Genomic DNA, 248,368 nt, shown 5'->3' on the forward strand with positions numbered 1-248,368 from the left:
TGGAGAAACGCTAGGCACGTTGATTCGAATGGTAGAGGACCGTAAACTGTGGTGAGAAATTGTCAGCGGGATATGAATCGGATCACCAGCTCTCAGACATGAGAGGAAGAATCTCATTAATGATGATGATGATGAGGACGAATATTTGATCACTGGCTAATTTACTTCTCATAAAAACTGTCAGGTTCTTTTTATTGAAGCGATATATTCATCAAAGGAATGGGTCAATATTCAACCGTTTAAGACCTTTTAGGAATGATGTACTTCTATAATTATTACAGACGTTTTATGATTAAATTATTCCGCTATCGAGTGGATACAGTAACATTTCCCACAGAAAGATTGATAACTAATGTCTAATTTACTTTCCAATTAATTAATTTGTTGTTTTACACTATTTTCTTCAGCCTTTCTTATTGCTGAGACTCATATTAAACATCATAGATATAACATAGCCAGAGCTGCTTTGTCCAGAATAATAATCTTTATTAAACAGCAAATCTTTGCGGTAAGAGGAGTGAATATAACACTTGTAAGGATGATTCCTGTGGGCAGGAACATTACTTTATTCCTAGGATATACGGCAGTACGTCTGGTATCAATGAAGAAGGTATCAGGAATTATTTTTTTAGTAAACTCATTCTTCTTAGTAAACTCTGAATGATATGCTGACCTATTCTTCTATAATTACTATACCACTTTTGAAAGAAATTGGTGTCTCATGTCAGGTTACTCGCAACCGGTACGATTATGTTAACTAACACATAAACGTGTAATTAAACATTAATTTTTGTACTAACATTAACGTAACTCACTCATTTTTAATTATCCATATGAACTTTTTGCCATTTAAAATATTTTTCACAAAACATTAACGTTCGGCCTGTTTAAAATCTGTTAAAACACACATAAAAATTTTTAGTGTGTAGATTTGAATACAAAAACTAAACATAGAATTTTCTTTGCTGATATAATGTATAGTCACTTAAAACTTTCTTCGCTTCAGTAATATTACAGCAAATAGAAAAGTACATTAGTATATTTAAGGCTACTGCTTAATCTTCTTCTTTTAAACTTTATCGCGTCATTCTCACGAATCGCAAGTAAGACCTTATTAAACTTTCTCGGAGTTTAAAGTTAAACCGCTTCAAAGTTGTTTGTGTCACCTTAATTGCTTGTATCAAGTACCTTTTAAAGTAATATTAACCGACAATCTTCTTTAATCAAGTATGTTCAATAATATTTCCTGAAAGCGGCAATTTTAATAGAGCAATGTTCGAAATTACTTTATGCTAGAGCATTAGTTGTCACATGTCTTTATGTTTAGAATCAAATTAGGGAAAAATTATTTTTTTTAGTAAATGAAACAACAAACCATCGAAAATTAGTGGTGTTAAATGTTTAGTTTAGTAACTTTTATATTATATATTAAATACTATAAATAAAAGTTCCTTCGGCAAATTAAATTAAGTTTTGATTTTTATTCTGATTTAAATAATTAGTCAACAGTCAACTTTCAATGTTTAAATAAATAATTATATAATAAAATATTTACCACGGCCCAAAATGCTCGAATCCAAATTACGAAATCGATAGGGAAAAATATCTTGTCAAATGTAACAGTTTAAAAATCGTAATGTCTGTAAACGTTGTAAACAGATTATCATCGACTAACGTGTACAGTCGCTAAGTATTTATAAAACTGTAGTTTTAGGGTAGTTTATTTTTTATTAAATATAAATTTTTGATATGATGGAGGTTAAATTCATCAGTCATTAGTCGGTTTAGTCGATTGTATATAATTATAAAAGGAAAGGAACAGCCTTTCTTAATTTTAAGCTAAGAATATATTTTAATATAGTTTTATATGGCACTTTTAACCGAAAAATAATTCACGGAAAAAATAATAATTAATGAAACGAACGGAAAAAAGGGATTTAATCTATTTTTATAGAAATATATCTAATAAACCTAGTACATTCCCAATAATTTTATTAAACTTAATGCAACTGTTAAATCACGATTAAACGTATATAAATCTCTAGTCATATTTATCTACATTTTTATTTTTCTGTTAAGGCTTTGAAACTGCTGCTTTAAAATAAGAAATCCAGTAAAGTTTTCTTTAAAACCTCCATAACTATAATAAACTTAATCTTGTAGACTGATATAAATTTTGTCGAAACTTCTACCGTTACGAGTAAGTTATATTATTGAATAAATGATTCCCAGGATCTCTAAAACCAGGTAGATCTAACAACTTTAAAACAAACTTCATTACGGTTTTCGACTACTACCAGTGTAATATAAAGTTAACACTTCCGATTCCTTTCAAACCAGGCTGTGAAACTTCCCTTAACTTTTAAATGATAAAATAAATAATTATAAATATATATATCTACCTTAAAATAATACAGATAAGCATAATTTTTTAATAACCGTCAAGTTAACTTTATTGCATGTAGTTCATTGTTTGATTTACTGGGAAATAAAAATATGTATGTTTGTAAATACTTAACGACTAAAGGTAGGTATTATAAACTGATGGCAGAAGCCGATGTGATATGAATCACAGCTCACCCTTAAAATGGCATAGGCATTCTAAAGAATAGAAACCAATGATTCCCATGCTTGTAAGAAAAATGAGGAGCGAAGAGGTTTCTCTGTCTTCTTCACTGAGCCAAACATATTTTTTCATATCAGATATTTTTAACAATATCAGATACTCACCGAAATGTAGGGATATTCAACACAAACATTTTCTTTATTTACCAGAGGGAATGGACTTTTAATGAATAAACTTACATTAAAAAAAAAAACAACTTTGAATACTATCGTTTGTACATCAGTGCTTAACATATGATAAGCCATAACGAAGATTGGGATAGTGTTAGCAGCAAATTACTAGTACACACCCTTTCTGTGAGAAACAATGATCTTTTACAAGATACAAGTAAAAGTTATTAATATTAGTAAAAATATCGCCTATCTACCTACAGAATGAACATTTTGGGTATGAAATAAACTTAATTTTTATTTATACAGATTCTTTATTTTATAATCCTATTAGAAAAAATAAGACATTTCAGTATTTGCACTTCCTCCGGTTTAGTCAAAATTCAATTTTTTTAAAAAAAGAATGTTTTACACACATTAACAGGTCGAAGAAACTGGCAATACCATATGTACTGAACTGCATGAAAATCTTATGAAGTTGTATCTTATTTTATAATTCTTCAATATAAATCGAACAAAAATGTATCTATGTGAGTCTCTGCATGTATATACATACTTCTATACACGTATACTCGTATATATATACTGTAAAACTCATTTATACCCTTAGGCCGTAAAATAATAAACGTTGTAAAAATACAGTTTACCATTTAACACCTTCGTTCGATCAGCTGTATGGTTATTTTACTAATTTTATTAATTATTTATTTTTTATAGACAGCTGCATAAGATTAGATACTTATGTATCCCTTATAGCATACATTTATGAGCTAGGCATATAAATTCAGCGAACAGAGATTTAAATTAATTTACTTTTACAGAAAAAATTAATGGAAAGAGAAAAGGAAGCCGCTATGTAATTTACTATTGAAGAGATTCATGGAAATAATTTTTATTTGTACTCATTTTATGACTAATATTAAAATAGTCTGCTTGGTTTATTAGCAAGAGTTTTAATATTTACAGTAAACGAACAAGGAGAAAGGTTACGTATTTTATTTTACTAATTTTTTTGAAAGTAACTGTAGTGTAGTGAATTAAAGCTATTATGGAGATACCTATTATGTATTTAGATACATATTATATTTTAGAAACACGTAAATTAAATAACGAATCTCTATGGTAACGTCAACGATTAATTAAAAGCAATTATGAATTTCATATTTATATATAATTTAACATACATATACACGGAGCCACACATATAAAGTGTCACGTATGTGTTTGCTTTGTGTACATTATATGTATGAGAAAAATAACGCATCGTAGAAAATTATTCATTTTGTTAAAATAAGTTGGGACGTAATAAATAATTAAATAGTAGTAACATGTATCTAATAATTTTCAATGAATAAATTGAAATAGACTAGTATATTGCTGGTCTCTGTAAAACAGAATATTAGATTTAAAACAAACTCGGTTTAAAATAACGTCGTGGAAAATTGTTGTCTTCGAACATTCTGGTAGAATAAATGTAATGCCAATACGAAAGAAAAGCGGTGTTCTATGTTATCAACTCAGAATTTTGTTGAAAGATTAATTAATCGGGTAATTTATTAAAACAATATTTCTATAAGAAAAAAGTGCCACTCCTAAAATATGTAGCCTAACAGCTATGACGATAGTCATATTTTTTCCTCGCTAAGTTATATTGCGTTGTCTGTTGATAAAAATTGTTTTATACGAACAAATAAGGCGTAAATTTATTATTTTTCAAATAAAAAGACAATTCATGATGTTTAAAGTCACCGTAATGAGATCAATGAAACACTCTTATATTAAATCTGGATTTCCGCAGAGCACTGCCGTAAGCCGCAATGGGAATTAACGAGAAAAAAATGATACTTTCCACGTACTGTATGTTTCAGGTCGCTGATCAAAAACAGTTATCTTTCTGTAACCGATACTCAGAGTACTGTAAGACCTTTAGTAATATTTCGTAGGTGTCTAATTATTTACCTATTTGATTTTATTTAAATGATGACTTAGTAAGTGCATGGAATTTTTTTCAGATTCTAGTGCTTTTAATAATGAATTAAATTATGTGATATAGACAGAAACAAACATTTTTTTAATACAAATGACCGGTTTTTTTTCAACCGGATGCAACCTACCGATGTCCAAGGATACAGTAAAATAGCCTATAGGAATTCAAAATTTGTTCTTACAACATTCATGCTACTACTATTCATGCAACTATTATACTATATTTCAAATAAGAATTTCATTATCACCTAGTTTCACAAAAATAAAAATAGTAAAATATTTTGAATTGTATCTTTTTGTATGGTACTGCATAAGTAATTCAATGTCTTCTAAAAGCTTACTGAATTTTAATACAGCTGATCTGTTCAGTAGTCTTGTAATACCGACTTTTTGAACAGTAGGATAGTACTTTCGGTCGCACGGTGGAGTTGGGGGGTGAGAATAAATTTTCTTTAAGTTTTAATGTATGAAAGTATGAAAATACCGTTCACCTAAAATGTTGTTTCCTTATATATTTATGTACTAGCATCCCCTTCACGGCTTATATGTTTACTTGCGTTTCCCATCGCGATCAGGGAATGTTTAGCCGGTCAAGGCTCACTTCGTTCGCCCTTCCCGTCTGACCAGGGGGCTCTACCCCCTGACACCCCTGAGCTCATTAATTCGTGCTTGTGAGAATAATAATCGTAAATAAAAATTAAAGTCTGTTAAATTTATAAACACTATCAGTGGGTTGTAATTTCTTCAGAGCAATAGTTTGATCAATACAGTTCACGCTAATTGATTTTGCCTCAACAGCGATAGCATAAAATGGAAAAAATGGAAAAAAATTTTTTTTGTTTTTTAACCCATAAAAATTAAAATTCAAAAAACCCGTATTGGTTTTAGATATTATCTTAGAATAAATATATAGATATCTTATAATATGGTTTCTACAATATTATTAAGTCCAAATTGAGTGTATATCTCATTTAATATAGTCGGAAATAAGGGAAATTTGCAATCATTTTTGAAATTTTTTACCTTTCTTCACCATTTTCAAGGTTGAATTTCATAAAAACTAAAAATGTTTTTAAATATTATTATTTTAAATAGTCTCATAAAGATAACACACACCAAGAATCAAGTTTATATCTTCTTTTGCTAACGAGAAATTATAAAAAATAATAAATTTCATTGTTACTCTACTTTAACCCTTTAAACTAGGAATTTCAAAAATCCTTTTTTAGAGTGCACTTCCATCGTAAGAAGAACGTGTTTATAAATTTTCATCAATTTATCTTCACCTTGACCCCTGTAGTGGAAGATACCGCCTTGTGACGATCCTGATCAATACTTCACCCCCTCCGTTCATAGGCCTGATGGGCTTTACCGGATGTCGTCTTTTAGACCCTTTAAACTAGACTACACAACACAGTCATCAGAAACAGTTTTTACTGGCGTTGATTACGAATCAGTCACGTCACGTTCTTTTATATATGTGATTTTGTTATTTAACATATTTTCCATTTTTGATGAATAATCTTTATTGTCTATAATAACTGTTTTATTACTTTTATCAGCATTAAGTAATCATAATCGCTATTACACTGTATGATTTTTATTTGCTTTTGATGCGTTTATGACGATATTTTTTATTATTTTTTCCGCTTCTATTTATTATGGACAATAAAGATTACTAACAAAACCACATAAAGAGAAATAAAAAGGGATCCGACCAATAAATTACAGCTAGAAAATAATAAAATAGCTAAAACGTTGTCTGGACATGGGTATATAGCAAAAGAAGAAGCGAAACTACTAAGTATCAGTAACGCGATACTGCCAAGAATCTACGTCTAATAAAATTACGTAAAAATGAAATGAACCTATAAGACTTATAGTAAACTGCGTACATATTTCGACCTACAAGCTATCCAAATTTTTGGTTAAAATATTATAACAAATAATCGGAAAAAAAGTACATCAAAGATTCATGAGAATTCCTCACATTTATTAATAAGAAAATAATACCCACACACCACAAATTAATTTCATTGGATGTAATTTCATTATATACCAGCATTCCAAAGAATTTAATAATTGAAGCGACAGAAAGCAGATGGAGTAAAATTGAAGAAATACCTAAAATCAAAAAAACAGAATTTTTAGAATGTCTGCACAGATAATATATATTTTAAATTTAAAAATAAATTATATGAACAGTGCCATGGTTTAGCGATGGGGTCACCAATCTCAGCCTGCTTAGCAAACCTACCTAAAGAAATATTTAGAAAATAAAGTATTAGAGAAATTAAATACTAAGGTCTCATTCTATAAAAGTTACGTAGGTGACATTCTAGTATGTGTACATGAACAGGATATTGATTTAATATTAAAAGAATTTAACCTATTTAATGAACATATACAATTTACAAAGGAAGTTGAGATTAACAGTAGTATAAACTTCTTGGATTTAACAGTAACTAATTTCGAAAATAAAATACCAACAAAATGGTATATAAAACCAACATCTTCGGGCAAATACCTAATTTCCTGTCAACCAATATCATTTAAAAAATGAGTAGTCAAGAATCTTGCATAGTAATAAAATTTACAAATCCCGAAGATAGACCAGAATATATAAAACAAGTAAAAGATTTATTAATAAATAATAATTATCCAAAAAATATCAAATATAAAATATTTAAAAATGCAATTCATAAACACTATAATATTATATCAGCCAACCACCCTAATAAAAATAATAAGGGTGAGAATTATGTTGCATTACCATATATCGCAGATCTGTCAGAAAAGATTAAACAATTGCTACAAAAGGATTTCGCAATAGCCCAACAAAATTACAACAATCGGAATAGTATGTTTTCTAAATTAAAATAGCCGATAGAAAAAAATCAATAAGCCAACGTAGTATACATACAGCATTCCGTGTAAAGGTTGTAACGCGTTGTACATTGGACAAACCTTAAAAAAAGAATAGCAGCCCATAAATATAGAAAAAAAGGCAGTGACAGCGCTCACAAGACATACAATAGGTCAACACTCGTTTGATTTCAGCAGCACCAAATATTAATCAAAAAAAACAAAATATATATAAAAAAGACCATACTAGAAATGATATACATCAAGAAAAATACGAACGCTGTCAACAATAAAACGGACACAGCCTGATTAAGCAATTTATATGTTAATTTAATTTAAAAAAATCATATTTATATTGTAAATTAATTTTAAGGAAACTAATGTTTAATGTTTGTTATTTTTGAAAAAAATATATGCATTGTAAAGTTTTCAGTACACAGGAAATAGCAATCAGGTTATATGGAGAGATAATTATCTAAAGATAAGATGAGTCAAGTATGAACAGGGGATCGAATACAACAAGGGTAGGGATAAAATATTGTTATTTAGGATGGGTAGACCAGTTAACTTTTTAGTATGTAAGAGAATTTTTTATGGTGTGTGTATGAATGTGTATTGTCACCTGAAGAAACTTAGAGAATTCTAAGTGAAATGTAGTGTATTTAATTTATAAGTTTGTATAGTTGATTGGTTAACCCTAGAGATTAATAAAGGTAATATTTTAAGCAAAATTGTCTTATTATATATATTGGCCGATGTATAAAATTTCGTAGCTCAAAAATCTCCAAAACTATTATATCAATTTCATTGAAATTTAGATACGCTGTAGTAGTGTAATTAAAGATGAGCAAGTGAGAATTTGATGGAGATTAGTTGAGTTATTCTTGAGTAACGCTCAATTTGAGGTCGACAACAGACAACATAACCTCAATTTGAGATTATGTCGACTGTAGTGGTGTATTTGTCATACGCACTTATCCATTTATGAGTGAGTTGAAACTTGATGCTTATGTGTAGGTCTACTCGTTAATCGAAATATGTAGTGCGTTGTACTCTGAAAATCGCTGCGTTTCTATGAATCAGTGAGTTTCTTGCGCAGGACTGCGCAAGGGTTTCTTTAATTTTATATAGATCCTTATAGCGAAACATAGTTTATAAGGTTTTTTATTAATTAAGTGACATAAATCTAGGATTATGATATTTAAATAAAATATTAACATTATTTTTGTAAATAAGTAATTTATAATTAATATATACTGAAAGTAGTTGAAATATCGCAACGATAAATATATAATTAATTTAATTACTTTTATTATTATTTGAACACTTGATTAATAATGTATTGAATATAAAGTGATCTACAGAAACTCTGTAGCTTTGCTTGTTTGAGATATAATTTATTTCATTGTGCTATTTGAAATAATTTACTGAACTATTTTAGTCTCTCATCCACAAGTAAATTTACCCTGTTTTTTTATTCCGTATGTAATTATGATTGTAAGTATATAATTTCATAATTATTAATATCTTATGTCAATAAAGGAATTATAAGTTATTTATAAATGCTAAATTACATTAAATGTTTAACAGTTTATCCAATGAACAATATTTAAGTCTGTTTTTCCTACTTTTGCTGTATTATAACAAGAGTATCCGTTATTTTTAATTTCTTGACGTAAAAAACTTTGCTACGAAATAATTTAAGTATTTTACACCTCGTTATAATTTTAATTTATTTTTTATTCTTTTTTTATTTAATGAGATGTGTAGGCATCGACTGCTATGATCATTTACCCGAATGGAAATTTGTAGCGTTTGAAAAATGCCATTCGAACCCAGGACCTCCGGGTGAAAGGCGGAGACACTACCACACGCACCACAGAAGCCGGCATTATTATTATTTCTTCTCGGCCAATGGTTCCAAGCGCAGGTTGCTGACTCTAATTTTTTAACAAAAAAAAATAGGTTTGAGAGGCTTAAATAATAATGCTTTTCCTAATGATACCTAGACTATCAAACAGAACTTAAGTTCTTTTGGATTCTACTTTCTCATTTTTGTGAATTCATCAACACTTTAGGCTGTTTAACATCAAACAGTTTGCTTGTTCTACATCGTAGCTGTGGTGGATAGTGTATTTATCTAAAATTTATCTCACAAAACCGTTCAGCAAACAAAAACAAAGTATGAATTTTAATTTAGCGTAATACATCCGAGGAAAAAACACTTCTCTTTACATATAAAATAAAAATGAAATAAAAATAACTTGTAATACAAAAATTAGAAAATTGTGATAAAATGATATATTTACATCAAAAATAAAAATTTTAAGAAAGTGCGTTACTGCTATATTAAAATTTCATCAAGTAAAATAGAAAAAAAAATCTGTTACCTTAGTACATTATACTCGATAAGCTACTTCCGGTTGAATTACTGTTACCGTTTCCCAAATCTATTGCAGTTTCTTCAATATTATTTTCACACAACTGTCCGCTTCCCATGTTTTTTTTTAATTACATGTTGAATACAATTTTTTCAAGCATTTGCATCTATTCTATTAACACCTTTTATCAATAAATCTTTTACATCACTTTTTTAAATCTTTTACATCACTTTATTAAACGTTGTGTTTTTACTCCCAATGTAACTTTTGATTTGTGCCAAAATCAATTCTACTGGGTTAAAATTGCAACGGTAAGAAAGAAGTCGGAACACGATGCAATATAATGATTTTGCAATTTTATCTATGATAATGGATATATTTTTAACTGATTTTATTATTTTTAAAAGTTTTACTTTTAACGTATTTTCGATTAAAGCGATTTTCTTCGATTTTAACTATTCGGTAACTTCCGATTTTCGGTCGAAACGTTTGGAATCTTTTCAGTTTTCAAGCAAAGGTACGGCGCATTATTCGCAATTAATTTCGACAATTTTTTTAAATTACTGGATAAAAATGTCACCATGCATTTCAAGTGATACTCTTGGGAAGATCTGGATTCAAATAAACCAACCGTAAACCAACATTTGAAAACCCGATTTCACTTCCTACCTAAGTTACTATTAATCATTTATCTTTACCAGCCGGGATTTTTACCTCAGTTGACAAACCTTTTACAAAAGAGTCTTTTGCGCTCAGTATGTCTTTACTCAACCATATGTTTTCCTGTAAATGTCCCTCATTAACCCACCTTTCATCAACATAAATTGTCTTATCCTCTTCACGAAATCGCGTAATTTCACTAATGTATTCCTACACCATGAAATAGTATCTTCGCATTCAAGGAATAAAGAATATTTTTTCTGGATATGAAACAAAAATTCGTTGATTTTGAAACACGATGTACTGTACTTCTGGAAACATTTGGCGGTTCAAAATTAGTATTCATGATATTTAATAGTTTATTCAAGTTAGAAGCTTGTTATTGAAATAAAAGGAATGAACTTTTTTCTGATAGAGATTTTAGTAAAATCGTCCAACTTTTCAATCGTTTTCACTCGCTTTCGAGTCTTTTTAGAGCTAAAATGTTTACCATCAACTTTGTGTTTCGTTATTACATTAAAAATAGTAATTTTGCTAACGCCTTTCACTACTTGCTTTCGAGCAATACCTCTGACTGCAGTTTAAGGGTTTCTTGTTTTAAGGTAATATATATGTTGCTGATAATTTTTTTTCGGAGCACTTAAAAGTTTTCCCGGTTTATGTTTCACGACAGCATCACTCATTGTTAAAACCCGATTGGCACAAAAACCACTGTAAATTAAAGTTAATGAAAATAGCACTGAATAAAACTGTTATAAAAATTGTATCGTACCGTATAGAGTAACTTGATAACATAATCTGAAATACTTTCTTTCACTGATCTGAGTAATAATGTGAAGGATTACAAATGATATCATTATTAAACATCAATAATAAAGACTTAACAAAATGTTTAATTGGTTATCATCGGCATGCCACGATGACAAACAAGTGATAGCTTACAGTACATTATTATACGCATAAAGCTAAATTTCAATTGCACGTGGGAGTGACAGAATGATTTAACTTAAACTACTGAGATGATACTCATACGTACTGAATTCATATGTATATGAGTATCTGCTCTATGGTTTCGTGAAACAATTATTATTAATCTGACCACTCTGGGGTCCGGCAATGTGCTGAGGTTTTCCCAATGGAGTTATCTTACTGGATTTTTCCCCAGGATGGCTAAAAAAAATAACGGTTCAGAGGTTTGACCTATTCATCCTTTTCTTGAAATACGAGCTTTTTGTTTTTACTGCTGTAAGATTTTGTGATCACACTTTTCTTCCAGGTCAGGGAAACGATTCGTTCTGCTTCATACTGACCTTAGGCCAAAGATGAACTAATTATTTATTATCATTATTTTTTTATTATTATTTATAGAAAAGATACGTAAATTTATGGCACACGAATTTTTTAACTCAGTTATAGGTTACGTTAGTTAAATCCTTTGTTGTTGGATGGTTTCGTCTACTGTTTGCTGTTCTGTATATTGTATTGCGACAAATGTTGTAAAGAATTTTATGGAAAGCAGAAGTATCTATCACTCAATGTACTATGAGCAGTGTTATTTCACTTGGAACGTGTGGATATCACTGATGAGGAATTTAGTTTTCTACTTGTTAACGAGGTGAGAAATTACGTATGTGACGACTGCCCCCGTACAGCCAAAGGTGATCATACACCAATTTCCAATGCTAGGCGGTTACGCATGGCTATCAGGACGAACGCGAACAGAGTTACAATTGAAATCGGTAAAGATGACATCACTATTAAAACTAGATTGTGTGATGACTTGGTGCCTAAATTTTTTGGGCTCATCTCTAATTTGAAGCATTAAATGAGCCAAATGATGTTGTAGATTAACGACCCATCACTAAAAGAACTGAAGGTTGAAAACGAGTAACATAAAGAGAAAGTGGATTTCCTCTGTATATATCTTCAGTCAGTGCTAACTATACCAAGTAAAGTTAGCATTTAAAAGTTGTATAATCGAATTGCTAAGACTGTCACTGATGTTGGTGACGTCAAGTAACAGAGAGAAATGAATTAACAATAATGTTCCAGAATGGGCAAGAAAGGAAATAATTTCGCTGCCGTTTGATGGCAAATGCTGTAGAGTTGATTCCCATAGGAATGAAATCCCTACGTATAAAAAATGGTAAAGTTCCTTCGTATTCTATATAAAATTTTCCAGGACTACTCATTAAATGAGTTTTTGCATCAATTTCGGGATTTAAACATAAAATTGAAGGAATAATTTATACATCTTTTAATGAAACCACTTAAGCAGCTGATCATTTTACAAAAACTTGGATTGTTTATGGAGTTATAGATATTATAATGAAGTTGATAAACTCATAGGAAATTTCCTTATTGCTGTAAACAAAAGAGTACAATGTTTTTGAAGGGGGGCTTGGAATTAACTTTAGAATATGTTGAGTTGAGATACCAATAAAGGATGGTACTTATTAATTGGTAACCCCTATTTCAGCCCAGATATCCATCCGAAAATATTGGCGGGATCGTTATGTAAGGAAGTTTCAATGCACTGGATAAGAAATGAAACAATTGCTACTTAAAGCATAGTATTCGGTACTATGGTCAGAATACGGCTGCAACTGCTTGCAACAACTCCTTGGATCAGTGCAATTTCCATCTTCTGAGAAATCATGCAACAATACTTACTTGATCTTGTGTTGTGTAACGTGAATGTGTGAGTTGTAAAGGAAACCAGCTACCTGATTTTTCCAGATACCGCTCAAGATGTCTTTACAGTACATGTTATATTATACAAGGTATAACAACTAGCGCTAGTAAGCAGGTATATGACTACTCTAGAGATATGTAAAATTATGTTAAAGAAACAGTCTGGAATAGGGTCTATAATTCCTGAAATGTTAGTGAACCTACTGGCACCTTTCCGAATATTTTTTCCACAAGAATAAGTGAATACATACCTGTAAGGAGGAATAGATCAGGTGCTTTTTCTGACTGATTTTCAGGGTAGATCATAAGGTGACTTAAATGTAATAAAATACCACAGTGAGATTTTAAAAGAACCAGGATTATAGCACATTATGGTGAATTTTCTTTATCAAGAAGAAAATTTAAAATCTTCTGAAAAAAAAGTCATAGTTAGAACCAGAAGGATTGAAGATGAGATTAAGGTAAATCCTGAAAATCTATTCAAATAGGTTGAATACTTTTTGAAGGATTACAATGGAATTTGTCCGATTAAAATTCAGGATACAGTTATGATAGATGCTAAAGAGCTAAGTGAAGAATTTAGAAAGTACTTCCAATCATTCTACCAACATGTAAACAAAACAGACGCATTCTGTTAAATGACCATTGCGTTGCTGATATGATGGGCATCCCTGACGTCACAAATGGTAAAATCTTGGATGTATTACCAAGCTCAGAACGCACTGTGCGACTACTCGTTGTGCGTAGTAATGACATCTTTCCTTATTAAAGGAATTGCAGAACTAATCTCTCATGAATTTTTAATTTTAGTTTGTGGTCTGGTGATTGCCTGATTGCTGGAAAAAGGATTTGGTTCCATTTATCTCTAAGAAAGGCAATATGCCGAAATCTCCAATTACAGATCAGTTTGGTTTTAAATGTGGTAGTTAGGTTTATTGAAAGTGTTGTGCACCTTTACTTCTATGCCTCTTCAAATCTATTGATCAACGTCACCATGGTTTCATGTCCATAAGATTCACAGCTACAGGTATGAATAATATACTATCGTTTGTTGCCGCCGTAGCTTGAATACCTAAGACATGTCGAAACTAATTACTTGGACTTTAGGAAGGCTTTTGATGTGGTTCCTCATGATATCTTATTACATAAGTTGGAATATTATAATGTGAAGATTGAGATGCAGAGACGGGTCCAGTCATAATTATCTGACAGGATGTTCCAAGTTAAAGTGTATGGTGAAGTCTCTAGCCAGTACGTTGCCACGTATGATATTCCTCAAGGATCAAATTTTAACCACTTTAATTTGCTATCTTTACTAATGACATCGGATATGATATTAAACCTAATATCACTGAATTGCCAGATGTTGTCAAAATATATAAATATATGGACAAATTAACTGGGTGACTTTTTAGCCCTTCAGAAAAATATTGAAAGGATTCATAAGTGGTAGATTAATAACAAAATGGCTCTGAATCTCGATAAACTATAATTATGACTTATACCATGAAGACGCTATAAATTAAATACTCGTATGATATATACTCACGAAATTTAACAAGTAAAATTAATCTGTGATTTAGAAGTTGCCTTCGATGCTAAGCTTTTACTCAACACGTAGATATTATAACATTCCAAGCGCGAAGAAACCGTGGGTTGATTTTATAAGGTAATTAGGCACTTTCAGCGGATTATCACTATTCGGTACCTCTATGAAACATTAGTCCGATTGATACTGGAGTACTGTTCTGCAAATCGGTGGTACAGTAGGAAAGTTACCAATTTGAAAATTGTAGCAGGAAGCTAAATTGTAGCAGGTAGTAGTTCCTTCGGAGTTTACAACAGAGAGAGCTAATTGTGGATCAAAATTCATATGTAGCGGAATATAATATTTTGGACATAGCGTCCTTGGATAATAGATGGAAAATAAAAAATGTGATGTTTATATATAAGGCAGTGCTGGATTTATTAAAGTTAATATCTCTAGTATAAGTATCAAAATACCTTAGGTAAATAGCAGGTGCATAAGTTATTTTTGATATTGTCAGCGAGGTTGACTGTCGCTAATAGCCAGATGTGCAGAAGCTTTAATTTTAGTAATGAATTTGGAATAGATATTTTTAATAAGAAAATTAATTATTTTAAAAGGATAGTTGGACATATTTTCATATGATTTTAAAAAAAATTGATTTATTGTATAAATGATCACCGTTATGCTTCTTCTGTGTGTAATGTATTGTTTGTAATTATGTAATGTTACTTTATGGCTATGTACTGTTAGAATTATTTATTGCATTTTTCAAGAGAGACAAGATTTATCCATTTTAAAAAAAAATTATTTTTTTTTAATAATAATATTTTATATGAAGTAATATTATTACTTCGCATATTTTTTAAGTAATTTGTCTCTTCTTAGCGTAGTATCTCAGAATTGTTTGATTTAAAATCACAACTTTTGGCGTTTTAGGAGACATTTCATTAATTAATATTTGATATTTAAAATTAATTAGATATTTGAAAATTTTTGATTAAAGACAGTTTGGACTTAATTATTATGCTAATATGGATTTTCAGTTTAATTATAAATAAAGATGTCAGAATAAAACATAGTTATAAAAAATCCTCGCCACGAAAAATAACATTTTAATTCGTTTTTATTATTTACTCTTTATACATCGCTTATCTAATGGAAATATTTTTCTCTAAATAGGACAAGAGCGAAATACGTTTCAGTCTTTAATATCACGAAAGATGTAAATTTTTATGAAATTAATATTTTTTCTAAGTCAAGGTAACCTTCGTTCGACCGGTGTTTACATTTATCATACCTTTGGAAAACTTACTTCTCCCTTAAGCCATAACCTTTAAGATTATGGTCGTAAGATAACTTCTACATCAACTTTCGGAACGATTGCCTCCAGACGGTAGCATCTCTACCTTTCATCTCAAAGGTTTCGATATCAAATCCAGTCAGGCGTGACAATTTTCATACGCTAAATAAAACAAACTGAATTTGCTGTTATATGTTTTAACTCTCTACATCGTCGGCCCGTGACGAATAAAGAAATTATTAAAATGATCACTGGTTTTCATAGCTCTGTCCACATATTTTTTATTATCCTAGGGCGGTTGGGAAATTGAACTTTTTGTGCTGAAAATGGTACAAATGTTGTTCAGTAAGGACCACTTGAGGGAGTAAAATATGTATGAATCATTTGAAAGCGTTCAGCATATATTCTTGATGCAGATCTGCCCTTTGTCATTTCAGCGACAATGGGATAATGAAATGTGGAGCAGCGTGTTTTCTTGACCGAAATTTTTTTTTTTTTTTAAAAGGACTACTCTTTTAATAAAGCACGAGTTGTCATTTAAGAAAGCATCTTAAACTGGGAACGGGTAAATAACTTCAGAACAGCCGAATCAGTAAAGATAAAGAAATTATCCCGGCTCGATACGTTCATTCCAAAAACCACTGAATATTAAAATTTTCAAATAAGCTTTTATCAAAAGCCCTCGTCATGTCTTTCCGCTTCTCGGTACTACGCTACATTAAACACTTCTAATTGAAGTGTACGAAGAATTTTTCATTCGTATTTGTATTTTGATCCTTACAGATAATAATACAAATAATATTCTTAACAGATAATATTCAATAATTATCGAATAACAAACGCTAAAAAGTTCTTCTGTTGTTAACGAACAATAGGATGATCATGAAAGATGAAAAGCACTTTCACTTGTCAGGGTGCGTCTTGTAGAATTTTAGTTATTGGGGAATCGAAATTCGCATTAGCTTCAGCAATTTTCCCTTTAACTATCCAATATTGTGCGGTAAAAATATTTAGAGTCATAGGCCTTATTTCTTCTTGAAACCAAACTAGAGTTGGTCATATTGGGTCTCTAGAAAAAGGGTTCAGAATCTAATTTCTGGAAGGCGTTTTCATTGCACAACTCAATTTTTATGTAAAGATGTTATTGATACTATAAAAGTAAATTTTTTTTTGTGTGACTATAATTGTTATCTTTTTTTTATTTTCCTTTTAGCGTAAATAGTTTTAAAATCAGTTCTTTTAGATGAGCTTACTGGAATTCTGAATTTCTCTACTCGTTTGAGCAAATTTATTATATTATTCATTACAATCAGATTGAATTTTATTTTAAGTTTCTTTCTTTTTTTGTAATCTGAATAAGATGCCGGCCCCCGTGGTGCGAGTGGTAGCATCTCAGCCTTTCATCCAGAAGTTCCGGGTTCGAATCCCGGTCAGGCATGGCATTTTCACACACTACAAAAATTTTCATTCATCTCATCCTCTAAAGCAATATCTAACGGTGGTTTCGAAGATTAAAAAAAAAATCGGAATACGTGATGTCTAACCGATTACAAGTACTTGCCAAAAAAAAAATTAGTTATAAATTTAAAGTGGTTATTAAATCAATGGAAAATCGAATTCTAACATGTCTGATATCTGAGTATAAAGATATGAATAATACTTTGTGTGAAATGAATGTATCGCCCGGATTCTGGTTGGCTTGTCATCAGTTCTTAGCACGATGTAGACAAACAGTTAGCACAGTAGATCGTTCGCTTCAAATCGAAATTCTATTTTTGTGATCATTTTATTTTTTTATACAACTTAACGGATTCAAATCTAATTAATAGTTTTCATCTAAAACGTTTTGGTTCATCTAAAACATCTCTTAAAATTAAAATGAGCGAATTAAATTTAATGAAAATTAAGAGCTTTTGGTTCCTACATAACAACGAATTAACATATTAGTGCTCACGTGCGCGTTACTTAGCTCCAGTATAGTGCAAAATATATTATTGTTACTGTCTGTATTGTTGAACACGGTGGGATTGTTACTTGTGTCCTAGTCGGCGTAGGAGACATGTTATGTTCTCAGATAAAATCTGGCCATTGTGTTGTTATCCAACATATTTAATGTTTTCTGCATTAAATTTAAGTGTGAAAGGAATAGGCCTCTAAAAACAATATAACACAAAGAACGTACGTACTTTGGCTTTATAAATTACATCTCATTTCATGAGTTAGATTTGTAAATATTTAAGGAATGTTAACTCAGCAAAACGTTTGTATTTTTCCTTTTTCAGTGTCTTTTTATAATATATACTTAGTAGATAGCGTAAAAAAAACAGCTGGTATATAAATACATACATTCAAGAGCATAAATTAACATTTTTATAAGTTCGCTAGGTCGATACAGAATTACGGTGTTAAATTTAAAATTCTCGAAAATTCATGTGTCGGAAGGACACATGATTTTACCTCTTCTTAAAATATAAATCAGGTACCCTATTTTACTTTTGCTTATTTCTTTTGTATATTTTCCTGAATTTATGTTCACGTATCCCGCAACCCAACTATTTTTCTACATTTAACGGTAAGTACAGCAATGTTTAATTTCATACTTCAGATGCTTTTGGATAATTTGAATAAATACCTTCGAGGGTACGGTAACGTTTTTGCTTGTTCTAAACATGTATGTTGGTTTCCGTTATAGTTTGCATGGTTATAATCCTTAACATAAATTTAGATGTAATGCACCTTAATAATATGGAATGTCATTTGGTATTAAATTATTTGATTTTGGAAATTAAGAACGGTTTAAAAAAATCATAATCAATCCAATGGTAGCATTTCCATTTCATGTTACAGGGTATTATTTTGTAGAGTAGTGCATTTATTTTATTATTTTCTGAATGTTTTTATATCAATCACATTAATTAATGGTAATAACTATTTTGAATTATATGCTTTTATCTATTGAACAATCTCTTTTTTACATAATCAGTAATTTTACTGATTTAATAGGACCCTTCATCCCCTTCTGTTCTACAATTAATCTTTTACCTTCCTACCTACCTACCTACCTTATAATTATTAAGTCTTACGTTCTCTGTTTTATATATTTCAACTTCCATCTTCATCTATAGGTTTTACCTTCTACACGTTAGTCGCTTACCAAATTAACTAAACTTGCCTGTATTAATTTAACTTGTATTAAAACATTTCCCCAAAATTTTCTTACTCTTTGATGCACTCTTTCCTGTAATTATTTTCTTTTCCGCTTCATTTCATTTTTCCTTTAACCAATCTCCCTTTGATGTTTTGCAATCTATTAACTACATTTCTTAAAAATCGATAAAGTTTATATTGTTATGGCCCATTTTTCTTTGTACATTCCTTATTCATCCATAAATGCAGAATATCTATGATTTATCTACTAAATCTTAACGTTCTTCTATTCTGTACTAATTATTTGGTGTTTTTTATACAGATTTTATTTCATTTTAATCTCTAAATCTTTTGAATTTTTACTGTTAATCATCTCTTTGAGCCTGTACGCATCCTGTAGTTCATTCTATCTTGCCCTTTGTTGTACATTAACAAATAATCACTAAAAAAAGTAAGTTGTATACAACGAGAATAAAGAAACGTATGGATTGTATTAAGATTACTCCTGCTGCTCTTATTTCTTCTGTGTACAAGTCACTGCCAGAAAATAATTCTTCCCGATTTAATGTTTTGTGGTTTATTAGGAAGTACTTCAATAAAAATCTTCATACCACCATTTTTATAGTACTGCATGACACCATTCAAATTGATTGTCATCACTGCTTTCGTTTCATACATCAAAGTTTTTTGTACAGTTTTCTATGAAAATGGCAAAACTTATCGTAAATTTTAAAACAAAAAAAAATATCTGCACAATTTTCTTTACAATTAATGTTCTCAGTTATTAATTTTTGATGTTACGTTATTTTCGTTATTATTTTTCGGTACATATAGAACTAATTCTAATGACTTTCACCCATTATCAGGAGATTTTTAGGATTTTTAATTCTTTTGGTTGAAGAGCTAAAATATACTCTAAAAATCGACACCTATTACGTAAGATATAGTACACAAAATGTATCTCGTGAATCGCTTGAGTAGAATGACATCTTGTTAACACATAATAGAAAAAAATATTTCTCTGAAAGAAAATTAGTTACATAACTCTATATTTTAACTTTAGAAAAGTATATAAAAATAAGTAACCTTATATTTCATAAGTCATTCAGATTTAAAAGAAAATAGTATTCCCGAATCGATATATATTCTACGTAATATTACTTTGTTTTGATAAAATAGGATTATAAAAAAGTAATATGTAAGTTCTTTCTGGTTTTTGTTGAATCCCATTAAAAAGTTTAAATTTTTGTAGGAGATAGGATAAAATAACAGAAAAAAGATTTCGTTGAAAGCTGCTTTGTAAACTTTGTATGGAAACGGTAGCTCTATGTAAATATTTCAACTTAAAGCGAAGAACATTTATTTACTTGTCATTTTCATTATACTTGCAAATAACTGTTTGTAAAGTCTTTATTTGTTTTAATAATTCTTTATAGGTCATATATAAAACTAACATTGTGTAGCATATTTGAAATCTCTTATTGTTTCAAATCATTGGTTTTTACCGAAGTAGTAATTTGTAACAAGTTGGGATTTCAAGAGTCCCGAAACTGTATTGCGGTTAAAACAAATGAGAAGCTTAATAACAAATTAAAACTTTATTTTGGAAAAAAATAATTTAAAATTATTGTATAAATTTAATATTAATTTTATTTAAAAGTCGATAAGATGTGAAAGAGATACAACGAAAATGGAGAAATTTAGAAGAAAACTGTTCATCCGCAAATTTTTTAAAAGCTGACCGTCTTTAAAACGGTATACAGGAATAACTAGATCAATTCGAGTTTAAAAATAGGAATTATCTGATAAAATTTCTAATCTAATTCTCCCCATTCCAGAAATACTTAGAATTCAAAAGAAAACTTCCCACCATATATGTGTAACTGTAAATTCTGTGTGGTATTCTGAATGCATGTAGTAGTGAATCGTTTGACAAAAGACTGTACAACATGTTTTATTTCAAATATCGTACAAAAGGCAGAGTTTTGAATACTGAAACCTAATAAGTAAATATGTGTTAAATCTCCTACAATAAAATTTTCACATTTTAAACTCTTAATATATTGAGTGTTGAAATCACACAAGATATTTATTTAAAACTTAACCAAAAGAAGTATGAAATCAAAAATAATTAGTAATCTCACTAAAATGTAAAAAAAGTCATTCGACGTAAATTCAATAACATGACCGAAATTTTACCCAGCGACATATTACTTTATTATTTTTAGCCCTTGTAAAACAAATATTTTGTAAGATTCTCCACTTTGATCTCGTTATGATAACCTTTTTTAAAAGCTTCACCCTAAAGTTTTCAAAAATACTTTTTAAAATGGATAATACCCTTGCGGGAAAAAAATTAGCCGAAACTGATTAAAAACTGATTAGCTAAAGCTTAAAAAAAAATAACGTAAATTGATTATTTAAAATCGCACTTCAAAGGGATATTATTGTAAAGTTAAATTAAAACAAAACATTAAAATAAATAAACAAACGCCTCAACATTCATACTACGCAAATAAATTCACGTCATGTCAGTGGTAGGCGATCAACGAAGTGTTCCGTAAAAGACACAGCCATAATCGGGAATATATTTGTGCAAGAAACCGGTTTGTTTATTGAATTTATGAGTTTTCAATCTAAAAATGATTGAATTTTAACTTCATAACCTGTTGTTAAATAATAATTAAATGAAATTCAGAACGTATCACAGAACTGCAATTTTTTTTTGATAAAAAAACTTTTTTTAAATTATTCAAAAAGTCAAAATCACCAAACTGAAATATGTATCTTTGACTTCATTTTCTGCTTATTTTAAACAAACTAATCAAAAATACACACTTAACTGTTAATTATTTATTAGTAAAATGAAATGTTTCAGAAACATTTCATACTATGTTTTGCAGTTCCCAAAATCTAAGTTTTTATTTTAATTTTTCAAAATTATAAGAAACATTAGTAAAGTAATTATTAAATCATAATTTCCCATTCCGTTGAGATTCATTTTTTTCGTATTGGACTCAACAAGATTAAGTTATTTTTAGAAGCGGACGTGACTAGAGCATCGTTTTCTGATTGCCGGATTAAATATGAAAATTTTTCTGTTTTTAAAAATCTCAATCAAATTCAGCAGGAAATTTTCAAAAAATTGCTGATAGGAAAATTTTTATTTTTAATAATTTTCCGCTCTTAAAGGACAGCAATTTAGGGAAAGTATTATTATCCTTCCCAGTTTATTTCCAAACTTTTCTGTGTTATGACAGTGATTTTCCAGATTTTGTATGTGTATATTTCTGTTGGTAATTCTTAAATTTGTTTCTTTTAAATTGTAGTTGAAGATTAATATTCTGAAGAATTACTTTTTTTATTTAATTTGTAGCTATTCTTAAGATGCATAGTTGTTAAGTAAATCATAATAAAATCAGAAAATATAGAAGTATTTATTAGGCAGTTATTATATCATGAAGAAAATAAAGGTTTAGTTTATAAATGAATCTGTAGTGAACGAAATACCTTTTTAAAAATAAAAAACTGAAAATATATCAGTATTGTTTGGAAAAAAATAGATTAAGAAAAAAAATTAAAAAGTGCAATGACCATTTTAAAGTTATTTTAAAATGGTTTTCTTTAATAGTACTAAACCAGAAAAATGAAACTAATCTTTTAACCATAAATAAAGATTTTTAAAATAATTGTTTCAAATTTAAAAAGATTTTTATATCTGAAGTACTTCTTCAGTTTTTTAAAACTATTATTTTTTTTTTATTACAATAATTTAAAATTGTTTTTGAACTCAATATTTCATTATCAGATTTTGTTTTTATGCTTCCGTGTATCAATCAATCCTTTGCTGATAGTTTACATGAGTTCAATGGATCGCAACTTAGTTTATCAGCATTTAAGTCCTAATTAATAACAATTACAAATAGTTTTGTTGAAACGAGTTTTTTTCGAGAACTGAAATCTACAATTTTTATTGTGATTTCATGTATGAGTTACATGTGAAAATATGGTTTCAGTTACAGCACAATTTTAACAGTAATGGAATTAGTCGGAATCGATCAACCAATTTTAATATCAATAGAAGTGTCATAAACACGATGTTATTAAAAAGTACAAACTACCAAAATTTGACTGTAATTTTATAACAATACAAATACACAGAAAATTACGTAAGATAAACTTGGTATCTACAAAAACTTTTTTTTAGAGTCTTGGTTTGTTCGCATATCTAGAAGCAAGTTACCGATGTACAACTTGCTATCCTAAAGTTAATATGTTCAACTTTAATTAACAATACAGATCTGTGAGTTCCTACCATCTTATAAAGATCACAATCTTATACACGCCAACTCTATATTACTTCAACTGTCATAACAGTAGTAGAAAGTTTAGTGTTGATTTCAAATCACTGTAAAACTGTATACCATTATACTAAAGTTTATATTGTAGTACGATTAGAATTAAGCAGAATATTTGAGAGGTAACGAAAAACTACATCTAAGAACAAAAGATTGAAATAGAAAAATTACTTCTATTTCGCGTAAGAGTCAACTATAATAAGAAACGAAGGCCAGGAAATACAAGCCTCAATAGAAAGAATAAGAAAAAGATGTAACCCGGTCCCATTTATTTTAATTTGCCTGTGGGAGAAATAATAGAAGAGCAAACACGAGTCCAAAAAATACTCTAATTCGGTATATTCAAAATGAGCAGGTCTTTAGATCAATTATATCATTCTATACAATAGATACCGCACATTAAGACATCTCAGTCGTAGAAGAAATTGGAAAACGCTTGATAGTATCTTCTTTAGGTAGATAAGGATTAAGCAAATACATTATCATTGGGAAATTCTTAATATCCTTACTAATATTATAAATGTGAATGTGAGTTTGTTAGTTTGTTACGCTTTCACGCAGCAACTACTCAACCGATCATCATGAAACTTCGTACATTCTCAAAGGTATTGCGAAGGACATAGGACACTTTGTAGTAAAAAAAAACAATATTTTTTCGGGAGGGTAAAAAAATTTATATTGGTAGGTATGATCGTCCGACAAAAAATTTGACCAAATTCAACGCCATCTGGCGTTCCAGTAAGTAAATAAAATAAAATGCCAATCCAACACTGTAATACCGACGGTCAAGTCACTATTCAACTGAGTATAGTGCTTCTGCTTTTTCGAATCCTTCTATATTTATTGTTATTCTTCTGTCACTTCTAAGCAATACTAAACATTTTCCAGTTTTTGAGGTTAGGTGCCTGTTTATTGTTTTACTTCTAACGCTATTTTCAGTTTTTACTCTGTTTTTTTTTAAATGCCTCGGAAGCGCAAATCTAACCTGTCCAGGGATTCATCACGGGCCCGGGCGGCAAAAGATGCTCGAACTCAAGAATCTTCCGCTCACGCAGAACTAAGACGACAACAACAAGCGAGGCGACAATGTGCTTTGAGGGCTGGTGAAACAACTTCTCAGAAAGGTTAGATGAGCAAGCTGAACGCCAAGCTACCTTAAGAGCAGCTAGCTAAAACTCCAATTCAAACACAAATTTGTTTAGAAAGACAAGGTGAACAGCAGGCAGCTGTAAGAGCGATAGAAAATGCAGAACAATCGCAGGCGAGAAGAATCGTTCATGCTGAAATGCAAATCGCGCGCCGTCGAAAATTTAATGCGTAACACTTGGTCTATATTTAATAATTCTGGATTTCAATATGATCCTTCACTTGAATACCATAAGCATTATTTAATTGGTACTGGTTCAATGAATAGAAAATGTCAGCATTGCGATGCTTTGAAATGGAAAGATGAACTGCTGGAATGTGCTGTTCCAGTGGTAAAGTTTCGCTTCCTTTACTTGGTGAACCAGAGGAGCCTTTGAAAACTCTATATGTAAGTGTTACAGATGAGTCGAAGCAATTTTTAAGTAAAATCAGAAAGTATAACTCTTACTTCCAAATAACATCCTTTGTAGTAGATAAAGTGATAAGAATGCCCGGATTTTCACCAACTTTTAATGTACAAGGACAGATATATCATCAAATTGGATCACTTTTTCCAGCAGATAATAAACAGCATAAATTTTTGCAGGTGTATTTTATGGGTGATGAAGAAAATGAAGTAAACCGTCGTTGTCAGTGTATTGAATGAGTCGAAAGAGACACAGAATTGAAAATTCAACGAATGTTACACAGCCACAATTTGTTGGTAAATACCTTTAAAAGTGCAATAGAAAACTGGTCTGGATAGCGGTCATTCATGCTGATCGGACTCCACGTGGCGAACATGAGAAGCGTTATAATGCGCCGATGATCAATGAAGTTGCTGTTTTGGTTACTGGAGACCCATGCTCTCCACGACATAGATGAGACATAATGTTACGGGCACATGATAATACGCTGAAACGCGTAGCCGATACTCATAAATTTTATGATGCTTTGCAGTACCCGTTAATTTTCAGTAAAAGTGAGCCAGGATATAATTTCAATATTCCAGTCATTAATCCAACAACAAGACAGCCAGTTCCCAATAAAAAGGTTTCCTGCATGGATTTTTATGCGTATCACATGATGCTTCAAGAGCACGACTTCAATCTCCTTTCGCGGTCAAAACAAATCTTTCATCAATTCTTGGTAGATATGTATATTAAAGTAGCGAGCGAACGCCTTCGTTACATTTCTATAAACTAGACGAAATTACGAGCTGAAAATACATTACATTCATCTACAAGATGCGATTAGCGCAGATGGTAATATTAGACCTAACGACATAGGCAAGATGGTTATTCTGCCTTCTACTTTTGTAAACAGTCCCCGTTATCTGCATTAGTACATTTTTATATAAAAATTGTTCGAATTCATACACTTTCATTTATGTTTATGAAATTGTCAAAATTGTAACTTGGTGTAAAAATTCTATTCTACTCAGACAGACACAGTCGACACGAAGATATACAGTGATTACCCGAGTGTATGGCAGTTCTAATAAAATATACTTCTGAAGAGAATAAAAATAATTGCTAAAAATAATTTTTTTTTTAAAGTTTAATAAAATTTATTCATTACTATCACCAACCAAACGTAGGGGAGTGGTTTTCCCCATAATTATTCTGCATTGTGTTATTCCGCCTCAATTCCGCAATCAAATACAGTAGACTACTAAAATATGTAGATACCGCACTCGAACTCGAGTCTTAACAACAGTTTTAATCGTTATAAACTAAATAAGTAAATCTAGCAACCAGAAGATTTTAAGTAAATTTGTACTCCCTCGTACAATGCAAAACATTTATCGTGCATAAGACGAATTTTAAGTATATTAATTTTTGAAATATCCTTCATTTTACGGATTCTTCTAAAAATTTCCGGGTAAAATTCTTTATCTCAAAATTTTAGTTACGCTAAGAGCATACCTGCATTAAAAAATTTTAATCACTTGAAGTCATAAAAATTCGCTTTCCTTTAAATTCTCGTAAACATATTCCGGTACAATAATTTAATTAAAGATTTTTATGGTATAAGATTTTCAAATGTTAAACTGATCTTATGAAACAAAATTAAAACTGTGGTAAAAATTTAATAAAACCCGCTTAAAAAAATCTTAAATTCTTTTCTTTTTTAAAAAGGTATGTACGAAGCCGAAACCTTTTCTATGATATCTAATAAATTTATATTTTTAGAACCTTCTTGTTTTCAAATTTTAGGAATTTTGTGTATAATAAATATGTATATGCGTAATATATTTTGTGTAAATGTATATTACAGAAATAACCATTACACTATTAAATCTAGTACACAATGTATGTGCAGGAAATGTGCATGTATTCTTCATATATGTGAAGGAAACAATTCGAGTGATGTATGAAGAGAAAAAGTTAACTGAAAATAAGAAAAAGAAGAAAAAACGTATAAGGTTTGTTTACAAAACAGTGGTACCGGTAGAAAATAAGATAAATTTGGTAGAAATGTCAGAAGAATTAAATAGATCTTGAGCAATAATCAGATGTTATGAAAGAAACAGAAAACTATGTAAATGACACCCGGAGAAAAGATGAAATAATGAGAAATGAGGGAGTTACACAAATTTATCTCCTCGGATAACATCTTTATGAAGAACTTCTGTTCTAAAGAGATAAAAGCTAGAATTGTATTAAAAAAGGACGAATTTAAAGTATTTAACACAAAAGACAGATTAAATTCGGATTAATAAGATACTTAACAAATATTTTGTTTGTATTATCAAACCATATAAAAATTAAAAGTGGATAGTTATAAATCAAAGAAGAATTTTGAACGTAGAGATGTCGACGGTGAAAAAATATAAAGCGATAGAAAAGATAATAACAGGGAGATTTTAATTGTTTTTATGATCCACTTAATATTTTATTTAGCGCTCCGTAAGTAATCGAAAAAATATTTATTTAAAACTGTTCAATTCAGTATACTAATTTAAAGTTAAATATCATTAAAACTTTAAAAAAGAGAGCTGATAAAGTTGTTATACTTTCCTGGCACTGGTTATTTATTCTTGTATAGTGGAAAAATAATAATAACTGAAAAAAAGTTTTAAAAATTCAAAAAAATCGGTGTTTTTTAATTGTTTTTGCTCCCCAACCTCAAAAATCCTCTTCCAAGAAATTTTTTTATTTGGTCTACGTTTTCTATGCTCAATTGAAGAAATTAAAAAACGGAAGTGAAATTAAAAATTCCACTGAAAAATGTACAACAAATAAAAATTACCTAACTTTTTTTTGAGACGGGGTTAGAACAATAATGATATTTTATTGAAATATTATTATTATTATTAAAAGTTTAAATAAAACAAAAATAGGTTTAAAAAATTTTTAAAAATCGATATTTTTAAACTCTGATCGGCTCCTCTACCTCTCAATATTGCTTCCAAAGTATTTTTTTTTTTTTTTTTTGGTTCGTTTGCATTACTATTATGCCTAGGAAGACATTAAAAAAATTGGTTAAAAAATATGCAATAAATAAAAAAATTGCTTTTTCGATTTTGGATGTAGGGGAAAATTTGTGGGGGGGAATTTTTTTTAAAATGGTAAGATAAGCATGTATGCATGTATTGAGCTTGAAATAAAGTGGGATTATGTTTGCAAAATGTTGAGAAAATTGACCTCAAAGAAACCATTTCCCCACCCCTTGGAAATGTTGACCCCCACATCTTTACCAACAAATTGCCCCAACAAATTTACAAGTTTCTGTGCCAAATTTCATCAAAATTGGTATATCCAGTCATAAGTTATTAAGCTTCAGATACGCGTACATACATACACGTACATACATACAAACATTTCCCCCCTTTTTTGTGTTTTGGGATCCCTGGGTAACGAAACAAGAAATGCATTAAAAACCGTATCCTATTTTTTGACTAATTATCTTCTTACAACATAACTCTTGAACTATGATGCCAGGAAAGTAAAAAGGTTAAATTCAATTGTCGCATTAAAATACAATTTCATACGTTTTCATATTAAAATTGTTTCATGAAAAATAATGAAGAACTGGGATTACTCCCTTTGATATAAAGGATGAAAAGGAGAAGAAGCCATCTCTAAAAGTTAAACATAAAAGTCAAAGAACGGAAAATTAATAAAAACGATCGTTAGGAAATTAAATATTATAGATGCTGATGAAGAGAAAATTAAATAAAAAATGTATAAAAATGATAGCAGAAACGAATTCATTTCAGGGAGATAAAGAGGAGGAAGGCTGATATTTGATAAAACGGAGTATAATCTCTAATGTTGCAATCAAGTAGAATAATAAATGTAATTTACAAACATCATCATTCTTTAATTTTAATTTAAAATATTTAAATTGATTTTTTGTCATTTTTAAAGAACCCATCACTGTATAAAATACATCGCCCGGAATATAGATAAAATCAAATTATTTTATCAAAATCTAAATATTTTTAGATATAAAAGAAGTAGTATAGTTCAAGATTTACAAGATAAGAATAACGAAAACAGTTAAGCTCACTTACTATAAACATAATTAACAACTTTTATTTACGAATTAACAGCGTTTTTAAAAAAAAACTAAATACAAAGCCACGTTGATAAAAAAAAATTCTATGTCAAAAAATAAACCTACAGAAAACAAATATCCATTCATAGCTGTATATGAAATTTACACCGAATAATCGCTCTTACCTTTACATTATTTTATACTAATATAAGCTGAAGGTCATTCCTTTTAGTTTAATGAAATCGCTCATTCTAACGGACAGTACTTGAATGCAGTAAAACTAAAAATTCAGATCCCTCCCCCATGTAAAATGATATCTACGCGAATTTAATTATCTTACATACATTATAAATGAAAAACTCAACGTAATAGAACAATTAATTTGATTTAGACAAACGTGTATGACTATAAAAAACAAATCAACCTTTCTATATGATCACCCATAATCACATAAGACTGTCGTATAAAACCACAAATTAAAAAAAACTTCCCCTACCAGGAATTGAAAACACTTTTAACTATAATATTTTTATCTACTAATTTTTCCACTAATATAATTCGAACGACCAAAAAAGATGGGGAAAATTGTGCAGGAAGGCAACGTTTGGAATATGTAAAACAAATTGATAGGGGTGTAGGATGTAAGGGGTATACCGGAATGAAACGACTGGCACTAGGTAGAGAATCTTGGAGAGCTGCGTCAAATCAGTCATATGACTGAAGACAAAAAAAAAATAACTTTCTACACCGATAACATCGTAGTTTACGTCATATCTACAAGCATTCATTGTGGTCAGGAAGGTCAACTAATCATAAAAATTCTCTCTTAAACATTCTCTCTAAAAGGTTTTCTATATTGAAACGATAGAGAGATTGTACTCTAGTAGAGTACTTAAAACAAGATATTAACTTAATTTTTAACGGCTTGATTAATTTAAAATAATTGCGTACGTTCAAAAATAATACAGTACGGAATAGCGCAAATTTATTTTTAGTACGGTATGGTAATGCTCCATTAAGTAAAAACTCCAAAAAAAAATAAGAGGCCTAAATTAGCTTGTATAGAAATGGGACACATCTGATATTTTTGTAAAGAGTAAACATTAAACCCTGCTACTCCCTTCACCATTTCTTTTACACCTTTTCCGGTGAGAGTACCGACTTTCACAATTTCGTCTGTGTAATTATGAAGAAAACCGTATTTTAAAAAATTAGATGTTTTTTTACTGAGATTAAAAAACACAACACTAGCTTTTATTTGAACATAGGTGAAATAATAAAACTATATGTAGTCTCATTCTACTTTATAATAAATATTTGATGGATACGTAATATTTACTGAGCCTGTGATCGCATAAAATTCTAATTCAGTTATAGTTGCAAGGAACACTATCCTTAAAAATTTGATAACTCTTTTATAAATCCGGTATATGTATATACAAATAATTACTTAAAACAATGAAGGTAATAGAACCTTAATAAAGATAGACTTCAAAACAAAATTATTATCTTTATCGTATTTCATTGTTAAATATTATCAATTATTATGGTAGGAGAACAATTTTTTCAATCCCGCTTTTAAAAGATTATGTCATCCTAATTCTTGTTTATCTTGAAAATAAAATTTTGAAACAATATGAGAAAAAAATTCTTCTTTATTCTTTATGTACCAGATTTTGAAAACATTTTCGATTTTCTAACATTACTCTATATAATCGCTATCCCCACTTTCTTTTCCAGCTCATAAGAACGCTATTGATTTTGCAATAAAGACATCCACTTAAAATCTGTGACAAAAATATTTATTTCAACATGAATGTCGATACAAGTCAACTTATGATATTTTAAGAATAAAATATCAAGATAATTTTAAAATTGACTCAACTAGTCGTATGACTTTAAGGAGAACAGAAACTTACCTACACGGTGAATTATGGGCTTTGAAATCAGCAGATATCAACAAAGGCATCAGATTTGAAAAAAGAGATTTATAATATCTGATTCGGTAACAACTGGATTAGATAAAGATTTATGTTCATTTTGAATGGAGCTGTAATTTTATCAGCAACAGTATTGAGTGGCTATTGGAATCCGCGTCTCAAGCACTGTATCTCTCAGGAAAATTGCCACATAACCCCCATCTGTCTTCGATTGGGCACTCAAAACGATCGCAGGGATAATTGTGAAAACAGATGTTATCCTGTAGTCTAAGTTGCATTTCCTGAGGACACGTAATTAAGAAATCATATTCTTGTTGGGTTTAGGACTGTTATAACATCTAGTTGTGCACCTTCCCTTTCGATTGCAATCGACTGAACCAAAACTGTCCAAAAAAGCCCAAAATCCAAAAAATTATGGAATTTGGATTTTTGATTTTTTCTTAACTGCAGTAATAAGCCCTCATTGACAGCTTTTCAACTATATATCATAAGTGGTACTTACCTTCATTGGTTCCAGAGTTATAGTCAAATGAAAGTTTAATTAATGAAATATTTGGATCTTATGAGGCGAAGGCACCGGTTCGAATCGGACGAATCGGTTCGAACCTCCTTTTTTTTAACTTTTTTTTAAATTTAAATATACTGATTTATTAATAATTATTAACCTCTCATTGTAAAAAAAGTTTGAAGATAAATAATAATTCAATAACAACAAAAACAACCATGAAAAAATATCAGAAGTTTTTAATGAAATAAAATGTTACGTACTTATCATTTTAAAAAATGTAAATGAAATCTAATAGGCGTACAAGGAAGTCATGTGTTGTCCACATCACATTTTTCAATACAACTTTAAAGTTATCCTTCTTTATTTCAGAGGACATATATTTAGGTAGAACATTATTTTAATCGTTATTTCAAGGGAACTATAGAAGTGAAACAAAATATTATATGAAATTAGAGGATTTCTGATTCCAAGATTTTCTACTAGTAATGTTTAGTATGTTAAATATCTGTTTGTTTTCTTCAACCAAATTTACACCTAGTGCCGGATCTGGGTGAGTGTGTTTGAGCAAATGCAATTAATGCTACCGGGTTGGTCTTTGAGTCTCATAGAGTGCACACGTGTTTTCTACCAGCCGTTATGAGTGTCTCGTTTTTACATATTACTGTTTGTATTTTGTTCCTGTTTGTTCGTTAGTTCGTTTTTTCTGTTCGTTTCGTGTTGTTTTTTATGTTCTATGGTGCTTTTGTTGTTTTTTTTAATCATTTTTACGTTCGTTTGATTGCCAAAAACTTCCTTGAGTTTAGTGTTACTTCCCCGCACTTCGTGTTATTCAACTGTGTCTCGTTTTTGTTTTGCAGTGTTACTTTCTGTTTTCTGATTGAATTGTCGTTTTATTGCATATTTTGCTTTAAATGACATGATTTATATTCTGCTTTTTAGACTTGACCTACGGCTACTGGGTTCTATTTATTTGGAATACCAGCTATATAAATTAATGAAATAGTTGTTTATATACGATGAGTAGAGATGTCTAAGTCGAATTTTTCATATTAATTTAACTTAGGAAAATATTGAGAATCAGTTGTTGCCGCGGAGGGAAATTTCAAAAACATTTTTCGCTCTGACAGGGTGCAAAGTTAAGAAATATTTTCTCAGTATATTTTTCAGCTACGGTTTTTTGTTTATATTTTCTTCATTTTCCGATGTATTTTAAGTGACTGATTTTTATTGTTTTCATCGGTATTCATTTTTTTTTTTTTTGCTTATCTATTGTATTGGTGATTTTCTGTCGCTACTTTTTACACAGGCCTGGTTCAGGACAAAGTGACTTTGGAGGTTACCGTCCTCGACCCCGCTTGGGGGTAGGAAGTCTACTCGGAGTGGTAAGTCCAAGAGTAGGTCATCTGGCGGTGGTAAATCAGCCATCGACTGGGAGATCATTTGATGATAGCGGGTCTGTGAGCAAAGAAGGAGGAGCTCATGCAGTGCAGCCTTCGGTGAAGTCAGCTGTTGGTGGGCGACCGACTGACTGCCCTCGGGTTGCTCCAGAGTGGGCGATTTCTGAAGGAGATTCGACAGATCGACGAGAGAAGATAATTGTCGAGTCGGCGGTTGACTCCTTGGAGGATGAAGATTGCGGGGACGCATTGGAGAGGGAGCTTCCGTCCTTGTCTCGATGGGTCCCCAGAACCCATCCCTGTCTCATGGATTGATTCTGGGATGAGTGTTAGCACAGAGTGGTCGCAGGAGCACTTCTTTGAAGAAATAGTTGAGTGTCTCTCACACTGATTGGGAAGACTCTTGCGGGCTGGGTCTGCGGTTTCTGGATCGCTTGCAGTGAGGGGATGTCTGACCGGATCTGTAGTGGACCAACTGAGATGGAAGTTGGCAATGAGAAGGTTGGTACGGCCGTGTCAGGATCAGACGCGGCGCCTATTACAAGTCGGGAACTTTTTCGGAGGTGTCGTAGACAGACTTATTGACCTCGTTAAGGCCATGAGGAGTTTTATTCGTCAGCATCATAGTGCTGATTCGGAGCTTCATGGCGCTGATATGGCAGTTGTATTGCAGACGGTTCTTCAGAATAAATGTAAAGACCTACATGTCGACATGAAGACGAGGGGTGGTCGCAGGTCGGTGATTCACTTGCAGTATACTGAAGTTACCACGTCTGAAGTGGAGATAACTGAGGCCATACGCTGGCTGGTCGGTGAAACAGTTGATTTTCAAGTATCGTCACGTCGTCCTGCTTATGGTGCGACGCAGAATGCCACTGTTGTGACGTCGTTCGGTGTTGCGAGAAAAACTGAATGAACACCGAGTTAAAGTTGGATGGGTGAATTGTTGGGCTTCGATGAGGGATTCTGATAAGTGTCGGTGTTGGGGCCGGGGCCATATGTCATTGACCTGTCGCGGGACTGATCGTTCGGTGTTGTGTTATAATTGCGGGCGACCTGGTCATCAGCGGGCTCCTTGTGGGAATCCGTGGGTATGTATTATTTGCGGAAAAGCGAATCATCGCAGGTAGGTGTGCTGCTCGAGGGTGAGTTGTTGACCTGATCCCTACAAGCTTTGTGAAGAGTGGCTGTTGTTCAGTGTCTGGCTTTCCAGTTTCTCCTACAGGAGAGCGTTCTGGTTTATTTCTGTACTGTGAAAGGTGGGATAGCTCCGTGGTGCTGTACAGCTCGTGTGGATTCGGCGTCTGTCTACACTTTCTTGGGTAGCTGTCGATAATGAAGCACGGGACTCTGGTGCCCTGGAGCTGATAAGACCGACTCCCGGCAGACACGACTTGTGGATCGTGCTTGTTAGAGGCAGGCGCTTAGAGTCCCGGTGTAGATGACCTTCGGGTTGCCTCCGTTTGAGGCAGGCAAGGTAAGACCAAGTCCGACTCCCGGGGTGGGGTCGCTGGGCACAACTTTGTCGGATCTAGTGGCTTTGCGTCGGTAGTTTGAGGCAGGGCACGGAAATCAAGATCCCACCGGCGGACCTGCCTGTCATGCCGGACTTACAGCCGGTAGGCGGGCGGGCTCGTTAGAGTACTGAACACTTCCCAGACTGTGTTTATGCTCACGCGGCCTGGGGGAGAAGGTAGAAAAAAATTACTGCTACCGGTTTTCCAGGCCTGAAAGCTACAATGAAAGTGTAAATGTACCGATAAACATGTAGTCTGGAACAGGCTCAGGTGTACCACTCCTGAGACGTGTGGTAATTGAAACCCAACCATCTAAGAACACCGGTACCCACAGTCTAGCATTCAAATCCATATAAAAGCAACTGCCTTTACAGGACGCAAACCTTAGAGCTCGACTTCGAAAATCAGCTGATTTTGCGATGGTAAATTTAACCAATAGACTAACCTGGCGGGTTACAAATGTTAATTAGCTTTTTAAAATCTTTTTTAAAATTTAGTTAATTCAAGATACACCAAGTGTAACAGGACTGAACAAAGAATATTCTCTTTCAGTGAATCAACATTTAAAAATATTTTGAATTCTTTATTTCGCTCAAACGATATATACGAGTATATTACTTTAAGATTACTACAACACTTATTTTTTCTTTTCCTCAGACCAATCTCAAACAATTTTTGCTTTTCAGTGATTCAATTAAAATTGTTTAACTTTTGTCTAAATATTACTACAATAACTGAAATTATTCATCTGAACTGAATATAATATTAATCTCTAAGACCTTAATTCCCGGTAAAGTTTGTATATTTGCTGTTGGCAATTATATCCGTAATAATATATAATTTTAAAAGAAGAAAGAGTTAGGTTTAATGGCTATTATAAATAATTTTCTCCATACGTGGATCTATGTTATAAACACATAAAAGCAAATCATTTTCAACCGACAAAAGACGATCCCTATATTTAATTTTTAGCGTAATCAGACCCCCTTTTCACAGAGCTAAGATGTGGCAAAAGAGATTAATATTTTCAATACTTCTGTATTTAAATTTCCATAGTCACTTCGACAAGCAAACCAAAACGTATCTAAATCTTCAAATTTGGATTGTAATTGTAACGTTTTATCAACAGACTTCTCGATGAGCTGGTCATGAGTCTTAACTGGTAACTTAGCAACTGCAACAAAGTATTCACTAAATGGATTCAGTACCCATCTCTTCGAAAAATCATTTTCATCTTCCGGGATATATTCGGCCAACCGAATTTTTTTATGATCGAACATGACGCTTTCATAGCAAATATTATGCAAGCAGACCAATTTACAAGGAGCACATACACATCAAGTTGGAACCTGTAAATTGTTCATATTTATACGCTTTTTACATGCATGTTCATACCCGTCGCTATCAACGTAGGTAAATAGTTTTAACTAGATTTCATTGGGTTGTGGTAATATTCATTATTAATTTTTTTTTTTTTTTTGGGAGTCGTGAGCTAAAAAGGTTGAGAATCACTATTCTCTTTGGTTATGGACCTTTCAGAAGTGAGAAACCGTTATCGTAAATCACGTTTCCATATTTAATGGCATGTCTGTGTTCTAAAAGTAGTAAGTGAAACTAATAAATCTCACGAAAAAGTTTCGTGACGAAACCTTTTTTGTGAGGTTCTTTACGAATACGATGAAAATCAAATATTAATTATTCATAAAAAAATAAAATTAATACACTTAACTATGGATTTATTTCATAGTAAATCTAAAACAATCTATTTTTGCCGATTTCAGTTACCAAATGAAGCTTCAATTTGTATCATTATTTTTTTTACTGATCAATTAATTTTGTAATTATAGTTATGATGTAGCAAGTCGCATTTCTGTCATGGGTGCAAATAAAATTTCTTTATGGAATAAATATTTAGTACAAAAACTTTGGGTATTTATTTGTAAACAAACAGATTCGCCGATAAATGAATTGGAAATTTACCCAGCTTTTTTCCAAAATAAATAAAACAAAAGGAATAAATAGTATGTTTTTTCTGGCAACGTTACCATAGTTTTTTTTAAAATAAGAAATATAAATTGCTGAACTGAGAACACTTAACTCGTATTAACTGCAGTAACATTATAACTGGACAAGCAATAATTTTTTAAATGCGATCTATTACAGGCTGCATTGCATGTTCTTGATCAATTTATGCAATGATTTATTCACTACATTTATAAATGTACGCTAATGGCAGACTAAAAAAATATTGTGGCACGGTTGTTGTAAATTCGGCATATAATATAGAAATTAAAACCATATGAATTGGAAAACATATTAACGTATAATAAAACAAGTTATTAATAAAACCAGTATTTTTCTTTTTTTTAAATGGTTGGTTAATTTAAGTATAAATAATATTAATAGTAAATAAAAAGCCTACGATTTCGTATAAAACACTTTTTAAACTTTAAAAAAGTAATAAGTTTTAAAATAGTATTTCAATAAAACTTAAATGAAAATATACAAAATGTATGAATTAATGAATCCACAAAATTAAGCATTTCTGTTTGGTAGTTAACAAAAATTGAAATTTCCAAACACTTAAACCAATCTTGGAGTTTCTTTTATCTTACGACTGATTATTAAATCTAACAATGGAACACTCTGTATTAATAGTTTTGCACAGAAATAATAACAGATTTTGTTTCTTCATATAATTTTTTTTAAAAAGATAAATAGTACAAACTCGTGCTTCATTTTCAGATAATAATAAACGGGGAATTGTGAGCGGGCTGTAGAGAGCTCCTGGACAAAACCATTTTGCGCCGATGACCGGATCTCACTACAGTCTGTACCGCTTCTTCATGTTGTGCTATACCTCTTTTTTCAACAGTGATTTTTTTTTTCAACCTCTTTTTTTCTTGTACCTCTTTTTTTATCAGTGCTGGCTCCCGTATTAGCTATGAAAGCAGAAAAGACTGCAGCTGCAGTCAGTGTTTCACGCTATATGACAACATGCATACTATATATGCATGTGCATGCGCTTTTAACATATAAAGAACTGTGGAATCAGATTAATTTATTTACGGAATTTACAAAGAATACCGATCGGAATTTGAATGTGAGAGAACAGCGATACAGTTCCTAATTAAGATTTATATAGGCCTAATTTGATTAAGTTCCTGAAAGAGATTATTGAGAACATGGTGTAAAATTTTTTCACGTTTCATCAGAAAAATTTCACGAAAAAACATCTCCTTTAGGAGGATTAATAATACTCGTAATTTAATTTATTTTTATTTAATTATTTATTTAACTGTTATCGGGAATAGAATGCAGAACCTTTTTATTAATTAGTTACACTATCAACGGGGCTAAAGAAGCAGAAAGAAAGTCTGCATATCAAAAATCAAGGAAGAATGCTTGAAATTACAAAAACGTGTTAATGAAACATAAAGAGAAACGAATTAAATAACCTAATTTGGGATTCGAGACTGTGAAATAATATTTTATTTCTTTGATGATCTCGCCATATAAGCTTGCAGTTTTTGCGTGAGAGATGGAAATGGAATTTTGTAGCGCATGAAAAATTCCATGCCTGATCGGGATTCGAATCCGGGATCTCCGAATGAAAGGCCAAGATGCTACCACTCAACCATAGAGATCGGGATTTATTATACAGTTTCTACTCCGATAAAATATCGGCATACTTAGACTTACATGTAAAATGGAATTTGCGCTAATTGTAAACTTTTTATAGCTTATATAACACGTAATGTAAAGCAGGTAATGAGAAACTAATTCGGGACTTAGGTCCAACTTACCGACATAATAAATTATCATTCTTATAAATTAAATGCGACTTCTTTCATCAACAAATGTAAAAGTAAAATATTGCTTTAGTATAGTTAAAATAGTTGAAAAATAAATCAAGCTTAATAATTTATTCATAAATTCTCCCGTTCTCTTTTTTACTATTATTCACGATTAAAACAGTTCATTTATGAATGCAAAACTTTAAAAGGTTTCCTTTTAGATAGAATTACCAATGTAACAAAACTTTAAAAGTAAAATTTAAAATCCATTTGCAAAAGTGTCGGCTGATGAATACCCAAGCTAATTAAATCTGTGCATAAATTAATATTTAATTTTATTCCAGTGCCGTAATGACTAATAAATATTTTATTATGTTAATAACGAAGAAGAAAATCAACTTCATTATTTTAACAATACTAATAAAAAAACAAAATACGTTATAAACCAAAATTAAGATTGATTTATCATGCGCAAATACAGAAACTCTCATTTTATGCGTGAACACACGTGTGGGTACTACAATTCACACATAGTTCGAAAGTGGAGCAGTAATAAACGGCAGTAAAACATTTAGAATATTTTTAATCACTTATAATTAAGGGGCTTTTCTTTGTGTTTATACAAGGAAAGCCTATTTCTCAAACAATATTATAAACTAGCCGATAAAAATGCATCGACTATTATGCGACGTTTATAGGAATAAAATAAATTAAAAATAATCGTTACTGCATTAAAATTGATTTCAATGACTAAACCTTGACAACCTTTTTCATTTCAATGCAATATTAAAATTCAAATACGAATACTACAAACATATAATTTCTGTGTAATGTATTTTAAAGTCTTTCGGTTTTACTTTTCTCTGAAAACAAATTAAGTGAAATTTTATAACTATTAACATGGAGCTATAAAAAATACAATACATTAACTGCACAACACGTTAATCGTTATCGTCGAAATTTATTTTACGATTTAGGCCAGAAGTATTCCATCTTTCCAGAACTTGATCCCCATGATTCCCTCATTCCAATTCGTGCATCGTTAGAGTCTCTGTTTTTGGGATACCTAAACCTTCAATTCTTGAAAAATTCATCACCCTTTCCTGTGATTTTTTTTTTTAAGTATAACAAAATAGTTTCTAAAGTCTTCATTGTGCATTACAGTTATTCGTGCCTTACATTTGTTCCCTTAAACGACCATAAGATAGTTAGTTATATCTTGGAGCTTGGAAAGCATTTAAATTCAATCCTCTGAACACCCAACATGTAGATTATAACTGAATAGCGCATTACAGATAATAGACTTTTTATTTTCTCAATCCTTACCGCTGTTTTTAAAATTGTCATTGTCATTACAAATAGCTTTAAATTTGTATTCTTTAGCACCAAACGAATCGCTCGATCGTACAAGGTATATCACTACACCTCGCACTTTGTTTAAACTCGCTTCACAGAAAAGAAGCCTCTTTGTTCTCTGTCCTGTTTTTATCCTCTAGCTCCTTCTTATTGGATGAACACTTTAATAGATTCTCAGCTATACAAGCTGTAGGTAATTAGCAGACCATACGTAAATTATTAATAAACAATTTTGACTGCTCAATTTATACAACCAACTACCACAATAATGATAAGATTAAATTTAAGTACATTTGTAAACAAATTGTGACAAAGAAAAGTTTTAGGTAAAAATAGTTTAAAATAAGTGTTTAATTTTTATACATAGAAGTAAAATTCAGAATGAAGGTAATGAATAAGCTTCAAACCCGTTTTTAAATAAAACATTTAAATGATATACAGACGGTGTCAGTAAAATCAGTTCACATTTTAAATAATAAATTTACTTATTTCCTGATTTTACCTTCATTCATTAATTTACCTTAGATCTATTGATTTCTGATAAATATAATCCTGTTTCGTTAATCGGCTAGAATAGGATTGAATTTGTGCCTTTTGTAAACGGAATCTAATCACAGCTAATTAAACAACAGTAGGAGTGTAAAATTCTATAGCTATAAAAAAATAATTGTGTAATAAGTCATGCATGCAAATATAAAATTAATCTTTTACTTACTTTAGCCGGTCTGATCGCTGCCGTACGTGAATTAAGCTGAGTTCGTCTATCAGGACGAGAAATTGTTCGATGGAAACACGATCCGTCTGGAAGAGCGTCTTCTTCTGTAACATCAAATTTTGATATTTAAAACAAAGTTTTCAAATCAATAAAACACTTATACAACATTACCCACTCACATTCACTGTATTCTCTATCTGATTTCATTTGAGTTTTTTTTAAATTTATTTTTTACAGCATATTTATTCGTATTATAATCTGACATCTTTTAAAGTATGTTTGGATTTTATTTAATTAATGTAAAAAATTTTATCTCAAACTATTTTCAAAGTTAAATAAGTTTAACAAATAAGAAAACTATGAAAATGTATAAATTAAAAGAAAATTTACTCGATTAGGTGAGAAATTATAAACCGTAAAATTATTCTCAAAATACACAATTAATGTACTGTAAACTAATATCCTTTAGACCTCAAGGACAAAAAAGATAATATATAAATAAATCTATAGTACTATTAAGGGATACAACCAGAATTCCCAAACCTCAATAAACCTGCGGAAAAAATCAACATCCATTTCATCAATCGCTAGAAATCATAAAACACAATTTTGCCGATGTGTTTATAGCTTAGTACCTAGCTTCATAATAACGATAACTGGTTATTTTATCCCTTTTTTTCTGGGTTAAACTGTTATTTTTGATTAATTATTAATATCTTTAAAAGAAAACAAAAGAGGAAGAAAGATTGAAAGTATCCGTATTTATCCTATCTTAAATTTATGGCCAAGTGGAAAGTATAACAAAATCTAAAAAATAAGGCTCTTAGTAACTCTAATAAAAGCTTTTGTCTCATCATCATCCACTCTTGGCGTTTTTGGGTTGGTGGTTTCCTACTTATTCGCTATTTTTAAAGCAAAAGTTATATTTATAGGAACTTTTATTATTTGTCATGAATGTTAATTTTAAAAAAAATGGCTTACATTAACGTTGTAATACTTTCCTGGCATTGACATTTATGCTTATTCAGTGGAAAAATAGTTGTACATGAAAAAATTACCTAAGTATTTTTTTTTTTTTTTTGAGCTGGAGCGTAATTTGTGATGAAGTTTTATTATAAAATTATCATTATATGTTTAACTGAACAAAAAACAGTTTTAAAAATTCAAAAAATCTGTTTTTTCTGCTCCCCCTCCCTAAAATCATCTTCCAAGAATTTTTTTGATTTTTCTACATTAACTATGTTAAATGGAAAAAACCAAAACAGAGAATTCCACTAAAAAATGCACAACCAATAAAAGGTTACCCAAGTTAATTTTTGGGAGGGGGATGAATTATAGTGAAATTTTATTGTAATATTATTACTAAAAAGTTTATTATTTAAACTTGTAATATTGTTAAAAGTTTACATAATAAACTTAACAATAATTTATTAAATTTATAAACTTAAACATAAAAGTTTATAAACTTTTTCAAAAATTCAAAAATCTGTATTTTTAAATTTTGATCGGCTTCCCCAGTATTGATTTCAAATTATTTTTATTTTTTTGGTCATTTGCACTATTTCTATGCATAAGAAGACATTAAAAAAACTGTTATAAAACATATGCAACAAATAAAAAGATAGCTTTTCGATTTTTGGGAAAAAGGGAACTTTGGGACAAAATTCTTTATTAAAATAATGAGATAAGTATGCTCTCATGTAGTGAGCTTAATATAAAGTAGAGGTTATATTTCCAAAATTTTCAGGAAACTAACCCCCAAAAATCTCTTCCACCCACCGGTGATATTGATTCCAAAATTTTACTAACCGATTTCATCAAAATCGGTTTATCCAATCAAAAATTATTAAGCTTCAAACACGCCAACTCACATATATGTATGTATGAATATTACACCACTGTTTTCGTATTTCGGAGTTCCTGGGTCATGAAAGAAATGAAATGAATGCTTAAAACCTATATTCCATTTTTTGACTGATTACTATACTTTTCTTTTTGCAGGATAGTTGTAGAGATATGATACCAGAAAGTAAAATTAACACTAAACTGGAATGTCTTTATGAAGTGAATTAATAAATATGGATGAAATTAAATGTAACCTTTAATAACAGTTATGCAACGGTATTTAAAATAAATGTTTTTGGCAATAACTGCTTCAGAAAGTAAATTACTGCTACGATCAAGATATGACATCATCTTAGTAACTTTTACTGTGGAATGCTATCCGTAAAACAAGCTTCTTACTTTCATGAAAAGTAACTGTACGTCACCCCTTCTGCCACGAATCTTTTACTCTACGCACAATCCACCGCTAAGACGCAGGAAGACAGCTATTCTTCATCTTAGCTCAAGAGTTGATGGGAAATAAAATTAATACATCCTCACAAAATGTCAGGAATGTAAAAATTAAAAAAAAGAAAGTATTTAACAGATAATGAGGAAAACTTTTTCTATGTTTTCTTCCAATATATTAATATAAAATTTATAGAAAGGAAAATTTATTAACAGAAAGGAAAAGTGTACCTTTTACCTGAGAAAATCTTTGTTTTATGGGAGTTCAATGAGAACTGGATTCGTGTACGGCGTCCAAATCAAAGATCTCGGTCACCAGAATAATTTATGCAACTAAACTAAATAAACGGTGGCTAAATTGAATTAAGTTGAATTTAACTTGTAATGAATCGGTTGTACACCTTGAGCGATTTTTAAAAACTGATAGTCATACACTTTTGATTTTTTTATCTGGCATACACACATCCTGATTCCAATTATCTCAAAATTGTTAAACTATTCTAAAAGATAATTTCTTCGTATTTTCTAATAGTGGAACTTAACACAAAAGATCCATAGTTTTGATGATAAATGCGCCTTTTAAAGATAAATGCGTTTTTTTAGATTTGGACGCCTTGCAAATGCCTTTTAGTTTTACATTTTAGTTAAAAAAAAGTACTATATTTTTAGTAAAAAATTTAATAAATGTTAATTCTAATACTAAACTTTATAAATGAAGAAAGCAAGCAAATACAGTTTATTGAATGAGATGTTGATGATATCTACTTTATGAAAAACTTTGCTAAAATAGATGTGAATTAAATATACGTGCATACTTCTTGCGTACATACTTAGTATACGTGCATACTTTTTAGTATGAGCTATATAATTTCAAAGATTTATGAATCACACAATGAAGAAAGAAAATTCCAGTATCCACCAAGCAATATTTTAAATTCATTAGAGAATAGGTTATCATTTTTTTTTTTTTTTTATGTTAAATACATACAAATAAATAGCTGTACAAAACAGTTATGTAAATAAATTTTACAACAAGATTATGCTCAAAACCCCTTTATAAAACCCTTTTTAAAAAAGGGTTTTAATGTAAATCTAAAGGTCTAAATCTAGATGGCCATTATCACGGCGTTCGTTAGAAATTCGTCGGTAAGAGGCGACGAAGTCAACGAACTACGTTACAGTTCTAAACATAACCTAAACTAATAGTGAAATAAAAATGGGTGAAAAAAATAAAATAAGCGTGAAAACATTATTTCAATTCTGTTAGATTTGTAATAAAGAATACTTTCAAAAAATACCTCCAATTTTGCAAGACAACTTTTTTTTCCATTTGATGAACCGCGGAACTCGAATATATCAAAGAATAATCTAACAATACGCAGTGATATCCAAAAAAATTGCAATAAAATTGTAAACTGCGTGGTAAGAGTCTCGCAGATTTCATTTCTTCCGCTCAATAACCAAAAATTTCTATAATAAAAATAAAACTGTTTTAAAAAAAACGATACTGATATCAAAAAAGATAAGACTACATTTCTACTATAAAAATCTGTTATTAATTAAGAATTTTCTTTAAAAATAAAAATACATGTTAAATATATGTAATAGACAATATATATGTAATAACAGATAACAAACAATCTTTCAGCGCTCCATGTAATAAGAAAAAAGTAATAAAAATTTGTTATAAAACTCTCCCCGATTTCATTTATTAAACAACGAGTAATAAATATCACATTTACAGAAATAATACAATTCTTATGATTATTCGTTGTTTAATAAATGAAATCGAGCCGGTAAAAGTTTCTCTCTTTCTTGCTCTCTCTCTCTCTCTCTCTCTCTCTCTCTCTCTCTCTCTCTCTCTCTCTCTCTCTCTCTCTCTCTTCTCTTCGTTTACAACACAAAGAATACATCCAATACACATTATTTACACTTTTTTTTTTAAACTAATTACAAAAATCAAACATTTCATAAAATAAAATTTTTATTAAAATAGTATCACTTTATATATTCTCGTATCACTGATACAAACAAAAATCTGAGAAATTCTATAATGATATCGATTTTAAATTTATGAATGACCTTGCACAGTAATTTCCAGCTATTAGCGATAACCGACAGTAAATGTGATGTTTACGTTAATCGTTTGTAATCGATTCCGAGATTGTCTACAACATATTAAACTTACATTTTACTATGCATATAAGTTTCATTCTTCTCGCAGTGACTTCATTGTATTCCCTTTTGTCTTTATTCTCCGGTTCGTCTTTAATTACGAAAATTTAATATTTTTTTAACTATAAAGTAAAACTAACTTAAAAAAAGGCAACTAAGGATCTTTTGAGTTAAATTTCAGTGAACACCACGAAGAAATGAACTTTTAGAATAGTTTTAAAAATGTTGAGATATTTAAATCTGAATGTACATTCGCCAGCTAAAAAATCAAAAGTGTACGACTATCGATTTTTAAAATCGTTCAAAAAGTACAACCGATTCATCCCAAGTTAAATCTAATTAAATTAGTGGACTCAGGTAAAACATTATTTAGATGGAAATAAGGAAATATTTATATAAGTAGATGTCAAAAATATTTTAAAACGGACATTTCAAGAATAACAAGTAAGTGGTAAATCAATTTTAAAAGAAGAAAAAATTAATATGGACCTCAAATCATGTAAAAAAAAAAAAAAATGTGGATGTCAACCTCGTAACTGAAACGGTGTTAAAAAATTTGTTACCGATTTGAAAACAAGTTGCGAACCGATGAGGAAGAGATTATATCAGTAGCGGTAGAATTATTCCTGTAAAATTAATATTACTACTCCTAGTACTTCTATTTAGTTTCTAAACGCATATTTACATGTTAAAATACACATAGAACAGCCAAAGGCTATAAGTATTATAGAGTTCACAAAATAAAACTTTGTTAAAGCTTTATGTAATATTATAATAAAAATACAACAATAAACGGAGAACGGAGCAATAAAATAAAATAAAAATAAATGATAAAATAATTTTAAATATTAAGGCTGTATTATAGAATTAATAAGTTATATTTCTAGATAAAAACCTATGCTGATCCAAATTTTTTTGAACAACTTTTTTATTTTAACCGGTATTATAGTTAAAAATTAACTGGAACTGGAGTAGATGTAGTTATAAGTGCCTGCCATAACGGTTTTACTTTTATTTAAGATATCAACTACTATGGAATAAAATTATAATTATTGAATTTCCTAGACGCCACTAAATTTATGCAGAGGACCAAACGGGCAAAAAAATTAGTTTATTATTATTAATATTAATGGTAATTCAGTAAACCAGATATTTTTTTGTCATTCATATGTAAAAGAAAAAAAAGAAAAGAAAACAGTAGTATAAAGAAAATCATTTTAAAAGTTACATCTATTATTTTCAGATGTATCACGGAACGAGAAGCCTGGTGCGTGATTTCTGCTTATCTTAACTCCCTTCATAGTTGCTATAGTAGCTGTGATTTATCTATACTTCTTATATTCTGTAATATACAAATATATGTGAGGGCACGCGCATGTGTGTGTGTGCGTCACACATACGATAGAGATTTTAAATTAAATAACAATTAATTAAAATGATTTATTAGCCTTTCTCAATACTTTACTTAAGTAACGGTTTTTGACATTATTTACGTCTTACTTAAAAAAAATCTAAGTATTTTACATAAAAGAACAGAATTTTTAGTACAAGGTAAATCATTTGGCTATAAATTATAAAGAACAATTTTTTTTCGTTTAAGTAACACCTTCATTGATCATTTTTAAGTAATTAGTGTAATTATTCACCCACCATCCACATTTCTGGTTGTTTTTTATTTACAATTTATTCTTTAATTTTACTTTTTCTCGTATTCAATTTCATTATATTATTTTATTATGCAATCGTTAAAGATCTACATTTTTCTACTAGTTTCCCTCTCTACATTACTCGTTCTGACTTACTACTTCTGATGTAAACATCTAAATCAAATTTCGGCATAATTTTAAGGCACTTTATCGAAGGAGTAGTATTGTTTAAAAGTAGTATTATTTAAAATGAAACCTAGAGAAAAATGAATCCGATTTTAACCTCATCTCAGTGAGTTCTGATATTTAAAAAAAAATATTCTTATAAAAATATTCCATACATTACATTATTTTACAAAGTTGTCCAACATTTTTTATAATGTGAGCTTGCCCAATGCCGACAGTACAATGACATCTGAAAGTCAGTAATTTAACAAGCTCGCCGCTTATGTTATAACCGCCTTCCATACACTCATCCAAGCCATTCATATATATGGAGAATAGATTTGGACTTAATAAGCATCCTTATTTAACTCCCCAATATTTAGCAAAATTGTCAAATAATCCTAATTTTTCTATGCCGTGGTCGATACCACATCCGGCCGGATAAGATTTTTTAGTACTGTAATTATTTTTAAATACAGTTCTAATATAAAAAGCTTGTAGTAGAGGACATTTCTATCCTCTCGACGAAGGTGGTAGACAGATTTACAAAAAAGGAAAAAAACATTTTGTGATTAATTTGATGTTTACTAAATAATGAGTGAGAACTTAAAAACGAACTGAACGAGCTCGAACTGTAGTTATTTGGGGGTCACCTTTCATGCTGTTACTGTCTACAAACACCACTACTGATTGTGTATGTTACTACTCTCATCTGTTGATGTCAGTTGAAAACATTTCATTCTTCAGTTCAGTATAGCTTCGTTCTTTGCAGTTGTGTTTTTCTAAAATTCTTATCCCATCGTGGAAAGGGGTGCTGTAGTGGAAGCTTATGTGCATTCTGAATCCTCTCAAGAAACGCCGGTATCCCATCAAAAACTAGAACTTTTTGTAAATTATACACTTTTTTTTTGTGAGTCGAAGGAACCCCATTTACGGATAGAGTGTGAACTCGCAACAGGTTCCGCAAGATCTTGTTTAAGTGAGTATTTAGTCGGTTTAGTCAGTAGGGCCCACCTGCGCCCTACCGACTAAACCTCCTATCTCGCCACTTCTCCTCCCGGGACCGGACCGGCAATCAAGCATTACTCAACCCCGGGAGCTGCTTTCGAGCTTAGGGGATTGAGACCCCGTGCTTCATCGCTGATGTCCATCCATGCAAGCGCGGACGAACAACAACTTCGCAGAAGGCTGTCCTTCACCCCATCGCTCTCCAGACCTTTTCTTCACCTGTTACACACGGGACTTTGTTTAAGTAATCTATTCTACTAGAAATCCCTCCTACTTTCCTTGCTTCCTTAGCTCGAAGTTTCGCCCTAGCGAATTCCTCAACTGTTCTCCAGTTATCCTCAGAGTTTGCATATACGCCGTCAGATCTTTTGGCTCTAGGTCACTGATGCCAGCACGTCCACGGTGTTTTTCCCACTTCGGACAGTGGGACAGCGTATGCCCTACTGTGTCCCGGGCATCACAGTACATGCATTCGAGTAACTTCCGCCTGCCAATACAATACAAGTATGATTCAAAATTGTCATGACCCGTCATTAACTGTGTAACATGATAACTCATGTCACCTTGTTTTCTCTTATTCCATACTACCATGTCAGGTACTAATCTCCTCGTCGGGGCTCCTTTTTCTCCCATCCTCCATCGTTCTTGCCAGACATGCAAGGAGCCCGACCTAACCTCGGCTTTATTCACACCACTGCATCTGCTGATTCGTTCTTTCACCAAAAGATCGATGGGAGGGACTCCGAGAGTACGCACGCATCCTCATAAGATGTGGTCCTGTATGCAGCAATTATACTTAACAGGGATTTTGGTGTACTCTCTTTAACCGTAGCAGATTTCTTTTAATTTTTACGGTAGCTCCCCAAACCGAGGCTGCATACAGATAGACCCGTTGCTGTACATCATGTCAGATGTGGCATGGTTTCTTTATCTGAGCATGTTAATTCGCCCAATGCCATGTACTGGATGACTGAAAATTCTCACCGGTTTATGTTGATGAGAAATCGTTGAATGGTGTGCTGTTTTGAATTTGAATATTAGATCGTGGATACCGATGTTCTATGGTGGTTGGGTTTCAATTAACCACACATCTCAGGAATGGTCGACCTGAGATTGTACAGACTACACTTCATTTATATTCATATATTTCATCCTCTAAATTAATATGTGGTTCCAGAGGCTAAACAGAAAAAGAAAGGTGAAGGTATACTATTTCTGATAATCGTATAGCGGAGCCAATATTTTTTGACCGGACTGTGAATACGTTAGTTTACCGTTCAATTTTGGAAGAATTCTATGCTCCGTTAACGGATTGAGAAAAAGATTTTCTTCCAACAAGATGGAGCAATGTGTCAGACAAAAAACGATTCACTAGCACGCGTTCTTGCGGCTTTTACAGAAAAATGAACTGTTAGAAGAGGGCGGTGGCTTTCTCACTTCCCAGATTTGTCTAGATGCGACGTTTCCTTTAGGATTGTTTAAAGATTAAACTTTATGAATCAAATCTCCACACTAATGTCAGTTGAAAAATAATGATTGATAATGGCAAATGACAACATCGTTTTGAATAGGTGACTTGATCATGAGCATAAAAACATCTCTATGTAGGACACTCACTTCGAACATCTTACTTTTTCTATACTGAATTTTTTTTAACCTCCGACACCACCGTTAGGTATTGCTCCAGAGGATGAGATGAATGATTTGTAGCGTGTGTGAAAATGCCATGCATGATCGGAATTCGAACCCGGGACGTCCGGATGAAAGGCCGAGACGCTACCACTCGCGCCACGGAGGCCGGCCTAATTTAATTTACGTTTTCCTTTTTTTCATTTCATTCATAAAATGTTACATGTCGCAACTGTGCTTAGTCTGCAGCGGTTCTGTTTTAAGTTTTTCACTTCATATTATCGACCCTACATAATACCGACACAATATATAATGAATCGACCGTAGAATAAGCTTTTTTAAAGACGGCCTGGAATTTTGTTTATAACTTTTGTTCGTCTATATAATATATAGATTATAATAAATATATATAGACTATATAAATCTATCCAATAGTATGCCTGTAAATATTTCCATACGATATTTTTAAAGATATCCCTCTATTCTTGACGTCACCTACCCTTCTTGAAAACTTGAAAGGTTATAGATCTTTTAAAATTATTTGGTATGCTTCCCTTGTCATATATCTTATACACAGTCAACAGTCGATCTAGAAAATTTTCAGTTGCAGTTGAATTCTAATAAATTTTTTTTCAGAATTCCTTTTAGATCTGACAAAAGTAGTGTCCAGCATTTAATTTTCTGTGTAAGATTCACCATATCTTAGTTTAATACAAATCATTTCCAGTCTAAATAAATACTCATTTGTTAATAGGAATATTTCTGTCAGTTATAAATTAATTTTTCTAAAACCGGTTTCAAAAGCTATTAGCATCGTACACATTGTCATGCTTTGAATAAAATTTTCCCAGAACACTTTTTTTATCTTTGCATAGTTGCTTATATATTTTTTATTTTCTACATATAACTCTCTGGTTGTCTTAGAGTCAGTTTTTCTAAACAATTTCAATAATTTAAAACAACACGGATCCTGAAACAATCAGAATCAAAACGTTCTTATTTATATTGATTAGCATTTAAATTATCTATTTTTAAAATTGTTTTTGGACATTTCGCACGCATTTTAGTTTTTTTTTAGTGTCAATATACCTACAACATTAGATATATATAAAAAATTTTAATTAAAACAATTTAGAAGTGTACTAATAAAGAAAATATTTACTGGGCGGTATAAAATTTTCACGAGCGCGTTCCTCCTACTACACAGATGAACTGAGTATTACAAAATATACTTGGAAAAAACTAAAGATATTCGTTTAGAGTATATACTTATTACTTTATAGAGTTTAATTTCATTTCTGCAAGGGAAGGCTTTAGTTTTAAGATAAAGAATTGTTCGCATTAAAGCTCTTAGAGAACAAGGTTTTCTTTTTAAATGTGGAATAATTTTCCATTTACTTAATTAAAACAGATTAAACCTCAGTTTATAAAAATAATAAAATAAACTCGAAGTTTTTTTTATTTTTCAATAAATTTAATCAGATTAGAATTATGTTTACATTCGCGCTTTTATTTTTTAATAGATACTAGTATAATGAAAGACTAATAGATACTAGTATAATGTATAAAAATAATATTTTACTTGATAAAAAAGTCACGCATAATTAATTAACAATGCATTTTAATAATTCATTAATAATTACTATAATTTATAAAAATTTATTACTAAGGAATTTTTATTTTCATTTATTCATATTCATACAACTTGTAAATCGGTGGATATAATGTAATTTTTGCGTTTATGAAATAATTATAGAATCTTAATGTTAACACGTCTATTTTTTATTCAGTAAAAAATTGCATTTCGCTTAAAGAGATTAATTAAAATTTTGTCTAATGAATGACTCAGTACCTCACGTAAAGGATAATAATTTTAATCTTTACGGAAGAAGTTTATTAATAGCTCAAACAAACAAAAATTATAAGATCATATCACCCCTTAAAGTTCTGGCAGTGCAGTGAGAAAATTCTCCTTTGTCATATAGATAATAACAGGCCTTTAAATCAATGAGTTACTTCGGGCACTACTCTCAGTAAAATATGTTTGTTATGTCCAAATTGTTAAAAATAGATGAATACATCTATCCATTTAAATAACTCCACATATACAAGAAATTGTTTAAAAAAATATTTATAAAACGAGCCATAGATACTGCTGTAAATGGTTAATTTTCGACCAGTTGTTTTCTAATCCATTGGCTCTGCAGTGCTTGGTAGGCTCTGATTACTTAATAATGTAATGCTGTTCTATCCCCCAAAAATACCTCCCAAATCTGTAATAACCATTATCATAAAATTCATTCTCACTTCATACCATCAATCCTTCCACCTCTGCTTACATATTGCAATTTGTTCCAAAGACGCTACTTTCTTCTTCCGCTTGTGTCTTTGCGTGTCATTTCGTCATGTATCCATTTTATTATTCGAACTACGCCATTCTCTTAGCTATTATAAGTCTTATTACACATTTATCGAGTCATATTACATATTTATAAGAAAGTTTATCTATCAATTCTTCTTTTGTTTTAGCTTAACTTTTAATTCTATCACAGCATTTCACATCTTTATCACAGTCCACGCTTTACACCCATACTTTTCTACAGACGGCACTAAGCTCAAGCATCAGTCTTACAATTTGATTTTTACTCTTTTCTTTATTATTTAGAAAGTACCTTCGTATTTTTTAAATACCTTCATACTTGTGAAATCGTGGGCTTCACCTCGTATCGATTGTGATAATTTATTTTTTCTATTCTGTATATTTGGATAGTTTTTTAGGATAGAATTCATTAATTTCCTCAGATTTCTGAGTTTTCATGTTTCATAACCAAAGAGTTTGAAAAATAAATAAACAGTAAGATTTAAATTAGCAGCTGTTTTTTTAAGCACAGAAAGTGTTATTTCTACATATAAACTCATCTATCAATCTTAACTCCTTACTTTGATCTTGATTTATTAAATATCAAATTATGAAATTTTTAAAAAAAGGATTAGTTTTCTAACATATAAATTAGAAAATTATTAATTTTCATTTTCAAAATATATTTGAAAAAAAACGTTTTGTTCAATTGAAAGGAATATTTTTCAATTCCTGGCGGATGTACAAGGTGGCGCAGAGAAACAGGAATTTTGAATTTTATGTTGGCAGCCCTGTAAATGAACTATTACAGGGAGAAAGACGTTAAACTGTAGAGCAATAACGAACGAAAGGATAATTATCAAAATTTTCAAACTTGAAAATTAAAGCATATTAATTGGTATAAAACTTTTTAAAATTTCATACGAAGGATTTCCTTCCTCTATCTTGTGAGAACATTTTTTATGATTTCAAAAGTACGGAGGATTTTTATGATTTCAGAGGATCAGGAATTAAATAGTTTTAAATAATTTTCATTTAAAAAATTTCTGAAATTTTGATCGAGGATTCCCTTCCGAATTACAAATTAATAAATAGTAATAGATACACGAAGGAATATCGATATCAATGCTTATATTTTAAATAAAATTGTTGAATTATAATAGTAAACGTGTTTAATCATGTCTGACTCATTTATGATTAAACAATATTTTTTAATATGGATTTAAATTTCTACACATTCAATAGTGATATGAGAGATGAAGTTTTCTCTATGTACGCATTAAGTAAGACGAAATTACAAATCAGAATTTGAAATATACTTGAAAGAGTATTGTTCTTTTATTTTTTAAGATAATTTTTTCATCCGTTTCATTACTGTCTAAAACTATTATTTTCTAATAGTAATTCGAAAATAGATATATATATGATAGGTTTAATATCGCTGCTAAAGTTTTTTTCAGAACCAACATGAATAACTAACTGTTAATCGGGTTTATTTCAAGGGTTGTAGGTTGATTTTAATTCAATTTAAAGAAACGTATATAAGCGTAACGTATAATACACAGTTTTACCGTTTTTCAAAGATCTGAATCCAGTTTTATCACTTTTTGATTTTTACATTTTAGCTTTTTGTCTACAAGAGAAACGGGGAGAGGAAATTTTTTGTCGAAGATAAATTGAAAAAAGTATATTTTTATCGGTTTATCCAAATACAGAATTTATCTTACTCGTAATTTTCGAAGAAGTTTTTCGTTCTTTTCAAAACATAAAATGGCAAACAAGAGGGGCATTTATGAAAATATTCACCTATATTTTTTCTACAATGCATCTGACAAGTTTATATTATTATATAGGTTTCGTTATTATATATTACATTTAATTTGTATATAAACAAATGATTTATCATTTTCAGATTGTTAAGTGTAATTTAATGCTGGATTTTAAACCTAATTTTCTGAGCTAACAAGCCAGTATTGTGAGTACTCGCTTTTAAATGAAAACTACTCGCTCTTTCTAAATGTTGGAAAGATAACTTAATTATCATTTAATTTTTTTTTTCTTTATTTGTACAGTTTTATCCGTTACTCTTATTTTCAAAATATCTCCCTCTCTTTCAAATAATCTCCCTCGTTTGATAGACTATAGAAAATAAGAGCGATCTCACAAACAGAAATATTAGCAATTTAATGTTAAGATTTACAGATAATACGAAAACATATAAAATCTAATCTTTGTTTCAGTCCTGTAGCTAGGACTTAAATAAACAGGTTTTTCAATGAAAGAATAATTGTGTGTAATTTTTAACATTATCTCAGAAGAAAATGAAGAAATTTGGCATCAAGTAAACATGTAGGAAGTATCACTTTTCTCGAAAAAACTCTTGATACTTTTCAAGAAAAATACTAACGTATTTAGCTGTCTCTTGAAAAAAAAACAATTTTTTTTAAATATTTACTCATTTTTAATCATTTCCAGTATACTTTACTTTAAAGATTTCTGCAAACAAAAACTAAACGTTCCGTTTTTCTTTCCGTTAATAGTACCTACATTAAGTTAATTTAAACGTTTGCAGAGATTTTAGTGAGAAACTACGAAATAAAACCGCCCGCCAGTTTGAAAATGTTCACCACCTTTGGAAGAAATATAATTAAAAGGTACTATTCAGAGCTATAATTTATATTTTGTTACGTAATTCGTAAACATTGAAGTTTGAATATTAATCGACAAACAGATAACAAATATTTTATTCAATGCAAATTTAATAATGTATGGAAACCAACATGGTTTGCCAATTAATAAATCGAGCTCATAGAAAACTAAGTTACATTCAGTTTTAGTCGACTTACAAACTGATTTAGACAATTATACTCTCTCTCTCTCTATGAAAAAATGTTCATATATTTATCAGACAGAATGACTGAAATGCTCTTTACCGAGTACCTGGCTTTTACACTTGATACCAAATTTTATACCAAACATTTATTACCAGATTTTACCAAATACTAAATTTTATTTACCAAATACTTGAAACAGTGCAAAATAGCTTTTGAAAAATTAAAATTATGGAAAATGCTTAACGTGATATAGAAGCTAACTAAATTTGACAAAAAGTAAATAATAAAAAGACACAAATTAATAACATAATATGAAGTTCAAAGAAAAATTAGCGATGAACTAAAAAAGACAATGCATAAGAATATGTCTACTACTTTTTTTATTGCTTGATGATTTCGCTACGTAAGCTTGAAACTTGTTAATGGGATATGGAAATGGAATTTTGTAGCGTACGAAAAATTCCATGCCTGACCGGGATTCAACCCGGGACACTTACGGATGAAAGGCCGAAATACTACCACTCCGCCACGGAGATCGGCGTACACTGGTATATTTAGTATACGTATGTGTTACACATATATGTAGTATATATTTAGTACATGTATATTTAATATAAGTGTTACCAAAACAAAAAACCTATAAATTATTGGTTGTTATAATGACCTGTAAATTTTTTGTCATTCTAAAACAGGAATTCCACGCCAGATCATGTTAAAATGAACTGTGTTCCGAATTCGTTGGTTATGTTAAGATTGCATTAGTTTTTTGTAAAAGAAAATATATCAATTAGAACGTGTGAGTGTTTCTTCTTCTCGTTCATAGTAATGGGAATATCCCTCTCTCTATCGTACTTTTTTTTATAATTTAATTTAATTTATTTATTTATTCTTATAACAATAATAATTATTTATCATAGTAACCAATTCATATATAAATGAGCAACTATTTTACGCCGTTAAACTTCATGTAGGTAATAGTGAAACTACAATTTTAAAAAAAATCAAATGGGCACAAATTATCCCTAATATGATATATTGTAACCGATTAAATATCTTTCTGAAGACGTTTATCTAATGAATCAAAAGTCAAGAGTATGTAAACTATACCGAAAATATACATTGTGGTTTTTAAATATTTTTGGTAAATTACAGTATCAATTGTCGGAATACTTGAGAAATTGACAATTACGTCTTATTATAACTTTTTCTCCGACAAAAAATTATTTCTTTTATTACAAAACTAATAGGATAAATTCTTTGTACAAGTACTTCTGAAATCTATACGTTTTAGGAGTGTCCTTCTTTACTTTGCTATAATTTAAAAACAGTTTTATAGTGCATTCTGAAGTTTTTTTTGTTCTTAAATAAAAATCATATTTTTAATCATTTATCATACGAAAAAGTAAAACTAAAACACAGCCCAGATTCCGGTAGTTCGGAATTCAAAATTGATTAAACTAAGACAAGATTAAAATAATGAATGTTAATAAATACGGTTTGATTACATACTTAACATAAATAACCGTTTTTTTCGTTAGTTTTAGCACGTCTTCAGTAAATCTATTACGAAGTTAATGCAAGCTTTATAATATAGTTTACAATAACAACGCAGTACTAAACCGAAGAGTTGAGAAAACAAGAAGAAAAGAATAAAAGTCGGTGACTTTTCAAAAAATAAATCGCTTTTAATAATTAAAAATAGTCCAGAAATATAAGATTAACAAGAAAAATAAACTATAGACACAATCTTTTTAAATTTTATTTTATTTTACCTTCGTCGGAGAGATGATAGGAACAATTTCGGCGGTCGCGTGAGGAAAGTGTTAACGCCTTCCTTGGAGGTCCGAGAGTGGCCGTCACCGTTAAACCGTTTAAACGGAGTGTACGTGTACACGGAGCCTTTGTCATGTCTGATGTAATTCACTTACTCGCAAAAGTCTATTTATAAAATTTCAGATAATTCGTTGAATATCACTAAAAAGTTGTATTATTTAAAAGTAAGATCTTAAATTAAGATTTGTATAATTTTATAAATTTATATCTAGGCTTTATATTTCAAATAATTATAAAGGATAAACAACAAATAACATGTATTGCGTACTATTTTTGCTAAATAAGTTTTATTGTAGCGCAAAAGATTGATGTTTAGTAAATAATTCGTTTAGTTTATATCAGCGGTATTATATTTTAACTGGTATAAGAATAACATAATTTTATTTTAAAATTCGTCTTATATTTCTTTATGACTTTCATGACCTACGTTAACAAATTATTACTAATACCGTTTATTTTTGGAAAAGTAATCTACAGAAAATAATTTTTAACAGTTCCTAAAAATCCATTTTATGTTACTAATAGTTCAGTGATTCAGTTATTAGCTACGGCCGAATAATCAAAATTCAGACCGCATCACTAGTATATGATAAATAAACAACTGCTGTTAAAAATAATTTCTTTATTTCCGAAAATTTTGAATTTAAAGTTTTACAATAAAATTATAGTACACTTATTTTTTTCAAAATAACTAATATTTTTTCTTCTAAATATCTATAAATCCATCTACTACGTAAAATGCGTTTAATAACAACTTGTTATTTTACTTTTAACAATAAAATTTTTGTTGGGAAGTTAATTTTTAAAAATAAATATTTTTTAATTATGTAACATAAGCAAGCTACCATATAATTTCATACATTTAACAGTTTTGTACTTATACTTTTTTTTAATTTAATTTAAAACAGAGACTTTCAAAGTTACATTTACTATAACGCATTTATTTTGATGTAAATAATATAATTTTATAACCTTAAAACATTAGTAAAAATATTTTTTTAATATTAAAATATTTTTTATAAAATAAAAATGACCGTCGTGTTAAAATTACTCATAAAGTACTAGAAATATTACTATAAGTCACATGGTATATGCGTGATGACGAAAAAAAATTAAATTATTGTCACAATAACTGCACTGCTGAGGCGGACCACTGTTACGAAGCCGCGGTACTGAACATCGGTCGTCGAATACTTGAAGTCTTACGCATGCTCAAACTTCATTCTCCCTGTACCACTCGTTCTCCACTTATATTTATCTGAACACGTAGTAACAGTAGTAGTAACGGTGTTAACTACGGAAAAGGGGGAGTTTCATTCACATCATCGCAGAACCGAAGGAACATCGGTGCTTTTATAATATTAGGTGCTAATATCGGACAAGCCTGAATTGAATAACTTCTCCATAAAAAAATACCCGATTAAACGTTGTAACAAAACTAAACCAATAATGAACTCCAGATTAAATCAAATATCTCATTAATACAAATGATCTGCTCATAAAATGATTTAAAGATTATCAGGATCTAGAAAAAACATTAATAAATTTTGTTTATATTTCTAGTGAGGTAGCGATTATTAACCGCTACATATAATAAACATGATACGTATGATCGAACTGTGAAGTATAGGTGAAGTCTAAGCTCATTAGCATCTACTCAATTCAATCACGATTAGCTAACTGAAACTCAACATACAAAGAATTCCGGCATTCACATACAATTTCAAATAACTTATGTCAATAATTTCTGAATCTAAAAACTGTAGCCGCATAGAACAGCTTTGGAAAGGATAAAATTCATGTACTAGTTTACAAAAATTTCCATCGTAAATAAATATATGAGCCTTTCATTTAATAAATAATACTTAAAAAATGATTGGAAATATCTATCTTTGAAAATTTATTCACTTTTAACTTTTTATGTACAACATTTTTTTATAGAATGAATTATGGTGAAGTCAGAGGACTCAACGCAAATAACTATGTGTTCCTTGATTTAAAATATAAATCAGCTGGATCGACGTATCAGCTGTATTTCATAAATGTTATTACTATCGAAAATATAAAATATCTTATTCGTTCATAATTTGTATTAATGGACGAAATTCACAAAAAAATTCTAAACTAAAATAATGGAAATGAAGGTACTGTAATGTACACATGCATATATGAGTACTCTGCGGTCTTGAACGGAACACAAGTGTGTCGTTCGGGTTTTCTCTCTTACCATTTTCCCATGTTCTAGTAGTTTATTATATACTCTTTATACGGCAAGATATGTATAAATTTAGCTGATGGCAGATAGCTGCCTATCGATCCGATTTTCGGTCGGGTTGGTTAGGAAAAAAGTAGGAACCTGGTTGTGGAAGGTCCTTCTTCTATTCTAAATATAGTCTGTAAGAGTAGGTCTTTCTTTTTCTGTTTAGCCTCCGGAACCACCGTAAGGTATTACTTCAGAGGATAGATGAGGATGATGTGTGTGAATGTAAATGAAGTATACTCTTGTACAGTCTCAGGTCGACCGTTCCTGAGATGTATGATCAATTGAAACCCGACCACCAAAGAACACCGGTATCCACGATCTAGTGTAAAAAAATCCGTATAAAAGTAACAACTGCCTTTACTAGGAATTGAACCTTAGAACGCTCGACTTCGAAATCACCTGATTTGCGACGACGATTTTACCATTAGACCAACCCTGTGGGTGTGCTAGCAGGTCAGTGTATTCTTCTTCTTTGTTTTGATTCTTATTTTTTTCACTCGGTTCTCCGTGTGTCTTTTTGGAATCTATTAAGCTTAATAACTGTGAGCTAATAACAGGTATCACAGTGGAAAGTGCAATCCTCTTCACATCTATCGCCTTTCGACTTCTTTTCTTCCAAGATTTTGCAGTTATCTAATGCTGAGGTTTCCATTAAATGCAGTTTAAACGCGATTCTATAAATTCAGGATAATGTATCCTTTGAAATAGCCGATTCATATAAATTAGAAAGAGCTAAACTGAAAGTAGAGGTCTATTGGTCTTGGGTTACAAATTTAACCATAGAGGTTCTCTGCAAATAACATGGCTAGCATTTATGCGTGCCTTCATTATCTTTTTCTGCCAGTTTACTATTTATCTACCCGTTCAATTAGAAAGGAAACTTCAGAACTCGTTTTTACAGGCTACATGTAACCTGTATCATTACTTAGGTTTTCTAATTAAACATCATGCCTTACCGTATTCAACAGCTTCTATTCAAAGTTTTTCATGGTAAAATCCAATGATCAGTATCAAGTTATACAAGAAAGCTAATTCTCAGAAATATACTAAATATTTAGTTAAATATCTGTAACTAGTTTAATTCTCTCAATACCAGGTGCATTTTTGTATTTAGGGGGTCAAAATTTTCGATTTCACTGGCTGAAATGAGAGTAAAGTAAAAAAAACTTTCTGGAGCATGTATTGTATTTTTAGGAAATTGCTATAAAATATTTTACTATATTTTTGTTAAATTAACTTTCGTTGGTGTTTGGTGTACTCGATACCACAACAACAAAAAATTATTTCTTCATTTCTAGCGTTCTTGTAATCTGTTACAAAGGATCTCTTATTGAATATTAATTTTTAATTTTGTTACCCATCTTATTTTTTTTTAAGAGCTCAATAATTATACATTATGTTACTTTATTTTTATTTATTTATTTTATGTGTACCAGGTTACAGTGTAACAGCACAGTGACATGATGTCAAGTACTGTGCAGAGATGCCGAGACATCTGTACGCAGTCTGGCATGCAAATTTAAATATGCAGTCTTGAACAGACTCAGGCCAATCACTCCTGGGATGTGTGGTTAATTGAAACCCAACCACCAAACAACTACGGTATCCTCAGTTTAACATTCATATCAATATAAAAGCAACTGCCTTTACAAGGATTTGAACCTTAGAATTCTCAACTTTGAAAATCAGCTGATTTGCGATGATGAGTTTAACCACTAGATTTTCTTGTACACTACTGAATTTTACCTGAGATGAATGGTTTACGCACTTAAAATTAGTTAATTTTACAATATATTTTATATTTAAGCTACAATAGTTATTATTACTGCTTTACTAATCTTTTTGAAATATAAACTATTCTTTTTAAGGTCTAAATGTGATTAGTTTTTGAAAATAAAAAAATTATATTTATTCTTGGCATTTCTTCTTATGAGGGAGGAATTATGATGTGTTGAAAATTTGGCCGATTACTAATTTTACTTTTGACTTGATTCTTTCCAAACTATCCTTTAGACGCACATAGATATCTTTTTTGCCAATTGTTAGAGTTTTTTACAAGTTACCAACATAGCAGATGATCTCTAAGTCTTTTGCCAATAGAAGATTAAATTATTTTCTAGAAAATTTTACTAAGCCTGCTTATGAATCCTAAAAAAAATTACCTCATTTTGTAGGGTACATGCCATAACTGCAATAACAATAGTTGATATGAAATGAATTACAGTAAAATCCTGAAAATACCTCAGCCTACTCAAGAACTATACATATCATTCTGGAATTACTAAAAAAGTGGTTTCTTGATGTTACCAAGTGGTTACCAAGATGAATATACTATTGCAAATCAGCATTCGAAGACCATTAATACAGTGGATATTTTCAGTCCAAATAATATATTCATTCTGCTATGCACCATTTCACTGGCTGTACAGTGAAAATCATTACTGTCAGAGATATTTATTTTGAATGGAGCCCCTTATTCCTCAGATTTATTACATGCATCATGCTATATGTTAATAAATTACTGTACCATTCCTGATGTAAAACAATGTATTATATATATTATATTATTATTAATATATATTATAAACACTGTCTTGACTAAGTAGTAGAAAATGTTTTCTAACATAGTACTAAGTAGTAGTGTCTAACATTTTCAATTGCATTATTCTTACACGGAGTCATTATTTAGCATTTATATTTTATTAGCTCAATTTTCTATTATGTAATGTCTCCTACTTCAGGTGTTTGTTAGCTATAATGTTTTTATTTGTCAGTGTTCTGTGGTGTTGATAACGGTAACATCAAACAATCTTTGCTGGACAGCCAAACTTTTTTTTAATTGATATTTTTTGTTTTGGTCCACTATTGACTACTATTTCTATGCAATCACAAAAATGAAGTAAAATTTGAATAACTGAGGTAATGTAAAACTTGTTAAATAAAATTAGAAAAACAAACCAGAAACTCATTACCATGAGGTATGTTTGTAAATGATACTTAATCTTATGTTTTATAAATTTAAATTTTCCACTATTTAATGCAATTTAATTAAAATGTTTTCCTAAATTATTATCCTTTATCAAAATTTATTCTTATAATAGAAAGCAAATTAAAATAAAATGTTATAAAATATTCATGCAAAACATCTGTTATGTAAAACATCATGTACATGTAAAACATCAGTTATCTTGTAATCTTGATCAACCACGATAAAATAAATAATCGTGTTTAGCAAGATAATTTAATTTATAATTATATAATTCATATGTAAGACCTTTTATTAATTTTAAAGAAGTCTGCTTCTGACTTTGAATAACATATGCTTCTGATTTACATAAAATTATACTTACAGTTTATTAATCAAATGATTTCTGTACAATATTTGCAACCTGATGTTTGTGAAACTGCTATTCAGGTGAATTTAATAAATTCACATATTATCCATTTTGATAATATTTTAATTGTTTAACTGTAATGTGTTGTGTATCATTTAGATGCTACCTAGCACCCATACTGAATTGTTCTATAGTTAGTAATTTAACATAGACTAATTTTTTTCTGTTACTAGAAGATTAAAACTCATTGAATAATCAAACAGAAAAACTGTTACATTCAGCTAATGCTTTTAACACGTATACATTTCTTTTTTATAATTTAACATGAAATTTCTATTTTTATTTGAGAAAGCAAATCAAACCTTCTTTTAATTTCAGTATATGGCCTGAGTTTAGTAATCTACTGTGTTGAAAAAGCATGTACAACCTTATGGAAGAATGTTTCCTTCTTTTGTTGCATGTTTAAATGAGGAAAAATAGGTTACACAATGCAGCAGAAAATATTCATTGTCTCCCAATACTTAGATGTGCCAGTTATACCCAAAACCAAGAATGCCTTCACAGAAAAGTAGTATGATGTGGATCCACCAAACAAGTCCTCCATCAATCAGCTACATGGCAAGTTCCAAGAAACTGCGAATGTGGCAGATGCAGCCAAAAGTGATCGAATGAAAGTGCTAACACCAGAAAAGTTGATCGATGTGCAAACTGCATATTCTGTCAGTTCCAAGAAGTCTATGCGACAACAAAATCTAGCCAGTCTGGTCTCTCCACTGGTAGTGCCCACATGGCATTGCACAAGTGTTTAAAAATGCATCTGTACAGAATTCATGTTGTTCACAAGTTGTTACCTCCAGACACTGGAAAACATGTAGCTTTCTAACAGTGGATCTTGTAATATGTAATCTTAACACCAGATGGGGAAGAACTCGAAGACTCTGATTTTGGTCTGACGAGGCATGGTTCCACTTTGATGGATATGCAAATATACAGAATTCACTCATTTTTTTTTTACCTCCAGGACCATGGTTAGGTATTACTTCAGAGGATGAGATGAATGACAATTTTTGTGGCATGTAAAAATGCCATGCCTGACCAGGATCTCATTTTGAATTCACTCATTCATTTTGTGTCTGGAAAATCCACGTTAACTGCACAGATGTTGGTGTTTGGTATGCAATGACACACAGACAAATCATCATGACATTCTTTCTTGGCACATTGAACAGTGAGTGTTACATAGATTCTGATCCCCTAGGGGAAGACACCCTCCAAACCTAGCCCTGATGGGTTTTACCAGAGGTCATCTTTTAAACCTCGGCATATGATATCTCTTAGTTGCCTTGGCCTAGGATGCCATCGATTCGAATGTCACAAGTGACATTCCCATCAGTGCAACTATTACTAAAAATAACAAAACACATTTCTAAACATCACTAGTCTCAAGCAAGACTGAAAACTATTCTACATAAACACAAATGCAAAAAAAACACTAAAACAAAAACAACAACATGAGAATAAGACTAATAACAAAATAGCCAAAATCAATATAACACTAACAAAAGAAAAACAACACTAACAAGAAATCATAACAAAACAAGTACGCAGGAACAAAACCAAGCAGCACCCTAGATTCCCTCTGCAATCCGCTCCCTAGTCAAATAGTGCAGAAATTTTGCAATCACTGACCATTCAGTCTGGTCCTTCCAGTTTTGACTGATGTGAAGCGTTGCTCTAATGATATCCAGTCGACAAATTACTGCGGTGTGCTCCAGATCGTACTTGGCACATGGTGCAACAATTTATAAACACTATATCTGCAAACCAGCTAGAGTACAACTAGTTTCAGCAGGACAATGCTACGGTTCATACAGCCAACTTTCATACAGCCTATGACTTTCTTGGATCAGTATTTCATGGAAAAGTGATTTCAAAGGGGTTGTGATCTCCTCAGTCTCCTGATTTATTCCCTCTTGAATTTTCCTTGTGGGGATACCTTAAGGATTCTACTTACAAAACTCATTCTCACACCATACCCGAATTGCAGAGTGAAATTCAACGATGTGTCGCTGTGATTCCTCAACAAACATTACAACGTGTGTTTAAGAGCAGGCAATGTCGTATTCTATTATGTGAATCTCATAATGGAGACCACTTTCAATTACTCTTGTAACTTGCTCATTTTCCCATAAGATTGTGTCACTTTTTGAGCATTCTGTATAAACTACCCTAATTATAATCTGAAGCAAAAAAATTTATTCTTGTTTATAGAAAATTCAAGCACATTTAGTTACATATTTATTTACCATACTGCTTGGCATTCAGATTTGACATAGATTTGGATGTGACAAGTCAAAACAAAAAGGAATTTCCAGAACAATGTTATTTCTTAAGTAATTTATTATCACAAATGAATCAATTAGTAACTTTTTAACTCATACAAGTATATATCAGTCACCTTCATGAATTGAATTTTTTAAATTTAATTTCCTAAGGTACTCCTTTATTTATGTATGTGTACCTGCTATATTAACAGAAATGGCTTGTTTGTTTTTTTCAAATATTAAACATTAAAAGTCTTCTTAAAAATTAAGAAGATTATGGAAAAAACACAAACAGTATAGTTGGCTTTCATGTACATTGATTCCAATAATATCAAGTTTTCAAGAAAGTATTGAACCTTTGGAGGTCAAAATTGAAAATACATTTATTGTTAATGGAAAATAATATTATTAGACCACAGATACACCATTTTTTTATGACCTCTGCCATTTTTTCCAGCAAAAAAATAATCTCGTCGCTATAGAACTTCTGTGGTTTCTGGTCAAAATAATATGACACCTTGTTCTCACAGACCTCTTTTGAAACACAACTTAACACAAAATAAAATGTAGCACAGTTCTGCAAAAAGTTCATTCATCTTCACGGCGCAATACCTTATGTCTGATTAGAAGAATTCCAATACTTTTTGCACATCTACTAGCTTCAACTGATGATTCAACAAATGATGTTCAGCCTCTGACCCACTGTGACTTAAATACCCTGAGATTTGGTACTAATGCTATCTCATGCGCAAAAGAGCATCTACTTTTAATTAATTTTTTCAAATATTTAGTTCCTAACCGCAAATCAGATTTTTATAACTGAACAGTCCTGAAGGCTATGAAGGGCCCATTGCCACCATTCAATCTATTCACGTTCAAAATTAGAAAAGAATGTTCAGAAGATTTTTTTTTGTTTTTATTAATTGAAGGTGGAAAATGATAAATTTCAATTTTAATTAACTGAATGCTTAGGGTCAACAAGGAGTCTCCAACCTCTTTGTCATTATTGAGATTTTTATTACATGAAAGTCCTTTAAAAATTATGTAATACTTTAATGAAATTTGAATTAAAATTCCAACATTTCTTAAGTAAGGGGTCTATGGATTCTAGAGTACTGGTTGGGCAACAGGGTTCACACTTTCATTACTAAAGTTTTTATTGGCTCTAAGAAACTTAACACTTGGGAAAAAAGGATTAAATATCTCAATATTCTAGTTTTAAAATAAAGGCAGGCTAGAGGCACTGTGTAGCGTAAATTTAACCTCAGACAATTTTTTTTAGTAGAATATACTTTGAAAAAAAAAGATTCTGATTTGAAATATTCCAATTTTTGGAAATGTAGTTACCATACTAAATTTCATAAAAATTTGTATTCAAACATCCCATTTATTATTTTATAAAGATACAGTAAAAATGAAATTCTGGATACTTCCAATATTTGTCAAAGCCAAGAAACAAAACCTTTTCATTCAAGACAATTCCAAAAATGGTATTTATGGGCCATGTAGAAGAGCATCAGTGACATAAACACCCATGCATTCATCTATAAAGGTCAGCAAAATTCAAACTCTTAGTCTAGCATATTTGGTTTCTAAGCGATAACCTTCACAACTTGTTGGTATTAGAAATTGTAGTATTTTTATTAAATATTTATAAAACAATTTTAATTTTTTTTGATATTTACAAAATATGTTTAACTAGTACATTATGGTTGGAAGATTTGTGTAAATCAGTGATTCCAAAAATAGGCACTACCACCTCTAGGAGATTCTAATTGCAGAGGGGGTGGGGGTTATTATACACCAAGAGGTAGTACTCCATTTTTATAAATTATAAAGTTCAGGACGACAAACTTCAATAGTTATGCTAACTCCAAAACATAATTTATGTTCAGAAAAAGTTTAATTATTCTCTTTTAATAAAATTTATTAAACTTGTTTAAATACATACATATATATATATATATATATATATATATATGTGTGTGTGTGTGTGTGTGTGCGTGTGTGTGTGTGTGTGTGTCATCTGAGAAATATTATTAGATATGAGGAAACAAGTTGCATAAATATTATAAATCATGCAGGACTAAAGATATGATAAAGAGCTGGGGCTGATAGCTCATGAGCTTGCACTTATTGCATTTAATGTCTAAAGAGGCTTGAATTATACTTTCCATTGAATAATGTTTAACCATGCTTCTTAATTTAATAATAACATACTTAAGCCTAAGTACTTTTCATGTTGTTTCTGTTTTTTGATGAGTTTTCAATGAGTTACTGAACAGACTACGAAGATATATGTGTACTTTTTTCCTGAGTGCACAACAAAGTGTCATTATAGTATACAATGATATAATATAGTAATATCTAGCATGATATTTATATAGTACTTAAATAAATATTAAAAATTAAATCAAAAATCCAAAAAGTGAAATAAAACCACAATGAATTATCATATCAATAATCTAAATTAAAAAATAAAATTACTATCTGCTGTATTCCAAACAGTATAAATAGCTGAAAGCTACTACTGAATACTTAAATATTTGAATATAAAGATACGGCCCAGAGAAATCGTAAAAGATTTGGAAACATTGTTTCATTGTTGCCTAATGTAACTCACATGTCAGTTCCTAGTTTAAACTTGCAAAGCAATGCTGCATAACAATCTATAAGCATGTGGTGCACACTTAAGCAGTCACAGCAAGCACAAACAGGTGCATCTGATTGTGCCATCAGATATCCATGAGTGAGCACATTGTGCTCTATTCACAAAGGGAAAATAATAACCTCCTCTTGGCGTTATTTCTGAATGAGGAGCTCCATGATAACACAGTGTTAACTGGACGAAGTTTATTACTGATGGTAGTATTCCATTCACTTTGCCACTCGTCATGAACTACCCTCCATCATCGAACCAAATCCACTCCTCCAACGGACCATTGCTTCATAATAGTGGTTGGGACCAATGACATCTCTGCTGGGAAGCAAAATGTCATCTTTAGGCATATGGAAGACCTTACAAAGAAGTGTATTAGTTACTCCAAAGTCCTGATTTCTCCTCTGCCAACTCGATTTGACCTGACCCTTGTCAATCCTGACCGTGAGACTGTCATCCTGGTTAATAATTACATCAAGGAATTCTGCCAGAGTTGTTAAGATTTGGAATTTTTCATTATTGGGAGTTTCAGACAACACCACTATACAGTACATGGAATGCATCTTCAAGCTAGTGCGAAAAAACCGTTCTCAAAACTAATTTTGAAGAAACTGGCTTATTCATTCCCAACTTCTGATCTGCCTCACCCCATTGATTAGCCTGCCCCTGTTTCTGCAGCTGCTTTCTCTGAAACTGCTAGCACCAGGCAGGCCTCCACATTCTACCCTTTAATTCTTATATAACTGCTGCAGTGAACAATCTCCCTCTTCAATGCTTGATTCCTTCAGACCACTCAACAGCCAACATCAAGGACACCTCTCTGAGGAGTTGTCATTCTGTGTACAAAAAAAACAGAAATGTATTAAGAGCATAAAACCAAGTTAGGCCAAAGAACATCAGGTTCCTCTAAAATTTATTTCAAAATTATTCTTTTTTAAAATTCAAAACTAAACAAAGTGACCACTTGATCAGAATGGTCACTAATAAGGAAGATGAATTGACAATAATGTGCCAAGTGCATCTGTCAGATATATTTGTAATTTCCGAACACGGCTTCACATCAGAAGCCATTCAATTCTTCAAAATTCCAACTTACAATTTAACAGAGTTTTTAGTTGACAAAATCACCAAAGGGGAATTTGGCAATATTTCTAAAACTTTCATTTAAATCCAAACCATTGAAAATCTCCTACTCTGTCAACCTTGATTTTGAGGTCTGTGCAGTCAAAATCCAAACCAAGATGCATGGAAATGTGATAATATTGGATTTGTATATATCTCCAAACCAACTATCAATTACAAATTCTTTTTTTGATAAATTCGAATCTCTGATACTTTCTCACTTTGAAAGGAAATAAATTCATTTTAATAGATGATTTCAATATAGATATATTAACCCATGTTTACCTCCTCACTCTGCGGCTTAGAGATATTCTGAACTCTTTGGATTTAAATTGGTCCGTGAATGAGCCAACTAGGGTGACACCCACGTCAAGAACACCTCTCGGCAATGCCATAACAAACACTCCAAATTCCTCAATTTCAGTAGTGAAAACGACCATTTTGGACCATTATGCCCAGAAGGTTGAGTTTAATGGAAAGTCAGAAATAGAAAGTGCAACCTGCACAATAAAAGGATTATTTAATAAAGAAAATATTAAACAGCTTAAATATTAAAAACTTGTGTGAGGATATGAGAGCTAAACGTTTTCTTTGTTGTACTATAGCAGTGCACAATACGATGGCTCTCTCATGGTAATGTTTTATCACGTACCTTTGAATTGCAGCAAGAAATTTTTATTTTCCTTAAACAGGAAGGATAAAAAGATGCAGTAGATTTTTCTGATACCGATTTTTTAATAAAACTGGCATATTTATGCAACATTTTTGAAAAGATGAATTCCCTTAATCTCTCTCTGTAGGGAAAAACATGCACCTTTTGAAGTCAATGGAAAACATCAGTTTTTACAAAAAAAAACTCAAACCATGGAGAAGAAAATTGGATGAAGATGCAGGCAAACATTATTTTTTACTGTTGCAATTTTTGACATCAAATGAACTTAATCTTTCTCAAGATATAAAAACCATGTTTGAAGGACACTTATCACAGGGCAATTATCTGGTTTGAGAAATACTTTCAAAATGAACATTTCGATAGGTTTGCATGGATTCAAGATCCATTTAACACTAGTGCTCCATCTGAATTTACTTCTTCGGAAGAAGAGAATCTTATCGAGTTATCTTGCAACAACAGTTTGAAAGCAAAATTTGACAGCATGGAATTGACAGAATTTCGGACTTCAATAAAAGATGAATATCTCCCTCTAAGTGATAAGGCTCAGTGATTTTAATTCCATTTTCGACATCGTATTTGTGCGAAGCTGGGTTTTCAGCGGTTGCTGTAATAAAAAGCAAGTATAGAGGAAAAATCAACGTGGAAAAGGAGATGAGGGTGGCCGTGTCAAGTTTAATTCCTCGATTAAAGAAAATGTGCAATGATTTGCAGGCTCATTCATCACATTAATTATTAATTTAATGTTAATAAAGTAAAAAAAGAAATGTTAAATAATGAAGATACACGAGTTTTATTTATTTTTATCTCTTACTTATGAGTAGTCATACTCTTACTTAGGGTAGAGCACCATGGAAAAATTTTAATTAAAAAAGGACGTCGCAACTCGGAAAATTTTGAGAACCACTGGTCTAAGCAGAAATGAACCAGAGCTTGGTATGTAACATGGATATTCGATCACCTCCCCAACGGGTATTAGATAGAACTCTCAGAATGTCTAATATTTTTAGATATTTTCCCTTCACCTTCTTCAAAAGGGTTGCCCATGTCAGTGATTGCTCAAACCACAATTCTAGAAATCTAACCCACGTATATGGTTCAACTAGTTCACCGCGTAGAACACTTGAGGGTCAACATGTTCCCTCAACCGGAAAAAGCAAATGCTCTTCATTTTTTATTGGTAAAACAAGAATGCAGTTGATTTACAACACTTTTCTAAGTGGGTCATTGTGTTTTGGAGCAGCAATTCAGTAACTAACATGCTTTCTTTTGCTTTTTTTTTTCAAAGAAGTGGAGGATTTACCTTAGCAAAGGATTTACCTTTCTCATTTACCTAAACACAAGAAACCTCTTGCAAGAATATTCAACACATTCTGTAACGATAATCATATCCTTATCACTGGATATATCTTCTGCTGACAAAGTTTGCCTAAGTCTCTTCAACAAACCCCTGTTTTTGTGGATTTTTTCAAGTAGACCAACAACTACTGAAAGGTTATTGTATGGAATTGCCAGGTGATTCCCATGACTACCAGACCACTCTAGCAGAGTGTGCATACTGGAGGAAGGGCTACGTACAACTGGGTTTACCTTGGTGCCAAGAGGACATCGTTTGAGACTCACTATATAGAGCCATCCAACCATCAGCTCGATAGTTTCCAGCTTGGGTTATGGTTGCATTTCATAAGGTATTGCAATGCCAACGAGTGTAAATGTAAGAAGAAACGATGTAGGATGTTGTTGTGTAGTTGTGTAAAGGTATATGTTGTAATTTGTGTAGAGTTCACCAGCTTGGGGTATAGTAGGAAGAAAAGCTGCTTAGGCTAGGGCCGTGTGGACATCAACCCCCAAAGCCTTAAATAGTAAGACTTCCCATAGAGAAACTACAAATAAATAGTTGTGTAGAAACAACTGATCGAAATTTAAATTCCTTCACTCCTCACTAATGAAACTACTTGCTACATTATTTGACAAAAGAATTTATAATGGACTGAGAATTAATTGGTGTGCCACTGATTTGGTAGGGAGGAAAAAAATTGTTTACGTGTCATTGTATAATGATCAACCTTGATTATAACTCTACTTCTTGAAATGAACTTCAAGAAGTTGACCTGAACCAATTATTCAACCTGCAATAAAGCATTCCAACAGTTAACTTGAAACTATGCAAAGGTCAACCACTGATAATGCTTACAGAAATCTTCAACTGCCAAATGAAATGTACTTCATCAAAATAAAACAGATTTTCTAAAATTTCAAGGTTTATTGCATTAGTTTTACCAGACCTCTTTCTTGTTTATGTAATACATTCACCTCTAAATGCAAATAATTATGCAATCTGAACTAATAGACTGCAAGAGATTTATGGAAACTTCCAGACTGTCATACAAATCAATCAGTCAACTAGCTGAACAATCTAATTTTATATGTGTGTAAATTTAACTCTTTAAGGAACCAGAAACATTCCATTTTGTCAGTTTAGAGGTTCACAATACATCTCCTAAGTCTTTTGACATTTAGAACTCAACCAAAATTGCTAGTCACCTATTTAAAGCACTATGAGATTGAATACTACTCTAAGGAATCAATCATTTAAAGAATTGAGTAGTTACAGACTTTTTAGGATAAACAATTCAACAGAAGTACCATGATCTCACATAGGCCATTGCTTATTTTTAGCAGTTGCCCAAAAAAAACACAAAAAAATATCTGTGGGAAAAATCCGAAGTTTTCTGTAACTCATCAACTGATTAACTGATTTTTTTAAATCTGTTGTAAGGCCTTGAAATTCACTGGTGATATTAATATTTTAGCAGTTATAAAAGAATATTGAATGACCCGGATTTATTAATAGAAGATAAATACAATTTAAAAATAAGTAAGACTAAAACACAGGTAATGAAATGCGACAGAGAAAAATATAATGTGAGGAATTAAAAATTAGATTAGTTGATAAAACATAAAGAAGTTGCAGAATTTTATTATTTAAGTAATATTTCATAAGATAGATTAGTAAAAAAAAGTCCTGAGGGTCTTCTTTCATAGGGATGATGGTAGGGACTTTTTTTTTGGTCAGCATCATCACAATCAGTCTTTGAAAGGGCTAGTTCAAGTTAGTGATCTGTCATCAAACAACTTACCTTCCTCTTTAGCTAGTTCAGTTTGAGCTGACTCAGATTAGCTATATGAACAGAGACATTATCCGCGTATCCATCAGAAACATGTTCTTCAGCATCTCAATCATGGGCAAGCCGTCTTAAGACACATTTCACATTTCATTGAAATACATTGAAAATAAATATTGTAGGTTGTCTAGGGGTCGAGTAGTCCCCTAGACAACCCCAACAGTAACCTTCCATTTTTTTATCTCCCTCTCGAGTGTCATACCTTAGCGTCGATACCTCAGGTAGTCTACGTCATGGTAAGGAAATATGTAGCAAGCCTGATCTCTGCTTCAAGTGTGTTCAGAATGTTGCACCATTTTCTCTGGAATCCCCAATGCTGTCTACCCAAAAGACCACTGAACACCTGAACTGCAAGTTGCAAATAGGGTTTTAGTAATCTTGCCAGGAGTTTATCTGCCATCTCCTGCATGCATAACAATCTGTAGGCTAATGACTATTTTTTTTATTTATTTTTTTTTTATGCTTCACATATAAGGCCTATAGCTCATTTATTTCATTTGATCACTGAATCCAACTATACACTTTTTATTTACTACAAAAAGCTTCAGAGCTCTTAGAAACTTGATGGTTCGGTCTACAGCCAGGTGATCATTTGCAAGGTCATCAGTGATATTGCCTTTCAGGTCATATCTGAATTTGAGATCAGTTTGTGGATTGAGCCACCCCCACCTCTCTACTCAATTTTTTGTGGGTGTTGAAGTTCCCTGTTATGTGAAATGGAGTAAGTAGTTGTCCGATTAAGTCTTGGAGGTCTTCATCTTGCCATGAGACGTCGGGTAAATAAAGGGAGCAAACCAGTAAGAGTGCTATGTCACTCTTACTGGATGTAACTGCAGCGGCAGTCACAGGTGATGGTACCGCCTCTATTGGCGGGGGTTGTGTAAATTGTATGGTGTGATCATAACCCTTTGACATATCTGTATCTTGCCCTATGCTGTTCCGTTTGCAGATCTCCACTAAGTATTTCTCTATGAAATTCATTACTGCAGGCATCAGTTCTTTTACTATGTGAGCAGTCAAGGATGTAGTTTTAGCTGCCTGAGCATTATTATCATCATCATCACTGCCACCATCATCACCATCACCATCATTATAATCACATCTTGACCTCATGCATCAGCCCCCAGGCCACAGACTGTCTCTTTCTGAATTGTTTTTGAAATTTAGTTGAGAAGTTTTATAATAATAATGGTACTGAAGTAATAACAATATCTTATTCTAGAATAGTTAGGTTGCTTTTTCAGCTCTGTTTTATGTTTCTTATTGTTTCTATCTTCTCCTTTTCAACAACTTCAGCTTTTTAGGCCATTTAATATCTAACAGCCTACGTCCTACCTCATCAATATGTCGGGTAGCTTACTTGTATACTGTGCAGTCAACACGTTGTAGTTTTGCCAGTAAGATTAACAAACTGGATTTTTTTATACAGGCTGGCAAAAAAAATTTATTTTACTGGGTTTGACTAATTCTCTTTTACTTTTTTTGGGATATTTATATCTTTCCTGTTGGTTGTCTTTATGTTTAACATCTGTCCCATTAGGTAGGTTGCAGGTCAAACCTTTTCTTTGGTCTGATACAGGTCAGAGAAGCGATCCCTGATCCTTTTTCAATACCTCTTTCCTATTCACTTAAGGCCACAAATGAGCTTTATTATTTTTTATTTTTTTATTTTAATATTTGAACAGATACACCAATTGGCACTCAATGTTTTAATGTAGTTATAGGTACATTTAGTTAGTTTTATTTGTTGACAGAATGGTACCTTTTATTGTCAAGTGCAATAACTGTTCTAAAGATTTTTACACTAAAGAGAAACAACTTCCATGTAGTGGCCGGGTGTGGCATAATTTCATTTAGAGTGTGTGGGCAATACCGATCAGGATTTTGAGCTTCTGATGTTTAATGGGGGTGAGAAAGTATATTCTGATGAATGCTAGCTTATTCCTAAAGATGATCATACACCAATTTAAAATACTGGGAAAGGATGGCAAATTACCAAAAAAAAGTGCGAGTAAAGCTGTTAAAAGCATCAGCTCATTTGAAATTGAAAAGGAGGATCTCACAATTACAACAAAATGTCTGTGTAACAATTTAGGAACTAAATTGTTTAGTATCATCTTTAAGTTAGAGCAAAAAATTAGCCAAATGTGTGTGCAGAACACTCATGTATAATGATGTAGGAGCTAAGGACTGAAAACAGACAACTGAAAGAAAAACTGGATTCTTTATTGTTGTATCTCAATGTTCAAGATATTGATATAAGCCAGCTATTGAATCGAGTATTGGAGTAATGATGTGGACAGTTTTATCAATATTCTTTTTCACTGTTTCTTTTGTAATTGTTCATTATATTTTAATAAATAAATATTGTTCTATAATTTGAAAATGCGTGTGTTTATTTAAATAGACATAACATTTATGTAATCAGATTCAGTTGACTCCAGCTTCTCCTAATAACTTAAGCTCTGTAGTTATACTGCAATGGCTAAAGCAGAAAATGCCAATGTTGGTAAGAAAGTAAAGCAGATTAAAATGTATTTCCTGCATCAGCTGATGAGTACACTATTTTAATTGCTGTTATGAATAACAGTAGTTAAGTTACTACTATGGAAGAAAATCTTATCAATGATTGGAAAGTGGTTAAATCCCATAATGCATGATGAAAACTGAAGTGGCAAAACAAGCTAATAGCAAGAGAAAGCCAATTTTAGTAATGGTGAAGCTAATTTAAATCTGATCAAACTTAAAAAGAAAGCATTGTTTGTGACGCAATTTGAGAATATTATTGAGTCTTCCAATATACTTGAATTAGTTAAAGCTACACAAATTGAAGAAATTACTTGTACTAGACTCAAAACTAAGAGAAAGGGAAACAACTGTTTTCATATTGCTGTATCATTTGAAGATTATGAGAAGATTGTTTTCCCTACGATCCGACCAAGAAGAGTTTTGGTTTTTTCATTTTATGGCATGTTGAGAGATAACAAAAATTTAAAAGACCAGTTAATCAAAAGGAAACCAGAGGAGAGCTGAGAAACCCCAGTAATGGACTGTAATGGATTTGATATTTTATATCAAAATGTCAGAGACCTTCATCCTAATCTGATGAGTTTTTGCATATTATGATATTGAAGCTTCAGGTGCACAATATGATATTGCAACTGAGACCAGTTTTAAGGATATCACTTTGTCAACAGATTACTTTTCAAATCACAGGATATTCTATAGAGCTGATAGGAACTATCAAACTTGAAACTAACAAAACTTGTGAAGGAAGTTTTTTGTTAGCAGTTACCAACAGAATACAAAGTTTGAGAAGAAAAGACTTGGATATTTTTGCAGAATGAGTTTGGGTTAAGATACGCATGAAAAATGCTTATAATCTTTTAGTTAGAAACCAGTATTTCAGCCCCAACATTCATCCTGAAGTGGTGACCGAATGTTTTAATCAATTAGACAATGATTTTGATTTTGAGTATTACAAAATTGTGATATTCAGTAATTTCAATACACCAAGAATCAATTGGAATAATTACTCCCTCAAGTCCAGAATTTAATATTATGCAAGAAAAAATGAGTTCATGGATGATAATAAATTATACAACAATGTAATTTTCATTTATTGGAAAGTCATGCTTTGATTTTGGACCTTATATGTTTAATGTGATGAAACTGTGGGCAAGGATATAAACTATTTTTTTTTTTAAACGATCCCCTTACCACGTGTGTTTAAGTAGAAAAGGCTGTAATTATTGATTTTAAAGACAAAATTATAATTATTTTCTAGAAAATCTACCTCTGAATAATGCTTTTTTGATGATGAACTACATTTCCACAAATATTAGCAATGCTGCCATTGCCTTTTCAGTTATTCTATCTAAAAGAATGAATAAATAAAATATGTACCTGTGAATAAATAAATATGAATAAATAAGTATGTACCTGTAAGGAGTATAAGACCAAGTACTTTTCCAGTCTGGTTCTCCAGGGAGCTCATTAAGTCCCTTAAGAGTAAGAAAGTAGGTCATAAAAATGTTTAAAAAAATCGGGTGAGCCTTTTACTATGATGTTAAGGAAAATGTTTAGTTAACTGTTAAAGAAAGAGCGGCTAAGGATCTGCTGTGGAGAGATGCCTTCGAGAGAGGTAGAATGATAGAAAAAAAGCTGAAAATAAAGCCTGCAAACCTTTTTAAATATGATAAATGCTAAATTAACATTTGGGATACAGTTACAACAGATGCAAAAGTGCACTGTAAAGAATTTCCAATTACTCTATCAGATTGTTAATAAGTTTGGTACACTTTTAATAATGAAGAGAATTATCAAATTTTTGAAACTGCTGGCATTCCTATGTAACTGAAAATAAAATATTACAATGTACATATTTGCAAGGCTTAGAGGACAATCTGTGGCTGGTATTGACAGCATCCCACCTTTTATAATTTTATAATGAAAGGCATTGCAGAGCTAATTTCACCTGTCTAAGTGCTTGAACAAGAAGGTTAAAAGGCATCAAAGCAGTTAGTTGTAGTTGAAAGGCATTCCTCATTAGTCAAATTGATTCACTGAATAGTTGCAATCCCATCTTCTATTATATATATAAAATATCTTTATTACCAAACTTAACTTGTATTTTGTGTGCTTACAAACCATAAGTAATAACATGACCATGAACACAATTCCTGATTATCAGTTTTTTGTATTACTTACGTGGATTAACTTAACAGAAGAACTGCAGATAACAGTTCCCTAGAGTTAAGTTAAAACAGTTAAGTTAAAATTTATTCAATTAAATCAGATAAGCTATTCTTTAATTCAGGGATTCTCAGTAATGTTTTTTCACAATAACCATAAATTTTTACATTTAACACAAAGCTAATTGTATAATGTCATCACCACCATCATGACATTAAAATCAATATGCAGTGTTAACATTATATAAAACGCAGTCATTACAAAATTCAATAAGTATTTAAAATTCAAAGCAGACATTTTACAACTAAATGGAGATTATCATCTTATATTATTATAAAATCAAAATTCCTATTTCATTCACTCGCTCAGCACTGTATCTTTGCAACCATTCCTATTTTATAGAAATATTCTTTAATAAATCCTAGGTAACCAATGAAAAGGGAATTTTTTTGTAATAAAAACTCATTCCTAAATGGCAGAAACTTAAAAAACCTAATTCATTGACCACTGAACATATTTAATTGGGACATTTTGTAATTGACTGCCAAAGCAGAAATGAAGAAACTTTTTTGGTAAAATGTAAATTTTCTTAACCTTGTTACAGACATTTTTAAAAAGTTTCCTTTACTATCAATGCATGTATGAAATCAACAGCTTCCCTTTATAGCATTCTTTGCTTGATTTTTAGCATCAAAATGTAGACAAAGATTTTCCTGTCTACATGTAAGCATTCTTCTTCTTTCAGTCAATAACCAAGATTATTCTGTTTTTCAATTGACTGGGAGTAAACCACCTAGTATTCCACCTTATATTCCAGTCGACCTGCAAAGCACTGAATTTGCTAGAAAATAGTCATCATGAAAAAGGCCAAAATATTAGAGAAATTTATGGTATGAAAGTACCAAAAAAACAGAATGATTTAATAAATGTATGTAGACCTAAATACGAAATTCTTCACATTGCTTCACTATCATAAACAAACTCAACATTGGGATCACTTGGCAGAGGACTATTTGGGTCTAACCACATGGCAAAATCCACTCTTTTTGCATTGTGGTGATCATTATTATTAATACTTACCTCGCTGTCAGTCTTTTCATCCAAATCAGGAGGTTCATACTCACTTTCACCATCTGAACTAAAAAAACTGTCTTCAGAACTTTCCCTCATTACACGCTCAATTTCAGAACTTAATAACTTTAGTTTCCTATTATAATCCATAATTAGTAGTATTATGTAATATAAACAACAGTGATGCCAAATTTACAACCCTATTATGACATGTATTGACACCATTGCTTAACATATATTGCGTAACATATGTGTGCCTCACATCTCTGAAGACCGCTATGAAAATATCAGGCCATTAAAATAGACCATTACATCATGAATAGCAATTTATTTTAAATAGAACACCAGCACAAAAATGGTACACAAATCTGGTACTGTTCCCTAGACTCTAACTATGATATCTTAAAACATTATATTTTAAATTATATAATGTTGAGTATAAGCACAGCCATGTGGCAGAATCTTGTAAGTAGAAGGATAAGACTGTTGGGCCATACATTTAGACAACAAAGGTTAGTGAATTTAATTCTAAAAGGACGATTATAGAACAACAGCAAAGCAAGACAATGGTTAGAATAATAAACATGGAGATGTCAGAAGTTGAACCTAACCAATTGGCACAACAGTAAGGAATGTATATCAAATAATGTAAAGACTAAAGACCCAAAAAGAGAAAATGACAATATTTAGTTTTCTGGTTCTGTTATTTCCATGTTCAGTAATATATCCTTACTATAAAATATTAATTTTAGATAAGCTTCCTAGATTTTTATTTATAAATTTTAAATGTAATTTTACAAACATCATTTTTTCAGTTTAAAGAATTTTCAATAGATATTAAGTGATTTTCATTTATTCAACAAGATTCCAGTTCTATTTTGGTGCATATATTTGTAGATATTATACTTATAACTGTAACTGTAGTTATGTCTGTTTCAGTGAATATGATGTCAGAATTTAAGTTCAATAATTCTGTAACTGATGGTGAGTAGCAATCAAAATCAAGTAAAATGTGTTAATCAGCATGGAAATAACTTACATTGTAAATATGAAAAATCAGTCAATCTTTATTCATGTATACAGTTTTTTTTTATTTATAAAATGAATGATACTACATATCGTTACATATGTACTAGTAATAGTGGTTCTTTACAGGTTACAGCCGACAAAATTACAAATGTGAGTACTAGTAAATTTACAAGTTAGATTATTTATCAAAATTTAAAGTTCAGTTAGTTCATTAAATATTAGAGAAGAAATAAAAACTGAGATATCACAAGTCTGTATCACTTGGGCCAGTACTATGAAGTAGATTTTCTGTGATTTCCCACTTTGTTAAAGTGAATACCATTGTAGTTAACACAACTACAGCTTAAAACATTGTTATCTATACAAACCTATGGCAAAATAAAGTGATGCTGGATAATGGAAAAAAAGAAATATGCTGCCGAATTGTATGATAAGCGGAAAGAATAAATAAACAAAGTTATTAATAAAATAAAATTATGTTCTAGTGTTGAAATTGAAGGTGAGGAAAAGGTGTGTTTTATGGAGATTATGAAGTGTTGTCTAAAATTAAGATACCAGAATAAAACTATTAAAATAATCTCATCAAAAATACAAAAGTGTAATACTTTTAAATACTACCAATTAAATACTGTCATTATCATATCTCTAAATCTTGAAGCATTGGTATTCATCAGATTTTTTTGTGGTATTTCTATCAGCAATAATATTGTTTGAAATGTAAAATAAGGCAATTCATATTGAATAATTTTGTTGATGATTTAAAGCATTTCTTTTAACTTGATATAAAAAAATTAAAACTTTTTACATATTTATAACACCAGTGAAATTTCTGCCTCTACTTAGATAAAGTTATGTGTTAAAGATATTGATCTTACAAATTTAATTAATAAAAAATTTATTAATTAAATATTTCTCTGTTTCTTAGATTATCATTGTTATCCCACTCCAAAGAAAATATTTTTATTTAAATAAAAAGTATATACAGATTACTTTTTTTATCTATGTATACTTTCTAAATTATTAGACAAGACTACATGAGGTAAAATTTTAAATTTTTTATAAAGAGCACAGGCAAACCTTGATATGTTTTTAGGAAATTTTTTGCTGACAGCTATTTCCCAATTTTTAGAAAATATTTAATAATCATAGGTAACAAAAAGTATTTGTTTTCTATTTTTTTACCATTTTACTAAAGTACTCAGTTTAATTCTATACTTCTCTCAAATCAAAATAAATAAGTTGTTTTGTAATCAGAAGAGTATTCCTTGCTTTATTAAATATTAAAAAATTTATATTCTAAAACATAACAGAATATTAATTAATTTATGTTACCATATTTTGTAAATGATTCCAATTTATCTATATCAGTTGATAATTACTTGAAAGGATGCGAAAATTCTGTGTAAAAGTTCAAAAATCAATCATTGGTTTCATTAAAATTGTGTAACCACAAGTTGGTTAATCATTTACATAGCATGAATTGATGATAAAAGATCAAATATTTCATTAAAACATTTTTCACTACAGTGTTGGAAACACTAAACATAAAATGCTAGTGATAATTTTCCATTCTACTTTTAATGGTGTTTCTTCTTCTAGCAATGTAAGTATATTTTTTATACATCATCAGCAATTATGTATTTTTTATTTTTTATTTAGCACTAATAAGATGTATCCTTTTGAAGTCCGCCCAACTTATAAAATAACAATTTTAACAAACTATTTATTATTTGGAAGTAAATGTTATTTGACTGTTAATTATTTTCCTTTATACTCTTATACTTTAGAAGATTATATAATATATTAAAAAATAGCTTTAATTACATTTTATTGTGACCTAAATAAGCACAAAATATAATTACAATATTAAGTAGCATCTGTTTACCCATAACTGGCGATAAATTATGCACAGATTAAAGAAAAACTATTAATTTTAGGTTTGGGATCTATAATCAAAATATCAAAACAATATAGAGTGGATAAATAGTATAAAGTGAGTTTTGCTTTGCATACAATCTAATGTTTCTATACTTTTTTTGTACACCACAACAGTTATCAATAAAAGTAGAAAGGAAAAATATCACTAACATTTTACGTTTGGTGTTTCCAACAGTGCAGTGAAAAATGTTTTAAGAAAATATTTGATTCTGTATCAACTCATGCTTAAAAACTCTTATCTTAAGGTTATCTGCTATCTCAATGTGAACTCGTAACTATCAATTTAAACAATTATTTGTTCAAATGGTAAATATCATAATTACCTGCTTACATAATGTTGTATAAACAGATATCAACATTTATCAAAATGCATAATCCATAAAAATACTTTCCTCTTTTACATAGTAACAATTTAAAAATAATAATGTATCAGCCACCCCATTGAATTATGTAAAATTAAAGACTTAGTGAAACTGATGTAATTAAAGCAAAAAAGTGCTTTTCTTATCTATTTGAATTTTCCTGGTAAAATTGTGGTAGCTGAAATTTAAATCAAAAACAGGAATTTTTCTGTTGATTTTCTATTAAAAATGTAAAGAGTCAAAGGTTGCAAGATATGGTAAAAGTCTTACCTGTTTGAATTGCATGACTAGTGAATAATTCTTATTCTTATAGAATAAGTAAAGATTTTGTGACTTATTCATACAATTTATGTCAAAGATGGATTATTTCAATGTTATTTTTAAAGGAAAGAAGACAGTTTCTATAGAAATTTCGAATCTTGAAATCGAGGAAGAAATATTTACACTCTCTCATTTTTTAAAGATAAATTAAATGTTACAGAAGAAGATCTGACAGGTATTTTGATGGAGATTTACAGCTTGGTAAAAACGATTCTACATTTTCCACATTGACAAAATCTGTACCAAATTATATGTAAACATACCCAGCAATGTCTGAAAACGAACGCCGTTTTCAGCGTGCCACTGTTGCTTTTCCTGAATTTTCTAACAAGTTTTCATATGTAACAAGTGAAAATAGTAATAAACAAAGAAAACAGCTTGATTCTTTGACCTTTAGAAGCGATTAGTCATAATTATTGAACTGATATAATGCTGTACCAGGGTATAGGCTCTAAAACAGATTACATATAAATATTATTAGCATCCCGTCGCGGCTTCACCCACTCTATATGATTACTTGCTTTTCGCGTCAGGTCAATTTTTCAAGTCGCGGTAATTCAACTAACCGCAGGCTGGCTCAGCCAGTCGTGTCGCAAATACAGTAACAGTGGCCGTGGCTGTGTTGATTTAGCCGCAGCGCTGTACACATCATTGCACGCCTTAAAAAATTGAAACTAAAAAAAAACGAAAATGGTTTTTAGATATTTATCTGAAGAGTATTTGCAAGAACAAATGTACTGAATATCTCGTTATGTATAATCGGAAATCGGGAAAATTTGCAGACGTTGTTCAAAATTATTTTACCTTTCTTCACCCCTTTCAAGGTCGAATTTCAGAAAATCTTGAGGTTGGTTTTTAGACATTCACATGAAGACTACATACACCAAAAATAAAATTGATATCTTCATTTGTTACCGAGAAATTAAAAAATATTTGGTGTCAACCAAATTCAAAAAATCCATTTTACTCTTTAAACTTGGAATTTCAAAAAAAATTACTAACTGATTTTAGATATTCCCATAAAAATTATACATACCAAAAATCAAATTGATATCTACATATGTTACCGAGAAATTAAAAAAGTAGTGAACTTCACTTTTACTCCATTTTAACCCTTTAAACTCGGAATTTCAATAAATCCTTTAATATAATAATCCAAAAATATAATAATGAAATAAAAGGATTAATCTATTTTCTCCTTAATGAATATCTTTAATTCACAACTTCACCCTCCTTAAGGGCGAAGAAATAATGAATATTTTTAATATCTTAACCTGCAAGGGAGCTAGAGTCTCAGTCGATGGCTTAAAACCATTCCTGGGATAACAGGAATGTATCCTGCAAATTTGAAAGTGACCGGTTGGTTGGTTCTCGCGTGATGCGATTACAAACAAACAGACAAACTTTATATATATATATATATACATTTCCGAATAATCGTGATCTGTTAGATCGAGATTGTATCTGATGTATGCAAAAGTTATCCTTCCACCAACGAAAAAATACCCAGTTTGAAATTTGAAAATCGGACGATTGTTTACAGAGATATTATAAGAGCACTCCATTTCACCTCCCAAAACTGCGCCCAGGGGCATCCCGTTTGTTACCAGTTGATGGTGATGATTGGTCTAACTTCCCACGAGGTGCTTTCATACCTCACCACTCTAGCCTCACATGCAGTCCCCACGGGAAGTCGTTTTTGTAAAACTGACATATTTTTAATTTATTAAATATTATTTTATTTAACGTAAATTTAAGTCTATTATTTTTGTAATATTATTTATTCAAATGATTCGAATAATTCAGTTTAAACTCAGCTCACACAGTGATAGGGACTCACAGATCACAGTTCACAGTTCATTAATTCAGTCCATTAAAGTTTATGCTTCAACCGGCAAATCTTCACTGCCACATACACATTATTTTTTGAGATGAAATATTTCTGAAAACCTTCTCAGTTATGCCAAGAAACATGGGTAAAAATTTGGTTGCGATTGACGAGTAGTTTATTTGTTAATCCCGAACAAACAAAAACCCTCTTCCTCGTTATATAATACTATAGATATTGACGTATTAGTTGAAAAGTATAGTCATTACCGCATAAAAAGTTATATTCTAGTAGGTTAGTTTTTAAATAAAAAAAAATGAGGTAAGTTACCTTGTAAGTAGCTCGAATATTGAAAATGCTAAAAATGTTACTGAAATTTGCTGTAATTTAACAACAAAATATTTTCTGTAAATTACAATACTTGCTGTAATTTAACAACAAATAAAAACGAGTGTGATTTTAAATTAGAATAGAAGTATAATATAAACCAATCTTCTGTTATGGGTAACTGTTATGTAACAAGCCATCATAAAAAAATCCCACCCCAAATATTTTTTACACCAAATGATTTTATATTCTTTTTATCTTACAGTTAAATTAGGTTCTGGTATAACTTTTATTGGTTACCTTCATTAGTGTGAATGAAGGTGGTGGTTACCTTCATTTATCTTGTAAATGTATTGTAAATAAACAGTTTAAAACTTTGAAAATCAGTAAAACTTAAAGGTAGTTTGTTAATACAAAAGCGGAGTAAACTGACTTTTTAAATGTTAGCTTTTTTGCCATATTTAATGTTTTTTTTTTTTCTTTTTTTTAATTACAGTATGTTATTTATAAGTACCTAAAAAGAAAGATTTTTATTTAATATGCAACCTAGGTATTTGTAGAAGTCAACAGCTTTAATCGTTTGGCAGCTACAAATCTCGTCAAGGTGAGGTCTTGTGAAGTGTTAGGGCATTTCTGTTTAAAAGCGGTTGAATGATAGGTAACTGAAATTTATATAGTAATGATTTATATAGCAAATGATTTTTGTATGGTAATTGACATTTTATCAAAATTTCTTTCATCTAAATAATTACAAATAAAATCATAAATACTCCACAATCTGGCAAAGAATTTACGTAATATACATATCTTTTTTTCTTATACTTTTTTAAACAATCTTCACAAGTTTTTTCCTAAGATAAAGACGTATTATTACATCTAATGCATAATTTTTTCTCAAAACGTTTTTATTATAATAAACATAATAATATAAGAATTGTTGTTAGAAGTTTTTGCTTTGTAGAATTGAAAAATGTCAATTAAAGTTTTACAAAATACAATAAATACGTTATTAATAAAATGGCTTTATTAATAAAGATTTTATTACAATTTTAAGCTGCGATCGAATGGGGCAAAAAAGAAATTAAGAAAGATGTATAGGCACCAAATAAATCTAAACAATTTAAAAATTATATAAAAGTACAGAGAAAATTGTTTATAAAAATAAAAGAATGGGAAAAAACAATGGAAGGATTTAAAACAGCTGTTGGTGTAGAAAAAGTACAAGAATTAAAAGAAAAGATCTAATGTGGGTAGCACATGACTTCCTTGTACGCCTATTAAATTACATATACACATTTTATGAAAATGAAAGTACATAAAATTTTATTTCATTAATAAATTCTGTTATTTTTTCATATTTTTTTTGTATTGTTATTATTGAATTAATTTCTCAAACAGGGTTACCTCTGATATATTTAATAAATTATAAAAAAATTATTAAAATATGAAAAATTCACGTTACCAGCAAACTGAGTGTGACTCAAGATCTTTCGGTTTGTTTCAAAACCATCAGGAGTAAAAAATATTATAATAAGTTAAAAAATAAAATAATGTCAAAGGTTAAAATTCTTAGTCATGACTGTTTGCATTCTAATAGGTAAGAATGCATACATCGTGACTGTAAATATTTTAACCTTTGACATTATTTTAATTTTTTAACTTATTATAATATTTTTTTACTCCTGATGATGGTTTTGAAATAAATCGAAAGATCCTTGAGTCATACTTAATTTGCTGATAAGGTGGATTTTTCATTTTTTTTAATAATTTATTATTGAATTATTATTTATCGTAAAAATGTTATACAATTAGAGGTTAATAATTATTAATATAATTAATAATTATATAATTATAATAAATAAATAATTATAATTATTATATAATTATATATATATTTTTTTTTTTTTTAACTGAATTTTTACGGGCATCGACTGCTAAGGTCATTAGCCCCGTCACATTCTTTAAAAGAAATTATTATCTCCATCAGGATCGTCATATGTAAGGGTGTAAAGGACCCTTACATTTTATTTAAAAACACAAAATTCACAATAAACATTAAAACATAAAAGACAAGGACAATCACAAACACTTACGGGGTGTAAAGGGCCCCAATATTAAAATTTGAGATAGGTTCTCAAAAGACCATGAAATTAAAATTAAAATTAAACTTATCAATACCATATCTTTCTTTCTTTCTTCTACGAAGTCTCATTTATAGTTTGTTTAAGCACCCTCGGGGCGACCAGAACCGCCGTTGAGCAGTATATCAGTCGTGCCAGGGTGCCGTGGCAGTTGAATCCTTCTTATATCAGGTCATAGGCATGCACGGCGTACACCCATAGTCTTGCGCCCTCAATCCACCCTTGAGGGTCCCCCATGCCATCATCGGACACACCCCGACTCACTGCTCTTGAATGCAGGTGAGCCAAAATGGCCTAGGCAAGAGGGCTACCCCTCCCGTCACTATACGTGCCACGCTTCGAGACTGCCTTATATGTATATATAAAACTACCGCTTAGAGTATCTTTTACCACAGCTTTAAACTTCCATTTTATAGACTTTTAAGAAGTCCACTGGCATGTAAAAATGCAACTATATTTTCTTCATTTCCATTATCCAGATCAGCACTAATATTATTTGTAAGACGGAACCTCTTTCTGAGGTCCTCATATATGGTACACTCTTCTATTAGATGCTTGATTGTCAGTGTTTTATTACAAACACCGCACATTGGTCTCACTTCGCCGGTTAACAAATATAAATTTGTTAATCGCGTGTGACCGATTCTAAGTCTGGTCACCGCTACTTGTTCACGGCGAGTCAACTTAAAGTCGCTTTTCCATTTATAAGGAGAAGTTTTAACTGAGTTTAATTTTGTATTTAAACTCCTCCATTCAGCGTTCCACTTGTTTCTTACTATGTTTGTTAGATGGTTTTTAACATCTGCCACTCTTACAGGAAATGCATCCAAGTCATCGCAGACTGTTGCCTTTCTGGCAGCTTCGTCTGCGATTTCATTACCTGTAATACCAGCATGCCCTGGAGTCCATAAAAATACCCATCGCTGTCCTCGTTGTTTTAGTACGTATAAAATGGACAGGATGTTTGCAATTAGGACATCCTTAATGTTCTTGTTCCGAATTGCGACAAGTGCACTTAATGAATCGGAACATATTAGCACTCTCTCTTCGCAATAGTGTTCAGTGTAGCGAAGAGCTTGCTGAATTGCAGTGAGTTCTGCCGTGTAGACACTGGCCACATTTGGCAGTCTCCAAAAGTGGGCTTCTTCATTTATATATATCGAGCATCCAACACCATGTTCGGTTTTAGAACCGTCAGTATAAATTATAATATGTTCTTCGTAACTACTGACGGTTGCTAAAAATTCCTCCTGGATGATCACTGCTGGTTTCTTTTTTATTTCTCCTTGAGAGAGATCCAAACTTGTATTTACCACTGGCAAGAGCCATGGCGGTATTTCTCTAGTAGAAATTGCTAGTGTCTCTGGTATAGCAATTTCATATTTTCTTCTTAATTCGTGGTACCTAATTCCGGTTGGTCTGGAATAGGTAGCACGATGTTCATATACTGCAGCCATAGGATGATTCGTAAACAATTTATTACTTATATGAGCAGGGAAAGCCCATACATTTGCTGCATATCTTAACAAAAGGATCTCTCTTCTATAATGTAGTGGCATTATTCCGGCTTCAGACATCAGACTAGCCGCCGGACTTGTGCGGAAAGCGCCTGTTACATATCTTATTCCGCTATTATGAACTACGTCTAACTTTCTTAAGTGCGACTTTCTAGCGGATGAATATACGATACATCCGTAGTCTAGTTTAGATTGAACCAATGCTTTATACAATCTCAATAATGTCTCTTTGTCTGAGCCCCAATTTAAATTCAATAAACATTTTATAAAGTTTAGGGCTCTTTTGCATCTATCACTCAAGTCTTGCATATGTAATCCCCATGTAAGGGATTTATCCAATACTAGTCCTAAATATCTTACGCTATCTTTATATTGTATTGGATTATCGTCAATTGTCAACGCAGGACTTTGATGAGGAATTCTCTTCCTACAAAAGTGTACACAGCACGTTTTCTCTGGTGAGAATTGGAATCCGTTATTCCTTGCAACTTCATTTAGAGCATTGATTGCTCGTTGCAATTTGCACCTCGCCATAGCAGTCTTGTTGCTGGCATACACAATTGCCAGATCATCAACATAGACGCTTTTGCTGATTTCTACTGGAATGGCTAGTATCAATTTATTAATGGCAATGGTAAACAATGTACCGCTCAACGGCGAACCCTGCGGTATGCCATTTTCCAAGATTCTTTCACATGAATATTCATTGTTGACGCGTACTTGGGAGGTACGGTCATTCATGTAGTTTTTCCATTTTAAATGGTACATTATATGAGTAATTATACTCAGTTCTAAAATTTAGTAGACCTTAAAGTTCTTCTTTTTTGGTTCGAAAACCTTCCTCGTAGTTGGCCGTTCTGCTGGCCTTTTCGAAGTGATTGGATAACAGCTCTGCAATTTCATATGGAGTGTCTTTTATTTCATCTTCATCTTGAAGGCTAGTTATGGGAGCAAAATCATTACGCCCACAAATCGCCTTCACTTTCCTCCAAGCATCTGATATAGTAGTAGTTTTGTCGATGGATGACACGTATTGCTGCCAGGATCGTTTTTTCGAGTCTATCATAAGACGTTTTGCATACGCCCTGTATTTCTTAAAGGCAACAAGATTTTCTATGCTAGGACGCTTCTTAAAGGCGTTATACGCCCTTTTCTTTCTTTTTATAGCTTCACTTATTTCATCGTTCCACCATGGAAAGGGTTTTTTCGTAAGTTTCCCAGATGTTTTGGGAATATATCTCGATGCCGACTCAATTATTGCATTTGTTATGGCATCGACATCGTCTCCGATAACTCCAGTTGTTTCCGGGTGTATCGTTCTAGCTGTGAAGCTCGTCAAGTCTGCCTTTTCAAATAACCATCTTTTAGGGATGGGATATATTGTTCTTGTAACATCAGTTACAATTTGCACTGGGAAATGATCGCTTCCATGCAGATCGTCTATGACATGGAAGCTGTACCTCGGTGCTATCGATCCGCTTATAAGTGCAAGATCTATACAGGACGTCGATCCATCTCTGGCATTGAAAAAGGTTCCTGATCCGTCGTTTAAAATAATAAGTTCTGAATTCATCAGGAACCCTTCCAGTTCTCTTCCACGGGGATCTACTCGATCTGATCCCCAAAGAGAATTATGAGCATTAAAGTCACCCACCAGTAAAACAGGTGGGGGAAGCTCGGAAATTAGTCTTGCTATGTCATCCTTATTCCAATCAAAATACGGCAAGTATATGCTGCAGACAGTGACCTGGAGCGGACGCTTCATTCTAACGGCGACCGCTTGTAGGTTTGTGTTTAGAACAACCGCTTCGGTGGTAGCTCTAGTCGATGTTAATATAGCTACTCCACCTCTAACTCTTACATTTGACGGTTGATCTCGCCGAAATATATCGAATCCTTTTAATTTAAAATTTTCATTTCGGCGGAAATGTGTTTCTTGCAGACATATACAAATCGGGTCTACGTCATGTACCAAGCGTTGGAGCTCATGGATGTTTGAAAAACATCCATTGATGTTCCATTGTACAATCGACTCGCTAATTTTTAATTAAATTATTGTCTGGGTTTTCCTTTCGGCCATCCTTTTTTCCTTTTCTTCTCCATCCTACGAACAGCATCGTGTTCGCGAAGAAGGTCGTCGCCTGTAAGGCTTCTGGTCTTCGTATCGGAGACCACCGAAGCCGCCGACGACGACGGGCATGGATCGGCGCCGGTTCCAGGCGCCGATTGAAAGGCGGCAACCTGGCCGCTCCCCAACACGGGGGTCGCACCGGTCACCGCCTGTGGGAGGGGGACACTCGCCCCCCCTGTGTGATTTTTTGTGGCCTCTGAGGCTTAGAGGCCACTTCAGTTACAGGAGGCTTGGGAGCCCCCATAATAGTTTCTGTAGGTATCACTTTTTCCTTGTCATCAAGAATCTCACTGAGTCGGACTTGGCATTCTGCTTTGGCATCCGTTTTCTTCAGAACAGGAGCAGCTTTCGGTGTTTTATCTTCGGGAGGAGGCTGTACTAATATCTTTGGCTTTATAGGATTTTTACTATTGAAAGGTTTCATTTTATTGTCAATAATTCTTTCGATCATATTAGGCAAGGTCGGAGCAAGTTTACTGATGAGTTGACCTGCATCGACAGCAACTGGAGCAGGGACAGGAGCGGCAGCCGCAGCCTGAGCGTAGGTTGTTGTTGCTCTAGACTTACGGGCGTTAACTATCTTCTTTGCATCGAAGTAGCTGACCTTTTGCAGGGTTTTTACTTCCTGCACAGCTACTTCATCTTTGTAGACAGGACAATTCCTTGATCTACAAGAATGCGCTCCTTTGCAATTGATACATGTAGGAGGCTCTTTACACGGCTCTCCCTCATGCACCTCTTCACCGCACACGCATATTAGCGGTCTTTCGCATTTAAGAGCGGTGTGGCCAAAGCGTTGGCACTTAAAGCACCTCATTGGCTGTGGGACAAATGCCCGCACATCCAAACGGTGAATCCCTGCTCTTATCTTTTCCGGCAAAGTAGGCCGGTTGAAAGTGAGGACATGAGAAGCTGAGGGTAAGACCTCACTGTTCCTTCTCATGTTCAATCGACGGCACTCTATTAGTCCTTGTGCTGCCAGTTCTTCTACAATCTCTTGCTCCGAACAATTTAAAAGATCCCGACAGACCACAACACCCCTTGAGGTGTTGAGCGTGCCGTGGGGATCAACACGTACAGCTAGTTCTCCAATTTTCTTCAGTCCTAGAATCTTCTGAGACTGTATATCATTAACAGTCTCTACATGAAGTCCCGTGAAAGTTTTTCTTATTTCTTTAACAGGGCCTCCAGCACATTTGTTTATTTCTCGAGCGATGAGGAAAGGACTCACCTTCGAGAAATTACCTTCTTCCTTAGTGATAACCAAATACTTAGGTTTTGGAATGCTGCTCTTGAAAAAAGCTTTCTGCAAGCTTTTCCTAGCCTCAATCTCAATCCTTCTGGTTTCTGCACTCTTTCGGCGTTTCGCTTCAGGCGAAACGGCCGGTTCTATACAAGGGTGTTTACGTGCACCCTCTGCCACGTTAGTTTGTTCAGGAATATTCATGAACATTGATCCCTTCTGTAGCAAGGCTAGTCGCCGGGGTACACCCCCACTCCAGGGCTACTAACCTTGGAGGTCCGATCCGGTACTCCGGTGGAACCGGCATATGTCCTGGCAGAGAGCGGATGCGCAGTCTCTGCACTGACTCCAGGCAACCAACTCACCGAAGCTTTCAGAGCTCCCATGCACCGACATACATGGGCACCGTTGCTACATGCTTGCCATCGCAGGGGGCATGTGGACAACGGAAGGGTCTCCGTTACACCTGCAGTAACATTGACCCTGGCCGCCACATCGCCAGCTCTAAGAGTGGTATGAATCCATTTCCAAAATCGTTTGTTATTCCATTTCCTGCAGGTAGCCAAAAATCCAGTCCGTTTAGTGACCTGAAGTTGGAACCAGGTCAAACTTAACAAAGCATAACCGAGGAATTTACTCGGAACCCCGTTAGCCAGCTATATGTAATGTACGAAGGTACAGCTGTTGCCGCCCTGGACGTGGAACGTAGATGTTGTGTTTTTTTTTTGTTTTTTTTTATAATTATATTATAATATAATTATATAATTATAATTATACATAATTATATTAAATAATTATAAATTACAATAATAATATTATTATTATTTAATAATAATTTATATTTAATAAATTATAATAAATAATTATAATTTTTTTTACTTTTTTTTATATTAAAAAAAAAGGAGATGAAGTCTGATTCGAACCGATGTGCCTCCCTTCAAATAGAGATCCAAATATTTCATTAATTAAAATTTTATTTGGTCATAACTCTGGAACCAATGAAAATAACTACCACTTATGATATATCGTTGAAAAGTTCTCAATGAGGGCTTACTACAGTTAAGAAAGAGGCCAAAATCCAAATTGTTTTGGATTTTGGCCTTTTTTGGACACTTTTGGTTCAGTCAATTGCAATCAAAAGGGGAGATGAACAACTAGATGTTACAACAGTTCTAAATCCAAAATTTCAACATCCTACGGCTAATCGTTTTTGAGTTATGCGAGATACATATACATACATACGTACAGACGTCACGCCGAAATTAGTCAAGATGGATTCAGGGATGGTTAAAATGGAAATTTCCGTTGTAATCTGAAAACCGAAATTTTTCGCGATCATAATACTCCCTTTACTTCGTACAAGGAAGTAAAAATAGATAATAAATTAGACGAATTAATTAAAATAGAAGCAGAATTTTCGAGTTTACGAAAATTACTTTCTAAATAAATAAGATAGTTTCATTTAAAATCTAAACTAGATTTAGAATAATCGAAATAAAAATTTATAGATGGTTTAGATGTTTGTATTTTTAAATTTATTTTTTAACGGTAACTAAAATTATCTTATTCTCTGTTTCTTATTTTAATGTAATATAATCTACCTCATTTTAATTTAAGCGAACCACAATTTTATATTTCCATTTTATTTTATTTCACCTTTGCTTACTTCGTTATAACATTATAAAAATAATGTAAAAGCGTATTAAATTAAAATATCACAATTTAGAAATTCAATTTTAAATTAAAATATAGAAACAACTGACGTTAAACGTAAAAACATCAACAGTTAGTTTTTTTATTATTATTATTTGTTTAAATTTAACCTCCGGAACCACCGGTATTGCTTCAGAGAATGAGATGAACGATTTTTAGCGTGTGTGAGAAATTGTCATGCCTGACCGGGATTCGAACCCGGGACCTCTGGATGAAAGGCCGAGACGGTACCACTCGCACCACGGAGACCGACCAACCGTTAGATTAAAAAACGTCAAATGTTAAGTCAAACATTAAATGTTAACGTTAAAAAATTAAACTGTTACGTTAAAAAAACGTCAAATGTTAACGATAAACTGTCGTTTCATCAAGATTACAATAAAAATGAAAAATATATTTTTATTTTATTTTATTTTTTTCAATTTCTAACAAGGAATTGTATATAAATTAAAATTATATAATAAATAATAAATTAAATTGTATATAAATAACAATAAAACAAAAAATAAGTAGTTAAAATACTGACTCAAAAATAAATAAGACTTAGATATAAACCATGCGTTTATATAAATAATAATAATAATAATAATAATAATAATCCTATAATTATTTCTGACGAAGATATAAAATCTTAGAAAAATGGGATTATTTGATTTGCAATGCGATAGATATTATAAAGGAATTTCTTATACTTTTATACAGGAAAATGATGATAGAAAACGAAATAAGGAAAAAGAAAAAAATAAGTAAAGAAGAGAAAAAAGTTTTATTTAGATGATTGTTTGTAATTCTGTGTAAAACGAAAGATACAAATTAATAGACGAATACAGCAAGGAATTTTATATTGTACAATAATAGAATGAACACATTACATTTCTACAAATTTTCCTACAAAATGGCAAGATGTGGTTGGTTATCAATATTGTAAATGTTAGTAAATTTAATTTTAAGCCAAATTGTCTTAAAAACAACATGTTTTTTGTATAATTTTATCTTTGTCGTTTTAGTTTATGTTTGCATGTTTTATTTGTTTCTATGTTTTAGTTTACTGCGCTACAAAAACTAACCTTTCCATTTTCTTATTTTTTTTTAATTTTAACTATGTCTACTTTAATTTTAAATTTATACTTTAAATCTAATTCTAATGTAATGGTTTTTTCTTGTATTTTTTTCCATGTACGAATTAGAAATAAAAAAATCTTTTAAACCACCTAACAAAAATACATCTTTTTTGATTTCTAAATATTCTTAAATCTATATAAATTAAAATATAAGTAAATTCTTCTAAAGTTTTTATTCTTTTGCATCTACTTACATTAATAAAATTACGTGTAATTTCGGCCATTAAATTTTCTTTTATTTTTTGCCACAACGTCTAAAGCATCTTTTTCTTTTGGATCGTTTAATAAATTATATTCCCTTGTTCCAACAATATTTGAATATTTAAGACTTTTAAAAGATGTGAAGTCCATTTATTTGTAATTTTAAGATTGGTTATTTTTTAGGCGAATAATACGAATATATTACTAATTCGTTTTTATTATTTTATGTTATATAAGGAATAGGGAAAATCCTTTAGTTTGTATTAAATTTTTTCTAGAAAAATTTATTAATCTATTTTTAAGTTGACCTTAACATAACAAATTTTAAATCCTTCTTTATTTCTCTTTCCATGAACGGCAACTACAGAATATTTTGTAAAGTTATTTACAATACAGCCATAAAATCGAAATTAGTAAATAATGGTAAATTTACCCAATTAATTTGCACTTTTTTAAAAAAAATTTTAACAATTTCCTCGTATTTTATTTTTATCGCTAAAACTTTTAAAACTATAGCTGCTAACTCTTCTCTCTTTTTTGGACAATTAATTCTCTAAAATATTTGATGGATTTAATTTCTTGTATATCGTAAATATTTTTCTTTTAGTAGAAACAAGGCATGCAATATTTTGTGTTTATTAAACCTTTTTCTGTAGCATTTATTTCTTTTGGCGTTGTAGAAAATAATGTTATATATTTTGTAAAAAAAGGTTTTTTCATATTTTATTTATGATTTATGTAAAACTTGTAAATTAAATTTATTCGATTTTTCTTCTATAATTTCTTTATAATTTATGGGCAAAGTATTAAAATTAGATGCATTAATAACAAAATGTATTAATTTTTTCTTTCGGTTTTTTTTTGGCAAAGTAATACGACATTCAGTTACTTTTTCTGTTCTCTTAATTGTCCATAAAAAAATAATACAATTAATCTTTATAAACTACGAAACTATATTTTAATAAATTACAAAGTCTTTCCCATTGCTCAGAAAAAGAAACAGAATAAAACGGTGCTTCGTTAAAATATTGTTTAGAAAATTTAATTTTACATTAACACAATCTTTCGTTGGATTTTTGTAAAAATTATCGTCGAAAGTAGAATAATTATAAATTGTTGCTACTAATATTGTTATACCGTGTGTTTTTGCTTTTGGATCGTTAAATGTGTTTTTTGGAATGGAATGCAAAGTTGGCGGGAGTTTATTACTCCCTACTTTATCGCAGAACCTGGACAGAGTCCCTTGCTGCTGGATGATTCTAATCTGGCTTGGTTTTTAAAAGGGTTATTTTTAATCTCGGATCTAATTTTTCAAGTTTTGTCTATTATTATTTTAGTGAATTTAAGACGGATTTAATTGCATTCCAATCCGTTGTTAAACCAGCGTTATCGAACCCATTTCATGGGCCGACCGCGGAAGGCTAGGCTTATAAAGCCTGTCCTCCCGACGTAATTCCCCTTCAGACCGTCCACTGAAGTCCTTTCGGTGCTAACTCTTAATAGGCTAGCAGGAATACGCCACAACGGGGCACTAGCTATAAGGAGGGAGCAATGCGTCCCCTTTTCCGGAGGAGTCGCAATTGCTGGGTTATTTTGTCTTACTGTAAGTTTTTAAAAAGGAGAGGTTGTGTAGAAGCTCTTCATCCGCTTCTGGTATGGCTGCCCTTCAGGACGCATCTCTGCTGGGCTCTGTTCCGGAGTGTTTTTTATATCTTTCGTCTGGGCAATTTGAAAAATTTATTATATAGTACCCAATAGTTTTATTTACATCTGGAGAAGTCATTTGGTAAACAAATGTATTGTAAGTTTTGGCTCTTACATTATCGCTTAACATGTTAAGAAATTTTTTCCAACAGTATTTTCGTTACTTACAATAATATTTTTAGCTTTATCTTCATCTTGTGTAAAATTAAAATTATCGATTAAATATTTTATTATTCGTTCTTTATCGAAAATTCTTGTAAAACTTGAGTTATGTTAAATCCATTAAAAAAAAAAAAAAAATCTTGTTTAATATCTTCTAAAATTCCTGGTAAATCTTTAACCATATCATCTATTTTTGCATCTGCTATTGCTATTTCACAAGGAGAAATAACAAATTCGTTATCTTTTTAAGATTTTATTTAAAGAAATTTTAGGAATTATTTGTTTTATTTTATGGTTTGGTCCTTTGTTATATTTAGTTATAGTAGGAAGTTTTGCCATTACACCATGGTTTGCTAATTTATATTTAGAAAATTTAGCTTTTAAATGCGTATTATTCGAACCACAAAGTAAATTTTTGACTACGGTTTTATCTCTTACTTTTTTTGTATCTTCTCTAACTACTCTTTTTAATAAAATATTATCGCATAAATGGCTCTGTTAAAAGTTTAAATAAATCTTTTCTTTTTTCTTCGTATTTTTTTTATATAATTTATATTGCCAATATTTGTAATATGATTTTCAATATTTCTTCCCGTTGCTCAATTTCGTTTAATTCTATTTTTTCCTGTTTTTCCTGTTCTTTAAGAGCTTTTAATTTTAGTTGGGCTTTTGTATCTTGTTTTTCTCTTTCTCTTTTTTTCAATAATTTTTTTCTTATAACCTCCCTTATTTCTTGTGCTGGAATAATTATTTCCCTAAATTTTCTTTCGGTGGTTTTAATTTTTATTTGTGTCATCTTATATTTATTAAGTAATATATTTTTTTTAACAACCACAATACAATTATTTCTAGCTTCATCATTTTTATTTTTATCTTTCCTATATCTATTTAGGAACATTATTTTATTATTAAAAAAGTAGATAAACTTCCTGTTACAATTGAGGTAGCTGAAATTTAAATCAGAAATAGGAATTTTTTCTGCTGGTTTTCTATTAAAAATATAAATGTGTAATAGTCGAAGGATGCGAGTTACGGTAAAAGTTTTACCTATTTGAGTTGATGCATCGGTACTAGGTTCACAAACTGTTCTCATTTACCCTTTTCCAAAAATTTTTATTTACATAATAAAGAAATAGATTTAGTAAAAAATATTAATGTTACCAATAACTTTAGCGTGGAAGTTCACGGAATTAAAACAGCACAGTAATTATTTTACGGTTTGGTAGTGATAGATTTGTTCTTGATGTTGATCGGTGGATTGAATTTTATAACTAATTAATACTTTTAAAATAGAATTATATAGACGGGTTAAGTATCATTAGTAATGATGTCTAACTAAAATTTAATATGCAATAAAGAATTTGAATTGGCTGGGGCCCATTAAAATTATTTTTTGAGAATTGAGTCAAAATTATTTTAAGAGAAAATTTGTGTGGTTGCCCCAAATCATCACCCTTACTACTAGTATTCATTTACAATAAAATTAATTTTTACAATAATGATTAATTTTGATTTTAAAATATTTTCACATAAAAGTTGGTCATTCTAGAAGGGTCATTATTAAGAACTGACAGATTGTCATTATTAAGAATGACAATCAAATTATCCAAGAATATGTTACTAAAAGAAGAATGACACTCAACCTTAAAGTCTGTAAATAGAGTAAAAGAGTTAAAAACTTATAAACATTACACTTATAAATAAATATTTTATGAAATAAAAAATATTTACCCCTATTCCGTAGTTTTAGGTCTGCAATAGTCCAAATCTGCTACAGTTGCATCTGTAATGGAAGTCTTATAATTAAAACTTCAGCTTATTACAGATGATACAGCCACAGGTGGCTGGCTGTATGACAATGTTATGAAAAATGCACATTCATTTAAATGTTTTCATCGATAAAAGGCAAAACTTACTTTTTTCATGTCAATTGTTTAACCCATTCTCTGACCAATATTGGATAATTTTATTTTTTTTAAAAATGACAGTTTTTTATTTTTGTTTGAAGTTTAAATTAACCATTAAATTAGTGGAAAAATACTAAAAAAATTTGTTACCATTTTTGCTTTTTCAAAATTTATATTTTTTTCTGTACTCTAGGTCTATTTTACTCATAATTATCAGTAATATTAGAAATAAAAATTAAAAAGTAAAAGCAATGTATTGTATCATAATCCTACTGGTTTAGAAATTTAATTTGGTATGATATTCTTGAAAACAGGTGTGAATATGGAGAATAAATTCGCACTTTTCACACTGTCACACAGTTTCACGTCTTATTTTGTTTTGAGCACTCAAATATATTTCTTAGAAGGAATTTCCTTGCAGTTGTTGCAGGAATTTTCATAACAAAGTGAGCCCACTGCTTTGCAGGAACATGTAGAAGGCTTGGTACATATTTTAGTTAGTTTCGTATTACTTGGAATATTTTCAATGCTGTAATAAAAAATAAGATTACTGGACAGTTAGTTAATCAAGGTGTTGATGGGCACTACTGTAAAATTTTTTACAAAAATATATTTGGCTCAGAGAAGAAAGCAAGAGGAAACCACTTTAACTTCTCTCTTTCCTTAAAAAAACCTGCTATGGATTGGTGGTAATTTTGAGCGTGGCTATATCAATTTCAGGAGCAACTTGTATCTCATCTCAGGTTGCCTATAATTTTTTTGGTTGTCATTTACATGCACACACATAAATAATTTATGTTTATACCATTTATTTTAACTTTGGTATGTGTGGTTCTTTGTTATATAATTAAACTAAAACTTTATTATAATGCTGTAGTCTCACATTTACAATTGGTGCTTCAGAATTTTTTATAAACTACGCTCACAGAAAAAAGAATAAAAAAAATTATAAAATATGCAGTTTATGCAGATATGCACTTAAGTAAAAATTTCTTTAAAAAACTTACATTAATTTTGTTTCCGTATGGTAGTTTTTTAAAATATCTATAAATGTTATAATTCTTCTATTATATAATTGACTTTTCTATGTTCTATAACTAGAAACATTTTTTTTTAAGAGTAGAGGTGTGAATATATATATGAATAAATAAATATTAAATATTCATATATTAACAGCTTGTGAAACAAAAAACTTAAAAAACAGTTAATAGTAATCGTAAGACTTTTGCCACAGTTCTAATGATTTTAAAAAACTCTAAACTGCATTATGATAAGATATCCCTATTTCCCAATTATGTATTTTTATGTGATAAGTTAAATTATCAATTTTTATGTTTAATTTGTAACTAGTAATTTTTTTAAGTATACACATTACAATAAATTGTATATTCAGCTGGTAAATTGAAACAGATTTCACTATTGAGCCAGATTATAATATTTGCCTTGTCTTACCATCAGTTTTTTTCTTTATTTCAGTTTAAATTGAAATAAGCATTAGTGCCAATTAACAAACATATGCGTATTTATCATTTATTTATTTTTTTATTAGTAAGTATCCACAGATATGATTAAATTAACTTAACTTGATAATAATGAAAGACAAATTTATTCAATAAATACCTCATTTTTGTGGATCACCAACTTATTTTCTGCTTCTCTAGTGCTATCCATTGTATTTTAATTATTGTATCAGTAAACTCTAAACTTACACTAAGTTTACTATAACAATAGTAAACACGCTATTAAAATAATTTTAAAAATAACTCATCTTACTGATTTTTAATTTTTTTATGATTGAACAGTACTATATTGATTCTTCTTGCATGAGCACTTCTACGAATATGTTGATTACTAGTTCATAAGTAAAATATGTATATTAAATATTAAGTATGTATGATGTTTTTGTTTGTGTATATGTATGAAATTAAAAATACAGTTTTGCCATGCGAGTGGCAGGACACCTATTAAAATATTATCTATTATATCTTACCTGGTTGGTGCATGTCCAAAAACTTCTTTGAACACAGACCAGTTGTTATCTTATTAGGTAATAGTGATTTACCTGAGAGTTGCTCATGCAGATGAGTGGTTGGGAAAGTGGATTGGATTGAATTGGATACAAAGATTCCTTTGGCTAATAAGACAGGAGTGGTAACATGATTCACCAACTTACCATGTTTACTAATCTGATACTCGAAAGTGCGAATGAATTTATCCCTCTAAGATCTGGAAAGCCAAGATGGCATGCTGTTCCTTGGTAGGACGAAGGCTGCAAGAGTGCACTAAGAGATGATCGCAGGACTTTACGTAATTTCAATTGAAGGCCTGTGGCAGAATTGCACTGCTCCCTCTGCAATGCGAGAGCTGTATGCTGCTAAGTGTTTCAATGTACTGAACGGAAATAATGACTGAATCATGTTAATACAATTTCTTGGACATCATCGATTGTGTAGAGAAAGGTTCAGGTCATGCGAAATACGTTTATATCAGTTTCCTTTACATCATAATTATGTCCTGAGTTTATGAAGTATAAGTTACAGGTAGAAAATATCCTGTTTGTCATTGGAAACTCGTAAAGTGTTTTAGGCTTTCCTTTTTTATAAGCTAAGATATTCCTTGAATAATTCTTATGATACTTCCCTGGAAATAATAATATCAGGCTCAGTAAGCCATCTCATCTCCCAACTTTCTTTTTCTGTTTAGCCTCTGACCACCGTAAGGTATTACTTCAGAGAATGAATGAGAATGATATGTATAAATGTAAATGAAGCCCAGTCTTGTACAGTCTCAGGTCAACCAATCCTGAGATGTGTGGTAACTGAAACCCAACTTCCAAAGAACACCAGTATCCACCATCGAGTATTCAAATCCGTATAAAAGTATCTCACCTCCCAGATACTACATTATCACATCTTTCTCTATTTACAACAAAATATTTTCTGACAAGGTTTTTCCAGTTTCTTGATCAGAAGCACTGGCCAGTTATCTTCTTGATAACTGGTCAAGGACGATAGAACGAATGGTAAACCGTCGTCTATTGTGGTACCTTGAGAGAAACGTCCTAATTGTTCCCGGACAATGCGGGGACAATCCGATTGCTGTATTTTTCGTTATGCGAAAGGCGTACGACACGGCTTGAAGGAGGGGAATCCTAAATACAGTGCATGAATGGGGTAATGGGGAATAAAAGTTTCACACTAGAAATTGCAATACCGCAAGAAAGTGTCCTAAGTGTTACCTTGTTTACCGTAGTCATAAATATTATTACAAACTGTGTGCGAAAACCCATTTTGTGTTCGTTATTTGTAGATGATTTTTCAATTTACATTGTATGTAGAAATTTAACTACTGCCGAGAGGCTGCTCCAGAACACAATAATCCGTTTAGAATCATGGTGTAAAAACGAGTGGATTCGCTTTTTCCTTGGAGAAAATAAAATCATTTGCTTTTCCCGATTGAGAGAACCTGTTGACCCTCAACTGTTTTTATAAGATGAACCAGTTAAATCGTGCACGAAGACTAGATTTTTAGGATAGTGATTTGACCAAACTAATATGGGTAACACATTTAAAGAATCTGAAGGTAAAATGTCTAGAACCGGTAGACTTGCTGAGAGTTCTATCTAATATTTGGGGAGCTGAATGAGTATGCATGTTACGCTTCGACTGAGCTCTGGTTCGTTTCTGTCTGGACTACGGCTGCGTGGCTTATTCGTCCGCACGAGCCACCGCTCTCAGGATGCTCAATGTAGTCCATCATTCATTCTCCTTCTTGCTACAGTTGCGTTTCGTCTAAGCCCCATGGTATGTCTACTAGTGGACAGTGGTTGGCCATTTTTTGGTATAGACGAAAGCAAATGATCTGCTCCTATGTTGCTCGCATTTAAGCGCAAATCATCATCCGCGGTGTTTTCCAACCCGCATTTTAATCGATATCAGTAACAGCCGAGATCTACTGCCCCGCTAAACTTCAAAGCTCATAGCTTTTTCTTATCTCCAAATGTACAATTACCTTCAGTTTTTACTGTTTTATCATACATTTTTGCTTTAGCCTTTATTGATATCAGAAAGTACATGAATTCGGTTATATTACAAGAATAATTATATAATATTGTAAACAGCGTGAATCCTGATGCTATAGTTTACACAAACGGTCTAAACACGATAATTATGTTGGTTGTTTTTTTTGGTTGGCAATAGAAGATACAAGTCTGGCCTTCCCCGCATCATTTGTGTTACCGTCGTGGAACTGTATGCTATTAATATGTACTTAAATATAATTAGGCCGTGATTTCGACATGTACTTGTCTGTTCACATTCCATGAATGCCTTGCAGGCGGTTGTGACGTACTCCAGACTTCCTGTTATCTGTGAGATAGTCTATTATTTCTGAAATGACTCAGCGTAACACAACTGTAAGCTTCTTCTGGATCCCGCCGTATTGAAATTTCAGGCAATGAGCGCACCAATAGTGCAGCAAAAGAGGCTTGTTTGCAGCCTCCTTTCACTAATCGCGTTGTTTCGGATGATCTTGTCTGTTTTCTGAAGAGGATGGTTCCTGATGAGTAGCAGAGTAAAAGGAATGCTACCATCAACAATAAACATCGTTCAGTTAAAAACTCTGTGTCACCGTGTAGCTCTTCATGTGGGATAACCGTCGAAAGTAGGTTATTATTTGCAGTTTTCGAATAAGGCACACTAGACTCACTCACGGACATCTCATGACTCAGACCTGCGCACTCGTTTTCGTGTTCGCTGCGACTGCCAACTAACGGTACATCACATCCTTGCGGACTGCGTCTGTTATTCGGCACTGCGTCGGAAATTTAAATTTGAACCTAACAACCGAAATTTTTTAGGGAACAATATGACGATGTTATCTTAAGACAACATATCTTGTCATTTCTTAAAGCCCTGCGACCGTATTCGAATATTTATTAACTATTGTAATGTGATTTTTAGTCTTTTATTATTTTGCCTGTGTTATTGTACGTTTTAATTGTTAATTTTATTTGTTTTATATTATTAATGTTATATAGTTGATATGTCCGTGATAATTAGCGTTTATTGTTGACCTAGTTTGTTTAATGTAGCGCCGTTACTTCCGGGCGCTTTAACGATTCTTCGTTGTGCGCCCCCTCAAAAAAAATCACATGAAGAATGTAATTGCTTCGATTTTTTGTTAAAGTATTTGTTACACTGTACCCTTTCCTTTAGTAAATTACATTATTTTGCAGGAAGGATGTAGGAGTCCCTTTCCAGAATTTAACTTTCTTACGGCTTCTAACTTTTAACAAAATAGTTTCTACAAGAATTTCTTTTTTTAAATAATTCCGAAAAGTTGTGCAAAATTGTATAGGTTCATATATACAAAAGTAACATATTTTAAAATATATTAGAAATAATCTACCTAGTGTTAAAAAATATTTTTTAAAACTTAATTCATGAGCCTCTTCAACCATTACTGGTCAGGAAAAGCCAATCATAATATTAAAATAAACATATGATTTCATTCCATTATTATAATAAGGAGCTTTCTACACTTATTCCTGAACCTCAAATAAATTTTCTCCACCTAAAACACTTCTGAATCAGTCATAATTCATGAGGGGGAATGATGAAATTAATTATTTAGATACTTCTTTGACTGTGACAAACAAGAAACTCCTTAATCTGTATCAATATTAACGTATTGTATTTTTATTTAATGAATCACATTTTACTAACTACTTTTAAATATACTGTTGATATTCTTACAAGGGTTTATAATACAATGATGGTACTTTGGTTGGATTTACTGCAATTTTTCCATAGACTTATAAAACCTTTTTGTTGTAGTTGGTCTTACAATGATTTAAAAGTCAGTAGGTAGGTATTTTTTTACAGATTTTTGTTAGTATCATTCATTTTCATTTACCCAGTGTTTTACATCACTGAATTTAAAGTGATTATTTGTTGGCAGTTCTTGATGAAATGTGATTCATCATTAAACTCATCCCTTTATTTGTTTTTTGTATGTATCAGTTTTTAATATGTATAAAAGTATTTTAATAAAATAGATGCAAATTAAGACATTTTTTTTTTTAAATAATAATTAATTTAAACATAATTTTTCTGATTATTTTGTATATATTTCACAACTTAGCATTTCATTTTATTCAACAAAAAACATTTTACTCAACCTGTCTGTGGAATTGGCATTCATTTTGTCACAGCAGCAACAGATTATTCAAAAATAAATAAATACAAAATCCTCCACCTCTAACAAAGTTTTACAGTTTTATTATACACTAAATTAGTTAAGACGATTCCAGTTCTCCACAGAGACTGAATAAGCAGATTCTTAGGAAAGTTATTAGTGTTCTAACTGAATATGGTATGTTCAGGACTTGCTTAAAAACTATGGACGTATAATAACAAAGCCATGTTTGTAGATTATGCCAAAAATTTAATTAACCTGCTACTCACTGGTTTCTAGAATGTAACACCTTCAACTGAAAATAAATTTCTTGTTTGGAGTCTTTCACTTTCCAAAAGTAAGATATGAATTTAGATATCAACACCTATTTAAAAATGTAGAGTTAAGCTCATAGGCTTAAAATAATAGTAAATATATTAAACTCTTTGGGTGGAAAAGAGTCTAGCTCTTTTCCCCAATATAATCTAATCTAACGTATCCAAACAAAAAAATTAAAACGGTTTTTCATGTTAGTTAATAAAGATCATTACACTTTCTTTTTTTTATTTTATACTGCAGTGGTACTCAATTCAAATTAAATTTCTTTAATACAAATTATATGTCATTACAAATGTAATCAGATTCTGATATTTATCATTTTTATTAGCGACTTTTAGAATTATAAATATTTTCATTTCATTACTACAAGAGTATAAATTCAGGACCTCCACTTATCTTTATATAAATTTTTTATACATTCAAGGTATTTCATTGTGTAAAATATAGAATAATAATTCTTACTTATTCATTACATATAATCAAATACAAATAAACATATGTATAAAACATGTATTTGACATAAGAAAATTAACCAGTTTGATTGGCTAATACTCAAAATGCATGATTTCAATGCTAGAGAAATAACAATTGATGTAATGATGAATGCAGTTGCTGGATAATGGGAAAGAAGGAAATAATTTTACACAGTAAATTAAAAGAAAATAAATGAAATAGAAGACCATTGTAGTCACAAAAGTTAGTGAACAATTACTGAAAAACAAGATGAGGAAGATCACATTTAACACTTTCAAAAATTAAAATAATTTTACGATCATTGCTGAGGTATTACTGAACAGATGCTAATATTAAGGGATTCTGGTAATGCTAATATGATTATAGTTTACTTTAAACCATATAAACCAGATTTACATATTTAATACAGTTTATGGATGGGGACACTCAGGCATATTTGTTTACCTAATGGCCATGTGTACATACTAACTTGAAAAACATTTACCAAGAGTATTTAAAATAATAAAAAATTACTATGAATTTATCAGCTACCAACTTTGGAAATATTCATTAGGAAATTCTCCTTAATACACTTATATATTTTATTTTCAAAAATTAATTTCATGGGGTGTTAGTAACAAATCCGTCCACAGTATGCTAGCACATGTAAAATTTCTTGTAAAAAATGTTTTAGAAGATAAATTATAAATAACATTAGGAATTATTGTAAACCTCCTTTTTTTCTATTACTCTGATACAATTTTCTAGGTACACCTTTATGTTACAGCAGATGCTGATGTAACAAACAACAACTCTGATCAACAACTCCTGATCCAGATCAGGAGTTGTTGATCAGAGTTGAGTGGATGTATTTCATTGTTAGTCTCGTTATCAGAAGGTTGGACAGTTGGTATACTGAGCAATTAGATGTAAAGAACTCAGCCAGTGATGAAGAAATTAATTCAAAAATTCTAAAAAATGTTTAAACAATTTATTATTAAACCGCTTACTTGTATAATTAATAAGGGTCTAGAAACTGGTAATTTCCCACATAGTTTAAAGTCTGCAACTGTAGTTTTTTTTTTTAAAAAGGGAGAAGACTGACATCAGTAATTATTGTTCTATATCATTGTTGCCAGTTTGTTCTAAAGTTATTGAAAAATGTATCAAAACGAAATTTTTTTCTTAAATTACAGGGCTTTTTTTTGAACAAGTAGCAAGGATTCAGAGAGTAGGAGTACTGAAGATGCTTTTCTTGATTTTACTACAAATGGTTAAACAAAGTAACTGGTGGGGTATTTATTGATATTAAAAAGGAGTCCAATACAGTCAATCATAAAATTTTATTAAATTATACAAGAATGTGAGGGTAGGCAATGGAGGTATTCCCTGTTCCTGGTTTAGAAACTATTTTACAGGGAGAGGCCAAAAAATTCAGGTGGGTTCAACTGTCAGTAGATTGGAATTTGTGACTTGTGATGTTCTGCAAGTTTTGTGTTGGGTGCAATGTTCCTAGTATATATAAATAATTTATGTATGGGAAAGTTTGAGGGTTCTCTGAAAGCCTTTGCAGATGATATTACTCTTAGTTATGAGATGGATACTGTGAGAGAGGTAAAAATTAAGATATTGAAAGACCTAGACAAACTACAATATTGGTTTAAAACTAACTGTTGATGCTTAGTGACAAAACAAAAATTTGTGATTTTCAATATAAGTTAAGATACCAAATCTAACGAACCATTATACTATAGGTGTCAAAAATTGTATTTAAAAGCACGTAACTAATGGGGTTAACTATAATGTGATAGAACAGATTGAAAAAATAAAGTATTTAGTGTTAATAGTTGATTAAAGATTTTCATGGCTCAATCATATTAACTGAAAATTCAAATGAATAAAAATCTTAGAATGTTGTATTTTTTAACTCAAGCATGTAAATGTTTGTGTTAAAATGCTACTAGTTAATTTTTTATAATAGTAACAGAATTTTACTCTTGAATATACAAGTTATTAATCTATTTCATAGTCAATACAGAGTGAGGAAACACTTAAAAAAGTGTATCAATTTTAATTGCAACCATACTCAACATAGCATATTAACATAAATACTGTAAAAGGTTTACAAATATCAAAATTTTCTAAACATAATTATAGAATATTAATTAACTTCAAGTTAATGTAGAATCTTCCTTCAACAACAGAAGAGAATTGCTTATCAATGAAATTACCCATCTGTTATATTTTAAATATATTATCACTCAGTGGATTTTTATAATCTTTTTATTAATAAACTACACTTTCAAAATATAATTTTATTAGCCTTTCTTTATTCATTAATGTTTTGAATGGATGTGTTGATTGAATGTGTTTGGTGGATGCATTAAGTGAATGTGTTGCATGAATATGATGTATACATGAGTTGTGTGGATGTATTGAATGGCTGTATTGTATGAATATTTTGAGTAAATGTGTTTGATAGATAATTTGTATGGGTGCACTGGGTGGATGTGTTGCATGAAAGCATTGTGTGGATGAATTGTATGGATGTCTAAGTAAATCTGTTGGGTGAATGCTTTGTGTAAATGGATATTTGCATTAATTTGTTGGAAGGAAATTTTGATTGGTTATGTTGGATGAAAGTGTAGAATGAATGATTGGAGGGTGTTGCAGAGAGTGGGATTTGTTAATTGACTGAATTGTTGAATGAATTGTATGGGTGGTTTTATTGCATCATTCAGTCTCCTGGTAGATTTGAGTTGGATGAACTGTCATATCTGCACCAGTATCAATTGATACTATTTAGTATCAATCATTTGATACTAAATAGTATCAAATGATTGATTTTATTGCACTCTTAACATTAGATATACTGTTAATTTTCTGTACCATAATGATGAATAGAGATTTTAGTTCTTCCAATTTCTAAAACAAAATAAGTTCAAAAAGTAACATATTTTTAAATATATTAGAAATAATCTACCTAGTGTTTAAAAATATTTAAAAAAAATTAATTCATGAGCCTCTTCAACCATTACTGGTCAAGAAAAACCAATCATAATGTTAAAATAAACATATGATTTCATTCCATTATTACATCATAATTTTTTTTTTATATTTATAGACACAAACATTGTAATAATGGAACCCTTTTTTATGACTACATAAATATTAATCTGTATTATTACATTTTACTAAAATTATATTACCAAAAAAATGCAATTCCCCATACAATGTTTTTAAATTTGTCCAATCCATTGTTTGATATTAAAGGAAGGACTTCTTTTCACGTGTGTCTGGTTTGAGTTTTTGAATTTCAAACATAAATTTTCATCTTCTATTACACAATGTTCTCTTAATATTTAACTTACAGTTATTTCTTACTTTTTTCAATTTCGTCTCTGAATTTCATTCTTATTTATTTCAAAGTAATTTTTATCAGTAATTGTAGCAATCCATTCAGTATTCCTAAGATTTTTATTTTCTTTTCCAATTTAGGTTGTTAAGTGAAAGGATCTAGCTACTATCTTAAAATTATTGGAAAGAGTACCTATTCTATGGGTGTTTCTGGGCTATATATAGTAACTGATTGAAGCAGAAGATAAGTCAAATCAATATTGAGTTGACCAAATGTTCACATAAAAAAAAATAAATTTAATACTGCAAAAAGACTATTTTAAGAAAAATAAATTTCTTTCTATGTTTTTTTTTTTCATTTAAATCCTCCTTCTTGGATTTCATAATAATAATAATAATAATAATAATAGATATTTAAAAATGTTTTATACATTTGATAAATCATAAGAGATGTGTGCATATAATATATTAAATCTTCTTTTTTTGTTTGAATATAGTTCAAACAAATGGAAGTATTTGGTAAAAAACATGTAATGAGGATAAGGAAAACAGCAGGCCTACAAATTTACAATTAGAATACGCTTGGAAGGGGATGGAACTTGAAATCAGGAAAAGAAAGCACAATCAGGTCAAAAATATGTTTTAACATTTTACTGTAAAAAAACTCTAGGGTTTAAAAGCCTTTCCTTAAATAAAAAACATACATAAATGGGTGTTTGATAGAACTTGGTAATAGGTTTTATAATATGAAACACACCAGGATTCAATAGATGAAATTTTTCAATTATAGTCCATATCTATTAATGGCAGTTTTCACCACTGGACTACTGAAATCACTTAATTTTTCAAAAATTGCACATTGTTTACTGTAAGAAATAAAATATTTGTTTTTGAAGAATAATTCTGTTGCAATTAAATATGAGTGAACAGTTTTAACTTCCATAATTCCTTCTAAAAATTGTACACAAACATCTTCCTTCTTCCTGTTATAGCTTAATAGTAAACACAGTGTATCATAAAGGGAAACTGCAATCATTAGAGTTAATTCTTCATCAAATATTGCAATTAATGAATCGAGAGTCTCTCCAACAATTTTTCCAAAATGAGTCAAATTTTCTGCTTCTTCAAATCTTTCAATCCAGATTAGAGATAAGAAACCCATTGGATCATCAACAGGCTGCATGACTTGATCAAAACTTTCCTTTAAAATTTTTGTTAATTGTGGATAGTTGTAACCTTTAGCTACTTGGATTGTATAATCTATAATTAAATTATGCATTAGTTTCCTTGCAGGATAAGACATTAAATTTTTAGGATCAGTCTTGTTGAAATTAGATTTGACAAAATGAACAAGATATTCAGTGAAGAAGGATAATCTGTGTGCTAGACTCTTGTTTTTTAAATACACATGAAAAATAAAGTCTGATTTCAGTTCAGTAATACCTGAGGCTAAACCTGCTTCAAAGAAGTGTTTTTTCAACAAATCCAGCTGAAACTCTTCTGGTAAAATTTCATCAAATGTGCTATCTATGTTAGATAAAATCCTCTTTATTAACTCTTTTGACTTTGGATAACTGGGTGGATCTTCAAGATGTTCAAATTTAGTGATTGCTTGTTTTATATAAGGAACAACATATTCATCACAAACACCCATCAAAATTGTTAAATTATTGAGAGCATCTTCTTCATCCACAGTCTCATCCTGAAAACAAGCCTGCATCAGATTCCATGTTTGTTCATTAGGAGTTTCAATAAAAATTTGTTTTATTATTGGTAACAAAGTTCTTCGTATTGATCTATGTCTCTCAGAATTCCAGGAGTGCAAAAGAAAAGAACATTTTTGATCTAATGGTATCAGTAAACAAACTAGTCGAAATCCATGCTTTTTTACTGAGACACGCTGTTCCATTAAATATTCTGCAAAATTTATTACTTTATTTACAGAAGATTTTCTTGCGACAGAATCCATAACCTTTACTACTTCTGGGAAGTAATCACCAGAACAAAGGTTCTTAAAAATATTAAATGAAACAGGAGGATTGCATTTCTTGCTTCCTTTCAAACTATCACACACTATTTCATACTCTTCTCTACTGTCATCTTTATCAGTATCTATAATTGGTTTCTCTGGTAGCAGAGGATCAACTACTTTTTCAAATAATGGTCCTTCTAAAAGATACCCAAGAACAATTAAAGTTTTATATGTTTTATTTTTATGAAACAATTTTAATGAATGTTCTACAAAATTAATTGGAATATCTTTATACCAACGAACAGCTTTAATAAAATTCTTTGTTCCTCGATTATATATATGACAAATGACATCTTCCAAATATCTTTGCCAATTTTTTAATATCCTCATATAGTCTTTCTTCAGGATCATTATAATTTCTGCATCATAGACAATAATATTTGTACAATCATTATTTATGACCAAGAAATTGTACAACACAAAATCAAGTTTTCTCAGTGTATTCTTTAGAGTGACTGCTTGATTTTCACTCTTCAAAACTGATTCAATATTCCTCATTAGCCACGGATTATCCTTTATATCAATTTGACTTACACTATTATTTTTTTTATTTCTATAATTAAAATCACAAATACTAGAAATCAACTGTTCTAAAGCATTTTCCTTATGTTTATTCCATATCTTATTATCATCAGGATACAAGATTCTTAGCATATCTAAGAATTTCTCCAAGCATAATCTTTCATGATTAGGATATGATTTTAATATAGTCCAACCATGAAGTTGCTTTGCAAAATAACACTTTATGTAAAGTGTTATGTTCTCTTCAACTGGTAAATTATGGTCAATAGAATAATGTATAGAATCTTCTATAATGATTGAAATGCATGAAAAATATGACTTAACTTCTAATCTCTTGATAAAGTCATTTAACACTTTCCAGTGAGTTTCACCCAACTTAACCAGATCATATAATTCAGAAAGTTTTTGCAAAACTTGGCAAAAGAATTGTTTCGATTCATTCTTATGTCTCTGAACAAAGTACTCAAGTACGTCTAATAGTGCTGCATTGTCATTATTTACCTTACAAACAAAAATCATTTCTTCAAGTAAATTAGCACGTTCCCATTCACCAGAACACTTCGAAATCTGAATTTTTATTTCAGGAATGACCTCTTCAACAGACAAATAACATTTCCATGAATTCTCACAATCAGAAAATTGGCAACAATCCTCTGCAAGTTTTAATCGAGCTTGCTTAATGCGGTCATCAGTTGGAAGTAAAAACAGAAATTTGTCTGTTATTTTATCAGGATGATTGTATAGGTCATCCCCATAAATCTCACTGAAAATTGATCTAATTAAATGTACTTTTGATTCAGTCGGATAATACTCGAGCAGATTTAGAATTTTATTAACATTAAAGTCTTGTATTTCTTTAGGAAATATTCCACGAATAATTACTTCAAAATCTTCTGATTTTAATTGTATTGTAACTGTTTCTAGATCCAAAATATCCAGATATACATCTGGTTTAAGTTTTAACTCTCTAGTTCCTTTCCTAAGAAACAGTTTTGTTTTCTTTTTACTAAGTCTTAAGTCATCCTTATAAAAATCAAGTCTTTCATGAAAATGTTCTGTTTCACAAAAGTTCAGAAATTCACTAAAATGATTTTTGATAAGCAATGGAAGGAAAGCTGCATAGTCTTGTATTCTGACATCATGTAATTTCCGAGACCTGCTATTTTTTTCACATTTGCTCAACTTTAAATATTCTAACACAACATATGGGTGATTAGTATACAACTTCGTAACAAAATCTCTAGATAAAATTATTCTGTGCTTAATAATTTGTTCATACATAAATTCTTCACTGCATGCTATTAAAAGTGGTAAAGCAGACTTTACACCATAAGTTCTAGTGACTCCCAAAAAAAATTCTTGTCCAAGTTTAGTGTTTTTACCAGTTAGATCTGCTGCAACTTTTTTTATGACTTTTGTGCGAATCTTGAGAGGTGCATTTGATAATATTGCTTGATAGAAGAAGTCAAACTGTAAAAGAGGGCTGAATTCATCTTCAAATAAATCACTAATGAACAATAACCGTTGAATGACAAAACTATCCTCAGAGTTCAATGCTTTAATTATAAGTTCAGTTTTTCTCAATTTCTTTGCAACTTCTGCAGTAACAAGAAGGTTAAGAGCATCAGGAATTGATTCCCAACCTTTGCTTTTAACAGCTATTTCATCTGCTTTTTGACAAATGAATTTAAGTTTTTCTGCTTTTGTATTACCAGGTATCTGTTGAATAGCCTGAAGAATGGAATTCTGAAGATCCATTTTCATTAAGTGAAAATTTCATTAAGTTCTAGTTGCATGAAGTATTGTTTTTCATCACAGAAACTTTTTATTTTATTTTGATGACTCAAAACATTTCTAGAAGAAACAATAAAATAAATAAATAAAATATGCAAATTTTACTTCACTAATCTTAAAAATTATTTATAATAATTAAAAAATAAAATCTGATGAGACACCACATGACTTTCTTGTATGCTTATTAAATTACATATATACATTTTTTGCTTCACTTCATTCAAACTTATTTCATTTGAAAGTGAGATGCGATCCTTCTATTCTTTAATAAGAATATTTCACACCATTGCTGAAATATTAGTTTTTATTAACATCAAATATTTATACAATTTTTAATTCAACAATCTTACATGAAATATTATGACAGAGTAAAAGTCCCTTTATTGCTCATACTACTAGATCAGTATTATTTGTATCTTTGTAAGTTGCTGATTAACAAAAATTTCAGATTTCTGGTGTGTCATAAATAAAAGTTAATAATAATAAAACTATTCCATTTAGTGAACTCCTGTCTACTGGTTATAAATGCTAATTTCGACCTTACTGTGTAAAATATTGAGTTTTTATTATTGGATTATTTGGTGAATAATCAAAAATGAAAAAGAAACAATCGTATAATAAAAACATACCTTACATGAAGGATTATAACTCAGAAAAACGACAAGAAGATGAATTTGAAGAGGAAAAAGATGTTAAGAACAAGGGAAGAACAAAATAATTAAGAGAAAATGATAAATATAAAGAGGAAGAAAATGTTAAAACCAAAGAAAGAATAAAAAGATTAAGAGAGAATGATAAATATAAAGAGAAAGAAAATTAGAGAACATGTATACAAATTAAGATCAGAAGAATTATATCAAACCAAAGAGTGATTAAATGATTGGCAACAAAAAACGAATAAACGAAATGATGATCAACTCCGACTTACGGAGAATATTGTCCAACAATATCAGAATAGTAATGAACTAAAAGAAAAGAATTTTTTGCAATTTATTAAAGATCAAGAATGTATGCCTCAGTGTACATGTAGTTCTTGTGAGGTTTATTTTTCAGTCACTCTGTAGTTAACTTTAATATAGATAAAATTAAACATTAATTTCAGAATAATTAAACAAAATTAAACAGAAATTAAACTAGAAAATCCAAAAATAATACGATTGTAAATTATAATCTTCAATTAATATTAAATAATCAGATGTTTCACCAAATCTATTACATATACACATATATAATTATGCCTATTAAATTACATATACACATTTTTAAAAGTACATAATATTTTATTTCACTAATAACTTCTAATTTTTTTCATACTTTTTTTTATTGTTATTATTGAATAATTATTTACTGTAATTTTTTTTTACAATCACTGGTTAATAATTATTAATAAATCTTTATATTTAATTTAATAAAACTGTTTTTTAAAAGTTAAAAAATACAAAAGGAGATGAAGTCTGATTCAAATCGATGTGCCTTCCCCTTATAGATCCAAATATTTTATTAATTAAAATTTCATTTGACTACAATTCTGTAACCAATGAAAAAAATACCACTTACTATATATCATTGAAAAGCTCTCATTGGAGACTTATTACTGCAGTTAAGAAAAAGTCCAAAATCCAAATTGTTTTCGATTTTGAACTTTTTTGGATACTTTTAGTTCAGTCAATTGCAATCAAAAGGGGAGGTGTACAACTAGATGTTACAACAGTCTTAAATCCAAAATTTCAACATACTATGACTAATCATTTTTAAGTTATGTGAGATATTTACATACATACATACATACAGACGTCACGCCGAAACTAGTCAAAATGGATTCAGGGATGGTCAAAATGGATATTTCTGGTGTAATCTGAAAACCGAAATTTTTCTTCGTACAAGAAAGTAAAAATTGAAAATGTAATAATTTAAAATAATTACTATTTGGTTCTATTTACTGTGTGAGGACACAGTGGAACATTGTTTAAAAATGACAAAATTATAATCTGTTGGGGGATAATTATAAAATATAAAATAAAAATGATTTTAGGTAACAAATTTAGTAAACGACTTTAGAAATTGATTTCTACAGAGTGCTTCCTATGGTTCTGGAGATATTTTATTAGCTGATACAAGGTGATGAATATAACAAAGATTACTTCATTTAATTTTGTTTCTGCATTATACTTCATAATATAAAAAAAAATTTTTTTTTGCAAAAAACATAAATATGATTATTAATAACTCAAGAACGACAAAATGAAAGTGAATTAAGTTTTTTTGTCATTATTATTAAAAAGAATGCAACTGTTATCTAGGGAAATCATTGACCTTAAACACATTTGTTTTTTTTTTTTACAATTGTGAAGCTTCAGTCAAATGGTTTCATGTAAGATCTATTTAATGCCATTTGAAGAGAATGAATAAAGTGTGAAATTAAATATGGTCTTATCTACTTGTGTATAGGGACATACAAAACATCTAAATACAATACTTTGGCCTAAATTGGTGTTTAATGATAAAGCTGGTTTTGAAATATTAAGCAAATCTAAAAAACAATTACTTTAGTACTGCCAGATTGGAGCCAAAATTTAACATAATAAGAACTTATGTGGATGAATATTTTTTTCTAAGTTTCATGAGTTTTTAGTAATCTATTTTGGAAATACACAACAAAAACTGTAAAACAATTAAGATAATTATATCCTCATCTCTAAGTTCAACTGACTTAAAATTTCACAACTGTAAATACCTGAAATATCACCTGTAAATACTCAATTTCAAATTCCTATGATGCCCCCAAAAAGTAAAAATTTTAAAATAATAGTAAATATCCAATCGTTTTTCTCATTTAAGTTAAAAATTTAATGGTATTAATGCCATATGTAGAAATATTTGAGCAAACATCAAGATTTATTGTTTAGGCAACCTGGATATATTTATCAAAATACAAACCATCATACATACACTCATCCTTCTGGAGTTTTCATTGATTTCTTATGTTTTTTCAGTTGCAGGATTATGAAACATTGAGATTTGCAAAAATCCCCACACTTAAATTTTACCAATCACCATAATTTTCTTGGAAAGTAAAAGCAAGATAGAAATCAATAATCTAGAATGCCTTAAACTGGAATTAATACCTTTCCTTTTTTTGTAGTAAAGCCACAAATCACATATTGTGCTTTGGTATAGTTGAGGAAGCCAATTAATCCATAAGAAGGAGAGTCCCCAAAATCTGTAAAAGATGATCTATATGTGCACCTATGGAAATTTCTGAAGCATTCCTAATATTGTTAATAATAGCCTCTTGTTAATAATAAAAGGTCTACTACTGTTTGATTGTGAAATTTTATGGGATTAATACTTTGCTTACTTTCTCACCCCATAATAAAGCAGAAGAGCTGAACTAGAAGACATCTCAATTCCCCCCCGAGGGGAAAAGATCCCGCCTCGTAGCGTGTCAGGTCGCTACACCACCCCTTCCGTTCCTTGCCAGCAATGGCTTTAATGGAGGACATCTTCTTGCCCTCAAACTGATCACATTCCACAGTGTTCAGCCCGGCCACATGAGATACCACCAATGCAGATAGGGACATCTACATCAGTAATCCACCACGAGAGATAGTATTGAGTTCTGCCTTCCGAAGAAGACAGCTGTCACCTAACGCTACCACATTGCCCTCAGGAACTAAGCTAAAAGCCTACTCGCGGAAGAGAGAAGACGCCGTGCCTGCCACTTTAAGCCCAAAAACTACTACTACACTCTAGTGCGTAGATGCATCAAGTATGCCACAACAGCATCTCAATCTGCAAAATTCAGTCACCCGCTGAACTAGAAGACACCTGATGGACTGGCTGAGAAAGAAGTCTTTTTGATTTATCGACATAGTGCCTATGTATGAGCTGCGGTGAATAAATTTGATTGAAGCCGAAACAACAATTTTTAAGTGGCTCTTCAATGAGCACACTAGAAATTAGTGTAAATATCAAAATCTGTGGAAGATGCTAACTCACAAAACTTTCTTTCTTTATCTGTTTAGCCTCTGGAACCACCGCAAGGTATTACTACATCAAAAGATGAATGAGGATGACATGTATGAATGTAAATGAAGTGTAGACTTGTACAGTCTCACAAACCTAGATGGTAACAACCTGATTTAGTTAGAACCTATGAAAGTATCATCCAGAATGTTTATACAGTAACATACCAATAGCAGATAATGTTGCTTGGTGTTTAAACACTAATTAATAACTTTAGTATTTACCCTATGATTTTATTTTGACTCTCACAAGATATTCACAATTTATTTCAGAATAATCTGTTTTTCAGCAATAAATGCATTGTAAGAAATTTATATTAGTTTGTAATAGATAAAAGTGATAAGTTTTAGTGTATTTCTGTTGAAAAAAAAAATCGTACTTACTTAGGGTGATGATATAGATGAAATACAAACGGCAACATTAATTATAAGCACTGATTTAGTACAGCACATAGGTACCCTACACAAAAAATATTTAACGAAATACAGAATATTTCCTATTTTATTGGTAAACACTTACCGAACTGTTTGATTTAAAACTCACTACAGTATGTACTGTATTAGAAAACGGTATTACATGTTAAATAAATAAATAAATCGTACTCGGTAACCGCCTTAAAAAGTCAAGAAAACAGCATTACAGTACTACGTAAACTAAAACTAAAATTACAGTAAAGGAAATTTACAAAACTAACCTACGGTATTTTGGGTTGCATTTACAAATATTTTGTAATTTTTCCTTGTCTCGCTCTTGTTTTTAAATCCGTGTGAAATTCTGAGTATTCTTACATGGCATCTTCAATTTTGCACTTAAAGATTAAGGCTCTATTGAAAGATAGATCAGCATCTATAAAAAACTGGATAAGATCATCGAATAGTTTAATGCCTTTAAACATACTCTACCTGCACCATTAAATCGTTTATTATTTTTAATTTTTAATGTCACTACATAGTGTAATGTACGCGAATACGGAAAATTTTAGCCGCAAATATAGAAAAGACATCGCAAAATAGTGCACCGCGAATAACGAAATCGCGAATATGGGAAGCGCAAATTTCACTGTATTTACTTTTTTTAACCTCCGGGACCACCGTTAGGTATTGCTTCAGAGGATGAGATGAATGACAATTTTTTGTAGCGTGTGAAATGCCATGCTTGACCGGGATTCGAACCCAGGACTTTCGGATAAAAGTCTGAGGCGCTACTACTCGCACCACGGAGGCCGGCACTGTATTATATACTTTTGAAAATGTCCAATATCACTTCTAGGGATATAAATATAAAACATCACATCTGTAAACGTATTAAAAGAGGAATATGCTTAATTTAAATGAGGAAATTTATTGTTAATTAGGGATTTATTTTTCTCAATTTCATTATGAATCTCATTTTATTTTTTGTTATTTTATTAACATTAGTGTACATTTTTCTTTCTTTTTTATTTATTTATTATTATTACTTTTTTTTTTATGAAACAACGGACATCAACAGCTATAGTCATTAGCATGGTTGAAATTGGTAGCTTTTGAAAAGATATCATGTCTAAACAAAATTTGAACCCGGAACCTCCGCACGAAATGCCGAGATCTACCTACTCAGCCACTGAGATCGGATTTTTATTATTTAATTTTTTAATAGTTAAAAGTTTAAAATCCTCTAAAAAGAATTTGAAATTCTTCAGTTTAACTGCATTAAATGTTGTAATTTTATGTGGAAGTTAAAATTATGCAAATATTTAAAACAGTAAATATTATTTAATCTCTAAATTATAATTTTTGCTGGTATCTCACTTTACTAAATATTAGGAAGTGTGATGTAGAAAATTAGGAGGTAGGGAAAATATTCTAATATTGTTCTGGAATTGCCTTACACAATTGTCAACTCCATGATCTATATAAACAAATGCAGTAATATTTTAATTAAATATGTCAGTGAAAATTATTAGTTATTGAAGAGTGTTTTTACAGATTCAGTAGGGATAATTAATACGATTTGAAGGACATGATTTAGGGATACCTATTTTACAGATTCTCATTCTTAAGCTTATTATTCTCACTCTTTATACAAAAATTATTACTACCTAAATTTAAGCACAATATCAACCCTGCAGTGGTCTGTAGTTCTCTCAAATGCTTGTAGTTCAGTTTTGACCAAATTGATGTAGGACTTGCCTTTCAAATCAGGAGCATAGCCACAGGTTAAAGGTGAAACGAATAAAGAAACGACAGAACGAATGGAAGAACCTACACCTTCCCTTATATTAACTTTTAATCTTCCGGTAATTGACCGGAATTTTGATCTTAGGTCATCCAGCTGAACAGCAAAAGGTGTTCTTCAAGATTAAGTAAGATTTTACTGAAAGTAATCTGATTGTCCTCACTTAGAACAGCATGATTAGTAATACTGAAATAACTTATTTAAAATGTTCACAGTTTTAATTTATTCTTTTTTTTTTTAAATAATTTTCTTTTCATCTTTAACTGCTACAATTTCTTTTCATCTTTACAGGTTGTTTTCCTTTTTGTGGAAAAGACTGGAATAAATATGATAGCTACTTCTTAAATATAGTGGGCATAGCACAATTTCGTAACTTTCATCACGCTATTTCACTAGTCAAAATTCTTGCCTTATAATTAATGACTAAATCTTCTGTAGTCATTATAAATTTCATAAAATGGATTTCATAAATATTAATGAATATATACCTATGAATTGAATGAGCCCATCTTTCTCATAATGCTGTATCTAATAAAAATCTCAAAATTGATTTACTACTTTCTTATTTTTCAGACAGCAATCTGATCTAAATGAGTGCGTACAATTCTTGTGTAGGAACACTTTTGAAGACAATTGCTATAAATGTTAAATGGTGTATAATTTTTTTTTTTAATCTGCTTTGCAATTTAAACTTAGATTAAGTATCTGTGAATTTAGGATGCACTAAAAGTATATGATTTTTCTTGTTAATTTTGCTTGCAGATGCTGCAGAGAAATCTGCACAATTAATTAAAGTGGCAACAGTGTGACTGGACTGTTCTATGATTTATTTTTATTTTATTTGTACTTATGTTTTTTTTTTTTTTTTTTTTTTTTTTTTTTTTTTAGACTAACCACGTTACTGGCAACAGTGGTTAGGTAGTGTTCAACACAATTAAGCTGATGATGTAATTTTTTATATTACTGAATAAAATTAATTATATCATATTTATTAAGAACAGAATTTGTATGTTTAAAATCAAACAATTCAAATAAAAGATTTTCTGACAGGATTATCACAGTTATAGTAATTAATAAAGATAAATTATTGTACTGTTTGAATAGTTGAAAATTATCATTACAACATATATGGATACGCCATTAAAATTATATAATGAATTTAAATTTAATATTTCATTCATATTGGAATCAAAACTATTGAAGATTTGATAAAGGATAACAATAAACTAAGGAAAATGTTCAGTTATAGAATAAAATACTAGAAGCCAACAGCAGAAGAAATAATTTAATATTTTATGGCACAGTCAAAGGCTAAATTTGCCAATGGTACATTTAAAACATATAATTTTTGTAATATCTGGAGTTTTTTACTAAACTATAGATACTTGATGTTTGTTGTTTAATTACACAGATTAACACAATCTGTTTTTTAATCCTGAAAATAAATCTGCATCCCAATTTTTCTATCACCATTCATTTTTGAAAAATCCCAAGATTCAGTGTTAAGGGGAAATAGGGAGATAGCAGCCTGGCAAGAAGCTACTTACTGTTAACTGATGTAGTGAAGAAAATTTTATAAAAATTCATTTACTGATATGATATAATTCATTTAACTATATAATGTGAAGATGGATAATATATAATAGATTACATAGATATATAATAGATGATAATATATAATCTAATTCCAGAGTATTTAAATTTGATTCGATATTAATCTAGCTGCATTATCTCATTTTTTTATCGAGATTATAACAGCAAATCAATGAATAACAGTATCATGAATGTTACTAAAACAGTCAAATATTCACTATTAAGGGTAAACGAAACTACATTTAGTACTATGTTAAAAGTATTTGTTTTTAAAGTAATGAATTTATGCTTTGCTGTTTATTGTAGTATATAAAAAATAGAATCTGAACAGAATTAGTTATTAAATAAATACTGGAAGATTTAACTACCTCTGCTTTCCTTGATTTTTCTTTTTAATATAACTGCTTAATAAAATTACCTTATGTGCAGCTTATGTGAAACAGCTCTTACTTCTCAATACTGTATGGCTCAAAAACCTGCAAAAAATTTACAGTCGTAGAAAGAGTTAATGATATTAAAAACAAGTTTATAAAACTTATAATTTACAGAAACATATAAAAATTAACCAGTTATGGATTAAACAGCGTAACAAAATTACCAGTAATTAATTAAATGTTACAATATATGTCAATAATGTTTAACCTATGGTCAACAAATCTCCAGAGGATTCTCATGCTTTTATACTTGAAATTGAAACCAAGAATGAACAGTAAAAAAAAAGAAAGAACAAACATATCTGGTACTTTTTGGTAAGAAACTTAACAGTTTAAAAAAAATCCTTTCTTTCATTAAAAAATAATTTTTTTTAATGAAAAAAAGGATTTTTTTTTCATTTGCGTTAAACTCACTTCTCAGTGAGTTTAACACAAAACTTGATTGTATAACGTTGCTCATAATTAGTATCACTCATTTTTGTAACCCAGAACAAAAACTTATTTCACGAAAAGTTTGTTTACATCTCACATGACAACAATAGACTAAAAATATTAATACCTAATATAAATCAGCTGTTCATATAATTATATGTTGACTAATAACTTTATAGTGTTGCCAGATTGGCTGCCAAAAAAAAAAAATAGTCTCATTACTTTATTTACAGATTTCATTCTTTAATATGTAAAACTATGATGTGATATTGTGTATTTTGTGTGTAAAGCTAACGAAACATGATGTGGATAATTTTCATTCCCTGCTGATGCTGATGTTTGATGTTTTCCCTGACATTGATGTGGCAAAACATGCAGGAGAAAATATTCCTATGATAAATATATAGTAGGACAATAGCAAAAATTATATATGTGCTTTTGGTAAAAAATAAAATATAAATAAATATATATAGGAATTTTAATGGGCTGTATATATATCAGTGGCTGAAGAGTAATTTACATTCCCCTCTACCTTTTTTTTATAATTGAAATAACTGAATGTGATCTGCGGCATTCTTCCTTGTACTGAGGGGCTACTTCAATGAATGTGTATTTCACTCGATTAATTTTTGGGCAGTGTGGGTGGAGGAACAACTCAAACATTTTGAATGGTACCAGTGGTCATTTAATATATCACTTTAAAGAACTCAATAAGACGAGAAAAATTATACAATTAAAACTAAATTCTTTCACCCAATCCAGTATGGCTGCCAACATTGTGTTTCAGATAGCTAGAACTACAGTTATATATGCTACCCTTTAATTCTTTTGTTATTTGAGGTATCCCAAAACTTTCTTTGGAAATTTTCTCCGATAAGTGATGCTAACTTAATAAGCACAAATTTAGAGTATTAGGCCTTCAGGTGGGGCAATAGGCATGGGTAGCTTGATAATTTTAAGTAGGAAATATGGTCATGTGATAGATTGTTTTAAAGGTCTTTGCGAGACAAGCAAAACAGTATCAAAAAAATTAAATTCTGATTACTTAAACCAAAATGGCAATCTCAAATTTTTCTCAAATCAAATGGCAATCTCACATCTTAATTAAAATTTGAAAAAGTGAATTAAAAATTTTCAAATGCTAATTTTAATTAAACGTACAGTCTTGAATTTAAAAATAATTAAATAATAATTAATTTACTCATTTTTAACAATCAAATTTTAGTTCATAAGAAACTTTTAAGAAAGTAATTTTTATTTAATAAGTTGGCAATGACAACAACTGATCAACAATTAAACAAAGGTAAGTTACATTTTTCAAAATTTATATTCATTGTTAATTTTGTGAAGTAGCTAACAGATGTTGAATTAAAAGATGTTGCATTAGTGTTAATTTTGGATGAAGTTTTATGTTTTTTTTATTAGTAAACGTAAAACAGTTTACAAAAGGAAAAAAGATAAAAGAAACAAAATTAAAAAAAAATTTAATTTAAATTAAAAAAGTTTAACCTGATAATATACAGAAAAGCTTCAGGTATGAATAATGTTTTTTTCAACTTAAGAAAGAATAGAAATAGAATTTTTATTTGAAGAAATAAAACCACACAATGGAACAGCTAATGACTTTGATGCACGGCATCCTAATCATACAATTTCCAGGAAACACAAATCACAAAATTTCAACGCACTGGTAGCATTTTAATGATGAAAAGCCTGGCCAACCCTGTACAGATGAAGTTATTGAAGAAGGAATATTAGCAGAAATCTCTGTTAATAATCAACAACTGGCAAGGATGACTGCACAAAATAATAATTTATCAAGGAAGTCAGTGCAAAAAATATTAAAAAGCATAAATACCATCCATACAAGATTCAATTAGTATAAGAACTTAGTGAAGATAATTTTGATAAAAGTGTTGGTCAGTGAAATTTTGACAAAGAAATTAACAGCAAGAACTATTTCTTACTTAAACAAAGCCTCATTTACTTATTTGGGACTGTTAACAGACATAATATTAGGTACTGGTCACAAAAAAATCCATCACTGGTATTCTGAGTCATACCCAGTATCCAGAGCAGTTAAATGTATGATCTGGAATATTAAATGACATACTTCTTAAATTCACAATGGTAACTTAGATGGTGATAGGAACTATGCTTTGCTGAACGAGCAGTATGGGAAAGTTGAAAGTTGATAATTCCAACTTTCAACGATTTGATAGCTCGTAGACCAAATTTGATACCGATAACTCATACACCAAACGGACAATCTTTATTCATGAAAGAAGATGTGTTTTTCCAGTAAGATGATGCTCTTCTGCACTATGTTTGCAACATGAGAAATGTGTTGAAAAAGGATTTTTTAAATTTTTGGCTAGGTTGACATGGTAGTGTTGAATGACCAGCCAGGTCACATGGCCTGAATCCCCTTGATTTTTCTTGTGGAGGCATTTTAATTAATAAAATATTTGGATCTTACACGGGGAAGGCACATCAGTTCGAATCACACTTCATCTCCTTTTTTTAAACTTTTTTTTTAATTTAAATATATAGATTTATTAATAATTATTAACCTCTGATTTTAAAAAAATTTTACAATAAATAAAAATTAAAAAAAATAATGAAACAATGTGAAGTTATTAGTGAAATGAAATTTTATGTACTTTTAATTGTAATTCAAAAATTTTTACAGAGGTTAATAATTATTAATAAATTAATATATTTAAACTAAAAAAAAAGCTAATAAAAAATATATCTATATGAAGTCGGATTCGAACTAATGTGTGGAAGGTTATGGATGTGACACGTTCTCGCTTACACCACACAACTACTTGAGTGACATGAAACAAAATTAATATATAAACTAATATAAAATGTTAATACGAACACCACAAAAAAATGTGATGAAATGTAGTGTCCACCACAATGCAATTGTGTAACTGTCCACTTTATTAAAGAATTGGAAGATCATATCTCACTTTCAAATGAAATAAGTTTAAATGAAGTGCAGCAAAAAATGTTTATAATGTAATTTAATATGCATACAAGGAAGTCTATGGTGCCCAAATCAAATTTTTTATTAAAAGTCTAACCCTAGAAAAATTGAATTTAACCATGAAATTACCTAATTTAAATCTCTATTAAAACGATCAACAAGTGTGTGCAATGTGACTAAATAACTCATTAACAGGAGCCGGGTGCCATGTAAGCCAACAATGATTAGTAGTAGAGGTTCTTGAGTTATGTTCAAAAAAAAGAATTTTTTTTTTAATAATTGTTAAATATCTCAATTAAAAAGATATGGAAATTTTATGTTTCTAAATTTCAAAATGGCAACTATCTCAATTTTTCACTCCATGAAAGCTCAAGATCTACTAATGTTAGGAAGTAATCTTTTATAAGCTAAAATTTTAACCATTTCATTGTGAAAAAATTGACAGAGTGTTTAAACTGGACTTCAAACAGCTGAGTTATAATGAAAATTGAAATTGTGAATCTACAATCAAATTATAAAAGTTAAGTTAATTATACAAGATAAGTTTGTCAGTTTCTGTGTCCTCCATTATATGATAATATTAGTCAGTATTACAGATAATATGCTCAAATACCATAAAACTGGTGGTATTATCTCCTCCAATCATTCAAAATTACTAACTGAATATTAATAAAAAAAAAAGAAGAAAATCAGCTTTTTTTATAAATTTCTTTGCATACCTGTAAAATTAAAATTATAGTTGACCTTACTGTTTTGAACAGCACACATGTATTCAAGCATAACAATGCTAATTTTTCACAAATATGTAAATCATGAAATGGCTGACATGCAATTAATTGGTGTACAGAAAAGCAAATATTTCTAATATAAAGCACATCCAGACTGTAGACAAACCCACCAGGTTGGTCTAGTGGTTAATGCGTCTTCCCAAATCAGCTGATTTGGAAGTTGAGAGTTATAGCGTTCAAGTCCTAGTAAAGCCAGTTGTTTTTACATGGATTTGAATACTAGATCGTGGATACCGGTGTTCTTTGGTGGTTGGGTTTCAATTAACCACACATCTCAGGAATGGTTGAACTGAGAATGTACAAGACTACACTTCATTTACACTCATACATATCATCCTCATTCATCCTCTAAAGAATTATCTAAAGGGTAGTTACTGGAGGCAAAACAGGAAAAAAAATAAAATAAAACTGTAGACAGGCTTCCAGTAACCTTCCCTATATAAAAATTTCCCTATTTATCCTTGAAGAAAAAATTGATGTAAAACTGATATATTTGAGCTTCAGATCAAGGTAAATTAATGTCTGCTCTCACAACTGAATTAGAGAAACAAGTTTTGTATAAAAATAAATAGGATCTAAGATTGTCAAACAGAATAATTGCTCATCAGAAAGGTATTTGCAGTCATTGCACTAAGTATATGGAATATATTTAATAATCAGTTTCTTTATATGAATCACCTCCAATATTCTTTTGTCACTGGCTAGAGTTTATAATCCCATGCTTTTATCTAATATTTTTTTTACAGAAGAAAAAAATTCCCCATAAACATCATTTATGGGGAAAATAATATCCATCCATGTTACATCCATCCATCCATGTTATACTGATCATTTAATCAAAATCTTAAAGAGCAAATGAGGCTTGAGTAAATGCATTCCTTGAACCAAATTGCAGACTTAGTTGATCTGATCTCTTTTGGAAAGTCCTATAGAAGTTGTACCTTTTGGTCATTGAACTTCTAATACCCTCTGTTAATTAATAGGTTTTGTTATTAATTTACCTTCTATTCCAATATTTCTTAATTTATTGATTCATACATCACAATCAACCACATCAAAACTCTTTGGTTTAGATCTATGCATAGATAGGTTCCATCAAAATTTATAATGGTACATTGATGTTTTCAGCAATTCTAACAAATCAGATGAAATTTTTTTTCTTAAAATCAAATTTAGCCTTTTTTTTATTATGCGACATTATTTACATTACCACACAGTTGTATGCAATAGTTGTAGGTAATAAAGAATAATAAGATAATTTTTGATTACTGCAAAAATTATCTTTTACAATAATTATTTGACCCTAAAACCAATGGAATCTTTTACATTTTTGGCAGTAGGATGTTTTAGTGAATTTTATTTTAATAATATATAGAAAAATTTAATTTAATTGCTTTATATTACACATCATTTTGCTGGGAAAGGTAGGGCTGTGTAGAAAAGTTCTGTAATACTGAAAAAAGTTATTACTCTAAGGAATTTTTTAAATAAGGAAAACTGGAAATTTCTGGTTTTTAAAAAAAATAATAATTTATTACTTTTTCCCTATGAGACTCATAGTTATTTTTAATGTGATGCAGGTGCACTTTGTGTGTAAAAGAATGAACAGAATGTAAAAAATCATGATTAGTACCCAAATCAACACAATAAAACATTAAATAGTAATCAAAATATTGATTTAAGAGACTACATAACTGTTATTTTCTTAACACTGCCATTTACGAAAATACTAACAGTTGGAAACTGACCGCTATCACTTCTAAGATTAAGGTCTTCTGTATTCTAGACAAAAAGTTATCCTTAAGGAAGATATAAGAAGGGAATCTGTCTCATACACAGTGCAAAATATGGCATCAATTTAAAAAAAATTAAATAATTGTTAATATATTTAGCATGGATTCCACCTAAACTTCTGACTCAATTCATTTTTTTTATAGATTTTTCTGTTATTACTATTGCTTTTAATTCACACCAGTTTTATTATTTCATATTTAGTACTTTTAAAATTAATTAAAAGATTCATTTAGGTTTTGAAGACTGGTTTCATTCTTTAATTTTAATCTTTTTTTTATATATATATTCTCCCATGTCTGTTTATGTTTCTTTATTATTTAAAATCTAATCTTCAGGTTTTTCTTTATTTTTCTATCTTTGGAACAGTGTGGTTTCCAACAAGGAAGATCTGCCATTGACCATTTAGTGTCAATGGAAACAGCCATACAAAACACCTTCCTAAACCGCCAGCACCTCGCTGCTATCTTTTGAGAACTGGAATTTTTTGTACTGCACCTGTAGGTGTCCATAACCGACATCTGCTGCAGCATATAAATGTTGACACTCTGTCGTTCTTTCCATCATGTCCGTGCTCATATCCTCTGTGGAGAATAAACCTTGTAAATTTTACATTTGACCTTACGACATATGATAAACAATCAACACCACCTACTGTTTTCCGGCAAATGTTTCAGTGTGTTCTCACCAAGACGAACCCAGACGCAGTGATATACACTGATGGATCAAAACAAGACACTCTGTTGGTTGTGCTATAGTTGTCAATGAAAGAACTTATATGTTTGGCCTACCCGGTATTACGAGTGTGTTCACCGCTGAACTACTCGCTATAAATAAAGCTCAAAATATCATTAACCCTAAATATAGAAACATTCTTATTTTCAATGACTCGTGTAGTGCTCTCCAGGCATTAGAAAACTTTTATTCCAAACATCCTGTCGTCATTGAAATTTACAATGCAATCGCTGAGTTGAGTAATCGCAACACAGAAGTAAGTTTTTGCTGGGTCCCTAGCCACGTAGGGATTCCAGGTAATGAACAAGGAGATTATGCTGCCAAAGAAGCGTGTGTTCAACCTCCTTTCACCACCCGAGTTACTACCTTTGATTTTATTAATCGTGTAAAACAATCACTGAGAAAAAGGTGGCAAAGTGACTGGTCGACTACCGTCGATAATAAACTCTGACGGATTAAAGATTCAGTGTTGCCATGGGACTCCTGTTGCAGAAAAACTCATAGTGAAGAAGTAGTCCTCTGCCGATTACGGATAGGACATACGAAGATTACACACGAGTACCTAATGTCAGGAGGACATGCACCCCTACGCGCACTATGCAACTGCCGCATGATTGTACACCACATTCTTATAGACTGCATATGTTATGCAGCGTTGCGTCGTAAATTTAATCTACCCAGAAACATCCGTGGTATCTTATACAATGATAATAAAATTTTGAACCGGATGTTTCTGTTTTTGCGTAGTACTAGATTACTGCAAAAATAATATTATTATATATATTTTATGATAGAAGAGTTTTTTATCATTTTTTTCCTTTACTTTCAATTTTGATTTTTTTGGTTCTGTCTTTAATTTTATTATCCAAGCAGAGAGCCTTTTGCACTCCCTATCGGAATTAGTTAAGTTTTATATAGTTTCCTTTTTCTGTTATTTTAGCTTTTATATTTTAAAGACTCCGTCTGCGATATAAGTTTTGAATTTTATTTCACTTTTTTAACTTTTGTTTTAATAAATTTTTATTATATAATTTATATTAGTTTAAACCTTACTTCGTTTTATTATTTCAGTGTTATTTTACCTTTAAAGAAACTTCCGGGCGATGATAACGCACAGGCGTTTTTCGCCCCCCTCCCAAAAAAAGGAAAATAATTATCTTATATTAAAAATTAATACAAAAAAAAATACAATACTTATAAAAAAATAACTTTTGTGTCAGTTATACAAGATTTTTAAAAAAATGTTTGACGACCAAAATAACAGAACCATCTATCCGTATCGATTCAAATTATTGATAAGGTTATTAGTTAGACGATAATTAATTAAGAAAATATAATTAAAGAAAAATATTGTAATCAACAATAATTTATTTTGATTATTCTCCTTTAAATTGTAATAGTTAAGATTTTTATTTTTAATATTTAATTTTTTTACATGTTAACATTTTTTTCAGTTATTATTGAAAAAAAAAAGGCTGTTGCCGTAGTTATTGTGTTGTGTAAATAAATAATTCGTTTATTATATTTTATCCAAATGCGTACTTTATTACTTAATTTTAAAACAAAAACTTTAACGTTTTGGAATTAATAATAAATAAGTTGGGTTTTTTCGTCGGGGAGGGGAAAGCTCTACCAGTAAAACCCCTCCCCAACATCACATGATGCCGAAACCGTCATTGAGACGTAGCAGCATTATATAGGTTATAACCGAATTTCAAACCAAATTTTGATCCCCAATTTTGAACTACCTTTTTGTCTAATAGTCATTAAATCTCTAGAGATTTAATGACGTTAGATTAGAAGTCAAAGGCGTTGACGGATAAGCCATCGCACATATATTGTGAACACCAACACAACGAAACGTATTGGTGATATTATTACAACTATTGAAGGTACGTTTCTAAGTGTAATTTTTCCAATTATTATTAAGCATTGGAAAGAAATTACAATCGGGTAGAACAATACGTCCTGTTAAAAAATCTAAAAATTCAATAACCAAAGTAACATAAGTTTCAGACTAATTTATTTTCATTCCTATTAATAGGATGGAAAAAACATTTAATAAACGTTTCAAAACTTTTAGTAAAGTTACGAGTACGTAATAAGTAATATATTTATTAAATAAATATATTGGATCAAAGTAAAAAAAACCCAATGATTCGATCATTTTTAAATATTCTTAACGTCCTTTATCGTTACCGGTAGAGGAAAAGAGTGAGGTTTATCTTAGATTAGGTTTGTTTGTTGCTAGGCAATTTAATAAAAATGTAATAATACATTTATTTTTATTTTAGAAACATTTATCCGGTATTAAATAAAACTTAATGATTTTAATTTGCGTGAATTTTTTAATAAAAACACGGCCTAGTAGGACCATTTTTAATATTTAACTTTTTTACATGTTAACAGTTTTTGTCGGTTATTATTCAAAATAAAAAAAGGCTGTTGTCGTAGTTTATGTATTGTGTAAATAAATAATTCGTTGCTTATATTTTATCCAAATGCGTGCTTTAATACTTAATTTTAAAACCAAAACTTTAACATTTTGGAATTAATAATGTTACAAATAAACGAGTTTATTTATTAGAATTCTAAAAATCCACTGGGGTCAATGATTCTAATAAGGATTCAATCCAAGTCAAATAAAGCCAGTCCAAGAAGGCCTTATTAATCTCGCCTAAGCCATGCACATATTTTTAGTAACAATACCATTGTATTATTATTAAAAATATGGCTCTACGCTTCTAAATGTAGTTTCTCCAGTTATCATTAAGAATTTTAAAGAAATTACAATCAAGTGGAACAGTATGAATTTATTCAAAAGATCCAAATATTCTACAAAAAAAAGAAAGGAATTAACGTTCCATTATGTTTAAATATATTGTTCTTCCTATTATTATCAAAACTTTTAGTAAACTTACGATATAGTGGAAAAAATATATCTATTGAATAGATATAAATCCTTCCTACTCGTCGTCGATGGATAGGAAGGTAGAAAATTAGTGAATCTGACAAAATTTTATTCGGCCCCCTTCTCATCGTTAAACTAACATATCGTCGTACAGGTTTTTAGATCAACGATGAGAAAGGGGGCCGAATAACGTTTTACTGATGTGTTCATAATATCTTACGGTGCTGATGGCTCACGGTGGAATCAAATCCGGACGGGTCAAAAAGTTTATTTACTCTAGACTTTCTTGCACAAATAAAAAAATGTTTTTTTAAATATATTAATGCCCGTTAAAATGGATGTCCTTGAATATTTTGTGGTCAAATTCTCTGGTCTATTCTTTCGGTTCTAATTCTAATTTTTTCAGTTATAATTTTCACGATTTAAAAACAAATCATTTCATGGTAAAAAAAAAATAATTTATATATGTTTTAGAGTAAACAGGACGTTTCATAATGTTCTTCGGAGTTTCGAAAATTCAATAACAAAAAACTATTTCACTCATAAGAATAAAACAAGTACTGTACGAAAGAGAATTTCAAATAGTTTTTTTCCACGTATACTAGGCAGTTAGTAAACCATTTGCTCGCTAGGCGTTGACAGTAGAGAAAATGCCTGCCACGGGAAGCGAGAAGTCGTTTTGTGTGTTAGAATTTCACTTGTCAAAGTCAGTAATTTCTGTGCAACGTACGTTTCGGTTGAAATTTCATAAGGAGCCAACAAGTGACAATTCAATTCGTGCATGGTATAAACAATTCAGTGAAACTGGTTACTTGTGCAAGCGAAAATCAACTGGTCGTCCATCAACCTCAGAAGTCAATGTCGAACGAGTGCGGGTAAGTTTCATTCGCAGCCCATCAAAATCGACTGCGGCTGCAGGCACAGAATTAGGAATTCCGAAACAACAGTGTGGAGAGTTCTCCGTAAACGTTTTGTTATGCAAACCGTACCATCTTCAATTAATCCAGCGTCTTTCTGATGGAGATAAAACACGTAGGCTGGACTTTTGTTTTCAGTTACAGGAAAAGATGTTGTTAGATGAAGGTTTTTTTAACAAGATAATTTTCAGCGATGAAGCTACTTTCCATCTTAGCGGCAAAGTAAACCGTCATAACGTGCGAGTTTGGGGAACTGAAAACCCACACGCGTAAGTGATGTGGAACACATTCGGATTCTCCGAAAGTAAACGTTTTTTGTGCGATTTCTCGTGAGGCAGTGTTCTTTTTTATGGAAACGACAGTAACCGGCACGATATACCTGGATATGTTACAATTATGGCTTATGCCTCAGATACTCAACGACTTCATTTTCCAGCAAGATAGTTGTCCTGCCCTTTTCATAAAGAGGTTCGACAGTACCTTAACACAACATTACCTTGGCGCTGGATAGGACGTGCATCTGAAGAAGACCAACACATTATGTTGTGGCCACCAAGATCACCAGACCTCACGCCATGTGATTTCTTTTTCTGGGATTACGTGAAAGATAAGGTGTTTATCCCACCAATGCCGCACGATATCGCTGAGCTAAAGGATCGCATAATCAATGCAATCAACTCTATCGAAAATTACATGTTAAAACGAGTTTGGCAAGAGCTAGTCTTTCGTGCTAATGTGTACCGTGTCACCAGAGGAGCACATATTGAACATTTATAGATTTTAACAAAAACTGTGAGTCCCTGTATCACCTCGTACAACTTTCTTTTTTTTTAGGTAAGTGAAATACTTTTATTGTACTGAATTTTTGTAACTCCAAAGAACATTATGAAACGCCCTGAATATTATGGTCTATCTTCGGGGTTTGTACATTTTGTTACTCTGTTGACAAGATTCTTGACTACTGACTTTTTATGTGACATTTGTTGTGTTGATGGGAAACTTAGGTATCTGCCTGAAGATGTTGATTTTATATACCACTTTGCTGATTTTTTTTTTTTTGAAATGAGTTTTTGTTAAATCCAAAAAGTTTATACAATTGTTAACATACCATACATTGCACATATTTTAGATTTTTTAAGGTATTTTAAGGTTTCGATACACTGGAAATAGCAATTAGGTTATATAGAGATATATATATAGTTATCTAAAGATAAAAGAATAAAGATAAAGATGAATCACGTGTAAGTAGAGGGATCTATTACAAGGGAGGGGATAAAATTTGTTATCCAGGATGGGTAGACCAGAATTTCTTAGTATGTAAGAGAATTTTGTATGATGTGTTTATGAATGTGTATTGTCACCTGAGGAATCTTAGAGAATTCTAAATGAAACATAGTGTATTTAATTTATAAGTCTGTACAGTTGATTGGTTAACCGAAGAGATTAATAAAGATAGTATTTTTAAGTAAAACATGTCATATTTTATATATATATGCCTACGCATAATTTCCAAAACTACTAGATCAATTTCATTGAAATTTAGATATGTAGTAGTGTATAATTTGATGAAGATTGGTTGAGTCGTTCTTGAATTACACTAAATTTAAGGTCAAAAAAATTTTAAAGGGCCAAGTTAGAATCATGATTCATTATGGTGCTGCAGGTTGGAACATTGATGTTTCTCTATCCACAGTATCTAATGTTGAGTTAAACTTCACATATTTTTCCAAGGACTGAATTTTCATCTTCATTTTTAAAAAGTTTTTATTTTTATTGTAGTATGTTTTTGATGTGAAACATTTTTTTATGGGTCAAAGGTTTTTTGGAAAATTTTAGATTAGAATGAACCCTTTTTCAGATTGAACCCTTCACAGTTTCTTTTGAAGATCTATTTCTGTGGATATGATTTTATTTTCAAGCTCTTTTCCCTTTTTCTGAGATGTATGCTAAGAAATCTTCCTTAAAATTGAGATATAATATCATATGTATAACTAGTTATTTATAGTTTTTATGTTTTGCAAATACCTTCTACTTCAGTTTTGTTAATAAGAAGTCAGTTGGCATCCTCTAAATCATACTACTAAGGAGCTGCACTTTTGATCTACAAGAAATACAAATTTACTTTTATTTTTTCTAGTAGTTATAAGTGCTTGTGTCTTGACAGAAACACAGAAACCGCTGAACAATCAAAATGTTTTAGACTCACAAAATTAATAGGTTACATTATACTTTCTTTAGGTTATACTAATCTTTAAACTACTAATCTACTCTTTATATGTACTAATGTAATTTCATTAGATTTATACTTTCTTTAGATAAACCACATAAATGTTTTCAAGACACGTCTTGTTATGTTCATCAGGATGATTCAAAATAATAACTGTTATGAAGGTGGAATGTAGAGATTAATTTAAGATGTAGTCCAAGATATGTAAGTGAGATAAAACATAAGAAAAATGAAATCTATAATTTCAATTTGGCAGCAGATCACAGTTACATAGTTTCAATTCTAATCTTCCAAATGCCCCTCAATTACTGTTAGTATACATGTTATGATTGTGTTAATAGTACTCCAGTTAATCCATATTTAATACCATTAATTATTTTTTAAATTTGAAGAATTAAAACATTATATTTTACCAGCAGCATTAGCGACAATTATATCAATAAGGGAAATTAGTTAATTCTTTAGACAGAGAAACCTGAGTTTTTTGTATTTATAATTACTATCTGTAAGCTGTAATTATTATTAAAAAAACAAGGTAAGTATGGTACTGTAGTAAAAAATGTTGCTTGTCAATATGTGCAGCAGTGATGAATGCCCTATTTTGTTGTGTACTTATTGATTCAGTAACCACATTAATATTCCTTTTATTATTTTTTATTGTACTGAATGAAAAATTAACTTTTGGTGTTTGAAAATGTCAAGCCTGACTGGAATTCACTCAGCAACTTCCTAATGAAAAATATAAATAATTTGTGTTATGATGCAATTTTAGTGCGTAATAACTGAAAATACTAATGAGCATGAATTTTTATATGAATAAGGCAACAATTTTGAGGGCTGTGCAGCATCCATCACATGTAGAGCTTTTTACTTTTATTAATTAAATATTACACTACAGTACCAATACTCGCACACTATTGGTGTGTATGCAATACTGTGAAAGCCTATATAAGTTCACCACAAAATAGATGAAATTTAAACATAATAACAACAAAGGAATGTTAAGAAACCTACACAAGCAAACAATTAAGTATAACACATATTGCTGTTAACTTAATAGCTGAAATTTTAAATTTATTATTACTGTTAATACATCTTATCTCTTTCTATTGGCTTTCTGACAAATGTAGCATTCTAGCATTCCTTTTGAAACTAACCTTAGTTAAATCATAAGTATCTATACTGGTGAAGTTATGTTTGGTGCATCTAAAACATATTTTGATCGCGGATGGATAGGCTTATTGCTCTACAAGTCACATGGACACGGACAGGAGTGGTCTGTATTTCAACTGTGGACAACAGGGACACTGGTGCTGCACCAACCCGAGAAGATGCGAACTATGTAGATCGGAGGGACAAAAAATAGGCGCCTGCTCACCCCATTAATGCGCTTTCTTCAATTAAACACGGTTAGGAGCAGACACTCCCTGGATATATGCTAGCTTTTCAACAGTCCAGATGTAGCATTGCTATCTGAACCACCTGCAACTGTTGTACCTGGCTCAGTATGGCTAGTAGATGAGATGGCGGTTGCAGCAATTGGCTTCTTCAGATCTGGGACTCCTGTGGTGGCAAGCAGAACTGAGAATGGCTTTGTATGGGCTAACCTAGGAATACTAACTGTGTTTTCCTGTTACTGTTCTCCAAACACAGGGCTGGAGGCATTCGTTGAGTTTCTAGACGCATTGTTCCACAAAGAGCATCGTCATCGTGGGGAGAAACTGGTCATCGCTGGAGATTTCAATACGAAGGCAACGGAGTTGCCTATCACCGACGTTCACGAGCTCCATCTCTGCTATAGAATAGCTGTGCCAGGATTACTCTGTATTAATGAAAAGTGATGACCTTTGTTAGAGGGACCTTGACTTAGGCGATTGACCTAACCTTCGTGATGGGAAACCACATTAACGATTACGAAGACTAGAAGGTGCTTGACGAACAAATCATGTCTGATCATATGATGATAAAATTTCAAACATGTTCCAGGATGGGCACCTTGCAAACGAAGAGAAAATTGATCTGCAAAAACGGATGTGCAGTTGGCTGGAGACATATAAATAGGGCGATGACCTCAAAGGGGCTGAGCCCCTACATTCGGAGGCAGATTGAAGATTATCTGTCAGATAGGAAATGTTGCATCGATTCCCAGGAGGGAAGGATACATTTCGAGATGCAATGTGGGGTGCCTCAGGGATCAGTCCTGGGGCCATTGTTATGGCTGTTAGTCATAGACGACCTTCTGCTGAAAAGGTTCCCTGACGGAGTGGAATTGCTGGCTTATGCGGTTGATATTGCTGTCCTTGTGGAGGGAGGAACGATTGATCAAGTACAAGAAAGAGCAAATGCGGTCACTCACATTGTTCATGAGTGGATGGACTCAAGAGGTCTGAGTTTGTCATATGAAAAATGTCGGTGTGTTGCCATAGTAATTAGAAGGGTTCTAGACCCCTTTGTAGTATCTATTAACGGTAATGTTATTGAGGAGGTCCACAGTTTGAAGTATTTGGGTGTCACCCTTCAGAGGAACGGTAAATACACGGAACACATAAACAACATCTGTAAGAGGGCTGAAAATATGGCGCGAGGAGTATTAACATCATAATACGGCACAGAATGCCCCCAGGGCATCCAAGTGATAGACCTTAGACGTAACAAGGAGAAACTTGTCAGAATACACAGGAGGATACTATTTGGTGTGGTGGCCGCTTATAGAACGGTGTCCTACCAGGCACTTTATGTGCTTGCAGGGGTGCCACTGATCGATCTTACCGCGAAATACAGAGTAGAGAAGTCTAAAGGAAAAACAGAACAAGAGGCCAAAGAGGAAACCTATATTTTGTGGAAGGAAAATGGAATAATGATGGTGTGGGTCGATGGACGAGGCAGCTTATCCCTGAAATTGCACAGTGGGTTAGAAGAGGATGCGGTGAGATGGATAATTACTTGACACAATTTTTCAGCAGGCATGAAGTATTTAATAATCATTTAAATAAAATAGGCAGGAGGGATGAAGCAAACTGTATGTATTGTGACCAACTTGACTATGTGGAACACACTTTTTTCATGTGTGACAGGTGGGAGGCTTTGAAATTTAACCAGAACATAAACAGATTAACACCTGATAATATAGTGCAATTTATGACTAGCAGTGAACATAACTGGAACACAGTAGCAAGATATGTTAGGCAGATTCTGGCACAGAAATATGTTGATGAGAGAAGTCAAGGATATTAGTATAGACTAGGGTAGGGAAGACTGCCCCAGCGAGGAGGGCCGACATGCCGAGGTGTGTCGGTTCCAATGAGCCGCTGGGGACTCCGGAGGCTCTTAGATAGGAACACTGGAAAAGGATGATCAGTGAAAAGACCCGACAACACGTTACGGCTAACCAGGTATGGCGTGGTGTCAGAATTGGGCAACTAAAATAAGGACCTCTCAAAAAGAGCTGAACCGGTGGGCAGAACTGCCATGCCGGACGTACAGCCGGTAGGCGGGGAGGCCCATTAGGGTCTAAAAACACTACCCTGGGCGGCGTTATACCAGGAAGTCGGTCGGGCCCAGGGATAAAAAACAAAGGTTGGCCATGCCGCTATCGCCGAAGGAATTGACTTCTGTCATACAGGAAGGGTGTGAGGAAGTAGAGTGATTGTGACCTGCACGCGCCTCCGCCATACATATTGGTGGTCACATGACATAGCTCAACTACGGGGGGTCGCACGGGCAGCCAGGACTTACCAAAGAGCAGCAGACATGCACCGCAAAATGATCTCTCTCTAGCTCGGAGGTAATATGTAGCGGCTAGGAGAGAATATATGGCCACCATTAAAATGGCCAAAAGGAAGTGCCGGATTAACCTGTGTGAACAAGTTGACCAGAATCCATGGGGGTTAGGGTATAGAATTGTGTCAAGCAAGTTCGGAATGAAAGCTCCAGCACTAACGACTGTACAGTCCTTAGAGGCTGTAGGGAAGCTCTTACCGGCAGATCTGGATCTGGAAAGGAAAGAAATCGTAGTTTCTGATTCAGAGCCGTTCACCATAGAAGATCTGTTGACAGCGAGGAAACAGTTGCGGCCGCGAACCAGTCCGAGACCGGATGGGATACCAAAGGAGGTCATAAAGATAACTGTTGAAAAGGCTCCAGTGGAGATACTAGAAACACTGAGTAGCATGGTGTCCAGGGACTATATTCTACGTGAGTGGAAAGTCCCATTTGGTCCTACTCAAAAAGTCGGGGCAATAGACTCCCTCAACTTATAGTCCAATATGTCTGGTCAACTCACTGTGCAAGCTGTTAGAGAAGATGGTAGATGCCAAACTCAAAAAAGGAAATTGATAGAACTGGCGGCTTCTCGAGGTGCCAGTTCGATTTCAGGAAAGTGAAGTCGGCACCTGAAGCAGTCGAAAAGGTATGTCAACTCGTCGAGACTGCCGCCATGGGCACTTTGCGCACGAGGAGGATACCAGTTGTGCTACTGGACGTAGCAAATGCATTCAACTCGCTGCGCTGGGGTACTGTTTTCAAGATTTTTCAGGAAAGGCAGATTGACGATGGAGTACGCCGGATAATACAACGGTACTTAGAAGGACAAATGGTAAATAAAACCACTACCTCCGAGATAAGATTCTCGGTGACGCGTGGAGTACCTCAGATCGGTCATGGGTCTCACGCTATGGAACCTAGTTTTTGACGGCGTACTTCGATTAAGATACCCATTAGGAGTCACACCGTTTGTTTTCCACGACGACCTAGCATTGGTGGTAACGGCTCGCATAGTAGAAGAGGTCGCAACTGCTGTAAATACAGCCATTGGCCAGATACAAAACTGGCTTGCGGATAAAGGTCTACGATTGTCTACGGAAAAAATAATATTAATTGCTATGACTGGACATCCAAATCATGCAAGATGGACTTCCGGTGTCCCACCCAAGTTGATGCCGCCAAATTTCTAGGAGTGTGGCTGGATCAACGACGGACGTTTACAACAAATGTAAAGGAAACAGTGCAACGGACGGGAAAAATGGTTAATTCTCTAAGCAGGTTGTTGGGTAACGTTCAGACCAAGGACTTCTAAACGGAAGTTTTACGGACACGTTATCAACTCCATCCTGCTGTACGGAATCACTGCATGAAGGAATTCACTCAGCTGTGACAGAAACAGAAGAAGTCTGGAGGAGGTGTAGAGACGTATCGCACTAAGAATAGTCTCTGCATACTCCTCAGTTTCCACGGAGACCGTTATGGTAATTGCAGGATTTCCCCCGTTCAAGCAATTAACACTGATGAGGGAGGGTGTTTCCAGAGGGGAGAAAAGGGAGGCTATGAGAAACAGAATGCTCAAGCAGTGGCAGGAAAGATGGGACCAATCATCAAGTGGAAGATGGACGCATAGATTAATCCCACAAATAAGACCGTAGGTCAATCGGAAATTCGGAGATGTAAACTTCTGGTTGACTCAATTCCTAACGGGGCATGGCGTTTTCCGGATGTATTTAAATGCCAGGAGAATAGCAAACGACCCCTTGTAGCGATACTGTGGGGAGGTAGAGACAACGGAACATGTCGTGTTTGACTGCGGAAGGTGGGATAAAAAAACGACAACAATGCGAGAGTGACTGATCCCATTACAGTAAACATTGTCATCAATGTCATGTTGACAAACTGACTTTCTGGGGCGGTTCCAGAAAGTGAAGGAATTTGTCACTAATATACGCGACCGCAAGAACAGGGACAATGAAGGACGTAGGGGCTAGGAACAGCTTCCCGCTGAGTGGCCATCTGTTTGTGCCTGCACAGGTGGGTGGTTATGATGAGGCACGGAGACTCCCACACAAGTTATTATTGGGAAAAAGGAAAAACAAAAAGACCGAGATCCGGTGGGATCACCCCTGGAGGTGGTATCCATTAGAGGTAAAGAAAGGCATAAAGACCGAGACCCGACTATCAGCCAGAGTTTGGGAACGGCCCTGCCGGGACTGGAATCTGAACTGGTAGTTAGAGGAAGGCAAAAATAAAAAGATCCACCGGCGGGTTGATCTGCCATGCCCGAGGTACCGCCGATAGGTGGGAAGGCCCTTTAGAGTTGAAAGGACGTTCTCTTGTGTTATACTTCACTGTTGATCCAACACAGAGTAGTATGGGAAAAAAAGTCACATGAACGATTTCAGATGTTTTATATTCTAAATATCCCAAATAATTAGTTACCCGTTAATTCGTCTCGTTCAATAATGTTTTTGTTGAGATTTTACCTTTAGAGGTACAATACTCATACGCAAAAGTAAATTAAATATTTAATTACTGATAAAAAAGTACTCTTTTCTGTTTAAGCCTACAGCATAAAAATTCACTTAATTGCGATCGATGTTTTTATATGAGCCTACTGTACGTTATGTATAAATTATAGTAATCGCGTGAGAAAAGAACTGATATAATTACTTTCCATATCATTCATTCATACAAATATGTTTATATTCATTTGGGCACTATTATTTAATTAGTGTTTAATTTAATTTAATTTCTTATACAGTATAGTACTTTATTATCAAAAATACTGTATTACGTCATTTCCTTTCCGTTTCTGAAATTTATTACACAGTAGTGAACTTTGCGTCGTGTGAATCAGTTTTTCGTATTAGTGTCGTACCTATTATTGTATACTGTACTTACGGAGCAAAAATGTCTAGCAAATGTGGAAGTTATAAAAGTTTATAATTGACAAAAAATGTTGAGATTCTTCAAGCCTTCGTAAGGATGAAAGTGCCATTAAATTATCACAGGAGTTCGGAATTCCTCATACGTCAGTAAACGATATCAAAAAAATGCTGATAAAATAGAAGAATTTATGAGTAAAATGGAAGTTACTGACGGTGATTTTACCACTAGAAAGAGAATGAGAACAGCAGAAAATGTTGAACTTGATGAAGCAGTGTACATTTGTTCGCACAGCATCATAGTCAAGGCCTTGCTTTAAGTAGCTCATTAATTATTGAGAGGCAGCTCTTCAAATCAATTAACAATTACATGGCGATCCAGATTTTAAAGCCAGCCAGGGTTGGCTACATAGATTTAAAGGAAGGCACGGAATTCGTCAGTTTGCAATTGAGGGCGAAAAATGAAGCGCTGACAATCAGGTTGTATCTGACTAGTGTAATAAATTTAGATCGAAAATTAAAAGTCTTAATTTAAGTCATGCGCAAGTGTATAACTGCGACGAACAGGATTGTCCTGGAAGGCGCTTCATACGTAAACCTTAGCATCTACTTCCGAGAGTTCTGCGGCTGGATACAAAGTAAGGAAAGAACGCCTCTCTATTCTTGTATATTTTAACGCAAGTGGTTGTCATCGACTTCCCCTAGATGTTATTGGCAAGTCAAAAACCCGAGAATCTTTAAACATATAAATCGTGACTTATTACCGGTGAAATATTTTTTGCAACGAAATGGTTGAAAGACGCAATAATTTTTAGCCAGTGGTTTTACATTTTTTGTGTCTGAAGTCCATCCCAACCCCGTAGGGGGAGATACTTACCTTGTGACGTTAGGGTCGCCACACCAATCCTTTCGTTCTGAGTCCTGAGAGGCTTTACCGGAGGTCATCTTTAGATCCTCTAACTGATTCGAACATCTCACAGTCATCAGTCAGGCCTCGGTCGGGATGCCACCGATGTAAATGCCTCGGCAGACATTTACATCAGTAAAATATAAGTCAAATTTTGATTTCACGTAGGCCTCAAACGGACATCTTCACATACAATCTAGCATGATTCTCTCAAACTAACTAACAGAGACCGCGGAAGCGCGGCCCCCGCGCCTAGTCTAAATTTGAAAACACCTCAGAAAATGTATGTCAATTCAGTGTTATATTCATACCACTCAAAACTATGTTTTACGCAACACAGAAATTCAAACCTACACCCAATAAGTCGACGAAATTAGATCATCTAACAATGGGAACGTATCCTCAATTCGGTCCGCGCAGGAGCCGGGAGCAAACCCCGCACTCTCACCCGGTCCAATCATGGAGTTTCGCGCAACATTACATAGTCACAATCAGGGACCACCACCGGCGAAACGAAGCCACGCCCCCGCTGGAAAGGGCTACCATACCTTGTCAGCGGGAGTCCCAAATAGAATCACAAACGATACCAATATAACCGTGGCACGATGCCAATGCGCCTACCTCCAACCAATCCAATATCTAGGCCGGAACCCTAGCCACCCGGATCCTACCATGATCAAATACCTTGATTAAACTTCCTTTGCAGACCTATACACCACAAGGGTGCGAAGAAAATCAGCCACTATAGACCACTCCTCGCAGATCATCCAGTTAATACGGAGATCCAGAAAGGAATGTATTCTTTCATGTTCCCTAACAGCTCGTGAACGTCCGACCTCATATCTGGGACATAGAAGACGTGGTTCACTGTATCATTAGTCCCACAATCCGGGCATTGAGTAAATCCACCAAACGAAACCTAACAAAACTCCCCCGAAAGGCACCATGCCCGGAGAGAAACTGTGCGGTATACCGATTAGGGAAACTCATCTATTCGTACCTAAATCAGACAGTATTGGAAATATACCATGCGTTTAGCGACCTGTGGGGAATTCGTCCACCTGACCTGTGAAGACGCAAGGCCCCATTCTTCAATCTCCTGCTTTCGTTCTGACGTTATTTTCCTTCGAAATGTAGCGTTCCTTACGTTCATTGGCCGAGATATCTATTGATTTGATTCTGGCTATAACATAGACTGCCTCCCGCGAGACTATTCTATAACCACTTATAACAGCTAGCAAGGGGAGTCGCTGGACCCGCAGCAGAATGTCTGCGTAACACCAAAAAGCCAAGCGGTGAGTCCAGACACCGTATAGCACCGTATAGCATAATAGCCTCACTGATACCTTTATAAAGGATAAGCATGGTACACTAATTCAACCCCCAATCGGGATGAATGACTCTAAGGATTCCATAAAAAGCATCAACGGTCTTTTTTTCTACATATTGTAGATGTTCCTTGAACCAAAAATTCTCATCAAGGATACCACCTAGGTACTTTTGAGCCGTAACGTACCGACTGGGGAGACCAGCCATCCGAACCCGCATTCGTCGGGAAGCAGCTAATCGATCCTTAAGCAACATCATTATGGTTTTCTCTGGGCTGAAAATCATTTTATGTTGGAGACTCCACAGCCGGAGTGTCTGTCTCACAAGCATGAGCAGCTCGGAACTCTACTTCGTTACGCGAATTCCCTTCAATCCGCAGCAGCGCGTCGTCAGCATAAGCGATGACAGACAACCAAATGGCAACCTCAAATGCAATATGGAATCGAATTCTACAATCCCAGTAGGGGACTAAGCACACACCTTTGAGGGCATCCTTTACTTGAATTCTTACGAACCTCTGAGCCGCCATCACACAGGAAAACGCTCCGATGGCTGAAATAACTTGAAAGCACTTCTAATTCATTTCCTGTACACTTACGCTTCTGCATCTGAAACAGTGCAGAGGGCCACCATAAGTTATTAAATGCCCTGGATATGTCCAGAAAAACCTCTTATACATATTGGCATGAGCTAGATGAAGCTATATCCATCACCTTTAGTATGGCATCCTCAGTGCTCCTGCCCGCTCGGAAACCAAACTGGTTGTCCATTAGCAAATGATCAGTGACCAATCTAACATTAATACACAAATATCTTCTGAAAAACCTTACCAATCACAGGCAACAGCATTAGTGGTCGGTAAGAAGAACTAACAGTAGGATCTTTGTCGCCACCTTTGAACAACAATACCATGTCTCCACGCTTCCAACACGTCGGAAAATGACCGGCGAAGAGCAAATGACCTATTGCAAATTCTAGTTAGAGGACCAAGAACTACTGGAGGCGCTCGGACGAGGAGCTCCACTGTGATACAATCATATCCGAGGACCTTGTGTCGCACCATACTGCAGATCACCTGACGCATCTCTGCTTCAGTGATCTCAGAAGATTGTAAGTCGGTCTCGAAAGCCACGACTTCCCATCTGACACATCTTTCCTGCGCTTATGCTCAAGGGCTCTGTATACAACGCCCCAAGGATCTCTATTCCCTTGTTTCAGAACGAAGGAACGCCAGGAATTACGCTTGGAGGACCTAATGCTATGAAAGTACCTAGATCTCCTTCTGCGGTAATCCGCAGTGCGACATCTTAGAAAATATAATTTGTCAGAAAAGGCGTTACTTGTGATGGATAGCGCTCCTTCCCATCCGGTCGACAAACTGGAAGCACTAGATTTCAATATAATCGCCGTATTTCTAACAGCAAACACAAGCTGTTTATTGCAGCGTATGGACCAAGAGGTCATAGTAAGTATGAAGCGACGTTATAAAAAATTATTAATGCAAAGTTTAATTTTCTGCGAAAATGAATTACAGGCAGAAGAGTTTTGGAAGCAGTACACCATAAAGGATATAATACAAAATATAGATGACGCTTGGCAAGAGATTCCAGAAAAGACGTTGAAGTTGAGCTGCAATAAATTGTGGCCTGACCAGCTATCAGAACCAGAAACTGAAGAAAGAAATGCAGACAAAATTTTGAAATTGAAAGAAATTTGTGACAGTATTCCTGATTTAAATGATGTTACAAATGAGGAGAGAGAAGAACGGGTAAAATTAGACGACACACATTTAGGCTACGAAATATTAAATAATGAAGAAATTGTTAATCATATTAAAAATAAAGAAAATTTAAAGGAAGGTGCCAAAGACGAAGAATTCGATGATAATCCAGTGAGTAAAATGAACTGCAGAGAAGTCGTGGAGATGCTGACGAAATGCATCGAATGGCATTCCCATCAAAAAGAAGCATAGGTGGCGAAATTATTTCTTGTGCGACAAGTTCGTCAATTCACATTAGAAAAAGAAAGGAACGTTAAAATGTGAAGAAAAATTACAGATTTCTTTAGAAAGTAAAATGAAGTGTTAATATGTAAACAAAAATTTAAATACAGTACCTTTTAGGTTATAGGTTTTATAAATAGAAGTGCTTACATAACAAAAAATAGACCTACAATGTTCTTTAGTAATTGTGTGTGAGTCTTTGACTTACGCATTGTAGTGCTATATGTGTAGTGATTTTTTAAGCACAGTACAGGACATATACACGTAATTTTTATTTTAAAAAATGTTAGTGAATGGTTTACTTATATAAGTATACAACATGTTGCTGTATAATAAAATACTAAATGTTAAGTAGAATACTGTAGTTAAATTTCATAAGTTTGCAGTCTTTTTATGACACGTTTAGTAATGATGCAGAGGGGGGATGATAACGGTCAGGCCAATACAGCGTTAGTTTTTATGTAACCCGACTTTTGCTACATTATTCGGTAATTCGTCATTTTCGTTAATTCATCACCCCCTCGGACCCAGAGGTGACGAATTACCGGCGTCCTACTGTATATTTATCTAAGACGTATTACGCATTTTTAAATATAAACATTTCGGATCATACCGTAGGCTGTAAAATAATATCTTTTTCTCAATAATTCACATACCGCCCAAGCGCGAGTTGGCGCTACGTCGTTCTCGGTCAAGTTTATGTCGGTAGAGAAAGAACGAGGAAGTACCGGTAATATTGTAATAATATTAGTAACGTTTTAATATCCCTCTTCCTGAAAATAGAAAACTAATTTCCCACAATAACATTCAATGGTAAATAACTTTTAAATTGTAATTAACATAATATCTATTAGGTTATTTGAGTTACTTTATAGTAAAATAGATAACCTTATAATAATAAGTTCATCTTTCTTACAAAGAAATGGTTACTGCTACGTAAAATTATGCATTATCCAAGCCAGACAATTGTATTTCACCACAAAAAAGTACCATATTTCGTTTATTCTGGTAATTCTTTCTATAAGGAAATCAAAATCCTAAACAGCTCTCGACTGATCAGTTTTCCAAGATGAACGTTTAAACGTTAATTTTTAATTAAAATATTTTATCTCACCTCTTATTCACCCAGTCTATGTTCTTTACGTTTATGACACAAATAGTTCTACATTTATGCCGCGTACAATATTTCAATACGTATAATAAACAGGTAATATAAATACTACCTATTTTACTGGTAACTCAAGTATAAAAAGCTCGAGTACTTGTATTTAGGAATAACATTTGTATACAGATAGTTTGCAGTTTCACAGAAACTTTATAAAGCTTAACAGTAAGTTCAAGGAATGTTATGCTAATTGCGTCCATTTTTACTCAAAAATATTATTTCGTTTATAACATCTAACTGATAACAAATATAAAATACTTGTGCTTATTTTTAATTCATTAAAATGTTAATAAAATATACAAAATTTATAATATATGAGAAATTTTTATTGTTTATATAATTAACAGATTTATTTTTCAGTGGTAATTTTAATATTATTTTGTTATCAAATATATCAAAGTACTGTAACATACACAAATTAATTGTCATTAATTATAAAAAAAATTATATACAGAATGCTCAACTTAAAAGAAGACACATCACTTATTTTAGTCTATAAATAATAGTTTACTGGTTTATTGGCAAAACCTACATAATAATTTACTGAAGATGTTATAAATGATGATGTCCATCCACTTCTATACATTTGTCAAAACATTTCACCATGTTTCTGGTTACTCTTGCTAGTTATACCGTCTGTTTCCTGGATGATATTGGTGATGTTTGTCTTCAATTTCTGCAGGGTGTGTGGATTGCTCCTATAAACACTTTATTTTAAGAAACCCATGAAAAGAAGTCTGGATTAGTCAGATGAGGGGATCTTGGTGACCACAATCCTTTAGAAATGATTTTCCACCCAAAAAATCCTGTCCCATCTTCATAGCAGAGCAAGCTGTATGGCAAGTGGCACTTTCCTCTTGCAACCAGCAGTCATGCTCATCCTCTTGCAGTAAGGCTATGAACAACTGAATAATTTTTAGATAAATGGCAGCAACCACAGTTTTTTCAAAAACAAGGGTCCTATTCTTTGTCGCCTTGAAACCATACACTATATGCCTATACTTTGTAGATGTAGGGGAGATTCAAAGAAAATGTATACATTTTCAGTACCTCAGGTCCACTAGTTCTGTCTATTAATAGATCCACCAAGGTGAAACCACGCTTTATCTGTGAAAAATGTTGCCTCTAATGAAGTTCTTGAATCATTGACAGTAGTGAACCCTTTTAGCATAATAGCATTAATTAGCTCATTGAAAATCTGCATTTGATGTGGATAACATTTCAGCATTCTGCTGAACCTGGTGGTGGACTGAATGTAGTAAGTATTATTTTCCCGGCTTAGTCCCCAAAAAAATCTATGAGATCTTTTAATTGCCACTTTAATGTTCTGTACGATCTGCGTAGTTAAAATTGACCTTTGTCAAACATGTTTCTGGTCTAACACTGAAATTGTTTAACAAAATTTTTTAACTAACTTCTGAATAACACTTTTCACTGGTGCTTCCTTTTTCAATTTCTCCCTGAACGTTCATCAATACAGAACATGAGATTTTGTCTTAATAAATTTTCATCATGAATACATGTTCTTCAACAGTTAACTGCATTTTAACAAACAACACACACGATTATGCAACTATTTCAAAAGTCAATGCTTGGTACAATCTGGTAATTTTCAAATGTGCAGGCAATAAACAGCCCTACCCACTCCAGCTCTAGTCATAACATCTTCCACATTATTTTACCTTCTCACACCAATATATGCATTATAACAAAAATATTCAATTAGTAAAACTACTGAGTGATGGGGTCTCTTTTAAGTTGAACACTCCGTATTTTAAAAACTTTCCTAGTTTCTTATATTACAGTGTGATATAATCTTAATACGTTATAATAATTTAAACATTATTACAAAAAAGTTACAATATTATAAAATATAATTATTTATTTATATAGCAACAATAGATGTCACCCAATTACATACAGTTTGTTTTCGTGATGGTTAAGAAATTAATTTTTTAATATGTGATAAATGTCAATGGTTATTGCGATATGCCTTAGAATATGCCTTAGAATCTGTCTAAAAGACCAAGACGCTACAACTGCATCAAAGGTAGATATGGATAAGATAAATCACATGTACAATATTTAAAAATCTTTAATTAATTATCAAAATACGCTTAAAATTAATGTGTAATTTTCTTCCTTTTCATTTTGCAATAAAATCTTAATTTATTATGGTGAATGAGACACTATTTTATTGATGTTTTAAAACAAAGCACATAAAGAAATTTGGTCTACATAGATTGATTTCTAGGTATTCTTTCCGTTTTTTTTTTTTTGTTTATTTATTATGATTTGCTTAAATTTCAAAAAATGTTTAATTAGCAAATAACATGAATAAAGTACAATATAACATGATGAGCTTAATTAACAAAAGTATTTTTAAAGTAGTCAAAATTTTACTAACCGAAACAAATAATGAAGAAACTGTTATTTTATTTAAATTTCCGAAATACATATGTATTCTGATTCTAATTTCTCTGTTGTCTCAAAATAATTTTTTAATTTCAGTTATTCAAATATTGTGAGGAACCATTTTATTGTGGGATTTGTTTTAACCTGGAGTGTAAAGGTTTTCATTACGCTCACAAAATTGTTTCTTTTTCACTTGAATTAACATTTCTTTTTATATTCTGTAATAATCTATGGCCCTTCAGTCCTTTTGTTATAAAATAAAGATTTTTTAATGTAAACATTTTGTAAAGCTTTTTCATCACACTTTGTAATCATACATATAATTCTATGTCTTGCTCGCTATGAGAGTAATTACTATTTCTTACAAACATTGAAAATATGATTTCAATTAATCACACCTTAACTTCTTTTATAATGAAAGCCTTTAATTCCACCCTGACAAGGTTCCTGACTGTTCCTTAACTGTAAATCTTTTATATCACTAACAACTATATTTTTCACTGTCATGGATTTAGTCTAAATAATTAAACACTAAAATTTTCTAGATAAATGAATTTAGTTTGTGTACTATTACAGCACAAAATATTCATGAAATAAGGCTTGATAATAAGTAAAAATATTTATTAATTAGTAAAATAGTCATTGGATAATATAGCTATTAGTTATAGTAAATGGAAGAAACCAATTTAAAAGTTGGGAACAGAAAAATAATTTCTAATCTTACTTAATTCATCTTACACAATTTTCTTCTTGAAAGAACTTCAACTTCTAGTGAGATGAAAAGTGAATTACTGGCTGACTTTAAAGATAGACAGTTTTAAATTTTCTTTAAATTAAATAAATAATATTTAATTTTAGTAGTAGTGCTATAATGAGTTTTATAAACAAATCAAATTACATAAAGGTATATGATAACAACATAAATTTTGAAAAAAGCACAGAGGTAATTATTGTATAAAATAAAATAAGTTTATCGATAATGTAGTTTTGATACTTCCATTTTACCATCCTGAAGAACTTAACACAGTCAAGCTGATATGGTTAAAAGTGAAAAGATATTTAGAGATTCATAACAAATAATTGTAGATGTTGAATGGAAAAATACCTATGCGAAAGTTGAATGAAATAGATGAATATAGCTGATAAGAAATTTTTTCTCCAAAGAGAAAACAACATGAATCTCATTATCAAAGACTAGAAATAATGATCTATGAAATTAAGGAACATTTTTATTTGTTTAGACAATGATACTGTAACAGTGTTAGCAACAGTTATGATGAAAGCAGTTCAAATAGTTTACTAACTGATTTTACTTGATAATTTTACTATACACATTTTGTTTTTGAACACCGTGCCTTTTTTTTGCGCTTTAATGGAAGTTACATGAAAGAATGACATAGTCTACAAAATACATCCGCAGTACAGAAAATTTAAACCATTTTAATTTATTTGTTTTAATTAATTTATTATAATTAAATATATGAGTATTGTTAATATATTAGACATGAATATCTTGTCAAGATTGGTATAAATGGTGTCAAAAAACATTTTCCTAATACTTAATATAGTGATGATGACCTGATGTCAGTGAATAAATGAGTAGATTTTACACTAAATGTGAAACCGATTTGAATATGCATTATTTTAAAAATATAAACTTTTGCACTAACAAACTAAACCAAATTTCTTTAAAGACTTACTTCAAAATGTTTTTAGCATTCACTTTTGCAGATCAAGTCACTCAATGATTAAAGACTGAAACAATTTTGAAGTAAGTTTAAAAAAATAAAATATGATATTTTGTTCAGTTTATCATTAGAAAAGTTTTTTCTTTTAAATTACTTTCTGAAAATTACTTCTTTAAATTACTTTCTGATCTTTTTTTGTTGTTTGCTGATGTAATTACAGAATTATGTACTAACAGATGAGGCAGGATCCCGCAAAAGTCAACTATTGGTATTAGTTTTAGGTTTTTCTTTTACTGTGTTTGGTGGTTAAGTTGTTGTTTTTTGACTTTTAAATAATTATCACTACACTGTCAACAATGACAAAGTAAAATATACATTTAGTTTAAATTCGAGCGGTAGCGGAATTCTAAATAGTCTAGCTAGGCTATAGCCTACAACGCAAATTTTTGAAGGCGGTAATGGGCCACACGGCGGTGGCTTGGCAGTAGAGTGAAGTGGCAGCGCTTGCCGGTAGTTCAGTCCATAGGCGGTACATTTGTAAATCCACCTCTGAATTCATGTAAGCTACTATATTACTGATAGTAATAATGAATATATTTTTATTCATTAGTTAGTAATAATGTATTTAATTTGATAAAGATTCATAAATATATGCATTAAGAGCTGAGAATTCAATATCAGGTACTTTCTCTTGGTTAAGGTCTCATATAACTTCATTTAGTATAAATGTTAAATGCCAGATTTATCTGATTTTTTCCAACTTTTTGTTCCATACATTTGTATGGGACAAACAACTTTTGTTTTTTTTTTTTTTTTTGTCTTCAGTCATTTGACTGGTTTGATGCAGCTCTCCAAGATTCCCTATCTAGTGCTAGTCGTTTCAGTTCAGTATACCCTCTACATCCTACATCCCCAACAATTTGTTTTTCATACTCCAAACGTGGCCTGCCTACACAATTTTTCCCTTCTACCTGTCCTTCCAATATTAAAGCGACTATTCCAGGATGCCTTAGTATGTGGCCTATAAGTCTGTCTCTTCTTTTAACTATATTTTTCCAAATGCTACTTTCTTCATCTATTTGCCGCAATACCTCTTCATTTGTCACTTTATCCATCCATCTGATTTTTAACATTCTCCTATAGCACCACATTTCAAAAGCTTCTAATCTTTTCTTCTCAGATACTCCGATTGTCCAAGTTTCACTTCCATATAAAGCGACACTCCAAACATACACTTTCGAAAATCTTTTCCTGACATTTAAATTCATTTTTGATGTAAACAAATTATATTTCTTACTGAAGGCTCGTTTAGCTTGTGCTATTCGGCATTTTATATCGCTCCTGCTTCGTCCATCTTTAGTAATTTTACTTCCCAAATAACAAAATTCTTCTACCTCCATAATCTTTTCTCCTCCTATTTTCACATTCAGTGGTCCATCTTTGTTATTTCTACTACATTTCATTACTTTTGTTTTGTTCTTGTTTATTTTCATGCAATAGTTTTTGCGTAAGACTTCATCTATGCCGTTCATTGTTTCTTCTAAATCCTTTTTACTCTCGGCTAGAATTACTATATCATCAGCAAATCGTAGCATCTTTATCTTATCACCTTGTACTGTTACTCCGAATCTAAACTGTTCTTTAACATCATTAACTGCTAGTTCCATGTAAAGATTAAAAAGTAACGGCGATAGGGAACATCCTTGTCGGACTCCCTTTCTTATTAGGGCTTCTTTCTTATGTTCTTCAATTGTTATTGTTGCTGTTTGGTTCCTGTACATGTTAGCAATTGTTCTTCTATCTCTGTATTTGAACCCTAATTTTTTTAAAATGCTGAACATTTTATTCCAGTCTACGTTATCGAAAGCCTTTTCTAGGTCTATAAACGCCAAGTATGTTGGTTTGTTTTTCTTTAATCTTCCTTCTACTATTAATCTGAGGCGTAAAATTGCTTCCCTTGTCCCTATACTTTTCCTGAAACCAAATTGGTCTTCTCCTAACACTTCTTCCACTCTCCTCTCAATTCTTCTGTATAAAATTCTAGTTAAGATTTTTGATGCATGACTAGTTAAACTAATTGTTCTGTATTCTTCACATTTATCTGCCCCTGCTTTCTTTGGTATCATAACTATAACACTTTTTTTGAAGTCTGATGGAAATTCCCCTTTTTCATAAATATTACACACCAGTTTGTATAATCTATCAATCGCTTCCTCACCTGCACTGCGCAGTAATTCTACAGGTATTCCGTCTATTCCAGGAGCCTTTCTGCCATTTAAATCTTTTAATGCTCTCTTAAATTCAGATCTCAGTATTGTTTCTCCCATTTAATCCTCCTCAACTTCCTCTTCTTCCTCTATAACACCATTTTCTAATTCATTTCCTCCGTATAACTCTTCAATATATTCCACCCATCTATCGACTTTACCTTTCGTATTATATATTGGTGTACCATCTTTGTTTAACACATTATTACATTTTAATTTATGTACCCCAAAATTTTCCTTAACTTTCCTGTATGCTCCGTCTATTTTACCAATGTTCATTTCTCTTTCCACTTCTGAACACTTTTCTTTAATCCACTCTTCTTTCACCAGTTTGCACTTCCTGTTTATAGCATTTCTTAATTGCCGATAGTTCCTTTTACTTTCTTCATCACTAGCATTCTTATATTTTCTACGTTCATCCATCAGCTGCAATATATCGTCTGAAACCCAAGGTTTTCTACCGGTTCTCTTTATTCCGCCTAAGTTTGCTTCTGCTGATTTAAGAATTTCCTTTTTAACATTCTCCCATTCTTCTTCTACATTTTCTACCTTATCTTTTTTACTCAGACCTCTTGCGATGCCCTCCTCAAAAATTTTCTTTACCTCCTCTTCCTCAAGCTTCTCTAAATTCCACCGATTCATCTGACACCTTTTCTTCAGGTTTTTAAACCCCAATCTACATTTCATTATCACCAAATTATGGTCGCTATCAATGTCTGCTCCAGGGTAAGTTTTGCAGTCAACGAGTTGATTTCTAAATCTTTGCTTAACCATGATATAATCTATCTGATACCTTGCAGTATCGCCTGGCTTTTTCCAAGTGTATATTCTTCTATTATGATTTTTAAATTGGGTGTTGGCAATTACTAAATTATACTTCGTGCAAAACTCTATAAGTCGGTCCCCTCTTTCATTCCTTTTGCCCAGCCCGTATTCACCCACTATATTTCCTTCCTTGCCTTCTCCAATGCTTGCATTCCAATCTCCAACTATTATTAAATTTTCATCTCCTTTTACGTGTTTAATTGCTTCATCAATCTCTTCGTATACACACTCTACCTCATCATCATCATGGGCGCTTGTAGGCATATAGACGTTAACAATCGTTGTCGGTTTAGGTTTTGATTTTATCCTTATTACAATGATTCTATCGCTATGCGTTTTGAAATACTCCACTCTCCTCCCTATCTTCTTGTTCATCACGAAACCTACTCCTGCCTGCCCATTATTTGACGCTGAGTTAATTACTCTAAAATCACCTGACCAAAAGTCGCCTTCCTCTTCCCACCGAACCTCACTAATTCCTACTATATCCACATTTGTCCTACCCATTTCCCTTTTTAAATTTTCTAGCCTACCAACCTTTTTTAAGCTTCTAACATTCCACGCTCCGACTCGTAGAATGTTATTTTTTAATTTTCTGGTGACCCCTTCCTTAGTAGTCCCCACCCGGAGATCCGAACGGGGGACTATTTTACCTCCGGAATATTTTACCAAGGAAGGCGCCTCCATTATTGCTATGTGAAGATGCAGAGAGCCACATTTTCTTGGAAAAAAGCAGCTGTAGTTTTCCATTGCTTTCAGCTGCGCAGTACTCAGAGGACTGAGTGATGTTGATTTGGCCGTTTAAGTCATTGTGACAACTACTGAACAACTACTGAAAGAGCTGCTGCCCTCTTTCAGGAATCATTCCTTAGTCTGGCTCTCAACAGATATCTCTCCTATATGGTTGCACCTTCGGTCCAGCTACTCTGTATCCCTGAGCACTCAAGCCCCCTCACCAACGGCAAGGTCTCATGATTCATAGAGGAGGTAACTTTTGTTAAAACAACTTTTTTTTGTTGAACAAAAGTTTCTCTATCATAGTAAAAATGTATTCTGAACAAATAATGAAGTTTCAAAAATTATAATTTTGGGAGATAGTCAATCTCCCAAAATTATATATAATAGTATAATATATATAGTATATAATACTATATACCAGTATACTGGTATATAGTATACCAGTATACTGGTATAGTATTTACCATACTGGTATAGTATATACCTGTGTATACCACTGGTATATACTATACTGGTATAGTATATACCAGTGTATACCACAGTGGTATATTATATTTTATAATATACCACTGTTTGTGAGAATATTTTTCCTCTGTCATCAAAAATAGATGAAATCTTACTTTGAAAGGCTAATTTCCCAAGAAAAGTCTGTTAATTATGAATATGATGCTTCAGAATTCTTTCTTCAAACATTGGTAATAGCTGAGAAATACCTAAGAAATTCAAACAGGTTTGTCAAAGAGAAAATAAAATGGTAGTTACATAAACAGGTTGAGAATCTACTCCTGATGCACTTCACCTTCATGTAAATGAAAGGTCACAAAGAATTAAAAGAAAATGAACTTATCATCAAGATGTGAATTCTAACGATGCATCCATTTTCAAACCCCAGTCAGGTAATACATCTTTATAATCTACAAATTTTCATTCCATACTCCTATGCACAAGCTTTTTAGCTTATGAAGTGATTTGTTTTCAAGTTTACTAACTAATACAATTTCAGAGTGCAGGCTACCTGTCTTCATTCAATAATTTAATGATTTCATTAAAACTAAATTATATTCAGTCTGTTTTAGTAAATAAGTCTGTTTTAGTCTTGTCATGAAACTAATAAAAAAATTAATTAATATACATAAAAAATTGTTAATTGTAAACTTTTCAAGAAAATCTTCAGATAAATTATGTAGTTTCATGAATATCCAGTTGATTTCTCACCACATTTCACTTGATTGAGAAATTTAGAGAATCTGAAGATGTTAAAAATTCCACATTGATGTAGCTTCTTGATTTTTAGTCTCTCTGTTTGGATCAAACTTTTCTTAAATTATAACTTAATTGGTGAATGAATCTCTTTATGTTTCTTATGATAATGTTGTTTGTTTTCATGATGAAGTTACTGGTTGAAGCTATCAGTATCTTTACAGTTGGTATAGTATTGCTTTTAAAGATGAGTTTTGATTTTCATCTTTTGAAAGATATAAAACTTTTAATTAGTTGGATATATAAATAAAATATATGCTTAATACAATTCAAGCAAATATCAATAGTAATTCTTATTTTGATAGCTGTAATCAAGAAGTCTCAAACAGTAATTTGAACATCAAGATAAATTGACAGAAATTGCCATTAAACTAGAGGTTTGATTTTATGGTAGATGTCTGATTTATGATGTAACTGCTTTCATCTAGGCACCCTGGGCACTGAATATCATAGAAATAAATACTTATAAATAGACTATGGTTTTTTTTACGTCAGATATGCTTTTCAGCACATCTGATATAAAAAATGCAATTCTTAAAATTTGGTTTGTTCTTTAGTGCAGTGTTTGTACTATAATAATTAATGTGAAAGAATATTAACATCATATGTATATTTTTGATTTTTTGTATTATTATTAACACCTGCAAAAATATCTTTGGAAATTTTAGAATGAAACTTATTCATTTTATGAGCTTATCATCTATTTATATTCAGCTGACCATTGTAACCACTTTTGTGTCTTATTGAGTAATTACATTTGAAAATTTCAATAATAGATTATTATTAATTGTTTGTATATTTTTATGAGTTTGAGAGGTTAAAGTTGCAACTACATATAATATTGGAGTAGTTTATGCCACCTGATTACATACTGTTCCCTAAACCTAGATCTGCTGTTTAGCCAGTTCCTTTTATATTTATGCTAGAAATTTTTTATATACCAAAACTGACACAGCAGTTAGTTAATCACAACATTTTCTAACATATTGCATGGTCATAAACATTACAATGAGAGAGTTTGCTTTTTAGTTGACTATACATTTTTTTTTTTTTCTTAAAAAAGTGGAGGAATGCCATTTACAGGCATCGAAGCAGTGTCTGACTCACTAACAGGTTCCGCAAGATGATATTAGGTGTGTATGTATTCCTGCACACTACCGACTAAACCTCTACCCCTGACTACCCCCTTCCTGGTGCAACTGGTGTGCATTTCATCAGGAAGAGAGTAATACGCCCATACAGGCAATCAAACACCACACAGAAAGTCACATACATGAACAAGATCACATAAGGCAAAATCACACCACACATGCAACACAACATAACAGCAACTATAAACTGCTCATGTAACTACACATCATGAGTCACATCCATCCCCTTAACAACAACCTCATTCATCAAACTTACTACAGCATACAACAGCATCACACAGTTGCACACCATACACACACACACACACAATCACATCATAAACACATTTTTCAACAACACACACGCTCATAAACAGTCACTGACATACAAAACACACTTACCACATACTTCTTACCACAGGCCACCATTGGATGCATAAGAGGAGTGCCCCCTGACCTCATCACGCCCAGGGGACCCCCACACATATGGGGGACCTCCTAGCCATTCAGCCAAGAGCTGTCCTCCCAAACGCCCTCCAGCAACCCCTTCTTCGCCCGCACCTGCGGGACTCCTCCCAGGCGTACAGCTCTACAGCTCCTGCATTACCTTTCTGGCCAACATTGCTACGGCCGCCCAATTACTTGCACTCTCAAATATGATCCGTTGCACTTCCTCCAGTGAAAACATATCCCTTCTGCCTATTGCATGCAGTGCTTCGCTCCTATGATCCTCGAATCTGGGACAGCTGAAAAAAATGTGGTATGCTGTCTCATTCACACTTTCACAAACCAAACAACATGGAGAGTAGCCAAGTCCAAACCTAAAAACCTCTGATGGCCAGCCAGAAACTGTGCAAGACAATAATCCAGCAAGCCATGGGTATGCCCACACCAACCCTGCAGGTCCCTGATCATGCAGTACGTACATCAACCCCCTCTCACTGTCATTCCACCGCCTCTGTCATTCCACCCTTCTCAAATCCTCCATGATGGAACTGGCCAACCTCCTTTTCTCAGCGGGTGTTAGACCACCTTGTTCTTTCATCCTCTTCCTACAAAGAATCTCAAGTTCTACCAGTAATATTCCTGCTAAGACGTCCGCAGCCTTGCGGGAAACCATGCGGTACGCTGCTGTGATTCAGATGCAGCTCCTTCTTTGTATCACTTCGAGAGCACCCCTGTATTTACCATATTGGTGACTCCTCCCCAGACTTTGGCATCATAAAGTAGCACAGAGGACATGATGCCAGACAGCAGCCTCCTCCTCTGCTGGCTGGATTCCCGTTATTCAGCAGCAAACAAGCTATCAGCCGCCTCACCTTTTCTGGCTTTTGGCATGTCTTAAGTCTTAACAACATAAGTGCCAAAGCGAAACCTCGCATTCACCCATACACCAAGATACTTTATGGCAGCCTTCGAAACTATCGCCTGACCCTTAAGGACCATTTTCAAAGTCGGTCTTCTCTTGGTAGTTGTTTTAAAAACAGCATTTTGATAAAACTTATATTTATGGATATATAACAGACTGAAAAATAAAAATGGCCGCCATTTTGTAATTTGCAAAGGTATTTAAGTCCTGATTTTTTACTAATTTTAAAACTTTATTACAAAGTCACTTACAAAATATTAATGTGATTATTTTATCCGAAATTGAGATACAAATTTTTATATAACAATAACAAAATGGCAGACAGGGGGAGAACGAAGGAGAAATTATCATTTTTCCTACAGATATTTTTTATTTCGTTTTACAAGTAGAATCCAAAAAAGCATAACCAGCCCACCATTTTAGAAACACTCTGTGTATATATATATATTTCACTTTCTTGTAGACACGATAACTGTCGTAATTTTGCGCCAATCACTTTCAAATTGATACATAAAATATAACAACCAAAAATCTCGGTCGAGTTCGTTAATGGCCAAAATCAGACCATGGGGGTGGAATGGTGGGCTTTTTCGAAAAACCAAATATCACTATAACATTCTTATTAAGTAAAATACCAAATTCATTTAAAGTTCTTACTATTCTTTGGATAAGGGCCTAAAACTTATCTACGTAAAGTTTTTTGATATCATCAACCGTTGGCCCAGGGGGTGAAAAAAATGGGGTTTCGAAAACAAAAAAGATCATATCTACCTTAACAGGCACAGTATCGAATCGGTTTAAAGTAGTCATTAGTACTTTACACATTACCTAACACTTTTGTCTGAAACAGTTTTTGATATGACCAACCTTTACGGCAAGGGATGATGAAGATGTTGCAGGAATTGTAAGAAGATGGGGCTTGTATGCTAAACACGTGCAATTTTTTTCACATGCAACCATTGTCGTATTGAGTAAATTTGAAGTTTTTCTTAACTTTAAGGTGAAAATCTTTTTTATCCCCTACTTAGCACCGATGAAATCTACCTCCACCTTCCGGCATACCGAAAGGGATTTTTTATTATTGGATTATTTGGTAAACAATTTATTTAAAGAGTAAAGAGACTTTTATTCTAACCTAATATTTCAGGTAAGATTGTTGAATTAACAATTGTGTAAATATTTGATGTTTATAAAAACTAATATTTTAGTAATTGTGTAAGTATCCACTTTCATTAAAGAACTGGAGGATCGTATCTCACTTTCAAATGAAATAAGTTTAAATGAAGTGCAGCAAAAATGTGTATATGTAATTTAATAGACATACAAGGAAGCCATGTGGTGTCCTCATCATTTTTTTTAATCCAGTGATATTCAAATAATAAAACCTTTTTTACTTCCTTGTTCGAAGTAAAGGAAATATTGAGATCGCGAAAAATTTTGGTTTTCAGATTTCAATGGAAATATCCATCTTGACCATCCCTGAATCCATTTTTACTAGTTTCGGCATAACATCTGTGCGTACGTATGTATCTCGCATAACTCAAAAACGATTAGCCGTAGGATATTGAAATTTTATATTTAGAACTGTTGTAACATCTAATTGTGCACCTTCCCTTTTGAATCCAATCGTCTGGACCAAAGTGTCCAAAAAAAGCCCAAAATTCAAAAAAAAATTTGAATTTGGACTTTTTCTTAACTTCAGTAATAAGCCGCCACTGAGAGCTTTTCAACGTTATATCTATCATAAGTGGTACTTATTTTCATTGGTTCCAGATTTATAGCCAAATAAAATTTTAATTAATGAAATATTTGGATCTTATAAGGGGAAGGCACGTCGGTTCTTCATTCATTTTCAACTCCTTTCTTCATTCTCAAAAATACTTTTTGCACTCCCGTATATTACGTTTTAATCGTTTATTTAATAAGTTTTGTTTCTCTTCAACTAAATGTATTTTTGTTTAATTGATTACCCTATCATAAAATGTACAATTTTTCTTCCCATTCACTCTTTTCTTTTTATTTTTGTTACTGCATTTTAATATTTTTAATTTCCTACTACGTCTGCCACATTTTTTCTTTAATTAATTTTTTATTTTTGTCTTTGTTTTTTTCTATTATTGTATTCAAGGTTTCTGTTAAAAAATGTTTACTAAACATTAAGTATAGGTTTATAATTTTCTTTATTAAGGTTGTTCTTTTTAATATATAATGTTTTGATTTCAATTTTTCCCAATTTTTTTCTACTTTTATAATTACCTTTGTCGAAGAGTAATTATTTGAATTGTTCATGATTTTATCATAAGTCGGAATAACGTTATTTTTCATACACCATTTTTCAAACCAAATATTGGCTATCAACTTATTAATTTCCTAAAACTTTTTTTTCCTGTTTAGCCTCCGTGAATCACCGTCAGGTATTACTTCAGAGGATTAATGAGGATGATATGCACAAGTGTAATCTTCTACAGTCTCAGATCGACCATTTCTGAGATATGTGGTTAATTGAAACCTAACCACCAAAGAATACCGGTATCCACGATCTAGTGTTCAAATCCGTAAAAAAGTAACTAACTGCCTTTACTAGGATTTCCTAATATTCAATTCAAATTTCTTCACTAACGTACTCAGCTTGGCCAGGTTAAAGTTTTCACAACGTTTCATATTTCCGCTAGGATTATCATAATTGATTTGATTGTTATTTTCTTCCCCTTCTAGATTGTCACTCTAACATTCGTAGTAGATCCATTTTGTAGTACCTCCATTCTCAAAACTACTTTAACTCTTTTTGGTTTTACTTAAAACCACTTTTAGCAGAGTGCTTAAAAGTAGTTTTGAGATAGAGATACTGCGAAACGCGTTAACTACGATTGCTAAGAGTGGCAATGCTAAGGATGGCACAAAATAACAAAATTAATATAACGAAATCGTTATAATATTGTAAAAAAAAATTTTAACTTTTTCTTCAAAAGTTTGTTTTAATATACAATATTAACATTTTAATGTACAGCATGAACTTAAAAAGGCCCTAGTCATAAAAAACCCCACAAAATCCTTTATGAACATCTTTTTACAGTCAAGGCTTTGCTTTCACTATAGCTCCTTACCACCATTTTATGTCACATTAGATCATTACAAATATATATATATATATTTATTTATTTATTTGAGAATATTTGGTTATTTATGCACTTGTAAATCTTACTAAATGTATGAAATTTTGATCTTTTTTTCAGTTACACAATACAAATTTATACAGCATTATCAATTATAATAAAAAAGGGATTGTTTTGGTGATAAAATTAACTTTCCTAAATAATCTAGATTCAAAGTACTAAAAAATATAATTATGGTTTAACATTTGCAGTAATAAAAAAAACTCTGTCACAATAAGTGAATCAGAAGAGAAGATTTCTGGTTTTAGTTAAGAAAGAAAGGATGTTGCACTACTGTAATGATTTCTGCAAATAATATTGCTTTCAGTGTTTTCTGTATTTCATGTTATGTTTTTATCATTTGTTCTTTCATATACTGCGAGGTACTGTGTATTGTTCCAATAAATAAATTATTATATTTGTACATTTGTGTTTTTTTCTTCCTCCTTTTCACATAGTTGCTGGGTTGAGACTGCATCAATTGTTTAACATTGCTACTAACTAACAACCCACCTTGAAGTTGTTACCCATAATTTGTGTGGTTTTCAATCCATGCTTGCAAAAAATAAAAGGTTCAAATTAGCCCAAAACAATTAAAACTTCAAAACTGGTTTTTTGGAGCGCAACTCCTTTATTTCATGCAGATCACATTTTGGATTATTGTGAAGTATTATAGTGAAATTAGTTCACACCTAGCAGTGCTTGCAAAAATCTGATTTGATTTGGGCTACAAAGTTGATGTTTTGTGATCATTCGGATACCACATCACACCTGGTGGTTCTCACAAAAAGCTAATTTTGTCACCCTTCAAGTTACAACATAAAAACCTTGAAAATGACCCAAAAACCCAGATTTTTATCTCTAACTGTGGTTCCTGTGAACCGATTCACTTGAAAATCAGTAGAGCTCTATTCCCAATAGTTTTACATCACCCTAAAAAGTTTCATCAAAATTGGTAAAGATTTGCATCTGGTAGAGTGAACAAAAACATTTTATACATACATATGTATATAAACATTCCAGAATCATGTTAAGGAGACCACAACATAAAGATAAGTTGTTCTGCTCCCCCTGACGCCCCCTTAGAAAGTATAACTAGGTACAGTCTCAATTTCTACAAATTCTTTGGAAATCCACTAAAAATGTCAACGTAAGCAGCCAGAGCTCTGCGTTACATTCTTTTGGGCTTCATAGCAGGTAAAACTAACCAAAGAGTGTGATTTCAGCTAGTTTTTTATTTTAATAATATTTTTTCCAATTCTTTACATTAGTTACGGTTTCCAATTCTTTACGCTAATAATTTCCAATTTTTAGTTGTAGTACCTGTATAGTGACATTTTAAAAAATTGGATAGCATTTATTATTATTCACAATAACTAATATTACTATTAGCTGGGTGGCTTACAGACAAGCATCTCTGTACAATATATTTTCTTTTTGGAATGGAAATTTGAAGTTGATGTACTTTATGATATTTTTCAGTTGCTCTATGCATCACTATTCTAAATTCAGATCCCTTACTATGCACAATGATCTTAAAACACGATTGATGGGAAATAATCAAATCATATACTCAGTATTGTAGACTGAAGTCGAGGTTCGTCTGATCTTTTATTCAAAACATGCTTCCAGAAAGTAGAAGATTATTTTTTTGTGATACTTAATAATACTTACTGGTTATTATTAAGTAATTAAAAAAAAAAAAAAAAAACAGAAAATTGCATTGATTGTCATAACCAATTCTAGCACACAGTAAAGTACATATAAAATTTAAATAAACAAAGCAATGAAAACTGCTTAGGATTATAAAAATAGCTTAACTGGATGCAATGAATAAACTGATTTCTCATTTCTTAATTTAAATAGAGTTTGTGGCAAATATAACAAGCAGCCAAAACAATGGATTAAGAATACAGCACAAGAATAAGCAACATAAATCACCCCAGAATTATAATCACCAAAATAATAATAGTAATTAAAACGTTACACCGGATTAGAAGTATTCATTTAAGATAAACAAATGTACAAATATGATAAACTGGCTGTACAAATATGATTTACTATAAAGCACACTGGAATAGAAAGAAAATAAACAATCTTTAATGCCATCATTAGAAATATTTTATTCAAAATTTTTTTTTCAAAATGATATACTAAAATAATCAACATATAGACATGAAATAAATTCTTTTTTTTACAATTTTTATTTAAGCATTGCAGTGGAGAGAATGCATGCTTCATTAAACAACACTTGTTTTTTTACCACCACTTAATTTCATTTGACAGACTGTAACATTCAGAGATTAAGATTTCATGAAAATAGCAGGAAATCACAAATTCAGAACTATAATATAAATAGAAAATTGAACTATTAGAAAAATATTCATACAAATCCCTTACAACTCATCTTGGATGTTGAACTTACTGTATCCATGTACAACTTACTGAATCAACTCAGTTTTTTAATATAGATTTCACTATTAATAACTGCTTGAACTGTGGGAATACATAGCTGACCTAACTTTTTTACGATTAAATATTCTGTAGAAGAAGAAAAACAAGAACTATTTTTTAAAAACAATACTGTAGCAACTGTAAAGGTACTCACAGCTTTGATTTCAGTAATTCCGTCAATGAAATCAAATAAATTATCTTTAGTGTAACAAAGATGAAGAAACTCATTCAATGATAAAGCTATAATTAGAGTAAATTCTTTTCCAAACAGCGAGATTAAAAAATCAAGACGCTCAGCTACCATTAGCGTAAAATCTTTAATAACTTCAGTATCTTCAAATATCTCAGTCCAGGTGAGCCGTAGAAAATCATCTGAGCATTCATGAGGAAGCAGAATTTGTCCAAGAGCTTCCTTAAAAACTTTAGTTAATTGTGGATATCTGTAACCAGAACCTATTTCCCTCAGATACAATTTAATTAATTCACTTATAAGTTCTCTTGCAGGAGAAAATATAAGTTTCTTTGAATCAGATTCATTGCAACTAGCTTTAATGAAATTAATAAGGTATTGAGAAAAGAAGGATAGTCTGGAACCTTCACTCGAGTCAGTTAAATAAACTTTAAAGATAAATTCTGAATTGATCCTTGCAATATCAGAGTCCAATCTAGCATTAAAAAAATATCTTTTTATCAGCTCTTGTTGAAAATCTACCGGCAGGATTTCTTTAAATGGTTCTTTTAACCGATTGAATATACACATAATTAAATGTTTAGGCAAACTTTGTTTTTTTTCAATCTTGAGTTGTTCGAAAGAGGTAATAGCTGCTTTGATATAGGGAACCACATATTCATCTGGAATTCCATCCAAAATTGCTAATCGTCGAAGAACCTTTTCTTCAACCACCATCTGATCTTGGAAGCAAACTTGAATAATATTCCATGTTTGATCATTTGGTGTATCAATAAAAGAATGTCTTATTTTAAGCAACAAAATATTACTTATTGATTTATGTGACTCAGATTTCCAAGCGTTAAAGAGAAAATTACATTTTTGTTCAAGTGAAACTGTTAAACACATTAAGTAAATTCCATGCTTTTTTACAGAAACACACTGATTTACTAAATATTCTACAAACCTTATTACCTCTCTTACACTAGTTTTTTGTGCTACAGCATATAACACTTTAATTAACTGTAAGAGATAATCACTAGTGCAGAGTCGTTTCAGAATGTTAAAGGAAACTGGTGGACTGCATTTTAAAATACCTTGCAAGCAATTACATACTATTTCATATTCATTTTTCATATCATCTTTTTCAGTATCAATACTTGGTTCAAATGGTATCAATGGGTCAATAATCTTTTCAAATAATGGTCCATCTAACAAAAATCCCAACATAGTTGATGCTTTAGAAGTTTTAGTCTCATCCAGTATTTTTAATAAGCGTTCAGCAAAATTAATAGGAATATCTTTGTACCAACGAATACTTCTGACAAAATTCTGTGCTTGTTTGGACCATATAAAATTCAAAGAAGCAGACAAATAGTGTTCCCAGTCTCTAAGTATTTTTATATAGTCTGTTTTTAAGATATTAATTATTTTTATGCTTCTAATATCCAAGTATTCAGGCTCACAGTTATCATCTTTAAACCAAGTATTATACAATTCAATATCAACAGATTTTAGTGTTAATTTCAGATAACTAACATCAGAATTTTCATCTTTAAGTAAACATTCAATATTTTTCATAATCCAAGGATGCTCTTTTATATCGATTGAGCTAATATTTTCATTATGTTTATTTCTGGTATTGAAATAACCAATACTTGAAATCAGTGAGTCTAAAATATACACCTTGCTTTGTTTTTTCCAAATATCATCATGATCTGGATATATTACTCCTATCATATTTAAAAACTTTTCCAAGCAAAGTTTTTCATAATTGGGGTAGGATTCTAGATAATTCCAATTGCGCCAACAATTTGATTTCAAATTCATTTGAAGGCAAAGTGTAATGTACTCATCTATTGGTAGCTCATGTTGTAGTTTATAATAGAATCCATCTTCTAAAATACAATTAATGCATGAAAAATAATTTTTAACATGTAATCTTTTAACAAAATCATCTAACACTTTCCAGTGTTCCTTATCTAATTTATAAAGCTCATATTCTGAATGTAAATTACGAAGTATTGATGACAAAATGGGTTCAGCTTCATTCTTATGCCTCTGTACAAAATAATTAAGTACTTTTAATAAAGCTGCTTTGTTATCATTCACCTTACACACATAAATCATTTCTTTTAATAACTTCAAGCGATCTTCATCAGAAGAGCTTTCAGAAATCTCTTTTCTTAACAAAGGAATAGCTTCTTCAGCTGATAAATAACATCTCCATGATGTTTTAAAGTCAGCAGGTGGTTCTGGATCTTGCTCAAGTTTTAACCTAGCCAATCTTATACGGTCATCTGTTGGAAGTACAAGCAACATGTCAGCTGATACCTTCTCTGGAAAATTATACAGATCATCTCCATAAATCTCATTAAAAATTGATCTGATTAATGGCACTTTTTTTGAGCTGGAATAATATCTAAGCAGGTTAAATATATCATCAACTTTGTAGTCTTTTATTTCATCAGGAAACATTCCAGCTATAACAACATGAAAATCTTCAGCTCTTAATCTCTTTGTGACCAATTCCAGATTTAATATTTGCAGATAATTATTAGGTTCCTCTTTCAAAAGTGCTAATCCTTTTTTGAGAAAAAATTTTGTTTTCTTCTTACTTAGACGAATTGATTTACAGGAATTACTAGAATTATACAATTCGAAAAACTCTTCAAAGTGATCTTTGATCAAGTATGGAAGAAAATTAACATAATTTTCTATTCTAACATCATGTAATTTACGTCTTACATTATTTTCATTATAAATACTCAACTTCAAATATTTTATTGCAATACTTGGATGCTTAATGTACAATTCTTTTACAAGATCTACATACAGAATTATTTTATACTTCATAATCTGATCATAAATAAAATCTTCACTACAAGATAGTAAAATTTTTAAAGCAGATTTTACACCGTAAGTTCTTGTCATCCCTATGAAGAATTCCTCTGCCAATTTTGGGTCTCTACCCATGAGATCATCTGCAACTTTTTTAATAACTCTGTTACGAGTTTCTACTGAAACATTTGACAAGATTTCTTGGTAGAAATAGTCAAAACTTCTAAGCAAATTGCATTTATCTGAAAACAAATTATCAATATACAATACACGTTTAACTAAATATGCATCCTCGCAATTCAGCAGTTTGATGATATGTTCACTTTCTTTCAATCTTTTTGAGACCTCAACATTTACAAGATAGTGCACTGACTCAGGAACAGATTCCCAGCCTGTTCCTTTATCTGCTATTTCATTTCCTTTTTCACAAATGTACTTGAGTTTCTTAGCTTTGGTATCACCAGGTATATCCTGGATTGCTTGTAGAACAGAGCCCTGAAGCACCATATTTATAATTAGGATACTGTTCTGGTGAAATTATCAAAATATCACTGCATATCATTTCTAAAAACAGAAAGAAGAAAGAATATTATCATGGAATCATATTGGAAATACTTCATGTAAATCAATAACATATGAAGTAAAATATAATATTATTAAAAGTGGATACCTCAATATTCACATATGAAAAATTCAACAAAACATTTTACTGTTTGAGCAAATAAAAGAAATTACTAACAATTTAAACTGATGATAAGTTAGATAATATTTTACAACTTTTGCCAATTTCATCATAAAATAAATTGACAAAGTGTAACTCAATTTTATGAAAGCTTTTAACATGTATTTATAATATCATGATTTTACCGTACTAAAGTATTTAATTTAAATTAACTTAATACATGGTATATAATTTCTGGTTTTGTGCAAGTACAACACATATACAGAAAGATCAAAAAGTCATACAACTATCAATTGACATCATGAAAACTTTACCAGAAGTTTTCTCAAGACAAAAATAAAAAAGGCAAAACTTGCCTTTGCAACTATAAATGCACTTCATTTCTTTTCTTTGTTAGCATTTTGTCTAATTTAATCTTTCCTGTGATTTAATGGCGGTGGTTGCCAGTAGGGATACAGTATTCCGTCAAATCTAGTCATCCACAAGTCAAGTAATGTAGCTTATAGCCAAGTTGTGAAAGTGGATGCAATTTAGGAATAATATGCTGAATGACAATTTCAATAATTTTTTGTCTCTAAATTGACACATAGGTACATGTTTCATTATTTATCATTTATTAATTTAGAAGTTAAAAAATTCAAAAATAGGAGTACACTGGTTTCTTTAAATTAATTTGTGTTTTATCATTTGATTATACTCTTCATCAGTAACAATGAATAATCAATACATGATACAGGGAGATTATATATTTTTTTATTAATTTTAAAAATCCAAAGAGAATAAGTTTTGGTAATGAAAAGTGAAACCATGAACTTAACACAGCTGAATATAACAAAACTTAAAACACATTAAATCTGATAAAAACAATCAGACTCAATTCAGATCAAATATTCTAATCGACTACATACTAAAAGGATTTCTTTACTATTGTAAAATGAGTTAGGAAGAAATTTCAAAGTAGTTCTGAAAAGATTTTCCAAAAGTTTATTTCCATAAAGAAAAACTTTTTTTTCATAGAAAGTGAATCCTTTTTAAATTTGTTTTTTTTTATAAAAGAAATTATACTTTTCTGAAGTTTATCCAATATTAAAACTATTACATACAATTCCTGTGTGTGCTGTTGCACTGTACTGTTACAGCTAGCAGTCTCATTTATGCCATCCAATTCATTAGTAAATTTCATGATGACTCCTGTTAATGCACAGTGGTGATTTTTTCCTAAAAAATATTAGACCCATCAAACTTATCACAAAATCACAGATTAAACTCCACAATTTTCTGAGTATTTTTGGGCCCTCATGGAACACAATATTTTCTGATCTCCAATATTTAATTATTGTGATTAGGAAGGTTATGCTAATTATAGGCTGATTTATAACTGAAACTATCTTGCAGTGTCTACTTAACTCTCAAAGAGCTGATGGACACATCAGCTATTTGAAGACTGATTTATAAAAATTGAGATGTCATTTTGTTCACAATAAAGTCCTTATAATTTTAGCTAGCAAACAATTACTTCCTAATACCAATAGCTGTTTTAACACCATTCTTGTGGAGTTAAAAATTAACAGGCCATCATTTTGGAAATTATGAACTCAAAATATCTATAACTTTTTAAGTCATTGATAATATTAGTTTAAAAAGATTTCATTAAAATATCTCAACTTAATCTGGAATTTACAAACATGGAGTAATGGATAGACAGATTAAAAAGCATTTATTTCTAGACATATGTTTAAGGAATTTTTTTCTTGCACTGATGTTTAAAACTGTTTTTTATACTCGCTCTCTCTCCCTCTCTCACTCTCTCTTTCTCTCTCTCTCTCTGCATACATAAGAATATGAAGAGATAAATCAAAAAATGTATTTATTAATGTAAACATTAATATCCATGATCATATGAAGAAGTAATCTATATTGGGTGAAATCATGCAATGAATGACAAAAATTTCCTTCACTCTTTAAAAGCTTACTTCTTCCTAAGTAATGTAGACTGTGTAACAACTACAACTACTCCTTCATGACAATATGAATAATAATAAAATAATAAATTCTGGCAAAAAAATATGTATATCATATAAGGCCATCAGATTTGAATATGATCAGTCTGGTGTGGCTAGAAAGTCACAAAAGTCTAAAAATTGAAATAGTGTAATATTAAAGCATATTTTTTTTTTAGTAAGTGTTCAAATTTCAATGACAAATAAAAAAAAGTTAATGTTGTACAAATTTGGAAAATGTGTTATGAGTTGCATTTAAATTTAGCGTAACAATGTAAATTCAAGTGAAAAACATCTTTTTCCATAATAGATCTATTTCCATCATTGAAATTACTTCACTCTTTAGTTCTTTCCATACTTCCGGTGGGAATAATCTGACCCAACTTAACACACTAAATCAGAATACTCACTCCATAATAATACTCATAATAGTTGTAATAAAAATAGTGATAAAAAATTGAATACACATGATCTCTGCAAACAAATGACCCAAGTTTTCATAACAAACACTGAACTATTCCCATTAAAATATTAAGCAGCTTAGAAATAAAACTGAAGAAATTTGAATATTTATCTGGTAGTCAGCAGATTTTGAATATTTTAGAGAACCTGGCTGACCAATGCAAAGGCTACTTTAAATTAGGGAAATTAGATTCAAGTTTCCTGTAATTTTATATAGAACATTAAATAAAAATAACAGTCTAATTTTTTGAGACCATTTTTTAACAAAATTGAAAGCTATATGAATTTAAACATTCAAGGAAGAAAATTAATTTAGAATGTTGTTCAATTCAATGTTCAGATCTTAAGTTAAATTTGACATTTAATAGAACTACATCTAACGCTTTTGAGATATTTCTAAATAGGCTGCCAGACACTTTTCAAATTTTCTGATAGATGTGATCTTAAAATATGTGGAAATTTTAATGTAATTTTTCCAGTTATATCTAAATTAAAAAAAAAGTGATCTGTTAAGTCAGTTTGGTAAGCAGGCCTTTTATTCTTATGCGGTATTTCCAATATTGACAACAGTATTTAAAACTGGGTGACTGAACTAAGTAATTTTAGTTGAGAATTTAATATTTTTGTTTTAAAATTCCCTAGAAGTTGTAACTTACCTTTTAAACAAAAAGAGTAAAAATTCAATTAGTACTAAGGAATTCCTACTTCTGTTTTAATAATGTTCAATATCAGCTAATATTATTGTCCTTACAAATCTAATTACTTAACATTCACAAATGGCAGTCTTTCCCAGTTACTTTAAAACCTTCAATTCAATTATTTCTGTTGATAAGAAATGTATTGGTAAACTTGATTTACAAAATTATAAACTAACTTGCTTCTTTTTATTTCCTTGTACAAAGTAAAGAAAGTATTATGATTGTGAAAAATTTCGGTTTTCAGACTTCAACAGAAATATCAATTTTGACCAACCCTGAATCCATTTTCACTTGTTTCCGTGCATGTATGTATGTATCTCATGTAACTCAAAAACGATTTGCTGTAGGATGTTAAAATGTTGGATTTAGGACTGTTGTAACATCTAGTTGTGCACCTCTCCTTTGGATTGCAATCAACTGAACCAAAAGTGCCCAAAAAAAACACAAAATATAAATTTTTTTGAATTTTGGACTTTTTCTTAACTGCAGTAATAAACCCTCATTGAGAGAATTTCAACGACATCTCATAAATGGTATTTATTTTCATTGATTTCAGAGTTATAGCCAAATAAAAGTTTAATTAATGAAATATTTGAATCTTAGGGGAAGGTTCGAATCAGACTACTTCATCTTCTTTCCTTTTTTATCTTTTTTTTTAACTTAAATACATTGATTTATTAATCAATATATTTAAATTTAACAGTTATTACATTAATTTATATAGTTGTTTATTTTATAGTGCATTTATTTTTCTACAGTTTTGAAAAAGTTTAAATAATTAATAAATTTTCACCACAAATGAAAAATTGTACAGCAATATTTTAAATAATATAGATTAAAATAAACCATGTTTCTATTTTTTGCAATTTTGATAGAGCAGTCAATCAAGTTATTTACTTCTTTCAAATCAAAAAGCTCAGTTAATAAGCTGTCAGAGGCACTCCTCACTAGTAGTTCAAACAATTCAAGAAAATCGATAGTTGAATGAATTTTAATGTTTTTTTTTTTCTTTTTTTTTCCCCACTACATCCCTGGGCCGGACATCCACTCAAGTATACACGGCCCAGGTCCAGGTCCAGGTCCTTGTGACTCTAAGGGGGCCTCCCCACCCACCGGCTGTACGTCCGGCATGGTAGATCAGCCCACCCGGTTCCGGATCTTTTCTTATTGCTGCCCGCCTCTAATCCTCCGCACGTAAGGGAAGGTCCGGGTATGCCGTCCCCCCCCACACTCAGAGAACCGGGTCTCGGTCTTTACTCTTTTATGCCTGCCTCAAACCGGCGGCGCCAGCCCCAGCAAGCACCGAAGCGCCCCCAGGAACCGACACCGCCGGCCGGGACTCGGTCTTTTCTTTATCCCTTTCAAGCAACCCCAGGAGTTCCCACCCCATCACCAGAACCCGCATACCTAAGCATACGGGCCCTCCGGGGTGGGACTGTCCTCCCTGCCCTATCTTCACGCCTATCGTCTGTGATGCCTCTCCTCTTCCTCTTTAGATTTGAGGACGGTGCTCGCAAAATTGGAAAACCAATCCCAGTTGTTATTGGATTGCATTAGCCAGCTAACCAGGTTGTCAGGTCTCAGGTTATTATGCCTTATTTCATGTCTGAGACCCTCCCATCTATAGCAGTTGAATACGGTGTGTTCCGCGTCGTCTTCTTCCTGACAGTACGGACACCTTGGCGTCTGCCTTTTCCCGATTCTATTAAGGTATTTCCCGAACGACCCATGTCCTGTCATCAACTGAGTGGTGTGGGAAATTTAGTCCGACTTTCTCCCTACCCAACCACTCTTTCAGATTGGGAATAAGTCTCCTTGTCCACTCACCTGTTTGAGCGGATGACCATGCGGTTTGCCAGTTGCTAACAACTGTGTCTTCTACCTCGGCTCTTGGCACACCTGCCGCCCTCATGCTTCGACCTTTTATCTGTAATTCAATGGGAGGCGTTTCAGCTAAGACACATAACGCATCATAGGAAATTGTTCTATATCCTGAGACAAATCGTATTAGTGCTACTCTGTGCACGCTACTAAGTTTGCGTTTATTGCGTTGTACATTCATTGCAGTGCCCCAGACTGGTGCCGCGTATAAGATAGATGACATCATTGCTGTTGTGATCAACCTTCTGACCACCAGTTTCGGTGCACAGTGGTTATTAAACAGACCTCTTAGAGCCTTAATTGTAGGGGCCACCTTTTGACAAATCATATCTATGTGATAACCGTACTTTAGACTCTTATCTATGAATACGCCCAAGTATTTGACGTTACTGACTTCACGAATAATTTCCCCCCTTATTTCTATATTTATTCCTCTGACCCTTCTCCTACCAGAGAGCAAAATGCATTTTGACTTAGCTGGTGCTACTCGGAGTTGGTTGTTATCTAACCATTCGTCTAATAGTTGTAAGGCCTGATTTGCCTTAATTTCAAGACGGTCCACTTCCCTATCCTCCACCAGTACCGCAACGTCATCTGCATAGCCGACAATCCTCAGTCCTTCCGGATAAGGAAGCCTGAATATTCCATCATAGAAAACATTCCAGAGTATGGGTCCTAGAACGGACCCCTGTGGAACGCCGCCAAACATCTGAAAATTTACCGTGCCCTCAACAGTCTTGACCTCAGTATGTCTATCGTGTAAGTACTGATTAATCTGATTTACAATATAATCACTGATGTTCATGTTTATTAGAGCATCAATAATCGCCAGCCATGGCACAGATCCAAATGCGTTTTTTACATCCAGTAACACAAGTAGAATTTTAATGTTTGTAAACAGAATATGGACAAAATATTTGGAGTGCTTTTGATTTCTATCAAAACTGTGTAGATGCATTGATAACTGCGTGTTTTCTTATTTGTGATTTATTTGGGTGTGGCAACACTATAATTTGTTTTTTTGTTTTGTTTTTTTTTACCTTCGGGACCACCGTTAGGTATTGCTTCAGAGGATGAGATGAATGATTTATAGCATGTGTGAAAATGCCATGCCTGACCGGGATTCGAACCCGGGACATCCAGATAAAAGGCTGAGATTCTACCACTCGTGCCTATGATTTATTTGGGGATATTAAGTTTTTGCAGCTAAGCTATCATTTGCTAAAAATTTAAACCAGTGTTTCATTTGAAATTCGTAATAGATCATAAAGCTTTTCAACATTATTAAATATTAATTATGCCTAAATATATTTTCCTCTGAAATAAAATATCACTTGACCCTATTCAGAAATGAATTCAAATTTAGAACAGGTTTACATGGTACAAAATAAGCAGTCAGATCATTGCTTGATGCCAATAAATATGTATCTTATAGATTGGCACTTATTAAATACAAAATTAACATTCGCAAATGTTTTATTTATAAATAAGCAATCTATGTAAAATTTATGATAAATAACAAAATCTACTTCCATCACTACATCACGATGCAACGGAATTCATTTTATGTAAGACTACTCCACCCAACAAGAAAATATCACACATGCTTCTGCTGCCATTTTTAATGAAATATCTAGCTATTTTCAAATAAAACACAATTGTCTCAATAGCAGAAAAGGAAGAAATATCCATCAGTGGGCAAGGCAGAAGAACCTTCGGGAGTAATCCCCCAAAGGAAAATTTTGCCCATTTAGATGCAATGAGATGTCAGTCACCATCAAGTGTACCTCACATAGCGCTCACAATTCAGAAGGGAGGGGAATCTTTAGATACAGGCAGTATTCAAAATTGCCTTAAATATTGGACTAAGATTAAGAAAAACAGACCAATTTAATGGAATTTTTTAAAAATTCTCTGCTGATTAATTTTAAGTAATACTACTAAAATAAACCAAAATTTTCTGCATTCTTGCTTAAAATTTATATATAATATATATACAAATATTTTTCAATAACGACCTCAAAATTGTTGTTTACAGCAATCACGTTATGTATTTATTACATATCTGTATCACTAGTTTATTTTATTAGTAGAACCATTAAAAAAAAAATGCCAATAGCATGCACAAAAAAGCACCATGTTCCTAACATGTGTATCTCTAATTTATTGAATGTGGTTTTTATCTTACTTTACATCCTTCATTTCCCAGGATGCTACTCCCTGAGATGTTTCAGGAGTTAAAAATTATCAGCCTGAATCACTATCATTATATATTTTGTATTTATTGTAATTGTTTGGGTTAAATGGCCTTAAACCAATTATCATTTCTATTTACTGATACAGTTACTCTGATACTGCTCTGATCAAGGGCTTCCTAGGGTTCTTTACTTTTCAAGCAATTCTGTCAGTTACTTTAATTATCCATGCAGTAGCATACCTACATATTCCTTGTATCGCCTGCATAATGTATTATTAAGTAACAATCTTAATAAAACATTTATTTATTTAGTCATTCCTATGTATTGAACCTGAAAGCAATGGAAAACTACGACTGTTTTTTCCAAGAAAATGTAATTCTCTGCATTTTCATATAACAAATATGGAAGTACCTTCTTTGGTAAAATATTCCAGAAGTAAACCAGTCCCCTGTTCAGATCTCCAAGTGGGACTACTTAGGAAGGAATCACCAGAAAATTAAAAAATAACATTCTATGAGTCGAAGTGTAGAATGTTAGAAGTCTAAAAAAGGTTGGTGGGTTAGAAAATTTAAAGAGGGAAATGTAAAGGTAGTAGAAATTAATGAGGTTCAGTGGGAAGAGGAAAAAAACTTTTGGTTAAGTGATTTTAGAATAATTTACCCAACATCAAATAAAGAGCAGGCAAGAGGGGACTGACATATTGAGATTTCCACGAAGTATAATTTAGTAAATGCCAACAACCAGTTTAAAAATCATAATAGATAATGAATATACACATGGAAAAAGCCTGATGATACTATTAGGTATCAGATAGATTATATCATGGCTAAACAAAGATTTAAAAATCAACCCCTCAACAGTAAAACATATCCTGGAGCAGAAATTGACAGCGACCACAATTTAGTGACAATGGAATGTAGATTGGAGTTTAAAAACCTGAAGAAAAGGTGTCAGATGAATCGGTGGAATTTAGAGAAGGTTGAGGAAGAGAAGGTAAAGAAGATTTTTGAGGATGACATCGCAAGAAGTCTGAGTAAAAACGATACGGTAGAAAATATAGAAGAAGATTGAGAGAATTAAAAAAAATATTCTTAAATTAACAGAAGTGAACTTAGGCGGAATAATGAGAACTGGTAGAAAACCTTGGATATCAAAGGATATATTGTAGTGATAGATAAACATAGAAAGTATAAGAATGCTAGTGATGAAGGAGGTAAAAGCAACTATCAACAACTAAGAAATACTATAAACAGGAAGTGTAAATTAGCGAAAGAAGAGTGGTTTAAAGAAAAGTGTTCAGAAGTGGAATAGGAAATGATCATTAGTAAAATAGACGGAGCATACAGGAAAGTTAAGGACAATGTTGAGGTACATAAATTAAAATCTAATGATGTGTTAAATAAAGATAGTACACCAATTTACAATATGAAAGAAAGGGTTGATAGGAGTTGGAATATATTGAAGAGTTATACAGAGGAAATGAATTAGAAATTAGTATTATAGAGGAAGAAGAGAAAGTCAGAGAGGATGAAAAGGGAGATACAATACTGAGATCTGAATTTAATAAAGTATTAAACAATTTGAATGGCAGAAAGCCTCCTGGAGTAGACAAGATTCCTGTAGAATTACTACGCAGTGCAGGTGAGCAAACGATAGATAGATTATACAAACTGGTGTGTAATATTTACGAAAAAGGAGAAGTTCAGTCAGACTTCAAAAAGAATGTTATTGTCATGATACCAAGAAAAGCAGGAGCAGATAAATGTGAAGAATACAGAACAATTAGCTTAACTACTCACACATCAAAAAATCTTAAGAATTCTGTACAGAAGAATTGAGAGGGAAGTGGATGAAGTGTTAGGAAAAGACCAATTTGGTTTCAGGAAAAGTATATGAACAAGGGAACTAATTTTAGTACTCAGATTAATAATAGAAGGATTTTTGGTTTGCTTGGCATTTCTCCCACCACCACCCCATTCGGTCGCCCTAAAGCATAAGATCGAATGTCTGTGCCACAAACAGCTACTGAGCCCTGAAACAGTTTAGTGACCAGTGTCCTAACTAGCTCCTAGAGCTAACCTAAAAGCAGAATAAGCGTGTTACCATACACCACTCACTTGCATGTCCCACCGCCCACTTGCCACATATCACACTAAAATGGGTGGGCGCATCCCATCAACTACTAAAACATACATGACTATCAATAATTAAATTTATCTCGTCAAAGACGGCAATTCGCTAAGATGCCTAGGCTACTGAATGCCAGCAAGTACCTGTCCACCATATTAAAGCGGTTGGAGCCTTGATCTTGCTGGTAGCCAGCCATATCTCTTGGTTAGCTTCCTACAGCAGCGTGGTAGTTCGGCAAACTACTGATGTCGGTTGAACTAAGCAACTGCATCAAGTTACTCCCACACAGTCCGACAATGCGGCTCTCGCCACATTGACTCGCTGCTTGTGAGTGGCCAATTTTCCCCTTGACCTCTAAGTTCCAGGGTGGCCTGAGTTCTGGCCTCCCCAAGAGCTGGACAGTTGAACATCATGTGTTTGTTCGATTGGACGTCCCCCGCAGACGCACAGCTCATCAACTGCCAGGTGAAACCAAAACAAATTGGTTTATATTTACATGGTTGGAAAGCACTCAGGCTCCCGTTGCCCTGAAAAACGAAGAAGAGGCATACCATTCCCCCAAATCCTGTATAAACTTATACAAGGATCTTCCCTTAGTCATGGCGTGCCATTCTTGCTACCATGCTTCCATCACGAGGCTGTAATGCCTCCTCCACAGGCAAGAGATGGCAACTGTTTGAAATTTAGAACCGGTGCATTGAGATCACTGTTCCACTCTGGTACAGGCCCAGTTCAAAACTGCATCCCAAATACCTCGGCCTCCCTGCCTCTTCTCAATTTCCACACGGCCACCCAAACTTTCGCCACTAAATCAATTGGAAGAGCCTTTCCCAATACAGTGGTAGTCTCATAGAAGGTTGTTTTAAAAACACCAGTGCATACAATTAAGGCTCTGTGCTGGGCACTCCTTAAATTTTGAATAAGTGCTCGATTTTTTTCCAACCTATGCGCCCAAACAGATGCCGCATAAGAGGTCATACTTTCGAAGACACCTCGATACACCATGTACAAATGACAGCCCATAATCCTTTTGAGAAATCCTGCTAAGCTTGTGCATCACAGAGACGGTGTCCACTGAATAGTAGAAGGAAAATTAACGAAAAACAAACCATTTATAGACTTAGAAAAAGCATTTGATAAAGTAGACTGGAATAAAATTTTCAACATTTTAAAAAATTTAGGGTTCATTTATAGAGATAGAACAATTGCTAACAATTACAGGAACTAAACAGTAAGAATAATAATTGAAGAACATAAAGAAACCGTATTAAAAAAGGGAGTCTGACAAGGATTTTCCCTATCTGCTACTTTTTAATCTTTACATAGAACTAGCAGTTAATGTTAAAGAACAATTTAGATCCAGAGTAACAGTGAAAGGTAAAAAGATAAAGATGCTACAATTTTCTGATGATATAGTAATTCTAGCTGAGAGTAAAAAAGATTTAGAAGAAACAATGAATGGCATAGATGAAGTCCTAAGCAAGAACTACTCCATGAAAATAAACAAGAACAAAATGAAAGTAATGAAATGTAGTAGAAATAATGGAGATGTACCACTGAATATAAAAATAGAAAGAGAAAAGATTATGGAGGTAGAAGAATTCTGTTATTTGGGAAGTATAATTACTAAAGATGGACGAAGCAGGAGCGATATAAAATGTCGAATAACACAGGCGAAACGAGGATTCAGTCAGAAATATATATCACTTACATCAAAAATTAATTTAAATGTCAGGAAGATATTTTTGAAAGTATATGTTTGGAGCGTAGCTTTATATGGAAGTGAAACTTGGACGATCGGAGTACCTGAGAAGAAAATATTAGAAGCTTTTAAAATGTAGTGCTGTAGGAGAATGTTAAAGATCAGATGGGTGGATAAAGAGACAAATAAAGAGGTGTTGTGGCAAACTGATGAAGAAAGAAGCATTTGGAAAAATATAGTTAAAAGAAGAAAGAGACTTATAGGCCACATATTAAGGCATCCTGGAATAGTCATTTTGATATTGGAGGGACAGGCAAATGGGACAAATTGTGCAGGCAGGCAATGTTTGAAATATGTGAAACAAATTGTTAGGGATGTAGGATGTAGGGGTATACCAAAATGAAATGACTTGCACTAGATAGAAAATCTTGGAGAGCTGCATCAAACGAGTCAAATGACTGAATACAAAAAAAATATTTAAGGAAAATCCATAGCAATTACCTGGTTGAAACTGAATTAATTTAGTCACAGAGAGCATGTTTTATCTATCTATAAACAGATAGATGATTATGTATTTTGTAGCTTTAGCCATTAAGGCAGTGTGTTTGTATAAATATACAATTTGTAAATAATTCAGTTTTGAACAACAGTGGTCAAAAGCACTATTTAGAATAAAGTTATCAAACACACAACACAAATTGCACTTCAACAATTACACAAATTTTTTATTCATCGACTTAATTTCAGGGCAACATCTACTTATAAAGCATTCCAGGTAATACATTATACAACTTCCCAGATGGCAAATTTTGTTTGGTACTAACTTTAACTAATTACAGCTAATATGACAAACTTAATAACAGCATCCCAGTAACATGAAAATTCATTGAAACAATACAGTCAAACATTCAGTAAACTGAATTATAATATAATATTTTAATTCACTATAAAATGGTTATTTAAATAAAATTAATTAATAAAACTTACAGGAACTATACAATTTTTTCTTTTACTAATTATCCTTTTTCATAGAGATGCACCAGTAAACTACTCTTAACTGAGCCATTCTGATCAATACAGCAAGAATCAAAAACCTAGAAAAAATATGAAAATCAGTAAGAAAAAACAAAACTGCATAAAATATATAGAAAGTTTTATATATGTCTTTTAGTAAACACAAAATATTTTAATGAACATAATATTCAAATAGAATGATTGTAATAAAACAGAGAGAGTGAGTTGGGTTATGTTAAGCTAAACCAAGTTTGCGTTGGATTGAGTAAGAAACTTTGTGTAAGGTAAACATGTTGTTGGGTTGCTAACATTTACAGGAATTAAACTGTAACAATAATAATTGAAGAATATAAAAAAGAAGCCGTAATAAACAGGAAGTCTGACAAGGATGTTCCCTATCTCTGTTACTTTTTAAACATGAATATTACTTAATAAAGTTTATGCGGGTAACTATCTTCAGAGAAAGAAGATCCACAGGAGGGTACTGCAGCAGAATTAACAAATCAGCTGGGACTTCTTGTTTTCAGCTTGAAACAGAACATGGGGGCAGGGTTAACGAAGTACAAAACCCACCATGAAAAAGAGCTGACAAAGATATACAAGGGTTTTAATGTGCTTACCCAAATGTTACTGCCATTATCTATGGTGACACAGGCTACCCAGACTGAGGGATTGTCTAGGGAACAAATTATACAAGATCAGTTGAAGAATGAGTTGTATGTTGAAGAATTGAATGTGTTATTAGGGAGAAGATGGCCTGGAGAAATAATACTGAAAATCAATGAAGTTAATCTTAAAATATTTTAAATTCTGCAGATAACAAAAAGATTCCACTTTCACAGAAAGAAAGATTCCATATTTTTGATGGTGAAAAAACTTAATAGTTACAGTATCAGAAAGACTGTTTACAATTGATCAAAACCTTACCAACCATAAACAGGTAACTGAAATTTCATTTTTTGATAAATACATGTAAACTTTAAATTCTCACTACAAGATGTAGAATGCTGAGCGCTTCAGTGAAGTGTTCACGGTCACTTGCTTTTTTTATTGTTCATTAATGACCTGCTGAAAATATTCAGCCATTCATTGTAACTCTTTTTGCCGACAACACAACTGTATCTATATCCGAAGATAATAATTTAAAAGGAACTGAAAATTGTAGGATAGCAGCTTAAAAAATTATTCACTGAATACATTGTAACCATCTAATTTTAAATATGGATAAAATCGTTGGATTATGCTTCTCAGGTAAATATAACATTGCAGATTGCATAGATAGAATTCCCATTAATGTTAATAGTAGTATTTCTGTTGAATAGTAAATTTATCAAATTGATTTTGTGTGTAACAAAATCCAGCTATACGATTTGTTCTGAAATACCTTACTAAAATGTATACCTGTCATTGTAATTAAATATTTATTTTGGTCTACATACATCCTCAACAAAGTATAATGTTATCTTTTGTTTTTCCTCAAAATGTCAGATTGAGTTTTTAAGCTACAAAAAAGGCTGTCAGTTCATTATCTGATGCCCGTAAGTGTGAATCATGCAGTCCTATATTAAGGAAATTAAATATGTTAACTCATCCTTGTATTTATATTTAAGAATGTGCAATCTTTCTTAAAATGAATGGTGATCACATATTCTTAAAAAATAACAATACCCTCCTTTATCAAACCATACAAAGGAACTTACTAGAAATGATTAAAGAAAAATACGACTGAAGAATGACTAAAAATGTTTAACAAGGTTATTAAAAAATGTTGTACCTATTATATCTCAAAGGTTTGTTGTTTTAAAGACATGTAGTTTTAAATATTTCATAAATATCTCACTTAAATAAATTATATAAATGAAAAAAAGGATAAATGCACAATTATGCACAATCTATGTACCTTACAACTTTACTGGAAAACCAAAAACGTGTATGTAGCCACTTCAATATAAATATATAAATATTTTCCTCGTACTTACAGGTAAATGTATCAAGATGATTTTATTATAGCTATTATTCAGCTCCCCAATGGCAGCTTCTCTATTGGTATTGCTGGTGGTTCTATTTTTTTAATGGCACCTAAGCGGTTAGAGAAGCCATTTGGTATGCAGTCAAATGGATTGTGTTTATTTGTTTAATAATTTTTTTCAGATTTAGTTATTCCAAATTTCATTCTATCTAATAAAATCATGTAATATCTTTTAGTATATAAAATTTAAAAGGTGTAGTTAATATCTATGTCTATGCTCAGCTTCTATAAAATGAAATGATTGGCAAAGGTTGATTCTATTTTTTTGTGTTCTTTTCTTTGCTGTTCTTTGTATCTTTAGATCTTAATTCCCCAGTATAGCTTTTAGAATCAATCACTGCAATTTAATTTGTATGCTTCTGGTTTGTTTGTGGTTATCAGTACATTACATTAATTTCTTATAAAATATTGTTAATTCTGTCTATTTTTTAAAAACAACCTGTGTTCTTTCTTGGACATGTTTGCAGTTTTTTATGAAAGTTAGTAGGTATAATATGCTATGTAGGTATAATATTTTCTGTCCCTAGACGTGGTTTTGATTTTGTTCTGTAAGAAATATTCTCTATTGATGTGTGTGTGTGTGTGTGTGTGTGTGTGTGTGTGTGTGTGTGTGTGTGTGTGTGTGTGAATAAGTATAGCTGTTATAATGAATTTTTAAGTGTTCTGGTCTGTTTTTTACATGGTATAGTTTAGGAAATTGAATAATTTGTTACCTTCAAATTTTGCTATGAATTACAAGTTGGAATGCTGTGAATAAGAACATACGCGTATTGCGTTATCTAATGTTCTCTTTGTACAGGTACATCGTGTCAGTAACATAGCAGTGGCAAAGTAATAGACTAATAGATGTTCTAATTATATAGTCAGTTTGATAAAAATTTTGAAAAATATATATCAGGTAGAAGATCAGAAATAACAGAATCCTAAATTATAAAAATATGCAACACTAAAGAAGAAGAGTGGAAGTGGTAAAACTGGTTGATAATAATATTACATTTATTGTTGCAGGTGAAACAATTCTGTTCACTTATACTGACAAAAGTCTGAATAAGTTTTCAGTATTCAGATACAAGCTATCTATCAGATTATTGTTAATTATCAATTCATTATCAGTTTGTTATATCAGGCAATATTGTTCATGGTACCATTCTTGGAGTGAATAGAAATCCCTTAACTATCATTTATTTTCTACTGTTGCTGTGATGTATGTAGATTATTTTTAATAGTAATTCTAAATAATTTCACATAATGACAGGCTATAAACCAGAAATATATCAACCAAAACATTACTAAACTAAAAACTAGCCAAATAATAAAATACACATATGAAGCAAAAACAAAATTCAGATAAACATTACACCTGCTATTAATTTACATTACAACCCTACACACAAGCTAGACTTAAACTCACCAGCTAGATATGTGATCAGATCATCAGATCACTATATAACACTTGAATACAGATCATATATAAAGAAAATTAAACATCTAACTATATTATTAAAGTATGAAAAGAAACACAAAATGGAACATACCAACAGAATACATAACAGAAATTGTTCACGTAATGTAAATAAATATTTGGGTTAGTACTTTGTTTTTTATATTACATCAATCACAACAAGAATCAGAGATGTGTTACTCTTCAAAGAACTACCTCAACATTTACATTTCCCAGCATATAGGTAAACCTTGATCAGAGCATCATCACATATTACAAAATTAATGAATAGAAGTGAGAAGTGGTTAAATCCATAACCACTTTTTTATATATTAATATATAAAAAAAAAATTAAACAAGATTACAGAGATGAAAAATCTTTATACAGAATGTTTATAAAAACTATTTCAAGTATTCAGGAAATGGTTCCTCACATCGAAATAAAAGATCAGCTTTATAACAATGTATGTTTTGAAATGCTTAGTTTACCAGCTATCTGCTATTTTGTATTTTTAGCATAAAAGTTTATGTCTCAGAAATTGTTAATCATATCGAGCTGAAATTCCATATACTGCTATGGTACCTAGAGGTTTACTTCTATAAAAATAATAAACCTGATTTCTCAGTCCATTCCAAGATGACAGCCACATAAACATTTTAATTGTTAATATCTTTGCAACTGCTCATTTATTTAAATGTTATGTATCATTAAAAAAATTAAGCGTTTTATGACAAATAAAATGATACCCTTTTTATTCAAATTCCTTCACAAATAACAAAGTTATGGAAAACATTCTTGAAGTGAGTCACTCTAGATCAGCGTTTCTCAACCTGGGGATGCGGTGATCTGAAACGGGGTTTGCGAGATTAGCCTACAACTTTACACGTAAACAATAATGAAATCATTTTCTGAGAAAAACCATAATTTATTATAAACATTTCACTTAAATTTATAAGTACCCATGTAAAGAAAATAAATGAATGAGATAGTTGCATTTCTTTTTCATTTAAAAGTTTCACAATTTGTGGATCTATGTTAGAAACACATACAAGTAAAAGTAAATTATTTTCAAGTGAAAATAATTTGTTAACATCAAAAATTAATTTAAATGTCAGGAAAAAATTTTTTAAAGTATATGTTTGGAGTGTCGCTTTATATGGAAGTGAAGCTTGGACAATCGGAGTATCTGAGAAGAAAAGATTAGAAGCTTTTGAAATGTGGTGCTATAGGAGAATGTTAAAAATCAGATGGGTGGATAAAGTGACAAATGAAGAGGTATTGCGGCAAATAGATGAAGAAAGAAGCATTTGGAAAAATATAGTTAAAAGAAGAGACAGACTTATAGGCCACATACTAAGGCATCCTGGAATAGTCGCTTTAATATTGGAAGTACAGGTAGAAGGAAAAATTGTGTAGGCAGGCCACGTTTGGAATATGTAAAACAAATTGTTAGGGATGTAGGATGTAGGGGGTATACTGAAATGAAACGACTAGCACTAGATAGGGAATCTTGGAGAGCTGCATCAAACCAGTCAAATGACTGAAGACAAAGAAAAAAATGCACAACCATAGATGAAAAACTCTATTCACAGAGGTAAGACAACATGATGAAAGGGATTAATATTCTCAATGCTTCTGTAACTAAATTTTCATATTCACTTCGACAAGCAAGCCAAAACATATCTAAATCTTCAGATGTGATTTGTAAATGTAAAATTTTATCGGCAGACATTTCAATGAGCTGGTTGTGAATCTTAACTGGAAACTTAGCAGCTGCAACAACATTTTCACTAAATGGATTCAATACTGATTTCTTTGAGAAATCATTTTTATCTTTCGGAATTACTCCACCAACTGAATTTTTCACTTGTGCCGATATATCTTCATGCTATCCAAACGTGGTGAATAATAATGTCATCTTCATCCAAATTTCTTTGAATATAATTGGAAATGAGTGGAAACTTATAAAAATTTTTGCGTTGCGGTTGAATAATCCAGATAACAAGCTTCTTAATCTTTCATTAAGAATGATAGGTAATTTATTACTCTATTTTATTAATTTACCTTCATTAATAGAAATTTTTTTATCACGTCCTTGTAAATTCACATACAAGTCATTTAAATATGAAAATACACAGCTAAGTTATCCAACAACAACTTATAATCATTATTCTGTAAAAACAATGAGAATGGCGTTTGTTTATCCCGGAAAAATATTATTAATTCATCTGGCGATTTGAATAACTGGGTTAACATTTTCCCCCATGATAACCATCTAACTTCTGTACTTAAAGAAGAGATTATTTCTTTTCGCCCATTACATCGCAAAGTTTAGCAAATAGCCTATTCTGCAACGGTCGATTTTTAATAAATTAACCATTTTTATAACTTTATAAAGGATTGTTTTGAGATTTCCTGACATATTTTTTGCCATAAAAGCAGTGTGTGAAAGAAGCAGTGCATCCATTCTGCCCTTGGTATACATTGATCTTTTAATTTTTTTTTAGAAATCCAGTGTTCTTTCATGTTATCACCTTTAAACTATGAGTACATACTGCAATACATTTTGTCCAGTCTATGTTATAGTTTTTAGCAGCTTCATAAAAAACATCAAAAAAACATTGTCCTGTTGCAAGAACCAGTAGTGATTTGCAAAACATCTTTTCTTTGATTGATATGTTCCTGTAGCATTCATATCTCACAAAATGTAAGAACTGAGAAATGTTTGCTACATCTGCTGATTCATCAAATTGAATACTAGAAAATTCACTTGCCGAATTATCTGATTGCAGACATTGGTAGCCATGTCATCGATTCGCCTGGATACTGTGTCATTAGAAAGTGGAATTTTTTGTTTTTTTTTGTTTCTTCCATGCCTATCAAAACTGACTACATAAATTGCAGCAAGCAATATGACATTTTCTGCTATTGTATGGGGTTTGGACATACTAGCTATTCTTAATTCTACGAGATAAGATGCTTCAAACGTACTTTTATCAGTATGGCTTGTGGCTTGATTTATCAATAGAAGCTTGTTGAAATCTCAAAGTATGTAATTTTCTTTAGAAAAATTCCAAGGGTTTGCTTTTACGATCTGGATGTTTAGTTTCCAAGTGTTGAATTAATTTTAATTGCTTCATGCTTTCATCGGACAGGACTTTAAAGCAAACAACGTACTGTGGTTTTCTATCCAATGAGATAAAATCATAAATTAAATAACTGTCATTGTACAATCTTGTCTTTTTACCATTCGATTCACTGATGTAGATGGCTCACTTCATTTTTTCACTAATTTATCCATTTTGCATAAGAATCTTAACTGTAAAAAAAACACAGTTACACCGTTTGACCAAGCACTAAAAAATCAAAACCTCAATTATTATTATTATTTTCAATCACTTACACTTCTTTTATACTGCTTGAAACGTATCATATTCATGTTCAAACATGACACTCTCACAGTGAATATTATGCAAGCAAACCAAATTACAAGAGGAGCGTACACATCAAGTTGGAACCTGTAAATTGCTCATAATTATACACTTCACACATGCATGTTCATACCTGTTGCTATCAATGCAGCTAAATAGTTTTAACTAGGTTTCATTGGGTGTGGGTTGGGAGGGTCGTGAAATATTCATTATATATTTTTTCTTTACTTTTTAGGGATTGTGAAGCTAAAAAGGTTAAGAACCACTGTTCCAGAATACAAAAACCAGTTTTCATTTTCTCCCAAATAAAATGAAATAACACTACCTCAAGTGGAATAATTTTATTAACGTTATCATATAATAAATGATAATTATTAAATAATATTGTAAATATTACAATAAAATAAGATATCATTTTATTGTAAGCATTGAGTCTCCACCTGATCTCAAACCTCTTGACTTTTTCTTATAGGGCCATTTAAAGACATTTGTATATGACACTCCAGTGGGCACTGCAGAAGAATTGTGCATAAGAATTCTAAATGGGATTGAGAGGATTTGTCAGATACCTGGCATATTTGAAAGAGTCCGACAGTCAATGATAAAACGCCTGGATGCATGTATTTTGAATGAGGGCAACCATTTTGAACAGCTACTGCAGTTTCTTTTATTAACGTATTATTAAAAGTATTAATGTTTTATTAATCTTTTATTTATGTATTATCTGATACCATAATTTACTGTTGTTAAATAAATTCTAATTGAAAAGAAAAAAACAGTTTTTTTTATAACCAGTGTTGGTTCATTAAACTCAAAACGTGTAATGCAAATTACTTTTCAACATTAATATTATTTATTTTTATAATTATATCATGATTTCAATAATAATTTATTTTATTGTAACATTTTTAATATTATTAAATTATTATAATTTATTACAGGATTACTAAAATTATCCCAGTTGAGATCGGGTGAAGTTATTTAATTTTATTCAGGAGGAAATGATAACTGATTTTTTAATTTAGAATAACTCACTATAAGAATCTTTGCCATAACTTTGATATTTACAAACGGATTTGAATAAATAGGATGTCATTTTCTTTGTCATAAAACGCTTAATGTATATATACATATATTTTTTAAACATAATGTTTAAATAAACCAGCAGTTGCAAACATATTAATAATTAAATATTTTACATAGCCGTCATTTTGAAATTGATTGAGAAATCAGGTTCATAATTTGTATATAAGAAAACTTCTAGGTACCCTAGCAGTATACAAAGTTTCAGCTCGATAAGATTAATCATTCCTGAGAAATAAATTTTTATGTTAAAAATATAAAACGGCAGATATCCGACAAACTAGGCGTTTCCGGACATACGGTGAGAAACGTTTTTTCTTTATTTTAATGTGGGGGACCATTCCCTGAATTCTTGAAATGGATTTTATAAACACTATAAAGAACAATTAAAATAATATTTTATTTGAAATTAATTGAAAGATATTTGAATATTATTTTTATATAAATAATTTCCCATCTTCATAAAAAAATTAGCATTTCTGATTGGGCAGTTATAACGAGTTAATAAATAAATAAATGAAAATACAAAAGAGTAACTTAAGAATGCAGCACAAATGTATTTAACAAGTGAGAATAAATATATTGACATAGGACATGAGACACCAGAAATGCAATTTCTTTATATTGTATCAATTAATGTAAAAGACATTGTATAAAGAGTGAAACAATAAACGATGGATTATCATGTGCATCATGTAACTAGAAGTAAATAAAGACTATTGGAAGCCGTAAGATCAGATTACTAAGTCAATCTTGAAATTTGTTCTTTCCGTGCTCAAAATAAAAGAATGTGATTCTTCTACTTTCTCATGATCTCCTCTTTGATATCTGGTTGGGAAACTGTTTTACTTCTGAAACATTTTTACTTAAGAGTTTGCAGTTATACTGTATGAAAAAGGAAAAGGAATAAAATATACATTTCCTGAGAAAAAATGATTTTGTTTTTTTTTTCACTGCTTTCAACTTTGTAGTGCAAGGTGCATCGTAACTGTAAGGTTTTGTTGTTCAGGCTGCATCATAAAGCACAAAATTAGTATGATTTTATTAAAAAAACGTACACACTATTATGTTTATAAAGACATTAATCTTTAAATAATGAAGTAAGAGTAGTATTTACATAAACCATAATTTTTTTTAAGTTATTTCAAATAATTCCATCTAAAACAAGTGATAAATAAGTAACGAAATTCCCAAATATAGTAAACTATTATAAAAAGGAAAAATCAATCAAAAGATTACATTTATAGTTTTATGAAAAAAGGAATTCTTTTCTCATAAAAGTAGATTATCTCAATTTAATTAAAGTTATTATATTTCATGCCAGAAAAATCTGTTTATAAAACAGATTATGTTTTAAAAACATAATTGTATATTTTATATCAGGTAACAAATTACATCTCACATAAAAAAAAAAAAACAAAATTAACACGCGATATACCACAAAATAATAAAATCAAGAAACGTGAATAGCATTTATTTTTTTTTGTAAATCATTTTTTTTTTTAAATAAAACTAATTCAATATGATTTCCTAATCTCAAAAGTAAAGGAACGATTCCGGCTCTCGACCCAATACACTACTAAACTCTTTTCGTCCGGAAATCGTTTGATTACTGCTAACCTAAATTTTAAATAAAAATATACTATTATCTGATAAATTCATTCGTCGTTTTAATTTTACCATGAACTGCAGTAAAGAAAAAAAGTAAAAACCTGATAAGTGTTTTATTACAATGTAAACTACAGTTCGTAAAACTAAACATAATGCCTGACATTTGAAGCTTCCTATAAAGTCACAAAAATTGAATTCAAGATTCATTTTAATTAAAAGATTTAATTGATATGCAACATCCAGAATACCTATCCGGCCACTTTCCAGGTGCCAATAGAAAAAAATATCCGATTTTTACTACATCTTAATTTACTGATTCAATTTCAATGAATTACTGTTTTTACTTCCTTATATGAAGTAAAGGAAGTATTGTGATCACAAAAAATTTCGGTTTTCAGATTTCAATGGAAATATACATTTTGACTATCCCTGAATCCATTTTGACTAGTTTCGGCGTGATGTCTGTCCATACGCATGTATAACTCTCGCATAACTCAAAAAGATTAGCCGTAGGATATTGAAATTTTGGATTTGGGACTGTTGTACCATCTAGTTATGCACCTCCCATTTTTATTGTAATCGACTTAACTAAAAGTATCAAAAAAAGACCAAAATCCAATTTTTTTGGATTTTGGACTTTTTTTAACTGCAGTAATAAGCTTCTCATTGAGAGCTTTTCAACGATATATCATAAGTGGTACTTATTTTCATTCGTTCCAGAGTTATAGCCAAATAAAATTTTAATTAATGAAATACTTGTATATTTTTAAGGGGAAGGCACACAATTCGAATCAGACTTCACTTCCTTTTTTTCTTAATTTTTTTTTAATTTAAACATATTGATTTATTAATAATTATAAATCTCAGATTTTTTTTAAATTTTACGATAAATAATAATTCAATAACAATAAAAAACAAAAAAAAAAATATCAGAAGTTATTAATGAAATAAAATTTTATGAACCTTCATTTTAAAAAAATATGTGTATGTAGGCGTACAAGGAAGTCATCTGGTATCCATATGAGATTTTTTACATTTCAAGATGTAATCAAGGATACAAAGACAAAATAACTTATTTAAATGTATTACCTGAATCCAAAACTTCTTTATTCGTTTTAACATCTGATTAAATGTAAAATAAAAAATAGAATATTTTCAGGACAGGCATTTTCCTTGTAAACTTTTCTTTTTTTTAATATAGTCAATCATACACATTTAAGTAAAAATGTGAAATGGGAAAAATTAAGTACTCACAATATGAGTTAATATTGCTGTTTTTATTTTTTTTAATTTATTTGCTCGTGATAATTTTATAAAAAAACTAGCATCCGTCTGTCGCCGCACTATATGGTTACTATAGTCAATTTTTTTTTTTTTGTTATTTAGACAAGTAACCGGAGGCAGGTACAGCCAGAAACAGTAGCTGTGTTGTTGGTTGAGCAGCATCTTAAAAAAAATCGAAATTAAAAAAAACCGAAAATGGTTTTTAGATACGAGTATTTATCTGAAGAATATTTGCAAGCCCCAATCTAGTGAACTCTCGTTTAATATAGTAGAAAATAGACAAAATTTACAATCATTCAAATTTGAAATCCGCTGATTTGGGAAGACTCATTCACCACTAGTCCAACCCGGTGGGTTGGATTGAAGAACTGTATAGATGCAGTATAACCTATCAATATCATCTTGTAAGATTCGCCGGCACATATGTTGGCGCAAAGACTGAAAGCGTATGTATTAGCATTTTGCATGGACTGGCCTCTGTTACAAGCAAACTAAAAACGTAATTTTCTAAATCTCTTTTGTGGTATATTAATATAAAAAACAGGTTTCATAAGCTCTCTGTAGTACCTGTAATTGTTGACATTTTTTTAAAATTATATATTGATGTTGTAATCTAGCCCTACTTCTTGTTGTACAGCAACTAATAATAGTAGTCCGCCTCAATGGTTCGAGTAGTAGCTTCTCAGCCTTTCATCCATAGGTTCTGGGTTCGAATCCCGATCAGGCATGGCATTTTCACACACTACAAAAATTGTAATTCATCTCATCCTCTTAAGTAATACCTAACGGTGGTCCCGGAGGTTTAAAAAATAAACTAATAGAATAATTCATGAATCATACAGTACATGAAGAATTTCATTTACTTATTTTAAATATACATTAATCATTGCACTGTGTATATAAACATTTATATATAAACATTTATTGCAGTGTATATTTTACGTAATGTGAATAATTGTTAGTGGTTTATTTTTAATATTTGTTATGTTGTTTTTATTTAAGGAAGTAACAATATGATTATATTTCTGAAAAATCTAGAAAACAAAATAAATAAATAAAATGTTAACCAATCAAATTAACAAAAGTAGACGATTCCAACAAATGCATCAACAGCAAGTTATTCTCGCTGTTGATGCATTTGTTGGAATACACACAGTGTGTTCATAAATTCAAATGTGGTTAAAGTTACTCTCCTTTTAAACATATAACATAATGGAAAACAGCACTTATCTCTAAAAAAAAAAAATGATGAATAAGTGCATCAAGAAAAAGGAATATTTTACAATTAACTTTGATTAGGAATTATAAGTAGTAGAGAACACAATAAGTTAAAGTACCTGTGAACACTGAAAACTCATGACCATTACAAAACATTACTACTGGTTACTGTATTTAAAATACTACGTTTTCCACTTCTTGTTTTGAAAAGCATTTCAGTCGAAGAAGTAGGAGTACACAAAAAGACTGTAAGGATATAAGTAAAGGAAAATAGGAAATTTTATGGGATAGTGGCACAAATTACTCCAGAATAATAATATACTGTTTTACTGATTATCACTTTAATCTCTCAAGCTTATTCATTTAAATCTTACAAAATCAAATAAGAAGATTAAAAAGCGACAAACATAAATAAAAGAATTTATTGATAGATATGCAAGTGAATTTACAAATATCAATCGAGTATAAACAAATTCTAATATAATATTACTTTTTTAAATCTTCTTCCTGAGGTAAAGTTTTTAAAAAAGGCAGAATTAATTTAAACTGAAGATTTAATTAATTATGAAGATTAATCATCCACAATCAACCAAAAATGTACATTAAAAATACACACTGTTTCATTATTACTATCATTTACACTGCACTAAAGAACACAGCAATTCAAGTTGGAGGCATCTGTCACATGTTGATTAAAACAAATTTACTTCTATTAATATTAACTTTATTTTATTCTAATGTTTGTTATTTATTACTAGGCAAGCTTAGATGTTACAGATCTAAATCTCTATCCATGTAAAAAACTAAACTACTAATTATCATTAATTTAAATTTGAAACATCTTTATCTAGAAGTGCTATGATGAACTGGATGTAGTTAAGTAGAAAGGAACAAACACAAAAAAATTTAAAATATGTTTTATATTAGAATAACAATGCCAGAACTACTTTATTTAATGCAAAATAAAACTAATCTTCATCATTGTCTACATTTATAATAATTACATTTCAATTAATCCACATTTCACTTTTCAATAAAATACAGTTTGCAAAAAAACTAACCAACAAAAATGTGGATAAGTTCTGTTTTGCTTTGATATGGTGAATCATATGTTTTTGCTAAACAAATGTAATCCTTTTTAATTCTAGGTTAGGTAACGTTTTGGGTAACATGTTTTGATGTTCTGTTAACTCTGTTTTCTACTGTTGATTTTAGTTTTATCTTGTAATAAAACATTATACAAACTGTGGTCTTTTAAACATGTTTTGCTCTGTTTTTAATACATGATTGGTGAATAACTATCCGTTAGTGTAAAAGATTTCAGAGAATAAAAAGTTATTTTTATTGTTAGGTTGGTGGGGATTTATTGAATATTAATAAACTTCTACGTTTGGTATTAAATTTTCTTTCTTAAAACTTGTAATAGAATTATAAATCTACTTTTCTTTAATAAGCATATATGAGTAGTGTGAATACATTTTCTAGTTAATAACAAAAGTTTTCAGTGAAGACAAAAAGAATTTTTGTAAGGTTAGTTTTTTAAGTTATTATTCCTGCATTATTATTATTATTATTATTACTTCGTTGATACATTATGAGTCAACTAAATTTAAATCTAATTTCTATTTCGGACAGAAGTAAAAAATTTGTTGAAATGGCAAATGATATTCTTACTGAGAATGATAACCTTGATGATATTTCTAATGAATCATCTCCTGCACCTTCTTTAGATGAAAAACTTCTAAGTTCCTAGATGATAATGAGATAGACCTTACAAATGAACCTGACATAGATGATGAAAGTGATTCATTTTATGTTCTACCAACTACTCAAAAAAATGGTGGTAATAAGATACATCGTCTCTAGATAATAAAGAAAATTACACAAACTATACTGATTCTAATCATTTTGAAGAAAATCTATTAGTTGAAAAAAGTTGCAATGGTTGATCTAAAAAAGAGAGAAAGAAACTCATTGGTGATATTACTCGAAGAATGAATAAAAAATGTAAATATTCTAACAAAAAATGTTATAATTATAAAAAAATTGAAGTTTTATCTAAAACCTTCATTGATTTGTATTGCAAATGTGTATGAAACTGTCTGATCTTACAGTCAGTCACTACTAGTGAAAGGGAGAAAGAATTCAACAAGTTTCATTCACTAGGTTCCTACAATGCTCAAACTATGTATATAATAACAAATGTTAAAGAAGTGAGCAAATCATGATGATATTTTTTTTTAAAAATTGGAAGGACATGAAAGTAGGAGCAAGTTTACCAAGGAATTTTTTATTTCAAATATTAACGTGTGTCAGAAAATGTTCCTGAATACATTCCACATATCTTCAAAAACAGTTAACTTTTCTTGTTAAAAATCATAGTGATGGTGCAGCTAGTATAACAGATAAATGAGGTAAAAATGGGGTTTCAACAAAATAACACCTGAATAAGGAGGAAAGTATTATTGAACATTAATAAATCTCCTCATCATCAATTACAATACTGTGTCGTCAGAAACAAAATCAAATTACTTGCCTTTAGGATTGATGCTTTGTAAGATGTACATCTTTATTAAAATAAAACTTTATTACTATATAATAAGACTTTATTAAAATAAAAAAAGTGTTTGATTATTAATTTTGTATTATTCTTTTTCAAAAAGGCAAAAAGGAGCTATGCAACTGTGGCATAGTTTCAGAAAACTTAACGTTTGAAATCTTAAAATTCATAACATGACTCTCTTTTTTGTTTTAAAACAGTAAATATTAAATCCATATTAAACTAGCCAAAAAGAGCAATTTTTAGTAAATGTATGGTGAAAAATTTATTCCCATACAGAGAGGTTTAATATTTTTTACAACCAAATGAACTTTGAAACAACTTGACTTTGAAACAATGAATTGTGGGTTAGTCCCTTTTCACATAACTAAATTCAATTACTTATTGAATCATCATAATCATAGCACTGAACATAACTGTTATTATTAATAAGTGCTTGAACTGTATGATGATGTGATTTACACAACTTTTCAAAAATGTAACGCTGTTCAAACGAAGAAAAGTAAATCTTTTTTTTTAAAAACAATATTGTAGCAATTGTAAAGGTACTGACTGCATTAATTTCAGTAATTTCATCAATAAAATCAAATGTAGCTTTATCAGAACAAACACAAAGAAACTCATTCAGTGATAAAGCTATAACCAAAGTAAATTCATTACCAAACAGGGAGATCAGAAAATCAAGACGCTGCGCTACAGCCAATGCAAAATTATGATTATCCAATTCAGATTCTTCAAATAACTCAATCCAAGTAAGACGTAAGAAATCAACTGGGTATTCATGAGGCTGCATTATTTTACTAAGAGTTTCCTTTAAAAGTTTAGTTAATTGTGGATATCTGTAACCAGAACCTACTTGCTCCTGGTAAACGTTAATTAAATCATTTATTAGTTTCCTTACAGGACAAGATATAATTTTTATGGAATCAGACACAGTGCAATAAAGTTTAACAAAATTACCAAGATATTGAGCGAAGCAGGTTAACCTAGACTCTTCACTTGAATTGGTTAAATAAACAGTAAAAAGGAATTCTGTATTGATCATAGCAATACTTGAGTTCAACGCGGCATCAAAGAAATGTTTTTTTAACAAATCTTGTTGAAACTCTATAGGCAGAATTTCTTTAAATGTGTTGTCTAATTGAATGAATATAGACCTAATTAACTGTTGAGACAATCTTGGATTTTTTTCAAACTTTAGTTTCTCAAAAGAGGCGATGGCTTCTTTAATGTAATAAACCACATATTCATCTGGAATTCCATCCAAAATTGTTAACTTTTCAATCAAATCTTCTTCCTCAGACACAGTAAGGTTTTGAAAACACATATGAACAAGATTCCATGTTTCATCATTAGGCATGTCAACAAATGATTGTTTTATTTTAGGCAACAAAATATTACGTATTGATCTATGTGACTCAGACTTCCAGGACTGAAAGAGAAAGTCACATTTTTGTTCAAGTGAAACTGTCTGCCACACTAGTCGCATTCCATGTTTTTTTGCAGAAATACGTTGATCTAGTAAATATTCTGCAAACTGTACTACTTCTCTTATGCAAGTTTTTTCTGCCACAGCATAAACAACCTTTATCAATTCTGGGAGGTAATCACTAGTACATAATCTTTTCAGAATGTTAAATGAAACAGGTGGATTACATTTTATCGAGCCCATCAAACACCTACATACTGTTTCGTATTCATCTTTCGTTTCATCTTTGTCAATATCAATACTTGGTTCAAATGGTATCAATGGATCAATAATCTTTTCAAACAATGGTCCATCCAACAAAAATCCTAATACAGTTGATGCTTTAGAAGTTTTTTCCTCGCTCATTATTTTTAATAAATGTTCAGCAAAGTTAATAGGGATATCTCTGTACCATCGAACTGCTTTTACAAAATTCTGTGTTCTTTTATAAAATATACTCTTTAATGAATGTAACAAATAATGTTCCCAATCATTTAATATTTTTATGTAATCTGTTTTCAAAATTTTAATTATTTCTTCACTCTTGACATCAATATATTTACGTTTATCTTTAAACCAAGTGTGGTGCAATTCAACATCCAGATTTATTATTGTATTCTCTAGATAATTAATGTCAGAATTTTTATCTGCAAGTACAGATTCAATATTTTTCATAATCCAAGGATGTCCTCTTATATCAATTGGACTAACATTATCATTATCTTTATTTCTGGTATTGAAGTCACTAACATTTGAAATAAGAGTTCCAAAAAAATAATCCTTGTTAAAATTCTTCCAAATTTCATTATTATCTGGGTATACTATTTCCACTAAATCTAAAAACTTCTCCAAACATAATTTTTCATAATTAGGATAAGATTTAAGATAATTCCAATTCGTTGAGAATGAATTAAAATTAATTCGAATACAAAACATTATGTACTCATCTACTGGTAACCCATGATCAAGTTTATAATGCAATGCATCTTCTAAAATGTGTTCAATACATGAATAATACTTCTTTATTTCTAATCTTTTAATAAAATGATCAAGCACTTTCCAATGCTCCTCTTCTAACTTATGCAGCTCATGTTCTGAATGTAGGAAACCAAGTATCGATGATAAAATACATTCAGACTCATTCTTATGCCTTTGAACAAAATACTGAAGTACATCTAATAAAGCTGCTTTATCATCATTGACCTTACAAACAAAAATCATTTCCATTAATAACTTTAAGCGATCCTTTTCACTGGAGCTTTCAGAGATCTCTTTTTTTAGAAGAGGAATAGTTTCTTCAGATGACAAATAACATCTCCAAGATCTCTTATAATAAGAGGATGCATTTGAATCCAAGTCAATCTTTTGGCGAGCTAATTTTATACGATCATCAGTTGAAAGTAGCAGTAATAAATCACCCGATATCTTTTCTGGGTAATCATATAAATCCTCGTTATAAATTTCATTAAAAATTAATCTGATTAATGGTACCTTTCTTGCGGTTGGAAAATATCTTAGAAGGTGAAATATATAATCAACATTACAGTCTTCTACTTTTTCAGGAAAAATTCCAGCTATAACAGCATGAAAATCTTTTGAATTTAATCTTTTTGTAATTAATTCAAGGTCCAATATCGTCAAATAATCCTCAGGTGTCTTTTTCAACATTGTTAATCCTTTATCTAGAAACATCTTTGTTTTTTTCCTACTCAAATGAATTGTATTGCAGACATAACTGGATTTATATAATTCTATGAATTCTTCAAAGTGATTTTTGATCAAGCATGGAAGAAAGTTAACATAATCTTTTATTCTGACATCATGTAATTTACGTCTTATATTATTTTCATTGTAGATGCTCAACTTCAAATATTTTATTGCAATGTTTGGATGCCTAATGTACAATTTTTTGACAAGACTTACAGGTAAAATTATTCTGTACTTCATTATTTGCTCATAAATAAAATCTTCATTGCAAGCTAATAAAATGTCTAAAGCAGACTTAATATTGTAAGTTCTTGTCAACCCTATGAAGAACTCCTGTGCCAGTTTTGAGTCTCTACCTGTGAGGTCTTCTGCAACTTTTTTTATAATTTTGTTACGAATTTTTACTGAGACATTTGACAAGATTTCATGGTAGAAATAATCAAAATTCCTAAGCAAATTGTACTTGTCTGTAAATAAATTATCAATATACAATAAACGTTTAACTACCAATGCATCCTCAGAATTCAACAGCTTGATGATAAGTTCTGTTTCTTTTAATCTCTTTGCGATTTCTGCATTTACGAGTTCATGAAGTGGTTCTGGAATAGATTCCCAACCTGTTCCTTTAACTGCTATTTCATTCCCCTTGTCACTAATGTACTTGAGTTTCTTAGCCTTGGTATCACCGGGTACTTCCTGGATTGCTTGAAGAATAGAGCCCTGAAGCAGCATTTTCATAATCAAGAGTTTTTTCTTGTGAAATGATCTTTTCAGTAAGGAGATTAATGTTTTCACAGCTTGAATTTATTCATTTCTGAAGACAAAATAAAAAATTATTTGTGATATGAGAATATTTAATACAAATAATACCATATAAAAGACATATTTAGAATATTGTTAAATTCTTATTTTAAAGTAATGAGATTCAAATTCGTTGAGCATTTAATAGAAATAGAAATGTTTAGAAACATTCCTCATTCTGTGGAAATAGTTGAAGTTAATAATCTTACAAGAAATGTTTTTGGAGCTATCTTAAAAACATAAACCTGACTAATTATTCATGATGAGAAGCATTTATACTAACTGTAAACATCATAAATAAACTGAATAACAGATACAGTAACAGGAAGCATGATATGTGTATAACACATATGTACAATGTTTTGAAAATTTGTGAATATTTCTCTTATGTTAAAAATTTGTAGTCATAATATTTTAATTTGATATCTACAGAAAGATTATCACTGGAATCCATTAATAACTATTTTATAAAACGCATTGTAAAAATGTAACAGATTACATCATTTTATCTTTTCTTGAAAATGCATAAATTAAATTATCTTTATTTGAATTTAGTGTTATTCATTTAGAGAAAAAGGTATTTTTCTTTTACTGCAATTCAAAATACACCGGTTATTATTTCTATATAAGAAACTATCATTTTATAACAAGATTATATCTAGGTAAAATATTTTTACAACAGAATTATGTAGACCAGTAATAACTACAGGAACTTCTGAATACTAAATAATATTTCAAAAATGTCTCAAGTTTTCTTTAAACATTCATGAACCCAAAATCACTTATGTAAAATGAGTAAGAATACTTATAAAAATAATGCAATACACATATTTTGATTAGCATTCTTCAAATTTTGTTAAGTGAGGGGTTGAGGTAGCTAGTCAACTGGAAGTGGGGGAAGGCCACCCACTAATTAGATGCAACAAGATGCAGCCTAAATCTCATATTTATTTGTTTATTGAAAATAACTGATACCATTTCAATAAACAACAAAAACCTTTACATATACTTTTGTGGTACTAACATTTTCTTCTTTTTTTTAGTTCAAGTGGCTTTGCTCTCCTAAACTAGATTCTCTCTTGTTTCCTCAAATACATAAACTGAATTTTCTTTTTTTTATTTGAACAATTTGTTTTAATAAACTGCTTCAGAAAGCTAGTAAATAACTCAATAGTATCATAGATTTCTCTTGCATTTTCACATATCTTAGAACCTATGAATTAGCCTAAACTTTAATGTTGCCATTTACATTCTGTTATTTTTTAAAATACTACTAATTAATAACAAACTTTACTACTAATTAAGGACAAATAAACGTATATTGGTATTAAGAATTATATGTTAATATCAAAAATATTCATTGTGAACCCCCTTGGCCTCCTACAGTGAACAAAAGATTATTAAGGTTTAAAAAAAAAATTTCATTAAAATATAGATACTAATAGGAAAATAAAAAACTGACTGGTTTCAAGCTTTAACATATGCCACTAAGTTGCAAAAAACCTGAAATATTGTATTCTTTTTTTTTAAAAAAGTGTTCTCCATACACAGGCCAGTAAATTATTGATTCACATCATATTTCCTTTTTTTTCAAATCTATTAAATAATTTTCTCATAAACCTGTCACCATAGCCTTTCTGTTTTTCAGGTCAGCTAATCGGTATTCTTTGTGCCTATTATGTTTGTAAAAATCAAATTTTTTATATATTTGCTGTATATAATGTAGCTAAAAGATAGAAAAGACAAAAAAGAAAGAAAAACAAAGATTGTATATTAGGTGTACCTCATTGAAAGTCATCAGTGATATCTGCTGTTCTAAAAATAGTGCTTGATATTACTACAAAGTAGATTACTTTTCAAGCTGGCTAAACCTTTCACAATCAATTACAATTGGCAATTTCGCTCGAATCTTATTTCAATATTCCTTTTATTAATTTAATTTCAATAGAGAACGCAATTTGTTAACTTGGGTACAAATTGAGCATAGTCTACTTTTTAGAGAACTAATGGTCTTCTTTAAGTAATTCCATTCTGAGCTACAGAATTAGAAAGAAAAGAATTTTAAAAAGGAATTATAATTGTACCTGAGAATAAAGTTTTATATAATTTTTAAGAACTGTTAACAGTCATGATTTCAAAATTTATCAATGCATAATGTTAATTTTAGTAAATATTTTTTTTTTTTTTTTATTTTTTTTTTTTATTATTATTATTATACAATACATCAACTGTTATATTTAAATGGTTATGGTTCAATCAATTTCAGATTTTTACCAAGAGAGAAAATTATTACAAAAAATCAAACAAATAGTGATTTTATGAAAGTTTTAATTTCCTATTTTTTAAAATAATTATGTAATAATAAATGTGTATTCAATTTTACAGTTTAAAGTTGGTGTATCTTAATGATATTTTAAACATCATTATCCATCATCTTACAATTTTCAATTTTTTTTTTTAATTGTATTTTTATTTTACTAATTGTTAATTTATATCAATCTGTGAACAAGAAAAAACACAATTCTCATTATCTTGCATAAATTATGATCATTCTTTGTCACTTCATTACTTGCATGAGATAAAATCTATCATGAGATAAGGTAAAATCTGTCTACAATGTATAACAAGATTTTTTTTAAGATCCATCAGTTTTCAAAATGGCAAAATTTAAAAATCTCAAATTCTAAATTTAAAAAAAATTATTCATTTAAAAAAAATTAAAAATAAAAATACCAGTATAAAAAATACCAGTATTAAATTAAAAAACAAACCATTTTTAATATTTATATCAAAACACTAAGGTAAATATTATAAATTAATAAATAATAATAAATAAATAATATCAAAATAAATATGAATAGATAATTAAAATTCATTGCCTATTTATTCATTCATTTATTTAACCATATTCCATAAAATAATTTCATTCAAATCAATGTTTACATTATTTTCAAATTAGTATGAAAAAATAATAATAAAAAAGAGTTCATGTTAAAAGTTAAATTAATAAATTTGATCTGAATATTGATTTTAAAACATTCAAATTGTTTTCAATTTGTATGAAAATGGTATAAACTCTTCATCTATTGTATTACCTATGAGAGAAGGCAGTGTACTAGAAAACTATTCCTAACTATTCTGTGAGCCTCTATAATTATTTCCAGGTGAAAAAAATAATGTTTTTTTTTCCATAATAAAGAAATTTTTCTTACTCTGATGTTTTGTTGCAATTCAGTAATAATAAATATAATGTGTGGTTCTTTGAAGTTAGATTTTCTGTTAATCTATTGTTCTTTTCCTAAGTTCTTTAACACGTATTAGTTTTTTTTATTTTCTTCTGCCTATTTTAATAGATATTTGATATCAATCTTAATACTACAGAAACATCAATCATAAAATGAACCAAATAAGCAAAATCAAGGAAAAGATAAGATTTTAAATGTTTCTGTATATGATTTATGATGTTTCTTTAACATTAAAATTGATATCAAACATCTATTAAGATAGTGAGGGCATAATATGTAAATTTACAGCTATCTGCGATTCACTATAACGTAAAGAACTTTAAAGCAAAAAGAAAAAAATGTAAATAGTATTGAAATGACTGAGTAATGTAATTTGAAAACAAATTATACTAGTAATAACAGAATTTAACTTATTTTTACATGAAGACATATTATTTTATCCTGGAATACCTTTATATTTCACTAGGAATGAATTCAATACATAGAAAATTCTAAATAATAGGGGAAAATTTACTACAGATTTACTGCAGCAGTCAGTCTTTGCTTGAAACAGCAATCTAATAACTAATCTACAGTATCAATGATACATTTTATCAATAAATAATGGCCTACAGTTCAAATGAGAAAAATAGAAATAGGAGTCTGGTGGTGATGGTGAGCCAGGATTACTTTATCTCTAGGCAGGCAAGTTGAGTATCTGTGTATTTCGTAGCTTTAGCCATTAAATTGAAATATGTGTACATAAACGCACAATAAAAAACATAGTTTTGGGCAATATTGTGATACACCCTCTCCAAGATAAAAACTCAAATTCTCCACTTGTTACATATAAAAATAAGCAGCCAGTAGAATGATTTAAAAAAAATAGAGTTTAGAAGCCATTCACTGGCCTACTTAAAGAACAAAGTGTATAATTTTTAATTTACTGGTAGTGCATAATTTGATTCCAGTTGTAACAATTTCACGTGATACTAATGCGATCAGACATATGATGCTTTATAAAAGTATTCCATGAATAAAAAAATCCTACTGAAAAAAAAACAGGCAAGTTTTTTTCAATAACTTGTGTAGGCTCTCTTTCAATTTCTTTGAAGGGCTCTCTTTCTTTCAAATTCTGTGTAGGCTATACAGAATGATGTATTACATCTTAACTAATCAACTGTACTCTGTTAACATGAAAAGGTATTTGAGTTTAAGTAATTATGTGTTTTTACATGAATTTTTAAATACAGCTGAAATAACATTAATAATTAAATACAAAAGATAACATAACTACCTCTCTCTTAGTTTTCACTGTTTAATAGAATACTCTAGTAAACTAAGTTGCTTATGTTGTGCACTCATCTCAACACTCCACAAATCAAAAATCTGAAAAAAATTATGAGTGTCTATAAACTACATGTATATATAATATTTCATAATACCTATACTAATAACCTCAATTTTCTGAAAAAACATCAATAAAACTTCACATGGATACCTTTTTTAGGCTTAAAGCACATCTAAACAACATTTAATTTTTGCTAGTATATGGTACATCTCTAGAAAGATGGATCCAATGGCAATACTAATCCTGGCACTCAATATGCTTATATCTGACACTGGAAATGCTTACATTGTATGTCTGTTATAACCCCAGCAAAAGAAATATAATAATTACATCAGGAATTTGAGGAGAATTTGAGGTTTGGTATCAGGTCATTCCATTCTACTTGGCATCCTGAAAATATTGAATTAAGTTAGATTTAAACATCCAATTCTCAAATTGGTAAAGTACAATTTTGTTGAAAAATCATCCCAGCTTAGATTTTCATATGAATGAATCCATTTAATTATAACATAACACTTTGTGTTTACACACTTATTGTAGACATCTGAAGCATAAACCTGTATCTAAATAAAAATTTTACTTAACATTATTAACAGAAATAATAAAATCTCTTGGAAAATTTATATTATCAAACTTTTCAATTCATAATAGCTGAAACAAAACAAGTGATGTGGAAATTATTTGGGGCTGTTGAAGTTATAACAAGAATACAGTATCTTTCTTGATTTTTATCACAAGTTTTTAATTCTTTAAATTGAGAGGGATAGAGAAGGATTGTTTGTAATGATTGACTAGAAAATGCTATTTCAAATACCATTTAAAATCAAGTACTGTTTTGAGTACTAATAACAATTATCGGTAGTGGTAACCAAGCATTTTTGCGTTGAACTTTGAATCTGTTCTATCAGTATTACTTATATGCATGTGATATTGGAAAATGCTAAACCATTCTGTAGAAAATGACAAAAAGTCAAATTCTTACCAATAAAACCGAAGTTATGTAATGGCTAGACATATATTTGCTGGTTAGCAATTTGAACTTCGTTCTGAACTTTATTTAATGTTCACTGTATTAATTTAATTTTGTTGTCGAAGTGAAATTGTTAAATTTAGTTCATAATGAGCAAATTCTAGTGTTCTCTAAAATTTATTTAACAATTTATACGATTAACATCAACAAAGATGGCATTTAAGAAGTAGTACGAGTATATACGAAGTCTCACCAGGCGTTGTTCCTACGAGTGAAGCATAACAGTCGACGCTCTTACCAAAAGCCGTAGAGCTTGCTGTCGCGATCTTATAATCTGAATATGTGTATGGTAAATCAGTCAATTTATAATACAATTATTTAAAATCCACAAACATCTTGTACATCAACATTTGACCCCCTTCTAGATCCTCATATGGATAAAAGTTTGAATACTTTAATATTTTTAACGTTACCCGAATCAAACTCTGACCCGTTCTTTGTAGCTTTATTTAATCTATCGGTTTGAAAGCCTACAATAACATATCGAGGTTTGTCTAATTGTGATGATGTTTTTACATTCCAAGTTACAGATTTTGTTTGTGGGACTGTTGGATTGTGATGAAGTTCCCAACTTCTAAATTGTATACGCAACTCTATTTTTTTTCTCTCAATTTAGCCAATTCCAATAGATATTGACTCGAAACCTTTAAATATGGTACAAGCCATGCATTATCTGTTATTTCTAGTTTAGATTTATGATCTGAAACTGTGGTCAATATTGCGTTCACATCATCACTAGTACGTTTCAATAATAATTCTTGTCTGTTGTTTATAATTATTTTTTATAGTCTTCAGCAAAACCCAACAACATTGATAGGGGTATGAATAAAGTAAAACACCATCATTGTCCATATTAATTTTATTTGTCCCATTAACCCACCCGGCTTGTTCCAACAATAGAATCGAATTATTTGTTACTGAAATCACATTTTTCATAATAGAGATCACACCTACGTTTCTCGTGCTGGCCACCTCTTGCCCATTTATGTTATAAATTATCTCATCGAATAGAAAAGCACCCGCAAAATTAACTAATTCCGATGTTGTTAATTTTTATTGTTTTCACCTACAAGTTTCACACGAATACGTAGACAACTATCACCCGGAACTGTATAATCATCCAGTTGATTTATTCTTATTATAATCTTATCACCCGTTTTAAAATTATTTTCAAATGGGGTGTGTTTGTGTATTTGTTTATGTTAACGATTCGTCTGTAGACGCGACTTTTTTAACATTTATATAATTCATATTTCAATCTATATAATAAAAATCATTTTTTTTATTTCAATAATTTATTGGTACTTTTTAATTTCCCCCCAACAATTTCAAATCCTGGAGATTTTAATTTCTTAATGCTTTCCTCTGTCAATTTATACGTTTTTTAAACTCAACATCATCATCGTCACTTATATATGGCATTTCTAATAAAAAGAAAAAATCAAATTATAATTATTTATTTACATTCTCTCAATACCAACGACATGCTTACTCGTTCGCCACGTAAATTTAATAACTGATCTTTTTTTCATCGGTCAACTTTATTATTAAGTTGACAATTTCTTTTTCATTTACTGGTACAAATGTAATATAAAATGGACATTCTTCAATCACATCACCAGGATCGACACTTAGTGGAAAATCATACAAAATGCTATCTTGTTTCTCGTTTTTGTATACACCCGAAATAATATTACATTTTACACGTATTACATTTACAGGAACTATATTTATTATTCGATCTGAATGATGTGTTAGATTTGGTTTGAGAATTCTTAACCCACAACCCAAGAGTCAATCTGCCAATACTTGAATCTTTATCTGAAAAATCTATCCACACAGTGCTTTTAATTTCACATTGTAACATATTGGTGTTAGCTCGCAAGGTGATGGATTTTTTAATTTTGTTCATTTCGTTTTGTATAGATTCACCAATATCTTCAATTTCATAACTACCCGTTGGTATTGTTATGTAATTTTTCTTTGTAAATTCATAATTATTATCATCTTTTTTAACGTCCTTGTCGAATGCATAACACAATTTATTATTTTTGTTCTCTTCAACATTTGGAATAGTGATGGCCGTCATCAACCATTTTAATCCCAATTCATATTGGCCTTTTGAAAGGTCTATTGGAGAAAAAAATGCTTTTTTAATCAACGAATCGTTTCCATCAATCAATAACAAACACGACATATCTAAAATAAGAAAAAATTAAAATTAAAAATATATAATTTATTCAGATAAAAATTCTAAACACAATCGACCACAAAATTACATCATCATCGGCTTGATATCTGTTATAATTGTACGTTAGATTAGATTTTCCAAAATAATTCATCAATTCTGGAGGTGGTTGTATGTTTCCTATACTATCAAAATAATTTACATTTTTATAAATTTTTCTAAAGCAAACCCAATGTGTACCACGACCCATTGAAATGTCCAAATTGATTATATCACAGTCATTTTTTCTAATCTTTTTTGGAAAAGTATCCAACATAAAAACACCTCTAAAATGTGGAATTTTCAATTGTTCTGCATACTCAATCAATTCGTCGTCATATAAAGCATGCCTCGGTATTGAATAGATTTTTTTTACTCTACCCCCAAAAACTTTAATTTCATCGCATTTGTTACAGCATAGGCAGCCGCTCTTTCAGTCAAACTACTATCTGGGGAAATTACACGTTCCCAAGCTCGCTCAGCAAGTACTTCATCAGCTTGTGCTCTGGTTTTGGTGTCTGAATATTTTGAATAGGCTATGTCATGCATCATCCAATTTATTAACGCCTTTATCTCCACGTTTTAATCGTTTATCTAATTTCGTGCCGGGCCAACAATGCAGTGCATTACAACCTGGTATGTGTGCTTCAACTGGTAATAAATCTACAGCTTTATTCACCACGGAACCAATAATACCACGTCCTTTTTTTCGTCTTCTTCTTGTTCATGTCTATATATTAAAAAAATTAATTTCAATTTAAATAAATTATTGATATAAAAATTTAAATATAATATTTCTATTGTTTATCAAGTATTTTTAATTTAGTCATTTCATTTTCTCGAATCATTGCCCCAACAATGGATTTAATATGATTCGGGGGATGAGATCTTCTGTAATGCGACCGTTTAATTCATCGTCTATATATATACTTTGCAATTTTTTCTTTAAGAGGTTCGAGGGAATCTTTCATGAATTCAACAGTTGCATCTGCAAGTTTCATTTTTTCATCTATATATTTTTTAATGTTTACATCATGATTTGTTATCTCCTGATTTAATCGTTCTAAAGCCACAAACTTTTCACCGAGACTGTTTATGTATTCGTCAAACATAAGTTTACATCGTTTAAAATTCAAGGCATCCTTATCATCGATAGGATCAAATATATTACACAATCTATGATGTTTTATATCAAAATTTCCATCTGGTGTGAGTGAAAAACCTCGTTCTCCCCGTCGACGACCTTTGCCTAATTTTATTCGTGACATTTCTCTATATAAAAAAATTAAAAATTAATACTCAAAAATCTATTCAAATTCAACGCCTTTCAATTCTTTAATTATGGATATGATTTCATTTGAAACGCTCTTGTTTCCAGCGTCATATTCACCCACAACTGTATACAATCTATCTATCAACTCATTTGGATCGTCCCAGTATAAATATACTGGATTGTAATTGAATTGAGCATGTAACAACCCAGAACCACTAAAAGACGTGGATGGAGTTTTATATGGTGAGTAACTGTTCCTTTCAAAAAAAACCGTTTACCCAATCACTTCATTATATTCAAAAGATTTATTCGATTTCACTGTATCTGTATCATGTCGCACCATCAAATGAGCACCAGTATGTTTTAACATTTCACTATAAGCTTTCATATCTACTCTGTGAACCTTCTTCAAGTCTGGATTTTTATAAACTAACAACTTTAAAAAACCTGGTGTTGCTGGATAAATGAAATCCCCCAAATGAATTTTATCATTCATAAATTCAATTTTAATGTCACCTATGTGCAAGTATATGTATTTTTATCATACTTTACACCATACACATGATCTAGAGATACTTTTGGACCTGCTTTTAACATTTCCAAGTATGGTTTAATTATTTCAGTGTCGGAAAACTGACTGTTTTCTAATATAGACGTATATTTTGTATATATTCTAGGTTCTTTGTCTTGAGATTGTTCAGAGTGTAATGTTGTTTGTTCAGATAATGTTGAAGAGGCTACATCTTCTTCTTCATCATCTTGTTCCAACAAACTCTGTTCACACCAATCTTGATGTCTTTCTAAATGAAGTAACAATCTATCACCCAGTTCACGTCCTACTCTATCTATATAAATTTCTCCATCGGTTGGAGGTGGAGGAGGTGGTCTTGGTTTATCTACTTTTTCTTTAATTTCATTTATAGGATCTATTATAGGTTTGAAGCGTTTAGCAAATAAAACTTCTTCTTCAGCCAAACCCATCATAAAGGCATGTTTACGTTTAAAATCTTTATTAAGCTTATCGATTTCAATCATTTGTTTCTCCTTCTTCATTGTTCTAATAAGAAAAAAATAAAATTAAAAACGATTATTTTAATAACGTTCAACAATGATAAATTTATCGATATTGTTTCTATATCTACCTTTATTTTTATCTTTCTCTTTATCGATAACTAGAAAACTAATTGGTCTGTATTCCAAACTTGATCACACATCGGTTTAAAATCATCAAAAGACAAGTCAACGTTTACATGATCATCGTAAATGTGTTTTAAATTCAAATTGTCATTTTTGAATAAAATTAAAAAATTACAATTGTCATGTACGAGTTATTTTGGTATTTTAGTATGTTTGTGCTAGATAAAAACAATCAATTTTATTGTGACGACCTCTTGCAATTATTTTGTTTCTCTTTGATTACATCATCAAAAATCATTATTGAATGGGGTTCAATAGCTTCTGGTTGAGGAACTTGCTCGTCTTCAATATATTCATAATAACCCATTCCAGGATTCATCATCAAATTTGATAATATTCTATAGAGAAGTTGATGTGATTTTGAGAAAATGTACACGTTTTTAAAACTTATTCCGTTCTCTTGAACTAAAAGATTAAAAACTACATTTGTTTTACCACAATTCGATGGACCGCATATAATACATCTAATAGTGTTTGGTAAAAGAACTATATTTATTTTGTTTTTTGAATGCATATCCCCTCATTGCGTTCACAATGAGGAATTTTGTTTTCTGTTGTTCTTCCTTCATATCTCTCTAAATATTTTTAAAAATTAAGAATTATTAAAAAGTTAAACATCAATTCCAGTGATTGATCAACATCAAAAATAATTTTTTATAAATCATAATCAAATTGTTTTCTAAGCGACTACATCATCAATAACACAGAGAATCTTCATCTAAAACAGTGATCCTTTTATGATAACAGCGATAATATATTTTCAAATGTATTTCTTCGCGATCATTATCTATATCATTAGTAATAGAATAGAACGAATCAACTGTAGATTTAATTTTAGAATCTATCTCCATCAGCCTATATTTATAATCATCATATCCTAAAACGAAAGAATGTTTAAACTTAGACTTTGAAAGAACAGAATCGTATTTATAAATATCGACAATTGGAAGCATCATCTATATATATAATATATATATATAAGTTGTATATATAAACAAGTGATTTTTCAATAAACTATTGAATGTGTACAAATTTCATTGACATAAATTAATTTAATGAAGTTACATATATTTCGAAAATAGCGGTTCTAGTTAAAGTAGCTTTTGATAAATGATTTTCAAGTTTTTTTTTTCTAAATGACTACACCATCAATATCATATTTATCAAAAATAGTGTCGCATATACAAACTACTTGACGACAATCTATTTTCAAATTTATTGTTTTATCTAAATTATTATTATCAATAATAGAAGAGATCGAATCAATTAACACCGTTAGATTGAATTCATCATCATTATAGCGATTTATACATTCATTATATTCAAATGTAGATGATGAATTTGGTGAAACAATTTTATTATTACGAAGCTTCATTTTGGTATCTATATAAAAATTAATTTTTTTTATTCAAATAGACAATGATAATAGTAGGTTTTTTGATTTATTTACAAACTCTATAATCGAGTAAAAAAATTAAAAATATTTCAATTAATATTTTTAAATTTTCAATTTATCGAAAATATTAAACATTTTTGTAATTTCACAAAATAATTAAAAATATTTTATTGTTGTTTAATATTAGTACAATAATTTAAAATTTTCAATTTATCGAAATTAAACATTTTTACAATTTTATAAATAAAGGATTAATTATTATTCACAAAAATTAGTCGGCTGGAATTCCAGCCAGGAAAATATCCTATATAAAGTGAATCCAAGGGACAAATCCATTATATTTAGTAATTTCTGGTTTGTAGATGAAAATAATAGAATATTATTAGTCATTCAAACTTTTCAATTTATTGATTACTTTTTAATTATTTATTATAGGGATCGAGGGTCAATCCTATTGTTAATATCTATCTTTCACTGAAAATAAAAAAAAAACAATTATTATAATGAATGATTGAGAGTCATATATAATGAGAAGAATTCCCAATAACACACATCTATTATCTCTAAATAAAAATAATTTTTTTTTTACATCAACTATAAAATATTAATGTTAAATATTTTTATTTATTATATAGATTAGTAAAAATGTCTAATATTTTCGTTAAATTGAATAGTTTAAATTATTGTAATAATATTAAAAATATTACTGAAATTATACACAATAGGCGTTATAGAATTGAAAAAGTCGAGTTTATAAAAACAAAAACTGGTGATTCAATTATAGCATCAATTGAAGGATTTGGAAAAATATTTTTACCATAAAGATTCATTGAACTTACACTATCAGATTTGAATGAAATTAATAATTCTACAGAAGTTTATATAACTTATAAGGGTATGAAAAAAATGTCCAATGGACATAATTATCATAATGTAGAGTTTACATGTGGTAATTTCTTTTCTATCATATATTCGTCAATTTCTTTATCTCCATATGGAAGTATATCTATAAGGTTTTCTAACACGAATCTTTTGTCATCATATGGAGAGAGAGCTTTGTTACACGGATAATTTTATTGTGATATTTGGTCATCATTACTTTCAGCGATAGTGTAATATATCACTGATTATATTTTAATGTAAACAATAATGATTATTTACGTCTATAATGTCAGTTTAAACTTCCAGATCATTGTTATTTCTTTATTAACTATTCATCATATTATAAATAAACAAAGGGCGTATCTCGAAAACGGTCCTAGCCCAATACTAACGCGATTTTGAAAGGCTTAACCGAAAGGGAACTTTACAACTTTCTGGAATGATAACTGCTAGTTTCATGCGCCTAAGTCCACCCATTCTCGAGATACGCCCTTTTCTCACAATATTTTTGCATTTGATGATGAAATAAAATAAAAATATGTTTTTATTATCTAGTAACCACTCGGTTAACAGTTCTGATCACTTTTAAATTTATAACAATGTTTTGAAAAAAATCGGGCATCATTACTTTCAACAAAAGCGGGATGTTAGGTGATATCCCTATATATCATATATTTTATACCATTATAAAATGACTGATTCACCATACACATATTCAGATTATAAAAACAGATATCTCTTACACATGATTGATCGTTCACGACAAGATGAATCGATAAAAATGGGTGTTATTGATTTAAAAATTAATATTGAAGTTGAAGAGAATTTTAAACCCAATACAATCGCGTATTATTTATTAATATATGAAAATATAGTGGCTTACTCACCGTTAACCGGCAAAGTAATAAAACAACCTTCATAATTAGTTTATAGCATGAAATTTTAATTATTTTTTTGTAACACAGAATTGTGCTTACTACACGCTTTCCTGGTGAAAATTTAACTAGAAAGAGGGGGTCGCTCTCCTCAGGTTATTGACCAATCAGCGCTCGTTAAAAAAAAACCTTACATACAACCACACCCCTACGGCCCGTGACAGAAAACCTTATATAAAACCACATGTGGCGCGGTAAGGGGGTGTGGCTGTATGTTGGGTTTCTATACTACTAGATTTTTTTAAAAATAAAACATAGTTTGTCAAATGTTTATCGAGATGAAACTAATTAAATTTATTAATTTCTCAAACAACATACCGCTGATATGTTAAATGAATAAATTAACAATTAATATAATCCACCTTACCAGCACGTTGATACGTTCTCTAAATCGTTCGGGACAACAATTCCAAACGTAAAAATTTCAAGCTTAAGTATAACGTTTCATCATTATTAATTCGTAAACATTATCTTACTAGTGAAATTTTTTAATATTAGTAACATTACTTAGTTACTTAAACAACTTTGTTAATTACAATGTAAATAAAACATTGTACAATAAAAACCAGTTTATCTAAATATTCAAATAAAAAAAAACAAAATATCACGAAGCAATTTACAAGTTTAAAATAAAAATTTCAACAATAAAACACGCTACCATTATTTCTTCTTAGGAATACACTCAACGATTATTATCGTTACTATACATTAAGCTTTTATTATTTAAAACATACTTGCAACAACGTTACAATGAATTACCTTAGATTTTAATATTTACGCACTGAAAATAGTAGATCCAGAGGGATACGCGGGTGTTTATTAGCAAGTGCGCAAGCTCAGATCGGCGTTTTCAGTAATTCGGTCGACCTGAACTTGTTTCTATTTGCAGTGATCAATGATATTGTTGGGATTATTGTTATTATAATTTTTAAGACAGAAATGTAAAAAAAAATCTGAAATATTTATATTCAGTCGCTACGTTATAGGTCAGGAGTAAACTTTGAAACCAAAAATACAGCGTCACTGAAAAAATTACGGATTTGTGTTTGCATTATAATAAAATATTTCGGTGTATAGTTTTTATTAACCTTCATATAACTATAAAATCCATGTCTACCATACATACGTAATAAAAATATATTCCGATCGCATTTGTTATTTGTCTTTCAAGTTACACATGCAATAACATTTATTTCTGTAGCGGAGATTATTAGTTCTGTAGAGATATTACAGCATTTATAGTTATTTTATGGCAGTGGTTTTACCTATTCTGGTAGAATTGTTGTTATCGTCTCGCAGAACCATATTTTGTATTATTCTTCCATTTCTTATGCGAAGTCTTGGGTAAAGTAAAAAAATTTTTTTTTTACTTTCTACGATTTTGTAACCCGCTTTATAAAAATCGTGTTATAAATTTAGAATGAAATCGGTTACAAACAGGAGAATTATACCAAATGACTCTGCAAGATGTTTCTCGCTTAAAAACTTACGGAAATGAATAACATGGATTTAAGTTAAACATGCTCATTTTAACTGACGTATCGGGCCAAGCATTACAATTTCTTCAGTTCACTGTTGGAACACCGTGCCTTCATATCATTTTTTTTAAATATAAATTCTGGATCGGCAAAGACTTTAAACTTTTGTTTATTAATATAAGAAAATATACATATATTTTTGTATGTCTTTTTGTGTAAATATGCACAAAAAAAAATCTAGTATGCAAATGCGGTTAGGTGTATTCGATAATACACGTAGCGTGTATGTACTAAACGGGAACGTGGGTGTGCACCTGGTGTACTCATATGCATATTCTAAATAATAAAATCACAAATGTTTAGTCCGTGTTTTTGCAATGCATTAATTTTAGTTTGAGAATAACGGCGCTTACTTCATATTAACATTTAATGCTTTGTATATTAATGACAAACGTTTTACATTAGTAATATTTGTAAAATTGTAAAGCATTAAGTAAAATTCAGTGAATAATGTAAGTCCCTTTTTTTAGTGTCAAATTTATATATATATTTTTTTTTTAAATAGCATGGAATCTAATATAATTCTAAAACTGATTAATTCCATGATACCAATTGCGCTCTAAAATAAAAGTTTAACTTTCCTGCCGCTAACATGAGGGGGTCGATCTAAAACACAAAATTACACTGAAAAATGATAAAATCAAAACGCACCTGATAATCAATCAATTAAAAAAAATATATAGCTTCAATATTTCAATAACAGGAAAAATAATGAAGCGATGAAACGAGAATGTTCCAGTTTTACTAACTATTTCAGAAATCAATGAAATCCACCAAACAGTTTGACGGCGCCAGCAGTTTTAGTGAAAGGAAGGGAGATTCGTTTTTTGCAAGTAACTGTAAAGGTAGACATTTTATATAAAAATTAGATAAAAACTATAAAAAAGTTGTTTTTTATATAAACATTAAACTATTACATAAAAGATATTTAACAGTAAAAAAATAGTAAAGGAGTATTTTCCTTTATTTATTCGCAAAGAAGGGTTTTAAAATACATAATGTACATCTGTTAACATCATAAAAAAATTCCACATTGATTATTTTTTTAAATACTTTATTCCTATTAAAGTTAGTTGGTTTTGCATGTTGATGAATAGGCAATACTACTTTAATCACAGATTTTCATTTCTACATGCACCAATTGTTCTCAACACAAATTTTTTGTAACAATTAGCAGATACTGCTAATACCTGTAAAAATTCAAAATGACCAAGAAATCTGTTTAATAAAACAATAGTGCCCCATAATTTCAGAATACTTATTTGCCTGTTAAGTAAGAGAAAAACTAAAGTACTTAAAATGAAATACAATTTATAAACCTCACATATCGCATGAAAGATCGAAAATTAAATTACTTAAAACATAATTTAAAATTTACCATAAAAATTAAGAAAATTTTAAAAATCACAGTAATGCGAGGATTATCTTTGTGACAAAACAAGAATTTTCTTGTGTAAAGAAAAGTTTAATTCCTATAATTTTAAATTTTTTTTACAAATAAATGTAACATTGGTAAAAAATTATAAGAAAGTTTTAACAGAATTTTATGATGCAGAATACATTATAACCTAAAGTTTTCTACAGATTCTTAGCCTTTCATAGTAAAGAATTGTTTTATTATTTTCTAATTAACGGCCATTCTAGTAAAAACACAAAAATTAAGCTCCAAACAATTTGGAATTTTATTCTTTTAATTCTGGGCCAGGGTCTGATTTATTCTAGAAAAAATTTAGTTTTGAAACATATAAAATGATTGGAAAACTACGTTCAATATCAATTAAAATGTTTTTGTAGTGGCTTGGCTTTAAAAAAAAAAGGTGCCCGACTTCACATGTGCAGCAGTGTTTACACTCACTGCGAATAAGTATATAGGACAGTACAGTCGAAAAGGTTAGGTACTCTTGGAATCGGAATAGTCATTCTCAAGGTCACTAGCAACCCAGGTCAGGGTCACTAAGGTATGAGTATTTTTCATTACATCCTTTTTTTTAACTTACAATGGTTCAACTGTCTCATCAAATCTTGCAACCCTAATTAAATACATTTCCCGACGACATACAATGGTGAAATTTTATACAGCGACTTAAGTAAGTCGCTAATATTGACGTAAGTCAATATTATTATAATACATGCGGAACATCTTGAGCAAGGGAGCTGAATAAAGTGTAGCTATCAATCCGATTGATTTTGACTGTCGATTAAATATGAGTAAACAGATTAGAAGGCTGTTGAAGCGGATTTCAATATAACTGGTGTAAATTTACCTTCTAAAATTTATGAACGCTAATCGTCTGATTTAGTTATAAGTAACTGGTATCGCTTATACAATAATGAAAACTAATCATCCAGATTATAATATAGAATAAAACTGCATATAAATATTTCATTGTTTGCTAAAGAATTAAAACAACTAGAGATAAAATTTGTCAGTTTAAATACTTATATAAAAAAAAAAATTAATAAAATTAACATTTACAAGAAATTTCATAACTTAAAAGAATTTAATCTGTTCAAATATGATTTCAAACAACTCAGTTCTGTAGAGGAAATAAAAAATTGAATAACATAATTCCTCGGAAATTATTTTAAAATAGAGATGTCTAAAGACACCAAATCTCGGCAAGCACGCAGGGCAGGAAACAAACAAAATTCTACAGCGATAAGATGGAGACAGCGACTTAGCATAAGAGACGGTTAGAGAAAGCGCGTCAAAAATACTAAAAAAAGAAAGCAAATGAATACAAATAAGTCAAGCGGGCAAGACTGGATATGAATTTCTTTAAAATCCTTAATGATAACTGGAGAAATTACATTTAGAAGCGTAGAGCCATATTTTTAATAATAATACAAATACTTTTCGTATTGGCATTGTTACTAAAAATATGTACACGGCTTAGACGAGACTAAAAAGGCCTTCTTGGACTGGCTTTACTTGATTTGGATTGAATCCTTATTGGAATCAATGACCTCAATGGATTTTTAGAATTCTAATAAATAAACTCGTTTATTTGTAACACTTATTATTAATTCCAAAATTTTAAAGTTTTTGTTTTAAAAATAACCGACAAAAAATGCTAACATGTAAAAAAGTTAAATGTTAAAAATGGTCCGACTAGGCCGTTTTTATTAAAAAATTGACGCAAATTAAAATCATTAAGTTTTATTTAATACCGAATAAATGTTTCTAAGATAAAAAAAAATGTATTATTACATTTTTAATTAAATTGCCTAGCAACAAACAAACCTGATCTAAGATAAACCTCATTCTTTTCCTCTACCGGTAACGATAAAGGACGTTAAGAATATTTAAAAATGATCGAATCATTGGTTATTTTTTACTTTGATCTAATACATTTATTTAATAAATAACGTGCTCGTAACTTTACTAAATGTTTTGAAACCTTTATTAAATGTTTTTTTCCATCCTATTAATAGGAATGAATATAAATTAAATAGTCTGAAACTTTAGTTACTTTGGTCATTGAATTTTTAGATTTTTTTAACAGGTACGTATTGTTCTACCCGATTGTAATTTCTTTCCAATGCTTAATAGTAACTGGAAAAATTACACTTAGAAATGTACCATCAATATTTGTAATAATATCACCAATACGTTTCGTCGTGTTGGTGTTATTGTTCACAATATATGTGCGATGGCTTATCCGTCAACGCCTCTGACTTCTAATCTAACGTCATTAAATCTCTAGAGATTTAATGAAGTTCTATTAGACAAAAAGGTAGTTCAAAATTGGGATCAAGATTTGGTTTGAAATTCAGTTATAACCTATATGATGCTGTTACGTCTCAATGGCGGTTTCGACATCATGTGATGATGGGGAGGGGTTTTACTGGTAGAGCTTTCCCCTCTCCGACGAAAAAACCCAACTTATATATTATTAATTCCAAAACGTTAAAATTAAGTAATAAAGTACGCATTTGGATAAAATATAATCAACGAATTATTTATTTACACAATACAATAACTATGGCGACAGCCTTTTTTTTATTTTCAATAATAACCGACAAAAAATGTTAACATGTAAAAAAGTTAAATATTAAAAATGATCCGACTAGCCCGTGTTTTTATTAAAAGATTATCGCAAATTTAATACATTAAGTTTTATTTAATACCGAATAAATGTTTTCTATTGTATTTTTAATTCACTTGCCTAGAACATACAAATCTACTGAAATATTTTTAAGTCTCTAAGATAAACTTCGTTCTTTTCCTATACCAGGAACGATACGGGGGGGACGATACTTTCCCCTACTCATACGGAAAAAAAACCGATAAATTTAAATCCGGCGAAGTCACAAACACGAAGGCGTCAAATGTGGTAAAGTAAAAAAAAATCCGATGACTTTTTTTTGGAAGTTACTGCTAAACAGTAAATTCCAAGTAATCAGTAATAACGCCTAACAGTCTAGAAAAGGAAGTGCTAAAATGGCGTTATATAGCGCTGAGCGTTTCGAAAACTTTTCGGATAAAAGACCTTAATAGAAAAAAAATTTTACGAAATATATAGACCGGATTACCAGGACGGCCTCCTCTATGAATCATGAGATCTTGCCGTTGGTGAGGGGGCTTGAGTGCTCAGGGATACAGAGTAGCTGGACCGAAGGTGCAACCATATCGGAGAGGTATCTGTTGAGAGCCAGACTAAGGAATGATTCCTGAAAGAGGGCAGCAGCTCTTTCAGTAGTTGTTAGGGGCGTGAGTCAGGACGACTTAAACGGCCGTATCAACATCACTCAGTCCTCTGAGTACTGCGCAGCTGAAAGCAATGGAAAACTACAGCTGCTTTTTTTCCAAGAAAATGTGGCTCTCTGCATTTTCACATAGCAATAATGGAGGCGCCTTCCTTGGTAAAATATTCCGGAGGTAAAATAGTCCCCCGTTCGGATCTCCGGGTGGGGACTACTAAGGAAGGGGTCACCAGAAAATTAAAAAATAACATTCTACGAGTCGGAGCGTGGAATGTTAGAAGCTTGAAAAAGGTTGGTAGGCTAGAAAATTTAAAAATGGAAATGGGTAGGACAAATGTGGATATAGTAGGAATTAGTGAGGTTCGGTGGGAAGAGGAAGGCGACTTTTGGTCAGGTGATTTTAGAGTAATTAACTCAGCGTCAAATAATGGCCAGGCAGGAGTAGGTTTCGTGATGAACAAGAAGATAGGGAGGAGAGTGGAGTATTTCAAAACGCATAGCGATAGAATCATTGTAATAAGGTTAAAATCAAAACCTAAACCGACAACGATTGTTATCGTCTATATGCCTACAAGCGCCCATGATGATGATGAGGTAGAGTGTGTATACGAAGAGATTGATGAAGCAATTAAACACGTAAAAGGAGATGAAAATTTAAATAATAGTTGGAGATTGGAATGCAAGCATTGGAAAAGGCAAGGAAGGAAATATAGTGGGTGAATACGGGCTGGGCAAAAGGAATGAAAGAGGGGACCGACTTATAGAATTTTGCACGAAGTATAATTTAGTAATTGCCAACACCCAATTTAAAAATCATAATAGAAGAATATACACTTGGAAAAAGCCAGGCGATACTGGAAGGTATCAGATAGATTATATCATGGTTAAGCAAAGATTTAGAAATCAACTCGTTGACTGCAAAACTTACCCTGGAGCAGACATTGATAGCGATCATAATTTGGTGATAATGAAATGTAGATTGGGGTTTAAAAACCTGAAGAAAAGGTGTCAGATGAATCGGTGGAATTTAGAGAAGCTTGACGAAGAAGAGGTAAAGAAGATTTTTGAGGAGGACATCGCAAGAGGTCTGAGTAAAAAAGATAAGGTAGAAAATGTAGAAGAAGAATGGGAGAATGTTAAAAAGGAAATTCTTAAATCAGCACAAGCAAACTTAGGCGGAATAAAGAGAACCGGTAGAAAACCTTGGGTTTCAGACGATATATTGCAGCTGATGGATGAACGTAGAAAATATAAGAATGCTAGTGATGAAGAAAGTAAAAGGAACTATCGGCAATTAAGAAATGCTATAAACAGGAAGTGCAAACTGGTGAAAGAAGAGTGGATTAAAGAAAAGTGTTCAGAAGTGGAAAGAGAAATGAACATTGGTAAAATAGACGGAGCATACAGGAAAGTTAAGGAAAATTTTGGGGTACATAAATTAAAATGTAATAATGTGTTAAACAAAGATGGTACACCAATATATAATACGAAAGGTAAAGTCGATAGATGGGTGGAATATATTGAAGAGTTATACGGAGGAAATGAATTAGAAAATGGTGTTATAGAGGAAGAAGAGGAAGTTGAGGAGGATGAAATGGGAGAAACAATACTGAGATCTGAATTTAAGAGAGCATTAAAAGATTTAAATGGCAGAAAGGCTCCTGGAATAGACGGAATACCTGTAGAATTACTGCGCAGTGCAGGTGAGGAAGCGATTGATAGATTATACAAACTGGTGTGTAATATTTATGAAAATGGGGAATTTCCATCAGACTTCAAAAAAAGTGTTATAGTTATGATACCAAAGAAAGCAGGGGCAGATAAATGTGAAGAATACAGAACAATTAGTTTAACTAGTCATGCATCAAAAATCTTAACTAGAATTTTATACAGAAGAATTGAGAGGAGAGTGGAAGAAGTGTTAGGAGAAGACCAATTTGGTTTCAGGAAAAGTATAGGGACAAGGGAAGCAATTTTACGCCTCAGATTAATAGTAGAAGGAAGATTAAAGAAAAACAAACCAACATACTTGGCGTTTATAGACCTAGAAAAGGCTTTCGATAACGTAGACTGGAATAAAATGTTCAGCATTTTAAAAAAATTAGGGTTCAAATACAGAGATAGAAGCAATTGCTAACATGTACAGGAACCAAACAGCAACAATAACAATTGAAGAACATAAGAAAGAAGCCCTAATAAGAAAGGGAGTCCGACAAGGATGTTCCCTATCTCCATTACTTTTTAATCTTTACATGGAACTAGCAGTTAATGATGTTAAAGAACAATTTAGATTCGGAGTAACAGTACAAGGTGAAAAGATAAAGATGCTACGATTTGCTGATGATATAGTAATTCTAGCCGAGAGTAAAAAGGATTTAGAAGAAACAATGAACGGCATAGATGAAGTCCTACGCAAGAACTATCGCATGAAAATAAACAAGAACAAAACAAAAGTAATGAAATGTAGTAGAAATAACAAAGATGGACCGCTGAATGTGAAAATAGGAGGAGAAATGATTATGGAGGTAGAAGAATTTTGTTATTTGGGAAGTAAAATTACTAAAGATGGACGAAGCAAGAGCGATATAAAATGCCGAATAGCACAAGCTAAACGAGCCTTCAGTAAGAAATATAATTTGTTTACATCAAAAATTAATTTAAATGTCAGGAAAAGATTTTTGCAAGTGTATGTTTGGAGTGTCGCTTTATATGGAAGTGAAACTTGGACAATCGGAGTATCTGAGAAGAAAAGATTAGAAGCTTTTGAAATGTGGTGCTATAGGAGAATGTTAAAAATCAGATGGGTGGATAAAGTGACAAATGAAGAGGTATTGCGGCAAATAGATGAAGAAAGAAGCATTTGGAAAAATATAGTTAAAAGAAGAGGCAGACTTATAGGCCACATACTAAGGCATCCTGGAATAGTCGCTTTAATATTGGAAGGACATGTAGAAGGGAAAAATTGTGTAGGCAGGCCACGTTTGGAGTATGAAAAACAAATTGTTGGGGATGTAGGATGTAGAGGGTATACTGAAATGAAACGACTAGCACTAGATAGGGAATCTTGGAGAGCTGCATCAAACCAGTCAAATGACTGAAGACAAAAAAAAAAAAATACCAGGACGGAATTTATAAACTAAAAAGTGAAACTGAAATTTATAAAACTACAGAAAAAATTATAAAAACACCGTCCGGAGAAGACGATTACAATTTTTTACGGGTATTTATACAGAATGAGCGAAAACAGATTAACAAAACAAATATTTAACTTTTATAACAGAACAACTATTAAAACAGCCGGTTTAAAGAAGTCGAAAACGACCTTAAAATTGTAAAAATCTCCAAAGAAACCTGTTTAAATAGAGACAAAGTTAGAAAATGAATCAAAGAATCTAAGTTTACAGAAAATAAGGGTAACAGGAGTATAGGAAGAAAAAACCAACAGAATGAAGAAATTAAAAAAAATATTGGGGAGAAAAAAAGTTCCACAGTATAAAAATGTAACGCATACCGGTACTTACGTATTAACGCCACCGCAGCTACAGCATTATTTAAAAACAAAGTCAATCGGATTTTGGTGGAAAATGGGCAGATATAGAGTTTAACATAAATAAATATTTATTTTATAAATATAATTTAACCAAACTTAACCTACGATCGCTAACCTTGACTAATTAACACCGTAATTTTTTGAGTATTTATTTAATAAATTCAGTAATTGCAATTTGATTATTAATCATTGATTAAAGGTTAGCGAGCGAAGCTAGCGTAGGTTAAGTTTGGTTAAATAATATTTATAAAATAAATAAATATAAATAACCATTTATATTCTGTTTTGAATCTGTTTCGGATCATTTTCCACCGAAATCCGATTGACTACTTTGTTTTTAAATAAAGCTGTAGCTGCGGTGGCGTTAATACGTAAGTACCCTCATACACATATATTAGTTTTACATATACAATATTAAATTATATATATATATATATATATATATATATATTAACGTCATTACTATCAGAGAAAGCAACTCAGTGCTTTTTTTACATGCCTCACGCTCTAAAAAAGCTGTTCAGTTTAATGTAACAAGTCAATGTACCTTTCTTGCCAAGAGACAATGTATTATTGAAACACACCTGTAATCAGTATGTGGAACATAAATTTAACATTACTACCTTTAATAATTTTTTTATCAATGGAATGTATAATTATAAAGCTATTTTTAACTACACAGTTAGTACTAACACAAAATATATAACGAGTACTATGAAATTTTACATACTCATAAACCCATGAATAACGGCTTTGAAGTAGTAAAAATTATAATTATCTTTCAAATCAGGTATTTTAAAACAATAATTTTTACGTTGAAACTACGTTTCTCATCTTACTGTTTAACGAATAATATAGTCGTTCATATTATACGTTATTGCAATTAATGCAACAGTTAAGGTAATCCAGTTATTAATGCAATAGTTGCAGTAAACAATAGTATTTACTTACTAGCTTAATTTCAAAATACACAAATTATTTACTAACCTTGTTTAAATCACGAATGTACTTGGCACATACCGAATGTGGTATAATACCATTTAATACCACTAACACTCGCGTAACGGGCAACGGTTTCAGACGAATTGTATTTTAAATGGCATTATATTTAACTCAATAAGAAAATTATTTAACAAAAAATGTCTAATTGTAACGAACGTAAGATTGCGTAATTGAATATTTTCCTCAACACAATTCAGACGTCCGGCTACCTACTTCGTGTTCCTAAGCTCGCCACCGGACTGAATAGCAACCAATGTTTGAAGTGACGACATAGTGAAGTGAGTAAACTGATCGACGACAGAGAAAGAAGAAACGCAGTAACATCATCGTAATAATGTAACATTTTAATGGTCCCCCTCTCTACAAAGCACAAACAGCACTTTATTTTCTCCCAGCATTATTATTGCTCTCTTGATCCAAATTAAATGAGTTGCGCAAGATATGGTAATTTTCACTAATACAAGTGCCTTATAAGAGTTACCTTATTACTAAAGTAATTATTTTTTGTTACTAATGGATACCTAAATTATCAAGCATTTTTACAAGAATCTGAATAAAACGAAGTATTCAGTCATAAAAAATATGTCAGTTTGGTATTTTTCACTAACAGTAGCAAATTTTCTGAACATTCGTAAAAAAAGTGAAAAAGAAGCAAAAAAATAATTTATTCTAATAGTTACTGGGCATTTAATTCGTTTAGAAAAAAAACGAGTTATTTTAATCCCGAAATTTCTATTTAAGACTCGACTAAAGTAAAGAGAAGCCTTTGAGAATAACTATTAGAAAAACTGAACGATAGATAATCTAAATTAAAGCCTTGCTATTAATCTAAATTAATAGCAAGACATCAGGAACGTACCTGAACTTAGATTGCCATAACTTTTCAACTATTCATCATAAAGAGAAATGTATGCCAAATCAGATTTGTTTCTTTCTACATCTCATTATACAAAATTTATTCAAACAATAAATGCAATGTTTACATTTTCGAGGAAACATGGAAATTCGACCTTTACTCCATTTCCGGCTTGTAGAACTTCGACAAAAAATCGTAGTAAAATGTACGGTTTATTTATGGATTCTTATCTTGACACTAATAAAATTTCAGGTCACATTGTTCAGTACTCCGACAAGAGCGGTCCTTTCAAAAAAATTGCTATATCCAATTTCGATCTAGAATATAGGTCGAAATTACGTTTTTATCATTAATAAACAGCTTTACAAAAGAAATTAAATAATAAAATAAAAAAGGCCACAAAGTCGTGTTTCCGCATTTATTACAGTTAGTAATTTATGAATTAATCGCTTTAAAATGATAAACCGAACTACTTATTTTAAACGTTTGAAATAACAAATCGAACAAATTCTACAAATACAACTTTTTAGAACTTATTTGAAAACGTTTTTTAACGGTTACTTTTTGTGATGGTAACGTTGAAAAATTTATTTGTTTATATTAAGCTATAAAATTTCATTTGTGCTGTGCTTGTTTATATATGTTAATGTTCCTGTCGTCCTGTGTTGCTTCGGTACAATCAAATGATGTAATCACGGTATCAATATTTTATTTTGTGATAAAAAAAAACAAGACCTGTAATGTCCGTATCTCCCTGCCCCCCTTGACCGATTATGACCAAAATTGAATAGCATCAATGTCCCATATATAGAAACTAGCACGCTAAATTTCATCCGAATCGGTCAACCCAGTTTGTAAGTATCAAGCAAAAAACATATGAAAATACAAACTTAAGTATCTAAACCCTTTCTGATATTTTTTTTTTTGAGTGGCATCATAGTCAAGATCTGCAAAACTCTGATGTGCAAAATTTCTCCCAAATTAGGATATTGTACTACATAGTACAGCATAATTATGTAATTGGAAAAGTAACAAATGAATTGCCTAGTATTACTACATAGTTCTAATAAAAAGAATCTAATTAGAAGCTCCTTTAAAACCGATGAATAATCACCTGTATCTTATATTCAATTGTAGAAAAAAATTGAAAATTATTTATAATTACAACCAATTCAGTATAATATTGTATAAATCACATTAGGAATGGATCTGTTTTCTATTTCTTCGATGAGAACTACCTCAGCATTTTCTTGAATGGATCAAGGAAAACAGAGGTAATACTCTGAATTTAGCAATGTCACACAGTTAATTATGAAGTATACATATAGAAAATTATAATTGATCAATGTCCACATTAATACATAAAAATAATAAATATATAAGATAAATAAAATAATAGTAAAGCAAATTTGTAACACCACTAAATAAATAAAATCAGAATAAAATGATTCTATGGAGAAGTTAATGTAAATTATTATTCAAGAGCATATTATTTGCACACATTAATATTATTATTTTTAATTAATTAAAGGAATACTATTAGTTCAGTTAAAAAAAAAAAATTTCATTTAAAAGAAAATTATTATCAAATATGTGCAAATTCCAAATATGTTGTGCTGTTAGGCAAATAGTTCTGTTGTCTGATTTAATATGTAATTTCTGACAAAGAACCACAACATTCAGCAACAACTTTCCAGTCAGTAAACATAGGGAGATAATGTTTTAGTTATAAGTTTTCTCTGTTTAATTCAACTTATCTTACACTATTTTTTCAGAATTAAGTTCTGTAGAGGTTTTGTTTAAAAGTTTTATGTATTTATTAACCATTTAATAAATTGATTGTACATCAAACATAAAAAACAGGGTTTTTAACCAAAATTTATTGGTTTGCACTCAAGATTTCTCAAAAAATATAGTTTTTAAAAAATAGTATAGGTTCTGGGACCTATTTTATTTAACTTTTCAGATCAAAAACCATAATAAAACACTAATTCTGTTTCCTAATTAACATCCTAAAAATTTCAGTACAACCCTTTGCAAATAACTCATGAATATAAAAAGATTTAGTCTTAAAAAAGAATGAAAATTTCCATAATCATAATTGTACAATGGCATATCGAACAACAAATTAAAAATTTTTAATCGACATAATACTGCAGCTGTTTTGTCACAAAGACATTCTGCAGCCAATTAGGAACATCATCGGTAACCAAAACTTTTTAGGAGGGGTGCATTAATAACAGCGTCACTGGCAACTTTGCTCAAGAGATGCTGCTAATTAAATTTAAACATCCTTTGGAGAAAAAAGCCAATACTCTAAAAGCGACAGATTCAATAATTCTAAAGAATCATGTTCTGTCATTCCATTACACAAAAATGTTAAAATTATACCAAATATCCATTTCATTCATTATTAAAGACAATATTAATTGATATTCCTGCTATTCAAATGAATTCTTTTCTTCAAAAGGATAGATTACATTAAAGTATTGATCAAAGTTTTAAAAAAATGCTGTTGCTTGGATCAGGGGCAAAAATTAAAATCTGTGAGGTTCACTAAAAAATGAATAATCAATTCTGGAATACTTATACACAATATTAAATTCAATTCTGATCAAGAAATAAAAGATTTTTTTTTGTTTTGTTTTTCAAGGTTTATGAACAAATGGATTTCAAATTCATAAATGGTAAAAGTTCTACCTTTCTACCTGATAATAATATATCTTGTATTTTCACAAATTGAATGTAAATTAAACAATAAGATTAAAAGAAGGGAAAATATTATACTGATGAATTATTAAAAACAATAATTTTAAGTGGAAAAAAGCACTCAATAGATTTTTTAATATTTATTAATAATTTATCAAACTTTACTGATAAAATACAAGATTACTCATTGTAAAAGTTTTATCACCTAAGTCACAGTTTTGTGCTTTTTTTTAGTTTCATTTTAGAATGTTAAATTAATTAATTTTGTTACTATTATTATTATTATACATATTTTATCATTATTAAAAATTTTTTTAAATAGTAATTTGAACAAGTTTTATGCCACTAGTAAAACAGTATTCAATCAGTCTATTTAATTTCTAGTTAATATTGATTAGACTAAGGTATTATATATTTGTAACTAGCTAGTCGATGAAATTATTCAGCAAGGTATTTTTATTGAAACTATATTTTGTCTTTAAGATCAGTTTTCAACTTTTCTGCTCCAAGTGTAGTAACAAGAATTATTTAAGAGATATTAATAAACATTTTACCAGTTCTTTGTTTGATAAAGAAACTTATTTTAGCGTAATTAATTATGGAAGCAGAATCACAAATTATGAGCAGTTTGAAATCAATGATTATTTTTAGTAGAGTGCTAGGTTTCTCTGTAATACCAATTTCTGTAAATAACAGATTTCAACAGAATAGGTTGAATAAATTCAGCTGGGTATGGGGCTGCACAATATTAGCGATATTATATTACACAAAAAACACATACTTAACAATCAAGCTGGATAATACACTTCTTTTTATTCATATGACTATTATGATCGCTTGCATTTTTTCAGAAAATGAATTATATTTAATGGTTTGTCAGTTATCAGATTTTGATGCATACACTAATGGTTTTTTCCATAATAAATCTGTAAATTTATCAATAATTGTGTACACTTTTTATAGTTTATTTATGGGTTTAATAATGGCATATCTTCATAATGGATTTATCTTCAACTGGGCATTCTTAAGATTGGGTTTGTTTTTGTTTTTTACTGAAACTGCACACTTTTCAACTTTTTGTTTTTTTACTATTTTGGCTGATGAGCTAGCGAGCAGATTCAGGCAGCTATCAGCAAAGTGGTCAGAAATATTACTTAGTAGTAACTGTGATGCTCAACAACTGGAACATTTAAGAATCCTACACAGTAAATTACGCAAAGCTGGGTATAATATGAAATCTGCATTCAACATTCGGCTGGCTTGCTTCTTTTTATTTTCATTATATAGCATGTTTTCTTTTATGTATTTATACTATTTTTTTGGGCTGAAATCACAAACGCTAGTTAATTTGTTGATTATATTTAACTCAGTGATATTTATGTGTGCTATAATTCATGCTATTAACAAAATTATTAAAGAGGTAAGCGATTTATTATCTACTGAAAAAATAATATTAACAATAGTTTACTAGTTATTATATTTTATTAATACTTTTTTCTTTTTTTTTTAACCTCTGGGACCTAATTACCTCCAGTAATTAGAGTATTAATACTCCAATTAATATACTTATTTTTATGTTATAGATTTCTCTGTAAAATATTTTTTAGATCAGGTTACATTATTTCTATTTATTATTTCCTATTTCAAATCAATTTTTTAAATTCTATGATTTTTTTCATTTCTCTTTACGATATTTATCAAAATCTAATCCTTTATTTTCATCCTCTTTTTTCGTCAATTTCTCCAAGTAGCCCAATTAATTATTTAAATAGTTAAGTTTACTCCGTCTCCTGACTGACTGGTTATACTGTAGTAGAGTAAATAGACTAAACAACATAAATTTATTCCTCTCAAGAGTCTGACATTTACTTGGCAGTATCACCTTATTAATAAAGTACATGTAAACACATGTGAGTCTATAAAAGTAAAAATAATATGTAATTAAAAAATTAGCAAGGACAAATTAAAAATATAAAATTAATTGTCATTACCTGAAATGATTCTAAATTTTGAATTGGTTGCCATAACCATCAATATGCCAAGCCCGAATAACTGGACCTGATATGTTGACCTTTATACTTATATTGTAATAAATTTCACTGAAAAATTATTTTACGCCAAGTTTTTTTATTGCCTTGTAAATATTACCATATTTTGTGTAATATCAAAAGATCCTGTAATTGTAGGCTACATCCAATAAATCAGTGAAACAAATTTTAACCTGACTATATTTATAGTATGTATTTACTGTATATGAATTTGTTAACCAGTTTTAAATATAGTATATAAATGAAACCACTTTTTTGGCACATCACATAAAATGATTCATATTCAAAATATGGAGTTGTTTTTCCTGAATTATTCGTTCACCATTGGACTTGTTAATGGTAATCATCTTAGAAGTGATTAGCAAGACATCAAAGGTATGGGGTCAAATATTATGTTTGATACGGCATGCAAAAGTCTTCAAGTGTTCAGAACATATTGATTTTGTTGTGCTTGAAGTGGTCATATCTATGAAAGTCTCCTGACTCTCTGAAGTACATTTAATAATTAGTAGTCAGTACAATTTCATATTCTTGGGTTGTATTTGTTAACCCATCAGGTTGATCGAGTGGTGAACTCGTCATCGCAATCAGCTGATTTCAAAGTCGAGAGTTCTAAGGTTCAGATCTTAGTAAAGGCAGTTACTTTTATACAGATTTGAATACTAGATCATGGAAATTAGTGTTCCTTGGTGGTTGGGTTTCAATTAACCACACATCTCAGGAATGGTTGACCTGAGACTGTACAAGACTAAACTTCATTTATATTCATACATATCATCCTCTGAAGTAATACTTACGGTGGAAAAAGAGAGGGTTGTGTTCGTTAGTGTTTTATTTAATATTTTGAAGAAAGTTACAATTACTTTTTTCTTAAAAATGTTGATGATTTTGTATAAATTTTGACCTACTTATGCTAGCATTATTTATTTTCTATTTTTAGGTGTGATTTTTATATTTTTCTGTTTTTTATGTAACATGTAGTCTACACATATTGGTACCACATGAGAAATTTGGGAAATCTCATAGATTTCCCAGAACAAATTGTTTATTTCATTGTAAATAAGGACTTGTGCTAAGTTGGCTGATAATGAAATTAGAATTAAAGTAAGAGATAGCAGCTTTGATTTATTTATATGAAATCCTATCAGTCTCCAAATATCTAGTTCAATCTTCTAAATTTTACAACTGTGGACAGCTGCATCCATTGTTCATGAAATATGTGAACCTGTAGTTGGTTACGTGCAAGGATCACCTTGCCAGTACATGCTGGCAATTTTAATCCAACAAGAGAATGGTAGTTCATAAATATTGGACCAGATTGAGAAGCAATTGCAGTAAAATATAGCTGGTTCAATCTCTTACAAAAAATTCAGTCTTGATATTATACTGAGGAGGAATATAACAAAAAGCATTATACTTCAGATTTAAAGTCCCTTAAGGAAGGGACTAAGTCTGGAGTTCCTAAGGAAAGTATTTTTATTAATAAATATCACTACATTATTGCCTCTACCAAGATCCAACACTCATTCTTAAGTACAATACATTAAACTCTACATTATCTCATTCTAAGGATTTATATTAGACAATGAAATTTATTAGTAATGAATTATTTAAGGTAACAAATGAGCTCACATATTTTATTTAGACTTGTTTATTTTAGTAAAAAAAAAAAAACTTCTGCAATTTTATTTATAATTAAATTGTATCATAATTAAATCAACCTAAATTATCTTTTAACTTTACTACTATTTGTAATTTTTTGAAACTGATATAAAAAATCACTTTTTTCAGTTTCCTAATTTAAGTTTTATTCTACTCAGAAGATTCCAATGAACAATCTTTCAATCTAACTTTTTATAGTAGGATTATATAATTTATTTATATAACTCGGATTAAATCATTATAGGCAATCAGATCTTGTAGCCTACCTTATTATAAGTCATACATAAAAATAATTTTAACTTTTTCTTTTTTTCTCTTTCATTAAGTCTATTAAATCAGCTGTAATGTAGTTAGTTGTTGAAATAAAACATACATAATTTCTCTTTTCTTCAATTTATACATTTTTTAAAATGGGCTTTTCAAAATTTTCGTTTTCCTTCCTATTCCTTTTTGTAAATTTTCAGTTATAGCTTGGCAAGATCATATTAGTCAACTTCAATAGTAACTTAACCATCAGTTAGAGTGAGCAGTCTGAAGTAACTGGATTAACAACAAGACTTTTACTTTTTAAATATGTAAGAGAGCTTTTTGTCCATTCTTTAGAATCAAAAAGATTACATCAAATGTGTGGAAAGAAGATAATTTTTTTACTTATTTTGTAAAGTTATTCTCAAAAAATCTAGTATAGTAAGGAAAATATTAGTTTCTTTAAAATAAATTCAATTAATATACTTAAATATTTTTAAAATATAGAAATATCTGTAAAAATTAATTATCTAAAATTGACCAAAAATATTTAAATATGATTTATAAAACTCAACATTCAAATTGTCAAATAAGTTCAAAATTTTGTTAAAACCTGAATTTTTGTTTTTCAATAAAACAATTTTCAGTAAATCTGTATTAGTATTATTTTCTTTCTTCATTCAGTTATATGCAATTTTTCTGGTTAATTTAACATCCAAACAGTACAAAATTTTGAAAGCACTTACTTAACTTGTTGATTATAGTTATTCATAGTGGATATCACTTACTTGGATCAAAACTTTCCAAACAAAAAATGTATGATCAAATTAATGCCACTTTTTCATTTTATTTAATTACAATTTAAGAAGCATAATATCACAGAACCTAACAGCAAATAGCAGTAGGAAAATCCTTTCACCCTCTGGAAAAAACTGTTATTACCAAGGAAAGTAACAACAAAACCAGTTTTCAATTAGGGTGAATAAACTGAACAATGATCAGCATTTTGACACCTTATTGTGTTTGGTTGATGGTAAGATTATTTCTTCCGCAGGTTAGCTTCATGGCCTATAACAATATTCTTTGATCTCACAAGAAAAAGTTTTTTTTTATGGAAAAGTATTACATCTCTGCAATAAGCTAATAGAAAAGAAAGCTGAAAAAAACAAAGCTGATTAAGCAATACATAACTAAATACCAGGATACAAATTAAAGCAGAAAATATTCAAACGTTGAAGTAAATATTTTTAAAAACATTTTGTCAAATCTTAAGATGAAAAAGTTAATTGAAAATCTTTCTATTTTAGAGTTCCAGTATCACAGACAACTTACCATTAATTCCAATAGCAAGACTTCCATTTCAATGCCAACTGCAGGTAGGAAAATAATGTAAAAGTAGACAAATTTATTAATAAAAAAAATATTTAATTCAGTTAATTAACCTATCATTAAACCTATTATAATTATTTAACCTAATCTCAACTGAACTTTCAGCTTATGAAAAATTGAATTAACTAACTGTACCTTATATTCAGAAATTAAAATTTTCAATTTTTGTTTCTGACAGAATTTTTACTCTGGTACTTTTTACATAGGGCATGTCAGTAAAGTGGGAAAATAAAGCTTGGTTATTCATTTTACATTTGGGTGAAGTCACTAAACTTGATGAAATATTGTGTCATTTAATGTTACTTAGTAAACATGGAACAGTGGTCAGGTGCATATTGTGCTTTCTATGTTACATTGTTTTATAAAAATGACTCCACGACAACTGTACAAACACTATTTCACAATCTTTTTAATATTTCATCATGGATCTGTACCGCTTGTTCATACAATTAACTGATGGGTAAAAAAGTATGAGGAAACTGGGTCAGCATTAAATTTAAAATAAAGCAGCAGCAAAAACATTCAGAGTTCAATCTGCCATAACATGCAATCCAAAACATTCTGAGATTAAACATGCATTATCGTGGATATTGATTGATCCATCAATCAATAAGACGAATCTTATATAGGGAATTAAGTTTTCCCTCCTATAAAATTCACATTGTTTAGGAATTGAAAAATGATGATTTGGTGGCTCATATGAATTTTTATCAAGAAATGTTGGAACATTTACGTGGTGTGAACTTAATCTAACATATGTCAGATGAAGCTCATTTTCGCCAGTTGCTCATTTTACGAGTTGTTACGTAAATAGGCACAATAGTCAATATTGGAGGCTTGAAAATCCACTTCAGTTACGTTAGAAACTGTTGTATAGTCCAAAGGTCCGCAGTTGATGTGCACTTTCATCATCTGGCATTATTGGATCATTATTTTTTTCAAGACAATTGAAAAAATATTACAACCATTACTGTATTGCATTAACTATTAAGTATTACTGTAATGCAATAATCAAGCCACATTTTTGAGGCAAGAACTCAATTTCTAAAAATCACATGGTTCCAGCAAGATGGTGCTACAAGTCATACTGCTGCTCGAATTTGGTACTGTAAGAGAACTCTTTCTAAACCATTCATATCCAAAAATGGGGATATTGTTTGGCCAGATAGATCTCCTGATTTGTCTGCATGCCAATATTTCTTAGGGGTTTGCTGAAGAAAAAGGTGTACACCGAGCCACCACAAACAATAGCTAAACTAAAATTAAAAATTCAAGAAGTTGTACGCATTACATAGGCTATGTTACAGAGATTAATGGAAAATCTTTGATAAGAGTACAAGAATATGTATATCATAATGGTGTCCATCTGTCAAGTGTTATTTTTAAGTAATAAAATGGCATGTCTTATTTAACAGAATGTTGTAGAAACATTCATATTAAAATATTATTTAAATGCAGGAGTTTTAAATTTTCCCACTTCACTGACTACACTGAAAATTTGCACCACCTGAAAACTGTTTTCTCACTAGCTAGTAATGAACTAATTTACATAATCTCAAAATTATAAAATTGGATGCTGCGTTAATTTTATTTGCCTGACTGAGCAAAACGGCAATTCAAAATGGTAATGTACACTAAAGTCTACTTGAAAAATATAAATTTAAAATATATGATTATAATCATATTATGACAAAAAAAAAATTGTAAATTTTTGTTTTAAATATGGGGATAACAGAGAACACTAGTTGTAATGTTGAGGGCCTTATAAAATTGTAGCAATATTAAAAACTTTTAAGTCTAAAATTTTGCTAAATGTTATATATTACATCACTGTTATACTTTACTTAAAATATTGTTAGGATTACATATTATTTCTGTAGCCTGGAGGTTAATTTCCATTTTTATCGAAAATGGGTTTATGAGTGAATCATACAGTGTTTTTTGTGCTCTTTCCAGTGGTATATACACTGCCTCCAGTTGTGAATAATAAACAAGATAGCTACTTAAAATGATACATAGCTACTTTAAAATGATTACAAGTACAAATTTTTTGTGGTAAACAACACCAAGAGAAGATATCATTATATACCTTTTTTTCTCCCTACTCCCCCGGGTCGGTTATCCAATAAAGTATTCTCAACCCGGTGAAGTGTCCTTATACTCAAAGGAGGCCTTCCCGCCCACCGGCTAAAATTCCGGCACGGCAGGTCAGCCTCCCCGATCGGATCTTTTGTCTTTTCTATTATCGCCTGCCTCTAGTCCCCGGGGCGGGCAACCAGGGTCCGGCAACGCCGTCGCCCAGACCCACCCCAGAAACCGGGGTGGGTCTGGGTCTGGGTCTGGGAATTATTAATAATTCCCCACAAAAACCAATCGCGAAACGCCTACAAGCAATCCGATACATTCATATGGAATCCATATTCATCACTAACTTTGTGCTACGGTTTCAACATCCGTCTGCTAATATCCCATTCGTCTGCCGATATCGTCTTTTTCTTTTAGGACTAGTAGTGAAAAACTTTCGAATTTTCGCCAGTTTTGATCGGAACTTAGCATAAAACTAATTAAATTTTCGGGTCTAAGATCTTGAATACCCGTCCGGTACCTATTAATTGTCCATTTCGAACACTCAAATATGGTGTGTTCTGCTGTGTCGTCGTCCTCCCAAAATATACAGCATGGGGAATTTCTTCTCCCAAATCGGTGTAGGTAGTATTTAAAATTACCGTGTCCTGAAATCATCTGCGAAATATGGAAATTGACTTCCCCGTGTCTACGGTTCACCCACTGGTTAAGGTCTACAATCAGTCTTTTAGTCCACTCGGCCCCTTGATGTTGATTCCATCTACGCTGCCATGATTGCATCACGAGGATTCATACCCTGGAATCGCAGCCATCTTTCTATTATTTGGCATCGCCGAAGCTAAAACACATGCCGTTTCATAGGATAACGTCCGATATCCATACGTCACCCCCACCAAGGCACGTCTATGCACACTCCTCATGCGTATTGCGTTCCTTTCTGTATAAATCGCGCGGTGCCAAATCGGATACAGCAAAACAGAAGTACAGGCAGAAACCATAACCCTGCGTTTAGAAGAGCGAGGAGCGTCGCGCCCGCGCCCAGACATTAGTACTAGAATAGCCTTAAGTGTCTTTTCCGCTGCTTTACATCTATCGATCACATGAAGACCGAAATTTAATAACTTATCTATGATAACACCTAGATATTTGGTTTGTACAACTCTTTTCAGTTCGTGGTCACCTATCCTCAAAACGAGATCTTGTAGATTTCTTTTCCCGGCAAGCATTATATACTCGCACTTATCAAACGATAACATCAGACCCTGTTCAGTAAGCCAGGCGTGAACCAGTTCCAATATTCGATTCCCACGGTTCTCGAGCTCTAACTCGGTCCTAGCACAAACAAGAATTGCCAAATCGTCTGCATAAGCAACAATCTCAGCCCCCGCTGGTAATTTGAGTCGTAAGACATCATCGAAAGCAATCAACCATAACAGTAGTCCAAGGACCGAACCTTGTGGGACTCCTCCATGGATCTGGTGTCTTAGTGTTCCCTCCAAAGTATCTACCGTCGTCCATCTATCTGAAAGATATTCTGCTATCTGCCTCCGAAGGGTAGAGCTAATGCATCTTCTGCTAAGGGCTGACATGATTGCATCCCATTTAACCATTCCGAATGCGTTCTTGATATCTAACGTAATTAGAAGCGGTATCTGCCTCGTGCGCCAGGTTCCACTCTTGATTGTGAGAGCCCATTTTACTATTTTATCCATTGCCTGTAAGGCAGATCTTCCCTTTATGAATCCAAACTGGTTTTTGTGTAAAGCATCACTGTCTTTCAGCTCTTGCATTACTCTGTCTGCAATAAGTCTTTCAGCCACCTTGCCCATTCTGTTGATTAGGCAAAGGGGACGGTATCCGACCTCTGTGAATCCAACTGCATTTTTTGGCAAGAACACCGTACTCGAGGCCTTCCAACAAACCGGGAATGTCCTGTTCTGAATCGCGAAGTTGGCAACATCATTTCCAAGGGACTCTTTTAAAGAGCCCCTTGAGTACAGCCGCAGGAATTCCATCAGGCCCCGGACTCTTTTTATTCTTTAATTTCATTACTGCCGTGGCAACTTCTTTTTGCGTAAACCTGCCTCTTTCGCACTGAACCAATTCAGTAATCTCAGAATCTTCCACAGGGAACAATTTCTTTAGCTGCAAGGCGGCATTTTCCGACGTAAGGACAGGCAGGCAACGTCCTAGTTTCTTAGTCACGACATGATACGCTCTGCCCCATGGATCAGCATCCAGTTCAGCACATAACTCTTTCCACCGTTCTTTCTTAGAGCGCTTAATTAAAGCGTTCGTCTTGCCTCAGTAAACATAGTCTCTTCATAAGTTGATCCTCCTGCTCTACGAGTTCTGCATTTTTTCCTTCGCCAGAATTGGAGCCTCCGACGCTGATCGGCAATTTCCGCCGTCCACCAATAAATAGGGTGTCGTCTTTTATTACCCGAAGGTATTCTAGCCATCTCTGTGACAATTATGTCCTGCAATATCATAGGTGTAATCGTCCTCCCATCAGACAATTTGCTTGATACTCTTTCTACAATTATTTCCACCTGTCTATCAGTAAGATGCAATGGTCTATGTATATCCACATTACACGTCAAAGTATCTTTCATCACCAGCAGTGTAGCATAGTAATCGCTTGCCGTCTCAGCCCTCATAACATACCACTGAAACAATGTCGGGTCCCATCAATTATCTACTAGAGTGAGATCTAGTACCGAGCGATGACCCCGGGCCTCATAAGTATGCGATTCGTCGTTAAGGCAAACCAAACCAGTCATCACCATCATATCCGTGAAGATCTCACCTCGCCTGTTAGTATAATTACTACCAGCTGCTGTTGTTTTACAATTAAAGTCACCCAGAAGTACAACTCTTCTAGGCGACCGCACAACGACTCCCTAGAGCTCATTAATGTATTGTTCATAAATATTCAGGTCAACATTAGGGCTAACGTAACCAGCAATCAAAACCATACCCGGTAACACTTTGGCTATCATACCTTCACCCCGATAATGGAGTTGCCACCCGTATTTATTGCTAACATTCTTAACGGCAACATCGCCGGCGGAGTCTGCCCACCAATCCTGTCTAGCAGCTGTATTGTAATTAGGTTCAGTGGATACAATAAAGTCCACCTCCGCCTCTTCACCACTAAATCATGGGAAAGAAAGCTCCGGTTAGCATTTATTAATAGGAATCTAGACATCAGATCTTCGTCCGCACATCGTGCCTCCAGTGCGGTGTTCTACGCTGTTGCAATCTAAACACTTCATCGGCTCTCTGCAATCGCGGATGAGATGTCCTTTCCCGCCACAGTTGTAGCACAGCATAGTCCTATCAGATTCCCTGCAGTCTATACTCTTGTGCCCAGTCGACCAGCACCTATGACATCTCTCGTATGCAGTTCGGATGTATGCACGGCAGTGCACCCATCCCACTTTTATTCTATTCACCACCAATTTCACCGCAGCCCTACAATTGGTGATTATAGTGGCATTTTGTGTGTTACCATAAGCTTGCCTTATGGAGGAGACCTTGAAGGTCTCAGCTCTTCCAACTATCGCGACTATTGCTTCTTGTATATCACGTTCAGTTACACCAGGCTCAAGATCTTTTATGTGCACAACTGCACGCCTGTCTCCTCTTGTTCTCATGTCTACCTGAAGCTCCGCAGTCCTTTCTCGGAGTACAGACGTGAATTGGGAAGCACATTCTTCGCCTTTAATTCTTACTTCAAGTTCATTGTTCCTGCCCTTTCTAAGGACAGGACTTCTCCTGCTTCTTCTTTGAATACTTTATCCTTCATAACTCTAAGTAACTCAGCATAGGATTTATCTTGTGCTTTAATGACAACGATTTTACTTCCCTCGACCGGCGGCGTCGATCGACGAGCGGAAGTAGACGTCCTTGGTACCACGACTGAGACAGGTTCCTCACAGGTCCTATGCAGGTATATTAGTATTTTCCGTATAGTATTGCCATACGGTCCACTGGGCAAAATAAAGATCGCTTTCGGCGATTTTTTAAGGACCCTGCGTATTGCGTTCAAAGCACAGCTAGCAGCTTTTTTCTCATCGTCAGTTGTGTCGTGAAAAATTGTAAACCTTCTTACGTGAGATGTCTCGTCATCAGCATCTTCCATCATGGAAGATGTGTCCAGGGCAATCATGCCTGTTTTTCCCCTCAGACTTGGCTCTCTTGGATTTGACAACAAACTTTTTCTACAAACTGACATGTGTCAGCCTGTCCTTCTACAGGGAGGGTCACTGTATTTACTCTACTCATGACCCGTGTGTTCCATCGTTGTGGAAGAAGTTCAATCAACTCATCTGATAAATCGAGACTCAGTATGTCTGGTTCCACGGGAACAAACTTGTATTCAATTTGAGTGGCTTGTCTAGCAGTCTGTACAACAGTGGTCACTTCCTGCAGCTGCTTGAGAGCAGTGTAAATGCTCCTAAGCTCTCTTTTGTGTTCATGCATATATGTGAGCATAGCCTTGCCGAAATGCTGTTTATGCCACATCATTGCCTGACCTAGCCTATTAGTTATTTCCTTCAAACTATTGGAGTGTATTTCCTCCTCTGAAGACGATTGTCTGATTCGTTTTTTTCCTTTCTGGTCAGTATCTTTACGTGGTAGAAGTCCAGTCACTCCCTGACCAATCAGGTCGCTCTGCTCCATTATGTCACCAATAAATGAAAGCTAGCCGCGTCTAAATAATCGAAATGGGATCAGTTCCCAATTCCTAGTAAATTGATACCCCACAAGTGATATTCTGCAGGAATCCAAAAAAGTAAAAAAACGGGGACTTAAAAAAGGGGACAAGGAAAATTGGGCCCCCAGATCCGAGGAGGGTCTGAGGTGGTCAAAAGAAAGAGGGATTAAAAAATTGTCCAGATATTAACATTAACTATCTTATGTATATACAATAGAAAATACAATATTTACCTGTAATGGACTTACGCCCTTTTACACACTTGTCCGAAAAATAAACACCAATTTCACTTTTCACTACAGAAAAATCGAAATATTTCATGTGTCTGTGATCCAAATCGCATAAAATTTTCCAGTAATATCTGTAAGCCCTTAATCTTAGATCCAGCCAAAAATCAAAAAGAAAATCCGTAAAAAACCAATCCAAAACTTAGTAAAACAAAGGAGCAAGCAATAGACTACCACTTGCATCGAGCATCCACACTCAACTGATCATTATATACCTGTTAGAACAATTCTGTAACTCAGAGGAAAAGGACACAATCTCCATTTTTACAAGTTTTGAAATTTGCTTTTTCTAATTTCCTTTGCTCATCACCGTCCTTCCATCATAACTTTTTCTGCTAAAATAATTAATAAGAAATTCAACCTCCGTGTATGTGTAAAATTAAGTGTTGCCAAAAAATTACTGAATTACAATGGAATTAAATTTTTAAGGCTTAGTGGGATTCAAGAAAGGGTTATGATTTAAAAAGACAGTTCATTGCATCCTGCATTGAAGTAAGACCAAAAGAAAGATTTAGAGGTACAGATGGTATAAAACCAAAAGTAATGTTTTTTCATAATAGTTAAAACATAAGTGATGTAAAAATAAGAGTGTATAAAGTGATGTTTTTAAACACACTAGGTATATCTAATACAGTTGTAATTAACAGAATTAAAAAACAAGAACCTGGAGGGATCGTAGAAACAGACAAAAGAGGAGCATGCACCTGTCACTAAAACACCCAAAGAAATAATTCAATATGTTATTCAACCCGTAAATGTTATCCCAAAGTATGTGAGCTACTATTCATGCTTGAAAACTAAGAAACAGTTTTCAAGTCCTGATTTAAATTTAGAGAAATTATATTCACTGTATCAAGAAATCTGTACTGATAATAAAATAGGTAATGAAAAAGTAGCAAAAATGTGTCTTTATATAGATATATTCAACAGAAAATACAATTTGTCATTTAAGCAGCACAAACAGATGCATGCGATTCATAACTAGCAAAATTAAGGTTGAATTAACCTCAGATGGTCAAAAATCTATTCAAAGTAATTATGAACTGCATCTTATGGAATCACAGAAGCAGTATGAACAAAACAGTAAAGATACTCAAAATGCAAAGAACAGCCAAACAGTAAGTATTGACAGATGATTTAAAAAAATGTTTACCAACACCACACTGTTAACAAACACCAAAATTTTCTACTGCAGGAAGTTGTAAACATTTAATTTCAAAATTTATGACTCCAATCATTGACTGCATTCTGTTTGATGTGGAATGAAACTAAGGCAGGATGCGATGGGAATGAAATAGCTTCTTGCATTCTAAAATGGGCTGAACAAAACATTCCCAATTCAGAAATTAAAGAAATAATATTAGAGTCAGACAATTGCCATGGCCAGGATAAAAATTTGGCTATTGTTATGCGTTTTTTTCTACATTTTATACCAATATATTCATTAAAGTGTATTAGTCATAAGTTCTTATTAAAAGACCATACGCATACAGAAGTGGACAATGTCCATGCGCTGATAAAACAAAACGAGAAGAAAATAATGAATTACAAATATTGACTCCTAGGAATTAGCAGCAGCTTGTTTGCCAACATTCCAAAAAGGATTGTTTAAAATATGGAATTATTAATGATTGCAAGAATTTTAAATCACTGTAAGGTAAGACATCTCCGTTAATTTACAGGAAAGATTTTATAAGCAGCCAATACTCCTGTGTTACGATTTGTTCACATGAAAGTTCAGCTAGAAAATATTGGTGAATTATTCTATAAATAGGAAACTGATGTTAACAAAAATTTCTTTCAATTAATTTACAAAGAAATTTGAGAAAGAATGACGTCAATTTTTCAGATGTACTTGATATCATTAGAGTCGATCCAAAATTGATATCACTATTAAAATACAAAGACCTATTAACTTTACTTAAGTATTTACCATCAGAGTGTCATCTGTTTTATTAAAACATATGTAACTGCAGTGAAGTAAATGATTTCCCTGAAGGAGAAAGTAATAAAGACTAGCGGAAATAATTATTTTTAATGAAAGATTTAGTTTAGAATATTAGACTTATTAATAAACTGTATTTGAATATGTTGTAGATTTTCTACTATTTAATCATTTTTTATTATTAATTTTGAATTTTTATCGTACAGAAGATAATATTGCTACTGAAGAAATAATTATATTTTTTAGTTCTTTGTAAATTTTTTTTGAATGTCTGTAACAATAATATTATGTTGTATTACACTTTTTTGTATAAGCAAAATAATTTTATAATAATTAAAGTCATTTAATTACCTTTATCTTTGCATTGTAAAAGTGATACAATACTATACAATTATTTTATTGTACAATTTATTTCTCTTGGATGAAACAATCAGGAGGTTGTGTTGCACTAATATTACCTTTTATGAATGGTATTTTTTAATAAAATATTTTTTTTTGCAAAATAAAAGGTAATTTTTAATGTTATGTCATTACTTTTATTTGCTAATTATAGAGTATAATCAAAGAATGATCATCAATCCTCTACAAAAGCTAAGACAGTCATTAGAATTAAACACTTCTAACAGAGAAATTTGTTTAGAAGATATCTTTGTGTAGTACAGTTGAACATTCTGTAAGCAACTGAGTTCATTATTATTGATTTTCCATATGGTTAGAATTTTTCATATAAAATTCAAGAAACTTAAAAAAGGTGAAAATTTAAATTAAATTATTGTAACAGCTAAAAAAAATAATTAACTGTTAATTACTCAATTTAGTAACCAGAAAATATTATATTTTATGCATTGAAAAATTAACATATATATATGTTTTATATGTATATACATTTTAATTTTGTAATCATTCTTTTAAAATGGTATCAGTTTCTGTGATCACTGGGTACTAATAGATTCCAACTAAATTGTTTTACTTACAGATCTACTGATCTAAGTAAAACTGGTTCTTGTAATAAACCAGCTAATTTAATGCAGCTTCAGCTATGAGAATTTTTTGTTATTTTACGCCCTATAATTTTTTATGATGATATTTCCACAGAAGCTGTGAAACTATGAGATGTACAAAAATGATTAATTTTATGATTAAAATTTCTTTTATAAATTTTATTTATGTTTAAATTTTTTCTTAGAAAATGTTGTACCATGATTGGTCAGTTCATGCCATCAACTTTGTATGATATCATAGACTAAATATTACTATAACATCCCATCTGATATTCTCAGATAATTTACGTTTTCTCTAAGATAATATAAAAAAAAATTAATATTAGTTCAAAAGTCATTATACAAAATTTACTTCAAAATAACAAACTGATATTAAAAAAAAAATGATTATTAATACTTTTATTTTAACTGTTTATTGTATTTTTAATTTTAATTTGATAAATAAACTGAACTCATCTTTCTTCCTAAGGTTCGAATGATGTTTTATAACCTAAGAGATAACCCTTTTACACTAACAGTATGCGGACATGTAATTGACTCACATATTTGGCCAGCAGTAAGTATAACCTACTATTTATTTATTAAAATATACTAACTGCTCATAATATAAATTCATTGAAAATTTTGCAAGTGAATCTACATTTAAAATGTTTAATAAAATATTATTTTGAAATTTTACATCCTTTAAATTTTTCTCTTGATATTATTTATCAAATATGAAAAAGCTGAAGTTGTTATCTTAGACAACTTCAAAATGTTCAAGATAATTATGTGTTTTTAAACTACATCCTGAGTAAGTAAATTATAAAAAAATGTTTTATTGAAAATGTAAGCTTTTCATAAAATGTTTTACAACAGTTATCATAAATTCTATCAATTTTAATAGTCATATGAAGTTTTTTGCAAAATTTAACAACAGAGAGGATGTGAATGGACAGTATAGATTAGTATTACTGATACTCAAATTGCCCAGAAAGTGTAAAACATCTATTCCTATGAAGAAATAATCAAAAGCTATTGAGAAAGCCTCTTAAATTCTTGTGTATAACTATAAAACATCATCTTCCAAATAACTACAATAAAATCAACAAATTAATTTCTGAAATATTCTAACAGTTAAGAATTATGCATAAGAAAATATACTTTTAGACATAAATTTCTTAAGTAATGCAACCTGTTAATTAAAATAATTAGAACTTAATCAATTAATAAAAACAAGAATCTTTAAGATCAGTAATATGTTTATTGTTTTAGATAGTGATGGAGGAAACAACATATTGGTTGGCAGCTGTTCAACTAAAGCACGAATTTGAAAGACTCTCAGCGAGTATAAAATTGCAGTTATTTGATTAATGAATAATAGCAAAATCAAGTACACAAACATGTGCACATGCTATTTTTATTGCTGAACTTACAAGTAGTTTTATATAAATATGAAAGAATCATTATTCTCATTTTAAATAAAATACTTTTAAAATAGGATCTTAATTTAAGGCACACTGACTGATAGTTCTGAATTATTTACATTACCTATATTATTCTTTTTTTTCTTTATGTTGTCAAAGAATTTGCATAGTGAATGCTAACTTGATCATAACAAAGTGACTTTTAATGAACATCGGTTAATTAACTAATTAAAAAACTGGTTTCTGTAATACTATATATTTTGTACACCTATTTTTAGTCTCACTAGATTCATTACCAGCTTCATTAAATTAATTTAAAATTTTTGTTTTACTACTTAAGATAGACTCATCTGCAGTGCCATTAAAATATTTTTATATATTGCAATATCAAAATATGTAGAGCAGTATATAAAAATATATTGCTCTTCTTAAAACGATTAATTCCTTAGATATTTCATCCCATGCTGATCACATTAAAAAAAATACTGTAATTAGATCTTATGATTTAACTTGACAGATTTTACTCATGGATGACTCATAAATAAATTTTGAATGGCCAATTTCCACACATACAGCAGTTATTTCACCCAGTATATCAGCTAGGTCAATTTTAACTTCTTAAAGAATAATTTTGTCAATCCCTTTAAATGGTATCTGGAAACTGTCTAAAATCAATCAACTTTTCATCTTTAAAATTTCTTTTTTTTTCAGTACCACTCACACTTTGCCCAATTCTCAACTAAGCTAAATTCCATCTAACCCTGTGGTCTACCAATTGCAGTATTTTGTCAAGTTATGGAAAATTTTTATTTAAAACTCTGTAAGGAATCAGTTTCTTTCCACGTGCAACTACACAAAGCATAACCATTCATATTGTTCTTTCATTTCTTCCCTTCGCTATTATTATGAAGTATGTCTATCCCACAAAAGAGTCTGATCAATATTGACTATTTCTGAGAGTTCATAATTTAATATTTGTTTTTATCTTAGGTGATATAAAACACAATTCAGTTTAATTTATGGAACGTTACCATAGGTAACAATCCTGATCAGGATTCATATTTTTTATTTGCCACAAAGTTTCCATATTTCCCTTCTTTGCTCCTAGCTTATGTGGTAAATGTAAACCAAAACTGTCAAAAATCATCACTGTGTGCATCAGATTATACAGAATTTTATATGTTGATGTAGTTACCATGACATTAACGTTTTTATACCAGTAAAGATTCTGAGGCTCCTCAACTTGCTGAAAAATTTGGTAATTTTTTTATTTCTAAAGTTTTTTCTGCATATCTTTAGGGTTACAATACAACATATTTGGACTGTAACTAAATTGTCATTATTGTCATAATTTTTCATGTAAGATTGTAATTAATTTTTCTTCAAGTCCAGCCCACAATGCCTTTTTTCCTCTGAAATGTCAAATTAGCTTTTTAATTGTCAAATTGTCTGCAGTAATAAGCTTTTTGCTGCTGTTTGATTTACAATTAGCTCTGTCTCACCAATGAGTTTAAGTTTTTTGCTTTTCTAAGTATAGAAAGATGGCGTGAATGTTCAACCTTATTTTATTTAGGAATAAATAGAATTAACCTGCGACTGAATAAAAGGAATTATAAATATTCACTCTAATGTTCAAATAAATAAATCACAATAGAATTATGAGAACTAGAAATGCTAGGACTGTTTATTGTATTCATAACCTCAGTACTGATATTGATGTTTAGTCACTCCCATTATATGTTTTAAATAAATGAATGTTCTGATTGCCTGCCCCCAGTCAGGGTCGTTTCATTTCAAAAGGCAGAAGGTAATTGTGTGTAATGAATCATTGACAACTCTACTCTGTTCATAACATTTTATCTGATTTTTTTACAGAAATATATATGTTTTCATGAGTTTGGGAAAATAAAAGTAGATAAATATGAAGTTATATTCCAATGCCACACCAATTCCATAAGTAATTTCTATTTTTTAAAAGTATATTTTCTTAAAAGTATGTACATGAATTAATATTGTATTAAAACTTTGCTAAATTGTTGAGTTTGATAAAAATACATCATATTTAGGCTATAAGTTAAAATGTTTGTTCTATAACAACATAATTGGTGTATCATTTTAATATGACATAAGATCTTTGACATTTCGGTAACAAAATAAATGTAAAATACAGAATGTTATTAATTAGAATATACATTCTTTAATAAAATGATAAAAGATAAGTGCAACTATATAAAAATAAGTGCAACAAATGTAGGTAGGTAACATACTTTGAATAAAAAAACTGATAGTCAAAACAGAATCTCTGTGGCAAAATGTTCTACAACATCTAAAAATAAAATCCACTGTACTGATTGACCTTTTAAAAGGATACCTGAACATCTAACGGTAAAGGAGAAATTTATTTTCTAGCTATAACTGGATTAACTGACTTAAGAAAAATCGATCCAGCTTAAGTTTATTTTAAGCTAAAATCCTAATTACATAAGAGTCAACTTGCTGATTTACACACACCTGGATGGAAGAATCTTGGTAAGTGTTGGAAAAACCTAAATCAGCAGAACAGTATGGTTTAATTTTGTTTTAAATGAAATCAGTTTTATGATCAATGATATTTTGTGAAATCTTAATTTCTACAAGCAACAGAAAGTGCTACTGTTATTAATGACAATATTTATTATTTATGTTTTTATCAGAGATTAATAAAACAATCTAATATGCTGAATAAAATCATATCTCTTTACCCACATCAATAAAATAATCAGTTTAAGTGAAAACTAATACTCTGAAGTAACCAACATATGCAGATAAAATGTCAGCCTATTTTATAAACTGTGTTAACTGCATTTTTTGGAAAATTGGTTTTTTCCTATCCAATGTAGAATTTTAACTTGAACACGATGATAAAGATCATAAATCTTAATTCTGAATAGTTTAGAAGTTATTTAACTTTGCAAACAACCTAACTCCACAGCAACATGTATCAACATGATGAATGTGCAACAGTCAACAGTCGTTTGTACTGTACTTTATGTTGAGTATCAAACTGTGTATTGTAAAATACTTTTCACTATTATTGATTCTATTATGTTATGCATAAATATTCTTTTATATAAAGTACGTAAAAGTAATATCCTTTATAGCAACAACAAAGTATTATTTTGTTTCTTACATTTTATATTTTTATTTTATGATTAAAAGTTATAGAGTAGTTAAGACAATTATGGAGCTTTATTTAATATTATCAGAATGAATGTAGCAACAATGATTTAAAACAAATTTTTTATTACTTCATTAGATAAGAAAGTACTTTTAATACTAAAATTGAATGGTTTACATATTTAATTTTGGTGATAAGAAATTAATCAAAGCACAGTATAATAAGAATTCTATCTTTTTCCATCAGGAGGTGAGTTTTTCTGTTCACATTATTTCTGCATGCATGAATTTTTCCCTGTTTTTTACTAGAAGAAAAACTTAATATTGAGACTGTTATTTTTATTTTTACTTACAGAGATTACACAAAAATAGATATTATGTATAAAATTCAAAAAATGATGTATTTAGTTAAATAGTAATAGATACCAAATAAAACCAGTTGAAACCTGAATAAAACTGATTCAGATGAGAATGTAGACTGAATGAGCCAGAAGAATCTGACCTAGCACTAGTAATGACAAATTTTGAGGGCATAATAGATAATACAAATTCTATTTATGACAGAAATTTTGAATTTTATAATAATCAGGGAAAGCAAGATCTGAACGGATGAAGAAATACTGGGCAGCTCGAAAGAGTAAAATAACACGCTTTTCTCAGAAAAGATCCAACTAAAATTGACTTAAGTGGTCCCATGTTGGCCGTAAAAGCATAATAATAATAAATAATAATAATCAGGATACTTAACAATCTGTATGGAATTTATACAATTAAATGTAATGATTGTGATGGTGATTGATTATATAGGAAAAACAAATCGATCCTTTAAAACAAGCTTTTTTGAACAATAAAGAAATTAGAAAAATAATAAATTATGTTCATCTAATATGGCAGACCATCTAATAGACATTCTATTTTTCATATTAATACAAATTTAAAAACTAATAGAAATTAATAAAAATGAAATAAAATTAAATATTTTAGAAAAAAATACATTTATAAATACAAACAAAATTTCAATTTGATACTCAATCAGACAGTGTTTGAGGGAGACGGCAGTCTTATAAAAACTGCAATAGATAGCAGCACTTGTATAAATTAATACGCAATTTTCAATCATGACTAAGGATACAGGATCCTGCGGAAATACTTTCATGATAAAATTAAAGTATATCTTATCTCATTCTGTTCAAGGTCGTTGATTTTAATAGAATTTATATATATATATATATATATTCTATAAATATATGTATATATTAATATATACTCTGGATGCTAATGCATCCAGACTGTAAAGAAAAGAAAATCATCTTGTGGAGCATGAGTGTGTAAATCAAAATCATAATGCAGCACTAGTTCTTTTCAATCTAGTAAAACAAAATTATATATAAGCTTACAAAAATACTAAATATGAAGGGGCATGCCCAAATGGAGGCAGACTGTATGCACTCTACAGATGAAAGAAAATTGTGTAAAACAACAAACGTTCCAGTATATTATGTAAGAGTTTGGAGATCAGCTTTCTCTAAAGCTTCTTTTATAGTAAAGTATCACAAGTTTTTTAAAAATTTTGATGGAAATTTATGATTTTAAAAATTAATACAACCAGGGAAAGTAGCAGCAGATGACCCCATCTAACTGATATTAAACAAATAAAATATAAGACAAAATTTTACACAAATTTAATCATTTACATGAAACATATGCATAACTACCAAAATTTGATTTTATTCAAACATAAGATCACTTCCTTTTAATGAAATACCACTTTTATGTAACAGCCATTTAATTATAAATAACACTGGTTAACATAAAATTTGGAACTGAAAAGGGAGTAAGTGTTCTAATACTATTTTATATGCTGAATTTGAATATGTATTCTGAAACAACCCATCAGTAACATTCTTAAGTTACAACCCCTTAAACTTATTTGTTCCATCATTCATGTAACAATAAACATATAAGTTAATACATCTGTATATTTGCTTATTCCCATCTGATTTATATTAAATACCTATATATATTTAATATTTATATATATTATATATATTAAATTTATGTTTTGCTGCATACCTATATTTGATTCATAACAGTCAACTGATGTCATTCCATGTCAAGAGATGGAATGACATCAATTCTTTAGTTGTGATAGAGGTTTTATCATACACATATTACAAAAAATTGTTTCATAAGTGATGCCATAAATTTAGTAAAAGATTTTTATGACAGAAAAACTTTTGGCATTTTTATTGAACATCAAGATTTGTTAAGTTGTGTGTATGTTTCACACTGTGTTTTATTGCATTCCGTGGTGAAACAATTTTATGAATATTTTAATTATTAACTATTAATAAATTAAAACTTAATTATTTTTATAATTAAGTAAGTATTTTTATAATATTTCAGTTTACTTTCATTCATTAAAACATTCTGAATTTTACAATTAATAAAAATCAGGTTTGTAAAAATTTCTCCAAATATTTTTTGTTACATTTGCATTGAATTCACCATGAAACGTCAACAAAACTCAGTATCAAATCTATTGAAAACTGCTTACAAACATTATTTTGACTGTCCTTTGGGAGACCAAGATAAATCCTGGACTCCACATGTAGCATGCAACAAGTGCTATGTTAAACTAACCCACTGGTTAAAAGGAAAAAAGAGCATTTACCTTTTGGCGTACCAATGACTTGGCAAGAGCCTACTAACCATTATGACAACTGTTATTTTTACTTAACAAATGTTACTGGCTTCAATTCAAACAATAAAAGCAGTATTGCAAACCCAAATGTTCATTCAGCTATGAGACCAGTAAGTACTTCATGGTGTTGATTTAGATTCCAATTGTTCTAACTTCTTGAAAAGAAATTTCTAATTCCCCAAAAGGCTAAACCAATGAATCCTTAACTTCAATAGATATTAATTTACATTCCAAACGAATCAAATACTGAACCTCACCACATCACACAAACAGAACTGAGCGACCTAATTCGTGACTTGTTTTTCAAAATGACATACAGAATTCCTAGGTTCACATCTTAAAAAATGGAATTTATTAAATAAGGATACTAAAATATCAGTATATAGAAATCGAAACAAAAATTTACTGAAATTCTTTAGAAGAGATGATTTAATTTGTTTCTGCCATGATGTCAGGGGGGGGGGGCTAATGTCTGATCTGGACATTATGTTATTCATGATTGGCGTTTATTTATAGAATCATCAAAAAGAAGCTTAAAGGCAATGTTGTTGCCTAACTAGAATAAGTTTTCTTCTATACTGGTAGCACATGTAGAAATGAAAGAAAAATATGAAAGTATGTCAAAAAGTTTAAAAGCTATTAAGTATGATGAACACTCATGGCGAATCATTGCTGACATGAAAGTGATAGGGCTCCTTCTCGGTCTTTCTTTTTTTCTGTTTAGCCTCCGGAACCACCTTAAGGTATTACTTCAGAGGATGAATGAGGTGATAAGTATGAATGTAAATGAAGAAATGAAGTAAAGTCTTGTACAGTCTCAGATCAACAATTTCTGAGATGTGTGATTAATTGAAACCCAACCACCAAACAATACCAGTATACATGATCAAGTATTAAAATCCATATAA

At 31.1% G+C, this 248,368-nt stretch overlaps 1 protein-coding gene across 17 annotated transcripts; it reads right to left on the minus strand.

Moving 5' to 3' along the window:
- Positions 1-108,379: 108,379 nt before the first annotated feature.
- LOC142324946 (uncharacterized) lies at positions 108,380-221,580 on the minus strand. 17 transcript variants are annotated; one of them, XM_075366187.1, is made up of 7 exons: positions 221,229-221,580; positions 201,453-201,544; positions 196,638-196,944; positions 178,271-178,377; positions 120,358-120,415; positions 113,885-113,958; positions 108,380-112,163 (listed from the first exon to the last, which is right to left on the minus strand). In XM_075366187.1, exon 7 carries the CDS (start codon positions 112,071-112,073, stop codon positions 108,540-108,542), a length of 3,534 nt encoding a protein of 1,177 aa, XP_075222302.1. In that variant the 5' UTR covers positions 112,074-112,163; positions 113,885-113,958; positions 120,358-120,415; positions 178,271-178,377; positions 196,638-196,944; positions 201,453-201,544; positions 221,229-221,580; the 3' UTR covers positions 108,380-108,539. The 17 variants fall into 17 exon arrangements, with proteins under 17 accessions (XP_075222302.1, XP_075222274.1, XP_075222255.1 ...); XM_075366159.1 differs by lacking the exon at positions 196,638-196,944 and having other exon boundaries at positions 113,889-113,958; positions 221,229-221,579; XM_075366140.1 differs by lacking the exon at positions 196,638-196,944 and having other exon boundaries at positions 221,229-221,579.
- Positions 221,581-248,368: the final 26,788 nt, after the last annotated feature.

The sequence above is a fragment of the Lycorma delicatula genome, chromosome 1 (assembly GCF_047948215.1).
Source record: "Lycorma delicatula isolate Av1 chromosome 1, ASM4794821v1, whole genome shotgun sequence".
In the NCBI taxonomy this organism is placed as follows: Eukaryota; Metazoa; Arthropoda; class Insecta; order Hemiptera; family Fulgoridae; genus Lycorma; species Lycorma delicatula.

What these genes read in the sequence shown, in the direction of transcription:
- LOC142324946 (XM_075366124.1), bottom strand. Translation starts at nt 196,868, where the DNA reads ATGAAAATGCTGCTTCAGGGCTCTATTCTTCAAGCAATCCAGGAAGTA.